We start from the raw sequence: 288,358 nt of genomic DNA on the forward strand, positions 1-288,358 counted from the left end.
TTATGTCTTTTTTTACGTTTTACGCTTTTATGCAATGAAAACAATTTAATATAAAAAATAATTATTTTTGCATCGCTATATCCTGCGAGCTATAACTTTTTTATTTTTTCACTGATAACACTGTGTGGCAGCTCGTTTTTTGCGGAACAAGATGACGTTTTCAGTGGTACCATGGTCATTTATATGTGTCTTTTTGATCGTGCGTTATTGCACCTTATGTTCGGCGGTATAATGATAAAGCTTTATTTTTTTCTTTATTTTTTATTTTTATTTTTTAAGAGGTTCGCTAAGGGAGTTAACTAATGGGACAGTTTTATAGGGTGGGTCGTTATGGAAATATGTGTACTTTTGCTTTTCTATTTTTTATTTCCAAAAAATGAGTTTATTAGGGAATATTTTTTTTTATTAATTTATTTAGCGATTTTTTAGAAATTATTTTTACACTTTTTTTTAACTTTATTACAATGTCCCTGGGGGGACATAACTGTCACATCACAGATCGCTGATCTGTCACATCACAGATCGCTGTGACAGATCAGCGATCTGTCACAGGCAGTACAGAAGGCTTCCTCGTGCCTGCGCTTTGCAGGCACTGAGGAAGCCAGCTCCCTGCAGGCCCCCGAAGGTCCCTTCCGCCATTCTGGATCCAGAGACCTGCAGGGAAGGCGACCCCCGCAGCGGCGCTGCTGCGGGGGTCGCAGGGAAGCACTGAGGGAGCCCCCTCCCTCCCGATGCTTCCCTAAACCGCCGGTACACTGCGAAAGTGTTTGATCGCAGTGTGCCAGGGGTTAACGTGTTGGGGGCGGTCCCTGACCGTCCCTGACGCATAGTGCCGGGTGTCAGCTGTGATAATTAGCTGAAACCCACCGCGATTAGCGGCGCTGGCCACGTGGCGCTGATCGCTATGACGTACTATCCCGTCCCTGGGAATTAAGTCCCAGGGCACATGGACTGGATGGTACGTCATATAGCTGAAAGGGATTAAAAACCCCTTCCAAGGGTCCTTTTTTTTATAAATTGTTCCATCATAACAAATTTATCACCCTGGTCCATAGTATCTAAGGTCTTATCAAACACAAATTTTTTTAGCAAATTTAAGATGGACCAGGGACGTCTGGCCGGGGACTGTTCTCGGGGTAGAAGCAGTATCAAACTTAACCTAGGGTCTGCATGTGCTGAAGCTATCAGGACAATATATCTTTCCTCATCATCTGCAAAATCTTTCCTCAACTGTGTCTGCATAAGCTGGAGCTGTTGGGACACTATATCTTGTTATGTACTACTTCACTCATTCTCCTAACTCTCTTCTCCAGTCTACAACTGTATTTATATCAGCACTATGTCTCGAAGCTGCAGTGTCCATCTGTGATATAACTGCTCTCAGCTGCTGCAGCTCACCCCTCCTCCCTGTGCTTCCCTGCTAGCTCCAGCATCTCACTCAGCTTTTCTAGTCTCTCCCTATACACTGCCCCTCCCCAGGTGATCATGTTAAAATATTGTCATGTAGGCTGCCTATCAATAGCCTGATCAAAAGTTATGACTGTCTTACACAAAGCCGCTACATTGAGCCTATTTTTTAATGAGGCCTTCTTCCACGTCTCATCATCCACTGCCACTCGATCACCAGGTTTAACGTTTTCTGTGCTGCTACAGTGTTACACCTAGTCCCGATTCTGGCCCTGGTTCTGGCGCTGCCCCCAGTTCTGGTCCCTCACCTGTGCCTGCTCCTGAGGCTGCCCCAGTACTTCTGCGTGGTCCCTGTCAGGATCCTCTCTCTGTCTGTTCCTCGGCGTCCTGCTACTGCTTCTCTACCCCACTTCCTGGCACGCTGTCAGCAGGCCTCCTGGGAGAATGCTTAGGACGCGCGTACTTCTCTCCGGTCTCTTAAAGGGAGTGTGCATTTTTTGAAAATTGCAATTAACCAATGGCAGCGCACTGATTACTATTTCTGGCCACTCCACCATGGGGGAGTGCCGGAGCAACGAGTATCTACTCTTGCTAAATCCGGTTCTGTCCCTGCTCTTTCTGTGCTGTCATAGCATTCCGTTTGGCACTCTGCTTATACTGTTTGCTTCCACAGAATATCAGTGACCTGTTGTTCGGCTATCCTAGATGACATCTGTACCTATACACTTAAGTACCATCCTGTTCCGCCACTCGCCATCCGAACCCGTGGACAACGCTAAAGTTGCTGGAGCCAGCTCCCTTACGTCTACCCGAAACCTGACTACCCTTGACTGAGCCAGCTTCATCTCATATACCCGGTGTCCACCGGTCAGCTCCACCATATCTGTAATATCTGTTTACCCATTTGTCCCACTGGGACAGCTGCCTCTTGTCCGGGGTCTAATTGGAGGTATCACCTGTGTCCCCCAGGTATTCCACTCTGGTCCTGATCGAGGGATCTTACTACGGATACCTGGGACTGACTAGCTACGCCCCCTTCTGAGCCCCCCTGACTGAGGTCTCAAGGTTCCACTCAAAAAATAAAAAATGACTGTGAACTTCATCACCTGTGCCTCTGCTTCCATTTGTTACATACAGCCAGTGTCGAATTCCTAACAAGGGTGGGTGGTTTTGCTGGGTGTAATATACTTATGGAAAAGGTTGAGGTGTACCCCAGAGGGGAAAATGTTTGTCAGCCCAATACACTTAGTGTATGGGCATTCCAAGTCTAGGAGACCCACTCCTTTAAATTGGGCATAGTTTTTAATCAGGCTTTCCTCCATATCTCATCATCCGCAATCACTAGATCACCAGCGTTAACGTGTTCCGTGCTGCTACAGTCAGTGCCGAATTCCGAACAAGAGTGGGTGGTCTTTTTGGGCGTAAAATACTTGTTATGGATAAGGTTGAGGTGTACCCCAAAGGGGAAAATATTTGTCAGCCCAGTACACTTAGTGTATGGGTATTCCAAGTCTAGGAGACCAGCTCCTTTAAATTGGGCATAGTTTTTAATCAGGCCTTCCTCCACATCTCATCATCCGCCACCACTAGATCACCAGCATTAACGTATTCTATGCTGCTACAGCCAGTGTCAAATTCCTAACAAGGGTGGGTGGTTATGCTGGGCGTAAAATACTTGTTATGAAAAAGGTTCAGGTGTACCCCACAGGAGAAAAAGTTTGCCAGCCCATACGCTTAGTGTATGGGCATTACAAGTCTAGGAGACCGGCCCTCCTCCATGTTTCTTCCAAGGGGGGATTGGGGTTATTGGGGTGCATATGACTTGGTAGCAGGGCAGACCTTGCAGTCAATGCATAAGAAAACAGAATGGGAGTACAAAATTAATAATGTGAAGTGGATTTTCCTGTGCCCATACAGTACCTGGGTTCAAAGGCATATTGGGGTGCATATGACTTGGTAGCAGGGTAGGCCTTGCAGTCAATGCATAAGAAAAGAGTTTGGGATTACGAAATGAATAATGTGAAGTGGATTTTCGGGTGGCCATCCAGTGCGTGGCTTGAAAAGCTTATTGGGGTGCATGTAACTTTGGGGCAAGCCAGGCCTTGCATTCAATGCAACATTTTTTCAGGAAGCCCTCCTGGACCTCTCGTGAAAGGAGTATTGGGGTGCGTCGTAATTCTTGGCAGCCCATCCACTCACTGCATAGGTAATAACAGCATAGACGACCCACTGTTTAATAATGGCCCTTTTAGAAGATGAATGCTGCCTGATGCCCCTGTAAAAATAGGCTCTGTGACTTTAAGAGTCCCTCCTTCATAAATGAAGCAGGATGCGTCTGCCTATGTGTCACACACCACATGGCCAGCTAGGGTTGTTAAATGGAACAATGACATTTCCCAGTGAATGCATTAGAATTGGTTGAAAGCAATGCTGAAGTTGCAAAATGTCTCAAAAACGCTGTGTGTGTGAACATAGCCCAAGTGTTGGAGGAACATTTTTGTTTTGGGTTAATTATATTGGCTTAGATAAAAGTCATTAACTTGGAAAGGATGTTCCTTAACATATTTCCCAGCAAAATCCATTTTAGTTTAGTTTTTGTAGGTTTTTTGGTGCACCTGTAAAAAGGGTGTGAAACTCTGACAACATTGTTTAGAGCTGTGACTTAGGAGTGAAAAATGCTTCCGGGGCATTTGCCATGATGTTCCCATGTCATTTGAGCAGTGTTTCCATCATTTACAGACGTTTTTAGACCTTAAAAGGACCCCGGGGGATCTTGTTAAAAATGCTCCGGTCTCCCATAGACTTACATTGTGCTCGTTGTTCTGTCTGAGTACCCGAGTATTCCTATTTACTGGACCCGAGCAACGAGCACCCGAGCATTTTAGTGCTTGGTCATCAATACATGACACAATACATGTATGAAAACACATGACACTATTCACACTACGTGATTGTTGTCTTTAGGGGCAGGAACATGACAGTACAGTCCAAACTCTCACAAATCCACACTGGAAGGTAAAGACTGGAGTTAAAGCATTACGTACTTTGTAGGGTGGCGGAAGATTTCTTCTCTCATTCTATCCAGGTCAGTCTCCTGCACAATAGATGATACAGTGAAAGTTAAGCTATGTGTGGAGGTCATTACCAACTCCACAGGAGACTAACAGAGTTTATTAATAAGATTACCTTAAAGGGACTCTGTCACCCTTTTTTACGACTATGAGCTGCCCGCACCACCATAAGGGGCTTATCTACAGCATTCTGTAATGCTATAGATAAGCCCCCGATGTAACCTGAAAGATAAGAAAAAAGAGTTAGATTATACTCACCCCGGCGTCCGGTCCGGTCCGATGTGTGTTGCTGTCCGGTACCGCGCCTCACATCTTCATATGATGCCGTCCTCTTCTTTTCTTCCTGTCGTGGCTCCTGCACAGGTGCACTGCTCTGCCCTGTTGAGGGCAGAGCAGAGTCCTGCAGTGCATAGGTGCCGGGAGAAGTCCAGCGCCTGCACACTGCAGTTTTCTACTCTGCCCTCAACAGGGCAGAGCAGTGCGCCTGCACCAGAGCCAAGACAGGAAGGAAAGAAGAGGACGGCATCGTATGAAGATGGGAGGCACCGGACCGTAACACGCATCGGACCAAGAACGGATCTCCCCCCTGTGAGTATAATATATTGTAACTCATTTTTCTTCTCTTTCAGGCTACATCGGGGGCTTACCTACAGCATTACAGAATGCTGTAGATAAGCCCCTGATGGTGGTGCCGGCAGCTCATAGTCATAAAAAAGGGTGACAGATTCCCTTTAACAACACAATAAAAAGTCACTCAACAGAGACAAATCTATGCGTTTCAGGTTTTCCCTTCATCATGGAGTTTAGGAACACCATCTTAAAGGAATCTGTCACCAAATTTTGGTATCCTGTCTAAGAGCAGTATAATGTAGGGACAGAGACTCTGATTCCAGCAATGTCACTTACGAAGATGCTTGATATCATTTTGATAAAATTATTGTTTTCTATGCAGCAGATCTAGCAGTTATCTGAATGTTGAATCCTATATAACCCCACCCGCACCATTGATTGGCACATGTCTGCCCAAGTATGATGTATACAGAAATCTGCCAATCAGTGATGGGGCGGGGCTATACAGAGCTTATGAATATACTGGATTACCTGGCAGTAGGGGTCGCTCACATGAGAATATTCATTGGACGAGTGCTATCCCATTTTTTATAGGATAGCACTCGGCCTAGTGTTATACTATGGGCAGCGGAGAACTGCTATTTTATTCTTGTGCTGATTTGGCATGAAAAAACAAATCGGATCACATGCACCCATTCAACTCTATGGGTGAAACGCTATACTGCACTTGGATGTCATTTGATTTACGAGAACATAGACAATGGAGGAAGTGGTGAAATGAAGTTCTCTTTCTTCTCTGCTCCTGTGCTACTATTCTCTCATGTGAGAGAATCAGATCACAGTAAGCTGACACTTATCATTGTCATTGTCACTTATCATTGTCATTAGCATAATCGATCAGATTCTTTTGCATGAGAGAACATATCTTCATGTGACCATGGCCTAATGAAAATCTCCTGCTAATAAAATTGGGGTTTAAATGACACATTGCTGGAATCAGAGTTCCTGTCCCTACATTACACTGTTCTCAGATTAGGAGGTAAAAACCTGGTGACAGATTCCCTGTAGTTTCACAATGTATAGATTTATAGAGATGAGAATGCACATTTTTAATCTCCCCTTTTCTTTTGTGTTGTAATGAAACCAAACCAGGACTTTACGGCTACAAAAGCACAAACCAAAAACTTCCAAATGGTTTGTGTGGGTGATAAAATGAAATGTTACATTGTGGACTAGATTCTGTTGCTGAGATTCATTGGCATTCTCAAATGAATCATTTTTTGTCACCTTTGCTAGTTAGTTTTGGCATACTGTTGACTCATTGACGGCAAGAACATTTGTGTGGTATCAGAAGGACATAAAGGAAGTTGTGTCTTGCAGGCTTCTTAGGTAGGTTGACACAACAGTATAAAAAAAATCAGTCAGTTACATCCAGAAACATAGGACAATGTTTTTGTCATCGGTCAGTATGCAATTTATTTATTTACTTAGCCGCTATTAATCATTTATAGGACCATTTACAGTTTCCTATGTTAAAGAATTGCAATGTACAGTATCTGTAAAAATTGAATGCTGCATCCGAAGTTTTTCTTCCACTCATAGACTTGAATGGGTGATTCTAACCTGATTTCTGTAGAAATATCTTATTTTTTAAAGCAAATTTTTTTTTATTTGCATTGCCTCTTTGAATAACATTAGTCTGACTGCGATACTTTTTTTTAACAAATAACACTTGGACTGAAAATATGGTCATGTGTGCGAAACCTTATAGTCATCAATATATTAAAGTAATCTGATATGAAAAGCACCTGATGTGTTACAGCTTCAAGACACCCACCAATTTCAACTGGATCTGAGACCCCCACCTAGTATTTGAACATTTCGTCTCCTGAAAAAGGTTTATTGCTTTATCTCAAACACTTCAATTGTGTGCTGTGTGGCAGAATAAAAGTGACACTGGGCAGCAGGTGGATAACTTTGATAGCTTTTTTAGATTCCCTATTGGAGAAATTGTGACATCTATTACATGGACTGGTAAATCTTATTGGACAATAAATTAGCTTTCTTTATATCATGCTAGTGACTCTCACGGCTTGTAAGCGCAGTCCTACTCTCTGCGCGCACCGCTCTGATCCTCCCAGAGTCAGACCATCTCACTGAACTGCTTTGTGCAACACTTCCAGCACTGCTACATCCTCTTGTTGCTGGAGAGTCTCTACCAGGTATTAGGGAGGCACGGTCAGGTATTCAAACCCACTATATTCTGCAGAGATTTGCTTCCCTGACCTATTCCATACCAGAAGTGGATATATTCGGTGTCTGTCATGATCCATGCTGGATCAGGACATATAAAAAGCACAGGTAACCTTTTTTTTTCCTAAACTGTGCTTAAGGTTGGTTTTTGCCCCTGGTGGCAATTAGGATTATTTCACTGTGGTGTCATTTGTTCTAAGTTTACCCCCGGTGGTGGTGAGCGTCATTGCACTCTAGTTTCTTTAGTTAAGTGCACATGATTATTATGCAGGTGTGATTGCTAGCTCTGCTATAAAAGAGTCACAGGTGTTGCAATCAGGGTTGGTGATAGTGTTCATTTCAACCATCCTTGGTGGAGGAAGGAGCTGGAGAGCGTTCCTTGCAGCACTGTCTTAGCCTGATGTGAAAGGAGTCATAGGGGATTTCCTGGTAACTCTGACAGAGCTTGGTGGCAGTGACTCAGGAGGAGAGCTGCATGCTGGTGGTGAACTCTGTTGCCAGGAGCAAGTGCAACAGAGTAAAGCTAAGTGTTGTTTCCCTGTTTGTGTTTTTCCTTAGTGTGTATTAGTACAAGCGGTGGGGCCAGTGCCTGCTCCACCCAGCTCCCTAGCAAGGGATAGGTGTGGGGTGTGCTAGGGCGACAGGTTCCTGATCAGCGCCCGGTGCAGAACCGGCATAGGGAGTGTTAGGAGCGTTAGGGACGCTGACTCAGGGGAGTGCAGGAGGTCTCCACGTCCCCTTTCCCTATCGCAGGGCCCACCGTTGTAACTGTTTCCCTTCCCTTTGTCTTGTTGGTTTAGTTACCGGCCTGCGAGCCGTGTCACAGAGGACAGTATCACGTGCCGCGCCCTGTTGTTCTAGTTACCGGCCTGCTGGTCACGTCATACGGGACGGGTCCACGTGACATTATCACCAACAGCAACTTTTTTTTCTGCTGAGCCATGGACCCAGTTCAGACCTTTGCCCAAATGCTGCAGACCCTTACTGATGAGATTAGGGGGCTGCATGGTGAGTTGGTGCAGCAACTGCAGCAGTTGGTGGGCTTTGGGGGCTTGGTTCAGAGACAGGCTCAGCCAGAACCCAAGATATCCCTCCCTGACAGATTTTCTGAAGGGAGAGATCAATTCTTGGTGTTTCAACAAGCCTGTAAATTGTATTTCAGGCTGCGCCCTCATTCATCAGGGAGTGAAGAGCAACGGGTGGGAATCATTATATCCCTTCTTAAAGGAGATCCTCAATCCTGGGCCTTCTCCCTACCGGACGATTCTCCATCTTTAGAGTCCATGGACGAGTTCTTTGTGGCTTTGGCGCTTGTGTATGGGGATCCTGATGGCGTCGCCCCGGCGGAATCTCGAATCCGTAGGTGTAAACAGGGAACCCTGGTCGCTGAGGAGTGCTGCTCAAAGTTTAGGAGATGGGCCACTAATACTCAGTGGAATGACCCTGCACTTAGGAGTCAAGTTGTGCAGGGTTTGTCTCCAAAGTTGCAGGATACTCTGGTGCAGTACGCCGCTCCCAGGTCGCTGGAGGCCGCCATGTCCCTTGCCATCCGGGTGGATAGTTGCCTTAGGGAAAGACATATACAAAAAGTGCCCCCTGATATCCTCACTAGGGAGGAGGACCCACCAGTGCGAATGGAGGAACCCAGACAGCCCGGTGTTGTTGATACAAAAAAGGGGGTGTCTGCGGCTCGTCGTGGAGGGGGGGTATGCTTTTCCTGTGGGAAGCCTGGCCATTTTATGAGAGCCTGCCCAGTTCATGCCAAGTCTCCTGACGAACCCATGCAAGTAGGAGGAGCTAGTTTGTTTTCAGAGCTGCCTACGGTTCGGGGAGTGGTGTCGGCATGTTTGTACTGTGGGAAGACTGGTCATGTCCTGAAGGCTTGCCCATTGCGCGCCAAATTATCTGTGCCATCTGAGAAGCCGCATTCCCCTGGTCGTTTGGAGGGAGGCGACCAGGGCGTATACATTTCCTCCATTTTGCCCTCCCAAAGTACCATGTCAGCAGAGGTCTTGGCGGGCGGGTTACCAGAGGTGATACCGGAGTTTGTGGACAGCGGAGCAGGAGTCAGTCTGGTGGATGCTCGCTTTGTCCAGACTCATGGTCTGAGGTGTAGGACGCTAGCCCAACCTATAAGCGTCCGGGCCATAAACTCTGTTCCACTGAGCCAGGGGAGCTTGACCAAGGTCGTAGAGAGTATCCATCTGCGTATAGGACATCATGAGGCATGCTTGTCATGCTACATCTTGGAGGGAATGCCAGTACCTATTGTTTTAGGCCTCCCTTGGCTGAAGAGACACAACCCGGTAATAGATGGGCGGGCAAGGGAAGTGGTCAGCTGGGGGCACTCGTGTGAGGACTGCTGCCTATGAACTACTGTCTCTGCCATCTCTCTTCAATGGACCCCTTCCTCTCCGGTGAGGGCAGCAGATTTGCTGCAGGAGAGTAGGGGCAAGTCTCAACCCTTGCCATTGGCCAACCCTGGGATGCGCAGACCTCGTGGTGGAAGGGGTTGGAGGGTGGTATACCCCTTGGTGAGGTGCGGGGGTGTGAGTGTGGTGACACAGGGGGACGCCTCTGTTGTCAATCCCAGAAAGAGTTCTCCAAATGGTGACAAATGAACGAGTGGCAATAAACGTTCCGGTCGGGACCTGTGTGTGAACGAGCGTGTAGGGGTGGCCACCAAAAACATCCAGTGGAAGTGTGTTGTGGAGTGTTACCAGCTCATACCAAACATACACATACACAACCCGTTCCCCAGGTCAGAGCTTCGGAGATGTGTGTTGCCTCCAGAACATACGTTGCCAATACCAGCGGGCTCATTTCTCATCAACCTGACATGCAGGTAGTTGCTGGGGTGAACTCTGGCTCTGGGCGTCCCCGCTGTAGGTGGTTCCCTGATGGGGAGCGGTCTTGAGGGTCCAGAGGCCCCTCATTAAGGGGAGGGTACTGTCATGATCCATGCTGGATCAAGACATATAAAAAGCACAGGTAACCTTTTTTTTCCTAAGCTGTGCTTAAGGTTGGTTTTTGCCCCCGGTGGCAATTAGGATTATTGCACTGTGGTGTCCTTTGTTCTAAGTTTACCCCAGTGGTGGTGAGCGTCATTGCACTCTAGTTTCTTTAGTTAAGTGCACATGATTATTATGCAGGTGTGATTGCTGGCTCTGCTATAAAAGAGTCACAGGTGTTGCAATCAGGGTTGGTGATAGTGTTCATTTCAACCAGCCTTGGTGGAGGAAGGAGCTGGAGAGCATTCCTTGCAGCACTGTCTTAGCCTGGTGTGAAAGGAGTCATAGGGGATTTCCTGGTAGCTCTGACAGAGCTTGGTGGCAGCGACTCAGGAGGAGAGCTGCATGCTGGTGGTGGACTCTGTTGCCAGGAGCAAGTGCAACAGAGTAAAGCTAAGTGGTGTTTCCCTGTTTGTGTTTTTCCTTAGTGTGTATTAGTACAAGCGGTGGGGACAGTGCCTGCGCCACCCAGCTCCCTAGCAAGGGATAGGTGTGGGGTGTGCTAGGGCGACAGGTTCCTGATCGGCGCCCAGTGTGGAACCAGCATAGGGAACGTTAGGAGCATTAGGGACACTGACTCAGGGGAGTGCAGGAGGTCTCCACGTCCCTTTTCCCTATCGCAGGGCCCACCGTTGTAACTGTTTCCCTTCCCTGTCTTGCTGTTCTAGTTACCGGCCTGCTGGTCGCGTCACACAGGACAGGTCCACCTGACATTAGGCAGCTCCTAACTGTAAGTCCTCACCAGTTTGCCATCAAGGTGCATTATTGTTTTAACTCTCCTATTACTGACGCGGCCTGATTAATTGTTTAGTATGATCTCTCTGCCCCTGAGCCTGGCTTCATATTTTGAACCTGTGCTGCCCTGCCCTATCCTCAGTCTATATGACCACGTCTCTGTCTTTGCCCTCTGTGCTTCATATTTATACCTTTGACCCGCTGGTTAGCTACTACAGGTCCTGTACTGGAGTGGGACCTGATGACTACCCTAATGGCCCAAGCCTATCCTCACCATCAGAGGATCTAGTGAAGAACAGGTAGTCACTTAGTTAAACTCCTCCATGGCAAGCCTGGCTAGTGACCACACCCATCGTCGTCACACTTCATGTCATAATAGAAGCTTTTTTTAAAGTGACAATGAACGACCCTTTAAGGGGAACTTGTCATCTAATTCAAGCTGCCAAAACCAGATCCTGGCTGTACAATTGCAGCCATGTATATTTTTCTTTTAGAGAGAAACCTCTCAATCACATTTAGTGGCTCTGTGAAAAGCTGACCGGGACCAATATCATACCACTCTCATCTCTGCCTATGGCTCCCAGCTAGTGCCTATAATGATACTTTCTCTGAAACCAAAGCGCTTCAGGAAATAATATACCTGACTGCAATCATGCTGCCAGGTTTTGATTCATGCTGCTCATGGTATTGTCAGCATGAATTGTGTGACAGGTTGGCACTAAAGTAAGATTTTGCTCACTTTTTACTGTGTCAATTCCAGGTTAAATTTTTTAACTTAAAGGGAAACCTTGTTTCTCATGTGTTTCTTTAAAGGGTTAGGCCATTTTATTTGCATTTCATCAAATGGGTTGGAGACATGATTTTGAGGAGCTTACTAATATATTTATGAATTACAGGTTCTCCTACTACACTTGTTAAGGCAGACTTCCTTACAGAGTGCACATCAGTCTTTCTCTCAAATTGGCAGTTGAAGGAGGACCATGTCACCCAACCTGTCCATCCTGTATCACTTGCTCTGCTTCTCTGGGTTATCATCACTCAGTTGAGTCTGTTACTACAGAACACTAGTTGTTTTGATTTCAACTCAGCATCTCCAGTTCTTATGGTTCCAGTTCTGCTCCTCCAGTTGCCATTCTGCCACATCATCCTCCATTGTTCAATCCTCCATTGTTCTAACCTCTGCTGCATCAATACAATCTATCTATATGATAACTGCTCTTTTTGACCAAAGGCTTTAAAGATGCAAATCTGCAGATCAGAAAAAACATGCTTTCCCATAAAATGCCATTTTGAGAACAAGAGAGCTTTGCAGTTCTTTGAAGAATGCTGCACTAACAAGCCATACAAAAAGGAAAACCTATAATGAATACATTTTACTAAGTGCTATAAAATCATGTCCCAACCCCTTTAAGAATTTCCATGTCAATGTTTTTATTTTATTATCTTCTTGCTTTTATCACTAAATATCGCACTATAGCCCTTAAATAGCAACAGTACAAATCAAGCTAAATTGCAAACAGATTTACTTTATTAATGTATTCTATTATTTCTAAGCACTGATTTTCGGTGATTACTTTCCGTTCATACTCCTTCCACACACACAAATGATACACCATTTGAAAGGTAAGCTTGCCCCCTTCAGCAAGAAAATAGCCCAACAAACCACACATCCACGATTTGATCACAAAATACCATTTAAAAATTAATTTTCATAAACCTACAGTAAGGAAAAATGACCTGCAGGTGGAACCACAGTAACGCAAAGCACACTACCACAAAGATGCTTACAGACATCACAAACAAATCCAAACATTTGCCTTGGAGGCTTTCCAGCTTGCAGAACTGCTTGCCCAGCCTATTTTAGCTATATTGGATGATTGCACACTTCAGTGCAGGTGAGGCACATATGCAAACACAATTGTAAACATGCACTGCCTATTGAACTGCAGGTTTGCTCCATTCATACTCCACCCACACAAACAAATGATACACCATTTGAAAGCGCAAATTACCTGCAGGTGGTAGCACATTACCACAAAGATACTTACAGACATCACAAACAAATCCAAACATTTGCCTTGGGGTCTTTCCAGCTTGCTCAAGCGCTTGCCCAGCCTATTTCAGGCACATTGAAGGATTGCACACTTCACTGCAGGTGAGTCACGTATGCAAACACATTTGTATACAAACACTGCTTTTTCGGTGATTACTTCGCCCCACACAAACAAATAATACACCATTTGAAAGGTAAACTTGCTCCCTTCATCAAGAAAAGAGCCAAACAAACCACACAGTCAAGTGTTATGATGAGTCACCGAAGGAGGAAAAAACAAAATACCCGCTAAGTCCAGAAAAACCAGAGAGGTTGGCAGCTATCGAATTGCAGACCCCTGGACCTATCCACAACAACTAGCAGTAGCCGTGGGGGGTTCCTATGGTACCCTAGACCCCTCGATCACAGCCGGATAACTACATAGCCTAAAGACAGAAAGGGGAAAAACTAAACTGCCCCAGAGCAGACCCCAAAGCAATAGGCAGCCCCCAACATATAATGACGGTGAAGCAAGATGAAAACACTAACACAGATAGAAAGATAGGTTGAGCAAATGATGGGGCCCAAGCTAACTGCATAGGACAGGATAGGAACGCTGCTGTCTGCCATCCGCAAAAACCCTATCAAAATGAGCCAACCGAATGATAGGAAAAACAGGCCCTGAAGTCGCTAGGCTTCAAAAGACTATATCAGCACTCAGGTATATTCTGAAGACAGAGCAAAAGATCAACAGATCAGAGACAAAAATGGAATTCAGCTCACCCCCGGCCGGGGATGGCAGAACTCCCAAAAAACAAGGCAAAACAAAAACAACACTGAAGAGTACAAAGCAGAGCAGAAAAACTTAGCTTTGAGATGCAGGAATCAGACTGGTCTCCAAGAATCCAGCAGGAAAATCACCAGCCAGGAAGACGGGCGTCGGCAGCCTTATATCCAGTCCTCAATTCCAGCCACCCAGTCATCATCTAGCTGCCCAGGTGTTTGATAATCAGCCTCACTACCTTCCTTCACCAGAGGAGGGAGTTCATCAGACCTCAATGGTGAAGGGAAAAATGAACTCACAACAGTACCTCCCCCTTGAGGAGGGGTCACCGAACCCTCATCCATGCCACCAGGGCGATCCGGGTGAGCCCGATGAAAGGCATGCACCAATCTTTCGGCATGAATATCAGAGGCAGAGACCCAGGAATTATCCTCCTGACCATAACCCTTCCACTTAACCAAATACTGGAGTCTCCGTCTAGCCAGACGGGAATCCAGTATCTTCTCTACCTCATATTCCATGTTACCTTCAACCAATATAGGGTCAGGAGGTGCCACCACAGGAACTACTGGTTCAACAAACCTCTTCAACAAGGACTTATGAAACACATTATGAATTTTAAATATGACAGGAAGAGCCAACCGAAAAGAGACCGGATTAATAATCTCCAAAATCTTGTAAGGTCCAATAAATCTAGGCTTAAACTTAGGAGAAGCCACCTTCATAGCGATATTTTTTGATGACAACCAAACCATATCACCCACCTTAAACTGAGGACCAACGGTCCTACGCCGGTTGGAAAACCACTGGGCCTTTTTCTGGGAGAGAGACAACTTATCCACTACTTGGTCCCAGATCTGGTGCATTCTCTCCACCACAGTGTCAACACCTGGGCAGGCAGAAGGCTCCACCTGTCCTGAAGAAAATCGAGGGTGAAAACCAAAGTTACAAAAAAAAAGGTGACATCAACGTGGCAGAACTAGCTCTATTATTTAAAGCAAATTCGGCCAAGGGCAAAAATGAAACCCAATCATCCTGATCGGCAGAAATAAAACATCTCAAATACGACTCCAAAGTCTGGTTTGTTCTCTCCGTCTGCCCATTGGTCTGAGGGTGAAACGCAGAGGAGAAGGACAACTGAATTCCCAGCTTGGAACAGAAAGTCCTCCAAAATCTAGACACAAACTGAACTCCTCTGTCAGATACAATGTTCTCAGGAATCCCGTGCAAGCGAACCACCTGTTGCAAAAACAAGGGCACCAACTCTGAGGAAGATGGCAACTTAGGGAGTGGTACAAGATGGACCATCTTAGAGAATCTATCACAAATCACCCAAATAACAGTAATTCTCTGAGAGACAGGCATATCAGAGATAAAAATCCATTGAAATATGGGTCCATGGCCTCCTGGGCACCGGCAAAGGCATCAACAAGCCACTAGAGCGAGAACAAGGTTTAGACCGGGAGCAAGTCCCACAGGACTGCACAAAATTCCTGACATCATGAGACAAGGAGGGCCACCAAAAAGACCGACTCACCAGATCTCTAGTACCAAAAATACCTGGATGACCAGCCAATGCAGAGCAATGAACTTCAGACATCACTCTCTTCCTCCACTGGTCAGGAACATACAACTTTCCACTGGGACAACGCTCAGGTTTGTCCTCCTGAAACTCTTCCAGAGCACGTCTCAAATCGGGCGAGATGGCAGAAAGAACTACCCCCTCGCCTAAGATGGTAGCAGGCTTAGTCACAATAGGAGAATCAGCAAGGAAACTCCTAGAGAGGGCGTCTGCCTTGACATTCTTAGTGCCCGGAAGAAAAGAGACCACAAAATCAAAACGTGTGAAAAACAAGGCCCACCTAGCCTGTCTAGGATTCAAGCACTTGGCCGACTCCAGTTAAATCAAATTCTTGTGGTCAGTAAGGACCACGACTTGGTGTTTGGCTCCCTCCAACCAATGTCTCCACTCCTCAAATGCCCATTTCATGGCCAACAGTTCCCAATTCCCCACATCATAGTTACGTTCGGATGGGGAGAACTTTCGGGAAAAGAAAGCACAAGGATTCATTTTAGATGTCACAGGATCTTTTTGGGACAACACCGCTCCTGCACCAATCTCAAAAGCGTCCACCTCCACCTGAAACGGGAGTGAGACATCAGGTTGCCGCAAAACCGGAGCAGAAGTGAATCTTCGCTTCAGCTCCTGAAAGGAAGAAACAGCCTCCGGAGACCAATTCAGCACATCAGCACCCTTCCTAGTCAAATCCGTCAATGGCTTGGCAATACCAGAAAAATTAGCTATAAATTTCCGATAAAAATTAGCAAAACCCAAAAACTTCTGGAGGGCCTTCAAAGAAGTGGGCTGAACCCAATCATAAATGGCCTGTACCTTGGCCGGGTCCATTTCAATAGTTGACGGAGACAATATAAATCCCAAAAATGAAATCCTCTGTACCCCAAAAAGGCATTTCGATCCCTTGACATACAGGGAATTCTCCCTCAAAATCCGGAACACAGTCCAAACATGTTCCACATGAGAGTTCCAATTCTTGGAGAAGATCAAAATATCATCCAGATAGATAATCAAAAATTTATCCACAAAGTCTCGGAATATATCGTTCATGAAGCACTGGAAGACAGAAGGGGTATTAGTGAGCCCAAAAGGCATCACCAGGTACTCAAAATGTCCCTCCGGAGTATTAAACGCCGTCTTCCATTCATCCCCATGCTTAATGCGAATAAGATTATACGACCCCCTGAAGTCAAGCTTGGTAAGCCAGCAAGCGCCTTTAACTCAGGAGAATAGATCAGAAATCAGGGATAACGGATACTGATATTTAACAGTAATTTTGTTGAGGGCACGATAGTCAATACAAGGCCTTAATGAACCATCCTTTTTAGCCACGAAAAAAAACCCAGCACCTAAGGGTGAAGAGGATGGTCTAATATGACCCTTCTCCAATGCCTCCTTAATATAGGATCGCATAGCCTCGTGCTCGGGTACAGATAAATTGAAAAGCTGACCCTTGGGGAATTTACACCCCGGGTTCAGCTCAATTGCACAGTCATAACTCCTATGAGGAGGCAAAGACGCAGACTCATTCTCACTAAATACATCATAAAAGTCAGCCAAATAGTCAGGAACATCATGCGACTGGGAAGAGGTGGAGAAAACAGGAGCATCACTAAGGGCACACCGACAACCCCAACTCACCACAGACAAAGATTTCCAATCCAGAACTGGATTATGGAATTGCAACCAGGGAAACCCCAGAACAATGGTATCATGCAAATTATGCAACACCAAAAATCTGCAATTTTCTTGATGGTCTGGGGCGACCCGCATTACCACCTGGGTCCAAAACTGAGGTTTATTCTTCGCCAAAGGAGTAGCATCAATACCCCTCAAAGGGATAGGCGTCCGCAAAGGTGTCATAGGAAATCCACAATGTTTAGCAAAATCCAAGTCCATCAGGTTAAGAGCTGCTCCTGAATCCACAAAAGCCTTGGCGGAAAATGTGGACAGGGAGCAGATCAGAGTAATTGCCAGAAGAAACTTAGGTTGAACACCACCCACAGAAAACATGTGTGCACAATGCTTCTCTCGTTTAGGGCAGACAGAAATAATATGCGAGGCATCTCCACAAAAAAAACACAGCTTATTACGCCTTCTGAACTCCTGACGTTGCGCCCAAGACAAAACTCTATCACATTGCATAGGTTCAGACATTTGTTCAACAGGTGGCAACATCTCTCGTGTAGTTTTGCGTTCACGTAAACGCCGATCCACCTGAATGGCTAATGACATAGAATCGTCAAGACCAGAGGGAACAGGAAATCCCACCATAGTATCTTTTACAGTTTCTGACAAACCCTTCCGAAAGAGGGCTGCCAAGGCACCATCATTCCAGGTAGTAAGGACCGCCCACTTTCGGAATTTTTGACAGTACAACTCTGCCGAATCCCGACCCTGGCTTAATGCCAACAGGGTCTTTTCAGCCTGATCAATAGCATTAGGTTCATCATACAACAACCCCAAGGCTTGAAAAAATGCATTCACATTATTCAGAATAGGATCATCAGGTTTCAAAGAAAACGCCCAATCCTGGGGATCGCCGCGCAGCAAAGAGATGACAATATTTACCTGCTGCGCGGAGTTCCCCGACGAGTTAGGCTTCAAGGCAAAAAATAATTTACAATTATTCTTGAAATTCAAGAATTTAGACCGATCCCCAAAAACACATCAGGAGTGGGAATCTTTGGTTCAGCAGCATGTGAATGAGCAAGATAGGCGGAAATTCCCCGCACTTCAGCAGCGAGCTGCTCCACACGATCAGACAATTGCTTCATCTCCATTGAGAGAAGAATTCCCCCTACGGCCTCAGAGATATAGAGGAAAAAATCTGCACAAAAAAAAAAAATTCTGACACTTTTTTTTATTTTTTTACAATTCTCTCCTGCTATTGAGTACCCTAGGATCTGCGGTATGGCTGGTGATTCTGTTATGATGAGTCACCGAAGGAGGAAAAAACAAAATACCAGCTAAGTCCAGAAAAACCAGAGAGGTTGGCAGCTATTGGATTGCAGACCCCTGGACCTATCCACAACAACTAGCAGTAGCCGTGGTGGGTTCCTACGGTGCCCTAGACCCCTCGATCACAGCCGGAGAACTACATAGCCTAAAGACAGAAAGGGGAAAAACTAAACTGCCCCAGAGCAGACCCCAAAGCAATAGGCAGCCCCTAACATATAATGACGGTGAAGCAAGATGAAAACACTAACACAGATAGAAAGATAGGTTGAGCAAATGATGGGGCCCAAGCTAACTACATAGGACAGGATAGGAAAGCTGATGTCTGCCATCCGCAAAAACCCTATCAAAATGAGCCAACCGACTGATAGGAAAAACAGGCCCTGAAGTCGCTAGGCTTCAAAAGACTATATCAGCACTCAGGTATATTCTGAAGACAGAGCAAAAGATCAACAGATCAGAGACAAAAATGGAATTCAGCTCACCCCTGGCCGGGGATGGCAGAACTCCCAAAAAACAAGGCAAAACAAAAACAAAACTGAAGAGTACAAAGCAGAGCAGAAAAACTTAGCTTTAAGATGCAGGAATCAGACTGGTCTCCAAGAATCCAGCAGGAAAATCACCAGCCAGGAAGAAGGGCGTCGGCAGCCTTATATCCAGTCCTCAGTTCCAGCCACCCAGTCATCATCTAGCTGCCCAGGTGTTTGATAATCAGCCTCACTACCTTCCTTCACCAGAGGAGGGAGTTCATCAGACCTCAATGGTGAAGGGAAAAATGAACTCACAACAGTCAAGATTTTATCACTTAATGCAGTTTAAAAATTCATTTTAATAAACCTGCAGAAAGACACAATGACCTGCAGGTCACACCTCAACCGAAAGACATTTTTTGGCCTCTACTTATCAAACCAATTTACTGTATTACCAATCTACATATTTAAATACCTGTCTGTGTTCATCATATCATGAAATACATTTACATTTGACCAGCTTGCTTTTTCTCAAATTGCCTGCGCCCCTAACGACCAATGTGTGAAAATTTTGCACAGGCCACGCTAGTAATAATAAATAATAATTTTATTTATGTAGTGCCAACATATTCCTCAGCACTTTACAATTAAGTATGATATATACAGACAATAAATACAATACAGAGTAATCCAGAGTTCAGCAGTTAGAGGAGGAGTGAGGGTCATGCTCACAAGCTTACAATCTATAAGGAAGTAGGGGGGTACAATAGGTAGAATGTACTTGTTAAGTGTGGTCCAGCCATCATTATAACAGGACATTTCAAATAAGCTGCATGATCCAATCATCAGCCAGTATTTGAGGAAGCACAGTTACCAAGTCATATTGGGTCCATGGAGGACATGGACACGGATAGGAGAAGCTTTGTAGTTGTATTTATTTATTTATACATCTATCAAAATCATTGATGGAACTCTAAGGACACATTGATTTAACATTGATGACTACTGATGAGCCAACGTGCTCCCCATTACTCGGTACTCACCCGAGTATCACTGTGCTCGGGGTACTCGACGAGCACCGAGTATTTCTGGGATTACTCGGCGAGAACTCTTGTCTCCACCCAGCATTTTTGCCTGACTTTAGAGACCCAATCATGGTGCAAGGATTATCTGCCTGGCTATGAAACGCCGCAGCCATCTTTCTTGTGGTCGTGCAGTGATTGGCTGGCTGCACAGTATCAACAGGGGTATAAGGGACTGGACGCCGCACTGCTGGGCGCATTCAGTTCCGGATTGAGAGAGTGTAGGGAGAGCGGCTGCGTTGATAGGGTCAGAATTGCGCATTTCTTAGTGTGGGGTCTACCATCCTAAATACTCACATCCAGCTAAAGTAAGGACTAATTCTGAAGTATATAGGTTCCAGTGTTTGGCAGGCAGGGGAGTGTACGTCACGGTATACACATCAGTGCAAGGCCTGCAGGCACTGTATGTGTGTATAAAGTATATAGCATTGCATATATCATAGCTGTGCGTGCTGAAAGTTTACGTCTTTTTTCTCTTTTTGCCTGGCTGTTAGTTTTGGTTAAATAAAGCAGTATTTAGGTAAAAAAAACATACAGGCCACACATTTTTTGGTGCGGTATCTTCTTGCCAGCTCATATCTGTGCGTGCTGAAAGTTTGGCCAGTTTATGTTTTTTTTCTCTTTTTTTGCCTGGCTGTTAGTTTTGCTTAAATAAAGCAGTATTTAGGCCAAAAAAACATACAGGCCACACATTTTTTGGTGCGGTATCTTCTTGCCAGCTCATATCTGTGCGTGGTGAAAGATTGGCCAGTTTACGGCTTTTTTCTCTTCTTTGCCTGGCTGTTAGTTTTGCTTAAATAAAGCAGTATTTAGGCCAAAAACAACATACAGGCCACACATTTTTTGGTGCGGTATCTTCGTGTCAGCTCATATCTGTGCATGGTAAAAGTTTGGCCAGTTTACGGCATTTTTCTCTTTATTGCCTGGCTGTTAGTTTTGTAGTAGGTTTTTTTTGTCAGTTTTGCGCTTTGCACTTTACATGCTGTATTTTATATCATCAATTATTTGCAATTTTTTTTATATATTTTTTTTGCCTGGAACTCATTTTTGGTTCTGATAAATAATTTGCTGTGGTTTATATATCATCTGGATATATAAGGAATATATATTTTATTCTTGCTATTTATGAGTCTATTCTATTATATGTGATAGTAGTATAGTTTTATTATTACTTTTATGGTGTGGCTACTTTTGCACGCAGTTTAAATTTACACCGATTTAATAATAAAGGTATTTTAACTTGACAGTTATCTGTTTGTCCTAGCATTACTTTATTTGTTTGATCGCTGATCCAGTACCTCTTTGTTTTATAGGATGGTAGTCATGCAGTCGATTTCATGCCATGCCTGGGTTTTTCATGTGGTTGAAGGCCACAGGTTCCTTTGTTAAAAACCTTGCAGGAAAGGGTATGGGTGTGTGGTAGGGGGCCGGATTGGGGCGTGGTCCACTGCTTACCACTTCCGGACGACACAGGCACCAGGCGAAGCAAGGACAAGACAGAGGCAGAGTTCAGTTGCAACAGTTCCGGATTTTATTTGTCGTCCTCCTGACAACCACAACCATGCACTGCAGTACTTTACAGTTCTCCGTCTCCAGGCCCGGGTACCTGCACCTTTCCTTCAGTCTAAGTAACGTCCCTCGTGGATCTTTCGCTGGGGCTGTCCTAGACCAATCTACTGCCAGTGCTTCACCTGCCCGAGGTCGCCGTCCAATCAGTGCCCCCGGGGCCTCGTCCGTCCTGCGGTCCGTCGGGTCAGGGCCACCGCCCTGACTGTCTCTTTTCTGTCAGTCCCCTAGTCGAGCTCTTCGCTGTCCAAGGTCTTCTGCCGAGCTCCTCCCGGGACTAACCTCACCTGGAACCTCAACCAGTCCTATTTATCCCCTCTCTCACCGGGAATTCCCCTCCTGGGTTCCTATTCCCCACCCCCCATGATTAAGCGTTTCTCAAGCCCTAAGCTGTTGTTAAGTCCTGAACTACTCCCCCCTGCCATCTTGTGGTCATTTCTAGGTATTGCACTCTCCTGTCTGTCTTTCCCAGCTATCACCCTGCTGTCCTTGTCAACCTCTGTCCATAGTGCACCAACCGTTCCCTCCTACTTCCAGTCAAGTCTGCCGTCAAGTCACCTTCCCCTCACTCCCCCTTCCTTTGCCCATTGTCATCCTGACAATCATGCTCCCTATCTACGTCATCCTGAAGCTTGTCTACAGTCTGTTGTCGGACCGGTCGTTGGGCCAAACCCACTGCCCACGGGGGCCAAACCAAACCGGGAGAACCATGCTCCGAGCAGCCTTCTGCTACCCGCCGGCGCGCACGCCACGTGACAACTTCTTTCAGGTTGGCGAGGTCCACCCGGACTACTCTACGGCATGTACCCCCCACTTCTCTCCCCTTCTACTACCTTTGGCGGTCCGGAACGCCAGGACCGAGACCTGTTGCCTACCAGGTCATCACTGGCGCCCGCCCGTCCTTTTGGGGTGTCCGTGGTGTCGGGGACCTGACTGACGGACCACTGTCTGGTTCAATGTTCATCGTCTCTTCGTCCTTCACTTAAAAAGAGTCATGGTCGGCATTTTCGTCACATCTACCTCGTACCCGGAACCTGTTACACACACTTTTTTTTTTATCACACTACTCATTAAATTAACTTTAACATACTGTCACTTTTACTTTAATAACAACAGGAGTCACTCAACTGGAGTAACCCCCTTTTCTTTTTTCTTTGTTTTTCTTTTCCGTTTTCCTCTTTTTTTCTTTTTTTTTCCCAACACAACATTTTCTCACAACATCTTTGTTTAAAACAGAATATAAATACTCCCCCTCCCTTTAGCATTAGTATCTTCTCCCCCACATCCCCGTTATGTCAGGAGAAAAAGGTCAAACAATAAAACATTCTTTTTAACCTGGACGAAAAACTGTCCTCGTGGCCTGCACAACGGTGCAGCGAAATTCCGACAGCCCGAGCCATCTCCTGATAGCCGGTAGCAAGGGGCCCCACAGCCGTGGAGCTCCCGGGATGCAGGGAGTGTCTCTAGGGGTCCTTTTTACGGGGGTTCGTGGCCTTCATGTTCGGCGATTACGGCTACCGCGTAGTAGCCACGGGGACAGTACTCCTTTTAGTACGACACCAAGCCCCCTCCCCCAAAGTCCTGAACTACTCCCCCTTGCCATCTTGTGATCGTTTATAGGTATTGCCCTCTCCTGTCTGTCTTTCCCAGCTATCACCCTGCTGTCCTTGTCAACCTCCGTCCATAGTGCACCAACCGTTCCCTCCTACTTCCAGTCAAGTCTGTCCGTCAAGTCACCTTCCCCACAAGTGTGTCAGGTGTAATGTCAGTGTGAGTCTGGTGTTCGGCAGGAGTGCAGAGCAGGAGGCCCTGCAGAGCACTAGCTGTGTGTGAAGCAACACAGGCCAGCTGAGCCAGCAGCCAGGGCAGCTGAATACCCTGGCACCCACAGCGGTGCCATCGTCCACGGTAACTGATCACAGGAGGACTGGCGTGTTTAATGACTGAAAACAGGAGGATATGGTTTCTGATTGTTATCCGGAGGACATCAAGAACTGTGAAAAGCTGTGAGTAAGAGACATTGACATGGTGGTGCATTCTCCCACAGAAAGTGGACAAAGGGAGGTCCAGCGTGTTTAGTGACTGTAAACAGAAAGGTGCCGTGTAGTATGTAGTGTGGTGAAATGGACACTGATACTATGCACTAATATGATATGCACTTGTGTGAAGTGGACACTGAATATTATATGCACTTGTGTGAATTGGACTTTAATTCTGTGAAGAAACACATTAAAGGAGTTTTGGGTTTGAACTTTGTGGGTCACTGCGTCCTTGCTGTATAAGTGTGCTACCATTGCACTACAATAGGTACACACAAGACAGACTGGGACAAGTTCACACAGGGTACTTACCGTACAATGAAGTGGCAAGTGAACTCACTAAACACTAATGTTTTACAACAACAAGAAATCAAGAGATGATCTTTAAAAAGAAAAAAACAGTATCTGTGCCCTACAAAAAAAAAGGTTGTAGTTCTCATTTTTTGTTGGGGTGGAGTGGGGTTTAACTCATGCTGCTTTTTACATTTTATCTTGATCAATTGAATTCTGGTTTAATTTTCCCAAAAAGAACTCAGATTAAGTGATGAGTGAATGTGCTCGGATAACATCATATCTGAGCATGCTCGGGTGTTATCCACATTTCAGTGTAGCATCTCCATTTTTCAGGATCTTGAGCTGAGTGGGCGGTTCTTTTTTGCATGCCGAGACAACAATTTTAAAGATACTATTTTGGGGTAGATACATGTTGTTATTGTTATAATGTTGCGGTGAGCAAAAAAAAGTAATTTTGGAGGTTTGATTTTTTTTCTCATTGCGCAGTATACCGTTAAGATTAAATTATTTTATATTTTGATGTAACAGATATTTCTGAAAGTATCAATACCAAATATGTCTATTTTTTGTAATTATTTTATTTCCAATTGGGCAAAAGGGGGGTGATTTGAAATATTGTGTTGTTTTTTTTTTAAATGTTTTCATATTTTTAAATACTTTTTTTCACTTACTTTATTTATTAGTCCCCTTAGGTGACTTGAAGCTTTGATCGTCTGTGCTATACATAGCAGTGCTTCAGCTCTGCTATATATAGCAGAAATCACGATCTCCAATGAACATCGACCACAAACAGGCGTTCACAGGAGTATTGTAATGACAGTCACGGGGTCTTCTGCAGTACCCCGGCTGTCATAACAACCAATTGGCGCCACTTGATCAGGGGTGCCGATGGATGGCCAGAATGATGTGCTTCCAGCGGAAATGTGTTAAATCCTGCTGTCAGAGATTGACAGTCACGGATGGAGCTCCGATCCACAGGTGGCTGTTAAAGGCACATGACAGCTGATTAAATCAGCAGTCATGTTCAGGGAAAGATGTAGGATTAGAGTTGGAGCCTGCATCAAAATCCGAGACAAGACATATAATGTAAATATTGTCACATATTGTGAAGGGGTTAATAGATTTAGTTATGAATGCACATTAGCTTTAAATCATAACAAAACAGCAATGGAAAACAGTTATAAATATTCAGCATGTGTTACATAGTCTGCAGCATGGCCCTAGCCTCATAAAAAAAAAGAGGAAAAGCTAAGAACATAGAAAAATGTGTTTGGTCTAATTTCTATATTGTACGTTAGAAGAGATTGACAGCACAGGAAGTGGCAAAGTTGGAGTGTAAGAAATGAAACTGAGGTTACACTTTTAGTGAATTGAATAAACTTCCCTAAGCGATCGTGTTACCATGCGGTGATTGGTAAAAGATTCTATGCATTATCAATACATTTCTAGCTACTGTACATTAATAATCTTGTCATTTATTCAAATGCACTCCGGTGACTTTATGTATGCTAATTTTTTGCTCTAAAAAGGTACAAAAATGGTGAAAGACAGGAAAAAAACACATTTTTGACTTTGCGTAAAGTTTATATTCACAATTTTGATAAATTTGACACAAAAACATCAGTGAATACCAGAAGTCACAAAAGGAAATAAGGATGTAGATGTTACAGATCACAGAGAAGTATTTGGTAGTTGCAGAAAAGCTGTTTGTGATAAATGATTTAGCTTGTATATTACAGTGCCTTGCAAAAATATTCGGCCCCTGGAACTTTTCAATCTTTTCCCACATATCATGCGTCAAACATAAAGATACCAAATGTAAATTTTTGGTGAAGAATCAACAACAAGTGGGACACAATTGTGAAGTTGAATGAAATGTATTGGTTATTTTAAATTTTTGTGGAAATTCAAAAACTGAAAAGTGGGGCGTGCAATATTATTCGGCCCCTTTAACTTAATTCTTTGTTGCGCCACCTTTTGCTGCGATTACAGCTGCAAGTCGCTTGGGGTATGTCTCTATCAGTTTTGTACATCTAGAGACTGAAATTCTTGCCCATTCTTCCGTGGCAAACAGCTCGAGCTCAGTGAGGTTTGATGGAGATCGTTTTTGAACAGCAGTTTTCAGCTCTTTCCACAGATTCTCGATTGGATTCAGGCCTGGACTTTGACTTTGCCATTCTAACACCTGGATACAATTATTTGTGAACCATTCCAAAATCTTGCTTTATGTTTGGGATCATTGTCTTATTGGAAGACAAATCTGCATCCCAGTCTCAGGTCTTTTGCAGACTCCAACAGGTATTCTTCAAGAATCATCCTGTATTTGGCTCCATCCATCTTCCCATCAATTTTAACCATCTTCCCTGTCCCTGCTGAAGAAGAGCAGGCCCAAACCATGATGCTGCCACCACCATGTTTGACAGTGGGGATGGTGTGTTCAGGGTGATGAGCTGTGTTGTCTTTACGCCAAACATATCGTTTGGCATTGTTGCCAAAATGTTCGATTTTGGTTTCATCTGACCAGAGCACCTTCTTCCACATATTTGGTGTTTCTCCCAGGTGGCTTGTTGCAAATTTTAAACAATACTTTTTATGGATATCTTTGAGAAATGGCTTTCTTCTTGCCACTCTTCCATAAAGGCCAGATTTGTGCAGTGCACGACTGATTGTTGTCCTATGGACAGACTGTCCCACCTCAGCTGTAGATCTCAACAGTTCATCCAGAGTGATCATGGGCCTCTTGGCTGCATCTCTGATCAGTCTTCTCCTTGTTTGAGATGAAAGTTTAGAGGGATGGCGGGATCTTGGTGGCGTTGCAGTGGTATGATACTCCTTCCATTTCAATATGATCGCTAGCACAGTGCTCCTTGGGATGTTTAAAGTTTTGGAAAATATTTTGTATCCAAATCCGGTTTTAACTTCTCCACAACAGTATCACGGACCTGCCTGTTGTGTTCCTTGGTCTTCATGATGCTCTCTGTGCATCAAACAGAACCCTGAGACTATCACAGAGCAGGTGCATTTATACGGAGACTTGATTACACACAGGTGGATTATACTTATCATCATTAGTCATTTAGGACAACATTGGATCATTCAGACATCCACAATGAACTTCTGGAGTGAGTTTGCTGCACTAAAAATAAAGGCACCAAATAATATTGCACGCCCCACTTTTCAGTTTTTGAATTTCTACAAAAATTTAAAATAACCAATAAATTTCGTTCAACTTCACAATTGTGTCCCACTAGTTGTTGATTCTTCACCAAAAATTTACATTTGGTATCTTTATGTTTGAAGCATGATATGTGGGAAAAAGTTGAAAAGTTCCAGGGGGCCGAATACTTTCGCAAGGCACTGTATTTTGTATCTGTTTTAGGTTGTTATTAGAGATGGGCAAACCTGAACATTAAAGTTCGGTGTCTGTACCGAACACCTACCATTTGGGCACGGACACTGAGCAGAGACTTTACCAGGAAGTCCATGTTACTGTTTGGGTACAGCTGCCTGATCACCTGGTGTTTGCACATGACAGTGTGGCAAACACGGCTTCTGATCGGCAGTGAAATCATCCCCGCCAGTCAGAGAGCTGCGGTTCCCATGCTGTCAAAAAACAGTGTGAGCGCTCAGCTGTGATAGGAGGTATAAACTTTACCTCCGGTCACTGGTGTCAGCTGATGGGACTGCTGATCCCATCATCCGACACCTGCTGCCACTAATTAGAGTGAGAGCAGGAGCGGCGGATAGGAGTATTCATAAGCTGCTTCTGTGCTGTAAATAAATAATTAGAAAAAAGAAAAACAGCATGAGTTCCCCTATAGTTTTGCTAACCAGTCGGACAAAACTCACAGCAGTTTTTCTCACGGTGCTAGTGGGGATCTCACCGAGGTCACTGCAGTTCAACCCATCTGAGAATGGAGTCTCAGTGACCGAACGTAACCTCAATGATGTCACCACCGGTCTTTGAGGCTGCACTTGCAGCAGCTCATTCATCAGTGGTTCTCAGCCTGGACGGAAGCATCTTGGCACCGTTTAGGTTGAAAACCGTTTATCCCCCAGACATGGATTACGGCGTGGGACACAACGATGGACAGGTATTGTATATTGTTGTTTTTTATTTTTAACTTTATTACAGGAGATCAAGGGCTTTGGTGGAATTAGGCAAGGTCGAAAGTATGGTTTAATTAGGATTATTAAAGGATTCTGTGTCATTCTTTCAGTAAAGGACATTATTCTGGCTGTGTCTTTATTTACCATACAACTATAGGATTAGCAATGGAGAGGTGTCTTATAGACACCTCTCCATTCATAAGCCGTGTGCTTGATGTCACCTGACAATACAAACACGACATCAACCCCTCCATCTGTCACCTCACTTCCCACTGCTACAGGGCAAGAGGGAAGAGCCGGACAAAGCGGCAGAATTGGTGCATGGAATAGATGTGCCTTTTCTGGGCAGTTGTGGACTGCTATTTTTAGGTTGGGGGGTCAATATCCATGGTCCCTTACCAGTCTGAGAATTTCAGCCTCCAACTGTCTGCTTTAGCAAAGCTGGATGTAAAAAATGGGGGGACCCCATGCCGTTTATTTTTAAATTATTTATTTAGCAAAAAAAAAAACAGCGTGGGGACCCCTCTATTCTTGATAATTAGCCTTGCTGAAGCTGACAGCTGAGGGTTGTAGCTCCCACCTGAGTTTTGTCTGGCTGGTTAGCAAAAGTACAGGGGAACCCACGCCATTTTTGTTTTAAATATTTATTTACAGTGCAGGAGCTGTTAATAAATATTCCCATCCGCCGCTCGTGTTCTCACTGTAATTAGCGTCAGCAGGTGTCGGTTGATGGGATCAGTGGTCCCATGATCTGACACCAGTGACCGGAGGTAAGCTTTATACCTCCGATCACAGCTAAGCGCTCACGCTGTCTTTTGACAACATAGGAACCGCGGTTCTCTGACCGGCGGTGATGATTTCACCGCTGATCAGAAGCCGTGTTTGCATCGCTGTCATGCACATGACAACGTGGCAAACACTGGATGTTTGGGCCCCCAATTCAAGTGAAAGGGGTCCGGGTTCGGGTCTGGGTACTGTTCTGGTACCCAAACTTTTTGTATCTGAACGGCCGAACCCGCCGTACCCGAACATCCTGGTGTCCACCCATCTCTAGTTGTTATATTGTCAGATATAAGTTGGCATATCTGGTCTAAATTTAAACCTTTACTTTTAAGGGTATGTGCACACGTTGAGTACAATGTCTGCATCTATTGACAGGGAAAAATGCAGCTGCAAAAACATGCATTTTTAGTGCATTTTTGTGTGTTTTTGACTGATTTGAGTGAAGTCAATGGTGAAAAATGCACAGAGATTTTACATGCTGAAGATTATTTTCTGCCCCAAATCTGCAAGTCACAAATAAGCAACGTGTGCATGACAAGTCAGGTTTCTCATTCACTTTGCTGGCATCAGGAAAATTTTGGGTTTATGTAGAAGATCTGCAAGGAATAAATGCACCAAATATGTACCAAATCTGCAACATGTACACACAGCTCCCCCTCATAAACAACATGCTTGAAGGTAAAGCTATCGTGAAAATATGACATAATCCTTCCTGTGGCTAATCATACTATATACTCTGCTGTTCATTTTTCACACCCGCCTCTGTGGTTGATCAAGAAGCTTCTTATGATTGGTTGAAAAGTTTCAGTTACATAAATTGAAAAAAAAAAAAAAATGGAAAAGGAAAAAACAAAACCTTTACATTTCAGCATTCAGTAATAAATTCGCATCTCTTGTAAAGGAAGTTCAGTGGCTTTTTTCTTTTCAGAGCCATAGAAAGCAAGAATTCAAGATGACACCAATTATTTCATTTTTGTATTTAGGTAAGCATCATTATAATTAATTTTTTATGATAATTCTGAACTAACCGTATGGTAAATTAATTGTAGCATATGTCTGTAAGTTTAATTTTAGCAATGCAATTTTTTTATTTTGCTTTGAAGATTTTTATTGATACTCGATGTGAGTTTATGTAAAATGTTTTCCATGTTCCTACAATGATAGGGATAAAAAGTGCTGTAGTTTTATGATCATACTTTGTCATATACTTGCTTTGGTAAAACATTATTCTTCTTTGTTCTGGCTAGTAGATGTTGAATGTGTTCATCTACAATATATATCTTGCACTAGATAAACCTTCCTAAAGGAACATCGATGATCTTGTATTTGCTTTGCGAGTTTATTGGTAGACAAAAAATACATCAAATTTGTTATTTGACCTAACATTTGTTATTTTTTTTTCATATTTTACCACTTTTCAAAAGTGGCCTGATCCAACATCATTCCAATTGATTAATTTTTTTTCCAAAAATTAGCAAAAATTGTAGCACTATGATATTTTTTATGCAATGAGATGTAGCACATGTCTACTCTGCATAGGTAACTTAGAGGTTTCACAAGTAGCTGCTATGAGCTCTTTAGAGGGAGACAGATGTGGAAGGAGGATCTTTTCTGGTTCATCTGTGATGTCCAGATATGCTGTAGCCTTAGCAAACAAGAAAATGGAAAATGTACTTAAGTCCTAAAATTGACTTTAAGGTATCGAGCATTTGTTTGTCAAACACTACCCTGGTCTATTTGGAACCCACCTAGGATTCCAGGGCTGCAAGGCAAAAGTGCCATCTACATAGTCTCCTCATCCATACATCAGTGATGCTACAACACAATAATATAAACACATTTAATGTCAATTTATCATCTTTTCTACATATGCTAACCATAATACATGAACGTCTGAATGAGGTTTTAAGAATAGGATTATTGGACTATTTAGTACTAGATGTGGGCCCGATGCTATCGCATCGGGAGGGCAGTGACATCACGATGGGGGCAGCTGTGTGGCGCTGGGGGTGGCGGCCCACCCACCTCCGTGCAGTCACAGCGGGCAGGAAAGACGGTGCTTTGTGACCTGTGCTGTGATGGGGTGTGGCGCCACCAAAGGGTGGCTGCACCCCATCTCCAGCACAGGCCTCAAACCGTGGTCTTTCCTGTTGGCTGTGAGTGCACGGAGGTGGGTGGGCAGGCAGGCAGCGGCAGGATCCAGTGCGTGTAGTCAGGCGGTTGGTACTAGCGGCATCCCTCTCATTACTCCCCCCTCATTACATCCTCTCATTATACCCCCTCATTACACCCCTCTCATTATACCCTCTCGTTATACCCCTCTCATTATACCCCTCTCATTACACCCCTCTCGTTATACCCCTCTCACAGCCGGCAGGAAAGACTGTGTTTTGCGGCCTGTGCTGGAGATGGAGTGTGGCACCTCCAGAGGATGCCCGCACTCCATCTCCAGCACAGGCCGCAAGCCGTGGTCTTTCCTGCCAGCTGTGACTGCATGGAGGTGGGTGGGCAGGCAGCGGCGGGTCCAGAGGCGGCCGGGGGTACAGCGGCGGGGGGTGCTGGCGGCGGCAGGCAGCTGGCAGGAAAGACATTGGTTTGTGGCCTGTGCTGGAGATGGGGTGCGGCACCACCAGAGGGCTCCCGCGCCCCATCTCCAGCACAGGCTGCAAGCCGTGATCTTTCCTGCCAGCTGTGACTGCATGGAGGTGGGTGGGCAGGCAGCAGCGGGTCCGGCGGCGTCGTGTCCAGCAGCGGCGGGTCCAGCGGCGGGGGGTCTGGCAGTGGCGGGGGTGTCCAGCGACGGGTCAAGCGGCGGCGGTTGGTCCAGTGGTGGGTTCAGTGGTGGCGAGGGGGTCCAGTGGTGTCCCGCTGGTGGTACTGTGGAAGAGCCTGGTACCACAGGTGGGTGCTATATTGGAATACCCATCACTTGGGTATTCTAATATGGCGGCCGGACTGCGCCTGTCGCTGATTGGTCGCGACCAATCAGCAACGTGGGATTTCCGTGACAGATAGACAGACAGAATTAGACGATTATATAGTAGATATGTAAAAAAGATGGCAGATGGACCTTAAATGTATGTTCTATCCATGTTTTTCATGGACATAACACATAAACAAACATAATAGTTTATTTACAAAATATCCATAAGACGATGCTACATCATGTAGAGCACAACTGAATTAAAGAAGAGAAAGAACTACATAGTGATGGGCACACCTAGATATTCAGAAAATATGTAGAGTGTATTGGGGAAAATAGACAAACACCTAAAAACAATTAAAACCACATAATATAATCCAAAAAACCCTTGAGGTATACAATAACCAAACACAAGCACCAAAGCAACAGCAATAATAAACGAATGCAATAGGCCTCAATATTGCACAATTGTAACCCCCACATCTCAGAGAGTAGAATGACCAGGAAATATTATATCACATGTGCAATAAATCAAGAAAGGTCCCAAACACATTAATATTTACAGAGCCTATAATTATTATGCATTTATATAGCGCCATTTATTCCATGGCGCTTTACATGTGAAAAGGGGAAGTATAGACAAGTATAATAAACAAGTGTAAGAAAGGGGACACACAAGTACGGAAGGAGAGAGGACCCTGCCAGCGAGGGCTCACAGTCTACAGGGATGGGTGAGGATACAGTAGGAGAGGGTAGAGCAGGTCGTGCGGTGGTTCAGTAGACAGAGGATCATTGCAGGCTGTAGGCTTGTCGGAACAGGTGGGTCTTCAGGTTCTTCTTGAAGGTAGAGAGTTCCAGAGTATGGGGGAAGCACGGGAGAAGTCTTGTATGCGGTTGTGGGAAGAAGAGATAATGGGGGAGTAGAGAAGGAGATCTTAAGATGATCTAAGGTTGCTTGCGGGTAGGTAACTAGAGACCACGTCACAGATGTATGGAGGAGACAGGTTGTGGATGGCTTTGTATGTCTATAATAAAATAAAGCATGCATATTTGTCATATATTATGAATCATTTTCTGTAGGTACAGTGCCTTGCGAAAGTATTTGACCCCCTGGAACTTTTCTACCTTTGCCCAGATATCATGCTTCAAACATAAAGATACCAAATGTAAACTTTTGGTGAAGAATCAACAACAAGTGGGACACAATTGTGAAGTTGAACGAAATTTATTGGGTTTTTAAATTTTTGTGGAGATTCAAAAACTGAAAAGAGGGGCGTGCAATATTATTCGGCCCCTTTAACCTAATACTTTGTTGCGCCACCTTTTGCTGCGATTACAGCTGCAAGTCGCTTGGGGTATGTCACTATCAGTTTTGTACATCGAGACTGAAATTCTTGCCCATTCTTCCTTGGCAAACAGCTCGAGCTCAGTGAGGTTTGTTGGAGATAGTTTGTGAACAGCAGTTTTCAGCTCTTTCCACAGATTCTCGATTGGATTCAGGTCTGGACTTTGACTTGGCCATTCTAACACCTGGATACGTTTATTTGTGAACCATTCCATTGTAGATTTTGATTTATGTTTGGGATCATTGTCTTGTTGGAAGACAAATCGCCGTCCCAGTCTCAGGTCTTTTGCAGACTCCAACAGGTTTTCTTCAAGAATGGTCCTGTATTTAGCTCCATCCATCCAAATCCGGCTTTAACTTCTCCTCAACAGTATCACGGACCTGCCTATTGTGTTCCTTGGTCTTCATGATGCTCTCTGTGCTTCAAACAGAACCCTGAGACTATCACAGAGCAGGTGCATTTATACGGAGACTTAATTACAAACAGATAGATTATATTTATCATCATTAGTCATTTAGGACAACATTGGATCATTCAGAGACCACAATGAACTTCTGGAGTGAGTTTGCTGCGCTGAAAGTAAAAGGGACGAATAATATTGCACTCCCCACTTTTCAGTTTTTGAATTTCCACAAAAATTTAAAATAACCAATAAATTTCGTTCAGCTTCACAATTGTGTCCCATTTGTTGCTGATTCTTCACCAAAAATTACATTTGGTGTCTTTATGTTTGAAGCATGAAATGTGGGAAAAGGTTGAAAAGTTCCAGGGGGCCAAAAACTATCGCAAGGCACTGTATGTAGAGAAGTGTATGTTATAGGGAACCTTATAACAATTAGATTCCCAAGGAAAATCCACTGTACATATAAGATGGTGTAGCATCAAGTATGGAAAACAGGAAGCTAATCACAAAATTCTAATGAGGTGGAACACGTTAGAACTTATTTACAGTCACGTCTAGTACACATAATATATCTGAAATATAGCATGACTAATATGTAAAGATAAGAGATGACAGGCAGAATCAAGCCCTAGGGGAAGGGACTCAACACAGGTCATAGAAAATAAAGCCTATCACATTGTACCTGCTGGCACGTATAGCAATAGGAGGTAAGGCAACAATATTTGAGGTGTACTCATCACTATGTAGTCCTTTTTCTTTTTCCCTTAACATAGTTTATGTGGATGTTCACATGTCCGTGTTTTTTGCGGACAGAGTGATCTGCAAATAATAACAGATGTCCAATTTTGATCTGGGTCACATGTAAAAAATTACCCATACAAGTCTACTGTATAGGCCAGTGAGGAATCATTGACAATGCAGATTGCGCTCTGTGTGTGATCCATGTACTGTATGTCTCTAACATTCTAGTGGATGGGAGAAGCTTTGCTATTTAATTTATATGAGAAAATCAGTGATGAAACACTGATGGAAAAACTGACAGTGTTCAAATACTGATAAAAATTGGATCAAAAACTGATGAAAATCGGACCTTATTTTTGCATAACAGAAAAATCACTGGCGTCTGAATGAAGCATATTTCAGTTTTTTATTACCATGCGTTGGATATATTTTGTTGAAATTCCAAATATAAAGTAAAAAATTAAACATTTAGCTTGTAGGTGCATCACTGGAGATTTGGAGTGAAAACGCTGCTCAGCATAGAGCAATGGCAGCAATTCACGGAGCATTGATACCTGTTGGAGTCAATAATAGCACAACTGTAAGGCTATGTGCCCTCATTGCAGAAATGCTGCAGAATTCTCCGTAGCATTTTTGCAACTCCCCTCCGCGGGTAAAATGCATGTGGAATTCACATGCGTTTTCCCGCAAAATACAAGCGTTAGGCAAGCGTTTTTAGCATGCGGAATTCAAGTGCTTTTCCAAGCGATTTGAAGCTTCGCTTGGAAAAGTGATTGACAGATTGGTCACACTTGTCAAGCATAGTGCTTGACAAGTGTGACCAACTTTGTACTATGCAGCATCAATAGTAAAAGATAGAATGTTAAAAATAATAAAAAAATAAGCAATATGGATGATATTAATAGCCTGGGAAGCTCCATGGGTATTACCCCCTTCCCAGGCTATAAACATCTGCCTCAGCTGTCCGTTTTCCCTCTGCTGGTTAATAAAATGTCATGGGATCCATCCCCTTTTTTTCAAAAAATAATTTATTTAGTAAAAAAAAAAACATTGCACAGTAAACTACACACAAAGTAATGATTATATATCTCACTTGTCATGGTCCAGTCCAGAGTTTATTTTCTGCTGTCCTCTCTCTAGACTGGTCATGTGGGGGTTAATCTCCTTGGCCACGTTCTGGAGCTAGCTGGGCTATATCACAGCCCCTGACCCTTGTATCTTGGTGCTTCTCCTGCCTTTGACTTGTATCCACATGTATGACCCAGACTGATCTCTGACCCCGTCTCTTGGTATTCGTCTCTGCTGCTATGTTCTCTGTCTGGCTTTTGATTCCCAGCTTGTACCCCGACCACATCTTCCGCCTCATGTTTGGCTTTTTGACCCTCGGCTTCATATTTTGACTACGTGTATTGCTGCAACTTCTGGTATGTCTGCTCCTGTTAGTTTCTGACTCGGCTCGTCTGACCATTCTCTCATTACCTGTGACATCTGTGTGGTTGCTCAGTGTTGCTACACTTAGTGTGTAACCTCTCCTCCCTCACAAGCTCTCCCTGGTGGAGGTTTCACTACATCACTCACATATTTCTCTCTATATACAGTGTGTATATATATATATATATATATATATATATATATAATAATCTTTATATAGCGCTAACATATTCCGCAGCGCTTTACAGTTTGCACACATTATCATCACTGTCCCCCGATGGGGCTCACAATCTAAATTCCCTATTAGTATGTCTTTAGAATGTGGGAGGAAACCCACGCAAACACGGGGAGAACATACAAACTCTTTGCAGATGTTGTCCTTGGTGGGATTTGAACTCAGGAACCCAGCGCTGCAAGGCTGCAGCGTTAACCACTGTGCCGCCCTATATATACATATATATATAAAATCTTGAAGAATATTTCCTTGAAAAACTGTGTAAATGACATATGTAAAAACTCTATGTAAAAGCTCAGGTTAAAATCGCATTGCAATCGCATTTGCATGTAAATCGTATGTGAATCGGATGCTAGATGTTAAAAATCGGATTATACTCACACGAAAAAAAGCATGACACTTACATGACACTCGTTCGACTTTTCAGGAACGAAATCAGACCGATTTTAAAAAGGCTAGTGTGTCTCCGGCCATTGAATTAGAAATTTGGTCAGGCTCAAAAATGCCCTCAATGCTGAGAAATATAGGCCGATACTTGTCCATCATGCAATAGCATCAGGGAGGCATCTGTTTGTATCTAAATGCATTCTGGAGCAGGAGAACGTCCCAAAACATAAAGCAAATGTCATTACGTACTAGGATCAGCATAACGTCAGAGTCGCAAATGCGTATCACAACGGATGTGAGAACATCAGATGTGATATGCTAATGATGTTCGGCTTCAGCTCTGCTGCAAAAAAGATGGAGAAATAAATTTCTTCATCTTCTCTGCTGCAGGCGTCAGCGGGACTCGCACTGCACTCCGGTGATATCTGAGTGCAGTGCGATGTTTCACATGCACCCATAGACTTATATGGGTGCTTGCGATCCAAATTTTCCATGCAATTGCTGCATGCTGCATTTTTTTTTCTTGTCTGATTGAAATCCGATCAGAGCAGGAAAAAAAAATGCCATTGTGAACAGTAGCATAGGCTAAATTGGTACGAATGCAATCCAATTTTTAAACGGGTTGCATTTCTCATTTAATAGCAAGTGGGAGCGAGCTCTAAAGAAGAGCAAACAGTCTTGCTAAAGTTTGCATAATACTGTAATATTTTTTTTTATTCATAAAACTTGACATGTAGTTTTTATCAGTACTAACGAGGTATAGGGCGTATTCACACTGACATGGCAGAGATAATATGTACCACAGACTTACTTTTACTTTCCTTACTGTACTTTCTGCAATGTGTTATGTATTTTTTTTTTTTTTAGAAAAAAATTATATTTATAAAATAGGTATAAGAAGTCTTTCCCTGCAGATTTTTAAACAGTATAAATTACTATAGCGCATGTACAGAGACAGTTAAAAAAAAATAAAAAAGGACCAGTTTTTTTATTCCTAAAATAGACTTTCTACTTCTCAACAGTGGAGCAAAGGTATTGACATACATATGATATTCATCTAGAACCTACACATGATACTTTTTTAATTCCTGATGGAACAGCCCATTTTGTCTTTTGGGACCTAACTTATTTTAACCCCTTTCTGACACCAGGCGTAAATGTACGCCAATGTCGGACTCCCTGCATTTCATGTTGGCTGTGATGCTGGTGTAAGAGGATGAGCCGAGGTAGAGTCAGCTGTTTCCGGTGCCCTTTAAGGCCAGAACTATCAGGGCTGTCACCACTGTTGCCAGGGGAGAGTTCTTCTGGGAGGGAAGGACCTTCATTAGAGTTGAGCGAAACGAGTCGAAAAAATTCAAAAGTCGCCGACTTTTGGCAAAGTCGGGTTTCATGAAACGAAACCCGACCCTAGGATGAGGTCGGCCACAAGGTCGGCGACTTACGCGCCAAAGTCACGTTTCAAAAGTTTGTTTTGCGCTCTTTTTCAGCCAATCAGGATCCACGGACACTGTGGGCAACGTGATGACATAGGCACGGGTCACCACCATCTTTCAGAAGGGCATGCAAGTGATTGGCTTGCTTTGGTGGGCGTCACAGGGGGTATAAAAGGGCGTGCACGCCGACCGCCATCTTACTTCTGCCGATCTTAGTATAGGGAGAGGTTGCTGCTGATTCTGTAGGGAGAGCGTTAGGCAGGGAAGAAGACAAAAAAACTGTTTCTGCTGCTAGCGATTTGGCCTGCACAACACACCAGTCACTGTGTGTGCAGTGCAAGGGGAGGCTATATAGTGGTGTATCAGTGGTGTTGGTTGTTGGGCTGCCTTCTAAGGCTTCCTGACATTCCTGCATTGCTGTTTACCCACTGCTCCGCAAACTGCTATTTTAAAATCTGTAGGACTCTTCAGACCTACAGATGACTACCCATTCCTGCTACTACATGTGGGGACAAATGACACCGCAAGAAACGACCTGGAAATCATCTGCAGAGACTTTGAAGACTTAGGCAAGAAAGTGAAAGAACTAGGAGCGCAGGTGGTCTTCTCTTCCATCCTCCCAGTGGATGGCCATGGAACAAGGAGGTGGAATAAGATTCTGCAGGTGAACAACTGGCTACGTCGATGGTGCCGTCAGCAAGGATTTGGATTTCTGGATCACGGAGTGAACTACTTATATGATGGACTACTTGCTAGAGATGGGGTGCACCTTACGAAGACTGGAAAGCATGTATTTGGAAGTTGCCTTGCTACACTTGTAAGGAGAGCTTTAAACTAGAACAACATGGGAAGGGAAGCAAAAGACCAGAAAAAGCCATACACCTGACAAATGCTATTGAGAACTCTGCTATTAGAAGTGGAAAGGAAGAACAAAGACGAAAGAATCTAATTAATAAAAATATTGGAGAAAGAGAAACCAATCACAAACTAAAATGTTTCTATACTAATGCACAAAGCATGGGCAACAAACAAGGAGAATTGGAACTACTAACACAGGAACAGAAATATGATGTAATTGGAATCACTGAAACTTGGTGGGACAATACACATGATTGGAATACAAGACTAGAAGGATACAACTTATTTGCAAGAAACAGACTTGATAAACGAGGAGGGGGTGTCGCATTGTATGTTCGAAATGCGTATATCTGCACAGAGATTGAAGCTTCAGAGACTGGGAGTTCTGTGGAAACTGTTTGGGTAAGAATACAAGGACAGAACAATGGAAAGGACACCATTGTAGGCATTTACTACAGGCCGCCTGTGCAAGCCGAATATATAGATGAACTCTTTATGCATCAGATGGCCAAGTTCTCCAAAAAATATGACATAGTTGTCATGGGAGATTTCAACTATCCAGACATTTGTTGGGAATCTCTCTCAGGCAAAACTAACAGGTCAAGGAAATTCTTATCCTCTCTTGCTGACAACTTTATCTTCCAAAAGGTAAGGGAGAAAACAAGGGGAACTGCTACCTTGGATCTAATCCTTATAAACAGGGAGGAAATGGTTGAGGAGGTAAAAGTGGCTGGGACCCTAGGAGGTAGCGACCATGCTATTTTAGAATTTTGGATTACTAGAGGTGGAAGACCTGTGAAGACTCAGACGTCAAGGTTAGATTTCAGAAAGGCAGATTTTAAGGGATTCAGAAAGAGAATTGGAGGGATCCAATGGCTGGATATCCTTAAAGACAAAAATGTCCAGGAAGGATGGGAAATCTTGAAAAATGAAATTCTCAAAGCACAGTTGTTAACAATTCCGAAAAGAGGGAAGAATAGGAAGCATTTAAGGAAACCAGGATGGATGAACACAGAACTTAAGCACATGCTAAAAAGGAAGAAAAAAATGTTTATAAAATGGAAAGAGGGAGGCATATCTAAAGAAGAATATAATGCTGTCTGCAGAACCTGCAGGGCACAAATCAGATTAGCTAAAGCTGAAAATGAACTGAGGCTTGCAAGAGATGTCAAAAGCAATAATAAAGGATTTTGGGGATATGTCAAAAGTAAAAGAAAAGTCAAAGATGCTATAGGATTTTTACAGGATGAAAATGATGAAATGGTAAGACAGGATGTTGAGAAGGCTGAACTTTTAAATTCCTATTTTGCATCTGTTTTCTCTCAGAAAGGAAATGCAACATCAACTGTTATTCACTGTCCTATTAAGGGAATAGAAGAATCCAGGATATCTATAAACAGAAAGATAGTGAGGAAACACTTAGCTAACCTAAATGAATTCAAGTCTCCAGGTCCAGATGAATTACACCCCAGAGTACTGAAGGAGATAGCAGAAGAAATTTTTGAACCCCTCTCCATAATCTTTGAAAATTCTTGGAGAACAGGAGAAGTGCCAGAAGACTGGAGAAGAGCAAATGTTGTTCCTATCTTCAAAAAGGGGAAGAAGGTGGACCCAGGCAACTATAGGCCGGTGAGTCTGACTTCTATACCAGGAAAGATCTTTGAACAAATTATTAAACAACATGTATGTCAATACCTGGATAAGAATGAAGTGATTAAACAGAGTCAGCATGGGTTTCTAACTAATAAGTCATGTCAGACTAACTTAATTTCCTTCTATGACGGTATCACTGATTGGGTGGATCAAGGAAATGCTGTAGATATAGTATATCTTGACTTCAGCAAAGCATTTGACAAAGTCTCTCATACAATCCTTATTGAAAAAATGACTAAGTATGGAATGGACAAGGCAACTGTTAGGTGGATTCATAACTGGCTTAGTGATTGGACCCAAAGAGTGGTCGTAAATGGCTGTACATCCAGTTGGAAGAATGTCTCAAGTGGGGTACCACAGGGCTCTGTCCTGGGCCCTGTATTGTTCAACATCTTTATCAACGATTTAGATGAAGGAATTGAGGGTAAACTGATTAAATTTGCTGATGACACAAAGCTAGGAGGGATAGCTAATACTAGAGAAGAGAGAGAGAGGATTCAAAAAGATTTAAATAAACTGGAGAAGTGGGCAGCAACTAACAGAATGGTTTTTAACAGGGAGAAATGCAAAGTACTACATCTGGGCAATAAAAATGAAAAAAGCATATATAGAATGGGAGGAATAGGGCTAAGTGACAGCACATGTGAAAAAGACTTGGGTATACTAATAGATCACAGACTGAATATGAGTCAACAGTGTGATGCAGCAGCAAAAAAGGCAAATGCAATTCTAGGATGTATTAACAGAAGCATACAGTCTAGATCACGTGAAGTCATTATTTCCCTCTACTCCTCTTTGGTCAGACCTCATCTGGAATATTGTGTCCAGTTTTGGGCACCACATTTTAAAAAAGACATCAACAAACTGGAGCAAGTTCAGAAAAGAGCGACCAGAATGGTGACCGGTCTGCAAACCCTGTCTTATGAGGAAAGGTTGCAGGATTTGGGAATGTTTAGTTTGCAAAAGAGAAGACTGAGAGGAGACTTAATAGCTGTCTACAAATATTTAAAGGGCTGTCACATTGTAGAAGGATCAACTTTATTCTCATTTGCACAAGGAAAGACTAGAAGCAATGGGATGAAACTGAATGGGAAGAGACACAGATTAGATATTAGAAAAAACTTTTTGACAGTTAGAGTGATCAATGAGTGGAACAGGCTGCCACGAGAAGTGGTGAGTTCTCCTTCAATGGAAGTCTTCAAACAGAGGCTGGACAGACATCTGACTGGGATGATTTAGCGAATCCTGCTTTGAGCAGGGGGTTGGACCAGATGGCCCAGGAGGTCCCTTCCAACTCTACGATTCTATGATTCTATGATTCTATGAAAAGCAATCCCAATTTTTTTTTTTGTCCTGCTGAGAAGACAAAAAAACTGCTTCTGCTGCTAGCAATTTGGCCTGCACAACACACCAGTCACTGTTTGTGCAGTGCAAGGGGAGGCTATATAGTGGTGTATCAGTGGTGTTGGTTGTTGGGCTGCCTTCTAAGGCTTCCTGACATTCCTGCATTGCTGTTTACCCACTGCTCCGCAAACTGCTTTTTTAAAAGCAATCCAATCTCCCTTATCCTCTAGTCACTTTTGTCACAGCTGTGCCATCGAGCCTGTCACATAGCACTCAGATATTCATTGGGCCTCACACAATCCAAAAGTGTCCAGTGTCCAAAAGTGTGTGCAGAGATTCAAAATCTCCCTTATCCTCTAGTCACTTTGGTCACAGCTGTGCCATCGAGCCTGTCACATAGCACTCAGATATCAGTGGGCCTCACACAATCCAAAAGTGTCCATCCAGTGTCCAAAAGTGTGTGCAGAGATTCAAAATCTCCCTTATCCTCTAGTCACTTTGGTCACAGCTGTGCCATCGAGCCTGTCACATAGCACTCAGATATTCATTGGGCCTCACACAATCCAAAAGTGTCCAGTGTCCAAAAGTGTGTGCAGAGATTCAAAATCTCCCTTATCCTCTAGTCACTTTGGTCACAGCTGTGCCATCGAGCCTGTCACATAGCACTCAGATATCAGTGGGCCTCACACAATCCAAAAGTGTCCATCCAGTGTCCAAAAGTGTGTGCAGAGATTCAATATCTCCCTTATCCTCTAGTCACTTTGGTCACAGCTGTGCCATCGAGCCTGTCACATAGTGCTCAGATATCAGTGGGCCTCACACAATCCAAAAGTGTCCATCCAGTGTCCAAAAGTGTGTGCAGAGATTCAATATCTCCCTTATCCTCTAGTCACTTTGGTCACAGCTGTGCCATCGAGCCTGTCACATAGCGCTCAGATATCAGTGGGCCTCACACAATCCAAAAGTGTCCATCCAGTGTCCAAAAGTGTGTGCAGAGATTCAAAATCTCCCTTATCCTCTAGTCACTTTTGTCACAGCTGTGCCATCGAGCCTGTCACATAGCGCTCAGATATTCATTGGGCCTCACACAATCCAAAAGTGTCCAGTGTCCAAAAGTGTGTGCAGAGATTCAAAATCTCCCTTATCCTTTAGTCACTTTGGTCACAGCTGTGCCATCGAGCCTGTCACATAGCGCTCAGATATCAGTGGGCCTCACACAATCCAAAAGTGTCCAGTGTCCAAAAGTGTGTGCAGAGATTCAAAATCTCCCTTATCCTCTAGTCACTTTGGTCACAGCTGTGCCATCGAGCCTGTCACATAGCGCTCAGATATCAGTGGGCCTCACACAATCCAAAAGTGTCCATCCAGTGTCCAAAAGTGTGTGCAGAGATTCAAACTCTCCCTTATCCTCTAGTCACTTTGGTCACAGCTGTGCCATCGAGCCTCTCACATAGCGCTGAGAAATCAGTGGGCCTCACACAATCCAAAAGTGTCCAGTGTCCACAAGTGTCTGCAGAAATTCAAAATCTCCCCTGTCCTATAGACACCTTGTACCTTGTTTTACATTACTATATAGTTTGTTGGATTTTGTCTACATTTCTACCAAAAATGAGGAAGGCTGGTGGAAGAGGCCGTGGAATTGGGCGGGGGTTGGCAGCTGGTAATGATGGTGTTGGTGGTGGATCTGATGGTAGAGGCAAGAGCTTAGTTTTCTAGGAGTTGGCAAACCGCTTTTAAAGCCAGAGCATCAGGAAAAAGTTTTGTCTTACATTGCTGACTCAGCCTCCAGCTCTATCGCCTCCTCTTCTTCAGTTGTAAAAAGTAAAAGCACTGAGTCGTCATTGGAGGCTCATGTTCATGAACCACACCTTTCCTTGTGTCCTTCACCCCAACCAAGATTGAAGGATGACGCAGGCCATACTACTGATTACTCCATGGAGCTGTTTTCACATACCATGCCTGGATTATCAAGTCAAATGGTGAATTACCCAGGCCAAGATGAATCTGACATGGAGTGTACTGATGCACAGCCGCTGATGGATGATTCTGCTGGTACATTCACTCAGAGCACTACATTGTCCTCGCAGTGTACAGAGCCAGATTCTGACCCTGATGAGACTCAGGTGCCCCTTCCCGCACACTATACCACCATACACGGTGACACAGAGGAAGGTGCACATGACATAGAAGAGGAGGTGATGGATGACCCAGTTGTTGACCCAGATTGGCATCCATTGGGGGAAGAGGGTGCTGCTTCCAATAGCTCAGATGAGGAGCATCCACAGCAGACATCGACATCGCAACAGCTGTTATCTGGCAGGCCCGGAGCACTCCAAAGACAGGTTCCAAACATCAAAAGAGTTGCTGGACAGCTTGTCCAGAGGGTCAAAAGATCACAGCGTGCTAGGCCGCAAAATGTCTGCCAAAGTAGGAAGAGTGCAGTGTGGCACTTTTTTGAACAAAATCCTCATGATCAGGCCAAGGTTATCTGTAAGAAGTGCGCAAAGACCTTTAGCCGAGGGAAAAATCTGAAAAATTTGAATACCAGTTGCATGCTTAGACATTTAACCAGCATGCACTTGCAAGCGTGGACACAACACCAAACCTCAAGTGCCACATGTGCAACTGATCACAACGAAGGTAGTCAGCAACGCTACATTGTTTCCCCCACTGTAAGCCCACCGGTTAGCACAGCAGCAAATGTTGAGGTGTCGTTGCAAGACCACAGCAGTCAGGGAATCCCACTGTTATATCACCGAAAGACTGATTCTAGGCCATCAGAAAGAACACCAACTCCATCACCATCATCAACCCTCTCTCAGTCCGCCCTGTCCACCGCTACTTCCACCATATGCAGCTCTCAAGTCCAGCTCACCCTCCCAGACACTATGAGTAGGTCAAGAAAGTACTCAGTCTCTCATCCGCGTACACTGGGTTTCAACGCCCACATTGCCAAACTAATCTCGTTTGAGATGATGCCCTTTCGGTTGGTGGAAAGCACAGCTTTCCGTGAACTCATGGCCTATGCAGTACCACGCTATGACCTACCCAGTCGCCACTTCTTCTCTCACAAAGCCATCCCAGCCCTCCACCATCATGTGAAAGACCGCATTGTCCATGCACTCAAGCAGTCAGTGAGCGGAAAGGTGCACCTCACAACTGATGCATGGTCCAGTCGGCATGGCCAGGGCCGTTACGTGTCCATCACTGCGCACTGGGTTAATGTGGTGGATGCAGGGTCCACAGGGGACAGCGGTGGTGGGACAGTGCTGCCTAGCCCAAGGTATAGGAAACAGTTGGCTGTAGGCATTCGACCCTCCTCCTTCTCCTCCTCCAGAAGCGAAAGCTCGTCCACAGAGCGCAGTCGTACGAGCACTCCATCTGCAGCTGCCACTGTTGCACACGATGTGTCCCCCTATCGAGCAGCTAGTGGAAAGCGTCAGCAGGCTGTGCTGCAGATGGTGTGTTTGGGCGACAGACACACCGCCGAGGTGCTGGCCGAGTACTTGAAGCGACAAACTGAGTCATGGCTGGGAAGTGTACATCTTGAGGCAGGCAAGGTAGTTAGTGATAACGGCCGTAATTTTGTGGCAGCCATAGCCCTTTCAAAACTCAGCCACATACCTTGCTTGGCTCACACCTTGAACCTGGTGGTGCAGTGCTTCCTCAAAAATTATCCGGAGTTAACAGCCCTGCTCCAGAAGGTGCGAAGACTGTGCTCGCACATCCGCCGGTCGCCTGTACACTCCGTTCTTATGCAGAAGCTGCAGCGATTGCTCCACCTTCCCAACCACCGCCTCATTATCGACATTGCAACAAGGTGGAACTCCACCCTGCACATGGTGGAGCGGCTGTGCGAGCAGAGGCAGGCCATAATGCATTTGTGGGAGGATACACGGCCAGGCACTTTGAGAGCAGACATGGAGTTGACAGGTGTGCAGTGGTCGAAGCTGAAAGACCTTTGTAAAGTCCTTCAGTGTTTTGAGGAATGCACACGGCTGGTAAGCGCAGACGACGCCATCCTAAGCATGAGCATCCCACTTATGCGTCTGCTCATGCAAACTTTGACGCACCTTAAGGAGCAGGCGTCTGCAGCCAATGTTGATGAGGAGGGAATCCTTGATGACATTCAGCCATTGTCTGCTCTGGGACCTCTCCTGGACAAGGTGGAGGAAGAAGAGGAGGAGGAGGATGATGATGGGGATGATTACTTAGGGGAGGAGGATGCATCTCGTGGGGCAAGTGAAAATGTTGGCGTGGCAAGGTCTGGTACAGGGTTTGTGCGTGACTGGAGGGATGTGGATTTGCCAGAAAGTGCTCCTCCACCCAGCACTCGCAGTGCATCATTGACACTGGGAACATTGGCCCACATGTCAGATTATGCCTTGCGGATCCTAAAAAGGGACCCCAGCATTGCCAAAATGATGAACGATGACGACTACTGGTTGGCCAGCATCCTGGATCCACGCTATAAAGGCAAATTACAAAACATCATGCCACAGGAGAACCTTGACCTAATATTGGCTAATAAACAAGCAACTCTGGTAAATCGGTTGCTTGAGGCATTCCCAGCACACAGCAGCGGTGATGTTTCTCACACGAGCCGTACGGGCCGGGGGCAGCTTGGCAGAGGTGTTCGTGGTGCACCAAGCAGAAGTGGCGTTGGAGACAGGGGTTTCATGACAATGTTGTGGACTGATTTTTCAAATACCGCTCACACAACTGGTAATACTGCATCGATGGAAAGTGACAGGAGACAGCAGTTGTCAACTATGGTTCCAAACTACTTTTCCTCCCATATCGATGTTCTCCCACACAGGTCATTCCCCTTTGACTATTGGGCCGCTAAACTGGACACCTGGCCTGAATTGGCCCAATATGCCTTACAGGAGCTCGCTTGCCCAGCTGCAAGTGTGCTATCGGAAAGAGTCTTCAGTGCAGCTGGATCAATCCTGACAGAAAAAAGGACCCGTCTGTCAACCCAAAATGTGGATGATCTAACCTTCATTAAAATGAACCACGCATGGGTTTCCAAGGATTTTGTCCCACCTTCCCCTGATGACACATGGGGTGACAGAAAAATGGCTTGCTTTGGTCCACCTCTTCCTGGTACTTCACCTATTTCGCCTTTTGCATCAGCTGAATGTCCAACATCAACATATGCCACTTTCTAAAACTCCCTAACTGTGCTGCCTCCCCCCCCATGGCCGGGGTCACCACCTAGCGCACGACACCGTGCGAGTGCCGTTGCCCTGGACAGGTGGGTAGGCCGACTCTTGGGTGCAGGCACTGGCACAGGGTCCCTCATAGTGCAATCAAGTGTCTCTGACGGTGGTGGTGCACACCCGCCGTCAGACACACCGCTGTACTATGAGGGGCCCAGTGCCAGTACCGACGCCCACGAGTGGGCCCCCCTTGCTTGGGCAGGGCCCCAGCATTTGCAATCTTTACATCTCCCTGCTCCTCCGCTGTGTAATCTGGGCCGTCAAATCCATACTGTGCCTGACACCATCTGAGCCTGCCTCCTGATGTATAGACATATATTTTGAATGTGTACGCTATCCATACATGTTATCCGGGGATACGGTACCCTTTCTAACCTTTGTGCAATCACATGCAATCCATACTGGGCCTAACACCGTCTGAGCCTGCCTCCTGAGACATATATTTTGAATGTGTACGCTATCCATACATGTTATCCGGGGATACGGTACCCTTTCTAACCTTTGTGCAATCACATGCAATCCATACTGGGCCTAACACCGTCTGAGCCTGCCTCCTGAGACATATATTTTGAATGTGTACGCTATCCATACATGTTATCCGGGGATACGGTACCCTTTCTAACCTTTGTGCAATCACGTGCAATCCATACTGGGCCTAACACCGTCTGAGCCTGCCTCCTGATGTATAGACATATATTTTGAATGTGTACGCTATCCATACATGTTATCTGGGGATACGGTACCCTTTCTAACCTTTGTGCAATCACGTGCAATCCATACTGGGCCTAACACCGTCTGAGCCTGCCTCCTGAGACATATATTTTGAATGTGTACGCTATCCATACATGTTATCCGGGGATACGGTACCCTTTCTAACCTTTGTGCAATCACGTGTAATCCATACTGGGCCTAACACCGTCTGAGCCTGCCTCCTGAGACATATATTTTGAATGTGTACGCTATCCATACATGTTATCCGGGGATACGGTACCCTTTCTAACCTTTGTGCAATCACGTGCAATCCATACTGGGCCTAACACCGTCTGAGCCTGCCTCCTGAGACATATATTTTGAATGTGTACGCTATCCATACATGTTATCTGGGGATACGGTACCCTTTCTAACCTTTGTGCAATCACGTGCAATCCATACTGGGCCTAACACCGTCTGAGAATGATAGATGGGGCCCACCATACACTGGAACATTCCAAAGGTGGACATCAGACACTGGAGCAGCATTTACAGGGCCCATTATACACTAGAGCATTAGAAATGGGGCCCATTATGTTTGGAGCATTATTTGGGCCCATAAGACAGTAGAGCTTCATCCATGGGGACCAACATATACTGTAGCATTATGTGGAGCTGATCATATACTGTTTCAAACATTATATGGGACCAATGATTCTGTATGGAGAAATAGATGGGCCTCGTCATGAGATGTAAAAAGTGAGGTATTTTTCATTGTACTATACCGCTATTTCTCTGCCGTATCGGAGCATGATGAGTTGTGGTATGTGTTAAAGGGGAGCTCTTTCGCCCAGGGCACATGAAAACCTGGAGCCAGCCCTCCCCCCCCCACAGTCTGTAGCCAAATAACCCCCATTTTTCAGTGCGTAACTTGTATTATGAAGTTAATTAAGGTTGACAAGCTTAAGTAAGAAGAATTGATGCTTTTGGCATTCAAATGGGCACTGTTGGTGTGTTTCCTGTCCTCCTCTCACTGCCGACTTTTATTCCCCATTGACTTACATTGGGTGTCGTGTTTCGGGACGACCCCGACTTTTCCCTATAATCGGACGATCTTGCTCGACCCGACTTTTGGAAAAGTCGGGTTTCACGAAACGAAACGCGACCCTAAAAAACCAAAAGTCGCTCAACTCTAACCTTCATGTGAACAGCAGGGGAGGCGGGGAGTATAAAGAGGACTGAGCGAGGCAATGAGAGGGACTTGGCGGCAAAGCGACTAGAGAAGGTTGACTCCCTCTCCGCTGCTCCAGATGACAACTCCACTCCACCCTTCCCACAGAGTGTTGACCCCACAATTGACTTTGATGCTATTGAGTTATCGTCTGACCCTGTTCTTGTGGACAGTCCAGTCCTGCCTGTGGTGACTGATAATCTGACTTGCTGCGTTCCTAGAGACTGTCCCAGAGGACCGTTCACTACCACGGTCTGTGAGCGGACACACGGCTCGCGTTCTGCGCCAGCACTGAAGAATCCACACAGAGGACTGTTTCTTCAACCTAGCGTACTCAAGCCAGCCAGGATCCAGCATCATTGGAAGACAATGCTTCTCGTTCCTCTGTAGTAGAGCCAGAGACTTTGTTCATGATTTGCGACGCCATCGGGAGATTTTCCAGCCTTTCCCCTGCTAGGACTGCAAGCGATAAGTTACCCCGTTTTTTGCATATCTTTCTATCATGCATTGTGGTTGTGCTTAATAACCATAGTTGGTGCTGTTAGTCTTGCCTCCCTGAGTGGAATATTCCTTGTTTAACTTCCTGTACAGTAAACCCTTGTTAAACCCTTCTCTGCCTTCAGCTCTCCACTGCATTCAACGATCTCTCACTGTTTAAATTTTGGTGTAGTCGGCAGGATGCAGTCTGATAGCACAGAGGTGGCAGAACAGGCGGCTGGGCCCAGAACCAGTATCTCTCTGTGGGCCATGCTGAGTAACTTGCCGAAATTTACGGGGTCTAATACTATGTTGTGGATAGGGATAGAACGTATGAGGGGTATGATGGGGATGCACCCTATGACCCCTTCATTAGAGGCCGAGGTGGCCATTATGGCTTTAGATGGGGAGGCTCGAGACTCCGTAATGCTGCGTACCCCCCGAGACTGTGATACAATTACTAAAGTGCTCCAAATCCTGGAGGTGACTCATGGGGACCCCACTGATGAAGGGGAACTTAGAACGTGCCTGTTAAGCCATATGCAAAGAGAGGGGGAGATGGTTACAAAATGTATGAATGCCCTACAAGAACTGCACCCTGCTATTGTCAGAAAAGACGGGATGGGGTTAGCGCCGACCGATGTCGTATTGCGTGACTTGTTGGTGACTGGCCTGTGAGACGCCCTGACCAAGCAGACCCTGAGAGAGCGAGTGCGGATAGACCCTCGCATCACTTTTGCTGACATAGGGAGAGAGGCCTGCTCACGTGAACAAGAACAGGGAGTGACAGTCCTGGTAGGGAAGGTCCAGAGTGGTGAAGCAGCAGTACATTCAATAGCTGAACCCCAATGGGTTGAAGAGATGAGGAAATAACTGTTGAATATTCAAGGGGAGCTGGCTCAGATGAAAGAGAGTTGAGGCTGTCCAGTGCGCCGCCGGAAGCCAAGATGAAGACAATGTCCGGAATGAGGCCCGTAAGGTCCAATGACAGAGGTTCTTTGCTTGTTATAACTGTGGAGAGATAGGACACATGGCTAGGAAATGTCCGCGATGGGTCGGCTCTCGTCCACACCAGCCATTAAACTAGAAGGCTCCAAGCCTGGAGGGCATCGCCCAGAGCCAGAATGGAAAGGGAGGAGTAGTGAAAGTCCCACAAATTTGGTGTCTACATGCCTGCTGGTCTGGGCTGAGTTTGATGGCCGGGCCGTGCACTGCCTGGTGGATACTGGGTCTCAAGTGACCACAATGCTGGAAGCGTATTTCCATCTGCACTTCCCAGAGACTCTCCGGCCCAAGTGGGGCCCAGTAGTAAAACTGACAATGGCAAATCACCTGCCCATCCCAGTCGCAGGAGTGGTGTGGATGCAGGTCTCCTTGTGCTGGAAGGATCTTGGGTGGAGGGGTATCGTGCTGTCCCAGGGAGAGGCTGGCCGTGATCATATTGCTACACTGGGGATGAATATCTTGAAAGAATTCAGAAAACTGTTGATTGATGAGCCATCCCACTTGTCTTTAAACCAGTGGAGCCTGCACACCCCCAAGCGGTGGGTGTTTCAACAATTAATCTGCACAGCCCGGGTGCAGGAGGTCTCTAGTCAAAGGGAAACGTTAGGAAAAGTGGTAGTACCGGCCACAACTCAACTCATCCTACCACCCGGAATGACTGTACTAACCCTGCCCGTCCGGCCACATGCCCAGCTGGAGGGGGTGGAAGTCCAAATGGAACCTTTGGTAGTGGAACAACTGCCTGCAGGGCTCTTGGTGGCCCAAACGTTGGCCGTGGTATGAGGAGGTACGGTGCTTGTATGCTGCTTGAATTTAACAGACCAGTAGATCGTCGTCCCAGTCAGAGTTGAAGTCGCGCGGATAGTGGGCATGCCTGAAGAAGTCATTCCGCCCCAGGTCATACAGCTGACATTAAATCCGGAGGACTCATGGTTGGTAAAAGTCACTACTTCCCTGACGGCCGAACCTCAATACATCCAAGAGGGTCGGCGCATTCTGGAACAGATGCACGCTGAACTGTCTGAACTCACGCCCACACATGTGCACCAATTAGAAGTGTCCCGGTGACAAGCTGGAAAACCAGTGGGAGAGTAGGCCATACAGAATGAAGCGTCAGGTCGGTACCGAAGGACCTGTGAACGAGATCTACCCAGAAGGGGAAGAGGATGCGCCCACCAAAGTGGTCCACAGAAGTATGCTCATGCCATGCCTCTCCTAGGACCCCATACAAAGGGAAGAAACCTCTGAGGTTCCTGAAGAGATGCATCCTGTGACTGTAGAGGATGACGAAGAAGAAAGTCCTGAGCAACCATCTGAAAATACGTCTGTTGGTCGGGGCCCTGGGACCCCGGGAGAAAACATTGCGGCAGATGAATATCCAATTTTTCCTCCACTAGAAGACTCCACTATTCCTTCCAATCTGCATCGCTGTGAAAGGACAGTGGCTGAAGAACCCCCCAATCATTACAATCAGGGCCAGTTTATTTGACGGCAAACTGCTGGAACAGTCAAGCAGCTCTATAATGTTCAGAATGCTTCGCCTGTGGAAAGGCGAGTGAAAAGAGAGGGGGGTGTAAGAAGATGAGCCGAGACAGAGTCAGCAGTTTCTGGTGCCCTTTAAGGCCGGAACTATCAGGGCTGTCACCACTGCTGCTGGGGGGAGGGTTATTCTAGGAGAGAAGGACCTTCACGCTGGACAGCAGGGGGCATGGGGAGTAAAAAGAGGACTGAACATCAGAATGAGAGAGACTTGGCAGGAAAGCAACAAGAGAAGGTTGACTCCCTCTCTGCTACTTCAGCTGACAACTCCACGCCATCCTTCCCACAGAGTGTTCACCCCACAATTGACTTTGACGCTATTGAGTTATCGTCTGACCCTGTTCTTGTGGACAGTCCAGTCCTGCCTGTGGTGACTGATAATCTGACTTGCTGCATTCCTAGAGACTATCCCAGAGGACCGTTCACTACCGAGGTCTGTGAGCGGGCACATGGCTCGTGTTCGGCGCCATCACTGAGGAATCCACACAGATGACTGGATCCATCAGCATCATTGGAAGACAGTGCTTCTCGTTCCTCTGTAATAGAGCCAGAGACTTTGTTCACGATTTGCGATGCTGTCGGGAGATTTTCAAGCCTTTCCCCTGCAAGGACTGCAAGCGATAAGTTACCCCGTTTTTTGCATATCTTTCTATCGGGCATTGTGGTTGTGCTTGATAACCGTAGTTGATGCTGTTAGTCTTGCCTCCCTGTGTGGAGTATTCCTTGTTTAACTTCCTGTACAGTAAACCTTTGTTAACCCCTTCTCTGCCTCCGGTTCTCCACTGCATTCCATGTTCTCTCACTGTTTGCACTGAGATATATATATATATATATGAGATTGTGTCACTGACTTTTATATATAGATATATACAGTATATGTTTTCTATGTATATATATCTACTGTTTTGTAAGCTGTCAGTGTGATTTTACAGTAGCCACACATTAATTGCCTGCTTTTCAAAGGACACCAGTGTGTAATAATCAGACAGCACTCTCATGGTGCGAGTGCTGTTTGATTTTTTTTTTTTCTCACACCCATTGACTTGTATTAGCTAGTCTCGTCTGAGATAAGCAACAATACGCAGCATGCTGTGATTTTTTTTTTCTCAGTCCGATTTCAGCTGAGAAAAAAAATCGCAGATGAGATGTCACCCATTGAATAACATTGGTCCAAGCACAATCCGATTTTTTTTTTCTTATCGGATTGCACTCGTCCGTATTTCTCGCACCGGGTATGAGCCCTAAAAGCGAGATAACATGCTGGTATCCAAGGACAGCAATATGCTAGACGTTGCTGTACGTCTAGGGTATTGATGTCCTTGTTGAGGGTCCTCCGGGTCTCATTAAACAGACCAGTATGTATTTGTGTGTGTACCACTATACTTGTTTGTTTCTCCTTGCACTTGAACTTTAAGTCAGTCATTATAATTGTAAAGACATTTATTAAAAGTTAATTTTTATTCCAATACGCTATATCCCAGTAAACTGAGTTGGTTATTCTGCTATATCTCATTATTAATTTCCTCCCCCAGCCCCTGTGCATTTTAACTTTTAATAATTCAAAGGATAATTATTTTAGGTATATTTGGCCACAGCAGCCATTTATTAACAAACAATAGCAATAACCAAATTTATATTACTGAACATTGGGGGAGGTCCTTGAAGCTACAAGATCTGCATCTGTAAAACAAAGTGTTTGCCAATAAAATTATTTGTACCCTCAGCTGTGTCCCCCAGCTCTAGGGCACCACACCACCATCATTGGTAAAAGAACTCCACTACTGACTTCCAGGTTACACCCTTGTCCAGAGCCCCACTAAGTGCCAGTGCAGCCGATCATAATTCCATCCTGAAGGCAACCATCCATATAAATTCCCCCCATAATAAATTCTATCAACACCTTGAACCCCCCCCCACCATCGCAAATGTACTCTGAAACCTCAAGTACATGCTCCCCCAACCAACTCCTGAGCACGCTCCATCACTTTCTGGATGGAGAGTGCCCAAAAGTTGATTCCAATTGCATTCAGATGCACGTGATAGTTTTTACAAAAAATTCCTTCACCCGTTTCCAAGTCGTGATGCTGTATGCTAACCCTCTCATTACGGGCTACAGAACCTGAAATGGCTTTATTCAGTTTTACACTTGCCCTATTAATTCCTTTTTTGCATCTTTATACATGCCAAGTTGTTCTTGGCATTATGTCTGACCAGACTATAACTGTTGTCAGACCAGACTACTACTGTTTTTGGAGAAGCCAACAAGAACCTCAAGAGGTCAAAATAAATGTTCCTAATGACTTTCCTAATTGATCTTACACTCAAATCATTGCCTGCTACGTGCAGAAGAAAATGTCAGGCATCCAATCTAAACTCGCTGCCATATCTAGTTCATGTAAAACCCTATTCCACACCATACCTTTGAATCCAAGCCATCAAATAATCAGGGCATCTCGATGAAAAATCAGCTGCATTCCTTCTCGTCTGATATCAGCACAGTGGGTTGCCCAATGCACATAACAATGTTTAAATTTGCCAGACTAAACATTGACCTCCATCTGCAATGCAATAGAAAACCAAAGAAATACACTTAAGTACCAACAAATCAGCAATGCCTAACCTTACAACAGCTACAACTGCAATATTTTAGCGACTAATACATAACTTATAACGTAGAGTGCTCCACCTCCCTATCCGCTATATTTCCTCTGGTCTAAGGCCTCTTTCACACATCAGGTTTTCGCCGTCAGGCGCGATCCGGCGCTTTTGACAGAAACCGGATCCGGCGAAATGCAATGCCGGATCCGGTTTCCCCCCCATTGACTTGCATTTGCGCCGGATCGCGCCGTATGGCCATGCGTTTCATCCGGTTTGCGCCGGATCCGGCAATGTGTCGCGATCCGGCGTCTGGAAAAAACGGCTACTGTAACGTTTTTTGTCTCCGGCGAAAAAGCCGGACACGCCGGATCCGGCGTGTCCGGCTTTTTCATACAATGAAAGCCTATGAGCGCCGCAATGCGCCGGATCCGGCGACAGCCGTATCCGGCGGCCGGATCCGGTTTCTTTGGTCTGAGCATGCTCAGTAGCTCTGCCCACAAGACATATATAAAAGCAAGACAGTGGGACCCACAGCCACACCCAACATGCCACCCAAGAAAGCAACCAAGCGAAGCAGGAGAAGGCAGGAGACCACTGCAGCCCCATCAGCACCACCACCACCCCAAATGGAGCAGCAAATGGAACATGCTGAGGAGGGGAGGCCAGCAGCAGATGAGAGACGGTAATTATCAAATCCCCCATTCCTCCAAACTAGGGCTATTGAATATCAAGATATTCATTGGCCCTTTGTTTCTCTTTATTCAACAGCCGCCCAATAGATGCAGCAGCAGCAGCAGCAATGGCAGCAGCTGGAACACCACCCACAGGCATGGAGTGTGGCCACCAGGAAGACAGCACATCATCTTCTGGGAGCCCTCCCTCGCATCGTCAGCGTTTGACGGTAAGTTTTTATTTCTAAAATCCATCATCTCTGTAATATATGTCTATTCATTGCCTTTTATTTCAAAACAGGATTCCCAAGATGAAGAGGAGCTCCCAGAAGAAGAAGGAAGGGGTGGACAGACACCTGGAGTGGGCTCACAATTGGTAAGTTTTTTGCATCAAACGCAGAAACACAACATCACACTACACACAACACATAGAAAACAATGTTCTGCAGACCACACACAGCAAACAAATGCCTACATCCAAAGACATAACATTTTTTGTTTTCTTCTCTAGTCTTCCCAATCTGGTGCTCGGCCAAGAGGTCCTAGCAGTGCCTCCCAGGGTCGTCGGCGACACCAACGCGGCGGTCAACAGCGTGTAAGTATAAATATTTTTGCTTTGTTTTTTTGCACTTTTTATTTCATTTCTTTTGTGGAGGCTAATTATGTTATTTTTGTCTTTTTCTTTAACAGCCTTCACAGCGTGCTCCCGACTCTGACGGTGAGGATGGAGGACTCGATGTGGACCACCTCATCGATCTCGTCAGAGAAAGGGAGCCGCTCTGGAATATGGCTGACCGCCGCCACGCTGACCTTATCGTTACCCGACGACTCTGGGAGGAAATCTGTTCGCTCCTTGTGGGCCGCTGGGAGGACCTCGATGTTCGGGACCAGATTAAAGAGCGTAAGTATATACAGTACCGGTTGCTTGATGTAAACCAGTGTTTCCCGAACTCCAGTCCTCGTGGTCCCCACGGATCATGTGTTCAGGATTTCTATTTACTATGGAAATCCTGAAAACATGACCCCTGGGGACCATGAGGACTGGAGTTTGGGAAACACTGATGTTGTATACTAACCACTTTGTCCTTTCTCGTTTCAGGGAACAGAATTGTGAATCGGTGGCGGTCTGTGAGGGATCGTTTCAAGAAGGAGTTCAATAAAGAGATGCGGGCCCCGAGTGGATCTGGAGGACGCAGGAGCAAGTACAAGTACGCAGAAGCCCTGTCATTCCTCCGGGAAACAATGGTCACTAGAAGGTAAATATTACACACCACATGTGAAAAAAAATGTTAGATGTAAATTTTTTTTTTCAGCCAGGGCCATACCATGTCAGTATTTTAATTGTTTTTTTTTTTTTTCTCTTTATTCCACAGCACGGTGAGCAGCACTCGGGAGCCTGCACGATTGGACCCTTCTGAGGCGATCCCTGAGGAGACCGGCACCGAGGGACAATTCGACCGCCCCGGTACATCTGCACCTTCCCAGCCTTCCCACACATTCGACCCATCTGTCCCATCCACCAGCACAAGAGCATCGTGGCCGCCTACATTACATGAAGCTGCTGGTGAGGAGATCGCTTTCCCTTTACCCCACCCTTCTGCCCCTGCCACCTCTAGTACACCTGCGGGTACTGGGCGGCAGCGGCAGAGGGGTCAGGAAAAGACTTATGCGCCAGAGTTCTTGCATCTGAATGCATCTTTCCAGAACTGTCTAAAAGTCTTGTCAGAGCAAATCTCCGCAGGCTATCAGCAGATCAACTCCAGCATTCTGGAGGTGAAGACACTTCTGCAAACCATGCATTCAGAAGCAAGATCTTCGCCAAACCACACCTTTTTCAGGTCTGTTGTGGAGCGCATGGAAACGCTCTCTCCTGCCCAGCAGATGCATGTAATGCATTCATGCCACGCTGCTCTCCAGCAAGTTACCTCCCAACCTCCTCCTCCCACCACAGTAGTTCCTCCACCTGCACCCTCTCCAGCCACTTTCCATCCTCCCCCTCCTATTACATCTACACCCCCTCCAGCCACTTTCCATCCTCCCCCTCCTATTACATCTACACCCCCTCCAGCCACTTTCCATCCTCCCCCTCCTATTACATACCATCCACCTCCCCAGCACCATCCACCTCCCCAGCACCATCCACCTCCCCAGCACCAGCAACCTCCCCAGCACCAGCAACCTCCCCAGCACCAGCAACCTCCCCAGCACCAGCAACCTCCCCAGCACCAGCAACCTCCCCAGCACCAGCAACCTCCCCAGCACCAGCAACCTCCCCAGCACCAGCAAACTCCCCAGTACCTGCAAACTCCCCAGTACCTGCAAACTCCCCAGTACCTGCAAACTCCCCAGTACCAGACATCTCCCCACTTCCAGCAACCTGCCCCGTACCAGACATCTCCCCACTTCCAGCAACCTGCCCCGTACCAGACATCTCCCCACTTCCAGCAACCTGCCCCGTACCAGACATCTCCCCACTTCCAGCAACCTGCCCCGTACCAAACTACTTCCCCATACAACTTGCCATCAACATCATCTGCTCCTACAGTCCCTGCCCAACCCTCCACTCCACCACCCACCACCTCTTCTGCTTCCCACATGTCCACCCATTCTGTAGTTTTTTCCACACCTTCACCTCTAACTGTTCCTTCCCCACCACGATCCCAGTCCTCTCTCCACACTCCCAGTGTCGAAGTGTCCCGCAGCCCCTACAGCAGTATTTCCACCACACACTACACAGATTTACAATGTGTGTATTTAAATAAAAATGACCAGTTTTATGGTTTCAGTTTTATAGTTTCAAACAAGTTTATTAAAATTTTAAAAAAGTTTACTAAAAAAAACATTTTTCAATAAAAGTTAAATTATTTTACACTGGTTGTCTGTCATTTCTTTCTGCGGCGAAAAAGGTTAAATACAGGGTATTTAAAAGGTGAAATGGTATTCAAAACTAGGTATATAACTGTGGGTAAATTTTAGCTTTTTGCCACAGTTGTGTTCCTGGTTGTGTTTGAAGCAAAGTATTTCACCTAAAAAGTTGTGTTTATTGTTGGTGATTTCCTAACAATGTACACAACTTTTGTTAAAAGGTGAAATACTTTGCATAAAACACAACCAGGTACACACCTGTGGCCTAAAGCTAAAAATAGAGACCATGACAAAATAGCCAACTTTGGTTGGCAAAGGTATATACTGTTGGTACAGAAGGTACACAAGTTTGGTTGGGCACAAATCTTTCACACTCTGTCATCCTGCCAGTGTACTCTGCCTTGAGGTGACATAAAGTATAGTGCAAAATTGTCCCTCATTACTGAAACCGTCTCAGAACTTCTAGTGGTAATGTCATGGTAATCTTGCAAGGTGGTTTCTTCAGAGGTGTCCTCAATGGAAATGGGTTCCTTGCAGATAACAAAATTGTGGAGTACCACGCACGCTTTGATCACCTCGTCCACAGTTTCTGTCTTGAGGTTGATCGCAGTCAATAGGACCCGCCATTTGGCTGTCAGAATACCAAAGGTACATTCAACCATTCTTCTTGCTCTTGTGAGGCGGTAATTAAAAATGCGTTTTGGTCTTGTCAATCCTCTGCTAGAGTACGGTTTCAAAAGGTGTTCTGACAACTGGAAGGCTTCATCCCCTACACAGACAAATGGCATAGGTGGACCAGATGTTTGCGGCAGCGGTCTAGGTGGTGGGAACTGGAAGGTGTTTCCATACAGTTTACGCCCCATGGCAGACAGTTTGAAAACTTGAGAGTCATTGGAGCGGCCATAGGCCCCAATATCAACCGCAATAAATTTGTATTCTGTGTCAGCGATGGCCATGAGGACAATTGAAAAATATTTCTTGTAATTGAAATATTCCGATCCCGATCCAGCTGGCTTTACAATGCGGATATGTTTCCCGTCCACAGCGCCCAAGCAGTTTGGAAACTGACATATCTGTTGAAACTTGTCAGCAATTTCAATCCACCTCTCTGTTGTGGGCTCTGGTAAAAACTCTTCAGCTAAGGAGTCCCACAGTGCACGGCATGTGTACTTCACAATTCCAGATATGGTGGAAATCCCGAGTCTGTACTGGAAATGCAGTGACGAAAGGGATTCTCCAGTTGCAAGAAATCTGTGGGGAATTAAAAAACAATAAATTAGTTTTATATCACAGCATTACATACCAAAACTGAGCTATAACACTTGGAGATACAAACTACCACCAACAAGATTGCAGTGAAAGTGTGCTCTGATGCGAGCATATCCAATAAATGTGGCTTACCTTAAAGTCACCATCAGACGCTCTGCGGGTGAAACAGAGAAGCGGCAATAGGTGTCCGCTTTTCTTATGAGGTGTGCAACGCGCTCCACCAAGTAATCAAAATTCTCCATTTTCATCCTAACATATCCAAAAAATGTATCCGGGTTTCGTCGAAGGTCCATGCAGAGTGTAGAATAGACCCCACGCGTCATTCTCTTGGCTGTGATGGGGTGGATCCACAAACGTCGTCTACGATGCCTGATGCGCTGCTGTCTCGCTCTCTCCTTCTCCAGAACAATCACCCTCAAACGATTTGCCTCTGCTATAAAATCCGCCAAATTCTTCAAAATATTTCCAATGACAACATCCATCTTCGCCAGTAACTTGCTCTTCTCTCCAACCTGCACTTTCTCCTCTACAACCTGTCAAAGAAGGGCTGTAGGAACATGCTATATATAGTTTTCCAGTAGCCAATCCCGTTCGGAAGGCCACAAGGGTCAATTTTAAAAACCGGATCCGGCGTAATCCGTCGAAAAATGGATAGAAAAACGGATGCACCGGATGAGACGGACCCGGTTTTGTCTGTCAAGAAAAAGACGGATCCGGCAGAAAACCGGATCCATCACATCCGGTTTTACGAAACATTTGCCGGATCCGGCGTTCCGGCACGACGCCGGATCGCGCCTGACGCCGAAAACCTGATGTGTGAAAGTAGCCTAAGGCTTCTGTTTGCTGCCTCAGTCGGCGCACCTATACAAAAAGAATGAGAAGCAAAACAAGAAGAATCCGAGCCCAACTTAGGCTGGTTTCACATTTGCGTTTTTTAGCGCTGGAAAAAAACGCTAACCTGCGCATGCGTTTTTTCCCCTATATTTAACATGGGTGCGCATACCTGCGCGCTGCCATGCGCATGTATGCGATTTTCATGCGCTGCGTTTTTTTTGGGTATGCGTTGGTATTTTCCAGACGCAGCATGTTGCATTTTTTGGCCCTGCAAAAAAGCGCATGCGCACATATGCGCACGTTTTGCGCTAAAAATGGCCATTATAGCCTATGGGTGCGCATATGTGCGCATTGGCATGCTTATGTATGCGTTTTTTTGCACAAGCGTTTTTTTTTTTTAACCATGGAATTTAGGGGTTTGGGTTAGAGTTAGGGTTAGTTAAAGGGGTTTAGGGTTAGGGTCAGGGTCAGGGTTAGGGTTAGGGTTAAGTATGGTTTGGTTAAGGGTTAGGGTCAGGGTTAGGGTTAGGGTCAGGGTTAGGGTTAAGTATGGTTTGGTTAAGGGTTAGGGTCAGGGTTAGGGTTAGGGTTAGGGTCAGGGTTAGGGTTAAGTATGGTTTGGTTAAGGGTTAGGGTCAGGGTTAGGGTTAGGGTTAGGGTTAGGGTCAGGGTTAGGGTTAAGTATGGTTTGGTTAAGGGTTAGGGTCAGGGTTAGGGTTAGGGTTAAGTATGGTTTGGTTAAGGGTTAGAGTCAGGGTTAGGGTCAGGGTTAGGGTCAGGGTTAGGGTTAGGGTTAGGGTTAGTTAGGGTTTAGGGTTTGGGTTAGGGTTAAGTATGGTTTGGTTAAGGGTTAGGGTCAGGGTTAGGATTAGGGTTAGGGTTGGTTAGGGTTAGGGTTTGGGTTAGGGTTAGGGTCAGGGTTAGGGTTAGTAAAGTCTTGGTTTGGGTTAGTGTGAGGGGCCACCTAATGTTGGAAAAAAACGCAAACGCGGTAAAAACGCACTAAAAACGCTTACAAACGCATAAAAACGCTGCATTTTTTTCATGCATGCTCATAAAAATGCTTGAAAAAAACGCAGCAGTTGTAAACGCGCTGCAAAAAAAAGCAAGTGTGAAACTAGCCTAAGCCCCGCCCCTGCCACGCCCCGCCGGTAGCTCCGCCCACCGGCGCATGACGCTTCATGCGCCCTGCGTCCCCTATCTTTATCACAGGGGGCGCAGGCCGTGCGCAGCATGCGTTTGGCGGCGCATGCGTCCTTTTGACGGTGCGCCGACCTGCGCCAAACGCAACCTGCTGCAGTTGAGAACTCTCTCAGATCTTGAAATGCAAACAAAAACCAACTGCCCATCAAGTCTTTCCAAAACATCAAATTACACCAGATATTGTTTATCCTTTTTTAACTGACCCTTTCTACAACCCTTTAATGCCTGACTGACCATGAATTCCTCAGTCATGTCCTTCTGTCCCCAAAGCTTAACCGCTTCCTGACATGCGCTGTATATATACTGTTGCACGGTAGCTACGTTCCCCCAAATCACTATAAATATTGAATTTATGTATATCTCCATACATATATACAGTATGTACCTTATACATCATGCTGATGGTCTTCATGGTGATTCCGGGTCAAAAGATGACCACAGGGTCACCCAGGGACGGCGGCCTGTCAGCTCATGCTGAGAACACAAGCTGACGCCTCCTCCCTGCATGTTAGATGCTGATCCAATTCTCTGCAATGCATTGGAACCCCATGTAATTTTTTTTGGGGAGTCCCCCATTTTAATAACCAGGAAAGTCTAAGTTTACAAATGAGAGCTGATATTATTACCCTGGGAACCTTTATGAATATTGTCTCTTTCCCAGAATATTAACATCAGACCCAACTGTTGGCTTTCCCTCAGCTGTTTATGAAAATTAAAAGGGACCCTACTCTGTCTTTAATTTATTTTTTTTAATTTATTTACTAGTACAGTAAAATATACACCCAAGGTAAACTTAGTTACTGCCTTCAGTGTTCCAACAGCTGGAAACTTCAGTAACCTTAAAATGTCCCTAAAAGTTTCATATGAGGTTTCCTGGCCTCGCAGCCACTGGGAGACCCGGTGACTGTGAACTCTGTTAACCTTAAAGATTACCTGAGATCAAGCCACCAGGTCTCACAGTAGCTCCAGTGCTGGACTTTTGAATGCCTAAGTGCTGAGTTCTTGACTTGCCCCATTCATCAGTCAGGTACTGGCATTGCAAAGCATGAGAAACAGCTGCTATGAACTCAGGTAATCTTACTGTTCTTTTTGAAAATTAAAAAAAAATTGAAAATGTGTGGTGGTGCCCCATTAATTTTCATAGTCAGCAGAGAGAAGCCAACTGCTAGGGGCTGATGTTAATATTTTGGGAAACAGACAATATTCATAAAGGCTCCCAGTCAATTAATATCAGCTCACAGCTGTATATTTAGCCTTTTCTGGTATATTTAATAACCAGCAAAGACTAGATAGACAATTGTGGGCTGATATTAATAGCCTAGGAAGGGGCCATGGACAGTTGTGGGCTGATATTAATAGCCTAGACTAAAAGCATCAGTTCTCAGACACCCCAGAAAAGTAACATCCATAAGATGCTCCAAATCTGGCACTTAGCCTGGGCTCTTCTGACTTGCCCTGGTACGGTGGCAAGTAGGCTGATAGTTGGGTGGGGTTGATGTCACCTTTTGCATTGTCAGGTGACATCAAGCCCAGAGTTTAGTAATGGAAAGGCGTCTATAAGATGCACCCATTACTAACCCTATTGTCATGTTGTATAAAAAAATATAGACCCAGAATAAAGTCCTTTAGTTGAAAGAATGACACAGGCTTCTTTTTTGAATCTCTAAATTAAACCATACTTAAGTCATCGCCAGTCCACAGAAGCCAATATCACCTGTAAAAGAATTAAAATAATCAACAATATTCCTCACCAGTCTGCAGAGAAGAAAATAATCTATTTTTTCCACAACGGGTCTAGCTCTGTTACATCTAGATGGTAGGCTGCATTATTGCATGATGTGACTGTACAGCTTGCCAACCAGCAGAGACACTAAGCAGCATATGCTACCACTGCTCATTCCGCCAATCCTAACAGGATCGGTGTCTTATAGACTCCTCTCCATTACTAACCCATGGGCTTAAAGTCACCAGACAATACAAAGGTGACATCAACCCCACAAACATGAACCCGACTTGCCACAGGGCAAGTTGGAAGAGCTGGGCAAAGCACCAGAATTGGCTCATCTAATAGATGCAGATTTTCTGGGGCACTGTGGGCTGCTGGTTTTAGGTTGTGAGGGCCAATTTCCAGGATACCTTACCAACCTGGGAATACCAGCCCCTAGCTATCTACTTTAGCTTGGCTGGTTATCAAAAATGGGGGGACTCCACACCATTTTTTTTAAATTGCTTAATTAAATTATAAAAAAATACTGTGTGGGGACCCCTCCATTCTTGGCAACCTGCCTTGCAGAAGCTGAGGGTTGCAGACCGCAGCTGCCTGTTTTGCCTGTCTGGTTATCAAAAATAAAGGGGAATCCCACATCATTTTTATATTTTTTTTATTATTCATTTATAGCGCAGCCAGCAGCTGATGAATACTCCCATCAGCTGCCGCCTGCTCTCGCTCTTAACAGTTGAATGCAACTCTCAGCATTGTCCCCTACTGGCGTTGATCGCAGCGCGAGCAGGGGACCATGATATGAGCTGTCTGCACCGTGGCACCCGGTGACGGGGAAACAACGCAAACGTTTCCACTGATTCCTAGGGATGAGTACGTGTCACACTGGTGTGACAGAGGAACGTCATTCGTGTGTCATCAGTATGCACATGTGCGGGACGTTTTGCGGCCTGTGCTTCTACTTGAAATCTGGAAATACTGACATCTGAAAGCGCGCTTAGTGAATTCAGTCATTTAGCAAATTTTGGCCAACTTTTGACGATTTTTAGGAAACATGTTCGGAGTCCGGATGAGCTATGTTTGTGCCGAATCTGAGATTAGCGAACATTTTCCAAACAAGTTCACTCATATCTAGTTATAAGGCGCCATCTACGCTTTTCCTCTTCCTCTTTTACCCTTGTAAAGATTAAGTTTCTAAATTGGCAGCAGGGAAAATATCTCCACGTATTCGTCCTTCCAAATTTTTTTCTTTACCATCTTTTTTAAATGTACTCCCAACGGACCCTCAAAACATTTGCATTTTTCCCCTTTTGCTCTGTCTTCCAGCTTAAATGCATATGTTTTTACTTCTGTTTGAACTGACACCCCTCCCTGTACTGACTCATTTCCCGTGCAAACGCTACCACCAATACTACCTATCCCTGCCGGGCTAACATGATCTGCTACCCAAATCGAAGTTGGGGATATCATGTTCTCCAGAACAGATGACTGCTCCAAATGTGACAAAATCTCCCTCATATTACCAAATAACTCGAATAGTTTGCCTGCATTGCAGCCTACTTCCTCCCGCAGCCCCTGGCTGGCTGCAGGATTCCACTCAGGAAGCAGGCACCATCCGGATGGGGGGTTAGAAATCCAGCTCCAAAATACTCCTCAAAAAACTCCATTTGCACAAACCCTTAAATGCTACAGTTATTACTGGATGCAGTATTTACATGAGTTAAAACCAAACCAGAGTGGAAGAGCCTTTTCACATCCTAAAGGAAATCAGCATCTTTCATTAGGATGTGAAGAGCAGTTCCATGATGGGATTTTCAAAGATTTTCCTCCACAAGTAACTGATCAGTTTCAGCACTGCAAGTGGAACACATACTCTTATGTCTATGACTTCCACTATGATACATACACACAGTTAACTAAGATATTCATTTTATGAAACCTATCCATACAAAGTCGTTGTTCTGGAGAAATTCCAAATATTTAGATTTGCGTTGTCATTTTCACACCACTCAGATAAAAGTATTACAAGATTAAGGTCAGATTATACTACATCCCCACGATGAGCTTTTGGTGCGTTTTTGATGCTGAGTGGTTTTCCTATGTAAAAAATGCATCTTACATTTCTAGTAAAGTGGATAGGACTTATAGGAATCACACGCCCACTGTGCTTCTTTTTAACGCTGCATAAACTGACCTGCGGTGCGTTTTATATATTTGCCGTATGTAAATTTCTTGCTGGTATGCTGAGTTTTCCCCCATAGACTTACATTACAAAAAATACACACATGTGTTTAATGCATTTCTGCGGCGGAAGCACACAAAAAAAGCATGGAGTCGGCACCTACTGTATGTACAGTATATCAAGAAAGTTTTGTCAAAGTAAAAAAACGAAAACTATCAAACACAAAGCAGCTTGATTTAAAGCATGACACAACAGACCAAAAACGCAGCATCAAAAGCGAGATAAAAACGCATGTTAAAAAATGCACACAAAAACCCAATGAAAAAAAATGGGTATAACCTAATTTTAATAGGTGCAGAAATTCTACAATATCAAAAATGCACCAAAAGTTCATTGATTTGTACGTATGCAAAATGAATAGTGTATGGAAAGGACACTGACCAATGCAAGTCAGCGCGGTAGTTTACATGACGGTTTCTACACTCGGACTAATGACCTGCATGTAATAAATTGCAGCATGTAATATTTTGATCCATATTTCTGATCAGATTAACCCATTATAAATCAGTGGGGGTGCAAAAAAAAAAACAATCACATATGGTTACTATCTGTATAGCATTCAATTTTTACAGATCCATTGCAATGATTAATATAAAAAACTGTATTTTACATTTTACTAATGGGGTTATCCAGGACTTTGCTTATTTTTTCTCATGGGGCTAAGAACTTGGTCAGGTTGTTGCTAACTACTTGCCTGTTTTGCCCGGCGCCGATCTCTGACAGTTTTCTTACCATTCCCTGTATTTTACAAGATAAAGCGAAGGCTACAATACCACGTAAGGTAAATGTCAACCAGTGTTTTACTGAAGCAGCTTTGCCTGGGAAAAGTCACCATGTGCTTAAGGCCGAGGCAAGGAAAAGCACTTCTTCAGCCATTATTTTAAAATTGGGCGATTTTTTTTATTTTAGTGATATTTCTGTGAAATTGACCAGTTGTGTTTTATCTTTCACTAGGTCTTCTTTTCCTTGAAGTGTCAGATTTCTCACAAGGGTCATTAGTCTCTTCATCAACAGTGGATCCAAAGGCGGAGAGCATTACAACTGCATTTCCTGTTTCTACGGCTGACAGTAGGAAACTAAATACGTCATAAGTTAAGAGCAAGACCGCGTTCACACATTGCGACCATGGTGCAGTAATTTCCATCAATCTTGCTAGAACTGTACCATTGTCCCCTTGATTTTTGAAAATAGCATTTAAGCAAGGTGTTTTTAACACGATTGTGGAAAAATGGAACACCTCTGCAATGTTTTTACACAGTCTAATGCTGCATGTAGATGAGTAGATTTGGGCAAATTACTGTAGTGTTTTTAAGAAAGATCGTTCCAAATTATCTGCCATGCCAGTGATCACCTGTCGAATAAACAAACATGTTTGGTGATTGGATAGTAAATGCCAGCAGGACTGAGCTGGGACTGAATTTCATCCTTGGTATTTGAAAGCACAGCTGATCATGATCCCCCTCACCCCATTTCCTTTGCTCTCTATCACAAATATGATCCTTCCTGAAGTTGGTGGAAATCAAGATTAACTGAAAGACCAATATTACCAATAATAGCGCAATACTGTTTCAGGTCAAATAATACCACTACATAATGCCAAACATAGAGAAGCAATAGTGCCACCATATTGAGCATTACTATTACATCTTAATAGTGATGATACTAGCATACCGATCATTAACCTAAACTATTGTACTAAGTCTAAGACATCCAGTGAGTGGTAATGGTAGATATCAGTGACTCATCATTAATGCTCTTGATGATCGTAATCATTTACTTTCCTTTTATAATTTGGCCTAGAACACCACAAACACTCCTTCCATCCATGACTCATCTATGGTTTATCGCCATTCCAGCACTTTTATCACATTCCGCCACATTTTGCCACTTCTACGCAAATGATATATTGCTATAACCAGTGCCCTAGACAGTAGTAATGTGTAACACACATAGCATAGCACTGCAAACTGTCCAAACTTTTCACTTATCATGCTCAAACCATTTCCCATAAAAATGCATGTGATATGAATAGGAAAGCCTTTCCCAAACAATGGCCCAATATAAGGTCAATACTGCAATACAGCACACAAATATACCACTATATAGAACCACCCTATAGCCCCCAGTTCTACCAAATCAGTAACATTATTTGCAAGTACTTACCTGTCACCAGCCAAGATGTTACCTTGGTTGTTATCACCAAGCAAGGTTGCCAAAAGAGGACACACCCTAGGCAACATGTTATACCCCAGCCTTTTAAAACTTCACAGCTCTACTTCCACCTGGCTATCTAACAAAGGCCTTTACAAATGTGGGGAAAACAGGTGCAATGTTTGGAAATATGCCCTTAACAGAACTAAATTATTTTCTATTTCATCTACAATTAACCACACTATTACGTCCTTTATCAACTGTGACACCAATCATGTAGTGTATTTTATTAGATGTTTGCATTGCCAAGTCAGCTATATTGACTGCACCATCCACAAGCTCAAAAAAGAATTGCAGAACATATATCCAACATCATTTGCAAGAACAGCTCCTATTCTGGAGCAGCAAAACATTGTCTGCACTCACAAAGGTGATCTTTCACACTTTGCGTTTTTTGGGCTGGAAAGGGTAGACTTTCCGGTCAGAGGAAGGGACTGGAAAAGAACTTTAATGATGAGGGAGGCCTATTGGTTCCTGCGTTTGAACACCAAGTTCCCTAATGGGATGAACTTTAAGAATGATCTGTTATATATTTATTAATGGTATGCTGCACTTGTGGCTTTTCATCACTTTGTTTCTATCTGTTGTATTTGATATGTTAATAATGGCTGTTCTGTGATTGGATTATTTTCCTTATATATGTTTCTTTGTATTTTATTGCTGACATCCTATGACTAAGGGTACACACTGCAGCAGAAATGCATCAGGTTGTTTTTAAGTGTTTTTTCTCTTAAATTATGGACTAAATAAATATGTTTGAATTTTACCTGGAAGGAGTGCTATCTATGAATCCACTTCTCATCTTATATAGAAACACAGTAATGTTGCTATACATTGCCTAAATAAAGTTACATAGTGTCCATTTAGGAGTATAGACAATCATCTTGGCTAACTCCAACATAAACTTGATTTGTAACTATGATTAGTTATTCAGATTCTAGTCATGCTTCTGCATTGTTACAGTTTTGCTTCTAAAAACCAAAATTTTAGTTATTATTATTTTGTTAATATTTTGTAAATCCGCCTTTGTCTTTTAACACTACCTGAATCCTTCTGGATATGCTCTTGGTCAAATTCAAGTATATCTTTACCGAAATCTAATCCCTGATTTCTTCTACACGTTCCAAAATTTGGTGCATACTGCTAGACTCACTTGGTAGAGAAGATGTCCTGCAGCAGATCTGGAAAGGTAAGTGTTAAAAACAGCTATTTTTTTCAAAAAATGATTAAAAATTAAAGAAAAATCATATTTTTTTTGTCATGTCAGTAAAAATGCATATCCTTGGGAATGCACCAGACTGATGCGTTTTGAACCATGGTACCATACTATGACTAAGAAAAGTAGTTCAAAATGTGTCAGTCTGGTGCATTCCCAGGGATATGCATTTTTCACTAACATGACCTCTCCGGACCTGTTGCTGGGCACCTTCTCTACCAAGTTGTCTTCATTTCCTGCTGCCGATACAGGCTCTCATGTCCCTGCACTACCGGAGGACTTCAGTTTTTGCGTGAGCTGGATAACCATTTTTTCTATGTGAATGCTCGACTCACTTGGGTGTGTATACAACTTTCTTTTCAACTCTACCCACAAGTGTTTCGATTAGGTTAAGGTCTAGGGCCTGTGGGGGCCAATCCATCACCTCTACTTCATTGTCATTGAACCATTTCTTCAACAATCTTGAAGTATGCTTCGGGTCATTGTCCTGCTGGAACACTATGTCATCCTTTTCATACCCATAGTACTCGAGTGTAAAAAGTAACTCGTCCCGTAGGATACTCACATATAGCTCATCATTGAGAACACAATTGATTCTGGTGAAGTATCCAAAGCTTTTGGCTTCCGCCACCAAATTGACAGTTCCTTTCATTTCACACCTGCACAACACACCATAAGGGTAACTGGAAGCCTGCTATATGCCTACACCATATTTGGAAGCAGAAACTTACAAAAAAATTATTTTGCTCGTGGACATACATTTGTTCAAACTATATAGACAGCAGTCGGACTGACGAAGGCCAAGTGTAGGCCGAAACGTCTTTTTGTAGGACTGCTCATAAATAAAAACTTCACTTAAAAAGGACAATTCAGTTGAGTGCCAAGTTACTTTATTATTATGAGGCTGCATTCCCAGCTGGGAACTGCGGTGACCTCAGTGAGATCACCGCTAGCACCCTGAGAAAAAGTCTCACAGTGTAGCGCTGAGCTCAGTGAGTTCACCAAATATCTCACGTTTAACTGTGATGAACTCACTGAGCTCATCACTGCACTGTGAGACTGCAGTTTATTGGCCCGGATGGAAATGCAGTTTGTGACTTGCGGTGACTTCAATGACGTCACTGCTAGTCACTGATGCTGGTCTCACAGCAGCTCTTTCTCTTTCAGAGGTTTTAAATCATAAAGTAATATTAGCTGTTCTTGTACACCCATACTGACATAGTGTTCTCTGCTAATCAGTGTTATCAGATTTTAAGCACTGGGTGATGCCTCAAAGTCAGGATGGCCACACTGATTCTCACTGGTGTGTAGATTGGGGACTGTCCTTAAAATGGAATTTTAGTCGGTTTTCTTTTATACATTTGTAGTGCTAGGTCACAAAGTAACCACCGCTTTACCCAGAGAGAAGCCTACTCACAGTAAGTTTGCGAAAATTATATCATCTGCTAAAAAATATCTAGCATATTTTGGTGAAAGGGGCAACATACCGATGGCATTTTATGGCATCTGAGTTATCATTTATATGTGTCATTTTTCAATGCTTTTTAATAACTCAATGCCAAACACAGTCTCCAGCTGTACTAAAATATTTATTGCTGACCTAGCAATTATGATTATGCACCAAAAGGAATGTTATGCTTACCTATGGGCAGTCCACTTTTAAGCTTTTAAGGTTATGTGTACACTAAGTCTTTTTACTGACTTTTTGGAGCAGAAAATGAGAGGAAACTCAGTTTTTGAAGAAAATCTAAAAGTTTTTGTTCAGTTGCTGCCCCAAAATCTACTAAAAACCTCGGTGTGAGCATATCCTTAATGGGTTTTTATTTATTTATTTTACTCACTAATATAGTGCCACTAATTCCAAAATGCTTTACAGACATTATTGACACTTTCACAATTGGTGGCTCATAATCTAGATTCCATATTAGTATGTCTTTGGAGTGTGGGGGGAGGAAACCCACACAAACACAGGGAGAACATACAAGCTCTTTGCAGATGTTGTCCTTGGAGGGATTTAAACCCAGGACCCCAGCGCTGCAAGACAGCAGTGCTAACCACTGAGCCACCATTCTCAACTTCTTTTCTTCATGAGTGCACTACTCCATGACACCAGACTTCCTGCTTTTCAGAGTCTGGTGCACTCATGAAGATTGACAGTTAAGATCAATGGCATGGTTGCAGGGATGTGCCACTGGTCCAAACTTAGTGCTCTCCTTTGTTGCTAATGTATCGTGGCCAGGGTTGGTAGTTGTAGCAAAAGTGTGCATCATCTGTGCCCAATTACACCACAGGAAAATGAGGGTATTGGATGGTGTGTGCTGCCGTTACCTTGGTGATATGACTCTGCACACTGCTGTAGGGAAGGTGACCTGACGGACGGACGGACTAGTCAGAGTGAAGAAAGATAGGTTTGCACAGTGTAGGTAGGAGACAGTGATTACAGTGGGGAAACAACTAGAAAAGTGTAGTGGACGTGCAGTACCTTGGGATGACCATTAGATGGCAGGGTGGAGTGTGAGCAAAGGACTTTACAGCAGCTTAGGGCTTTAGAAACCGTTGGTCATGGGGGGTGTGGTGACAGTTAGTGACAGTTTCAAGGAACCGGGGAAGTTATAAATTCTGAGGGAGGGTTCCAGAAGATTCCAGTCCCCAGGGGGAGCTCAAGTGACAGGAGGACTACGACAGTCTGTGCACTCTGAGGAGAATCCAGACCAGGGGGACTGAGGAGAGAGAATGTCAGGGGGGTGGTCCTGACAGGAAAGGACCGCAGTTGAGACGAGGTACTGGGTGTAAGACACCGTATGTGACACGACGACTGAGCAGTAGAAGCGCTGTTGGTTAATTGGCCTAAGGCGGCCACAGTGACGGAACTGTCAGGAGCGTCGACAGTAAAGGAGGGGACGGTGTGTGCAGACACGTCTCCAGTGTACGGTGTGAGAAGCGGCTCTGGAAATGGAGGGCCGCGAGGTGTGCCGTCAGTCGGACGGCAAGTGAAGAAATAAACTTGGACCTGTTGCACCCAGAATCTGCCTCCATCGTGTCTCTGTTGTCATCTCTGCGCGGTATAAAAGTAGGACCACCCCCCCAGCTCGGCACCCCACCACCGACTCTACATTTGGCGTAGTCGGCAGGATGGCCGCCGCTAATACCTCATCTTCTGCGGCAGACCTGCCTCAAGTAATGGAAAAGGACTTGGACTATGCTGCATGGATTATAAACACCTGTGGATTACAAATGACTTACCTGTGGAATATGAATTGGGAGCGCTGTGTCGGATCTGTGTGGCCAGCAGAGGATCCGGGGCGGTACCAGGTACTGTGCAGTATGACGGTATTGCTTCAGCGCAGAGGAGAGGTCCGGGTGTTTGCAGTTGTTCAGAATGGACTGGGACCCCCTCCAACGTACCCCAAAAAGAAGCAGTATGTGCCTGGAGATCGACGCTTCCCTATATTGGACCCTGACAGGTGGGTGGAGAGGCCTGCCGACACCCCACCTCACAGAGGGAGTGGCACAAAAGAAAAACTTGGCTGCGGCTGTCTGACGCCATTCGAGTGCTGCCCAACCAACGGTATGAGATGCTGCGGGTGTCGGGGCATCGGCCGCCTAGAGTGGCAATGGCGGCGAGAGATGGAGCTGCAACAGAAGTCATCTTCAGATTTACGGGCAGGCAGCGGGATGCTGAGCCGGGGAGCGGAGCCTGAGGGGAGTCAGCGAGAACGGCTGCCACCAATACCAGCAGAGGACTTCTCAGCGGAGCCCCCGAGTCCGGAGGGAAGGCCCGCAGGACAGTGGAGCAAGGAACGGAGGCTGCGGGGGAAACTGCGTGATGATGAAACGGAGGCCGCAGCGCCGGGGAAGGTGAGAGTACCCCCAGCCCTACCAGTGCCTCCGCAAGCGGCCCCCACCATTCTGCTGCAGCACGCGGCCCCCTGCGCACCGGAAGGCCTGGTTGCCACAGGCCCCGTGGTGTATGCAGAGCTGAGCGAGGCCCCCGCTCATGTCCCCGAACTACCCCGCCCGGAGTCACCAGTGCAGAGCTCACCTAAAGAAGATGCTGCTGCGCTTTCCCTGCTAATAGCAGCTGCATTGTTGAAATCGGCCGTTACTCCGACTCCGTTGGAAGTAGTGGATGCGGCCTGTCCTGAGGCCGCGGTTATGCCGCTGCTGGAGTCGGCTGCGGCCAACTTAGCGGGCCCTGTGATTCCAGCCCCCGAGGACCCGGTTGTCCCCATTTGCCACCTGACCCCAGCAGCTGCTGGGCCGCAGAAATCTTCGGCCGTTTCTGTCTTGCGGTCTTTTTCAGCGGAGTCCCGCCCACCGGACTCCAGGGCCCGTGCTGTTCCCTCCGTGTGGGAAGCGGAGGTGATCAGGAAGAAAAAGGCCCGGGAGCAGGAAGTGTGGAACCTGCTCCACACTCAAGGAGAGGCCGTCATGGAAAAGAAGAGGACTTGAATGGACACCCTCAGTATCCCCGTGGAGCCCTCACCTCTGTCCATTGAGAGTGGTATAGACTGTCAGGAGTTCGATGCACCGTTGTGCAGATTATAAGGACAGTTGCATTTAGAAAAAAGTTTTGTTGTTGTTTAACTGATGCAACTATTTTCTCTCTCTTTCTTTCTTCTTTCTATGTTCTTTATATACGAAAATATGTTTACCTGACAGAACGGGGATACGGAAAAGTGGAGGAGTGTCCAGGTCCAAGGAAGGGGGGGAGGAAGAAAGAGGAAATGCAATGTTATGTTATATTTTGGTTTTAAAAGTAAGAGAAAATGGAAAAAAAAAAAAAATTATAAAAAAAATGGGTACTTGTGCTATTATAAAGTTGTTTGATGTATAATATGCAAAGTAAAATGCAACAGGTCCGGGTAAGGGAAGGTCTGCGGGACCAAAGGAAAGTGTGAGATCCGGTAGGGATCTAAGAGTTGAGGTCTGGGAGACCGGGACGCCGACCATGACATGTAATTGAAAGAAGGAAAATGAATGGGAAGATGTGAGAAAGACAACCGTCCTAGGTCAGGTCCCCGACACCACGGACACCCCTGAAGAAGGAAAGGCGGGCGCCGGCAATGATCTGGTAGGTGAGTGGCCTCGATCATGGCGTACCGGATAGTGAAAGGTAACAGTAGGGGAGAGTAGGGGAAAGATACACGCCGTAGAGAGAATACGGGTGTACCTTGCCCAATTTGAAAGACGTTGTCATGTGGCGTGCGCGCTGGTGAGTAGCAGTAGGCTGCTCAGAGCATAGTGCTCCCAGTATGGTTCGGCCCCCGCAGATAGTGGGTTTGGCTCAACTTCTGGTCCGACAACAGAATGTAGGTGTAGATTCAGAACGACGAAGGCAGGGATGACGATTGTCGAGGACGACAATGGACAAAGGAAGGGGGAGTGTAGGGAAGGTGACCTGACGGACGGACGGACTAGTCAGAGTGAAGAAAGATAGGTTTGCACAGTGTAGGTAGGAGACAGTGATTACAGTGGGGAAACAACTAGAAAAGTGTAGTGGACGTGCAGTACCTTGGGATGACCATTAGATGGCAGGGTGGAGTGTGAGCAAAGGACTTTACAGCAGCTTAGGGCTTTAGAAACCGTTGGTCATGGGGGGTGTGGTGACAGTTAGTGACAGTTTCAAGGAACCGGGGAAGTTATAAATTCTGAGGGAGGGTTCCAGAAGATTCCAGTCCCCAGGGGGAGCTCAAGTGACAGGAGGACTACGACAGTCTGTGCACTCTGAGGAGAATCCAGACCAGGGGGACTGAGGAGAGAGAATGTCAGGGGGGTGGTCCTGACAGGAAAGGACCGCAGTTGAGACGAGGTACTGGGTGTAAGATACCGTATGTGACACGACGACTGAGCAGTAGAAGCGCTGTTGGTTAATGGGCCTAAGGCGGCCACAGTGACGGAACTGTCAGGAGCGTCGACAGTAAAGGAGGGGACGGTGTGTGCAGACACGTCTCCAGTGTACGGTGTGAGAAGCGGCTCTGGAAACGGAGGGCCGCGAGGTGTGCCGTCAGTCGGACGGCAAGTGAAGAAATAAACTTGGACCTGTTGCACCCAGAATCTGCCTCCATCGTGTCTCTGTTGTCATCTCTGCGCGGTATAAAAGTAGGACCACCCCCCCAGCTCGGCACCCCACCACCGACTCTACACTGCTTGCTGCCATTTGACATGGCAAGCCAGGAACAGATGTCATGGAAATGTATGAAGGAGACCGGAGTCCAAAAATAAAAGTCCGTCTGTAGCTTCAGACAATACAAGAGACATTGGTTCGGGACCTGACAGCATCCATTCAGCTCTGCTGCCTCTGCCTCATCCTGCTCCTGCTAAAACTGTCTTGTTCAGCTTTACTCTCCACTCCTCTCCTTCACTGACTAGAACCCTCTCTGAACTTGCACTTAACTGAGTTCTAGACTCTAACTGCGCCACTAACCCAGAGTCCTTTTCTTATAAAACTGGTCTAACCCCTCCCAAGCTGTGAACTAATCCCAACTTTATTTAACTAGAGTGTAGTCCAAGCTATATTCCTGTACTTAGTGTGGTCCCCCCCAGTAGACAAACCTCCTACATTCCAAGGGATGGCTTTAGGCAAAGCCGATAGGCGAACCGAATACACACCAGCCATCAGAATATAATAAAACCCTTTTTTCACACATATAAACATTAATACATAAGACTACAAACAACATAATAATAACCCGCTTGTTGACATGACGTCTTAATCATCATCCCAGTCTCCCCCAACACTTGCTGTGCCACTGCATCTTCAGCTCCCCCCAGGAGAACTCGTGTACAAACCTGGTTACATAATGGTTTATGATCCTTATACCTGGCTACACTCTAGCTTATTATCCAGTATACAAAATTGTTTGCTTAAGACCCACTTGCATGAGGTAAGGAATCTTTCCTTCCTCTGAATTATTGCTAGGCTCCCTGCCTGAGATACAGAATTTTGCTGACACATAATCATGGTTTTCTTCTTCAGAATGTGCTATTTGATACCGGTTAAAATGCAGATCTGAGTGCAACAGGACCATAGGTATTTTTATTCCCAAACTATATCTCATTATGCCCACGTAACTCCTCAGTACTTAACCCTGTCTGCTGCTGTCTAACTTTTGCAGGCCACTACAAAGATAAAGCAACATTTGAAACAGTACAATTGAACCAGCAACATTTGAAACAGTACAATGCATTATATAACCATGAGATCTTCAAGGGGGTGTGCTAATGCACTCCTTTACACTACTACAACATCTTTGTTAGAAGGATAAGGGGAATAAGGCTATTTGGATCCAGTTATGTGGCTAGCTATAGTGGGCTTTAAGCAGGATCTACAGCAGTGGTCCCCAACCTTTCTGACCTTGAGAGCCACATTCAGCTTAGGCTGGTTTCACATTAGCGCTTTTTCAGCGCGCACACGGCCGGGGGTAGCTCCGCCCCCGAGCCGGCTCTCTGCCCGGCGTGCCCGCCCCTTGCTTGTAGCGCCGCCTACTAGCGGACAGCGGCGCCTGCGATCGGCAAGTTTGATTTTGGCGCGCACGGCGCACCGTCAAAAGTGCGCAGCGCAGGTCAAAGCGCAACTAGCGCACGGCCTGCGCACGATCTGCGCACCCTATGCTAAAGATAGGGTGCGCCGATCGCAGGCGCCGCTGTCCGCTAGTAGGCGGCGCTACAAGCAAGGGGTGGGCACGCCGGGCAGAGAGCCGGCTCGGGGGCGGAGCTACCCCCGGCCGTGCGCGCGCTGAAAAAGCGCTAATGTGAAACCGGCCTTAGACAGAGGGTCGTGAGCCACATTCAGCACTGAGAGAGGGTCATGAGCCACATCCAGCTCCCATCTCCTTCAAAGTAGTGTCAGCCAAAGCCCCCATTACAGGTATAATGATAACCAAAGCTTTTCCACAGAAATCACTCCAAAGCAGTACACTGAGATCCAGGGGTTCCTACAATCCCCCCATTCAGTATTCTCCAATCAAAAACTCCCAACACACTGTCACATCCAGCTTCAAGAACCTCCTCTAACAAGTAGTACGATCCTTCAGCGTACCATACCTAAAACATCTCTAAACCTCTAAAACCAGTAAATGTGCATCCAAATCTGCTCTTCTGTGCAGGGCTACTCACAAAATTCATCATTTTGAGATGTACTCTTCATACCTATTTGCTAAACCTGGATATAATGCACCAAGCTGGCAGACAGTCGCGAGCCCCAATTCATGGGGCCGCATGCCACATGTGGCTCCCGAGCTACAGGTTGGGGACCCCTGATCTAAAGCATAAAACCTGCTAGAGGCGCGAGCTGCTTACTTAGGTAATCCATCACTCTGAGACTGCAGGATGGTCGCTAAACTAGGCAATGAACAGTTATCAGAATTTAAGCAGTGGATGATGCCTCAAATTCAGGATGGCCACTCTGATTCTCACTGGTTTGTGCAATGGGGACTCTCGTTAAAATGTAATTTTAATCTGTTTTCTTTTATACATTTCTAGTGCTAGGTCTCAAAGAAACCACTGCTAGCCCCAGAGATAAACCTACTGACAGTAAGTATGTGGAAATTATTTTTAAAATTTTATTGTATGCTAATCTATCCAGCAAATGTTGGTCACAAATAAACCCCCCAAAATATCAACCTAAATTCAGCACTAACATAAAGTTCAATGTGTCACAAAAAAAATCTCTGAATCACACTTATACGTTGAAGCATTCCAGAGCTATTACCTCATAAATCGACACTGGTCAGAATAGTAAAATTTGGCCTGGTCAGGAAGGTGAAAATAGGCTCAGGGGTGAAGGGGTTAAACATTAAATAATGCCAATGCCAGTGTTGCTGCATTGCTCGTCTCCCTCCTCTTGATGGGGACAGTGACATACTCACTGCCACGGCTGCTTGGCGGTATCTCCCTGTCCTGCCATGGCTCTCTGTTTTCAGGGTCTGTGCACAGCACAAATGTCTCCAGTTGGTGCTCTTAGTGTGTGCACTACTCACTTCTTAAAGGGGTAGGGTGGCACTCTAGATTAGCCCCCAGCCATTACCTGGGAGGCATCTAGTACTAAAGGCAGCATACCCTGTAAGGAGATGCTTTAATAACACCTTATTTAATGTTTAGTTTGAGTTTGTTCCCGCTAGTTTATTGTCAGGTACCTAAACCTATTCCTAAACCTGTCCCAGGCTGAACCTGAACCTATTTTTGAATCAGTTCTGCCTGAACCTAATCCTGAACCCTGAACCCGCCTTGTATGCACCTGAACATATTGCCTGTTGCTGTATTCGTCTTGCTTGAACTTCATCCAGAATCCTGAACTGTCTGGTCTGATCCTGAACCCTGAACTATTTGTCTGTTTCTGTAACTTGAACCATCCTGTCTTGAGGTCAGCGCCGATGTAGCGGGGACTGCCCTTGGAGTGGTACCTAGTGGCTACCTGCGGCTCGAGCCTAATTGCACCATCAGGAGCTCTTGCAAAAATCAGGTAGCCTCTTAGCCACTTACCTTCAGGGTAAGCTTGGTCTGTGGTGCAGTGGGTCCACGATCCAAGTGTGTGACATTTTGTTCAATTTGTGCTTCAAAACCTGCAAGAAAAGCTCAGTGTGAACATACCCTTTAATAGGTTTTCTCAACTTCTTTTCTTCAAGAATGCACTGCTTTCAGAGGGTGGTGCATTCCTGAAGATTTACAGTTTGGATCGATAGCATGGTTTCACCGCTGATCCAAACTTACTGTTTTCCTAGATTCCTAGCACAGGTAGCTGTGCCTGTGCAGCAGGGTAGAAGAACAGGGGGAATAGAGCTATTTGGATCCAGTGATGTGGCCAGCTAGAAAAAGCTGCAAGCAGGCTTTAAAGCATAAAGAATACCAACACAAAAGACTGAGCAAACAAGAGGAAAATATTAGAGAGACACACTCCGAAACTAATTTACCAACTAACATATGAAAATGAGTGCAAACAAAGGTCTCATAAAAACTAACAATTTATTATATATGCTTAAAAAAGATTTAAATACAAAAGACATACATATACCAAAACAGAATGTTCCTAGAATGGCAGCAGGAAAAAATGAAAAGTAAGAGATGTAAACTAACACAACAGATTCCAAATAGAACAAAGAACCTCATCTGCATAATAATTCAAGTCAGCTAACAAGTGTCTTGACTGGTACTAAATAGTTTAGTGAAAAAATGCATAAGGTAGGTTGTTGTGAATTCGCTTTCTGGCCTCCCTCTGGTTATTACTGAAGGTAGTGGAGCTGGTCAGATTGACAGAGGGGTTGTGAGTTCTCTTTCTGGGCTCCCTCTGGTGGTTACTGGAGGTAATGGAGCTGATTTGATTAACAGAGACTTACCACCTGATAATGAGGATGACGATTGGAGATCTGGGGATTCAGATTGGGATTTAAGACAGCAGACTCCCTCTATCCCTGCTTGTGATTTTCTTCTTGCCTCCTGAGGTCTGATGTTTCCAGCTCTGTCCCTGCATGTTCAGCTAAGTGTTCATTTGCTATTCTGTTGCATTTGATCTGGTTTTGTCTATATCAGTTTTGTGCTGGTCAGCCAGCTCCGGCTGGGGCTGTGCTGAATCACAGTCCATATGTTACTGCTTGTGCCAGTTTGTTTTTGTCCCTTATTAGATTGGCCTCTTTTTGCTCTGCTTTCAGAATATACCAGAGTGCTCATATAGTGGGCGAAGTCGTGCGACTTCAGTATCATTTGCATCAAACGTGTTGGACTTTTTGCAGGGTTTTTTGCGTGATTGCAGACAGCGTCTTTCCTTTCCTGTCCTGTCTAGTCAGTGTGGGCCCCATCATTTGCTCAATCTATTTTCCTGCCTGCTTTTGTGTTTTCATCTTGTCTCACCGACAATATATGTTTGGGGGCTATCTATTCCTTTGGGGTCTGCTCCAGGGCGGCTTAGATTTCCCCTTTCTTGTTTTAGGCTGTTAGCTCTCCGGCTGTGCTGAGGCATCTAGGTTCATCGTAGGTACGCTCCACGGCTACTGCTATTTGTGTGGATAGGATCAGGGGTCTGCAATCCGCTTAGTTACCAACCTCTCTGGTTTTCTGTGGCTTAGCTTGGGATTGCTCTCCTCCTCGGTGACCCAATCATAACAGTTGGTACTTACTCCAAAAATGATATCTCAGTGAAAAGGGGGGTCTGGTACATGTGTCCTGGTCCACCTGCCCCAACGCACGATTCACCCAGAGGTTTTGTCAGGGGGCATTTCACCTGCTAGTATCATGATCTGCTTAACTAGGTAATCACCACTCTGAGTCTGCAGGGTGTTCGGTATCATAGGCAATGAGCTATTATCAGAATTTAAGCTGTGGCTGATGCCTCGAATTCAGGATGGCCACTCTGATTCTCACCAGTTTGTAAAATGGGGACTCTCGTTAAAATGTAATTTTAATCTGTTTTCTTTTTTTTTACATTTCTAATGCTAGTTCACAAAGAAACCAGTGATAGCTTTAGTGAGAAACCTACTGACAGCAAGTTTGTGAAAATTATTTTTAAAATGTTATTGAATGCTAATTTATGTAGCACATTTTGGTATCAAATAAACCCCTCAAAATATCTTATCATGAAAAATCTCAGAATCACTGTGATATGTTGAAGCATTCCAGAGCTATTACATCATAAAGTGACACAGGTTGGCATTGTGAAATTTGGCCTGGTCAGGAAGGTGAAAACAGTCTCAGGGGATGAAGGGGTTGAACATTAAAATTATGTGCACACTGAGTCTTATTGTTGACTTGTTGGAGCAGAATTTTTGTGGAGTTATGAGTTTTTGAAGAGGGTCTGAAAAGTTTTTGCATAATGCAAATGCCGGTGTCCCTGCATGGTTCGTTTCCCTCCTCTTGTCAGGGACGCTGACACACTCACTGCCACGGCCGCTCGGCGGAATGTCCCTGTCTTGCCATGGCTCCCTACTCTCAGGGCCTGTGCAAGGCTCGCATGTCTCCAGCCATCGTGCTTAGTGTGTGTGCTCGCTGCTTTTAAAGGGGTAGCGATCACACTCTAGATTAGTCCCCATCCATTAGCTGTGAGGCATCTAGTACTTGAACCCTGAACCCACCTAGTCTTTACCTGAACATATTTTGTATTGCTATAATCATCCTGTCTGAACCTGATCCTGAGTCCTGAACATGAAACTGCCCCGGCAGTACCTGAACCTGAAACCGCTCCAGCAGTACTTGAATCTGTCTGAAAACATTCCAGTGGTACCCAACCTGTAGCGGTGTCTGCCCTATCTAGTGTCTCAGCCAGTACCATGATCTTGTCCCACCAGTGACTGCGAGTTTGTGTTCGTGATTGCGAACCTGACTCTTGAGGTCAGCAGCCACTTTACTGAGGACCTTGGAGTTATTCCTAACAGCTACGTGTAGCTTAAGCCTAACTCCATCATCAGGAGCTCTAGAAAAAAACATGTAGTCCCTTAGCCATTTTTCTCCAGGGTAAGCCCAGCCTGTGGTGCAGCGGGTCCACGATCCGCCTGTGTGATATTTTGCTCAATTTCTGCTTCAAAACCTGCAAAAAAAGCTTAGCCTGAACATACCCTTAATAGGGTTTCTCAGCTAATTTTCTTCAGGCGTGCATTGCTTTCAGAGGGTGGTGCACTCCTGAAGATTTACAGTTTGAATTGATGGCATGGTTGCACCACTGGTTCAAACTTACTGTTTTCCTAGATTCCTAGCACAGGTAACCTTGCCTGTACAGCATAGTAGAAGAACAGGGGGCATAAAGCTATTTGGATCCAGTGACGTGGCCAGCTACAATGAGCCGCCTAAGCAGGCCTTAAAGCATAAAACCTGCTAGTGACACGATCTGCTTACCTAGGTAATTGGCCACTCTGAGCCTGCAGGGTGGTCAGTAACCTAGGCAATGAGCTACTATTAGAATTTAAGCAGTTGGTGATGCTTTGAATTCAAGATGGCCACTCTGATTTTCATCATTCTGTGCCATGGGGACTTTCCTTAAAATGTAATTTTAATCTGTTTTCTTTTTTTACATTTCTAATGCTAGGTCACAAAGAAACAACTGCTAGCCCAAGAGAGAAACCTACTGATAGTAAGTTAGTGAAAAATATTTTTAGATGTTATTGTATGCTAATCTACTAGCACATTTTGGTCATAAGAGCAACATACAGATAGAATTTTATGGCATCTTTCAGTCATAATTTCGATGTATCATTTGTACCTTTTTTTAATGCAGTGATTTTTTTTTTAATTCAATGACAAACACAGGCTGCTTCTCTATTAAGATGTATATTGCTGACTGAGCAAGTATGATTATACACCAAAAGGTGTGTTATGCTTCCGAACGGGCAGTCCTCTTTTAACACCTTTCACAGCAGTTGACGCACCTATACGTCATGGTCTGGAAGGGGTTCCCAACTAATGACGTACAGTTACTAGAGATGAGCGAGCACTAAAATGCTCAGGTGCTCGTTGATCTAACCGATCAATTACTAATACTCGCATGCTTGTTTCGAATAACGAGTATAATGGAAGTCAATGGAAAGATTTTTTCTGTCGACCCTATAAAGAAGTCTGGGGGGGGGCAGTAAAAATGTTCAAATGGATGGGACAAATTCTGAATTGTCTGTGGGTGAGCAATATGATACCAATACATTTTTAACACTATTTTGAGGGTTACATACCAACGAAATGTATTCCAGACCACGGAATACGCTATGGGTGATTAATGATATTGAAACATTTTGAGCAGGTATTTTTGAGTCTTATATAGCAACTAGCAATATAGCAACTAGCAATGAAATATACCCTAGAAGATGTAATACCCTATGGATGAGCAATATAATTCTGATAAATTTTGAATACTATTTTGAGGGTTATATACGAACTAAATGTACTCTACACCATGGAATAGTCTATGGGTGAGCATTATAATACAGATAAAATTTTGAACCTTTTTTTGAAGGTTATATACCAATGAAATGTACCCAAGAGCACGTAATATACGTACTATATAGCTGAGGAATGTAACTCAGCAAAGTTTTTAGCTGTTTTTTTGAGTGCTATATATCACAAAAATGTACCCCAGAACATGGAATAGTGTATGGGTAAGAAATGTGAACAAACAAGAAAAATTTTCAAACACTTTTTTGTACTGTTAAATACCACCAAACTGTGATAGAAAGCACATAATACTCTATGGATGACTATGGATGAGTCTAATCCTTAAATTTTTTTCTACACTTTTTCTCCACCATAATGCAACAATATCCTATTTAAACTGTATGAGTCTTTGAAACCATAATAAAATTATGAATGAAAATATTTTGAAAGTGTAGTTGTAGTTATAAAGTCATAAAAGCTTTGCAGGTTTTCTCAACTTCTTTTCTTCAAGAATGCACTGCTTTCAGAGGGTGGTGCATTCCTGAAGATTTACAGTTTGGATCAATAGCATGGTTTCACCGCTGATCCAAACTTACTGTTTTCCTAGATTCCTAGCACGGGTAGCTGTGCCTGTGCAGCAGGGTAGAAGAACAGGGGGAATAGAGCGATTTGGATCCAGTGATGTGGCCAGCTATAATGAGCTGCAAGCAGGTTTTAAAGCACAAAACCTGCTAATATCACGATCTGCTTACCTAGGTAATCACCACTCTGAGTCTGCAGGGTGTTCGGTATCATAGGCAATGAGCTATTATCAGAATTTAAGCTGTGGCTGATGCCTCGAATTCAGGATGGCCACTCTGATTCTCACCAGTTAGTAAAATGGGGACTCTCGTTAAAATGTAATTTTAATCTGTTTTCTTTTTTTTTTACATTTCTAATGCTAGTTCACAAAGAAACCAGTGATAGCTTTAGTGAGAAACCTACTGACAGCAAGTTTGTGAAAATTATTTTTAAAATGTTATTGAATGCTAATTTATGTAGCACATTTTGGTATCAAATAAACCCCTCAAAATATCTTATCATGAAAAATCTCAGAATCACTGTGATATGTTGAAGCATTCCAGAGCTATTACATCATAAAGTGACACAGGTTGGCATTGTGAAATTTGGCCTGGTCAGGAAGGTGAAAACAGTCTCAGGGGATGAAGGGGTTGAACATTAAAATTATGTGCACACTGAGTCTTATTGTTGACTTGTTGGAGCAGAATTTTTGTGGAGTTATGAGTTTTTGAAGAGGGTCTGAAAAGTTTTTGCATAATGCAAATGCCGGTGTCCCTGCATGGTTCGTTTCCCTCCTCTTGTCAGGGACGCTGACACACTCACTGCCACGGCCGCTCGGCGGAATGTCCCTGTCTTGCCATGGCTCCCTACTCTCAGGGCCTGTGCAAGGCTCGCATGTCTCCAGCCATCGTGCTTAGTGTGTGTGCTCGCTGCTTTTAAAGGGGTAGCGATCACACTCTAGATTAGTCCCCATCCATTAGCTGTGAGGCATCTAGTACTTGAACCCTGAACCCACCTAGTCTTTACCTGAACATATTTTGTATTGCTATAATCATCCTGTCTGAACCTGATCCTGAGTCCTGAACATGAAACTGCCCCGGCGGTACCTGAACCTGAAACCGCTCCAGCAGTACTTGAATCTGTCTGAAAACATTCCAGTGGTACCCAACCTGTAGCGGTGTCCGCCCTATCTAGTGTCTCACCAAGTACCATGATCCTGTCCCACCGGTGACTGCGAGTTTGTGTTCGTGATTGCGAACCTGACTCGTGAGATCAGCAGCCACTTTACTGAGGACCTTGGAGTGATACCTAACAGCTACGTGTAGCTTAAGCCTAACTCCATCATCAGGAGCTCTAGAAAAAAACATGTAGTCCCTTAGCCATTTTTCTCCAGGGTAAGCCCAGCCTGTGGTGCAGCGGGTCCACGATCCGCCTGTGTGATATTTTGCTCAATTTCTGCTTCAAAACCTGCAAAAAAAGCTTAGCCTGAACATACCCTTAATAGGGTTTCTCAGCTAATTTTCTTCAGGCGTGCATTGCTTTCAGAGGGTGGTGCACTCCTGAAGATTTACAGTTTGAATTGATGGCATGGTTGCACCACTGGTTCAAACTTACTGTTTTCCTAGATTCCTAGCACAGGTAACCTTGCCTGTACAGCATAGTAGAAGAACAGGGGGCATAAAGCTATTTGGATCCAGTGACGTGGCCAGCTACAATGAGCCGCCTAAGCAGGCCTTAAAGCATAAAACCTGCTAGTGACACGATCTGCTTACCTAGGTAATTGGCCACTCTGAGCCTGCAGGGTGGTCAGTAACCTAGGCAATGAGCTACTATTAGAATTTAAGCAGTTGGTGATGCTTTGAATTCAAGATGGCCACTCTGATTTTCATCATTCTGTGCCATGGGGACTTTCCTTAAAATGTAATTTTAATCTGTTTTCTTTTTTTACATTTCTAATGCTAGGTCACAAAGAAACAACTGCTAGCCCAAGAGAGAAACCTACTGATAGTAAGTTAGTGAAAAATATTTTTAGATGTTATTGTATGCTAATCTACTAGCACATTTTGGTCATAAGAGCAACATACAGATAGAATTTTATGGCATCTTTCAGTCATAATTTCGATGTATCATTTGTACCTTTTTTAATGCAGTGATTTTTTTATTAATTCAATGACAAACACAGGCTGCTTCTCTATTAAGATGTATATTGCTGACTGAGCAAGTATGATTATACACCAAAAGGTGTGTTATGCTTCCGAACGGGCAGTTTTCTTTTAACACCTTTCACAGCAGTTGACGCACCTATACGTCATGGTCTGGAAGGGGTTCCCAACTAATGACGTACAGTTACTAGAGATGAGCGAGCACTAAAATGCTCAGGTGCTCGTTGATCTAACCGATCAATTACTAATACTCGCATGCTTGTTTCGAATAACGAGTATAATGGAAGTCAATGGAAAGATTTTTTCTGTCGACCCTATAAAGAAGTCTGGGGGGGGCAGTAAAAATGTTCAAATGGATGGGACAAATTCTGAATTGTCTGTGGGTGAGCAATATGATACCAATACATTTTTAACACTATTTTGAGGGTTACATACCAACGAAATGTATTCCAGACCACGGAATATTCTATGGGTGAGTAATATGATATTGAAACATTTTGAGCAGGTATTTTTGAGTCTTATATAGCAACTAGCAATATAGCAACTAGCAATGAAATATACCCTAGAAGATGTAATACCCTATGGATGAGCAATATAATTCTGATAAATTTTGAATACTATTTTGAGGGTTATATACGAACTAAATGTACTCTACACCACGGAATAGTCTATGGGTGAGCATTATAATACAGATAAAATTTTGAACCTTTTTTTGAAGGTTATATACCAATGAAATGTACCCAAGAGCACGTAATATACGTACTATATAGCTGAGAAATGTAACTCAGCAAAGTTTTTAGCTGTTTTTTTGAGTGCTATATATCACAAAAATGTACCCCAGAACATGGAATAGTGTATGGGTAAGAAATGTGAACAAACAAGAAAAATTTTCAAACACTTTTTTGTACTGTTAAATACCACCAAACTGTGATAGAAAGCACATAATACTCTATGGATGACTATGGATGAGTCTAATCCTTAAATTTTTTTCTACACTTTTTCTCCACCATAATGCAACAATATCCAAGTTAAACTGTATGAGTCTTTGAAACCATAATAAAATTTTGAATGAAAATATTTTGAAAGTGTAGTTGTAGTTATACAGTCATAAAAACTTTGCAGGTTTTCTCAACTTCTTTTCTTCAAGAATGCACTGCTTTCAGAGGGTGGTGCATTCCTGAAGATTTACAGTTTGGATCAATAGCATGATTTCACCGCTGATCCAAACTTACTGTTTTCCTAGATTCCTAGCACGGGTAGCTGTGCCTGTGCAGCAGGGTAGAAGAACAGGGGGAATAGAGCGATTTGGATCCAGTGATGTGGCCAGCTATAATGAGCTGCAAGCAGGTTTTAAAGCACAAAACCTGCTAGTATCACGATCTGCTTACCTAGGTAATCACCACTCTGAGTCTGCAGGGTGTTCGGTATCATAGGCAATGAGCTATTATCAGAATTTAAGCTGTGGCTGATGCCTCGAATTCAGGATGGCCACTCTGATTCTCACCAGTTTGTAAAATGGGGACTCTCGTTAAAATGTAATTTTAATCTGTTTTCTTTTTTTTTTACATTTCTAATGCTAGTTCACAAAGAAACCAGTGATAGCTTTAGTGAGAAACCTACTGACAGCAAGTTTGTGAAAATTATTTTTAAAATGTTATTGAATGCTAATTTATGTAGCACATTTTGGTATCAAATAAACCCCTCAAAATATCTTATCATGAAAAATCTCAGAATCACTGTGATATGTTGAAGCATTCCAGAGCTATTACATCATAAAGTGACACAGGTTGGCATTGTGAAATTTGGCCTGGTCAGGAAGGTGAAAACAGTCTCAGGGGATGAAGGGGTTGAACATTAAAATTATGTGCACACTGAGTCTTATTGTTGACTTGTTGGAGCAGAATTTTTGTGGAGTTATGAGTTTTTGAAGAGGGTCTGAAAAGTTTTTGCATAATGCAAATGCCGGTGTCCCTGCATGGTTCGTTTCCCTCCTCTTGTCAGGGACGCTGACACACTCACTGCCACGGCCACTCGGTGGAATGTCCCTGTCTTGCCATGGCTCCCTACTCTCAGGGCCTGTGCAAGGCTCGCATGTCTCCAGCCATCGTGCTTAGTGTGTGTGCTCGCTGCTTTTAAAGGGGTAGTGATCACACTCTAGATTAGTCCCCATCCATTAGCTGTGAGGCATCTAGTACTTGAACCCTGAACCCACCTAGTCTTTCCTGAACATATTTTGTATTGCTATAATCATCCTGTCTGAACCTGATCCTGAGTCCTGAACATGAAACTGCCCCGGCAGTACCTGAACCTGAAACCGCTCCAGCAGTACTTGAATCTGTCTGAAAACATTCCAGTGGTACCCAACCTGTAGCGGTGTCCGCCCTATCTAGTGTCTCAGCCAGTACCATGATCTTGTCCCACCAGTGACTGCGAGTTTGTGTTCGTGATTGCGAACCTGACTCTTGAGGTCAGCAGCCACTTTACTGAGGACCTTGGAGTGATACCTAACAGCTACGTGTAGCTTAAGCCTAACTCCATCATCAGGAGCTCTAGAAAAAAACATGTAGTCCCTTAGCCATTTTTCTCCAGGGTAAGCCCAGCTGTGGTGCAGCGGGTCCACGATCCGCCTGTGTGATATTTTGCTCAATTTCTGCTTCAAAACCTGCAAAAAAAGCTTAGCCTGAACATACCCTTAATAGGGTTTCTCAGCTAATTTTCTTCAGGCGTGCATTGCTTTCAGAGGGTGGTGCACTCCTGAAGATTTACAGTTTGAATTGATGGCATGGTTGCACCACTGGTTCAAACTTACTGTTTTCCTTTATTCCTAGCACAGGTAACCTTGCCTGTACAGCATAGTAGAAGAACAGGGGGCATAAAGCTATTTGGATCCAGTGACGTGGCCAGCTACAATGAGCCGCCTAAGCAGGCCTTAAAGCATAAAACCTGCTAGTGACACGATCTGCTTACCTAGGTAATTGGCCACTCTGAGCCTGCAGGGTGGTCAGTAACCTAGGCAATGAGCTACTATTAGAATTTAAGCAGTTGGTGATGCTTTGAATTCAAGATGGCCACTCTGATTTTCATCATTCTGTGCCATGGGGACTTTCCTTAAAATGTAATTTTAATCTGTTTTCTTTTTTTACATTTCTAATGCTAGGTCACAAAGAAACAACTGCTAGCCCAAGAGAGAAACCTACTGATAGTAAGTTAGTGAAAAATATTTTTAGATGTTATTGTATGCTAATCTACTAGCACATTTTGGTCATAAGAGCAACATACAGATAGAATTTTATGGCATCTTTCAGTCATAATTTCGATGTATCATTTGTACCTTTTTTAATGCAGTGATTTTTTTATTAATTCAATGACAAACACAGGCTGCTTCTCTATTAAGATGTATATTGCTGACTGAGCAAGTATGATTATACACCAAAAGGTGTGTTATGCTTCCGAACGGGCAGTCCTCTTTTAAAACCTTTCACAGCAGTTGACGCACCTATACGTCATGGTCTGGAAGGGGTTCCAAACTAATGACGTACAGTTACTAGAGATGAGCGAGCACTAAAATGCTCAGGTGCTCGTTGATCTAACCGATCAATTACTAATACTCGCATGCTTGTTTCGAATAACGAGTATAATGGAAGTCAATGGAAAGATTTTTTCTGTCGACCCTATAAAGAAGTCTGGGGGGGGCAGTAAAAATGTTCAAATGGATGGGACAAATTCTGAATTGTCTGTGGGTGAGCAATATGATACCAATACATTTTTAACACTATTTTGAGGGTTACATACCAACGAAATGTATTCCAGACCACGGAATACTCTATGGGTGAGTAATATGATATTGAAACATTTTGAGCAGGTATTTTTGAGTCTTATATAGCAACTAGCAATATAGCAACTAGCAATGAAATATACCCTAGAAGATGTAATACCCTATGGATGAGCAATATAATTCTGATAAATTTTGAATACTATTTTGAGGGTTATATACGAACTAAATGTACTCTACACCACGGAATAGTCTATGGGTGAGCATTATAATACAGATAAAATTTTGAACCTTTTTTTGAAGGTTATATACCAATGAAATGTACCCAAGAGCACGTAATATACGTACTATATAGCTGAGAAATGTAACTCAGCAAAGTTTTTAGCTGTTTTTTTGGGTGCTATATATCACAAAAATGTACCCCAGAACATGGAATAGTGTATGGGTAAGAAATGTGAACAAACAAGAAAAATTTTCAAACACTTTTTTGTACTGTTAAATACCACCAAACTGTGATAGAAAGCACAAAATACTCTATGGATGACTATGGATGAGTCTAATCCTTAAATTTTTTTCTACACTTTTTCTCCACCATAATGCAACAATATCCAAGTTAAACTGTATGAGTCTTTGAAACCATAATAAAATTTTGAATGAAAATATTTTGAAAGTGTAGTTGTAGTTATACAGTCATAAAAGCTTTGCAGGTTTTCTCAACTTCTTTTCTTCAAGAATGCACTGCTTTCAGAGGGTGGTGCATTCCTGAAGATTTACAGTTTGGATCAATAGCATGATTTCACCGCTGATCCAAACTTACTGTTTTCCTAGATTCCTAGCACGGGTAGCTGTGCCTGTGCAGCAGGGTAGAAGAACAGGGGGAATAGAGCGATTTGGATCCAGTGATGTGGCCAGCTATAATGAGCTGCAAGCAGGTTTTAAAGCACAAAACCTGCTAGTATCACGATCTGCTTACCTAGGTAATCACCACTCTGAGTCTGCAGGGTGTTTGGTATCATAGGCAATGAGCTATTATCAGAATTTAAGCTGTGGCTGATGCCTCGAATTCAGGATGGCCACTCTGATTCTCACCAGTTTGTAAAATGGGGACTCTCGTTAAAATGTAATTTTAATCTGTTTTCTTTTTTTTTTACATTTCTAATGCTAGTTCACAAAGAAACCAGTGATAGCTTTAGTGAGAAACCTACTGACAGCAAGTTTGTGAAAATTATTTTTAAAATGTTATTGAATGCTAATTTATGTAGCACATTTTGGTATCAAATAAACCCCTCAAAATATCTTATCATGAAAAATCTCAGAATCACTGTGATATGTTGAAGCATTCCAGAGCTATTACATCATAAAGTGACACAGGTTGGCATTGTGAAATTTGGCCTGGTCAGGAAGGTGAAAACAGTCTCAGGGGATGAAGGGGTTGAACATTAAAATTATGTGCACACTGAGTCTTATTGTTGACTTGTTGGAGCAGAATTTTTGTGGAGTTATGAGTTTTTGAAGAGGGTCTGAAAAGTTTTTGCATAATGCAAATGCCGGTGTCCCTGCATGGTTCGTTTCCCTCCTCTTGTCAGGGACGCTGACACACTCACTGCCACGGCCGCTCGGCGGAATGTCCCTGTCTTGCCATGGCTCCCTACTCTCAGGGCCTGTGCAAGGCTCGCATGTCTCCAGCCATCGTGCTTAGTGTGTGTGCTCGCTGCTTTTAAAGGGGTAGCGATCACACTCTAGATTAGTCCCCATCCATTAGCTGTGAGGCATCTAGTACTTGAACCCTGAACCCACCTAGTCTTTACCTGAACATATTTTGTATTGCTATAATCATCCTGTCTGAACCTGATCCTGAGTCCTGAACATGAAACTGCCCCGGCGGTACCTGAACCTGAAACCGCTCCAGCAGTACTTGAATCTGTCTGAAAACATTCCAGTGGTACCCAACCTGTAGCGGTGTCTGCCCTATCTAGTGTCTCAGCCAGTACCATGATCTTGTCCCACCAGTGACTGCGAGTTTGTGTTCGTGATTGCGAACCTGACTCTTGAGGTCAGCAGCCACTTTACTGAGGACCTTGGAGTTATTCCTAACAGCTACGTGTAGCTTAAGCCTAACTCCATCATCAGGAGCTCTAGAAAAAAACATGTAGTCCCTTAGCCATTTTTCTCCAGGGTAAGCCCAGCCTGTGGTGCAGCGGGTCCACGATCCGCCTGTGTGATATTTTGCTCAATTTCTGCTTCAAAACCTGCAAAAAAAGCTTAGCCTGAACATACCCTTAATAGGGTTTCTCAGCTAATTTTCTTCAGGCGTGCATTGCTTTCAGAGGGTGGTGCACTCCTGAAGATTTACAGTTTGAATTGATGGCATGGTTGCACCACTGGTTCAAACTTACTGTTTTCCTAGATTCCTAGCACAGGTAACCTTGCCTGTACAGCATAGTAGAAGAACAGGGGGCATAAAGCTATTTGGATCCAGTGACGTGGCCAGCTACAATGAGCCGCCTAAGCAGGCCTTAAAGCATAAAACCTGCTAGTGACACGATCTGCTTACCTAGGTAATTGGCCACTCTGAGCCTGCAGGGTGGTCAGTAACCTAGGCAATGAGCTACTATTAGAATTTAAGCAGTTGGTGATGCTTTGAATTCAAGATGGCCACTCTGATTTTCATCATTCTGTGCCATGGGGACTTTCCTTAAAATGTAATTTTAATCTGTTTTCTTTTTTTACATTTCTAATGCTAGGTCACAAAGAAACAACTGCTAGCCCAAGAGAGAAACCTACTGATAGTAAGTTAGTGAAAAATATTTTTAGATGTTATTGTATGCTAATCTACTAGCACATTTTGGTCATAAGAGCAACATACAGATAGAATTTTATGGCATCTTTCAGTCATAATTTCGATGTATCATTTGTACCTTTTTTTAATGCAGTGATTTTTTTTTTAATTCAATGACAAACACAGGCTGCTTCTCTATTAAGATGTATATTGCTGACTGAGCAAGTATGATTATACACCAAAAGGTGTGTTATGCTTCCGAACGGGCAGTCCTCTTTTAACACCTTTCACAGCAGTTGACGCACCTATACATCATGGTCTGGAAGGGGTTCCCAACTAATGACGTACAGTTACTAGAGATGAGCGAGCACTAAAATGCTCAGGTGCTCGTTGATCTAACCGATCAATTACTAATACTCGCATGCTTGTTTCGAATAACGAGTATAATGGAAGTCAATGGAAAGATTTTTTCTGTCGACCCTATAAAGAAGTCTGGGGGGGGGGCAGTAAAAATGTTCAAATGGATGGGACAAATTCTGAATTGTCTGTGGGTGAGCAATATGATACCAATACATTTTTAACACTATTTTGAGGGTTACATACCAACGAAATGTATTCCAGACCACGGAATACGCTATGGGTGATTAATGATATTGAAACATTTTGAGCAGGTATTTTTGAGTCTTATATAGCAACTAGCAATATAGCAACTAGCAATGAAATATACCCTAGAAGATGTAATACCCTATGGATGAGCAATATAATTCTGATAAATTTTGAATACTATTTTGAGGGTTATATACGAACTAAATGTACTCTACACCATGGAATAGTCTATGGGTGAGCATTATAATACAGATAAAATTTTGAACCTTTTTTTGAAGGTTATATACCAATGAAATGTACCCAAGAGCACGTAATATACGTACTATATAGCTGAGAAATGCAACTCAGCAAAGTTTTTAGCTGTTTTTTTGAGTGCTATATATCACAAAAATGTACCCCAGAACATGGAATAGTGTATGGGTAAGAAATGTGAACAAACAAGAAAAATTTTCAAACACTTTTTTGTACTGTTAAATACCACCAAACTGTGATAGAAAGCACATAATACTCTATGGATGGCTATGGATGAGTCTAATCCTTAAATTTTTTTCTACACTTTTTCTCCACCATAATGCAACAATATCCTATTTAAACTGTATGAGTCTTTGAAACCATAATAAAATTATGAATGAAAATATTTTGAAAGTGTAGTTGTAGTTATAAAGTCATAAAAGCTTTGCAGGTTTTCTCAACTTCTTTTCTTCAAGAATGCACTGCTTTCAGAGGGTGGTGCATTCCTGAAGATTTACAGTTTGGATCAATAGCATGGTTTCACCGCTGATCCAAACTTACTGTTTTCCTAGATTCCTAGCACGGGTAGCTGTGCCTGTGCAGCAGGGTAGAAGAACAGGGGGAATAGAGCGATTTGGATCCAGTGATGTGGCCAGCTATAATGAGCTGCAAGCAGGTTTTAAAGCACAAAACCTGCTAGTATCACGATCTGCTTACCTAGGTAATCACCACTCTGAGTCTGCAGGGTGTTCGGTATCATAGGCAATGAGCTATTATCAGAATTTAAGCTGTGGCTGATGCCTCGAATTCAGGATGGCCACTCTGTTTCTCACCAGTTTGTAAAATGGGGACTCTCGTTAAAATGTAATTTTAATCTGTTTTCTTTTTTTTTTACATTTCTAATGCTAGTTCACAAAGAAACCAGTGATAGCTTTAGTGAGAAACCTACTGACAGCAAGTTTGTGAAAATTATTTTTAAAATGTTATTGAATGCTAATTTATGTAGCACATTTTGGTATCAAATAAACCCCTCAAAATATCTTATCATGAAAAATCTCAGAATCACTGTGATATGTTGAAGCATTCCAGAGCTATTACATCATAAAGTGACACAGGTTGGCATTGTGAAATTTGGCCTGGTCAGGAAGGTGAAAACAGTCTCAGGGGATGAAGGGGTTGAACATTAAAATTATGTGCACACTGAGTCTTATTGTTGACTTGTTGGAGCAGAATTTTTGTGGAGTTATGAGTTTTTGAAGAGGGTCTGAAAAGTTTTTGCATAATGCAAATGCCGGTGTCCCTGCATGGTTCGTTTCCCTCCTCTTGTCAGGGACGCTGACACACTCACTGCCACGGCCGCTCGGCGGAATGTCCCTGTCTTGCCATGGCTCCCTACTCTCAGGGCCTGTGCAAGGCTCGCATGTCTCCAGCCATCGTGCTTAGTGTGTGTGCTCGCTGCTTTTAAAGGGGTAGCGATCACACTCTAGATTAGTCCCCATCCATTAGCTGTGAGGCATCTAGTACTTGAACCCTGAACCCACCTAGTCTTTACCTGAACATATTTTGTATTGCTATAATCATCCTGTCTGAACCTGATCCTGAGTCCTGAACATGAAACTGCCCCGGCGGTACCTGAACCTGAAACCGCTCCAGCAGTACTTGAATCTGTCTGAAAACATTCCAGTGGTACCCAACCTGTAGCGGTGTCCGCCCTATCTAGTGTCTCAGCCAGTACCATGATCCTGTCCCACCGGTGACTGCGAGTTTGTGTTCGTGATTGCGAACCTGACTCTTGAGATCAGCAGCCACTTTACTGAGGACCTTGGAGTGATACCTAACAGCTACGTGTAGCTTAAGCCTAACTCCATCATCAGGAGCTCTAGAAAAAAACATGTAGTCCCTTAGCCATTTTTCTCCAGGGTAAGCCCAGCCTGTGGTGCAGCGGGTCCACGATCCGCCTGTGTGATATTTTGCTCAATTTCTGCTTCAAAACCTGCAAAAAAAGCTTAGCCTGAACATACCCTTAATAGGGTTTCTCAGCTAATTTTCTTCAGGCGTGCATTGCTTTCAGAGGGTGGTGCACTCCTGAAGATTTACAGTTTGAATTGATGGCATGGTTGCACCACTGGTTCAAACTTACTGTTTTCCTAGATTCCTAGCACAGGTAACCTTGCCTGTACAGCATAGTAGAAGAACAGGGGGCATAAAGCTATTTGGATCCAGTGACGTGGCCAGCTACAATGAGCCGCCTAAGCAGGCCTTAAAGCATAAAACCTGCTAGTGACACGATCTGCTTACCTAGGTAATTGGCCACTCTGAGCCTGCAGGGTGGTCAGTAACCTAGGCAATGAGCTACTATTAGAATTTAAGCAGTTGGTGATGCTTTGAATTCAAGATGGCCACTCTGATTTTCATCATTCTGTGCCATGGGGACTTTCCTTAAAATGTAATTTTAATCTGTTTTCTTTTTTTACATTTCTAATGCTAGGTCACAAAGAAACAACTGCTAGCCCAAGAGAGAAACCTACTGATAGTAAGTTAGTGAAAAATATTTTTAGATGTTATTGTATGCTAATCTACTAGCACATTTTGGTCATAAGAGCAACATACAGATAGAATTTTATGGCATCTTTCAGTCATAATTTCGATGTATCATTTGTACCTTTTTTAATGCAGTGATTTTTTTATTAATTCAATGACAAACACAGGCTGCTTCTCTATTAAGATGTATATTGCTGACTGAGCAAGTATGATTATACACCAAAAGGTGTGTTATGCTTCCGAACGGGCAGTCCTCTTTTAACACCTTTCACAGCAGTTGACGCACCTATACGTCATGGTCTGGAAGGGGTTCCAAACTAATGACGTACAGTTACTAGAGATGAGCGAGCACTAAAATGCTCAGGTGCTCGTTGATCTAACCGATCAATTACTAATACTCGCATGCTTGTTTCGAATAACGAGTATAATGGAAGTCAATGGAAAGATTTTTTCTGTCGACCCTATAAAGAAGTCTGGGGGGGGGAGTAAAAATGTTCAAATGGATGGGACAAATTCTGAATTGTCTGTGGGTGAGCAATATGATACCAATACATTTTTAACACTATTTTGAGGGTTACATACCAACGAAATGTATTCCAGACCACGGAATACTCTATGGGTGAGTAATATGATATTGAAACATTTTGAGCAGGTATTTTTGAGTCTTATATAGCAACTAGCAATATAGCAACTAGCAATGAAATATACCCTAGAAGATGTAATACCCTATGGATGAGCAATATAATTCTGATAAATTTTGAATACTATTTTGAGGGTTATATACGAACTAAATGTACTCTACACCACGGAATAGTCTATGGGTGAGCATTATAATACAGATAAAATTTTGAACCTTTTTTTGAAGGTTATATACCAATGAAATGTACCCAAGAGCACGTAATATACGTACTATATAGCTGAGAAATGTAACTCAGCAAAGTTTTTAGCTGTTTTTTTGGGTGCTATATATCACAAAAATGTACCCCAGAACATGGAATAGTGTATGGGTAAGAAATGTGAACAAACAAGAAAAATTTTCAAACACTTTTTTGTACTGTTAAATACCACCAAACTGTGATAGAAAGCACATAATACTCTATGGATGACTATGGATGAGTCTAATCCTTAAATTTTTTTCTACACTTTTTCTCCACCATAATGCAACAATATCCAAGTTAAACTGTATGAGTCTTTGAAACCATAATAAAATTTTGAATGAAAATATTTTGAAAGTGTAGTTGTAGTTATACAGTCATAAAAGCTTTGCAGGTTTTCTCAACTTCTTTTCTTCAAGAATGCACTGCTTTCAGAGGGTGGTGCATTCCTGAAGATTTACAGTTTGGATCAATAGCATGATTTCACCGCTGATCCAAACTTACTGTTTTCCTAGATTCCTAGCACGGGTAGCTGTGCCTGTGCAGCAGGGTAGAAGAACAAGGGGAATAGAGCGATTTGGATCCAGTGATGTGGCCAGCTATAATGAGCTGCAAGCAGGTTTTAAAGCACAAAACCTGCTAGTATCACGATCTGCTTACCTAGGTAATCACCACTCTGAGTCTGCAGGGTGTTTGGTATCATAGGCAATGAGCTATTATCAGAATTTAAGCTGTGGCTGATGCCTCGAATTCAGGATGGCCACTCTGATTCTCACCAGTTTGTAAAATGGGGACTCTCGTTAAAATGTAATTTTAATCTGTTTTCTTTTTTTTTACATTTCTAATGCTAGTTCACAAAGAAACCAGTGATAGCTTTAGTGAGAAACCTACTGACAGCAAGTTTGTGAAAATTATTTTTAAAATGTTATTGAATGCTAATTTATGTAGCACATTTTGGTATCAAATAAACCCCTCAAAATATCTTATCATGAAAAATCTCAGAATCACTGTGATATGTTGAAGCATTCCAGAGCTATTACATCATAAAGTGACACAGGTTGGCATTGTGAAATTTGGCCTGGTCAGGAAGGTGAAAACAGTCTCAGGGGATGAAGGGGTTGAACATTAAAATTATGTGCACACTGAGTCTTATTGTTGACTTGTTGGAGCAGAATTTTTGTGGAGTTATGAGTTTTTGAAGAGGGTCTGAAAAGTTTTTGCATAATGCAAATGCCGGTGTCCCTGCATGGTTCGTTTCCCTCCTCTTGTCAGGGACGCTGACACACTCACTGCCACGGCCGCTCGGCGGAATGTCCCTGTCTTGCCATGGCTCCCTACTCTCAGGGCCTGTGCAAGGCTCGCATGTCTCCAGCCATCGTGCTTAGTGTGTGTGCTCGCTGCTTTTAAAGGGGTAGCGATCACACTCTAGATTAGTCCCCATCCATTAGCTGTGAGGCATCTAGTACTTGAACCCTGAACCCACCTAGTCTTTACCTGAACATATTTTGTATTGCTATAATCATCCTGTCTGAACCTGATCCTGAGTCCTGAACATGAAACTGCCCCGGCGGTACCTGAACCTGAAACCGCTCCAGCAGTACTTGAATCTGTCTGAAAACATTCCAGTGGTACCCAACCTGTAGCGGTGTCTGCCCTATCTAGTGTCTCAGCCAGTACCATGATCTTGTCCCACCAGTGACTGCGAGTTTGTGTTCGTGATTGCGAACCTGACTCTTGAGGTCAGCAGCCACTTTACTGAGGACCTTGGAGTTATTCCTAACAGCTACGTGTAGCTTAAGCCTAACTCCATCATCAGGAGCTCTAGAAAAAAACATGTAGTCCCTTAGCCATTTTTCTCCAGGGTAAGCCCAGCCTGTGGTGCAGCGGGTCCACGATCCGCCTGTGTGATATTTTGCTCAATTTCTGCTTCAAAACCTGCAAAAAAAGCTTAGCCTGAACATACCCTTAATAGGGTTTCTCAGCTAATTTTCTTCAGGCGTGCATTGCTTTCAGAGGGTGGTGCACTCCTGAAGATTTACAGTTTGAATTGATGGCATGGTTGCACCACTGGTTCAAACTTACTGTTTTCCTAGATTCCTAGCACAGGTAACCTTGCCTGTACAGCATAGTAGAAGAACAGGGGGCATAAAGCTATTTGGATCCAGTGACGTGGCCAGCTACAATGAGCCGCCTAAGCAGGCCTTAAAGCATAAAACCTGCTAGTGACACGATCTGCTTACCTAGGTAATTGGCCACTCTGAGCCTGCAGGGTGGTCAGTAACCTAGGCAATGAGCTACTATTAGAATTTAAGCAGTTGGTGATGCTTTGAATTCAAGATGGCCACTCTGATTTTCATCATTCTGTGCCATGGGGACTTTCCTTAAAATGTAATTTTAATCTGTTTTCTTTTTTTACATTTCTAATGCTAGGTCACAAAGAAACAACTGCTAGCCCAAGAGAGAAACCTACTGATAGTAAGTTAGTGAAAAATATTTTTAGATGTTATTGTATGCTAATCTACTAGCACATTTTGGTCATAAGAGCAACATACAGATAGAATTTTATGGCATCTTTCAGTCATAATTTCGATGTATCATTTGTACCTTTTTTTAATGCAGTGATTTTTTTTTTAATTCAATGACAAACACAGGCTGCTTCTCTATTAAGATGTATATTGCTGACTGAGCAAGTATGATTATACACCAAAAGGTGTGTTATGCTTCCGAACGGGCAGTCCTCTTTTAACACCTTTCACAGCAGTTGACGCACCTATACGTCATGGTCTGGAAGGGGTTCCCAACTAATGACGTACAGTTACTAGAGATGAGCGAGCACTAAAATGCTCAGGTGCTCGTTGATCTAACCGATCAATTACTAATACTCGCATGCTTGTTTCGAATAACGAGTATAATGGAAGTCAATGGAAAGATTTTTTCTGTCGACCCTATAAAGAAGTCTGGGGGGGGGCAGTAAAAATGTTCAAATGGATGGGACAAATTCTGAATTGTCTGTGGGTGAGCAATATGATACCAATACATTTTTAACACTATTTTGAGGGTTACATACCAACGAAATGTATTCCAGACCACGGAATACGCTATGGGTGATTAATGATATTGAAACATTTTGAGCAGGTATTTTTGAGTCTTATATAGCAACTAGCAATATAGCAACTAGCAATGAAATATACCCTAGAAGATGTAATACCCTATGGATGAGCAATATAATTCTGATAAATTTTGAATACTATTTTGAGGGTTATATACGAACTAAATGTACTCTACACCATGGAATAGTCTATGGGTGAGCATTATAATACAGATAAAATTTTGAACCTTTTTTTGAAGGTTATATACCAATGAAATGTACCCAAGAGCACGTAATATACGTACTATATAGCTGAGAAATGTAACTCAGCAAAGTTTTTAGCTGTTTTTTTGAGTGCTATATATCACAAAAATGTACCCCAGAACATGGAATAGTGTATGGGTAAGAAATGTGAACAAACAAGAAAAATTTTCAAACACTTTTTTGTACTGTTAAATACCACCAAACTGTGATAGAAAGCACATAATACTCTATGGATGACTATGGATGAGTCTAATCCTTAAATTTTTTTCTACACTTTTTCTCCACCATAATGCAACAATATCCTATTTAAACTGTATGAGTCTTTGAAACCATAATAAAATTATGAATGAAAATATTTTGAAAGTGTAGTTGTAGTTATAAAGTCATAAAAGCTTTGCAGGTTTTCTCAACTTCTTTTCTTCAAGAATGCACTGCTTTCAGAGGGTGGTGCATTCCTGAAGATTTACAGTTTGGATCAATAGCATGGTTTCACCGCTGATCCAAACTTACTGTTTTCCTAGATTCCTAGCACGGGTAGCTGTGCCTGTGCAGCAGGGTAGAAGAACAGGGGGAATAGAGCGATTTGGATCCAGTGATGTGGCCAGCTATAATGAGCTGCAAGCAGGTTTTAAAGCACAAAACCTGCTAGTATCACGATCTGCTTACCTAGGTAATCACCACTCTGAGTCTGCAGGGTGTTCGGTATCATAGGCAATGAGCTATTATCAGAATTTAAGCTGTGGCTGATGCCTCGAATTCAGGATGGCCACTCTGATTCTCACCAGTTTGTAAAATGGGGACTCTCGTTAAAATGTAATTTTAATCTGTTTTCTTTTTTTTTTACATTTCTAATGCTAGTTCACAAAGAAACCAGTGATAGCTTTAGTGAGAAACCTACTGACAGCAAGTTTGTGAAAATTATTTTTAAAATGTTATTGAATGCTAATTTATGTAGCACATTTTGGTATCAAATAAACCCCTCAAAATATCTTATCATGAAAAATCTCAGAATCACTGTGATATGTTGAAGCATTCCAGAGCTATTACATCATAAAGTGACACAGGTTGGCATTGTGAAATTTGGCCTGGTCAGGAAGGTGAAAACAGTCTCAGGGGATGAAGGGGTTGAACATTAAAATTATGTGCACACTGAGTCTTATTGTTGACTTGTTGGAGCAGAATTTTTGTGGAGTTAGGAGTTTTTGAAGAGGGTCTGAAAAGTTTTTGCATAATGCAAATGCCGGTGTCCCTGCATGGTTCGTTTCCCTCCTCTTGTCAGGGACGCTGACACACTCACTGCCACGGCCGCTCGGCGGAATGTCCCTGTCTTGCCATGGCTCCCTACTCTCAGGGCCTGTGCAAGGCTCGCATGTCTCCAGCCATCGTGCTTAGTGTGTGTGCTCGCTGCTTTTAAAGGGGTAGCGATCACACTCTAGATTAGTCCCCATCCATTAGCTGTGAGGCATCTAGTACTTGAACCCTGAACCCACCTAGTCTTTACCTGAACATATTTTGTATTGCTATAATCATCCTGTCTGAACCTGATCCTGAGTCCTGAACATGAAACTGCCCCGGCGGTACCTGAACCTGAAACCGCTCCAGCAGTACTTGAATCTGTCTGAAAACATTCCAGTGGTACCCAACCTGTAGCGGTGTCCGCCCTATCTAGTGTCTCAGCCAGTACCATGATCCTGTCCCACCGGTGACTGCGAGTTTGTGTTCGTGATTGCGAACCTGACTCTTGAGATCAGCAGCCACTTTACTGAGGACCTTGGAGTGATACCTAACAGCTACGTGTAGCTTAAGCCTAACTCCATCATCAGGAGCTCTAGAAAAAAACATGTAGTCCCTTAGCCATTTTTCTCCAGGGTAAGCCCAGCCTGTGGTGCAGCGGGTCCACGATCCGCCTGTGTGATATTTTGCTCAATTTCTGCTTCAAAACCTGCAAAAAAAGCTTAGCCTGAACATACCCTTAATAGGGTTTCTCAGCTAATTTTCTTCAGGCGTGCATTGCTTTCAGAGGGTGGTGCACTCCTGAAGATTTACAGTTTGAATTGATGGCATGGTTGCACCACTGGTTCAAACTTACTGTTTTCCTAGATTCCTAGCACAGGTAACCTTGCCTGTACAGCATAGTAGAAGAACAGGGGGCATAAAGCTATTTGGATCCAGTGACGTGGCCAGCTACAATGAGCCGCCTAAGCAGGCCTTAAAGCATAAAACCTGCTAGTGACACGATCTGCTTACCTAGGTAATTGGCCACTCTGAGCCTGCAGGGTGGTCAGTAACCTAGGCAATGAGCTACTATTAGAATTTAAGCAGTTGGTGATGCTTTGAATTCAAGATGGCCACTCTGATTTTCATCATTCTGTGCCATGGGGACTTTCCTTAAAATGTAATTTTAATCTGTTTTCTTTTTTTACATTTCTAATGCTAGGTCACAAAGAAACAACTGCTAGCCCAAGAGAGAAACCTACTGATAGTAAGTTAGTGAAAAATATTTTTAGATGTTATTGTATGCTAATCTACTAGCACATTTTGGTCATAAGAGCAACATACAGATAGAATTTTATGGCATCTTTCAGTCATAATTTCGATGTATCATTTGTACCTTTTTTAATGCAGTGATTTTTTTATTAATTCAATGACAAACACAGGCTGCTTCTCTATTAAGATGTATATTGCTGACTGAGCAAGTATGATTATACACCAAAAGGTGTGTTATGCTTCCGAACGGGCAGTCCTCTTTTAACACCTTTCACAGCAGTTGACGCACCTATACGTCATGGTCTGGAAGGGGTTCCCAACTAATGACGTACAGTTACTAGAGATGAGCGAGCACTAAAATGCTCAGGTGCTCGTTGATCTAACCGATCAATTACTAATACTCGCATGCTTGTTTCGAATAACGAGTATAATGGAAGTCAATGGAAAGATTTTTTCTGTCGACCCTATAAAGAAGTCTGGGGGGGGCAGTAAAAATGTTCAAATGGATGGGACAAATTCTGAATTGTCTGTGGGTGAGCAATATGATACCAATACATTTTTAACACTATTTTGAGGGTTACATACCAACGAAATGTATTCCAGACCACGGAATATTCTATGGGTGAGTAATATGATATTGAAACATTTTGAGCAGGTATTTTTGAGTCTTATATAGCAACTAGCAATATAGCAACTAGCAATGAAATATACCCTAGAAGATGTAATACCCTATGGATGAGCAATATAATTCTGATAAATTTTGAATACTATTTTGAGGGTTATATACGAACTAAATGTACTCTACACCACGGAATAGTCTATGGGTGAGCATTATAATACAGATAAAATTTTGAACCTTTTTTTGAAGGTTATATACCAATGAAATGTACCCAAGAGCACGTAATATACGTACTATATAGCTGAGAAATGTAACTCAGCAAAGTTTTTAGCTGTTTTTTTGAGTGCTATATATCACAAAAATGTACCCCAGAACATGGAATAGTGTATGGGTAAGAAATGTGAACAAACAAGAAAAATTTTCAAACACTTTTTTGTACTGTTAAATACCACCAAACTGTGATAGAAAGCACATAATACTCTATGGATGACTATGGATGAGTCTAATCCTTAAATTTTTTTCTACACTTTTTCTCCACCATAATGCAACAATATCCAAGTTAAACTGTATGAGTCTTTGAAACCATAATAAAATTTTGAATGAAAATATTTTGAAAGTGTAGTTGTAGTTATACAGTCATAAAAGCTTTGCAGGTTTTCTCAACTTCTTTTCTTCAAGAATGCACTGCTTTCAGAGGGTGGTGCATTCCTGAAGATTTACAGTTTGGATCAATAGCATGATTTCACCGCTGATCCAAACTTACTGTTTTCCTAGATTCCTAGCACGGGTAGCTGTGCCTGTGCAGCAGGGTAGAAGAACAGGGGGAATAGAGCGATTTGGATCCAGTGATGTGGCCAGCTATAATGAGCTGCAAGCAGGTTTTAAAGCACAAAACCTGCTAGTATCACGATCTGCTTACCTAGGTAATCACCACTCTGAGTCTGCAGGGTGTTCGGTATCATAGGCAATGAGCTATTATCAGAATTTAAGCAGTGGCTGATGCCTCGAATTCAGGATGGCCACTCTGATTCTCACCAGTTAGTAAAATGGGGACTCTCGTTAAAATGTAATTTTAATCTGTTTTCTTTTTTTTTTACATTTCTAATGCTAGTTCACAAAGAAACCAGTGATAGCTTTAGTGAGAAACCTACTGACAGCAAGTTTGTGAAAATTATTTTTAAAATGTTATTGAATGCTAATTTATGTAGCACATTTTGGTATCAAATAAACCCCTCAAAATATCTTATCATGAAAAATCTCAGAATCACTGTGATATGTTGAAGCATTCCAGAGCTATTACATCATAAAGTGACACAGGTTGGCATTGTGAAATTTGGCCTGGTCAGGAAGGTGAAAACAGTCTCAGGGGATGAAGGGGTTGAACATTAAAATTATGTGCACACTGAGTCTTATTGTTGACTTGTTGGAGCAGAATTTTTGTGGAGTTATGAGTTTTTGAAGAGGGTCTGAAAAGTTTTTGCATAATGCAAATGCCGGTGTCCCTGCATGGTTCGTTTCCCTCCTCTTGTCAGGGACGCTGACACACTCACTGCCACGGCCGCTCGGCGGAATGTCCCTGTCTTGCCATGGCTCCCTACTCTCAGGGCCTGTGCAAGGCTCGCATGTCTCCAACCATCGTGCTTAGTGTGTGTGCTCGCTGCTTTTAAAGGGGTAGCGATCACACTCTAGATTAGTCCCCATCCATTAGCTGTGAGGCATCTAGTACTTGAACCCTGAACCCACCTAGTCTTTACCTGAACATATTTTGTATTGCTATAATCATCCTGTCTGAACCTGATCCTGAGTCCTGAACATGAAACTGCCCCGGCGGTACCTGAACCTGAAACCGCTCCAGCAGTACTTGAATCTGTCTGAAAACATTCCAGTGGTACCCAACCTGTAGCGGTGTCCGCCCTATCTAGTGTCTCAGCCAGTACCATGATCCTGTCCCACCGGTGACTGCGAGTTTGTGTTCGTGATTGCGAACCTGACTCTTGAGATCAGCAGCCACTTTACTGAGGACCTTGGAGTGATACCTAACAGCTACGTGTAGCTTAAGCCTAACTCCATCATCAGGAGCTCTAGAAAAAAACATGTAGTCCCTTAGCCATTTTTCTCCAGGGTAAGCCCAGCCTGTGGTGCAGCGGGTCCACGATCCGCCTGTGTGATATTTTGCTCAATTTCTGCTTCAAAACCTGCAAAAAAAGCTTAGCCTGAACATACCCTTAATAGGGTTTCTCAGCTAATTTTCTTCAGGCGTGCATTGCTTTCAGAGGGTGGTGCACTCCTGAAGATTTACAGTTTGAATTGATGGCATGGTTGCACCACTGGTTCAAACTTACTGTTTTCCTAGATTCCTAGCACAGGTAACCTTGCCTGTACAGCATAGTAGAAGAACAGGGGGCATAAAGCTATTTGGATCCAGTGACGTGGCCATAGAATCATAGAATCATAGAATCATAGAATTGTAGAGTTGGAAGGGACCTCCTGGGCCATCTGGTCCAACCCCCTGCTCAAAGCAGGATTCGCTAAATCATCCCAGTCAGATGTCTGTCCAGCCTCTGTTTGAAGACTTCCATTGAAGGAGAACTCACCACTTCTCGTGGCAGCCTGTTCCACTCATTGATCACTCTAACTGTCAAAAAGTTTTTTCTAATATCTAATCTGTGTCTCCTCCCATTCAGTTTCATCCCATTGCTTCTAGTCTTTCCTTGTGCAAATGAGAATAAAGTTGATCCTTCTACAATGTGACAGCCCTTTAGATATTTGTAGACAGCTATTAAGTCTCCTCTCAGTCTTCTCTTTTGCAAACTAAACATTCCCAAATCCTGCAACCTTTCTTCATAAGACAGGGTTTGCAGACCGGTCACCATTCTGGTCGCTCTTTTCTGAACTTGCTCCAGTTTGTTGATGTCTTTTTTAAAATGTGGTGCCCAAAACTGGACACAATATTCCAGATGAGGTCTGACCAAAGAGGAGTAGAGGGAAATAATGACTTCACGTGATCTAGACTGTATGCTTCTGTTAATACATCCTAGAATTGCATTTGCCTTTTTTGCTGCTGCATCACACTGTTGACTCATATTCAGTCTGTGATCTATTAGTATACCCAAGTCTTTTTCACATGTGCTGTCACTTAGCCCTATTCCTCCCATTCTATATATGCTTTTTCCATTTTTATTGCCCAGATGTAGTACTTTGCATTTCTCCCTGTTAAAAACCATTCTGTTAGTTGCTGCCCACTTCTCCAGTTTATTTAAATCTTTTTGAATCCTCTCTCTCTCTTCTCTAGTATTAGCTATCCCTCCTAGCTTTGTGTCATCAGCAAATTTAATCAGTTTACCCTCAATTCCTTCATCTAAATCGTTGATAAAGATGTTGAACAATACAGGGCCCAGGACAGAGCCCTGTGGTACCCCACTTGAGACATTCTTCCAACTGGATGTGCAGCCATTTACGACCACTCTTTGGGTCCGATCACTAAGCCAGTTATGAATCCACCTAACAGTTGCCTTGTCCATTCCATACTTAATCATTTTTTCAATAAGGATTGTATGAGAGACTTTGTCAAATGCTTTGCTGAAGTCAAGATATACTATATCTACAGCATTTCCTTGATCCACCCAATCAGTGATACCGTCATAGAAGGAAATTAAGTTAGTCTGACATGACTTATTAGTTACAAACCCATGCTGACTCTGTTTAATCACTTCATTCTTATCCAGGTATTGACATACATGTTGTTTAATAATTTGTTCAAAGATCTTTCCTGGTATAGAAGTCAGACTCACCGGCCTATAGTTACCTGGGTCCACCTTCTTCCCCTTTTTGAAGATAGGAACAACATTTGCTCTTCTCCAGTCTTCTGGCACTTCTCCTGTTCTCCAAGAATTTTCAAAGATTATAGAGAGGGGTTCAAAAATTTCTTCTGCTATCTCCTTCAGTACTCTGGGGTGTAATTCATCTGGACCTGGAGACTTGAATTCATTTAGGCTAGCTAAGTGTTTCCTCACTATCTTTCTGTTTATAGATATCCTGGATTCTTCTATTCCCTTAATAGGACAGTGAATAACAGTTGATGTTACATTTCCTTTCTGAGAGAAAACAGATGCAAAATAGGAATTTAAAAGTTCAGCCTTCTCAACATCCTGTCTTACCATTTCATCATTTTCATCCTGTAAAAATCCTATAGCATCTTTGACTTTTCTTTTACTTTTGACATATCCCCAAAATCCTTTATTATTGCTTTTGACATCTCTTGCAAGCCTCAATTCATTTTCAGCTTTAGCTAATCTGATTTGTGCCCTGCAGGTTCTGCAGACAGCATTATATTCTTCTTTAGATATGCCTCCCTCTTTCCATTTTATAAACATTTTTTTCTTCCTTTTTAGCATGTGCTTAAGTTCTGTGTTCATCCATCCTGGTTTCCTTAACTGCTTCCTATTCTTCCCTCTTTTCGGAATTGTTAACAACTGTGCTTTGAGAATTTCATTTTTCAAGATTTCCCATCCTTCCTGGACATTTTTGTCTTTAAGGATATCCAGCCATTGGATCCCTCCAATTCTCTTTCTGAATCCCTTAAAATCTGCCTTTCTGAAATCTAACCTTGACGTCTGAGTCTTCACAGGTCTTCCGCCTCTAGTTATCCAAAATTCTAAAATAGCATGGTCGCTACCTCCTAGGGTCCCAGCCACTTTTACCTCCTCAACCATTTCCTCCCTGTTTATAAGGATTAGATCCAAGGTAGCAGTTCCCCCAGCTACAATGAGCCGCCTAAGCAGGCCTTAAAGCATAAAACCTGCTAGTGACACGATCTGCTTACCTAGGTAATTGGCCACTCTGAGCCTGCAGGGTGGTCAGTAACCTAGGCAATGAGCTACTATTAGAATTTAAGCAGTTGGTGATGCTTTGAATTCAAGATGGCCACTCTGATTTTCATCATTCTGTGCCATGGGGACTTTCCTTAAAATGTAATTTTAATCTGTTTTCTTTTTTTACATTTCTAATGCTAGGTCACAAAGAAACAACTGCTAGCCCAAGAGAGAAACCTACTGATAGTAAGTTAGTGAAAAATATTTTTAGATGTTATTGTATGCTAATCTACTAGCACATTTTGGTCATAAGAGCAACATACAGATAGAATTTTATGGCATCTTTCAGTCATAATTTCGATGTATCATTTGTACCTTTTTTAATGCAGTGATTTTTTTATTAATTCAATGACAAACACAGGCTGCTTCTCTATTAAGATGTATATTGCTGACTGAGCAAGTATGATTATACACCAAAAGGTGTGTTATGCTTCCGAACGGGCAGTCCTCTTTTAACACCTTTCACAGCAGTTGACGCACCTATACGTCATGGTCTGGAAGGGGTTCCAAACTAATGACGTACAGTTACTAGAGATGAGCGAGCACTAAAATGCTCAGGTGCTCGTTGATCTAACCGATCAATTACTAATACTCGCATGCTTGTTTCGAATAACGAGTATAATGGAAGTCAATGGAAAGATTTTTTCTGTCGACCCTATAAAGAAGTCTGGGGGGGGCAGTAAAAATGTTCAAATGGATGGGACAAATTCTGAATTGTCTGTGGGTGAGCAATATGATACCAATACATTTTTAACACTATTTTGAGGGTTACATACCAACGAAATGTATTCCAGACCACGGAATACTCTATGGGTGAGTAATATGATATTGAAACATTTTGAGCAGGTATTTTTGAGTCTTATATAGCAACTAGCAATATAGCAACTAGCAATGAAATATACCCTAGAAGATGTAATACCCTATGGATGAGCAATATAATTCTGATAAATTTTGAATACTATTTTGAGGGTTATATACGAACTAAATGTACTCTACACCACGGAATAGTCTATGGGTGAGCATTATAATACAGATAAAATTTTGAACCTTTTTTTGAAGGTTATATACCAATGAAATGTACCCAAGAGCACGTAATATACGTACTATATAGCTGAGAAATGTAACTCAGCAAAGTTTTTAGCTGTTTTTTTGAGTGCTATATATCACAAAAATGTACCCCAGAACATGGAATAGTGTATGGGTAAGAAATGTGAACAAACAAGAAAAATTTTCAAACACTTTTTTGTACTGTTAAATACCACCAAACTGTGATAGAAAGCACATAATACTCTATGGATGACTATGGATGAGTCTAATCCTTAAATTTTTTTCTACACTTTTTCTCCACCATAATGCAACAATATCCAAGTTAAACTGTATGAGTCTTTGAAACCATAATAAAATTTTGAATGAAAATATTTTGAAAGTGTAGTTGTAGTTATACAGTCATAAAAGCTTTGCAGGTTTTCTCAACTTCTTTTCTTCAAGAATGCACTGCTTTCAGAGGGTGGTGCATTCCTGAAGATTTACAGTTTGGATCAATAGCATGATTTCACCGCTGATCCAAACTTACTGTTTTCCTAGATTCCTAGCACGGGTAGCTGTGCCTGTGCAGCAGGGTAGAAGAACAGGGGGAATAGAGCGATTTGGATCCAGTGATGTGGCCAGCTATAATGAGCTGCAAGCAGGTTTTAAAGCACAAAACCTGCTAGTATCACGATCTGCTTACCTAGGTAATCACCACTCTGAGTCTGCAGGGTGTTCGGTATCATAGGCAATGAGCTATTATCAGAATTTAAGCTGTGGCTGATGCCTCGAATTCAGGATGGCCACTCTGATTCTCACCAGTTTGTAAAATGGGGACTCTCGTTAAAATGTAATTTTAATCTGTTTTCTTTTTTTTTTACATTTCTAATGCTAGTTCACAAAGAAACCAGTGATAGCTTTAGTGAGAAACCTACTGACAGCAAGTTTGTGAAAATTATTTTTAAAATGTTATTGAATGCTAATTTATGTAGCACATTTTGGTATCAAATAAACCCCTCAAAATATCTTATCATGAAAAATCTCAGAATCACTGTGATATGTTGAAGCATTCCAGAGCTATTACATCATAAAGTGACACAGGTTGGCATTGTGAAATTTGGCCTGGTCAGGAAGGTGAAAACAGTCTCAGGGGATGAAGGGGTTGAACATTAAAATTATGTGCACACTGAGTCTTATTGTTGACTTGTTGGAGCAGAATTTTTGTGGAGTTATGAGTTTTTGAAGAGGGTCTGAAAAGTTTTTGCATAATGCAAATGCCGGTGTCCCTGCATGGTTCGTTTCCCTCCTCTTGTCAGGGACGCTGACACACTCACTGCCACGGCCACTCGGTGGAATGTCCCTGTCTTGCCATGGCTCCCTACTCTCAGGGCCTGTGCAAGGCTCGCATGTCTCCAGCCATCGTGCTTAGTGTGTGTGCTCGCTGCTTTTAAAGGGGTAGTGATCACACTCTAGATTAGTCCCCATCCATTAGCTGTGAGGCATCTAGTACTTGAACCCTGAACCCACCTAGTCTTTCCTGAACATATTTTGTATTGCTATAATCATCCTGTCTGAACCTGATCCTGAGTCCTGAACATGAAACTGCCCCGGCGGTACCTGAACCTGAAACCGCTCCAGCAGTACTTGAATCTGTCTGAAAACATTCCAGTGGTACCCAACCTGTAGCGGTGTCCGCCCTATCTAGTGTCTCAGCCAGTACCATGATCCTGTCCCACCAGTGACTGCGAGTTTGTGTTCGTGATTGCGAACCTGACTCTTGAGGTCAGCAGCCACTTTACTGAGGACCTTGGAGTGATACCTAACAGCTACGTGTAGCTTAAGCCTAACTCCATCATCAGGAGCTCTAGAAAAAAACATGTAGTCCCTTAGCCATTTTTCTCCAGGGTAAGCCCAGCTGTGGTGCAGCGGGTCCACGATCCGCCTGTGTGATATTTTGCTCAATTTCTGCTTCAAAACCTGCAAAAAAAGCTTAGCCTGAACATACCCTTAATAGGGTTTCTCAGCTAATTTTCTTTAGGCGTGCATTGCTTTCAGAGGGTGGTGCACTCCTGAAGATTTACAGTTTGAATTGATGGCATGGTTGCACCACTGGTTCAAACTTACTGTTTTCCTAGATTCCTAGCACAGGTAACCTTGCCTGTACAGCATAGTAGAAGAACAGGGGGCATAAAGCTATTTGGATCCAGTGACGTGGCCAGCTACAATGAGCCGCCTAAGCAGGCCTTAAAGCATAAAACCTGCTAGTGACACGATCTGCTTACCTAGGTAATTGGCCACTCTGAGCCTGCAGGGTGGTCAGTAACCTAGGCAATGAGCTACTATTAGAATTTAAGCAGTTGGTGATGCTTTGAATTCAAGATGGCCACTCTGATTTTCATCATTCTGTGCCATGGGGACTTTCCTTAAAATGTAATTTTAATCTGTTTTCTTTTTTTACATTTCTAATGCTAGGTCACAAAGAAACAACTGCTAGCCCAAGAGAGAAACCTACTGATAGTAAGTTAGTGAAAAATATTTTTAGATGTTATTGTATGCTAATCTACTAGCACATTTTGGTCATAAGAGCAACATACAGATAGAATTTTATGGCATCTTTCAGTCATAATTTCGATGTATCATTTGTACCTTTTTTAATGCAGTGATTTTTTTATTAATTCAATGACAAACACAGGCTGCTTCTCTATTAAGATGTATATTGCTGACTGAGCAAGTATGATTATACACCAAAAGGTGTGTTATGCTTCCGAACGGGCAGTCCTCTTTTAACACCTTTCACAGCAGTTGACGCACCTATACGTCATGGTCTGGAAGGGGTTCCCAACTAATGACGTACAGTTACTAGAGATGAGCGAGCACTAAAATGCTCTGGTGCTCGTTGATCTATTCGATCAATTACTAATACTCGCATGCTTGTTTCGAATAACGAGTATAATGGAAGTCAATGGAAAGATTTTTTCTGTCGACCCTATAAAGAAGTCTGGGGGGGGCAGTAAAAATGTTCAAATGGATGGGACAAATTCTGAATTGTCTGTGGGTGAGCAATATGATACCAATACATTTTTAACACTATTTTGAGGGTTACATACCAACGAAATGTATTCCAGACCACGGAATACTCTATGGGTGAGTAATATGATATTGAAACATTTTGAGCAGGTATTTTTGAGTCTTATATAGCAACTAGCAATATAGCAACTAGCAATGAAATATACCCTAGAAGATGTAATACCCTATGGATGAGCAATATAATTCTGATAAATTTTGAATACTATTTTGAGGGTTATATACGAACTAAATGTACTCTACACCACGGAATAGTCTATGGGTGAGCATTATAATACAGATAAAATTTTGAACCTTTTTTTGAAGGTTATATACCAATGAAATGTACCCAAGAGCACGTAATATACGTACTATATAGCTGAGAAATGTAACTCAGCAAAGTTTTTAGCTGTTTTTTTGGGTGCTATATATCACAAAAATGTACCCCAGAACATGGAATAGTGTATGGGTAAGAAATGTGAACAAACAAGAAAAATTTTCAAACACTTTTTTGTACTGTTAAATACCACCAAACTGTGATAGAAAGCACATAATACTCTATGGATGACTATGGATGAGTCTAATCCTTAAATTTTTTTCTACACTTTTTCTCCACCATAATGCAACAATATCCAAGTTAAACTGTATGAGTCTTTGAAACCATAATAAAATTTTGAATGAAAATATTTTGAAAGTGTAGTTGTAGTTATACAGTCATAAAAGCTTTGCAGGTTTTCTCAACTTCTTTTCTTCAAGAATGCACTGCTTTCAGAGGGTGGTGCATTCCTGAAGATTTACAGTTTGGATCAATAGCATGGTTTCACCGCTGATCCAAACTTACTGTTTTCCTAGATTCCTAGCACGGGTAGCTGTGCCTGTGCAGCAGGGTAGAAGAACAAGGGGAATAGAGCGATTTGGATCCAGTGATGTGGCCAGCTATAATGAGCTGCCAGCAGGTTTTAAAGCACAAAACCTGCTAGTATCACGATCTGCTTACCTAGGTAATCACCACTCTGAGTCTGCAGGGTGTTTGGTATCATAGGCAATGAGCTATTATCAGAATTTAAGCTGTGGCTGATGCCTCGAATTCAGGATGGCCACTCTGATTCTCACCAGTTAGTAAAATGGGGACTCTCGTTAAAATGTAATTTTAATCTGTTTTCTTTTTTTTTTACATTTCTAATGCTAGTTCACAAAGAAACCAGTGATAGCTTTAGTGAGAAACCTACTGACAGCAAGTTTGTGAAAATTATTTTTAAAATGTTATTGAATGCTAATTTATGTAGCACATTTTGGTATCAAATAAACCCCTCAAAATATCTTATCATGAAAAATCTCAGAATCACTGTGATATGTTGAAGCATTCCAGAGCTATTACATCATAAAGTGACACAGGTTGGCATTGTGAAATTTGGCCTGGTCAGGAAGGTGAAAACAGTCTCAGGGGATGAAGGGGTTGAACATTAAAATTATGTGCACACTGAGTCTTATTGTTGACTTGTTGGAGCAGAATTTTTGTGGAGTTATGAGTTTTTGAAGAGGGTCTGAAAAGTTTTTGCATAATGCAAATGCCGGTGTCCCTGCATGGTTCGTTTCCCTCCTCTTGTCAGGGACGCTGACACACTCACTGCCACGGCCGCTCGGCGGAATGTCCCTGTCTTGCCATGGCTCCCTACTCTCAGGGCCTGTGCAAGGCTCGCATGTCTCCAGCCATCGTGCTTAGTGTGTGTGCTCGCTGCTTTTAAAGGGGTAGCGATCACACTCTAGATTAGTCCCCATCCATTAGCTGTGAGGCATCTAGTACTTGAACCCTGAACCCACCTAGTCTTTACCAGAACATATTTTGTATTGCTATAATCATCCTGTCTGAACCTGATCCTGAGTCCTGAACATGAAACTGCCCCGGCGGTACCTGAACCTGAAACCGCTCCAGCAGTACTTGAATCTGTCTGAAAACATTCCAGTGGTACCCAACCTGTAGCGGTGTCCGCCCTATCTAGTGTCTCAGCCAGTACCATGATCCTGTCCCACCGGTGACTGCGAGTTTGTGTTCGTGATTGCGAACCTGACTCTTGAGATCAGCAGCCACTTTACTGAGGACCTTGGAGTGATACCTAACAGCTACGTGTAGCTTAAGCCTAACTCCATCATCAGGAGCTCTAGAAAAAAACATGTAGTCCCTTAGCCATTTTTCTCCAGGGTAAGCCCAGCCTGTGGTGCAGCGGGTCCACGATCCGCCTGTGTGATATTTTGCTCAATTTCTGCTTCAAAACCTGCAAAAAAAGCTTAGCCTGAACATACCCTTAATAGGGTTTCTCAGCTAATTTTCTTCAGGCGTGCATTGCTTTCAGAGGGTGGTGCACTCCTGAAGATTTACAGTTTGAATTGATGGCATGGTTGCACCACTGGTTCAAACTTACTGTTTTCCTAGATTCCTAGCACAGGTAACCTTGCCTGTACAGCATAGTAGAAGAACAGGGGGCATAAAGCTATTTGGATCCAGTGACGTGGCCAGCTACAATGAGCCGCCTAAGCAGGCCTTAAAGCATAAAACCTGCTAGTGACACGATCTGCTTACCTAGGTAATTGGCCACTCTGAGCCTGCAGGGTGGTCAGTAACCTAGGCAATGAGCTACTATTAGAATTTAAGCAGTTGGTGATGCTTTGAATTCAAGATGGCCACTCTGATTTTCATCATTCTGTGCCATGGGGACTTTCCTTAAAATGTAATTTTAATCTGTTTTCTTTTTTTACATTTCTAATGCTAGGTCACAAAGAAACAACTGCTAGCCCAAGAGAGAAACCTACTGATAGTAAGTTAGTGAAAAATATTTTTAGATGTTATTGTATGCTAATCTACTAGCACATTTTGGTCATAAGAGCAACATACAGATAGAATTTTATGGCATCTTTCAGTCATAATTTCGATGTATCATTTGTACCTTTTTTAATGCAGTGATTTTTTTATTAATTCAATGACAAACACAGGCTGCTTCTCTATTAAGATGTATATTGCTGACTGAGCAAGTATGATTATACACCAAAAGGTGTGTTATGCTTCCGAACGGGCAGTCCTCTTTTAACACCTTTCACAGCAGTTGACGCACCTATACGTCATGGTCTGGAAGGGGTTCCCAACTAATGACGTACAGTTACTAGAGATGAGCGCGCACTAAAATGCTCAGGTGCTCGTTGATCTAACCGATCAATTACTAATACTCGCATGCTTGTTTCGAATAACGAGTATAATGGAAGTCAATGGAAAGATTTTTTCTGTCGACCCTATAAAGAAGTCTGGGGGGGGCAGTAAAAATGTTCAAATGGATGGGACAAATTCTGAATTGTCTGTGGGTGAGCAATATGATACCAATACATTTTTAACACTATTTTGAGGGTTACATACCAACGAAATGTATTCCAGACCACGGAATATTCTATGGGTGAGTAATATGATATTGAAACATTTTGAGCAGGTATTTTTGAGTCTTATATAGCAACTAGCAATATAGCAACTAGCAATGAAATATACCCTAGAAGATGTAATACCCTATGGATGAGCAATATAATTCTGATAAATTTTGAATACTATTTTGAGGGTTATATACGAACTAAATGTACTCTACACCACGGAATAGTCTATGGGTGAGCATTATAATACAGATAAAATTTTGAACCTTTTTTTGAAGGTTATATACCAATGAAATGTACCCAAGAGCACGTAATATACGTACTATATAGCTGAGAAATGTAACTCAGCAAAGTTTTTAGCTGTTTTTTTGAGTGCTATATATCACAAAAATGTACCCCAGAACATGGAATAGTGTATGGGTAAGAAATGTGAACAAACAAGAAAAATTTTCAAACACTTTTTTGTACTGTTAAATACCACCAAACTGTGATAGAAAGCACATAATACTCTATGGATGACTATGGATGAGTCTAATCCTTAAATTTTTTTCTACACTTTTTCTCCACCATAATGCAACAATATCCAAGTTAAACTGTATGAGTCTTTGAAACCATAATAAAATTTTGAATGAAAATATTTTGAAAGTGTAGTTGTAGTTATACAGTCATAAAAGCTTTGCAGGTTTTCTCAACTTCTTTTCTTCAAGAATGCACTGCTTTCAGAGGGTGGTGCATTCCTGAAGATTTACAGTTTGGATCAATAGCATGATTTCACCGCTGATCCAAACTTACTGTTTTCCTAGATTCCTAGCACGGGTAGCTGTGCCTGTGCAGCAGGGTAGAAGAACAGGGGGAATAGAGCGATTTGGATCCAGTGATGTGGCCAGCTATAATGAGCTGCAAGCAGGTTTTAAAGCACAAAACCTGCTAGTATCACGATCTGCTTACCTAGGTAATCACCACTCTGAGTCTGCAGGGTGTTCGGTATCATAGGCAATGAGCTATTATCAGAATTTAAGCTGTGGCTGATGCCTCGAATTCAGGATGGCCACTCTGATTCTCACCAGTTTGTAAAATGGGGACTCTCGTTAAAATGTAATTTTAATCTGTTTTCTTTTTTTTTTACATTTCTAATGCTAGTTCACAAAGAAACCAGTGATAGCTTTAGTGAGAAACCTACTGACAGCAAGTTTGTGAAAATTATTTTTAAAATATTATTGAATGCTAATTTATGTAGCACATTTTGGTATCAAATAAACCCCTCAAAATATCTTATCATGAAAAATCTCAGAATCACTGTGATATGTTGAAGCATTCCAGAGCTATTACATCATAAAGTGACACAGGTTGGCATTGTGAAATTTGGCCTGGTCAGGAAGGTGAAAACAGTCTCAGGGGATGAAGGGGTTGAACATTAAAATTATGTGCACACTGAGTCTTATTGTTGACTTGTTGGAGCAGAATTTTTGTGGAGTTATGAGTTTTTGAAGAGGGTCTGAAAAGTTTTTGCATAATGCAAATGCCGGTGTCCCTGCATGGTTCGTTTCCCTCCTCTTGTCAGGGACGCTGACACACTCACTGCCACGGCCACTCGGTGGAATGTCCCTGTCTTGCCATGGCTCCCTACTCTCAGGGCCTGTGCAAGGCTCGCATGTCTCCAGCCATCGTGCTTAGTGTGTGTGCTCGCTGCTTTTAAAGGGGTAGTGATCACACTCTAGATTAGTCCCCATCCATTAGCTGTGAGGCATCTAGTACTTGAACCCTGAACCCACCTAGTCTTTCCTGAACATATTTTGTATTGCTATAATCATCCTGTCTGAACCTGATCCTGAGTCCTGAACATGAAACTGCCCCGGCGGTACCTGAACCTGAAACCGCTCCAGCAGTACTTGAATCTGTCTGAAAACATTCCAGTGGTACCCAACCTGTAGCGGTGTCCGCCCTATCTAGTGTCTCAGCCAGTACCATGATCCTGTCCCACCAGTGACTGCGAGTTTGTGTTCGTGATTGCGAACCTGACTCTTGAGATCAGCAGCCACTTTACTGAGGACCTTGGAGTGATACCTAACAGCTACGTGTAGCTTAAGCCTAACTCCATCATCAGGAGCTCTAGAAAAAAACATGTAGTCCCTTAGCCATTTTTCTCCAGGGTAAGCCCAGCTGTGGTGCAGCGGGTCCACGATCCGCCTGTGTGATATTTTGCTCAATTTCTGCTTCAAAACCTGCAAAAAAAGCTTAGCCTGAACATACCCTTAATAGGGTTTCTCAGCTAATTTTCTTCAGGCGTGCATTGCTTTCAGAGGGTGGTGCACTCCTGAAGATTTACAGTTTGAATTGATGGCATGGTTGCACCACTGGTTCAAACTTACTGTTTTCCTAGATTCCTAGCACAGGTAACCTTGCCTGTACAGCATAGTAGAAGAACAGGGGGCATAAAGCTATTTGGATCCAGTGACGTGGCCAGCTACAATGAGCCGCCTAAGCAGGCCTTAAAGCATAAAACCTGCTAGTGACACGATCTGCTTACCTAGGTAATTGGCCACTCTGAGCCTGCAGGGTGGTCAGTAACCTAGGCAATGAGCTACTATTAGAATTTAAGCAGTTGGTGATGCTTTGAATTCAAGATGGCCACTCTGATTTTCATCATTCTGTGCCATGGGGACTTTCCTTAAAATGTAATTTTAATCTGTTTTCTTTTTTTACATTTCTAATGCTAGGTCACAAAGAAACAACTGCTAGCCCAAGAGAGAAACCTACTGATAGTAAGTTAGTGAAAAATATTTTTAGATGTTATTGTATGCTAATCTACTAGCACATTTTGGTCATAAGAGCAACATACAGATAGAATTTTATGGCATCTTTCAGTCATAATTTCGATGTATCATTTGTACCTTTTTTAATGCAGTGATTTTTTTATTAATTCAATGACAAACACAGGCTGCTTCTCTATTAAGATGTATATTGCTGACTGAGCAAGTATGATTATACACCAAAAGGTGTGTTATGCTTCCGAACGGGCAGTCCTCTTTTAACACCTTTCACAGCAGTTGACGCACCTATACGTCATGGTCTGGAAGGGGTTCCAAACTAATGACGTACAGTTACTAGAGATGAGCGAGCACTAAAATGCTCAGGTGCTCGTTGATCTAACCGATCAATTACTAATACTCGCATGCTTGTTTCGAATAACGAGTATAATGGAAGTCAATGGAAAGATTTTTTCTGTCGACCCTATAAAGAAGTCTGGGGGGGGCAGTAAAAATGTTCAAATGGATGGGACAAATTCTGAATTGTCTGTGGGTGAGCAATATGATACCAATACATTTTTAACACTATTTTGAGGGTTACATACCAACGAAATGTATTCCAGACCACGGAATACTCTATGGGTGAGTAATATGATATTGAAACATTTTGAGCAGGTATTTTTGAGTCTTATATAGCAACTAGCAATATAGCAACTAGCAATGAAATATACCCTAGAAGATGTAATACCCTATGGATGAGCAATATAATTCTGATAAATTTTGAATACTATTTTGAGGGTTATATACGAACTAAATGTACTCTACACCACGGAATAGTCTATGGGTGAGCATTATAATACAGATAAAATTTTGAACCTTTTTTTGAAGGTTATATACCAATGAAATGTACCCAAGAGCACGTAATATACGTACTATATAGCTGAGAAATGTAACTCAGCAAAGTTTTTAGCTGTTTTTTTGAGTGCTATATATCACAAAAATGTACCCCAGAACATGGAATAGTGTATGGGTAAGAAATGTGAACAAACAAGAAAAATTTTCAAACACTTTTTTGTACTGTTAAATACCACCAAACTGTGATAGAAAGCACATAATACTCTATGGATGACTATGGATGAGTCTAATCCTTAAATTTTTTTCTACACTTTTTCTCCACCATAATGCAACAATATCCAAGTTAAACTGTATGAGTCTTTGAAACCATAATAAAATTTTGAATGAAAATATTTTGAAAGTGTAGTTGTAGTTATACAGTCATAAAAGCTTTGCAGGTTTTCTCAACTTCTTTTCTTCAAGAATGCACTGCTTTCAGAGGGTGGTGCATTCCTGAAGATTTACAGTTTGGATCAATAGCATGGTTTCACCGCTGATCCAAACTTACTGTTTTCCTAGATTCCTAGCACGGGTAGCTGTGCCTGTGCAGCAGGGTAGAAGAACAAGGGGAATAGAGCGATTTGGATCCAGTGATGTGGCCAGCTATAATGAGCTGCAAGCAGGTTTTAAAGCACAAAACCTGCTAGTATCACGATCTGCTTACCTAGGTAATCACCACTCTGAGTCTGCAGGGTGTTTGGTATCATAGGCAATGAGCTATTATCAGAATTTAAGCTGTGGCTGATGCCTCGAATTCAGGATGGCCACTCTGATTCTCACCAGTTAGTAAAATGGGGACTCTCGTTAAAATGTAATTTTAATCTGTTTTCTTTTTTTTTTACATTTCTAATGCTAGTTCACAAAGAAACCAGTGATAGCTTTAGTGAGAAACCTACTGACAGCAAGTTTGTGAAAATTATTTTTAAAATGTTATTGAATGCTAATTTATGTAGCACATTTTGGTATCAAATAAACCCCTCAAAATATCTTATCATGAAAAATCTCAGAATCACTGTGATATGTTGAAGCATTCCAGAGCTATTACATCATAAAGTGACACAGGTTGGCATTGTGAAATTTGGCCTGGTCAGGAAGGTGAAAACAGTCTCAGGGGATGAAGGGGTTGAACATTAAAATTATGTGCACACTGAGTCTTATTGTTGACTTGTTGGAGCAGAATTTTTGTGGAGTTATGAGTTTTTGAAGAGGGTCTGAAAAGTTTTTGCATAATGCAAATGCCGGTGTCCCTGCATGGTTCGTTTCCCTCCTCTTGTCAGGGACGCTGACACACTCACTGCCAACGCCGCTTGGCGGAATGTCCCTGTCTTGCCATGGCTCCCTACTCTCAGGGCCTGTGCAAGGCTCGCATGTCTCCAGCCATCGTGCTTAGTGTGTGTGCTCGCTGCTTTTAAAGGGGTAGCGATCACACTCTAGATTAGTCCCCATCCATTAGCTGTGAGGCATCTAGTACTTGAACCCTGAACCCACCTAGTCTTTACCTGAACATATTTTGTATTGCTATAATCATCCTGTCTGAACCTGATCCTGAGTCCTGAACATGAAACTGCCCCGGCGGTACCTGAACCTGAAACCGCTCCAGCAGTACTTGAATCTGTCTGAAAACATTCCAGTGGTACCCAACCTGTAGCGGTGTCCGCCCTATCTAGTGTCTCAGCCAGTACCATGATCCTGTCCCACCAGTGACTGCGAGTTTGTGTTCGTGATTGCGAACCTGACTCTTGAGGTCAGCAGCCACTTTACTGAGGACCTTGGAGTGATACCTAACAGCTACGTGTAGCTTAAGCCTAACTCCATCATCAGGAGCTCTAGAAAAAAACATGTAGTCCCTTAGCCATTTTTCTCCAGGGTAAGCCCGGCCTTTGGTGCAGTGAGTCCACGATCCGCCTGTGTGATATTTTGCTCAATTTTTGCTTCAAAACCTGCAAAAAAAGCTTAGCGTGAACATACCCTTAATAGGGTTTCTCAACTAATTTTCTTCCGGCATGCATTGCTTACAGAGGGTGGTGCACTCATGAAGAATTACAGTTTGAATTGATGGCATGGTTGAACCACTGGTTCAAACTTAGTGTTTCCTAGATTCTTAGGACAGGTAACCTTGCCTGTACAGCATAGTAGAAGAACAGGGGGCATAAACCTATTTGGATCCAGTGATGTGGCCAGCTACAATGAGCTGCCTAAGAAGGCCTTAAAGCATAAAACCTGCTAGTGACACGATCTGCTTACCTAGGTAATTGGCCACTCTGAGCCTGCAGGGTGGTCAGTAACCTAGACAATGAGCTACTATTAGAATTTAAGCAGTTGGTGATGCTTAGAATTCAAGATGGCCACTCTGATTTTCATCATTCTGTGCCATGGGGACTTTCCTTAAAATGTAATTTTAATCTGTTTTCTTTTTTTACATTTCTAATGCTTGGTCACAAAGAAACAACTGCTAGCCCAAGAGAGAAACCTACTCATAGTAAGTTTGTGAAAAATATTTTTAGATGTTATTGTATGCTAATCTAATAGCACATATTGGTCATAAGAGCAACATACAGATAGAATTTTATGGCATCTTTCAGTCATAGTTTCGATGTATCATTTGTACCTTTTTTAATGCAGTGTTTTTTTATTAATTCAATGACAAACACAGGCTGCTTCTCTATTAAGATGTATATTGCTAACTGAGCAAGTATGATTACACACCAAAAGGTGTGTTATGCTTCCCAACGGGCAGTCCTCTTTTAACACCTTTCACAGCAGTTGACACACCTATACGTCATGGTCTGGAAGGGGTTCCCAACTAATAACGTACAGTTATTAGAGATGAGCGAGCACTAAAATGCTCAGGTGCTCGTTGCTCTAACCGATCAATTACTAATACTCGCATGCTTGTTTCGAATAACGAGTATAATGGAAGTCAATGGGAAAGATTTTTCTGTCGACTCTATAAAGAAGTCTGGGGGGGGCAGTAAAAATGCTCAAATACATGGGACAAATGCTGAATTGTCTGTGATACCAATACATTTTTTAACACTATTTTGAGGGTTACATACCAACGAAATGTATTCCAGACCACGGAATACTCTATGGGTGAGTAATATGATATTGATACATTTTGAACAGGTATTTGTGAGTCTTATATAGCAATGAAATGTACCCTAGAAGATGTAATACCCTATGGATGAGCAATATAATTCTGATAAATTTTTAATACTATTTTGAGGGTTATATACGAACTAAATGTACTCTAGACCACGGAATAGTCTATGGGTGAGCATTATAATTTAGATAAAATTTTGAACCTTTTTTTGAAGGTTATATACCAATGAAATGTACCCAAGAGCACGTAATATACGTACTATATAGCTGAGAAATGTAACTCGGCAAAGTTTTTAACTGTTTTATTGAGTGCTATATATCACAAAAATGTACCCCAGAACATGGAATAGTGTATGGGTAAGAAATGTGAACAAACAAGAAAAATTTTCAAACACTTTTTTGTACTGTTAAATACCACCAAATTGTGATAGAAAGCTCATAATTCTCTATGGCTGACTATGGATGAGTCTAATCCTTACATTTTTTTCTACACTTTTTCTCCACCATAATGCAACAATATCCAAGTTTTCCAGTACCAGAAATATCAGGATGTGTGAAAGAGCTCTAAGTACTCGGGTTCTTTGTGTTACTAATGGCTTGCTTGGTAAAGCAATAATACTCTGCAATATTCAGTGCAATATAAAAGCAATTACATGTTAAATTCCTCTAATACAGATCTGGGCAAAGTGCAGCCCGTGGGCCACATCCGGCCCTCTTGCTTTCTCAGTCCGGCCCGCGTATCGAGACAGCCGTGGGGCTGAAAACCTGAGGTCCGTGAACCACTCCGTGCCCGCCCACTCGCTTGCTGGTTCCCGCAGTCAGCATTGGTGGAGGAGTGGCCTTCGGCTACTTCCTCCACCAATCAGCGTGTGAAACAGTTGAAGCGATGACATCATGTCATCGCGTCAGCTGTGTACCGCCGGAGAGTCAGCAGCAGAAGCATGCGCCTGGGAGCGGGACCAAGGTGAGTATGTAGTTTTTTTTTCATTTTTATGAATATGGGGGTGAAAATAGGGATTCTATGTGGGTGAACATAGGGAATCTATGGGGTGAACATGGTGATTTTATGGGGGTGAAGATGGGGATTCTATGGGGGTGAAGATGGGGATTCTATGGGGGTGAACATGGGGATTCCATGGGGTGAACATGGGGATTCTATGGGGGTGAACATGGGGATTCTATGGGGGTGAACATGGGGATTCTATGGGAGTAAACATGGAGATTCTATGGGAGTGAACATGGAGATTCTATGGGGGTGAACATGGGGATTCTATGGGGTGAACATGGGGATTCGATGAGGGTGACAATCAGCACATGGGGAGGCTATGGGGATGTCATGCTGCACCCGGGGAGGCTATGGGGGTGTCATGCTGCACATGGGGAGGCTATGGGGGTATCGTGCTGCACATGGTAAGACTATTGGGGTAGCATGCTGCACATGGGGAGGCTATTGGGTTGACATGCTGTACATGGTGAGGCTATGGGGGTATCATACTACACATGGGGAGGCTATGGGGGTGACATGCTGCACATGAGGAGGCTATGGGAAGGCTGTATACTGTCATGCAATATATGGGGAGGCTGTGTGGGGCTCAATCAGTATATGGGGAGGCTGTGTGGGGCCTCATTCAGTATGTGGAGAGACTGTGGGGCTCATGCTGTATATAAGAAGGCTCTGTGGGGCTCATGCAGTTTATGAGGAGGCTGTGTGGGGCCTCATGTAGTATATGGGAAAACTGGGGCTCATGTACTACATGGGGAAGCTATGTAGGGCTCATGCTGTACATGGCGAGGCTGTGTGGGGCTCATGCTGTACATGGGGAGGCTGTGTGGGGTTCATGCTGTACATGGGGAGGCTGTGCGGGGCTCATGCTGTACATGGGGAGGCTGTGTGGGACTCATTCTGTACATGGGGAGGCTGTATGGGGCTCATCCTGTACATGGGGAGGCTGTGTGGGGCTCATGCCATATAAAGGGAGACTGTGTGGGGCTCATGCCGTATATAGGGAGGCTGTGTGCGGCTCTTGCCACATATGTAGTAGTATGTGTGAGGCTCATGCTGTATATAAGGGGCTGTGGGGAGGTTCAAAGATAAGTAGGGGGGTGTCAGCTTACTTAATTATGCTCAATATTAAGTGATACAATTAATATTCACCTCTCCATTACTAACACCAGGGCTTGATGCCAGCTGTGAATTTTGACCAATCACAGCTGGCCTCATCCCCAATCCCCATTACCTTGATCGCCACTGCACCAGGGCAATTGGGAGAGCTAAGACAAAGCACCAGAATTGGTGCATCTAATGAGATGCGCCACTTCTGGGGCTGCTATGGGCTGGTATTTTTAGGTTGTGAAGGACACAATAACCAGGGGACCTTCCCAGCCTGATAATATCAGCTCACAGCTGTCTGCCTTATCTTTGCTGGCTTCATAAAATTGGGGGATCATTTTTTTTTATTTAGTTAAAGCCTAAAAATCTCAGCAATAAACTCCAATTGAAAGGCACTAGAGGGTGAAAATTTATTTTATGTACAGTGGATATCCATCTATATCTATCAGTATCCTTATATTATATTACTTTTGTAAACTAGCTTTAAGTTACATAGACCATTATCGTATGTAAGAGATGATGATGAAAACGCATTGCATGCAGTTTGCATACGCACATGCTAAGAATGTCATATGGATGCCTGGCGAGAAAAAGAAAAGCACACTCGCATGACAAAAGGCAAACCATACTGATTCCACTTTTCCAACTTTTTGGCATGAACATGGGAGCAATTGTTAATATGCTGATGTGAGCGAACCCTAAAAGTGGTAATCTCATCTAGACCATTCATAACTGAGATGGTGCTACGGTACCTACTTCTTGTATGCAACTGCTAGAATTATGGAACTCCTGAGTTCCCAGTTTAAACATTATTTTTAGTGATTTATTAAGCGTGTAACACCATATTTTTGTTTCTCTTGTTTATCTTTAGCACCAGTTAGGAAAGAAGACACCATAATGATGACAATTGGGGAAAATAGTAAGTTCAAAATTAAGTTAATGGAGAAATTTATCAAGGACTGTATGCCACTTTTATGACATAAAAGCATCATCTTTGATTTTCACTTCTAATGCTTTGTTTTAAAACTGACAAGAAAATTTGGCATGAATTATCACTATGGTTAGGGCCTTCATATAACTACAAACTTACTATCATTCACAACAGATATTGGCATAAATTATAGAGCAAATTCATTCTTGCTCAAGAGTACCATATTTTTCAGACTATTAGCAGCACTTTTTTCCTCCCAAAATGTGGAGGAAAATGGAGGGTGCATCTTATAGTCCGAATGTACCGGCTCGGGCTGTGGTGGGGAGGTGTGAGAGAGGTTTTGGCAGAGCAGCGGGTCACAGAGGAAGGAGCCGGAGGCTCCAGCTAACTCCTGTGCCCGCTGCTAAAGAGAAATGAATATGCACTGCATTCCAAGCCATGAGCGTGGAGGGCAATGAATATTCATTTCTTTCTGGCATCCTGGTATGATTGGGCCCCATCCTTATTCTGGTATGATTAGTCCCATCCTTATCCTGGTATGAGTGGCCCCATTCCATTCCTGGTATGATTGATCCAATCCTTATCCTGGTGTGTTTGGCCCCATCCTGTTCCTGGTATGATTAGTCCTATGTTTATTCTGGTATGATTGGCCCCATCCCATTCCTGGTATGCATGAACTGTCCCGGTGAGTATTCTGGCAGTGGAGCAGAACACTGTGAAGGAGCAGAGGAAGGTAAGAATAATGGTTTGTTTTTTAATCTTTTCTGATGGGGCCATGCATGACAGGACCGGGTGTCACGGTCCTGTTGGGGTTGGCGTGCAGCCACCGCTGAGCAAGGACTCACCCACACTGCAGAGGGGCCCGGGGTCAGACATGGCCGGACAGTTCAGGCAAACAGGACCTGGAGGAGCTGAAGTCAGTGAGCAGTGAAGGACCTACGGTCATGTGACTGCAAGGGGGCGAGGCTTAGCATCCTGCTTCCAGAGATGGCAGGACACTAATACAGGAAAACTCAAAGTCAGACAAAACCGGGTACAAGTACATAGCAATAAAGTACCAGGGATGAGACAGAACAGAGAGTCGGGGCCAGGCAGTGGTCAAAGCCAAACAGACATAGAAGGTACCAAGCAGAATCCAACAAGCAGTATCCAGAGAACAGACCGAGTCGTACACAGAGTATCAGGCAAACAAGAACACAGCACAAACACACTCGGGGGTCAAACACAACTCTGCCAAGGGCGAAAGTGTAACTGACGGGGATGAGAGCTTCCTGAGGCTATAAAAAGCTTTCCCAGACCCAGGGAGAGGCCACAATAATAGGCCCCAGGTGTGCAGGTAAGAGCCTGCACTGGGATCATAGCATTTAACCCCAGAAGTGCCAGTCATCAGCACTGGTTCCAGGCATTAACCCCAAGTGTGCGAGACCAACCCCGCACTGAGATCATGACAGTACCCCCTCTCAATGGGGGGCCTCTGGACCCTCAGGCTTGCCCAGGTACTTAGCATGGAAAGCCCGCACCAGGCGATCCGCATGCATCAACCGGGCCGGCACCCAGGACCTGTCTTCTGGTCCATACCCCTTCCAATGAAACCAGGTACTGCACCGACCGCCGTACCAACCTGGAATCTACAATATGACCAACCTCGTACTCCACCTGCCCCTCGACCAAAACAGGAGGAGCAGCGGACTCGGAGTCTCCCCGGACTGTTTCAAAAGGTTTCAGTAGAGATTTATGGAAGACGTTAGGGATCTTGAAAGAAGGTGGAAGGCACAGCCTATACGCCACTGGATTGATTTTTTCCACAATCTTGTATGGGCCAATGAATTTGGGCCCCAACTTGGCTGAAGGAACCTTCAACTTAATGTTTCGCGTGGAGAGCCAAACCTTCCCTCCAACCTGAAACGTGGGACCTGGTGTTCGTTTCCTGTCCGCAAAAAACTTATACCTGCCCTGAGACCTAGATATATTCTGCTGGACTTCCGCCCACGTATTCTTTAATCGCTGAACAGAGCCCTCAGTCCCGGGACACCCTGAGTCCAGACGAGAAAACTCACCAAAATGAGGACTGAACCCATAATTGATCAAGAAAGGAGTCATACCCGTGGATTGACTCACCCGACTATTGAAGGCAAATTCAGCCAACTGCAGTGCATCGCACCAGTCATTCTGTCTAGCAGAAGTTAGACACCTGAGGATCTGTTCCAGGGACTGATTAGTGCGTTCCGTCTGACCATTGCTCTCAGGATGGTATGCAGACAAAAAGGACAGAGACATCCCTAATTTTTTGCAGAAAGCACACCAATACTTAGCCACAAACTGCACACCACAATCAGACACCACATTCAGGGTATCCCATGCAACCGGATCACATGCTGCACAAACAATTTGGATAAAGTATCAGCTGACGGTAGTGCGGACAGTGGTACAAAATGAGCCTGCTTAGAAAATCTGTCCACCACTACCCATACCACCGTATTACCCTTAGATGGAGGGAGATTGGTCACAAAATCCATGGACAAGTGAGTCCATGGTCTTTCGGGCACTGCCAAGGGCATCAGCTCCCCTGCCGGCCAGCTATGAGAGCTTTTAGAACGAGCTCAGACCCCACAACCAGAAATGAATTTTTTATTGTCCGAACTAAGGGTAGTCCACCAAAAGATCCTAGCCACCGCCAGACGCGTGGCTGATATACCAGGGTGAGCACTCAGCTTGGATTTATGGAACTCCTGCAAGAGTTTCAGGCGAAGTTGCTCTGGGACAAACAACTTACCCCCGGCTTGGCCGATGGAACCAGCGACTGGGCCCCCTGAATCTCCTGCTCCAATTCAGATGAGACCCCCTGCTAACACAGCCCCAGCGTGAAGAATGGAGGACGGTGGCTCAGGGAGAGACACCGGCTGAAAACTGCGAGATAAGGCATCAGCCTTAACATTCTTAGACCCTGGACGAAATGTAATAGTAAACTGAAAACGGGAAAAAAAAAGTGACCAACGGGCCTGTCTGGGCATTAGTCTTTTAGCAGACTGAATGTATGACAAATTTTTGTGATCGCTGATCACAGTAACCGGGTTACTGGCCCCCCTCCAAAAAGTGCCTCCATTCTTCAAATGCCAATTTGACCGCAAGAAGTTCTCTATTGCCCGTGTCGTAATTTCTTTCCGCAGCAGAGACCTTTATGGAAAAGAAAGCATGTGGCCTGAGGTTGGTTAGGGTGGCAGGCCCTTGGGACAACACCTCACCCACCCCTACTCGGAGGCATCCACTTCCACATTGAATGGTTTGGATGGATCTGGCTGTACTAAAACGGGAGCAGACATAAAGCATCTTTTCAGGGTCGCAAAGGCCTCTTTTGCGAGCGAGGACCAATTTGTCACATCCGCACCTTTACATGTAAGATCTGTGAGTGGTTTAACCACCTGAGAAAACCCCCGAATAAATTTGCGGTAATAATTGGCGAATCCCAAGAAGCGCTGAAGACCCTTTAGATCTCGGGGTTGAACCCAATCCGCAACGGCCTGCACCTTCTTGGGGTCCATGCGAAAACACTCACAGGACACAATCCCAAAAAAGACAATTCTTGAACAAAAAACACACAATTCTCCAATCTGGCATACAGATGATTTTCCCTCAGTCATTGGAGAACAGTTCGTACATGATTCAGATGAGACTGACTGTCGGGAGAGTATATCAGAATATCGTCTAAGTAAATGACAACAAAACAACCTTTGAGATCCGAGAATACCACGTTGATGAAATTCTGAAATATGGCGGGGGCATTGGTAAGACCAAACGGCATGACTAAATTTTCAAACAGTCCCTCGGTCGTGAGGAACGCGGTTTTCCATTCATCCCCCTCCCGGACCCTTATCAAATTATATGCCCCCCAAAGATGCAGTTTGGAGAACCATTTTGCCCCTGAAAGTTGGCTACACAAATCGGGAATCAACGGAAGGGGGTACGTATTCCGTACCATAATCTTATTGAGCTCACGAAAATCGAGGCAGGGACGTAAACCGCCATCTTTTTTTCTTTACAAAAAAACCCCCTGTCGCCACAGGTGAGACTGAGGGATGTATGTGTCCTTTGCGAAGACTCTCAGCAATGTAATCTTTCATGGCCAAGCGCTCAGGGCCAGATAAATTAAACAGGCGGGCTTTAGGCAATTTAGCCCCCGGGACTAACTCGATAGCGCAGTCAAAGGGTCTATGTGGCGGCAACGTCTCGGCCTCACTTTCCGAGAATATATCTTTGAATTCTTTCAGGTACTCCGAAATACCTTCCAGCTCGACAGATGACACAGATACAGATTTAACAGGTTCAACCAGTAGTACACATTTATCACATAACATCGAATCATTAAACCCCCATTGAACAATCTCCCCCGTTTTCCAGTTAATAACTGGGTTATGGCGTTGTAACCCTGCAGGGCATGCCCAATACCAATCCTGCTGGTAGATTGCCCAGAACCAAACAACTTAAGTTTTCCACGTGGGTCGTGCCCACTCTGAAAGCAAGTCAGACATAAAGAGAATTCCCTCTTTAGTGAGGGGGAGGAGTCAATGGCCACCACCTTGATCGGAACCTTGAGTCTAACTGTCCCTATCTTACAGCGTGTGACCAATTGTGAGTCAATAAGATTGATGGATGATCCGCAGTCCACGAAGGCTGTAGAGGGAAAAAAACAACCATCCACTAAGGCTGAGTTCACACGTGGCGTTTTTTTGCGTTTCCGTGGCGGTTTTAACAGGCGATTTTGCCGCAAAAACGCGAAAAATAAGCATCCCATGCATTCCTATGGGATTCCGCAGCATGCTCATTAATTTGCATAATCGCGGTGATTCCGCCCACATAGGAATGCATTGTTCCGCTTACTTCCCACATGTGGCTGTGCACACCATGCGGAAAGTAAGCAGAACATTTGCGGATGGTACCCACGGTCCGGAGGAGAGGAGACTGTCCTCCGGGCTTTGGGTACCATATCCCTGTAAAAAATAGAATTTAAAAATAAAAAATATTGTTATTCTCACCCTCCGACGTCCCACGCAGTCTTCCCGCTTCTCTTCACGCTCTCGTTCCCAGTAGTCCTTTGCGAAAATGCCCGCGATGGCGTCCGTTCTCGCGGGATCACGAAGTCTCGCGGTCATTCGCGCGACGTCATCGCGAATTACCGCGAGACGTCGCGATCCCGCGAGAACGGACGTCATCGCGGGCATTTTCGCAAAGGATTACTGGGAACGGCTGCGCGGGACGTCGGAAGGTAAGAATAACACCATTTTTTTTTTTTTTTTTTACATTCTATCTTTTACTACTGATGCTGCATAGGCGGCCTCAGTAGTAAAAAGTTGGTCACACTTGTCAAACACTATGTTTGACGAGTGTGACCAACCTGTCAATCAGTTCTCCAAGCGATGCTACAGATCGCTTGGAAAACGCTAGCATTTTGCAAGCTAAATACGCTTGCAGAATGCTAGTTTTTCCGCGGGAAAATCGCGGGAATTTAAAATGCGATTTTCCCGCGGACTGGAATTCCGGAATTCTCGCGGTAATTTCCGCAAGAGTTCCGGTACGTGTGCACTTTGCCTAACAGTTCCACATGAAGCAACACCTTAGAAAACGAGGAAAAGGGTACCTGAGGGTCTGAGTAGTCTCCCCGCTGACTACCCAGACCTAGTCGTTTCCTGCGAATTGAGTCGAGGATGGACAATCAGGACACTCCCTTTTCCAATGTCCCGTTTTACCGCAGTAGAAGCATAACTGCTTTAATCTCCGGCGTTGTCTCTCCTTTTCCTTCAGGGAGAGAGCCCCTACGTCCATGGGCACAGAAACAGTCTCTTTTCCACTAGGGAACAATGGAGTTTCCACCTGCATCACCCCCCTGGCCCGCAACCTGCGGTCCATTTGGATGACCAGGGTCATGGCATCCTCGAGTGAATTAGGTGGGGGATGTAGTGCCAAGGCATCCTGCAACCGCTCGGACAAGCCTCTGCGAAAGAGTCATCGGAGTGCGTCATCGTCCCAAGAGACCTCTGCAGCCCAGCGGCGGAATTCAGTACAAAACCACTCAGCCGAGTGTTTCCCCTGACAGACACTCGTCACCATGTCCTCTGCCAATCGCACTCGGTCCGGCTCATCATATATGTGCCCGAGGGCCTCAAAAAATGCATTCCCAGACACTCTCTCTGGGTCAGTGGGAGGAAGGGAGAAAGCCCAAGCTTGTGGGGACCCTTTTAATAAAGACATAATGACCCCTACCTTTTGACTTTCTTCCCCAGAGGAACGTGGCCTCAAACTAAAGAAGAGTTTGCACCCCTCCATGAAGACCCTGAACTCCTTTTTGTTCCCAGAAAAGAAGCCAGGCAGTTTAACAGGTGGTTCTGGAGACACCAAAACAACGTCACTCACCCCAGCCCCCAGAGACCCAGCAGCTAAAGCCCCCCGCACCGTCTCAGTAACCTTCTGCTGAGAATGAGCAAGAGCTTGCTGCTCCAGAGATAAACCCTGAAGCATCTGTTCAGCCAGAGATTGTATGGGATCCATAGTTCTCTGCAGAGAAAAAAAAACTTAATGGTCAGTTATAACCAGTTATCACGGTCCTGTTGGGGTCGGCGTGCAGCCACCGCTGAGCAAGGACTCACCCACACTGCAGAGGGGCCCGGGGTTAGACACGGCCGGACAGTTCAGGCAAACAGGAGCTGGAGGAGCTGAAGTCAGTGAGCAGTGAACGACCTATGGTCATGTGACTGCAAGGGGGCGGGGCTAGCGTCCTGCTACCAGAGATGGCAGGACACTGATACAGGAATACTCAAAGTCAGACAAAACCGGGTCATACACAGAGATAGCAATAAAGTACCAGGGATGAGACAGAACAGAGAGTTGGGGCCAGACAGTGGTCAAAGCCAAACAGACATAGAAGGTACCAAGCAGAATCCAACAAGCAGTATCCAGAGAACAGACTGAGTCGTACACAGAGTATCAGGCAAACAAGAACACAGCACAAACACACTCAGGGGTCAAACACAACTCTGCCAAGGGCGAAAGTATAACTGACGGGGATGGGAGCTTCCTGAGGCTATAAGAAGCTTTCCCCGACCCTGGGAGAGGCCACAATAATAGGCCCCAGGTGTGCAGGTAAGAGCCTGCACTGGGATCATAGCATTTAACCCCAGAAGTGCCAGTCATCAGCACTGGTTCCAGACATTAACCCCAAGTGTGCGAGACCAACTCCGCACTGAAATCATGACACCGGGATGGGGCCGATCATACCAGGATAGGGATAAGATCGATAATACCAGGAACTGGATGGGGTCACTCATACCAGGAACTGGATAGGACCAATCATAATAGGCTAAGGATGGGACCAATCATACCAGGTTAAGGATGGGGCAAAGCATACCAGGATAAGGATGGGGCCAATCATACCAGGATAAGGATAGGGCCAATCATACCAGGATAAGGATGGGGCCATGCGTACCAGGATAAGGATAGGGCCATGCATACCAGGACTGGGATGGGGCCAATCATACTAGGATAAGGATGGGATTATGCATACTAGGATAAGGATGGGGCCATGCATACTAGGACTGGGATGGGGCTAATCATACCAGGATAAGGATGGGGTCATGCATACCAGGACTGGGATGGAGCCAATCATACCAGGTTAAGGATGGGGCCATGCATACTTGGATGAGATGGGAACCCTGCATACCAGTTTAAGGATGAGGGCGATCATTCCTGCCAGGATAAAGATGAGGGAGCCATGCATACTAGGCTAGAGATGAGGAGGCATGCATACCAGGATGGAGATGAGGGCCCTGCATATCAGGATAGGGATAAGGGGGCCATGCATACCAGGATAAGGATGAGGAGACATGCATACCAGGATAGGGATGAGGGGCCATGCGTATAAGGATGGGGATGAGGGACCATATTTACCAGGATAGGGAAAACTAAGTACAGAATTGACCACTAGAGATGAGCGACTTTGCCTTTTTTTGGGTCGAGTTGGGTTTCATGAAACAAAGCAGAGACAGAGACACTTTTGCGTACTATGAGGAACCCTGTGCCAGTGCCGTCGCCCATGAGTATGCCCCCCCCACCTGCTCAAGGAACCTGCACTTTCATCTGCACCTTCCTCTTTGTCACCGTGTAAGGTGGTATAGTATGTGGGAAGGGGAACCTGAGTTTCATCAGGGTCAGATTCTGGCTGTGTAGAGTGCAAGGGGAATGTAATGGTCTGGGTCAATTTACCAGCAGAATCATCTAGCAGTGGCTGGGCATCAGTGCACTTGTGGCGCCCCCAGGAGTACGGTCGCCACAGTGGCATTACCTTCCTCCTAAGGAGTGTGATGTCATGCTTGGGAGCAACGAAGGATCTCTCTAGCAGTTAAACCAACACACAACACAGTTCCTACTCCTGGCCAGCAGGGAGAGCTCTGAACCTGACTGCTGAGGAGCTGCTCTCTGTGGTCGGGAGGAGGGAAGCCTGTGAAGGGAAGGGGAAGAGTGTGGACGTGAGAAGGGGAGCTGGAGGATGAGCAGAGTTAAGGCTCACTCCTAGCTGGAGCGCATGGTCCGGATTCTGGTCTCCGAGTTTGTAGGGACACTGACGGTCCTGCAACAGAAACCGGAGGAAGTAGCAGCTGTAAATGCTCTGTTCCCAACTAAGGCTCGGAGGCCCCAGCAGCGATGTGTGTGAGCCAGAAGGAAAAGGCTACGGCTGCCTGACATGCGAGAAAGTTCCAAAAGAGAGTCAACAGGGGGAACTACAGTGAACTCAGTACTGCGAGTACCTCAGATAAGCGCTAGAACGGAGGCCACACTACCTATCTGCAGAGAGAGAATTCCTAATTTGCTTCCAGGATGACCAACTCCTTCTCCATCTGTACTCTGGGCCCTGGACGGCACTTACCAAGTACAGGTAAAGGAACTGCACGACTGTGTCTGTCACCTTTCTCCTGCGCCTGGCGCACTGCTCTGCTACATCCTGCACTGCACACCATCTACCAACTCTTTCATCTGCCCTGCGACTATGGCCCTACCTGTGCAGGGCTTCTACATCTTAGCTGCACCACAACATCCGTCCCAGAGAAGTGACACTGCAGCGCTGGTCCATCTGATCAGAAACCACAGGTGGCGTCACGTATCATTCACATATAAACGTTATTCACCCCTTTGCATGGACGCCCATGCCCACAGACCGGGTCACCACCGTGACACATCCCTCTGAGACACCGGCCCAGTACCGATTAACCCCACTGCCCTAGCTGGTGACCCACACTCAATGTCAGATTCATCTTGGACTGGGGAATTCACAATTTGACTTGATAACCCAGGCATGGTATGTGAGAAAGAGCTACATGGATCAATGTGAAGTGTGGCCTGCTGCATCATTCACTTTTGGTGGGGGTGAAGGACACAAGGAAAGGGGTTCTTCTTGACCAGGAGCCAGCACTTGACGACTCAGTGCTTGCATTTTTTGAAACATCAGAAGAAGAGGGCATATTAGCTGGAGTCTGTTTCAGCAATGTAAGCCAGAACCAGTTCCTGATGCTCCGGCTTTAAAAGCGGTTAACCTACTCCCAGAAAAGGTAGCCTTCCAGGCCTTCCGGAGCCGGAGCCAGACCATGACGCAGGCTCAACACCTCCTGCCTTAGCTGCTATTGTGCTTTTGCCACTACCAGCAGATGCACCACCACCATAAGTACCAGCTGGCCCCCCCACACCCACGTCCGCGGCCTCTTCCACCATACTTCCAAATTTTGGAGAAAATGTACCCAAAATAACATCAGATATATGGTACTGTATCAGAAGCGTACAGCTGTATACAATCAAAGGATAATTGTAAATCTCCATATATATTTCATGAGTCACACAGAGACGCTCACAGGCTCAGTATGGATTAGACAAGAATATAAAAAGTAGAAAAAGGGTACAGTATCATCAGATAGCAGGTATATATATTATAGTTTAAACATTCTAAATCTCCATATATATTTCAGGAGGCAGACACAGACGCTCTCAGGCTCAGTATGGATTACAACACAATATAAAAAGGCATAAAACGGTAATGGATCTGAAGCGTACAGCTATATACAGTGTAGGGGTCATTGTCAATCTCAGTATTTATTTCCAGAGTCAGAAACAGACTCTCACTTGGTCAGTTTGGATTAGACCAGAATATAAAAAACAGTAAATGGGTAATGTATCACAAGCGTAGGTAATTTTTAAATCTACATATAAATTGCAGGAGTAACCCACAGACTCTCTCATGCTCAGGATCGATCACACCACAATATAAAAAGAAGATCCGCAAGAAATAATCATACATGTGGGCCAATGTTCCAGGTGTCAATGATACACTTAGAATGGTGGGTGGAGGAGGACTTTCTGGCAGAAAGGGTACAGTGTCACCATATACCAGGTATATAAAGCATAGTTTAAACATTAAAAATGTACGTCTATATATCAGGAGTAGTGTTGAGCCACCCCGCTAGTGTTCGAGTTCGGTTGGGTTCGTCGAACAGGAGGCAAGTTCATTGAACGTTCGACGAACACCGTCGAACCCCATTGAAAACAATGGCAGGCAAACACAAACACATACAAACACATAGAAAACACATACAAAACACCTTAAAAGGTGTCCCAAAGCAGACAAAATGCTCAGAAGACACAAATAACATATGGAAAAGGGCAACTACATATAGAAAAGAGGTGGAGGAGTAAAAGGAGGAGGAGGAGACACAGATATAGGCATGTCATGCCCTTATAAAGTCAAAAAAGGCTGGAATAAAAATCTAAAATACCAAAAAAATTCTAAAATTCTAAAATCGAAGACGATCATATACCGTCGGACTTCCCACCATAAATTATGCCAACTGCCGATCGGGCGGCGATATTCCCACGATCCTCCGAACAGCATCCATGAAGGCAAAGTGTTTGGTTTACGGGGGCAGTATGGTTGCAAAGCTGAACCTTAACCCCTTCATGGCCTTTGACGCCACATAGGCGTCATGAAAAGAGGTGTCAAAACTTTAAAGCCCCCCTACGGGTCAGGTGACCGGGGTCACTGAAAGGTCACCCGATCCGCACACAGAGGACGCCGTAGAGTTAACCCTAGGGGGTTTTGCTTAGCCCCCACGTGCCTACGATCACTCTGATTGGCTGTTAAAAGTGAAACTGCCAATCAGAGCGATTGTAATATTTCATCAATGAAATTTGATGAAATATTACAAATCCAACCATGGCCGATGCTGAAATAGCATCGGGAATGGCTGGAGACACTGAACCGACCCCCCCAACTGACAGACAGCACCGATCGGCCGCCGCCACCATCTGACGGCGCCGATTGGCAGCCGCTGTCAAAATCTGCCCCCCGCCTTCCCTCCGGTCCCCCCGCCCTCCGATCACCCCCTCTCACCCTCCATGAGGCCTCCGAACTCCCTCTGGCCGTCCCGGTGTCCCGCCGTCCCGGATCATGGGCACCGCCATCTTGGAAAATGGCGGGCGCATGTGCTGTGCGCCCACCGGGAATCTGCGACGCTGCAGATTCATTCATTTATTTTGATCACTGTCACAGTGATCAAAATAAATAATAAAGTAAATCACCGCCCCCCTTATCACCCCCATAGGTAGGGACGTATAATAAAATAAAGAAAATATTTTTATTTTTATTTTTCCATAAGGGTTAGGGCTAGGGTTAGGGTTAGATTTAGGGTTAAGGAAAGAATTAGGGTTAGGGTTGGAATTAGGGTTAGGGCTAGGGTTAGAATTAGGCTTGGAATTAGGGTTAGGGTTGGAATTAGGGTTAGGGTTGGAATTACGATTAGGGCCGGAATTAGGGTTAGGGCTGGAATTAGGGTTGGGATTAGGGTTAGGGTTGTAATTAGAATTGGGATTACGGTTAGGGATGGGTTGGGGTTGGGATTACGGTTAGGCTTGTGGTTAGGATTAGAGTTGGGTTTAGGGTTAGGGGTGTGTTGGGGCTTGGGTTATGATTAGGGTTGGGATTAGGGTTAGGGGTGTGTTGGGGTTAGGGTTGGAGATAGAATTGAGGGGTTTCCACTGTTTAGGCACATTAGGGGGTCTCCAAGCGCAACATGGTGCCACCATTGATCCCAGCCAATTTTGCGTTCAAAAAGTTAAACAGTGCTCCCTCCAATTCGAGCCCCGATGTGCGCCCAAACAGTGGTTTACCCCCACATATGGGGTATCAGCGCACTCAGGAAAAATTGCACAACAACTTTGGGGGTCTAATTTCTCCTGGTATCCTTGGGAAAATAAAAAACTGGGGGCTAAATAATTATTTTTGTGAAAAAAAAATTATTTTTTATTTTCACGGCTCTACGTTATAAACATCTGTGAAGCACTTGGGGGTTCAAAGTGCTCACCACACATCTAGATTAGTTCCTTGGGTGGTCTACTTTCCAAAATGGGGTCACTTGTGGGGGGTTTCCACTGTTTAGGTACATCAGGGGCTCAGCAAACGTAACATGACACTCGCAGACCATTCCATCAAGTCGGCATTTCAAAACATCACTACTTCCCTTCCGAGCCCCAACGTGTGCCCAAACAGTGGTCCCCCCCATATTTGGGGTACCAGCGTACTCAGGACAAACTGGACAGCAACTTTTGTGGTCCAAATTTGTCCTGTTACCTTTGTGAAAATAAAAAATAGTGGGCTAAAAATCATTTTTTTAGGGAAAAAAAAATATTTTTATTTTCACGGCTCTGCGTTATAAACTTCTGTGAAGCACCAGGGGGTTCAAAGTGCTCACTATGCATCTAGATAAGTTCCTTAGGAGGTCTAGTTTCCAAAATGGGTTCATTTGTGGGGGAGCTCCAAAGTTTAGACACACAGGGGCTCTCCAAATACGACATGGTGTCCGCTAACGATTGGAGCTAATTTTCCATTCAAAAAGTTAAATGACACCCCTTCCCTTCTGCGCCCTGCCGTGCGCCCAAACAGTGGTTCCCCCCCACATATCAGGTACGACCGTACTCAGGACAAACTGGACAACAACTTTTGGGGTCCAATTTATCCTGTTACCATTGTGAAAATAAAAAATAGCGGGCTAAAAAAACATTTTTGAGCAAAAAAAAAAGGATTTTTTATTTTCACTGCTCTGCGTTATAAACTTCTGTGAAGCACTTGGGGGATCATAGTGCTCACCACACATCTAGATAAGCTCCTTGGGGGTCTAGTTTCCAAAATGGGGTCACTTGTGGGGGAGTTCCAATGTTTAGGCACACAGGGGCTATCCAAATGCGACATGGTGTCCGCTAACGATTGGAGCTAATTTTCCAATCAAAAAGTCAAATGGCTCTCCTTCCCTTCCGAGCCCTACCATGCGCCCAAACAGTGGTTTATGACCACATTTGAGGTATTGGTGTGCTCAGGAGAAATTGCCCAACAAATTTTAGGATCCATTTTATCCTGTTGCCCATGTGAAAATGAAAAAACTGAGGCTAAATAAAATTTATGTGAAAAAAAAGTACTTTTTTTTTACGGATCAATTTGTGAAGCACCTGGGGGTTCAAAGTGCTCACTATGCATCTAGATTAGTTTCTTGGGGGTCCAGTTTCCAAAATGGGGTCACTTGTGTGGGAGCTCTAATGTTTAGGTGCACAGTGGCTCTCCAAACACGACATGGCAACCGCTAAATATTCAAGCATATTTTCCATTCAAAAAGTCAAATGGCGCTCCTTCCTTTCTGAGCCCTGCCGTGCGCCCAAACAGTGGTTTATGACCACATATGAGGTATCGGTATACTCAGGAGAAATTGCCCAACAAAATTTAGGATCCATTTTATCCTGTTACCCATGTGAAAATGATAAAATTGATGCAAAAATAAAATTTATGTTGGAAAAATTAAAATGTCCATTTTTTTCCTCCACGTTGCTTTAGTTCCTGTGAAGCACCAGAAGGGTTAATAATCTTCTTGAATGTAGTTTTGAGTAGCTTGAGAGGTGCAGTTTTTAGAATGGTGTCACTTTTGGGTATTTTCTGCCATATAGACCCTCAAATTGACTTCAAATGTGAGGTGGTCCCTAAAAAAATGGTTTGGTAAATTTTGTTGTAAAAATGAAAAATCGCTGGTCAACTTTTAACCCTTATAACTTCCTAACAAAAAAAAAATTTGTTTCCAAAATTGTGCTGATGTAAAGTAGACATGTGGGAAATGCTATTTATTAACTACTTTGTGTCAGATAACTCTCTGGTTTAACAGAATAAAAATTCAAAATTTGAATATTGTGAAATTTTCAAAATTTTCGCCAAATTTCCGTTTTTTTCCACAAATAAACTCAAAAATTATCAACCTAAATTTACCACTAACATGAAGTCCAATATGTCATGAAAAAAAGAATCTCAGAATCGCTAGGATGCATTGAAACGTTCCTGAGTTACTACCTCATAAAGGGACACTGGTCAGAATTGCAAAAAATGGCAAGGTCATTAAGGTCACAATAGGCTGGGTCATGAAGGGGTTAAAGGAATGTCCAGAAGGGTACCACACAAGGAGTGGAGCCTGTGGCTTAATTGGACTCCACACGGGCAACCTCAACCATGCCAACCACGGAAAGGATGGACAGATTGCAAGCTTTCTCGATTCTGTGGGTGGTGGTGCATGGCCGTTTTTAGTTGTGCTAGCGATTTGTCAGCTTAATTCCGTTAACGAACGAGACTCTGGCACGCCCCCGTGGTCCGCGTCAAGCTTACTAGAGGGACACGCGAGGCTCTGGCATGCGAGATCGAGTAATGAGCAGTATATATAATTTTTATTACAATTTCCTAGTGTAAATCATATTCTTAGTAAACTATTAACCTTGTAATAAAATATGGTGTTACTCTTTTGTTTATCTTCAGCATCAAAGAGAAAAGAAGACCCCACGGTTCCAAGTGTGAAAAATAGTAAGTCCAAAATTAAGATAATAGGGAACATTATCAAAGACTGTATGCCACTTTTATGGTCTCCTTTTATTCATACTGTATGTCACATAACTTTTTTACGGAAAAATATGTAAACTATTTCTGCTTTCTGTTTCTATCTTCTCATGCCACTTTTAAAAAGAGACATGAAACATTGGCCAGGTTTAGCATGAGAGTCAAAGCCTTCAGATAATAACAGATTTACTCTAATTTACGCCAGACGTTGACATAAATTATAAGGCAAATCGATGCCCTGCTCATTGTACTTGCAGACTTCAATTTCATGCTGCATTCTTCACACTTGGGCCATGCGAGAAAACTGTCATCTGGACAGTCTGATTGATTTACACTGGTCAAGTGTGGCAATCACAGAAAGAAGAAAATTGATGGCACTCCAAAAGTAGAAAAATAAAAAAAGTTTATTTTGGCTAATCAAGCCATATTAAAAACAAGCCTGACGCGTTTTGAGTTCCTCAAATGCACTCTTGTCATAGAGTGCATTGGACACACTCGATGCGCGCCAGCTTCTTGTTTTTAATATGGCTTGATTTGCCAAAATAAACTTTTTTTATTTTTCTACTTTTGGCGTGCAATGAATTTTCTTCTTTCTGTGATTGCTACGCTTACTAGCTTGGATGTGCAGTGCACCCTCCTGCCTCATGTGTTTTGGCTCAACCAATTTGGACATATGGACTAATTTCGTAGCAGCTCCAAGTCTCCCTTCTATGCATTGGTCAAGTGTGATGTCCCATTTTTACTCTGACTGCTCTTGTCCGTATTATATACAGTACATACCCAAATGATTGAGCCTTTTGGCCAACAAATTTAAGATTACATTTCAATTTTTATTCGATAAATCAAAAGTACACATAAAAATAAGCAACTTTGTATTAAATCTCACCAGAGAGATCAGCTTTTCTCTCCTCCAGGACAGGTCTTTCATTCTCAAAATGTTGCAATTTTTGGGTAAAATCTGTATTCTATGAAGACAGATTTATACTTTACTGAGATGGTAGATGGCAGTTACTACTGGTAAGATTCTATATAGATGGAAAGGAGGAGGAAGGGAGAGCTCTGCAACTTGCTCTTCCATTCACCTCGCTTTTCCCCACTACATAGAAGACGACAGTTGCTACTAATTAGATCGTATCTCAATCATTTAAAAATCTGTCTTCACTAAATACAAATTTAACCCAGAAACTGAGAATTTTGAAAACATGGCTTAGTCAAGAATGAGAAAAAAAGTAAATTTCTCTTAAAAAAAAAATATACAGTATATATTACAAAATTTGTTTTCATGTGTACTATTGACTTATGCAATAAAAATGAAAACAATGGTTACACTTTGAGGATTGAACTAGTTTGGGATAGGTTCTCACCATCCTAGTGTTCCTTCACCAGAAAACCTAGATTAAAAGACATATTTTATTCCCTGACTTCTATCTTATATGCATACTACAAATAATACATATACATGCAGTACCCTAAATGTATTAAAAAGATTAAAAAAAACACCAGAAAAATTCCTTTAGTATTCAGGTATAAATCCTAAACATTAAATAAACTGATCATAATTTTAATTGTTTCTTATGTAATAAACTAACCAATTAAAGTTATCAGGTTATTTTATCTGCATGGTGAATTCTGTAGATGAAAATTTTCTAAACAAAAAAAATTTATATTTAGTTTTGTTCATCCTGATTTCCACCCCCCCATCGTCACCTCCAAAAAAGCAAAAAAATAAAAAAAGTCTGAAAAAGTAGTCAACTGTTCAAAAGTAGTAAAAATAAAAAGATTATGGCAGCTAAAAAAAAATTGCACAATTGATCATTTTATTTTTCCATTCCACCCCCAAAAATGAATACAAACATTTAGATGCGTTATCTGTACCCCAGAAGCATGCTGTTTAGATGTACACAGTAGAGTTGAGCGAAACGGGTCGAAAAAATTCAAAAGTCGCCGACTTTTGGCAAAGTCGGGTTTCATGAAATGAAACCCGACCCTAGGATGAGGTCGGCCACGAGGTCGGCGACTTATGCGCCAAAGTCGCGTTTCAAAAGTTTGTTTTGCGCTCTTTTTCAGCCAATCAGGATCCACGGACACTGTGGGCAACGTGATGACATAGGCACGGGTCACCACCATCTTTCAGAAGGGCATGCAAGTGATTGGCTTGCTTTGGTGGGCGTCACAGGGGGTATAAAAGGGCGTGCACGCCGACCGCCATCTTACTTCTGCCGATCTTAGCATAGGGAGAGGTTGCTGCTGATTCTGTAGGGAGAGCGTTAGGCAGGGAAGAAGACAGAAAAACTGCTTCTGCTGCTAGCGATTTGGCCTGCACAACACACCAGTCACTGTGTGTGCAGTGCAAGGGGAGGCTATATAATGGTGTATCAGTGGTGTTGGTTGTTGGGCTGCCTTCTAAGGCTTCCTGACAGGCTGGCATTGCTGTTTACCCACTGCTCCGCAAACTGCTTTTTTAAAAGCAATCCAATCTCCCATATCCTCTAGTCACTTTGGTCACAGCTGCGCCATCGAGCCTGTCACATAGCGCTCAGATATTCATTGGGCCTCAAACTGCTTTTTTAAAAGCAAGCCCAATTTTTTTTTTTTGTCCTGCTGAGAAGAAAAAAAAACTGCTTCTGCTGCTGATAGCAATTTGGCCTGCACAACACACCAGTCACTGTGTGTGCAGTGCAAGGGGAGGCTATATTGTGGTGTATCAGTAGTGTTGGTTGTTGGGCTGCCTTTTAAGGCTTCCTGACAGGCTGGCATTGCTGTTTACCCACTGCTCCGCAAACTGCTTTTTTAAAAGCAATCCAATCTCCCTTATCCTCTAGTCACTTTGGTCACAGCTGTGCCATCGAGCCTGTCACATAGTGCTCAGATATTCATTGGGCCTCACACAATCCAAAAGTGTCCAGTGTCCAAAAGTGTGTGCAGAGATTCAAAATCTCCCTTATCCTCTAGTCACTTAGGTCACAGCTGTGCCATCGAGCCTGTCACATAGCGCTCAGATATTCATTGGGCCTCACACAATCCAAAAGTGTCCAGTGTCCAAAAGTGTGTGCAGAGATTCAAAATCTCCCTTATCCTCTAGTCACTTAGGTCACAGCTGTGCCATCGAGCCTGTCACATAGCGCTCAGATATTCATTGGGCCTCACACAATCCAAAAGTGTCCAGTGTCCAAAAGTGTGTGCAGAGATTCAAAATCTCACTTATCCTCTACTCACTTAGGTCACAGCTGTGCCATCGAGCCTGTCACATAGCGCTCAGATATCAGTGGGCCTCACACAATCCAAAAGTGTCCAGTGTCCAAAAGTGTGTGCAGAGATTCAAAATCTCACTTATCCTCTAGTCACTTAGGTCACAGCTGTGCCATCGAGCCTGTCACATAGCGCTCAGATATCAGTGGGCCTCACACAATCCAAAAGTGTCCAGTGTCCAAAAGTGTGTGCAGAGATTCAAAATCTCACTTATCCTCTAGTCACTTAGGTCACAGCTGTGCCATCGAGCCTGTCACATAGCGCTCAGATATCAGTGGGCCTCACACAATCCAAAAGTGTCCAGTGTCCAAAAGTGTGTGCAGAGATTCAAAATCTCACTTATCCTCTAGTCACTTAGGTCACAGCTGTGCCATCGAGCCTGTCACATAGCGCTCAGATATCAGTGGGCCTCACACAATCCAAAAGTGTCCAGTGTCCAAAAGTGTGTGCAGAGATTCAAAATCTCACTTATCCTCTAGTCACTTAGGTCACAGCTGTGCCATCGAGCCTGTCACATAGCGCTCAGATATTCATTGGGCCTCACACAATCCAAAAGTGTCCAGTGTCCAAAAGTGTGTGCAGAGATTCAAAATCTCACTTATCCTCTAGTCACTTAGGTCACAGCTGTGCCATCGAGCCTGTCTCATAGTGCTCAGATATTCATTGGGCCTCACACAATCCAAAAGTGTCCAGTGTCCAAAAGTGTGTGCAGAGATTCAAAATCTCCCTTATCCTCTAGTCACTTAGGTCACAGCTGTGCCATCGAGCCTGTCACATAGCGCTCAGATATTCATTGGGCCTCACACAATCCAAAAGTGTCCAGTGTCCAAAAGTGTGTGCAGAGATTCAAAATCTCACTTATCCTCTAGTCACTCAGGTCACAGCTGTGCCATCGAGCCTGTCACATAGCGCTCAGATATCAGTGGGCCTCACACAATCCAAAAGTGTCCAGTGTCCAAAAGTGTGTGCAGAGATTCAAAATCTCACTTATCCTCTAGTCACTTAGGTCACAGCTGTGCCATCGAACCTGTCACATAGCGCTCAGATATCAGTGGGCCTCACACAATCCAAAAGTGTCCAGTGTCCAAAAGTGTGTGCAGAGATTCAAAATCTCACTTATCCTCTAGTCACTTAGGTCACAGCTGTGCCATCGAGTCTGTCACATAGCGCTCAGATATCAGTGGGCCTCACACAATCCAAAAGTGTCCAGTGTCCAAAAGTGTGTGCAGAGATTCAAAATCTCACTTATCCTCTACTCACTTAGGTCACAGCTGTGCCATCGAGCCTGTCACATAGCGCTCAGATATCAGTGGGCCTCACACAATCCAAAAGTGTCCAGTGTCCAAAAGTGTGTGCAGAGATTCAAAATCTCACTTATCCTCTAGTCACTAAGGTCACAGCTGTGCCATCGAGCCTGTCTCATAGTGCTCAGATATCAGTGGGCCTCACACAATCCAAAAGTGTCCAGTGTCCAAAAGTGTGTGCAGAGATTCAAAATCTCCCTTATCCTCTAGTCACTTAGGTCACAGCTGTGCCATCGAGCCTGTCACATAGCGCTCAGATATTCATTGGGCCTCACACAATCCAAAAGTGTCCAGTGTCCAAAAGTGTGTGCAGAAATTCAAAATCTCCCCTGTCCTATAGACACCTTGTACCTTGTTTTACATACTATATAGTTTGTTGGATTTTGTCTACATTTCTACCAAAAATGAGGAAGGCTGGTGGAAGAGGCCGTGGAATTGGGCGGGGGTTGGCAGCTGGTAATGATGGTGTTGGTGGTGGATCTGATGGTAGTGGCAAGAGCAAAATAGGACCGAATGCAGGAGGTGTTGAGCCTGCGTCATCGTCTGGCTATATAAGGCCTCGAACGCTTAGTTTTCTAGGAGTTGGCAAACCGCTTTTAAAGCCAGAGCATCAGGAAAAAGTTTTGTCTTACATTGCTGACTCAGCCTCCAGCTCTATCGCCTCCTCTTCTTCAGTTGTAAAAAGTAAAAGCACTGAGTCGTCATTGGAGGCTCATGTTCATGAACCACACCTTTCCTTGTGTCCTTCACCCCAACCAAGATTGAAGGATGACGCAGGCCATACTACTGATTACTCCATGGAGCTGTTTTCACATACCATGCCTGGATTATCAAGTGAAATGGTGAATTACCCAGGCCAAGATGAATCTGACATGGAGTGCACTGATGCACAGCCGCTGATGGATGATTCTGCTGGTACATTCACTCAGAGCACTACATTGTCCTCGCAGTGTACAGAGCCAGATTCTGACCCTGATGAGACTCAGGTGCCCCTTCCCGCACACTATACCACCATACACGGTGACACAGAGGAAGGTGCACATGACATAGAAGAGGAGGTGATGGATGACCCAGTTGTTGACCCAGATTGGCATCCATTGGGGGAAGAGGGTGCTGCTTCCAATAGCTCAGATGAGGAGCATCCACAGCAGACATCGACATCGCAACAGCTGTTATCTGGCAGGCCCGGAGCACTCCAAAGACAGGTTCCAAACATCAAAAGAGTTGCTGGACAGCTTGTCCAGAGGGTCAAAAGATCACAGCGTGCTAGGCCGCAAAATGTCTGCCAAAGTAGGAAGAGTGCAGTGTGGCACTTTTTTGAACAAAATCCTCATGATCAGGCCAAGGTTATCTGTAAGAAGTGCGCAAAGACCTTTAGCCGAGGGAAAAATCTGAAAAATTTGAATACCAGTTGCATGCTTAGACATTTAACCAGCATGCACTTGCAAGCGTGGACACAACACCAAACCTCAAGTGCCACATGTGCAACTGATCACAACGAAGGTAGTCAGCAACGCTACATTGTTTCCCCCACTGTAAGCCCACCGGTTAGCACAGCAGCAAATGTTGAGGTGTCGTTGCAAGGCCACAGCAGTCAGGGAATCCCACTGTTATATCAACGAAAGACTGATTCTAGGCCATCAGAAAGAACACCAACTCCATCACCATCATCAACCCTCTCTCAGTCCGCCCTGTCCACCGCTACTTCCACCATATGCAGCTCTCAAGTCCAGCTCACCCTCCCAGACACTATGAGTAGGTCAAGAAAGTACTCAATCTCTCATCCGCGTACACTGGGTTTGAACGCCCACATTGCCAAACTAATCTCGTTTGAGATGATGCCCTTTCGGTTGGTGGAAAGCACAGCTTTTCGCGAACTCATGGCCTATGCAGTACCACACTATGACCTACCCAGTCGCCACTTCTTCTCTCGCAAAGCCATCCCAGCCCTCCACCATCATGTGAAAGACCGCATTGTCCATGCACTCATGCAGTCAGTGAGCGGAAAGGTGCACCTCACTACTGATGCATGGTCCAGTCGGCATGGCCAGGGCCGTTACGTGTCCATCACTGCGCACTGGGTTAATGTGGTGGATGCAGGGTCCACAGGGGACAGCGGTGGTGGGACAGTGCTGCCTAGCCCACGGTATAGGAAACAGTTGGCTGTAGGCGTTCCATCCTCCTCCTCCTCCAGAAGCGAAAGCTCATCCACAGAGCGCAGTCGTACGAGCACTCCATCTGCAGCTGTCACTGTTGCACACGATGTGTCCCCCTATCGAGCAGCTAGTGGAAAGCGTCAGCAGGCTGTGTTGCAGATGATGTGTTTGGGCGACAGACATACCGCCGAGGTGCTGGCCGAGTACTTGAAGCGACAAACTGAGTCATGGCTGGGCAGTGTACATCTTGAGGCAGGCAAGGTAGTTAGTGATAACGGCCGTAATTTTGTGGCAGCCATAGCCCTTTCAAAACTCAGCCACATACCTTGCTTGGCTCACACCTTGAACCTGGTGGTGCAGTGCTTCCTCAAAAATTATCCGGAGTTAACAGCCCTGCTCCAGAAGGTGCAAAGACTGTGCGCGCACATCCGCCGGTCGCCTGTACACTCCGTTCGTATGCAGAAGCTGCAGCGATTGCTCCACCTTCCCAACCACCGCCTCATTATCGACATTGCAACAAGGTGGAACTCCACCCTGCACATGGTGGAGCGGCTGTGCGAGCAGAGGCAGGCCATAATGCATTTGTGGGAGGATACACGGCCAGGCACTTTGAGAGCAGACATGGAGTTGACAGGTGTGCAGTGGTCGAAGCTGAAAGACCTCTGTAAAGTCCTTCAGTGTTTTGAGGAATGCACACGGCTGGTAAGCGCAGACGACGCCATCCTAAGCATGAGCATCCCACTTATGCGTCTGCTCATGCAAACTTTGACGCACCTTAAGGAGCAGGCGTCTGCAGCCAATGTTGATGAGGAGGAAGAGGAGGAGGGAATCCTTGATGACATTCAGCCATTGTCTGCTCAGGGACCTCTCCTGGACGAGGTGGAGGAAGAAGAGGAGGAGGAGGATGATGATGGGGATGATTACTTAGGGGAGGAGGATGCATCTCGTGGGGCAAGTGAAAATGTTGGCGTGGCAAGGTCTGGTACAGGGTTTGTGCGTGACTGGAGGGATGTGGATTTGCCAGAAAGTGCTCCTCGAACCAGCACTCGCAGTGCATCATTGACACCGGGAACATTGGCCCACATGTCAGATTATGCCTTGCGGATCCTAAAAAGGGACCCCCGCATTGCCAAAATGATGAACGATGACGACTACTGGTTGGCCAGCATCCTGGATCCACGCTATAAAGGCAAATTACAAAACATCATGCCACAGGAGAACCTTGACCTAATATTGGCTAATAAACAAGCAACTCTGGTAAATCGGTTGCTTGAGGCATTCCCCGCACACAGCAGCGGTGATGGTTCTCACACGAGCCGTACGGGCCGGGGGCAGCTTGGCAGAGGTGTTCGTGGTGCACACAGCAGAAGTGGCGTTGGAGACAGGGGTTTCATGACAATGTTGTGGACTGATTTTTCAAATACCGCTCACACAACTGGTAATACTGCATCGATGGAAAGTGACAGGAGACAGCAGTTGTCAACCATGGTTACAAACTACTTTTCCTCCCATATCGATGTTCTCCCACACAGGTCATTCCCCTTTGACTATTGGGCCGCTAAACTGGACACCTGGCCTGAATTGGCCCAATATGCCTTACAGGAGCTCGCTTGCCCAGCTGCAAGTGTGCTATCGGAAAGAGTCTTCAGTGCAGCTGGATCAATCCTGACAGAAAAAAGGACCCGTCTGTCAACCCAAAATGTGGATGATCTAACCTTCATTAAAATGAACCACGCATGGGTTTCCAAGGATTTTGTCCCACCTTCCCCTGATGACACATAGGGTGACAGAAAAATGGCTTGCTTTGGTCCACCTCTTCCTGGGACTTGACCTATTTCGCCTTTTGCATCAGCTGAATGTCCAACATCAACATATGCCACTTTCTAAAACTCCCTAACTGTGCTGCCTCCCCCCCATGGCCGGGGTCACCACCTAGCGCACGACACCGTGTGAGTGCCGTTGCCCTGGACAGGTGGGTAGGCCGACTCTTGGGCGCGGGCACTGGCACAGGGTCCCTCATAGTGCAATCAAGTGTCTCTGACGGTGGTGGTGCACACCCGCCGTCAGACACACCGCTGTACTATGAGGGGCCCAGTGCCAGTACCGACGCCCACGAGTGGGCCCCCCTTGCTTGGGCAGGGCCCCAGCATTTGCAATCTTTACCTCTCCCTGCTCTTCCGCTGTGTAATGTGGGCCGTCAAATCCATACTGTGCCTGACACCGTCTGAGCCTGCCTCCTGAGACATATATTTTGAATGTGTACGCTATCCATACATGTTATCCGGGGATACGGTACCCTTTCTAACCTTTGTGCAATCACGTGAAATCCATACTGGGCCTAACACCGTCTGAGCCTGCCTCCTGAGACATATATTTTGAATGTGTACGCTATCCATACATGTTATCCGGGGATACGGTACCCTTTCTAACCTTTGTGCAATCACGTGCAATCCATACTGGGCCTAACACCGTCTGAGCCTGCCTCCTGAGACATATATTTTGAATGTGTACGCTATCCATACATGTTATCCGGGGATACGGTACCCTTTCTAACCTTTGTGCAATCACGTGCAATCCATACTGGGCCTAACACCGTCTGAGCCTGCCTCCTGAGACATATATTTTGAATGTGTACGCTATCCATACATGTTATCTGGGGATACGGTACCCTTTCTAACCTTTGTGCAATCACGTGTAATCCATACTGGGCGTGAGAATGGCTGGCGAGCTGTTAAGCAAGCTACAGCACCTGTGGTTTGCACACGTAAGTTTTTCATTTTTTCAGGAATAACGGTTAGGCCTAATTCCGGAACTGCAGTTGACCTGCACTTACTGGGAAATCATTGTTCGCGGGTAATAATTGTAATCAGTGATCCCCATCACTAACGTTGTTCAGCGGGTTATCTGCACCTGTAAGCGACAAACGCTGGCCTTTTCAGTGTAGCGCACATGCAGCCACGGACATGTAAGGGCATGACACACCAGTTATTGGCCAATCTCATGTTCCAGAGCCTCACGTGTCCCTCTAGTAAGCCGGACTCGGACCGCGGGGCATGACGGAGTCTCGTTCGTTAACGGAATTAAGCTTGCAATATGTGCATCTGTTCTGTAGCTGGCATGGTTGAGGTTTCCCAGGTGCAGTCGAATTTAACCGTAGGCTCCACTCCTGGTGGTGCCCTTCTGGACATTCCTTTAAGGTTCAGCTTTGCAACCATACTGCCCACGTAAAACAAACAATTTGCTTTCATGAACGCTGTTTGGAGGGTCATGACTCGTGGGAATAGCGCCGCCCAATCAGTTAACCTGCTAGAGAGATCCTTCGTTGCTTCCAAGCATGACATCACACTCCCTAGGAGGAAGGTAATGCCACTGTGGCGACCGTACTCCTGGGGGCGACACAAGTGCACTGATGCCCAGCCACTGCTCGATGAATCTGCTGGTACATTGACCCAGACCACTACATTCCCCTCGCACGCTACACGGCCTGAATCTGACCCTGATGAAACTCAGGTTACCCTTCCCATATACAGTTCCATCTTACACGGTGACAAAGAGGAAGCTGCAGATGAAAGTGCAGGTTCGGCCCACCCGCCATCAGACACACCACCGTACTATCAGGGGCCCTGTGCCAGTGCCGTCGCCAACGAGTGGGCCCCCCCTGCTTGCTCAGGATCACAGCACTTGCAAGGTTGAAATACTGTGCAGTGAGATGGAAGATGGGGACGACGAGGAGTCCAGACTAGTACAGGGATTCCCTAGCGAGGAGACTTATTTGATTGTTTTCAATGTTGGGACAGCAATTTTTGGGGAGCACGTTACTCTGGAGAATGATAGATGGGGCCCACCATACACTGGAACATTCCAAAGGTGGACATCAGACACTGGAGCAGCATTTACAGGGCCCATTATACACTAGAGCATTAGAAATGGGGCCCATTATGTTTGGAGCATTATTTGGGCCCATAAGACAGTGGAGCTTCATCCATGGGGACCAACATATACTGTAGCATTATGTGGAACTCATCATATACTGTTTCAAACATTATATGGGACCAATGATTCTGTATGGAGAAATAGATGGGCCTCTTCATGAGATGTAAAAAGTGAAGTATTTTTCATTGTACTATACCGCTATTTCTCTGCCGTATCGGAGCATGATGAGTTTTGGTATGTGTTAAAGGGGCGCTCTTTCACCCAGGGCACATGAAAACCTGGAGCCAGCCCTACCCCCCCCACAACTTTAGCCAAATAACCCCCATTTTTCAGTGCGTAACTTGTATTATGAAGTTAATTAAGGTTGACAAGCTTAAGTAAGAAGAATTGATGCTTTTGGCATTCAAATGGGCACTGTAGGTGTGTTTCCTGTCCTCCTCTCACTGCCGACTTTTATTCCCCATTGACTTACATTGGGTTTCGTGTTTCGGGACGACCCCGACTTTTCCCTATAATCGGACGATCTTGCTCGACCCGACTTTTGGAAAAGTCGGGTTTCACGAAACGAAACGCGACCCTAAAAAAACAAAAGTCGCTCAACTCTAGTACACAGGTATGTTGAAGAAGCACATAAAAAAACCTATGGGTATGAGAAGGCATGGTTGGAAAAAATAAAAAATAGTGCTAATTTGCCATGTAAGGAAAAAAAATTGCTTTAGCAGCGCAAAAGGCTTAAAATATCACAATTTTGATATGTTAGGCTTACAAACTAATATTGCAGTGAAAGCCCTCAAATAGCAGCTATAGTGTGTAAGAACTTTGTCGTTTGACTGTTGTGAGACAGTGAGGGGAATTACATGTGAGGGCCGTTATACAGTATATCCCCTAGATTGTACTTAGAAGTATGTTGAGCCTGCTGGAGTGCATTGTAATCACATCTACAGCTGTGGTTGCAATGCAAAATAAAAGTAAGGCCACGTGCACATGTTCATTATGTGGTCAGTATTTTACCTCTGTATGTGTAAGCCAAAACTAGGAGTGGAACAATCAGAAGAAAAGTATAATAGAAACATGACACCACTTCTGTATTTCTCACCCACTCCTGGTTTTGGCTTCCAAATACTGATGTAAAAGTCACCAAATACTCTACGCACGTGGCCTTAGTGTGGACTTGGTCAAGTTATTTGACCAGGTTAGATTTAGGGAAACCTGACATGGGTGTTTATTTTTAGAGAGACCTATAGGATTGGTGATGGGATGGGTCTCTCCCTCAACTCCGAGATTTGGGAATGGTCCATGTCCAGGATTCCCATTTAAACTTTCAGTTTAGCTTTGGGTGTGTCAGTGTGTTGTTTGCAATCATCTGAGCAGGGAGCATTGTGCAGGACAGTTCTGTGTGAGTGTGAACACAGGCCAGAGAAGGCAATGCAATTGACGCATCCACGAGTGATATGGCAGTGCAATTGCCCACGGCATGACATTTGGTACAGACTACATTGGATGATCCGACTGCGATCTAGAGGATAACGATTGCTTTAGCTTTGTAAGTTTTGGAAATAAGTCATTTTAACGCCTTAGAGACAAAGCAAGTTTTTACAATTCTGACCTTTGTCACTTTGTGATTGAAGTTATAGCTCTGAAATGCTTCAATGTATCCCACTGATTCTCTGATTGTTTTTTCATAACTTGTACTCAGCGTCAGACTGGCCCACCGGAGAATTCTCCGGTGGGCCCTGGCATCTGGTGGGCTCTGGCACCTGCTGGCATACAGGGCCAGCAGTTGCCTAGGGCCCCTGCTGCTCCAGGGGCCCCAAGCCAGTGGTGTGTCGCACACCATGCAGCTGCTATGGGGGCCCCTGCCAGTGGATCAGCAGCGGGTGACAGGAGACAGGAGCCCCTGTCCCCGCTGCTAAAGAGAAATGAATATTCACTGCGAAGCAGTGAATATCATTTCACAGTCTCCACCCCCAGAGGCCCCGCCCCCAGCCCAGTAAGCCGCTCTGCAGACTACAGCTGTAAATCAGGGCCAGCGCCGCCCTCAGTCCCCACTGCGACTGACTCACAGCCAGTGTGCGATGACGTCACTACATCGCGCACCCGCTGTGTGTCTGGCAGAGGGGGCAGCTCCTGACACTGAAGCCGGGATCAGCGTGGGAGCGAGGAGGAGAGGTGAGTATCTCTATCTGCCTCTCTCTCTCTATCTATCTAGATATCTATCTCTATATCTATCTATCTCTATATATCTCTCTATATATCTCTTTCTCTATTATCTATATCTATCAATCTATATCTTTCTATCTATCTATCTCTATCTATCTATCCATTATTTATCTCTATATTTATCTATCTATCTATCTCTATCTATCTTTATATCTATCTATCTTTATATCTATCTCTCTATATCAATCTATCTCTATATCTAACGCTATGTATCTATCGCTCTATCTCTATAGCTATCTATTATCTCTATATCTATCTCTATATCTATCTATTATCTCTATATCTCTATCTATCGCTCTATCTATATCTATCTAACTCTATTTCTATCTAACTCTATATCTATCTCTATATCTATTATCTCTATATCTATCTATCTATATCTATAGCTATCTATCTCTATATTTATCTATATATCTCTATATTATTATTATTATTATTATTATTATATCTCTGTATTTCTATCTCTATCTATTATCTATCTATCTATCTATCTATCTATCTATATATCTATCTCTATATCTATCTATCTATCTATCTCTATATCTATCTTTCTATCTATAGCTATCTCTCTATCTATCTATCTATCTATCCATTATCTATGTTCTATCTATCTCTATATCTATCGATCTATCTCTATATCTATATTTCCATCTATATCTATCTTTATATCTATCTCTATCGATCTCTATCTATTATCTATCTATCTATCCATTATCTATTATCTATCTCTATATCTATCTATCTATCTATTTCTACATCTATCTTTCTATCTATATCTATCTAACTCTATATCTATATAGCATTATACTCTATGAGAGGGCTATATTCTATGAGATGGCTGCATTATATTCTATGAGGGGGCTGCATTATATTCTATGAGGGGGTTGCATTATACTATATGAGAGGGCTGCTTTATATTCTATGAGGGAGGCTACCCCAACTCCTGCTACATAATTAAGATTTGTACTACCTTATATTATACCCTGATATTTTTAGCACGTTTTACCACACAATTGGTGGTCTTGTATTTATTTCTATGTAGCTGCATAGTGGGCCCCAAGAATGATTTTCTCTGGTGGGCCCAAGGTGCTCCAGTCCGACGCTGCTTGTACTTCATGTTAGTGGTAACATTTATTCGATATAACTTGCATGCATTTATGGAAAAAATGGAAATTTGGCAAAAATTTAGAAAATTTAGCAATTTTCAAACTTTTTGCACCCTTAAATCAGAGAGTGGTGTCACACAAAATGATTAGTAAATAACATTTCCCACATGTCAACTTTACATCAGCACAATTTTGGAAACATAAGTTTTTTTTAGTTAGGATAATATAAGGATTAAAAGTTGACCAGCGATTTCTCATTTTTTCAACAAAATGTACAAAACCATTTTTTTAGTGACCACCTTTGAAGTGAGTTCGGGGGGTCAATATAACAGAAAATACTCAAAAATGACACCATTCTTAAAACTTCACCCCACATTCAAGAAGTTTATTAACCCTTCAAGTACTTCACGAGAACTGAAGAAAAAATGAACATTTTAGGGTATCAGGAGAAAATGGACTACAAAATTTGTTCTTCTGAGTACGCCAATATCCTGTATCTGGGGGAAAGCCACTGTTTGGGCACATGGCAGGGCTCAGAAGAGAGGGAGGACCATTTGACTTTTTGAACTCAAAATTGGCTTAAATCAAAGGTGGGTGCCATGTCATATTTGGAGACCTCCTGATGGATCTAAACAGTGGAACTCCCATCACCACCTTAACCCCAACACCACAACCCTATCCCCAACACAATCCTAATCCCAACACTAGTCCCAATACACCCCTAACCCCAAAACTAACCACAACCCTAACCCTACTCCCATCCTTAACCATAATTCCAACCATAATCACAACCCTAACCCTAGCACCACTACCTTAACCACAACACAACCCTATTCCCAACACCAACCCCAATCCTAACCCTACCCTAACCCTAGCTCTAACCCTAGTCCCAACCCTAACCCTAGCCCCAACCCTAACCCTAATGGAAATAAATACATTTTTTATTTTATTTTACCTAACTAAGGGGGTGATAAAGGGGGGTTATATTTGCTATTTTTTTTATTTTGATCATTGTGATAGGGTCTATCACAGTGATCAAAATGAACCAATAGGAAAAATCTACTACTGTTGCCAGGTGCTGGCCGGCAGATCTTGGTGGGCACACTGCGCATTCGCCCACTATTTTCTTCCCGGAAGTAAACGCTGAGGGCCGAGGTACAATGCAGGAGGAAGCAGGGACACTGGAGGTAGCGGGGGATCTTAGGGGACTCCATTTCTCTCTCCTCTGATGTGCTAGATCATATCAGAGTAGAGAGAAATAAATGGGAAATCAGACTTTTTTTTGCGGTTGCTGTTATTCACCGAATAATCGCAGCACTGGGGATGGTACAAACTGACTGAATCATATTCTCTGGGGTCTCAGTTACTTCTGGTAGCCGAGACACCAGAGATTTTCTGACGCTGGGCGGTGCTATACTCTTATTTCTTAGTGCTGTTAAAAAGGAGCTGAGGAATGAGTACCCTTAACTGCCACCATTAAAAGGCATATCAGCGGTCATTAAGGGGTTAAGTTGGACTAACCTGGGTCACTGACTGCTATGGATCAGGAAGAGAATGCAGCTCTCTGTGGGAACTTTATTAAAGAAGTGTGCTAGGATGGGAGATATTATTACAGGACAGGGGCCAAAACATAGGACATTATTAATGGATGAGGTCCAGGATTGGTGACATTATTACATTATGGCGGCCAGGACAGTAGACATTATTATAGTCGTCCATTCATCTGACAAACATGCTAGTGGGGGCCCAGGTTCAAATTTTGCATCGGGGCCCATAGAACTATAGTTATCCCACTCAATATTAATCCTTCCTTGTAAAATGTATCTTTTTTTTCTAAAATCTAATAATAATCTAATAAGGCTTGAGAAAGGTTCCTGTTGTTTGGACCAAAAAGTCGCCTTTTGGGCTTATGAAATAGCTCTTTTTTTCACTACAAATGGTGTGCTGCCTCCAATTTTTCCTGGATTTCTATAATTGAGGTGGGGGCTCTGCACCCGGATTCTTTCCTTCTTTGTGCTGCTCTAATTTTCTTCCTTTTAATAATAAACTGTATATTTTTATTTCACTTTACAGATTTGCCAGTAACCAGCCCAAATTCACCCACTGAAAACCATGAAAATGAAACATCTGAAAAACAACTCATCAATGGTAAATTTATAACAGATGAAATAATGTACAACAGATATCAATGTTCATGTGGAGATCTTTTCCACTGTTACTTGTTAATCACTCCACTACCTGACCCTTTTATGTAACCGCTCAAATCAATCTACAGCAAACAAAGCAATAAAACAAGCATGCCAATATTTTATTGTGTGCATACAATGCTTTCAGTGGATTTGTCATTATAGCAGGCTGCTATTTTTCGATGACAAATGGTACAGAAAACATATGAATGTTAATAAAAGATTTTCTATAACAGTGACAGCCCCATTATCCACCATAAATAGTCACATCCAAGTTGTCTCTCATAAGTAGTGCCAACAGCCCCTCCACAAAAGCAGGAATAGTCACAATATCTCCTATTAAATACTAACAGGCTCAGTCTTGCTCATAAAAACCAACAGTCCCAAAAGCACCACCTATGGCTCCCTTCACACATCCACTTAAAAAAATGTAACCATGAAACGGTCCATTTTTACTATCTGTGTGATTTTCTGTTGGCTGTCTGTGTGGCATCTGTGTGCTGTCCGTGTGACATGTAGAAGAATAGAAAACAGATGTAATGAGTCTTGTCAGGAGTTCTGGGACCAGGGTCTCCTTCCCTGTCCTTAACACTAGGGGCACCCTAGCTTGTCCTGTTCCCAGGATTACTTCAGATGGTGAAGATGTTAGGGCCATGTACCTTGCTCCTGAATCTGCCCTCAGTCTGTACCCTTCCCTCATCTAGGGAAAGGGGAGTAGTAGTGTACCGTAATACACCAACCAGATTAGCAAGGTAATATGAACAGGTATAATGAAAAATTACCAAACATACAAATATACTCACACAAACAACAAAGGAATGCACTGGGGAGTAGAGGATGGGGTTAAACCATAGTAGGAGAAGAAAGGGAATTATCACACACTCAAATCCTAGCAACAGTCACAGATAAATCCATCAAATGCCTTCTCCAATAATTACCAACAACCTCCAGCCATGCAGCAAAAGCTACTCTGACAATGAGTGCTAGCCAGGGCCTAGATAATATAGGCAATAGGAGTGACTAACAGTGAACAGCTGAGAGCCTTAATGCAGTAAAGCTTCCAGGAGCTCTCAACTGAGCAGATTAACCCCTTCACTGCTAAAATAAAATTACATCATTTAATAAGAAGGTGAAATGCTTCTAATCAGTGCAGGAGTAGGAAAAATCAGACACTGCGGTCTTCTAGCTCCTATCTGTCCCGGTAAACCCAGGACAGCAGATTAGAAATTACAAATTTTTAGGTGTTAAAGATTGTGCAATAGATATCCTACAGATATATAATTTCACAAGCCCACTACATTACTATTCAAGTGGAATTTATTGATAAACTTTTTAGGCTTGCTTAACCTAATAAACAAAAAAAAAAGATGTGGGGTCTCCCCTAGTTTATGAAACCAGCAAAGGTAAAGCAGACAGCTGTGAGCTGATATCATAAAGCTGAGAAGGTCCTTGGTTATCGGGTCCTTCTGAGCCTAAAAATGCCAGCCCACAGCCGACCCAGAAATGGTGCTTCACATTAGATGCACCAATTCTGGTGCTTTAACTTTGCTCTTCCCAAGTGCCCTGGTTACAGATGGGGCTTTTTTCAGTTATATTTTTTGCATATCTTTTTTTTTCATTTTATTAAAATGTTGGTACACATTTGTTGTCTTTTTTCATCTTATTAAGGAATTTAACATGCAATTGCTTTTATTTTACAGTGAATATTGCAGTGTATTATTGCCTTACCAACCAAGCCATTGGTAACACAAAGAACCCCTGAGTGCTTAGATAATGCAGTCACAATTCATTTAGAAAGGGGTCCCCAACCAGTAGCTCGGGAGCCATGTGGCTCGTGGGCCCATGATTTTTGGCTCGTGACTGTCTGCCAGATTGGTGAATTAGCAGCAGATGTAGAAAATAGTTAAGAGCATATGTCTAGATGGTGACTTGTGTGTAGCCCTGCACAGAAGAACACATCTGAATGGGGTAAGATAGGAAACCATGTGACACATACTGGAATAGAAAGCAGATTAGAAATGACAGATTTTTAGATGTTAAAGATGAGCATACATAGATATTGGGGAGATAGATAAAAGATCTATAGATAATAGAAAGCTGAATAGATATCTGTGAGTTATATAATTAGTGCCTAGCATGTGCAGTTTACTATACATGTATTATCCAAATAAATAAATGAAAAAAATGATGTGGTGTCCCCCCATTTTTGGTAACTAGCAAATGTAAAACAGACAGCTGTGAGCTGATATTACCAGGCTGGGAAGGTCCATGGTTATTGGGCCCTTCCCAACCTAAAAATAGCAGACCGCAGCTGGCTCTGAAATGCAGTATCCCATGAGATATGTTACCATGGCTGGTCAGGAGCCAGAATCTCCAGGAGTGGACCCTCTAGACCGTGGCACCGAGGGGCCCCGGGCGAGCTGCCAGGTGGAGCCGACCCCTATACAGGGATCGTTAGGAGCAGGACCAGGGGCTCAGATACCACGATAGCTGTTAGCGAGAGGGGCGGCTCAGGATGGACTGGAGTAGGAACACAGGAGGCAGGACTGGAGTGCGGATAGGAGGATGGAACAGGAACACTGGAGGCAGGACTGGAGTAGGACTGGAGCGGGGTTGACCGGACGGAGCACCGGACTGCGGGAATACTGCAGGGAACACGGATAGCAGGACTGCGAGGCTACAGCAGGAAACACTGAGGACAGGACTGTGAGACTGCAGAGAGCACACGAGGAAGCAGGGCCCAGTGTGCCAGAAAACACAACGATCAGGCGCCTCCCTCAGGGGGAAGCGGCCTGATATGCCCCTGTCTGGTCTGCCATTGGTCAGTGGGTGCTTCCGGGTCAGGGCATTGCCGGAGCACAAGTATAGGAGGGAGGCGCGGCCGTGGCCTATGGCGCATGCACATTGCATGCAGAGACCCCGTCGGCCGCGAGCCTGTCAGAAGGGACCGCCGTGGCCATTGGGCGGTGGAGGGCTGCGGCGTGGGAGCAGAGGCCGGGTGAGTATGTCGAGGCGACGTGACAAGATGCTCCAATTCTGGCACTTCGTCTTTGCTCTTCCAGATTGCCCTGGTGCATTGGCAATCAATGTAATGGGGCTTGGGGTTGATGTCAGCTGTGAATTGTCCAAAAACACAGCTGGCATTAAGCCCTGGTATTAGTAATGTAGAGGTGTCTATCAGACACTCCACAACTAACACAGTAATAAAAAAACACATCCACAAATTTTTTTTTTAATTTAAATAAACACTCCAAGACTTTCCCTGGTTCAGCACTTTATTAAAAAAAAAAAAACAAGTCTGCAGTAGTCCACTGAATCCAACGTAGTCAACTCAATGGAAACCTGAAAAGAACATACACACACAACACAAAGAAATAAAACATTTACTTTCCCTTGTTTACCACTTTATTAAAAAAAAAAGTTCTCACACACATCTGACATAGTACAAGAGAACCCAGCGAAGTCCATCGAATCCAGTGTGCAAAGACTATGGAGCCTTGTTCTGAGGCTCCATAGCCATTGCAAACATCCACTGCCAGATCACGCTGCACTGTGTGAGAATCGGCATATCTGAAGGGTGGTAATTAGAGTCCCTAGTCTCACTTTATGCCATTGCTGTGTGGGAAATTCCCACGCAGCAATGGCATAAAGTGAGACTAGGGACTTTTTTTTTTTTAAGTGGCGGAGGAATACAGTGCGGAAGGATACCTACCTTCCGTCATTGGATTCCTGCAGCCCGTAGAGAACGGCAGCATCATCTGATGCTGCAGTTCTCTACCCAAGATCGTCGTGGGACACACTCGTGGACTGCTTCGGATCGTGGGTGAGTATTTTTGTGGTTTGTTATGTTAATATTTATTCCGGAAAAGACAATGGCTTCGGGGAACAATGTGACAAGTATTGGTAAGTATGTTACTCTATGTTATATGTACTGTATGTCTATGTATGTATTGTATGAATGTATTGTATGTATGTAGTATATATGTGGTATGTATGTAGCATGTAGTATGTATGTAGTATGTATGTAGCATGCATGTAGCATGTAGTATGTATGTAGCATGCATGTAGTATATATGTAGTATGTATGTAGCATGCATGTAGTATATATGTAGCATGTATGTAGTATGTATGTGGTATGTATGTAGCATGTAGTATGTATGTAGCATGCATGTAGTATATATGTAGTATGTATGTAGCATGTAGTATGTATGTAGTATGTATGTGGTATGTATGTAGCATGTAGTATGTATGTAGCATGCATGTAGTATATATGTAGTATGTAGTATGTATGTAGTATGTATGTGGTATGTATGTAGCATGTAGTATGTATGTAGCATGCATGTAGCATGCATGTAGTATGTATGTAGCATGCATGTAGTATGTATGTAGCATGCATGTAGTATGTATGTAGTATGTATGTAGTATGTATGTAGCATGCAGTATGTATGTAGCATGTATGTAGTATGTATGTAGTATATATGTAGCATGCATGTAGTATGTATGTAGCATGCATGTAGTATATATGTAGTATGTATGTAGCATGTAGTATATATGTAGTATGTAGTATGTATGTAGTATGTATGTGGTATGTATGTAGCATGTAGTATGTATGTAGCATGCATGTAGCATGCATGTAGTATGTATGTAGCATGCATGTAGTATGTATGTAGCATGCATGTAGTATGTATGTAGTATGTATGTAGCATGTAGTATGTATGTAGCATGCATGTAGTATGTATGTAGTATATATGTAGTATGTATGTAGCATGTAGTATGTATGTAGCATGCATGTAGTATATATGTAGTATGTATGTAGCATGCATGTAGTATGTATGTAGTATGTATGTAGCATGCAGTATGTATGTAGCATGTATGTAGTATATATGTAGTATGTATGTAGCATGCATGTAGTATGTATGTAGCATGTAGTATGTATGTAGCATGCATGTAGTATGTATGTAGCATGTATGTAGTATGTATGTAGTATATATGTAGTATGTATGTAGCATGTAGTATGTATGTAGCATGCATGTAGTATGTATGTAGTATTTTTTTTTTTTTTTTTTTTTTTTTTAACATTTAACACATTAGCCGGATGATGGGACTACTACTGTCCCATCATTGGCTAATGTGTCAATCACTGTCATGGTAGCAGGCATCGCCCGATGGGACTTGTAGTCCCATCGGACGATGCTTGCACAGACCCCCGGACATCAGCACAGCCCCCGGCAGGCCGGCACAGCCCCCCGGCAGGCCGGTACAGACCCCCACAGGGTGCACAGACCACCGGCAGGCCGGCACAGCCCCCCGGCAGGCCGGTACAGACCCCGGGCAGTCCACACAGCCCCCCGGCAGGCCGGCACAGCCCCCCGGCAGGCCGGCAGAGACCCCCGGAAGGCCCGAAATGACGGCGCATCATGATGCGCACACACCGCGCATCATGATGACGTCAGGCCGTCAATCAACTGAACTTCCGATTCCGATGCCGAATTCCGATATTGAAAAAATATCGGAAGTCGGTATCGGAATTCCGATACAGCAAGTATCGGCCGATACCCGATACTTGCGGTATCGGAATGCTCAACACTAGTGGTAACATCATTAACTTTACCGTTCATCAGAGTACCGGGTTATGCAGAGGGCAGCGTGACCCAGCAACTCTGATGAGCAGTAAGGTTACTAATACCATTGCTTTTCAGAGCCGCTGAGTCTCTCTCAGCGTAGTGTGACCCGGTAGTGGCTATTTGCAAAGACTATGCAGTCACAGAATGAGGCTACATAGTATTTGCATGGAGGATTAGATTAATTTTACTGAATTTGGTGGACTACGGCAGACCTGCGTGGGATTTTTGTTTTACTAAAGTAGTGAAACTGGGAAAGTGTTGTGCAGTGTTTATTTAAACAGGTATTTTTTGTGTGTGGGATTTTTTTATTTTTATTACTGGGTTCGTAATAGGGGTGTCTCTATTACGAACACCAGGGCTTGATGTCAGTTGTGTTTTTAGACAAATTACATCTGATATCAACCCCAAGCCTCATTAGCTGATTGCCAACGCATCAGGGCAATCAGGAAGAGCGAAGGTGAAGAGCCAGATATGGAGCATCTCATGGGATGCTCCATTTCTGTGGCAGCTATGGGCTAGTATAGTATTTTTAGGTTGGGAAGGGCCCAATGAACCTTCCCAGTCTGATAATACCAGCTCACTGCACTCTGCTTTTCCTTTTCTTGTTACCAAAAATGGGGGAACATCACATCACTTTTTTCATTTATTTAGTTAATACATGTACAGTAAGCTACACATGCAAGGCACCAAATATACACACGAGGTTAAAATTGTTGGTATCCCTCATTTAATGACAGAAAAACCCACAATGGTAACAGAAATAGCTTGAATCTGACAAAAGTAATAATAAATCAAAAATCTATGAAAATGAACTAATGAAAGTCAGGCATTGAATTTCAACCATGCTTCCACAGAATTTAAAAAAAAATAAATAAAAATCATGAAATAGGCCTGGACAGAAATGATGGTGCCCTTAAGTTAATATTTTATTGCACAACCTCTTGAGGCAATCAAACAATTCCTGTTACTGTCAATAAGACTTCTGCACCTCTTGACAGGTATTTTGGCCCACTCCTCAAGAGCAAACTGCTCCAGTTGTCTTGTGTTTGAAGGTTGCCTTTTCCAGCTTACATGTTTCAGCTCTTTCCAAAGATGCTCAATAAGATTTAGGTCAGGGCTCATAGAAGGCCAGTTCAGAATAGTCCAGTGTTTTCTTCTTAGCTATTCTTGGGTGGTTTTAGCTGTGTGTTTTGGGTCATTATTCTGTTAAAAGACCCATGACCTGCAACTGAGACCAAGCTTTCTGACACTGGGCAGCACATTTGTCTTAAGAATCCCTTGCTAGTCTTGAGATATCATTGTACCCTGCACAGATTCTAGACATCCTGTGCCAGATGCAGCAAAGCAGCCCCAGAACATAACAAAGCCTCCTCCATGTTTCACAGTAGGGACAGTGCTCTTCCATTTCCATAGGACATTCTCCCCGAAGCTTTGTGGCTTGTCAACATGTAGTTTGGAAAATTCCAGTCTGGCTTTATTATAATTTTTTTTTCAACAATGGTGTCCTCCTTGGTCGTCTCCCATAAAGTCCACTTTGGCTCATACAACTATGGATGGCGCGATCTGACACTGATGTTCCTTGAGCTTGAAGTTCACCTTTAATCTGTTTAGAAGTTTTTCCGGGCTCTTTTGTTACTCTTCGTATTATCCTTCTCTTTGATTTGTCATCAGTTTTCCTCCAGTGGCCACGTTCAGGGAAGCTGGCTACCGTCCCATGGAGCTTAAATTTTTGAATAATATGTGCAAATGTAGTCACAGGAACATCAAGCTGTTTGGAGATGGTCTTATAACTTTACGTTTAACATGTTTGTCTATAATTTTCTTTCTAATCTCCTGAGACAACTCTTTTCATCGCTTCCTCTGGTCCATGTGGAGTGTGATACACACCATGTCACCAAACAGCACAGTGAGTATCCGTAGCCCTCTATACAGGCCCACTCACTAATTCCAAAATTGTAGACACCTGTGATGCTAATTAGTGGACACACCTTGATTTAACATGTCCTTTTTGTCACATTATTTTCAGGGGTACCATCATTTCTGTCCAGGCCTATTTCATGAGTTTAATTTTTTTTTTTCAATTCTGTGGAAGCATGGTTGAAAAGCAATGTCTGACTTTCATTTGTTCTTTTTCATAGATTTTTTTATTTAATTTTACTTTTGTCATATTCAAAGGTTCAAGTTAATTCTGTGACTAATGTGGATTTTTCTGTAAATAAACGAGGGGTACCAACAATTTTGACTGTGTGTGTGTGTGTGTGTGTGTGTATAAACAGCTCTGGCAAAAATTAAGAGACCACTGCAAAATTTTCAGTTTGTCTGATTTTTCTCTTTACATGTATACTAGCTGAAGAGCCCGGCGATGCCTGGGCATAGTAACCAACTGTGCTTAGTTATAACAAATTATAATGAATATATTGCACATAAAAACCGTGCATCTAATCTTATCCTGTGTGATACTGACGGCTTAGCCATGCATCTAATCCTATTCTGTGTGATACTGTCTGCTCAGCCGTGTATCTAATACTATTCTGTGTCATACTGTGCTGAGCTGCGTATCTAATCCTATCCTGTGTGATACTGGGCTTCCCCTGCAGTCTGTGTGAGAGGGTGGTCTGTGTTGGCACGGTAATAAATTATGCTATTTCCAGCTTTACAGAAGGATGATAACACCATAGAAATGATAAGAATAGGCCTCAGTTACCACAACTGTCTACAAAGAAAACTGTTGCTGATAGCAACCAATCACAGCTCATTTTCCATCTTTTAAACAGCTCTGGGACAGCGTGGCGAGTTTTGAGTGGCGACTTTTGTGTTTCGACTTTTATGTGGCGAGGTTAGTGTACGTGTGGTGAAATGTGTGCTGAGGGTGGTATATGTGTGTTGAAGCACGTGGTAGTGTGTGGCGCATTTTGTGTGTGTGTTCATATCCCCGTGTGTGGTGAGTATCCCATGTCAGGGCCCCACCTTAGCAACTGTATGGTATATACTCTTTGGTGCCATCGCTCTCATTCTTTAAGTCCCCCTTGTTCACATCTGTCAGCTGTCAATTTGCCTCCAACACTTTTCTTTTCACTTTTTCCCCATTATGTAGATAGGGGCAAAATTGTTTGGTGAATTGGAATGCGAGGGGTTATAATTTTGCCTCACAACATAGACGTGTGACTGTGCCAAGTTTTGTGGCTGTAGCTGCAACGGTGCGGATGCCATTCCCGGACATACGTACATACATACATACACACCCACATTGAGCTTTATATATTAGATTTTTGAGTAAAATATAAATTGCTCTTTTATGCTATAAACTACTAACAACATGTCTTCGAATTTCCAAGCACTAAATTTTGTATTTATTTTCAGAAAATGAGAAATGGTAATAATAACAAAAAATGCAGTGCTTGCAGACCTCAAATAATGCTTAGAAAACAAGTTCATAATCATTTAGAAACAACAATACTAATGTTTTAACTCAGGAAGAGTTCAGAAATCAACATTTTATGGAATAACCATGATTTTTCATCACAGCTTTCATGTGTCTTGGCATGCTTTCCACCAGTCTTTCACACTCCTTTTGGGTGTTCTTATGCCACTCCTGGTACAAAAATTTAATCTTTTCTTCTCTGTTTGATAGCTTGCGACTATCCATCTTTCTCTTGATTACATTCCAGAGGTTTTCAATGGGGTTCAGGTCTGGAGATTGGGCTGCCCATGACAGGGATTTGATATGGTGGTTCTTCATCCACACATTGCTTAACCTAGCTGTGTGGCATGGCACATTGTTCTGCTGGAAAAAAACAGTCCTCAGAGTTGGGGAACATTGCCTGAGCAGAAGGAATCAACTGTTTTTCCAGGACAACCTTGTATGTGGCTTGATTCATACGTCCTTCGCAAAGATTAACCTGCCCAATTCCAGCCTTGCTGAAGTATCCCCAGATCATCACCGATCGTTCACCAAATTTCACAGTGGGTGCAAGACACTGTGGCTTGTACGCCTCTCCAGGTCTCCGTCTAACCATTAGACGATAAGGCATTGGGCAAAGCTGAAAATTAGACTCATCAGAGAATATTACCTTACTCCAGTCCTCTATGGTCGAATCCTTATGATCTTTGGCAAACTTCAGCCTGGATCTCCTTTTCTTCTCATTGATGAAAGGTTTTTTTCTAGCTTTACATGACTTGAGCCCTGACTCTAAGAACCTTACGAATTTCACCCCAGCTGCTATTTGCCATTCCTTTTGTAGGTCACTTGATGTCATCCTGCGGTTGCTGAGTGACATTCGAATAAGGTGACCGTCATCCTTGTCAGTGGAGCGTCATATTCGCCCTCTGCCGGTCTGTAGCTTTGTTGTCTCCAATGTCTGCTGCTTGACATTATTGTAGTGGACTGCCGCATCAGAAATTTTAAATATGGTGGCAACATGACGCTCACTGTATCCCTCTGCTAGTGAAGCCAAAAATGAGCGCTTCTTTTACTCACTCAAGACTTTTCTTTTCAATTCCGTTGGCACGATTATTTTTTCATTCCTATTACTTTTGGGATATTACTAGCACTTGTTTTGCCATACAGCTTTTCCTATTGCAAGAGGGTTGTGTGTATAATATATATATATATATATATATATATATATATATATCACTACCTATCTTTATATCTTTCACACCTAAAAATCTTTCATTTCCATTCTGCATTCTATTCCGGTACGTGTCTCATGGACAGCATACAGATGTCGTCCGTGTGCGGTACTTATTGTTTTCCATGCTCGTTATTGTCTTTCGTGCTGGCAAGAAGAAAATGACATGTCTACATGTTTTTACACGGTCCGTGTGAAAACACAGATATGTGCCCAGATCCATGGAATACAATGAGTGTGCGTATGAAAACGGAAGCCACATGTACCGTAAAATTGAACGTATGAAGGTGGCCTTTGGAGACCTCTGAGTGTTAAATACCTTTATTTAGGGTAATTAGAGGCTTTACTGTATTGAGATTAGCAGTAAATTTATTTGCTGAAACTATATTTTGTATAAAATTCAGCAGACTCAAATTTAAATTTTAAACAGTATGATCATCTATATTATCAATTTTAAAATTTAAAATATTCAAAGAATTACAAGCATTAAAAGCATAGATACATACACTGTGTTTGAGCACACTGTAATAAATGCAGTTAGTTAAAAAAAATTTTGAACGTCCACTAAAATCTATTGCAATTAGTGTTGAGCGATACCGTTCGATACCCAAAAATATTGTATCGGATGGTATCGCCCGATACGAAAAAAATATCGGGTATCGCCGATTCCGATACCAGAAGTCCCATTCAAGTCAATGGGACTTCCGGTATCGGAATTTAAAAAAGCCCTTTATTTCCTTGTTGGCTAATTCTACATAATTGAAAACAAATGAGAATCATGTAGAATGTATTGTGGGAGGTGGAGGAGACATTAAAGGAATAGTGGTTTATTCAAATCACATGGCATAGAATTAATTCCAATTTTTTTTTCAAGACGTTCGGAGTTAAAAAGATATTGACTATGTTAACTTTTTTATATTTAGTCAGATATGTATGTTTCACAACTTCCATGCTCTTCACCTTCTTTTGTACTTCTCCCACACTTTCTCCTTCATGATCCGCAGCAGTAGCATTTTTTTCATCAACTTTTTCTTCACCTTATTCATCTTCTTCTTCTTCTTCTTCACCTTCTTCCCATTAATTTTTTTTTTCCATTCTTCATATTCTTCTTATTCAGCTATTATTAATTTTCATATGCTATTTCTTCATCTTCTTCCTATTCTTCTTCTTTTTCTTCATTTTCTTATGGTGACAGGCATTCCTGTAGTACTTATCTATAAAAGTTATAAGATTACACCTTACGTTCTGCCTGTCACAAAAGATTTACAACAGGATTTGTCCGCGTTCAGTTTGGCCTGCAGCAGCAGGCATTTTCCAGGGGCACCACGAGGAGGAACGGACTCACTCCCATTTACTGCTTAGTCTTCTTCTGCTTATAATTTTGATTTCTTCTATGCTGATTTTTAGTCTTATGCTTAATGTTCTTCTGCTTTCTGTTCTTCTGCTTTTGCTTCTTCTGCTTCTTGTTCTTCTGTCTTTTGTTCTGTATCTTGGTGGTTGTCTTCATGTTGTTTGTCCTCTTGGTCTTATTATTTAGGGTCATATTTCTGGTCTTCTTTGGTGTGGTCTTCAGGGTCGTCGTCATCAGGGTCATCGTCATGGAGATCAAAAAGGATTACCAAAGACAATTTCAAAAAGCTTGATCTTGGAAATGTAGCAGAAGGTACAAGAAGGCTGAGAAACTGGCGAGAACCAGCTGACAGTACTGGAACCTGTAGTGGCAGCAGAAGGAACAATAGCCAATGGCACTACTGAGGAACAGCTGACGGTGCTGGACCCCGGTTACTATGCAGGAGGTACCTGTGCTAGAAACCACTACCAAGGACCAGCTGACATTGCTGGACCTTGGATACCGAGATGGAGGCACCTAGGCCAAAGGCTCTGGCGAGAACCAGCAGACAGTGCTGGAACCCGGATGGGTAGCAGAAGGAACAAGAGCCAATGGCACTACCGAGGACCAACTGACGGTGCTGGACCACGGTTACTAAGCAGAAGGTACCTGTGCTAAAAAGCACTACCAAGGACCAGCTGACGGTGCTGGACCTCGGATACCGAGATGGAGGCACCTAGGCCAAAGGCTCTGGCGAGAACCAGCAGACAGTGCTGGAACCCGGATGGGTAGCAGAAGGAACAGGAGCCAATGGCACTACCGAGGACCAACTGACGGTGATGGACCACGGTTACTAAGCAGAAGGTACCTGTGCTAAAAAGCACTACCAAGGACCAGCTGACGGTGCTGGACTTCGGATACTGAGATGGAGGCACCTAGGCCAAAGGCTCTGGCGAGAACCAGCTGACAGTGCTGGCACCCGGATGGGTAGCAGAAGGAACAAGAGCCAATGGCACTACCGAGGACCAACTGACGGTGCTGGACCACGGTTACTAAACAGAAGGTACCTGTGCTAAAAAGCACTACCAAGGACCAGCTGACGGTGCTGGACCTCGGATACCGAGATGCAGGCACCTAGGCCAAAGGCTCTGGCGAGAACCAGCTGACAGTGCTGGAACCCGGGTGGGTAGCAGAAGGTACCCATCCATAGCAAAGTAGCCAGGCCGCAAGCCGGCCGCAGTTACCGAAACCCACAGTCCTACAGGGGGTCCATGTCCCATTGGCACTACGGATCCAGCCTTCAGTGCCAGTTCCCGCAGCCCACATAGGAGTCACCTAAACTGCAGGCACCATAGAGTCGGCTAACCCGGCCGCAAGATGACAGGACAACGGATTGGTGGCATAGTGACCTTGACACTACCCGGAAACAGCTGGCGTGCTGGAACCAGGCTGGGCAACAGGGAGTACCCGTGCCAGAGACACTGCCGAGCACCAACTGGCGTTGTTGGAACTCAGGGACAATCATGGTGCAGGCCGAGGCCTACTTGGTGGTAGTTTTAGATTGTTTGTAGGCTACAACAGACTGTCAACGTGCTCCAATTAGGCATCTGTCTCCACTCTGTTACCAGGATTTCACGTGACCACCAACACCGCCAGTTTATGCGTACAGTAGCCGTCTGCCCAATCCACACGTGTTCCTGTGTTACTGGGGTTCTGTAATGTCAGCAGATCCCCTGATGTGTGTCTGCCAATGTCTCCTGCTCTGTCCACATTCCCACCACTTGCAGTGGGAAGGTGGACAGCGCAGGAGACAGTGCCGGACACACATTGGGGGATCAGCTCACGTAACAAAACACCAGGAACACAGGAACAAGTGTGGAATGCGTGGACGGCAACTGTGAGCCGGAACTGGCGGTGTTGGAGGTCAGGGGAAATACTAGAGACAGAGTGGAGACAGAGGCCAAATCAGAGAATGTTTAAATCTGAAGTAGCTACAATTTGGAGGCAGCAGCACTTTGCCCTCCACACAGCAGGGGATCAGCTGACGTTACCGACCCCCACTTTCACATGAACGAGTGTTTTTTTCTGTGTGGACAGCACTTCCGAGCACCAACTGGCGTTGTTGGAGCCCAGGGACAATCAGGGTGCAGGCCGAGGCATACTAGGAGCCAGGTGTAAATCGGACGTATTTTGAGTTTGGAGGCAGCAGGAGAGTTTGCCGTACACACAGCAGGGGATCAGCAGACGTTACTGAACCCCACTTTCACATGAACAAGTGTGTTTTTCTGTGTGGACAGCACTTCCGAGCACCAACTGGCGTTGTTGGAGCCCAGGGACAATTATGGCGTAGGCCGAGGCCTACTTGGTCGCAGTTATAGATTGTTTGTAGGCTACAACAGAGCTACAACAGACTGTCAACGTGCTCCATTTAGGCATCTGTCTCCACTCTGTTTCCAGGATTTCACGTGACCACCAACACCGCCAGTTTATGCGTACTGCGGCCGTCTGCCCAATCCACACGTGTTCCTGTGTTACTGGGGTTCTGTAATGTCAGCAGATCCCCTGATGTGTGTCTGCCACTGTATCCTGCTCTGTCCACATTCCCACCGCTTGCAGTGGGAAGTTGGACAGCGCAGGAGACAGTGGTGGACACACATTGGGGGATCTGCTCACGTAACAGAACACCAGAAACACAGGAACAAGTGTGGAATGCGCAGACGGCAACTGTGAGCAGGAACTGGCGGTGCTGGAGGTCAGGGGAAATACTAGAGACAGAGTGGAGACAGAGGCCAAATCAGAGAATGTTTAAATCTGAAGTAGTTACAATTTGGAGGCAGCAGCACTTTGCCCTCCACACAGCAGGGGATCAGCTGACGTTACCGAACCCCACTTTCACATGAACAAGTGTTTTTTTCTGTGTGGACAGCACTTCTGAGCACCAACTGGTGGTGTCGGTGCCCAGGGAAAATCAGGTAGTAGGCCGAGGCCTACTTTGAGCCAGGTGTAAATCTGAAGTTGTTTGACTGTGGAGGGAGCAGGACACTTTGCCATACACACAGCAGGGGATCAGCTGACGTTACCGAACCCCACTTACACATGAGCGAGTGTTTTGTCTGTGTGGACAGCACTTCTGAGCACCAACTGGCGGTGTCGGAGCCCAGGGAAAATCAGGTAGTAGGCCGAGGCCTACTTGGAGCCAGGTGTAAATCTGAGGTTGTTTGACTGTGGAGGGAGCAGGACACTTTGCCATACACACAGCAGGGGATCAGCTGACGTTACCGAACCCAACTTACACATGAGCAAGTGTTTTGTTTGTGCGGACAGCACTTCTGAGCACCAACTGGCGGTGTCGGAGCCCAGGGAAAATCCGGTAGTAGGCCGAGGCCTACTTGGAGCCAGGTGTAAATCTGAGGTTGTTTGACTATGGAGGGAGCAGGACACTTTGCCATACACACAACAGGGGATCAGCTGACGTTACCGAACCCCACTTACACATGAGCGAGTGTTTTGTCTGTGCGGACAGCACTTCTGAGCACCAACTGGCAGTGTCGGAGCCCAGGGAAAATCAGGTAGTAGGCCGAGGCCTACTTTGTGGCAGTTTTTGATTGTTTCTAGACTACTACTAACTGTCAACGTACTCCAATTAGTCCTCTGTCTTCACTATGTTTCGAGTATTTCCTCTGGCTTCCAACCACGCCAGTTGCTGCTCTGAAATGCCGTCTGCACAACCCACACTTGTTCCTGTGTTACTGGGGTTCTGTAACAGCAGCTTCTCCCTAGAGGTGAGTCAGGCAATGTCTCCTGCTCTGTCCACTTTTCCACTACAAGTAGTGGGAATGTAGACTAAGCAGGAGACATTGCCAGACTCACCTCGGGAGATGAGCAGATGTTACAGGACCAAGGTAACACAGGAACAAGTGTGGATTGTGCAGACGGCACTTGAGAGCAGAAACAGGCGGTGTTGTAGGCCGGAGGAAATACTCAAAACAGAGTGGAGACAGAGGGCAAATCAGAGAACATATTAAATCAGAGGTAGTCAGAAGTTGTAGGCAGCAGGAGAGTTTGCCGTACACACAGCAGGGGATCAGCTGACGTTACCGAACCCCACTTTCACATGAACGAGTGTTTTTTTCTGTGTGGATAGCACTTCTAAGCACCAACTGGCGGTGTCTGAGCCCAGGGAAAATCAGGTAGTAGGCCAAGGCCTACTTGGAGCCAGGTGTAAATCTGAGGTTTTTTGACTGTGAAGGGAGCAGGACACTTTGCCATACACACAGCAGGGGATCAGCTGACGTTACTGAACCCCACTTACACATGAGCGAGTGTTTTGTCTGTGCGGACAGCACTTCTGAGCACCAACTGGCGGTGTCGGAGCCCAGGGAAAATCAGGTAGTAGGCCGAGGCCTACTTGGAGCCAGGTGTAAATCTGAGGTTGTTTGACTGTGGAGGGAGCAGGACACTTTGCCATACACACAGCAGGGGATCAGCTGACGTTACCGAACCCCACTTACACATGAGCGATTGTTTTGTCTGTGCGGACAGCACTTCTGAGCACCAACTGGCAGTGTCGGAGCCCAGGGAAAATCAGGTAGTAGGCCGAGGCCTACTTGGTGGCAGTTTTCGATTGTTTCTAGACTACTACTAACTGTCAACGTACTCCAATTAGGCCTCTGTCTTCACTATGTTTCGAGTATTTCCTCTGGCTTCCAACCACGCCAGTTGCTGCTCTGAAATGCCGTCTGCACAACCCACACTTGTTCCTGTGTTACTGGGGTTCTGTAACAGCAGCTTCTCCCTAGAGGTGAATCAGGCAATGTCTCCTGCTCTGTCCACTTTTCCACTACAAGTAGTGGGAATGTAGACAAAGCAGGAGACATTGCCGGACTCACCTCTGGAGATGAGCAGATGTTACAGGACCCAGGTAACACAGGAACAAGTGTGGATTGTGCAGACAGCACTTGAGAGCAGAAACAGGCGGTGTAGTAGGCCGGAGGAAATACTCAAAACAGAGTGGAGACAGAGGGCAAATGAGAGAACATATTAAATCAGAGGTAGTCAGAAGTTGTAGTCAGCAGTAGAGTTTGCCGTACACACAGCAGGGGATCAGCTGACGTCACCGAACCCCACTTACACATGAGCGAGTGTTTTGTCTGTGCGGACAGCACTTCTGAGCACCAACTGGCGGTGTCGGAGCCCAGGGAAAATCAGGTAGTAGGCCGAGGCCTACTTGGAGCCAGGTGTAAATCTGAGGTTGTTTGACTGTGGAGGGAGCAGGACACTTTGCCATACACACAGCAGGGGATCAGCTGACGTTACCGAACCCCACTTACACATGAGCGAGTGTTTTGTCTGTGTGGACAGCACTTCTGAGCAACAACGGGCGTTGCTGTAGCCCAGGAAATAAAGTTCAGGTCATAGAAACATGAACACAACAGGAGACCTGGATCCTGTTGCCAGCCAATTATTTATTCTGGAAGAGGACTGGCAAATTCAGGTGAGATCCAGGCCTTGTTCATTTTCAGAAAAGTAAGCCGGTCAACATTATCGGCGGATAGTCGCGTGTGACGGTCTGTTACCACACCACCTGCAGCACTAAAGACACGTTCCGATAATACACTGGCAGCAGGGCAAGCCAGCACCTCCAGTGCATACTGGCTAAGCTCTGGCCATGTATCCAGCTTAGAGACCCAATACTTGAACGGGGAAGAGCCGTCTGGGAGTACACTAACAGGGCAAGACAAGTAGTCTGTCACCATCTGACGGAAACGTTGCCTCCTGCTGACTGGAGCCGTCTGTGATGGTTTGTGGCGGTCCCACAAAACTTTTCCACATTTGGGCCATACTGGCCTTGCCTTGTCCTGCGGCACTGCCTCTGCTACCGCTTTGTGCAGAGCTTCCTCCACTGCCTCTACCCACATGGCTGCTTTGAAAAGCACTACCAGCAACACTTGCGGGGGGAATGGAGAACATGATGGCCTGCACAAGTGTTTCTTGGTACTCCCGCATTTTTTGCTCCCGGTTCAACTGTGGTATGAGGCTTTGTAAGTTGTCCCGGTAGCGAGGATCTAGGAGGGTGTACACCCAATAATCTGCCGTGTGGAGAATGTTGGCGATGCGGCGGTCATTTAACAAGCACTGCAGCATGAAATCAACCATGTGCTGCAGACTGCCAACTGGACCGGAAACGCTGTCCCCAGCTTGAGGCAGCATCTCAGCCTGCTCAGCATCACCCCACCCTCGCTGTACACACTGACTACTAGAGCCTTGTGTACCTCCCTCCTCTGGAGAGATGTGTTCTTCCTCCTCCATTGACTCCTCATCATCCTCCACACTAAGTGTCCCCTGCCTGGGCCTTTGTGTGGAGGCACGTTGCACAGACTTGCCAGAAGCAGATGGCATTTCTGACTCCTCATCCTCGACCTCTTCAAAAACCTCCTCACTTAGTGCTTGTAAGGTTTTTTGAAGCAGACAGATAAGGGGGACAGTCATGCTGACTAGTGCATCATCTGCACTGGCCATCCGCGTGGAGTCATCGAAGGCACGCAAAACTTGGCAGATGTCCCTCATAGTGGCCCACTCAGTGGTGGTGAAGTGTGAACGGCGCGCAGTGCGACTTGTTTGCACCTGATGCAGCTGGTACTCCATTACTGCTGCCTGCTGCTCACACAACCGCTCCAACATATGTAACGTTGAATTCCACCTGGTGGGGAGGTCACATATGATGCGATGTTCTGGCAGGTGGAATCGGCGTTGCAGAGATGCAATGCGCGATCTTGCCATGCTGGAACGCCGCAAGTGAGGATACTCTAGGCGAACCTTATGCAGCAGTGCATCAAGATCCGGAGAGTCCCTCAGAAAGCTCTGCACGACCAAATTGAGCACGTGTGCCAGACATGGTATGTGAGTGAGGTTGCCTAGGCCCAGAGCTGCCACTAGATTTCGGCCATTGTCACTCACTACCAAACCAGGCTGGAGATTCGCTGGCACAAACCACACATCGCTCTCCTGCTTGATGGCATTCCAGAGCTCCTGTGCTGTGTGGCTACGATTCCCCAAAGAAATTAATTTAAGGACGGCCTGTTGACGTTTGGCCACACCTGTGCTCATATCTGGCCTAACAGGCTCATGCAGTGCTGATTCCGAGGAACTAGAGTAGGAGGAGGACTCAATATGTACAGACTGCATTCCTGCAATCCTTGGAGTTGGCAGAATACGTACAGAGCCACTCTCCAGATCTGTACCCGGCTCCACAACATTGACCCAATGGGCAGTGAGGGAAAGGTATCGTCCCTGTCCATGGCTACTGGTCCACGCATCGGTGGTCAGGTGGACCTTGCTACTGATGGCGTTTAGTAGCGCATTTTTAATTTTTACCTCCACATGCTTTTGCAGGGCAGAGACGGCTTTCCTGCTGAAATAAAAGCGGCTGGGCACATTGTATTGTGGAACTGCCAATGACATCAAGTTCCGGAAGGTGTCAGTCTCCACCAGCCTGAATGAAAGCATCTCAAGGGCCAGTAGTTTGGCAATTCCGGCATTCAGAGCCAGTGCTCGGGGATGGTTTGCCGAGTATGGCCGCTTTTTCTCCCATGCCTGTGCTACCGATTGCTGGTGAGTGGCCTGGGAGTGTACTGATGACTGAGAACATGGTTCAGTGGGTGGAATTTCACTGGGTCTCTGGACAACAGTGTCAGAGGTTCTTCCATGGCGTTCCAGTGAGGAAGCCGAACCAGCTGTGTGTAAGCTGGAGGAAGAGGCCCCAACACGAGCTGAAGAGGTGGTAGGTGCTGCTGAAGGTTGGCCTACATCTTCAGTGTGTCTGTGTAACTCCACCTCGTGCTTGGTACGCACATGTTTCCACATATTTGTGGTATTGAGGTTGCTCACATTTTTCCCTCGTTTAACTTTCTGATGACACAGCTTTCATTTGACAAAGCAAATGTCATCTGCAACTGTGTCAAAAAAGACCACTCACTGCAAGTCCTGGGAGCGCCCGTTTTCTGTTTTGGAAGAGGATTGCTCCTCACGGGTGCCAAAGTGGAGGCTACAGGCAACCAAGTCTGCCCCCGCCCTCTCCCTCCTCTTTTGGCCGTTCGGGGAATCTCTTCCTCAGAGCTGCTCCCACCACCTTCCTGTGGCTGACGCCATGATGGGTCAAGGACCTCATCATCTCCACTCCCCTCTTCAAGCACCGGCTGGTCCTGGGTTGTCTCGCCAGCACCGTACGCACCAGAAATTGGCAACTGAGTCTCATCATCATCAGATGAGCACTGAGGTGTGCTGACAATAGGCACTGGCCCACCTGCCTCTTCAGATTCAGAGGGACAAAGCAGTTGCGCATCACTGCATACTCCCTCTTCTTCACGCTCTAGAATGCTGCTTGGCTGGCCACCTCTTTCCAAGCCAACAGATTCTGAGAACAGAAGTAAAGATTGAGATGGCTCCTGTCCAGGGCTCTCAGACTGCCTGGGCAATTTGGCAGGTGGTGAAGAGACAGATGGTTGCTCTTCAGTGCTCTGGCCCTGGGAGGATACGTAAGTCATTGAAGTGGATGCGTTAGCTGCCATCCATCTGACAACGGCTTCAATTTGTTCGTCACGCAGCAGTGGGGTACGGCGAGGTCCTACAAAGCTGCGCATGAAGGACTGTTGCCTGGTAAAAGTGGGGGATGCCGGGTGACTGGTGGCCGCAGCAGACACCGAATCCCCACATCCTCTCCCTGCTGAATCCCCCCGTCCTCTCACTGCTGAAACTCCACGGCCACGACCACGTGCCTTACTCCCTGCCTTCTTCATCTTGGTAGACTGATAAAGATAGGCAGAAAAGTAAAAAAGGGGTGACTGAGTGTTCTTATTCCTGAACACCTGCTAACCAGTATAAGAAACACTAGTTTGGCCAAGAGTGTGTGTACTACACTTTAATATGATCTAATGTGGCCTACACAACTGTAAAGTGGAGTGTTTGGTGAACTTTATTTCCTTTTTTTTTTTTGGGGAAAAAGAAAAGGATGTGACCAAAGTTTGAAAGCTATAGTATCACAAACTTTTTGGAGCGATTACAATGCAGGAAGCTAACCTACAATGCAATTGATGAGGCTCCAAAAAATAGGGTGATACTAGTCTGGCTGGCCCTGAAGGGCACAAGCCAGCAAAAAGGCTCCTCTCCTCTATCTAATCCTATATAGTGTTTGCAACCAACCAATGACAATGGATGCGGATGGAAGCACACTAATATAGGAGCAAAAATCTGGCTAAATTTGCTGCAAAAAAAGGACTATGTATGAGGCAGTGACGCACGCTGAGCGGACTACAACCAGCGGTGACTGTAGAACACACTGCAACGTGAGCTGCACTCACACACAGAGAGACCTATCAGACAGCCAAAAACAGTGCAGAGAAATGGGCTATAGCACTGAAAGGCTGCTGAAAGGCTCCGCTGTCCACTCCTTTAGTGTTTGCAACCAACGTATATGGATACGTATGGAAGCACACTATACAGGAGAAAAAAAAGCAGCAATAAAAGAAAAATGTGTATGAGGCAGAGACACACGCTGGGCGGCCTACAAGCAGACGTGCCTGCAGGACACACTACACAGCGTGGGTCTGCACTCACACAGCCCTTGCAGATAGCTATTAAAACAGCGCTGCTGGGCTACAAAAATGCTACAGTGGTGGATTATGTAGCCTGGGTAGAGCAATAGATATGTTTGATGATCGCTATTTCTAACTGTCCCTCACAGTCTTCAACAGCAGCCTGTCCCTAACTGAATTCACAGCAGAGTGAACCCGAAATGGCGACTGCTGCGGTTTTTATAGTGCATCATGACATCATTTCAGCAGCCAATCACAGCCATGCCAGTAGTTAACATGCCTACATGCCTAACAGGATGTGCCCACACTTCTGAGGATCCCCATTGGCTGAATCAAATCGAGCGGGCTCCTAGCATTATGGGAACTTCCGATTCCGGTATTCGATATGAAAAAAGTATCGGAACTAAGTATCGGAATTCCGATACAGCTAATATCGGCTGATACCCGATACTTGCGGTATCGGAATGCTCAACACAAATTGCAATTAATTAAATTAAATATGGAAAAGATAGTAAACCTTGTAATGAAACTTTATTTGGGAAACATTAGTGCATAAGGGTGCACAACCCAAGATTGGGCCACAACCCCCAATACAAACTAGAAAAAAAAATAAGGCCCACACACTTTAACATTTAAAAGTTACATTTAAGAATTATTACAAGTTGTTTGTTTTAATATGTATTGCTTTGTATATTTTACACACTTTTTTTTGCTTTGTTCATTTTACACACTTTTGTGTAGTTTACACCTTGTATTAAAATATTTTGTAACATGTTATTTTTACATCTACAGTCCCAGCAGGAAAAGCAGACACCACAATGACAACTGAAGAAGCAAGTAAGTACAAAGTTACCCTTTATCCAGATGTCAGGCTTCTTTCATATGTTTGATTCACGCAATCTATGTGGCTATTTATGGTATGTGTCCGTTTTTCCATGTGGACTGATGGCCCAAATTAGGGATGGACTGGTATTCAGAAGTAACCAAGGCACACTAACCTAAAACAAATCTTTGAAATATATTGCACCCCTTCCCTCCCAAATTCTCAAAAAATAGTATTGCAATGTGAATGGTTGAACAAATTTTACTTTGTTTGGCATCAACGAGGAAAATAAGTGGGACATGGAAACAATTAATTAGACGGTCTTGAGTCATGTATGCGCTTCCACTTCCACAAATACCAAATCAACAAATACCACTATACAATAACCTTGTGGTATACAAAACCTACAAAAGACAAAATGAGAAAAACCCTGCTGAAATTAAATAAATAAAAAGCAAAAGTGCATTAAGTAATTCAGAGTTCAAAGTGCCAGGAATTGAGACGTGAGACTCGTGCGAGTTTCTCGCAAGTGTGACCCCTGCCTTATGCTGTTTCCTGCTGTGGCAAATGGAGGAGCATTTAGTCACATCACATGCCAGTTCCCAGGGCCCACACCCGAGAGCGATGACACTGCACACAGAACTAAGCAGACTGTAAGGTTGAACTGAAAAGGTATTGGTGTGCAAAATGTATGTCCACATGTAAATTGAAGTTATATTTTGAAATCCTATTATTTATTTCAATTTTTTTGTAGAACAGAATAGATATCATTCCAAAAAAGTCACTGGTAAGTCATTCCTTCAGTAACAAATCATGGTTATAAACAAAACATAATACAATATGCTCAAAATTTCCATAATGTTCCATGCTGCCAATGTAAGACGAAAGACCGGACCGGGGGTCCTCTCTTGCGTCGGGTCAGGAACTGTCGGGACTGTCACCTTTGTTGTACGGGGTCAAGCTTAGAAACCCGGACGGACCTTTGCACTCAACAGCAGTGGGCGTAGCTAAGCTAAAAAGGGGAGAATGCGTGTAAAAGCAGGGAGACTTGGTGGGGACACACAGCGTGCAACAGGGGAAGTTTGGTGCTCCGTCCTCTGAGCACCATGACAGCACAGGCCTGTCCTATAGAAACCCTACTGCCCCTTACAGAGACTGTGACCAGAGAACTGCTGTATGCCCATTGGCTCCCGCAGCAGAACGTACCCAATGCTCCAGGTCAGTAGGTACAGTGCGTGTGCCGCCTAAGAAAGACCGGGTGACTCACCGAGAACTGTACCCACTTTCGTCCGCATACTTCTGCCGAGCTTCGTCAAGATCCGGCAATGCTAGAGACTTCACAACACTTTGCATCACGAATCCTGGACCCAGGACCCTACACAAGATATCGAGGACTCACCATCAGTGCCAGGATCTGGATCATCAATGCCTGCATGATGACATCGGACTCATCATGCGCTAACAGTGTTGGCACCACCATTGGAACTTAGGACTCTGCAGTCAGGAATCCGTCGTACTGATAAGTTAACCCTTAATGAACAGTTGCTATATTTATTACCATTGTTACCTCACTGCATATCTATTGTGCTCATAGTGCTCATATCTTCTACCATACCCCTGTCTCTCCCTTCTCCTCCCTGTGTGGAGTATCCTCGTGTTCAAGTAAAATTAATGTTAACCCCTGCTCTTCCTCTTGTCCATTGCTGCATCCCGCAACCTGCTCACACTTGGCATAGTCGGCAGGATGCAGTCCAACAGCATGGAGGCAGCAGACCAAGCGGTTGGTGTGGGCCAAGGTCCAGCATATTCCTAGGGGCAATGTTCTGTAACCTCATGAAGTTTATTGGGAACAATATCATGCTATGGAGCTGGGCTGAGCGGATTCGGGGAATGATAACGATGCACCCTATGACACCTGCATTAGAGGTGGAAGTTGCCATGTTGGCTTTAGATGGAGAGGCGAGGGATTTTGTCATGTTGCGTGGAGAGGTATCTGTGACAATGGCCACTGAACCGAGATGGGTGCAAGAGTTGCGGAAAGAAATCCAGGAAATATGAGAAGAGTAGTCTGATCCAAAGAAGAAACCAGCAGCATCATCAAACTCGCCCAGGGGTAGAACTGGTCCTGAACATCATCGCAATGTGAGAACGTCCTGCAGAGAAGAACTCCATATATGCTGCAACTGCGGTGAGATTGGACACTTGGCTCAGGGTTGTGTACGACGAGGGTGGACCCTTCAATGCCGTCCGTTAAACCAGGAGTCTCCGAGGCTGGGGGAAACCTCCCAGAGCCTGAACAGTCAAGAAGGAGAATCAGGAGTTCTATAAGTCTAGTTTCCTTGTGCCCTCTCCCCTGGGCTGAAATGGATGGTCGGGCCATCCATTGTTTGGTTGACCATGATGCTTGAAACATACTTTCGACGACATTTCCCCGAAGCGATGCAGCCTGAATGGGGCCCGGTGATAAAGTTGACAGCTGCTAATCACTTACTCATCCCAGTCGCAGGGGTGGTCTGGATGCAAATCACCATCTGTGGTAAAGACCTGGGTCAGAAGGGAGTGGTGCTAACTGCGGGAGACGCAGGTAACAGACATGCTGTCACTGTAGGGATGAACGTACTGAAGGAATTCGGATGTCTCATCAACGAGTCCCCAGATGTGCTCCTGAAACAGTGAAGCCCTCGCACTCCCCAGAGGAGAGTGTTTCAGCAGCTAATCTGTATGGCCCAAGCTTAAGAAACCTCTAATGACGGGAAGATGTTAGGGAAAATAATCGTTCCAGCCGCAGCCAACCTAATTCTGCCGCTGGGCCAGACCGTGCTTACACTGCCCGTCTGGGCTTGTAATCCTCTGGAAAAAGTCGAGATACAGATAGAACCAGCTTTTATGGAGCAACTATCTTCAGGGCTCCTCGCTGTGCAGACGTTAGCTACTGTACATGACGGGACGGTCCCAGTGCGATGTGTTAATCTGAGAGAAGATAATCTCACACTCTCACCACGGAGTGAAGTTGCGCAAATTCTGGGCATGCCAGAGAAGCTGATACCACTACAGGCAGTACAATTGACAGTAAAACAGGGAGATCCTTGGATCATGGCTGTAGATACGACTTCGGTACCAGAACGTCAGCACTGGCGGGAGGGATGCCATATTCTGGAGCAAATGCGGGCTGAATTAATTGAACTTACACCACAAAAGGTCCAGCAGGTAGAAGCTCTATTAGTGCGTTATCAGGATGTGTTTGCAAGTCACGAGGATGATTTTGGCTGCACTATGGCAATCACCCACCAGATTCCAACTGGAAATGACGCGCCCATAAGAGAACAATACCGACAAATCCCACCACAAATGTACCAAGAGGTGAAGGGGATGCTGACACAGATGCTACAGAGTGGTGTATTTGAGAGAGTCAAAGCCTTGTACTGGTAAGAAAGAAAGATGGAACTTTGTTTCTGTGTGGACTATCGTAAACTTGAATGCCTGCATATCCTCTACCAAAAATTGAGGAATCATTGTCTGCACTGGGAAGCATGAAATACTTCTCGTCGTTGGATCTAGCCAGTGGCTATTGGCAAGTACCTATGTCCGAGCACGACCGAGTGAAGATGTCCTTTATACTGCCTATGGGCCTGTATGAATTCAACTAGATGCCGTTTGGCCTGGCTAATGCTCCTGGTACTTTCCAGCGACTTATGGAGAGGAGTCCAGGTGACTTGAACTTTGAGGCCTCTCTCATCTATCTGGACAATATCACTGTGTATGCCGCTACGATTGAGGAACATCTGCAAAGACTGGAACAGGTGTTGAGCCATCTTTAGAGACATGGTTTGAAAGTGAAACCTCAAAAGTGTTATCTGTTTCGCACCCAGATCGAGTACTAGGGACATGTCGTCTCTGCAGAGGGAGTGAGACCGTCCCGTGAGAAAATTGCTGCAGTACAAGATTGGCCTACCCCAAAGACTGTGAAAGATGTTCAGGCCTTCCTGGGGGCTCACCGGGTATTATCGGCGATTTGTAAAGAACTTTACTCACATTGTGAACCCGCTGCTTGAACTGTTGAAAGGGGTGCCGTCTGGTGCAAAGAACAGGACTATTCCGTGGGGAGAATGCCAGGAAAAAGCATTTTGATCTTTGATGGTGGTTTTGACTGAAACGCCAGTGTTAGCCTATGCAGACTTCTCCCAGTCGTTAATTCTCCACACTGATGGAAGCCTGTATGGACTCGGAGCTGTGTTGTCTCAGATCCAAGATGGAGAAGAACGAGTAAGGCCTCTTTCAAACATCCGGTTTCAGGGTTCCGGCAGCGTGCCACCGGAACCGGCCTGTAGCGCTGACACCGCATGTGGATGTGTCACTGGATGCGGCCTGGATAAAATTTAAAGGAGCCGCAGCACCGGGCGACGAGAGCCAGCTGTAGAGAGGGGAGCTGCAGCGATGAGAGCCATCTGGAGAGAGCCGGGGGACGAGTGAGTCAGACAAAGAAAGGTATGGAAGGAGAGGCAGAGAGAGAGAGAGCTACAGAGAGAGAGATACAGAGAGAGAGATACAGAGAGAGTCTTGCGCTTGCCGGGCACCTGTGGGGTTAAATCACACAGTGTCCGGGCATGCGCACTTTAAAAAGCCGTTCCGGCGCTGCCAAGAAACGTTGCAGGGAACGTTTTTTGCAGACGCCGGATGGCGCATTTTTGCTGTATCCGGAAAGAACCGGGGCCGCCGCATGTACATCCGGCACGATGCGGCGATCATTACTTTCTATGTGACAAAACCGGATCCAATTCCGGATCCGGTTTTCACACTTTTCGCCGCATCGTGCCGAATTCAAACAGACGGATGTGTGAAAGTAGCCTAATCGCCTATGCGAGCTGATCCCTACATGACTCTGAATAGAATCCAGACAATTACAGTTCATTCAAACTGGAGCTGTTGGCATTAGTGTGGGCCATGACTGAGAAGTTTGCGGAATACTTGTCTGGCTCCGAAGTCCTGGTACGCACCAATAATAACCCTTTGGCCCACCTAGAAAACGCAAAACTAGGGGCCCTGGAGCAGCGCTGGGTAGCTCGGATGGCAAAGTTTCTATATAAAATCACCTACAAGAGGTGAACTGAGAATAGTCATGCAGATGCCTTATCCAGATTATCCAGAGTGATGCGCGAGAAGCCTGGGCCAAACCAATACGAAGAGCTGGAGGCTGAAGAGGTCCCTGAGTTCCGGGATTCTGCCAGTATGATGGCAGATATGCAGGAACAGGTACAGGCAGTGGCTCAGGAGTGCATACTGGGACGGTGTGGGTCCGGTTACAACAAGAAATGGGGAACTCGCTCAGAAGAGACAGTGGTTAAGTTTAAATCAACTTCTCAGTCAGAGAAACACACACCATATCCCCAGGGACTCTTCAGATCCTTTGACAGTGGGAAAGGCTCCAACTGAAGAATGGGCTATTGTACCGAAAGATTCAGTTACAACGGGAACTGGGTGTCACCTGGCAGGTGGTGATCCCCGAGGCACTGCTACCTAAGGAAGCACATGGAAAAAGTAGCTCACTTCGGTTAAGAGAAGACCTTTCAGTGGCTGCAAAATCTAGTTTATCATCCTTGACTGAAAGCCGTGGTGGAAGAGGTCTGTTGGCAATGTAGAAACTGCGAATTAGCTAAACCTCCGGAGCAGAGAGCTCTCATGCAAACCATAATGACTTCTGCTTTTCTAGAAGTATTGGTGATAGATTACCTGACAATAGGTCCGGCTCATCATGGATATGAGCATTGTCTAGTAATGACGGACCACTTCACTAATTTCGCCGTTGTGACTCCAACACATGATCAAACTGCCGAATCAGCGGCACATGCCATCTGCAAGAATTTAATTCAAGTGTATGGCTGCCCGAAGATAATCCTCTTCAATCAAGGCGCCTGTTTCCTCGGGCGAGTGATGGAAGAACTGCATCGCCTGTACCAGATCGCACAATCTCAGACAATGCCTTATCACCCTCAGGGAAATGGAGCATGTGAATGGTTCAAATTGACTCTTATCCAGATGTTAAGGACACTAGAGGAAGACCGAAAAGCCTGGTGGCCTGAATTCATAGCTGAGTTAGTGTGGGTGTACAACAACCGAGTACATCGCACCACCGGCTATACTTCATTACCTTGCTGTTCAACCAGCCAGGATGAGAGATTACAGAGCTGGAGTTGGATCCAGAGGAGGACTACCCACAGTTGGGGGTGTCCACCTGGAACCGAGAACATCGTCATCGTGTGCAGACATTACATTGCCTGGTGCAGACCAAGTTTCGGGAACTTGAGCATCCAGAGACAGCTCCTCTGCAAGGGACAGCTCTTCAAGCCGGGGACTGTGTGTTGGTCCGAGATAAGCATCCTCAGGACAAACTGGAGTGCCAGTGGGAAAAGACCCGTATCGGGTAAAGCGGAGAAGTAGCTCGGAAGGGCCTGTCTATGAAGTCCAACCTGAAGGGGAAGAAAATGCTCCCACTCAAGTAGTTCACTGAAATATATTACGTCCCTGTTTGTTGAGAGATCCTGACCAAATTGAAGAGGTGCAAAATGCTCCTGAAATATTCCCTCCGGCCGTGGCTGATTGTGAAGAAGAAGAATTGCCTGATCTGTCGCATGTAGATCCAGGAGAGAGACAGGTGCCTGATGGTCCTGAAGTTGCTCTGTTGGAAATGGGCGCGTCCCCGCCCTCACCTTTTAAGCCCGACTCGACTACCCAACATGACTCAACTACCCCTTCAGACTTTCGGCGCTCTGAATGGGCCACAGTCGGGACACCCCCCAACAGATATGATCAAGACCAATTTATTTGGCAGCAAATTGTTCAAGGAATAGGAGAATGTCAACGCATACTACAAGAACTCTCACCCGAGGAATGGCGAGCAAAATGGGGAGTGTAAGAAAAAGGACTGGACTGGGGGTACCTCTCTTGCGCCGGGTCCGGAATAGTCGGGACTCTCACCTTTTGTTGTTGGGGGAAAGCTTAGAAACCTGGAGAGAAAAGGGGAGAGCGTGCGAAAAAGCGGGGTAACCTTGGGGGGACGTGCAGCGTGCAGCAGTGAAAGTTTGGTGCTCTGTTCTCTGAGCACCGTGACAGTGCAGTCCCGTGCTACAGAATCCCTGCTGCCACTTACAGAGACTGTGACCAGAGAACTGCCGTATGCCCATTGACTCCTGCAGCAGAAGGTACCCAACGCTCCGTGTCAGTAGATACCGCGCGCGTGCCGCTTAAGAAAGACCGGGTGACCCACTGAGAACTATAACCCGCTCTCACCTTCATACTTCTGCCAAGCTTCATCAAGCTGCGGCAGTGTTAGAGACTGCACTTCACTTTGCATCACGAATCCTGGACCCAGGACCCCACACAAGACGTTGAGGACTCACCGTCACCGCCAGGAACTGGATCATCTACGCCTGCAGGACGACACCGGACTCATCATGTGCTAACAGCATTGTCGCCACCGTTGGAACTTAGGACTCTGCAGTCAAGAAGCCGTCGGACTGATAAATTAACCCTTAATGAATAGTTGCTATACTTATTACTATTGTTACCTCACTGCACATCTATTGTGCTCATATCGTCTGCCATACCCCTGTCTCTCCTTTCTCCTCCCTGCGTGGAGTATCTCCCTTTTCAAGTAAAACTAATGTTAACCCTTGCTCTGCCTCCTGTCCGTTACTGCATCCCACAACCTGCTCACACCAACAGGGGGAAATTTCTATATGCTGAGCAAGAAGTGCCAATGTTGTATAGTGGAAACTCTTGTAAGAAATATGCACTTGGTATCAATGGCTTTTGTAACTCATTTTTCAAAGTATCATTATGGAGATATGAATGATGAAGATCAATGATTAATAGAGATGAGTGAGCACTAAAATGCTCAGATACTCAAACCTAGCAATTCCTAATGCTCGATTCGAGTAAAGAGTATAATGGTAGTCAATGGGAAATCAGAGCATTTTTTCGGCAGACCGTACAAAGAGAGCGACAGTGAAAATGTTGAAATGGATGGGAAAAGTGCTGAATGGAAGGAGAACAGCATGAGGAAACCCCTGGAAGCAACTCTGACTCCCAAATCGCTGCTGAGAATAATGGTGTGACACTTTTACTCCACTTTAAAGAGTGATAATAAAACATTCCAAATCCAAATTGCATTTTACAGGAAAAAAAAAAGTTTAAATATTTTGGAACCCGGATACAACCTGTCTTAGATAAAAAGGAGGGCCTCATACACATTCTGTTCAAATTGTCATGTATTGGTAGACTTAGACACATAAAGGCTATGCAAACCCTTCCAAAAATTACAAACAGGGTCTTCCATACACCCATGAAGACACCAACTGTGCTGCCTGATTCAAATATTGCCAACAAAGTGTAGTTGGGGTATTCCTACACTCATAAGGGCTTTGCACAAAGTGCAAACCCAGGAAAAAAAAATTATAAGTAGGGTCATTCATAGACCCTAGAAGGCAACAACTGGTGGGCCTCATTCAAATAGAACATTAAAAACGCTTTATGTGCTGCTATCATCTGGTGGCGTGTAAAAGTTGGGTCTAAGACAGTCTTTTTTTTATTATCAGAGTGAGGCTATCATCACTTTCTGTTGACAGGTGAAATCATCTGTCTGTTATAACCCCTCTGTGGCACTAAAAATCTCCTCAGACAAGATGCTAGCGGCAGGGCAGCAAAACACCTCCAAGTCATAGGACAGCTCATGCCAGATGTCCAGCTTACAGACTCAATAGCTGAAGGTTGCAGAGGAATTAGGGAACAGGCTGGCTTCACTATCCTTTAAAACTTATCCCTCCGTGTCAAAAATACCCAGTCTTCAGGGCATGGACACTTGGAGCGTGTCATGAAATTGGTCCCGGCCTTTGACAGTGTACCCCTGCCTCTGCTGCTGTGCTTTAGCATGGGTTAATCAGGGTGAAAAAACAGTACTCCTTTTTTTCCCAAGATGAATGTAACACGAGGGTCACGGAAAAGGTAGCAGTAAATTAAGTCTGCCATATATGTCAAGATACCTACGGCCAACACTTTCCTGTCTCCACCATGATGACTACTCTCCCTCTCTTTCTCTTCATTCCCCTCCTCTGCCCATCTACGTAGGAGAGACATGGCAAAGCTTGTGTAGGTACTAACCTCTTTTGCGCTCAGCCAGCTCCTGTTCCTCCTCCTCTTCTTCAGCTTGCACCTTCTCATTGTTACCCAATATATGCTGAGGAGATGAGGCTGGGCAGTATCTCCCTTTCTCATGTCTTCCTCCATCTCAACCTGGTCCACATGCAAAGGTTCATGCTTAAGGGTCATCAGCGACTGTTTAAATAGACATAGAAGCGGGATCGCTAATCTGATGATGGCATCATTGCCGCTTACCATTGTTGTGGAGTTCTCAAAGTCTTGGAGAACCCCACTAATGTCAAGCATCCATGACCACTGTTCAGTTATTATGTGTGGAATCTATCCAGTGCAACACTGCCAGAGCGGCGGCAGCAGTTGCTGAATAGCGGAAATGGGCGCCAACACGTCGTACCGTGAACAGAAGCTCTGGCAAATCTGGGTATACTTTTAGAACCCATTGAACTACCAAGTTGAGCATGTGGGCCAATCATAGCTTGTGTGTGAGCTTGCTAAGCTTCTGAGTTGCCACCAGGTTACGCCCATTGCAAAACCATATATTATAGAGGTCACCACCTAATAACAAGGATTAGCCTGTAGTATGTAATATACAAGAACCATTGCAAAACAAAGTGAGAAAGAAACATGCCATAAATACAGGGATCACCAAAAATAAAGAATATTTTTATTAAACCATACAATAGACAAAGACTTATTAAAAACAGTTAAAGTAAAAAATGACATATAGATGACAATATTAAGACCATAGATAAATTATTGCACAGGAGTCACGTGACCATCACGTCACGCCAGGTCCTGTTCCAGCCATCGCACACAGTGACAAAGCGACTGCCTACTATCACTGCTGGGACTCTCTCCATGTGCCAGCTGCGTACACCAGCGCGCTGAAGCCCACGGGGTGCCCCTTCTCCAGCAGTGTAGGAAAGTCCTCACTATCACGTGAGTACCAGCGTCACAACAGGTCCTGCTCCAGCTATCTCTCACAGCCAGCAGGGGCATTCTCCCTCAGACTTTGTGAAGTGACCTACTCCGTTCACTTCAATGTGAGACATTTTCATCATCAGACTATATACCTCTGGGACTAATCAGTACTATCTTTTGAGGGAAGTATTTAATTGAAGGGAAGTTTGCTCTTTGTCTGTTTCACTATTAACCTTTTGTTGTCCATCCAGTGTCTGCCTTTTCCTATAAATGGTCTGCAGCACGTACTGGTCTAGTGCATCTTTCTTATAACTTAACCCCTTTTTTTTCCTTAGGCTCTTTTATGCAGGCAACACTTGAGGAAGATTATTCTTTTCTTAAGCTATTTTGGGTGTGTTGTCAGCATCTTATTGGGCATTGTGCAATAATATATCTATGGTCTAAATATTTAACATATAATAATTCCTAAACTGATTTTTTTACTCATGAGAGGCTAGTGTGCGCAAAACCTAATCCAATTCTTTACATTTACTATATCGACAAATTTGTGGGGGTTTTTTTGTCTAGGTTCGCTGCAACTGTTACCATACTTAAGTGCCACTGATTTTTTATTCATCATTTTAGATGACAATATTAGCCCACAATATGACTAATTAACCCTTGTATCTCCACAACTAACCAAGAAATGATCTAAGAATAATGAATATTGAAGATGTACATCACCATGTAAAATATACATATGGTGTCAACAATTTAAGCTGAGGGTTAAATAAACCAGAAAGAGTCATAATGTGATCAAATGTGGTATAAGATCAGACAAATCAGCTACAAAACATGCATAGTTTAAGTGAAGACAACAATATCCTAAGAGCCGAACATATGTAAAGTCTAACTGTATCCTACAAAATAGGTAGGCACTTTTGCACTTTCATATCATTTATAATGCAATAGAAAGAACGCATATATTGTATGATGCAAACAAGCGGCATTTGCTAGACATAGGCTATCAAGACTAATACAAATGGTCACAAGACACGTAATAGTGTCAAGAAATGAAGATCAAAAACCTATGGATTTCAAGGTGAGATCACAATTTAGCAAATGGTTTGAGGAGAGCAGCAGGGCAGGATGCCCGACGCGTGTCACCACAAAACCTGTGACTTCATCAGTGGTCTCTGTTTTATAAAAAAAAATCATTATTTTTGCATCGTTTTACTCTGAGACCTATAACTTTAATTTTCAGCTGATTGAGCTGTTTGGTGGCTTTTTTTTTGCTGAACAACACAACATTTTTCGCTGTTACCATTTATAGAATCATAGAATCGTAGAGTTGGAAGGGACCTCCTGGGCCATCTGGTCCAACCCCCTGCTCAAAGCAGCATTCGCTAAATCGTCCCAGTCAGATGTCTGTCCAGCCTCTGTTTGAAGACTTCCATTGAAGGAGAACTCACCACTTCTCGTGGCAGCCTGTTCCACTCATTGATCACTCTAACTGTCAAAAAGTTTTTTCTAATATCTAATCTGTGTCTCCTCCCATTCAGTTTCATCCCATTGCTTCTAGTCTTTCCTTGTGCAAATGAGAATAAAGTTGATCCTTCTACAATGTGACAGCCCTTTAGATATTTGTAGACAGCTATTAAGTCTCCTCTCAGTCTTCTCTTTTGCAAACTAAACATTCCCAAATCCTGCAACCTTTCCTCATAAGACAGGGTTTGCAGACCGGTCACCATTCTGGTCGCTCTTTTCTGAACTTGCTCCAGTTTGTTGATGTCTTTTATAAAATGTGGTGCCCAAAACTGGACACAATATTCCAGATGAGGTCTGACCAAAGAGGAGTAGAGGGAAATAATGACTTCACGTGATCTAGACTGTATGCTTCTGTTAATACATCCTAGAATTGCATTTGCCTTTTTTGCTGCTGCATCACACTGTTGACTCATATTCAGTCTGTGATCTATTAGTATACCCAAGTCTTTTTCACATGTGCTGTCACTTAGCCCTATTCCTCCCATTCTATATATGATTTTTTCATTTTTATTGCCCAGATGTAGTACTTTGCATTTCTCCCTGTTAAAAACCATTCTGTTAGTTGCTGCCCACTTCTCCAGTTTATTTAAATCTTTTTGAATCCTCTCTCTCTCTTCTCTAGTATTAGCTATCCCTCCTAGCTTTGTGTCATCAGCAAATTTAATCAGTTTACCCTCAATTCCTTCATCTAAATCGTTGATAAAGATGTTGAACAATACAGGGCCCAGGACAGAGCCCTGTGGTACCCCACTTGAGACATTCTTCCAACTGGATGTGCAGCCATTTACGACCACTCTTTGGGTCCGATCACTAAGCCAGTTATGAATCCACCTAACAGTTGCCTTGTCCATTCCATACTTAGTCATTTTTTCAATAAGGATTGTATGAGAGACTTTGTCAAATGCTTTGCTGAAGTCAAGATATACTATATCTACAGCATTTCCTTGATCCACCCAATCAGTGATACCGTCATAGAAGGAAATTAAGTTAGTCTGACATGACTTATTAGTTACAAACCCATGCTGACTCTGTTTAATCACTTCATTCTTATCCAGGTATTGACATACATGTTTTTTAATAATTTGTTCAAAGATCTTTCCTGGTATAGAAGTCAGACTCACCGGCCTATAGTTGCCTGGGTCCACCTTCTTCCCCTTTTTGAAGATAGGAACAGCATTTGCTCTTCTCCAGTCTTCTGGCACTTCTCCTGTTCTCCAAGAATTTTCAAAGATTATGGAGAGGGGTTCAAAAATTTCTTCTGCTATCTCCTTCAGTACTCTGGGGTGTAATTCATCTGGACCTGGAGACTTGAATTCATTTAGGTTAGCTAAGTGTTTCCTCACTATCTTTCTGTTTATAGATATCCTGGATTCTTCTATTCCCTTAATAGGACAGTGAATAACAGTTGATGTTACATTTCCTTTCTGAGAGAAAACAGATGCAAATAGGAATTTAAAAGTTCAGCCTTCTCAACATCCTGTCTTACCATTTCATCATTTTCATCCTGTAAAAATCCTATAGCATCTTTGACTTTTCTTTTACTTTTGACATATCCCCAAAATCCTTTATTATTGCTTTTGACATCTCTTGCAAGCCTCAATTCATTTTCAGCTTTAGTAATCTGATTTGTGCCCTGCAGGTTCTGCAGACAGCATTATATTCTTCTTTAGATATGCCTCCCTCTTTCCATTTTATAAACATTTTTTTCTTCCTTTTTAGCATGTGCTTAAGTTCTGTGTTCATCCATCCTGGTTTCCTTAAATGCTTCCTATTCTTCCCTCTTTTCGGAATTGTTAACAACTGTGCTTTGAGAATTTCATTTTTCAAGATTTCCCATCCTTCCTGGACATTTTTGTCTTTAAGGATATCCAGCCATTGGATCCCTCCAATTCTCTTTCTGAATCCCTTAAAATCTGCCTTTCTGAAATCTAACCTTGACGTCTGAGTCTTCACAGGTCTTCCGCCTCTAGTTATCCAAAATTCTAAAATAGCATGGTCGCTACCTCCTAGGGTCCCAGCCACTTTTACCTCCTCAACCATTTCCTCCCTGTTTATAAGGATTAGATCCAAGGTAGCAGTTCCCCTTGTTTTCTCCCCTACCTTTTGGAAGATAAAGTTGTCAGCAAGAGAGGATAAGAATTTCCTTGACCTGTTAGTTTTGCCTGAGAGAGATTCCCAAGAAATGTCTGGATAGTTGAAATCTCCCATGACAACTATGTCATATTTTTTGGAGAACTTGGCCATTTGATGCATAAAGAGTTCATCCATATCTTCAGCTTGCACAGGCGGCCTGTAGTAAATGCCTACAATGGTGTCCTTTCCATTGTTCTGTCCTTGTATTCTTACCCAAACAGTTTCCACAGAACTCCCAGTCTCTGAAGCTTCAATCTCTGTGCAGATATACGCGTTTCTAACATACAATGTGACACCCCCTCCTCGTTTATCAAGTCTGTTTCTTGCAAATAAGTTGTATCCTTCTAGTCTTGTATTCCAATCATGTGTATTGTCCCACCAAGTTTCAGTGATTCCAATGACATCATATTTCTTTTCCTGTGTTAGTAGTTCCAGTTCTCCTTGTTTGTTGCCCATGCTTTGTGCATTAGTATAGAAACACTTTAGTTTGTGATTGGTTTCTCTTTCTCCAATATTTTTATTAATTAGATTCTTTCGTCTTTGTTCTTCCTTTCCACTTCTAATAGCAGAGTTCTCAATAGCATTTGTCAGGTGTATGGCTTTTTCTGGTCTTTTGCTTCCCTTCCCATGTTGTTCTAGTTTAAAGCTCTCCTTACAAGTGTAGCAAGGCGACTTCCAAATACATGTTTTCCAGTCTTCGTAAGGTGCACCCCATCTCTAGCAAGTAGTCCATCGTATAAGTAGTTCACTCCGTGATCCAGAAATCCAAATCGTTGCTGACGGCACCATCGACGTAGCCAGTTGTTCACCTGCAGAATCTTATTCCACCTCCTTGTTCCATGGCCATCCACTGGGAGGATGGAAGAGAAGACCACCTGCACTCCCAGTTCTTTCACTTTCTTGCCTAAGTCTTCAAAGTCTCTGCAGATGGTTTCCAGGTCGTTTCTTGCGGTGTCATTTGTCCCCACATGTAGTAGCAGGAATGGGTAGTCATCTGTAGGTCTGAAGAGTCCTGATATCCTGTCAGACACATCTTTAATTTTTGCACCTGGAAGACAGCACATTTCTCTTGAGGTTATATCCGGTCTGCAGATAGCGGCCTCTGTTCCTCTCAACAGGGAATCCCCTATGACCACCACTCTCCGTTTCTTCTTCACATCATTTTTCTTTCTCCATCCAGGAGGACTCTGAAGGCGTACAAGGTTGCTGTTTGTTGGCAAAGTCTTATCCTGATGTATTTCTTCATCGTTTTCCTGCGTGAGAGCCTGGTACTGGTTTCTGAGCAGTATGGGTGCTGACTGCCTCCTGATCCTCCTGCTTCTCTGGGTCACATGTCTCCATTCCTCTGTTTCTTCAGGTGCACTTTGAATTTCTTCTCTTTCTGTAACATGAAGAGATAATTCTGCTCTGTCCAAGAACTCTTCACCTTCCTTAATGATCTTCAACGTAGCTAACCTCTCTTCGAGATTTTGCAACTTTTCCTCCAACAGGGACACAAGCTTGCATTTGTGGCATGTGAAGTTTGGCTTTTCCACTGGTAAATCTGTGAACATGTACTTTACATTTGTCTTTTTGACTGCGTTCTATTCCACTTTTTAGTCCAGCGATATAATGATAAAGAATCTGGGTTTTTTTTTCCCTCGCTTTTTTCTTTTTTTTTTTTGCGGTGTTCACTAAAGGGTTTAACTAGCGGGACAGTTTTATAATCTGGTTGCTTAGGATGTGGCGATAGCAAATGTGCACTTTTTTTTCATAAAATGTTTGTTTATGGGTAATATAATGTTTTTATTATTGTTTTGTGTTTTTTTAACTTTGTACTTTTTTACTTTGCCCAACTATAGGACTTTCACTTTTTTCAGGCTGAATGCTTGTTAAATATAGGAATGTAGGAGCACTCCTATCCTGCAAAAACTATCAGCACTGCACTCACAGACAAACACTGAGCATGATCTAGCAAGTTGGCTAGCTCTGGTGACCTAGATCTCATCATGATGACATGGGTCATCATAGAAATGATCGGGCCCCTGCGATGAAGTTGCGGGGGCGCCGAATCAAGGCAGAGGGGGCTTCCTCCCTCTGCCTGCTTTCTGAATGCTGTGATTGATTTTGAGAGCAGAATTTAGGGGGTAAAGTGCCAGGAGCGATGTGGCACCCCTCCTGGCCCTGAGTGTTGGGTGTCAACTGTCAGAATTAGCCCCTGTGCCCATATTCATATGTCCAAGGTCATTAAGTACCAGGCAATCTGAATGTATGGATAAGGCCAAGGTCATAAAGGGGTTAAGAGTTTTACCTTGGAGCATTTTGCAGCCTTTCCAATTGGGCAATGCCTAGTTTGAAGCGGATTCCGTTGCATGCTAGTTTAAAGAAGTGACATACACTTTTCTTCTCACACCAAAGAAGCCCAAATCAAAAAAACTTTAGAACCTGAAGCAGAATCATATTTTCAAAACACTGAATGTATGAACAGTAAGTAGTTTTTACTATAAATGAATCAAATCTTTCAAGTCTTTTTCGAGTGATTTTCAGATCTTTTGTTAAGTGGACAGGCTCCAAAAATCTCATTGTGCACATGGCTTTATAACAGAACTGTACTTTCAACAAACTTTCCATAAATCAATAGTTCAGGCGATTATAAGAAACTTTATAATATACATCTGATCAGAAATATTCCCCACTTGTGAGACACTTCTCACTTCTCACCCTCCATCCCTCTCCTTGGTTCCTGAACTTATCAACCGTGAAAAAACAGTTCAAGTCTTAAGGTACTGTCACACTTAGCGATGCACCAGTGATCCCGACCAGCGATATGATGCGGTCAGGATCGCTGGTGCATCGCTAAGTGGTCGCTAGTGAGCTGCCACATAGGCAGATCACACCAGCGACATCGCAGGGGTCGGGGGTCGCTACTTACCTGTCAGACGAGGCGATCCTGATGTCCTCCCGCCCGCGTCCACGCGTAGCTCGTCTCCACAGCAGGAAGCTGATGACGAGAAATGGTCCAGGACGTTCTCGCGCGATCAGCGATAACCAGCGGGGGAGCGGTCAGAGGTAAATATCAGACATAGCGATATCGCTAGCAATATCGCTATAACGTCACAAAAACCAGTTGCGTTATAGCGATATTGCTAGCGATATCGCTTAGTGTGACAGGCCCTTTAGAAGAGATGGCCTAGAGGTGTCATGTGACACAGCCCACTACACTCTATGGAGAAGGGAAGGGGTGGGAATAAGGAGCAGGAAAGGAGGAGGCAGACAGATAACCATGGTGCACAGCTCTGTAATAAATGTTTTATCACACATCAGAGATTCAGTCAGATTAACACAGGTCAGCTCTGCTGTATAATGTTCTCCATGTTGCAGCTAAAAAGTGAACATTCCCCTGTCTGTACTGTGCTGTCTTGAGGAAAATACCTGCAGCTCCTCTCCTTTCCCCCATCCTCCGAGCTCTCAGGGGATTGCAAGTTACTGAGCATGCAGAAGGGAAAACTGGTGAGAATGCAAGATATGCTAGATAATTGCTTTAAATTGTGTTATTCCTCATGTGCACACAGGACAGCTTAGTCTTTTAACCTAAACAAAAAAATTGAAATATTCTTGAAAAAATGCAAATCACAACAAATTACCGCTATTCCTTTAAGCTCACAAACAAATCTGCAGAAGAATCAGTAATTCCACTAAATGATGTTACTGCAAATCAAATTCACAATCTGAATATGGTTGTTTTGGTAATGAGCACATGGATTTCTGCTATCCTTAGGGTTCTTGCACTTTCAGTCCTAGTGCTATCCATTAAAAAAAACAGATCGCACTTGGTCCAATATTATTCAATAAGGCAGTGCAGATGATCAATTATTTTCACTTACCAACTAAGCACGTGAAAAAAAAAAATCGCAGCATGTATGAAATTGGATGAGACTCGCCTATTCAAGTCTATGGTTGTGATAAAAAAGATCGGATGCCACAGTATAGCATATGGATACATTGCAATTCTGTAACATTGGAAGCTGTAACTGGTCTTGTAAATTATTAAAATTTGCTGCTTTAAAAAAGAAAAAATGGATTATGCCTGGATGACTAGTGATAAAAAAAAAATCATCCCTCTTTTTTCTGGATGAGACTTGTTTTAAACAGTCGTGTCAACCTACCCTTATTCCGATAAATGGAACAGTTGCAGACATTTGTAGTTTGAAAATGCATCCTTCTGTGCAGAGATATACAGCTCTGGCAAAAATTAAGAGACCACTTCCAAATTTTCAGTTTCTCTGATTTTTCTCTTTATAGGTATACTTAAAAAAACCCAGTGCTTGCAGACCTCAAATAATGCAAAGAAAACAAGTTCGTAATCATTTAGAAACAACAATACTAATGTTGCAAATCAGGAAGAGTTCAGAAATCAATATTTTGTGGCATAACCATGATTTTTAATCACAGCTTTCATGCATCTTGGCATGCTTTCCACCAGTGTTTCACACTGCTTCTGGCGCAAAAATTGAATCCGTTCTCCTTTGTTTGATGGCTTGTGACTATCCATTATCCTCTTGATTACATTCCAGAGGTTTTCAATGGGGTTCACATCTGGAGAATGGGCTGCCCATGACAGGGTTTTGATGTGGTGGTCTCTTAATTTTTGCCAGAGCTGTATAAGCCCGGAAGCATTATTACATAGTGAATATTTTCATTGATTTTATCATTTTGCTTATACTCCATTTCATTTTACCTTGTAGGTATCATAATTGGATGTTTTGTGGGACTTTTCCTCTTATTTATCATTTTGGCTTTGATAACCATACTGAGAAAAAAAAAAGTTCATGTAAGTTACATAATACAAGCAGCAATGTGAAAGGAGTGGGACCAGGATTAAAAAAGATATTTCAAAATACATACGTCGAAATTTGGACAAATATAGTTTGACAAACAGTATGGCAACTGCTTGCATATTCTTTTATCGTCTGCATATGTCATACGTCTACAAACGTACAAATGTGAACAGGGCCTAAGCTTCATGTTACAGTTAAGGATAAAGGGGAACCTTTCAAGAGTAAGCAAAGAATTGCAAACACCAGACACAACTCTATGAAGTAGGTTTCAATTGCCCTTTTAGTAAAACGAAAAAAGTGGTTTGGTACCGTGTTAGCCAGTAGGAAAAAATATATAAAGTGCTCTCAGTGAGAGAGACAAAATAGGAATCTTGTGGGTATGATACCTTTTAATAAGGTTTATATATACATATATATAATTTATAGTTTATATATATATATATATATATATATATATATATATATATAAATAAGGTTTCTTCAAATATTTTGTCATATCAGCCTGATGAAGGGACATAAGCAGTCCCGAAAGCTTGCTTTGTAACAACATTCACTATTATTTGTTAGCCATTAAAAGGTATCATACCCACAAGATTCCTATTTTGTTTCTCTCACTGAGAGGACTTTATATAATTGCCCTTTTTTAATGGAAAAAATTTATTCCCAGCACCCTATATGGCAGTCAGAATGAATCCCAGGGATACCAAACTATCTACTGAAATCTAGTAATTATGATTATACTGTATTAAAAAGCACCACTCTGGTTTTTTGCTTTAGTTCCCATTGGAGTGGGATCACTAATGTATGTTCACTTTCTGTAATAAAATACTGGTTTCCATCTTCTGCTGTTCTCCGCTCCACTCCCATCCAATTCTGCTAGTTGTGATCTGCAGGATCACTACAGTGTTGGCTGGGAAGAACTGAATCACTTCTCAATGAAAGTCTATAAGATACATAATGAGGCTCGCATAGACTTACAATGAGAGATTATAACCGTTGGCTCTGACTTCCAGTCAGTCACAAGCTAGCGGAAGGGGACCGGAGCAGCGCATGGAAGAGCGGAAAACAAATTCAGAGATTTTCTCAATGTGAATAAAGGGAATGAATCCATTACATTTCACATGAAAAAAAGTTATTTGACGATTCTTTCTTTTCAGAGCTATTCCTTTGGCCTTCCAAACAAATCTCCAGAAGAATCAGGAATTCCACTAAATGATGTTACTGCATAAGTAAGATGAAATTTAATATTACTATGTCTCTTTTTCACTGTATCTTTCTTGGTAATTATTAATCCCATTCATAACATATGATGTAAACTTACTTCATATGCCGGTGTAACAGGCCAGATTAACCCCCCACCCAGAATATACCCGGGGTTAAAGTAACCCCAGGTATATTCTGGCCTAGGCCAAACTATACCCCGGGGTATAAATTGGCCTAGGCCACATTATACCCCTCCAGGTCAGAATATACCCCAGCTGCTGTAGTTTTTTCACGCTTTTGAGAACCATCAAAAACGGGGCCCCAGGCAGCACATGGGGGGGAAGAGACAGCGAATGGGGTCCCAGGCAGCACACGGGAGCCCCAGGCAGTGCACAGGGGCCCCAGGCAGCACACAGGGGGCAGAGACAGCAAACGGGGCCCCAGGCAGCTCATGGGCCCCAAGCAACACACGGGGGCCCCTGTCAGAGCACAGGGGCCCCTGTCAGCACACAGGGCCCCAGGCAGCACACAGGGCCCCAGGCAGCACACAGTGGGGCAGAGACAGTGTATAGGGGCGCACAGTGGCCCTACATGCTGTCTCTGCCCCCTGTGTGCTGCCTAGGGCCCCTGTGTTCTGCCTGGAGCACTGTGCACTGCCTGGGCCCCCCATGTGCTGCCTGGGACCGCATTCGCAGTCTCTTCCCCTCCGTGTGTTGCTTGGGGCCCCATGTGCTGCCTGGTACCCCATTTTTGATGGTTCTCAAAAGCATGAAAAATCTGATTTACAGCAGCTGGGGTATAATCTGGCCTAGGCCAATTTATACCCCGGGGTATAGTTTGGCCTAGGCCTGAATATACCCGGGGTAAAAACTGGCCTAGGCCACTTTAACCCCAGGTGTATTCTGGGCGAGGGGTTAATCTGGCCTGTTACACCGGCTCCCTGACGTTCGTGTAAGCTTGCACACCAAGCCACATCTTTCCCCACACATGGTAGCTGATTTAATCAGCCATCATGTGCCTCTAACATTTTCAGGTGGAGTGGAGCTCTGCCAGGAGCTGTTAACCTGTTAAATCATGCTGTCAAACTCTGACAGTGGCATTTAACACATGCTGAAAAGGATGCGTGTTGTTCTACGCTCCCATCGGCTTGCCTATGATGTGATCGCAGGGCGCTGATGGGTTGCCATGACAGCCAAGGGTCTACTGAAGACTCTCATGCCTGTTATTAGAAACCTTCTGTGAAAGCCAGTTTTCAGCTGGCATTAATAGATTGCATTTTTCAGTATACATAGAAGTGCTCAAGTGATCAGCTGATTGCAGCTTAGAGTCCCCTAAGGGCACTAACAAATCGAATAAAAGTGAAAAAAGTTCAAATCACCCTATTTTTGCCCCATTGAAAATGAAACCATAAAAATACACATCAGTGCCAATGCTAGCCACTGTGAATGGACATTTGGGCACCAGAACTTGACAATGGAGCACTTGATGGTGGCCTTCTCTAATGTATAACCTTTTTTTTACATCATAGGGGAAGATGAATGTATAGAATTCTTTAAGCAAAAAGTACAATTCTCAGTTATATAAGTTTTGGGGGAGTATCTGTCGTCACCTACCTGTTACCCGTTGCAGGATTTTATCAATTGTATTTCATGAAAATCTTTCTTTTGTTTTTTTTTCCAAGGTTGGCATGGAAATGTATGGACCAACAATAATGAAAAGGATTTAAAAAGAAAAGTGGCCAAATCTTTTTTGAGTCTGTTTTACGTGTGGAAAATATAATATCAAATGGAAAAATATTTCCTTTTTTACATGTACAAAAAATGTATCCAAGAAATATTGTTATATCGTTGGACCATTTGTTAGTTCAAAAACTTTAGACTTTTACATTAGATCTATTAAATGGTCTGACCGTGATCCTCTGTCATTACAAATGTCTGAAACAGATAACTAAGCTCAAAGATTTCCTTGATAATTAAATCATTTTGTTCTACATTTCTCAAAATAAAGTCCAAGAACTAAAATGACTTTACATAATGTAATTGCAGCTGATTTTATAATTTAGTATGCTTAGAAATCCTTGGTGCGACTTGTCACTCAAAGACATATGCAGAATACTAAATTTGCAACCTAGATTTCTTGGTTTTTTCTTATCTTGTATGTAAAATACTGGTATTCGGAGTCAGATTTGTTTTAAAGTTGTTTGGGATAAAGTCTGAATTAGTCTATATGCCATATCTCTAGTAGTGAAGGAATTTCTCTAATACAGTATGTCTAATATGGGGTAATTATCATCTGCCTTATGGGGTTTTTGCCTGCATCTGGATCAACATATTAGGTTATAGGTTGAACCTGATGGACTTAAGTCTATCTTAAACCTTAAAAACAATGAGTTGAAAAATAAATGCAGATACAGAAGAGATTTTCTTAGGAAAAGATATGTCTGATGGGGAATTGATTTTTATTTTTTATTGGGGCCACAGTTGTTATATGATTGGAGAACATCTGTTTCAACTGGGAGCATAGGACTGTGAGGGTGTTTGGTTGTGTGCCCCTTTACATAAGTATTAGGATATTATTGCCTTCAAAGGTAGAAAGCTGTCTGGTGTTTCCAATCTTGGAATTCATGGGTAGAGGAAAAAATACACTCTTGAAGAGACAACAAGCTTAATGTTCTGAGAGTCTTTAATGTGGTTAGCGATTAGAAATGTCCTTATGTAACAAGGGCGACCGGGGGGGGTAGTGTTGGCCGAGTTACTTAAATGTGCAGTACACAAACAGAGTCCGCTGAGCAAATGGTCAACCCCTGGCCCCTTGTACATAACTAGACGGGACCGACGCAGCTTTTCCCATGAGTTACCTTTCTCTTCCTCTGATCACTGTAGTCCAGGCAATGAGAGTTCAAGACTGCAGCTATTTTCCTACAGGGAAATAACTTTTAATGAATGAGGATGAAAGGTAGACAAAATAACAATTTTAACACGGGCTTCCTGTTCTCTCCCTGACATTTGCTACGACCGTACCCACAATGGCTGCAGTATCCGAAGTTCTCAGAAGTCCACTCGCTGGGATCTGGGCACTTAAAACCCCTTCAGCGGGGGCCCTTCCAGAGTCCTGGGGTCTGTGTTGTGGTCCTTCAGTCCTGTTAAGTCCTTGAGTCCTTTAGTTCATGGAGTCCTTCTTTAGGTCCTGGAGTCCTTTTGAGCCTGGGGCAACAGATCTCTCCAATCCGGGAGTCTGGCAGTGCCCTCTCTTACTGCATGTCTGCTCAGTGCTAACGTACCCAAGCTTCTGACTGGGGCCAGCAGCTTCCTGCCACCTTTCTGCTGCTGACCAAGCCCACCAACTTAACTACTTACTTTCTCTAATTCTATCTAGAAACATTACCATAGGGAACATTTGAACCAGGTAAACACAGCACAATCAAGGCAGAAAACACATGTGACATTACAGTATAAAACACATATAACATACAAGTACATAACAAATGTACATAAAAGTGCATGGGGTCACACGGAAAGAGGCGAGGGCGCAACTGAGGGGGCCTACCACACCCTTACACGGGGGTAACACTTTGAACAGAGGTAGATGATCGGCTCTTACAAATTTGCTCTTGAAGATGGGCTGGTGTCCATCACCTGGGACAGACTATAGGATAGCAATTCAAGCTGGAGCCTCCTGGTATGGGCCTCCCTGGCCTTTATTACAGTCCTGGGGAAGTGCACTATTTCAGTAGTCATCCCTGCATCTAGCTAGTGATGATGTAGACATGTAGGCATGTGCTACACCACTCTCCTCACACATTCCAGGTGAGCAAAAGAACACAACGAGGTAACAAAAGTTAAGTGCCAGCGAGTTATTTGGATTGATCAAATTATGTTATCCTTATTTGGTAGTGGTGGGTACAAATATCTGGGATGTAGAATAGGATTAGAATTACATTCATTGAGTAACTAGCAAAGAATCCAAAGAGTCGTGATTTGGTCATGTATATCAGCTTATGTTGTCCCATGCTTAATTTCTGTTTTCAAAAAGTGCCGTGTTGCACAGCAAAAATATGCAGCGTTCACAATTGTTGACCTGACAAGGAAACATCCCTGAACAAATCCAAACTTATTTATCATCTCTCATATCCTCCCTGTCTCACAACCCTAAACAGCTTTTCAACACTTTCAATTCTCTACTCTGTCCCCCAGCACCACCTCCTTCTCCTCTCAATACCGCTGAAGACTTTGCCTCCTTCTTTAAGCAGAAGATTGATACGATCAGAGAAAGCTTTGGCCCACATCCCCCAATGCCCCTCTTAGCTGCTCAGCCCTGTTCCTCCAAAACAAACTTCTCCACCATGACAGAAGATCAGCTCTCCACCCTCTTATCAAGATCACACCTCACCACTTGCAAGCTTGACCCACTCCCGTCCCATCTCATCCCTAACCTCGCCACAGTCTTCATCCCTACTCTAACACACCTCTTAAACCTCTCACTTACATATGGTGTGTTCCCCTCATCCTTCAAACATGCCTCGATAAAACCCATCCTCAAAAAGCCCTCCCTTGACCCATCCTCTGTGTGTAGCTATCGCCCGATATCTCTTCTCCCTTATGCCTCAAAACTACTGGAACAGCATGTCCATCTTGAACTCTCCTCCCACCTCTCCTCCTGCTCCCTCTTTGACCGCTTACAATCAGGCTTCCGACTGCAGCACTCAACTGAAACTGCCTTTACTAAAGTCAATGACCTACTAACCGCCAAGGGCAAGCGACACTACTCTGTCCTCCTTCTCCTGGACCTGTCTCCTGCCTTCAACTCTGTGGACCATTCCCTCATGCTACAGATTCTCTTATCTCTTGGCATCACTGGTTTCGCCCTATCCTGGATCTCATCATATCTAACAGACCAAACATTCAGTGTCTCCCTCTCCCACACCACCTCCTCACATCGCCCCCTGTCTGTCGGTGTTCCTCAAGGCTCAGTTCTAGGACCCCTACTCTTCTCCATCTAAACCTTCGGCCTGGGACAGCTCATAGAATCCCACGGGTTGCAGTATCTTCTCTATGCAGATGACATGCAGATCTACCTATCTGGTCCTGACCTCACCTCCTTACTTACCAAAATTGCACAATGTCTGTCTGCTATTTAAGCTTTCTTCTCTGCTCGCTTTCTAAAACTGAACATGGACAAAACAGAATTCATAATCTTTACCCCATCTCACTCTACCCCTCCACCAGACCTATCCATCAATGTGAATGGCTGCTCACTTTCCCCAGTCCTGCATGCTCGGTGCCTCGGGGTGATCCTTGACTCTGCCCTCTCTTTCAAGCCACATATCCAAACCCTTGCCTCCTCCTGTCGTCTCAAACTCAAAAATATTTCCTGGATCCGTGCATTCCTTGACCATGAAACCACAAAAACACTAGTGCACGCCCTTATCATCTCCCGCCTCGACTACTGCAACCTTCTACTCTCTGGTCTCCCCTCTAGCACTCTGGCTCTCTCCAATCCATCCTGCACTCTGCTGCCCGACTAATTCACCTGTCTCCTCATTATTCGCCAGCCTCTCCTCTCTGCCAAGCCCTTCACTGGCTACCTATCATCCAGAGGCTCCATTTCAAAACCCTAACTATGACATACAAAGCCATCCACAACCTGTCTCCTCCATACATCTGTGACATGGTCTCCCAGTACTCACCCACATGCAACCTCTGATCCTCTTAAGATCTCCTTCTCTACTCCCCTCTTATCTCTTTTTCCCACAACTGCACACAAGACATCTCCCATGCCTCCCCCATACTCTGGAACTCTCTACCCCAACACATCAGACTCTCGCCTACCATGAAAACCTTCAAAAAGAACCTGAATACCCACCTCCCCCGACAAGCCTACAACCTGCATTGATGCTCAGTCTACTGAACTGCCGCATGACCAGCTCTACTGTTGTGATCTCATTTTCTGGTCTGCCTCTGGTTTCTGGCGAGGGAGCTGGTTGTGCCGACAGAGGAGTTGTGAGTTCTCTTTCCGGGCTCCCTCTGGGGGTGGCAGGAGGTAATGAAGCTGATCTAATTAACAGAGACCTGCCACCTGATAATGAGGATGAGGAGTGGACATCTGGAGTCTCAGACTGGATTTAAGAAAGCCGACTCCCTATTCCCATGCTGGAGATTTTTTCCTGCCTCCTGAGGTCTTAGTTTCCTGCTCAGTTCCTGCCTTCTCAAGCTAAGTTGTTCTCTGCTTATGTTCACATTTGATTTGGTTTGGTCTATTCAGTTTTTTGTGTGGTCAGCCAGCCCCGGCTGGGGCTGTGCTGAATTTCCACTCTAATGTCATTGTATGTGCTAGTTTGCTTTTTGTCCTTCATTAGATAGGCCTCTTTTTGCTCTGTTCTCAGAATATGCCAGAGTGCTGATATAGTGGGAGAAGTCTAGTGACTTCAGGGTATTTTTTGCTATCAGAAGTGTTGGACATTTTTGCAGGGTTTTTTGGCATGATTGCAGACAGTATCTTTCCTTTCCTGTCCTTTCTAGTTAGTGTGGGTCCCATCATTTGCTCAGCCTATTTTCCTACCTGTGTTTGTGCTTTCATCTTGTCTCACTGTCAATACATGTGTGGGGGCTGTCTATTCCTTTGGGGTCTGCTCTGGGGCAGTTTAGATTTCCCCTTTTCTTGTTTTAGGCCTATTTAGTCCTCCAGCTGTGACGAGGCATCAAGAATCATCGTAGCTACGCTCCACGGCTGCTGTTAGTTGTGTGGTTAGGATCAGGGGTCTGCAATCTGTGTAGTTACCAACCTCTCTGGTTTTCTATGACTTAGCTTGGTCTTGTTTTCTTCCTCGGTGACCCATTCATAACACTCTACTCTTTCCAAGTGTATCCTCACACATCCCCTGTAGACTATGAGCCCTTACGGGCAGGGTCCTCTCTCCTTCTGTACTTGTGTGTCTTGTATTGCTCATGTTTATTGTACTTGTCTATATTTGCCCCTTTTCACATGTAAAGCGCCATGGAATAAATGGCGCTATAAAAATGTATAATAATAAACGTATAATAATAATCATGATTGCATTATTCCCAGCACAATCTTTTCTTTGTACTGCATATAATGTATTTATAGTCAGAATTTGTTTTTGAATTCAGCATAAATTCTTTCAGTTTATACATAAACCTTTGCTACTTTACATGTGTCACAATCCCACCGTTGACACCGGTATGTCACGGATGGAGGGATGCGACGCACTGCCGGCACATGGCTATCACAGGCACAGGGGGGCTTATCTTAGTTATCCCACCGCTGGCGCCATGTGACCAAAAAAAAACAGCAAGCTAATCCTGCCCTAACAATTTATCGCAGGAGGGTTATTTTGGATGTCCCACCACTGCTTACAATCTTCCACGAACTGCAGGGATTTATGTATATCCCACTTTTCAGTTCCACCTTGGAACTCGCAGCTGTCTGGCACCCCCTTATCCTCAGGTCAGTCAGGGAACTACATCTAGGATAACTAGTCGCCGGACGGGCTGCTTGTTGTGCATGGGTGATTAGGCCGCTGCAGTGAGGGAATTATCAATGCTTTGGCCGCAGCCACCCAATCAGCATATAAAACCCTTCCGTCACTGCCAGCTAGCCCAACCAACCAAGACACACCACGCCACCACCAGCTCCAGATTTCTCTGCTTAAGTTCTAGACTTAATAGAGGGGTTCGAAGCCAACCCGATCAGTAGCGTAATTATCTTAAAGGCACGTGTTCATTTTTAGAGCATGAAGACAGACTAACAAAGATCACTTATTCCCAAAAGGTGGGCAGTGATTACACAGATAAAAGATGTTACAAAGTTGAGACATTAGATATGTACAATGCAAATATAAAATAAAAGGGATTAACAGCAGATGGTAGATGTCTGTAGGCTAGCCATGTGGCGGGGGGAGGGGCAGCAGCCACACGTCGCCCTGCATCTGGGGGTCCTTTTGGCATCAAAACCTCCAGCTCGACTGACTAATTTCAGGGGGGAAGTACCTTATAGGTTTGGATTTGTGACATCATAAAAGGGGCCGTCTGGGGTCAGTCCTCCCCCCTTTTCTAAGTTACAATTCTGACTACAAAACTTATGACTATATCCCGCAGAGGGTACCTCTTATAAACACGCACTGGTATCATTCTTTTTAGTTTGTCGAATACAATAATTCAAAACCAAACATGTAGTAGTTATGACACACCGTTTAGAAGGAATCCATTTCTCAGTTTCTGGGGGTGCTAGAACCGTGAAAATTATGGGCCAGAATGCTGGTTTCGTGCCCTACGCAGAGATGTGATTTTTATATCGCTGTCTCTTTAATATCACCCATGCTTCTATTCAGCAGCATGGTGCTTAAACAAAAGAGATGCTTTCGTGGCTAGGGGGGAAGGGAGAAGAATCCTCACTGGAGTCTCAGATTTTACAGAGCTGCAAGCAGAGAGACACTGGTGTGTGTTTGGAAGGGCTGTGGAGGAAAGAGGAGGGGTCACCTCTGCAGCGTGTGGCAATCAGAAATCTAATCTGTAGTGTAACAATGGGAGATTCTGGAATGTTCCAGCGATGTCAGATCTTACTTATTATTACAACATGCCTATAAAAAATTTGACATTTCAGAAACCACAGGTGGCGTCACGTATCATTCACCTATAAACGTTATTCACCCCTTTGCATGGATGCCCAGGGCCACGGACCGGGTCACCACCACCGTGACACATCCCTCTGAGACACCGGCTCGGGACCGATTAATCCCACTGCCCTGGCTGGCGACCCACACTCCATGTCAGATTCATCTTGGACTGGGGAATTCACGATTTGACTTGATAACCCAGGCATGGTATGTGAGAAAGAGCTACATGGACTAAAGTGAAGTGTGGCCTGCTGCATCATTCACTTTTGGTGGGGGTGAAGGACACAAGGAAAGAGGTTCTTCCTGACCAGGAGCCAGCACTTGACGACTCAGTGCTTGCATTTTTTGAAACTTCAGAAGAGGAGGGCATATTAGCTGGAGTCTGTTTTGGCAATGTAAGCTGTTTTGAACTCATTTTCTGGTTTACCTCTGGTTTCTGGTGAGGGTGGTGGAGCTGGCTGTGTTGACAGAGGAGTCGTGAGTTCTCCATCCGGGCTCCCTCTAGTGGTGACTGTAGGTAATGAAGCTGATCTAAATGACAGAGGCCTGCCACCTGAGGAGGAGGACTGTGAGTGGACATCAGGAGTCTCTGACTGGATTTAAGACAGCCGACTCCCTAATTTTGTGCTGGTGATTTTTCCTGCTCTGAAGTTCTGGTTTCCAGTTCTATTCCTGCCTTCTCAAGCTAAGTGTGCTCTGCTATTGTTTCACTTGAGATTTGGTCTGGTTTACTCAGTTTTTGTGGTCAGCCAGCCCCTGCTGGGGCTGTGCTGAATTTCCATTCTTATGTCTCTGTTTATGCCAGTTTGCTTTTTGTCCCTGATCAGATTGGTATTTTTTGCTCTGTCTTCAGAATATACCAGAGTGCTGATATAGGGAATTGAAGTCTAGCGACTTCAGGGTTTTTGTTATCAGAAAGTGTTGGACATTTTTTGGCAGGGTTTTGTGCATGATTGCAGACAGCATCTTTCCTTTCCTGTCCTTTTCTAGTTAGTGTGGGCCCTATCATTTGCTCAGCCTATTTTTCTATCTGTGTTTGTGTTTTCTTCTTGTCTCACCGACAATACATGTTTGGGGGCTGTCTATTGCTTTGGGGTCTCCTCTGGGGCAGTTTAAACTTACCCTCTTCTTGCTTTAGGCTTATTTAGTTGTCCGGCTGTGACGAGGCGTCTAAGATCATTGTAGGTACGCTCCATGGCTACTTCTAGTTGTGTGGATAGGATCAGGGGTCTGCAATCTGCTTAGTTACCAACCTCTCTGGTTTTCTGTGGCTTAGCTTGTTTTTGTTTTTCCTCCTCGGTGACTCATTCATAACAGTAAGCCAAAACCAGTTCCTGATACTCCGGCTTTAAAAGCAGTTAACCTACTCCCAGAAAAGGTAGCCTTCCAGGCCTTCCAGAGCCAGACCACGATGCAGGTTCAACACCTCCTGCCTTAGCTGCTATTGTGCTTTTGCCACTACCAGCAGATGCACCACCATCACCATCAGTACCAGCTGGCCCCCCACGCCCTCGTCCGCTGCCTCTTCCACCATACTTCCAAATTTTGGAGAAAATGTACCCAAAATAACATCAGATATATGGTACTGTATCAGAAGCGTACAGCTCTATACAGTCAAAGGATAATTGTAAATCTCCGTATATATTTCATGAGTCACACAGAGATGCTCACAGGCTCAGTATGGATTAGACAAGAATATAAAAAGTAGAAAAGGTACAGTATCATCAGATAACAGGTATATATAGTATAGTTTAAACATTCTAAATCTCCGTATATATTTCAGGAGGCAGACACAGACGCTCTCAGGCTCAGTATGGATTACAACACAATATAAAAAGCCATAAAACGGTAATGGATCTGAAGCGTACAGCTGTATACAGTGTAGGGGTCATTGTCAATCTCAGTATTTAGAAACAAACTCTCACTTGGTCAGTATGTATTAGACCAGAATATAAAAAACAGTAAATGGGTAATGTAGCACAAGCGTAGAGCTGTAGACAGTGTTGGGGTAATTTTTAAATCTACATATAAATTGCAGGAGTAACCCACAGACTCTCACACGCTCAGGATGGATCACACCACAATATAAAAAGAAGATCCGCAAGAAATGATCACACATGTGGGCCAATGTTCCAGGTGTCAATGATACACTTAGAGTGGTGCGTGGAGGAGGACTTTCTGGCAGAAAGGGTACAGTATCACCAGATACCAGGTATATATAGCATAGTTTAAACATTAAAAATGTACGTCTATACAGCTGTGGCCAAAAGTATTGACACCTCTACAATTTTGTCAGATAATACTCAGTTTCTTCCTGAAAATGATTGCAATCACAAATTCTTTGGTATTATCTTAATTTAATTTGTCTTAAATGAAAAAACACAAAAGAGAATGAAGCAAAAAGCAAAACATTGATCATTTCACACAAAACTCCAAAAATGGGCGAGACAAAAGTATTGGCACCCTCAGCCTAATACTTGGTTGCACAACCTTTAGGCAAAATAACTGCGACCAACCGCTTCCGGTAACCATCAATGAGTTTCTTACAATGCTCTGCTGGAATTTTAGACCGTTCTTCTTTGGCAAACTGCTCCAGGTACCTGATATTAGAAGGGTGCCTTCTCCAAACTGCCATTTTTAGATCTCTCCACAGGTGTTCTATGGGATTCAGATCTGGACTCATTGCTGGCCACCTTAGAAGTCTCCAGTGCTTTCTCTCAAACCATTTTCTATTGCTTTTTAAAGTGTGTTTTGGGTCATTGTCCTGCTGGAAGACCCATGACCTCTGAGGGAGACCCAGCTTTCTCACACTGGGCCCTACATTATGCTGCAAAATTTGTTGGTAGTCTTCAGATTTCATAATTCCATGCACACAGTCAAGCAGTCCAGTGCAAGAGGCAGCAAAGCAACCCCAAAACATCAGGGAACCTCCGCCATGTTTGACTGTAGGGACCATGTTTTTTTCTTTGATTGCCTCTTTTTTTTCTCCTGTAAACTCTATGTTGATGCCTTTGCCCAAAAAGCTCTACTTTTGTCTCATCTGACCAGAGAACATTCTTCCAAAACGTTTTAGGTTTTTTCAGGTAAGTTTTGGCAAACTCCAGCCTGGCTTTTTTATGTCTCGGGGTAAGAAGTGGGGTCTTCCTGGGTCTCCTACCATACAGTCCCTTTTCATTCAGATGCCAACGGATAGTACGGGTTACACTGTTGCACCCTCGGACTGCAGGGCAGCTGGACTTGTTTGGATGTTAGTCGAGGTTCTTTATCCAACATCCACACAATCTTGCGTTGAAATCTCTTGTCAATTTTGCTTTTCAGTCCAAATCTAGGGAGGTTAGCCACAGTGCCATGGGCTTTAAACTTCTTGATGACACTGTGCACGGTAGACACAGGAACATTCAGGTCTTTGGAGATGGACTTGTAGCCTTGAGATTGCTCATGCTTCCTCACAATTTGGTTTCTCAAGTCCTCAGACTTTTCTTTGGTCTTCTTTCTTTTCTCCATGCTCAATGTGGTACACACAAGGACACAGGACAGAGGTTGAGTCAACTTTAATCCATGTCAACTGGCTGCAAGTGTGATTTAGTTATTGCCAACACCTGTTAGGTGCCACAGGTAAGTTTCAGGTGCTGTTAATTACACAAATTAGAGAAGCATCACATGATTTTTCGAACAGTGCCAATACTTTTGTCCACCCTCTTTTTTATGTTTGGTGTGGAATTATATCCAATTTGGCTTTAGGACAATTCTTTTTGTGTTTTTTCATTTAAGACAAAATAAATGAAGATAATAATAACAAAGAATTTATGTTTGCACTAATTTTCAGGAAGAAACTGAGTATTATCTGACAAAATTGTAGGGGTGTCAATACTTTTGGCCACAACTGTATATCAAGAGTAGTGTTGAGCCACCCCGCTAGTGTTCGAGTTCGGTTTGGTTCGTCGAACAGGAGGCAAGTTCGTCGAGTGTTCGTCGAACGTTCGATGAACACCGTCGAACCCCATTGAAAACAATGACAGGCAAACACAAACACATACAAACACGTAGAAAACACATACAAAACACCTTAAACGGTGTCCCAAAGCAGACAAAATGCTCAGAAGACACATATAACATATGGAAAAGGGCAACTACATATAGAAAGGAGATGGAGGAGTAAAAGGAGGGGGAGACACAGATATAGGCATGTCATGCCCTTATAAAGTCAAGAAAGGCTGAAATAAAAATCTAAAATACAAAAAAAATTCTAAAATTCTAAAATCGAAGACGATCATATACCGTCGGACTTCCCACCATAATTTATGCCAACTGCCGATCGGGCGGCGTTATTCCCTTGACCCTCCGAACAGCGTCCATTAAGGCAAAGTGTTTGGTTTACGGGGGTAGTATGGTTGCAAAGCTGAACCTTAAAGGAACGTCCAGAAGGGCACCACCACAAGGAGTGGAGCCTGCGGCTTAATTGGACTCCACACGGGCAACCTCAACCATGCCAGCCATGGAAAGGATGGACAGATCGCAAGCTTTCTCGATTCTATGGGTGGTGGTGCATGGCCATTTTTAGCTGTGCTAGTGATTTGTCAGCTTAATTCTGTTAACGAACGAGACTCCGGCATGCCCCCGTGTTCCGCGTCCAGCAAAAAGCAAAAAGGCAAAAAGGAATTCAGCTCACCCCAGCAGGGAATGGCAGAATCCAGAAAAGCAAGGCAAACTGAAACCAAAACACAAATGCAAAAAGGCATAGCAGAAAACTTAGCTTTTGAGGAGCAGGAATCAGACTGGTCTCCTAGAATTCCACAGAGAAATCACCAGCGAGGCAGAAGGGCGTCGGCTGCCTTATACAGTCATATGTTAAAGTTTGGGCACCCCTATTAATGTTAACCTTTTTTCTTTATAACAATTTTGGTTTTTGCAACAGCTATTTCAGTTTCATATATCTAATAACTGATGGACTCAGTTATATTTCAGAATTCAAATGAGGTTTATTGTACTAACAGAAAATGTGCAATCTGCATTTAAACATAATTTGACCGGTGCAAAAGTATGAGCACCTCAACATAAAAGTGACATTAATATTTTGTAGATCCTCCTTTTGCAAAAATAACAGCCTCTAGTCGCTTCCTGTAGCTATTAATGAGTTCCTGGTTCCTGGATGAAGGTATTTGTGACCATTCCTGTTTACAAAACAATTCCAGTTTAGTTAAGTTTGATGGTCGCCGAGCATGGACAGCCAGCTTCAAATCATCCCACAGATGTTCAATGATATTCAGGTCTGGGGACTGGGATGGCCATTCCAGAACATTGTAATTGATCCTCTGCATGAATGCCTGAGTAGATTTGGAGCGGTGTTTTGGATCATTGTCTTGCTGAAATATCCATCCCCTGCGTAACTTCAACTTCGTCACTGATTCTTGCACATTATTGTCAAGAATCTGCTGATACTGAGTTGAATCCATGTGACCCTCAACTTTAACAAGATTCCCGGTGCCAGCATTGGCCACACAGCCCCAAAGCATGATGGAACCTCCACCAAATTTTACTGTGGGTAGCAAGTGTTTTTCTTGGAATGCTGTGTTTTTTAGCCTCCATGCATAACGCCTTTTTGTATGACCAAACAACTCAATCTTTGTTTCATCAGTCCATTGGACCTTCTTCCAAAATGTAACTGGCTTGTCCAAATGTGCTTTTGCATACCTCAGGCGACTCTGTTTGTGGCGTGCTTGCAGAAACGGCTTCTTTCGCATCACTCTCCCATACAGCTTCTTGTGCAAAGTGCGCTGTATTGTTGACTGATGCACAGTGACACCATCTGCAGCAAGATGATGCTGCAGGTCTTTGGAGGTGGTCTGTGGATTATCCTTGACTGTTCTCACCATTCTTCTTCTCTGCCTTTCTGATATTTTTCTTGGCCTGCCACTTCTGGGCTTAACAAGAACTGTATCTGTGTTCTTCCATTTCCTTACTATGTTCCTCACAGTGGAAACTGACAGGTTAAATCTCTGAGACAACATTTTGTATCCTTCCCCTGAAAAGCTATGTTGAATAATCTTTGTTTTCAGATCATTTGAGAGTTGTTTTGAGGAGCCCATGATGCCACTCTTCATAGGAGAATCAAATAGGAGAACTACTTGCAAGTGGCCACCTTAAATACCTTTTCTCATGATTTGATACACCTGGCTATGAAGTTCAAAGCTCAATGAGGTTACAAAACCAATTTAGTGCTTCAGGAGGTCAGTAAAAAGAAGATAGGAGTGTTCAAATCAAGAAAATGATAAGGGTGCCCATACTTTTGCACCGGTCAAATTTTGTTTAAATGCAGATTGCACATTTTCTGTTAGTACAATAAACCTCATTTGAATCCAGAAATATAACTGAGTCCATCAGTTATTAGATATATGACACTGAAATAGCTGTTGCAAAAACCAAAATTGTTATAAAGAAAAAAGGTTAACATTAATAGGGGTGGCCAAACTTTAACATATGACTGTATCCAGTCACATCCCCGTCGCCCAGTCATCCTCTCCCAGCTCAGGTGCTTGGTAATCAGCCTCACTACCTTCCTTCACCAGAAGAGGGAGTTCATCAGACCTCAATGGTGAAGGGGAAAATGAACTCATAACAGTACCTCCCCCTTAAGGAGGGGTCACCGAACCCTCATCCACACCACCAGGGTGATCAGGGTGAGCCAGATGAAAGGCACGCACCAATCTTTTGGCATGAATATCAGAGGCAGAGACCCAGGAATTATCCTCCTGACCATAACCCTTCCACTTAACCAAATACTGGAGTCTCCGTCTAGCCAGACGGGGATCCAGTATCTTCTCTACCTCATATTCCATGTTACCTTCAACCAATACAGGTTCCGGAGGTGCCACCCCAGGAACTACTGGTTCAACAAACCTCTTCAACAAGGACTTATGAAACACATTATGGATTTTAAATGTGACAGGAAGAGCCAACCGCAAAGAGATCGGTTTAATGATCTCCAAAATCTTGTAAGGCCCAATAAATCTAGGCTTAAACTTAGGAGAAGCTACCTTCATAGCGATATTGTTTGATGCTAACCAAACCATATCACCCACCTTAAACTGGGGACCAACGGTCCTATGTCGGTTGGAAAACCGCTGGGCCTTTTCCTGGGAGAGAGATAACTTATCCACCACTTGGTCCCAGATCTGGTGCATTCTCTCCACCACAGTGTCAACACCTGGGCAGGCAGAAGGCTCCACCTGCCCTGAAGAAAATCGAGGATGAAACCCAAAGTTACAAAAAAAAGGTGACATCAAAGTGGCAGAACTAGCTCTATTATTTAAAAGCAAATTCGGCCAAGGGCAAAAATGAAACCCAATCATCCTGATCAGCGGAAATAAAACATCTCAAATACGACTCCAAGGTCTGGTTTGTTCTCTCCGTCTGCCCATTGGTCTGAGGGTGAAACGCAGAGGAGAAGGACAACTGAATTCCCAGCTTGGAACAGAACGTTGTTATGATTGAGTCACCATAGGAGGCAAAAACAGAAATGCTAGCTAAGTCCAGAGAACCAGAGAGGTTGGCAGCTATCGGATTGCAGACCCCTGATCCTATCCACAACAACTAACAGTAGCCTTGGGGGATTCCTACGATGCCCTAGACCCCTCGATCACAGCCAGAGAATTAAATAGGCCTAAAGAAAGGGGAAATCTAAACTGCCCCAGAGCAGACCCCAAAGCAATAGGCAGCCCCCAACATATAATGACGGTGAAGCAAGATGAAAACACTAACACAGACAGAAAGATAGACTGAGCAAAGACGGGGCCCAAGCTAACTAGATAGGAAAGGACAGGAAGGCTGCTGTCTGCAATCCATGAAAAACCCTATGAAAATAAGAGCCAACAGACTGAAAGTGAAAAAGGCCCTGAAGACGCTAGGCTTCAAAAAGCTATGTCAGTACTCAGGAATATTCTGAAGACAGAGCAACAGGCAAAAGGAGATTCAGCTCACCCCAGCAGGGAATGGCAGAATCCAGAAAAGCAAGGAAAACAAAAACAAAACACAAATGCTAACAGGCAAAGCAGAAAACTTAGCTTTAGAGGAGCAGGAATCAGACTGGTGTCCTAGAAGTCCACAGAGAAATCACCCGCAGGGCAGAAGGGCGTCGGCAGCCTTATATCCAGTCCGTGACTCCACTCAGCCAGTCATCCTCATTAGGCTCAGGTGCCTGATAATCAGGCTCATTACCTTCCTTTACCAGAATAGGGAGTTCACCAGACCTCAGTGACGAAGGGGAAAATGAACTCACAACAGAACGTCCTCCAAAATCTAGACACAAACTGAACTCCTCTGTCAGATACAATGTTCTCAGGAATCCCGTGCAAGCGAACCACCTGTTGCAAAAACAGGGGCACCAACTCAGAAGAAGATGGCAACTTAGGGAGTGGTACAAGATGAACCATCTTAGAGAACCTATCTCAAATCACCCAAATAACAGTCATTCTCTGAGAGACAGGCATATCAGAGATGAAATCCATTGAAATATGGGTCCATGGCCTCCTGGGGACCGGTAAAGGCATCAACAACCCACTAGAGCGAGAGCAAGGTTTAGACCGGGAGCAAGTCCCACAGGACTGCACAAAATTCCTGACATCATGAGACAAGGCGGGCCACCACAAAGACCGACTCACCAGATCTCTAGTACCAAAAATACCTGGATGACCAGCCAATGCAGAGCAATGAACTTCAGACATCACTCTCTTCTTCCACTGGTCAGCAACATACAACTTTCCACTGGGACAACGCTCAGGTTTGTCCTCCTGGAACTCTTCCAGAGCACGTCTCAAATCGGGCGAGATGGCAGAAGGAACTACCCCTTCGTCTAAGATGGTAGCAGGCTTGGTCACCACAGGAGAATCAGCAAAGAAGCTCCTAGAAAGAGCGTCAGCCTTGACATTCTTAGTGCCAGGAAGAAAAGAGACCACAAAATCAAAACGTGTAAAAAACAAGGCCCATCTAGCCTATCTAGGGTTCAAGCATTTGGCCGACTCCAGGTAAATCAAATTCTTGTGGTCAGTGAGGACCACGACTTGATGTTTAGCTCCCTCCAACCAATGTCTCCACTCCTCAGATGCCCATTTCATGGCCAACAGTTCCCGATTCCCCACATCATAGTTACGTTCAGATGGGGAGAACTTTCGGGAAAAGAAAGCACAGGGATTCATTTTAGATGTTACAGGATCCTTTTGGGACAAAACAGCTCCTGCACCAATCTCAGAAGCGTCCACCTCTACCTGGAACGGAAGTGAGACATCAGGTTGCCGCAAAACCGGGGCAGAAGTGAATCTTCGCTTCAGCTCCTGAAAGGAAGAAACAGCCTCCGGAGACGAATTCAACACATCAGCACCCTTCTTAGTCAGATCAGTCAATGGCTTGGCAATACTAGAAAATTTTGCTATAAATTTCCGATAAAAATTAGCAAAGCCCAAAAACTTCTGAAGGGCCTTCAAAGAATTGGGCTGAACCCAATCATAAATGGCCTGTACCTTGGCCGGATCCATTTCAATAGTTAACGGAGACAAAATAAATCCCAAAAATGAAATCCTCTGTACCCCAAAAAGGCATTTTGATCCTTTGACATACAGGGAATTCTCCCTCAAGATCCTGAACACCGTCCGAACATGTTCCACATGAGAATCCCAATCCTTGGAGAAGATCAAAATATCATCCAGATGGATAATCAAAAATGTGTCCACAAAGTCTCGGAAAATGTCGATCATGAAGCACTGGAAGACAGAAGGGGCATTAGTGAGCCCAAAAGGCATCACCAGGTACTCAAAATGTCCCTCTGGAGTATTAAATGCCGTCTTCCATTCATCCCCATGCTTAATGCGGATAAGATTATACGCCCCCCTGAGGTCAAGCTTGGTAAACCAGCAAGCACCTTTAACTCTGGAGAATAGATCCGAAATCAGGGGTAACGGATACTGATATTTAATAGTAATTTTGTTGAGGGCACGATAATCAATATAAGGCCTTAATGAACCATCCTTTTTGGCCACGAAAAAAAAACCAGCACCTAATGGTGAAGAGGATGGGCTAATATGACCCTTCTCCAACGCCTCCTTAATATAGGATCGCATAGCCTCGTGCTCGGGTACAGATAAATTTAAGAGCCGACCCTAGGGAAATTTACACCCCGGGCTCAGTTCAATTGCACAGTCATAACTCCTATGAGGAGGCAAAGATGCACACTCATTCTCACTAAATACATCATAAAAGTCCGCCAAATAGTCAGGAACATCATGCGACTGAGGAGAGGTGGAAAAAAACGGAGCCTCACTAAGGGCACACCGACAACCCCAACTCCCCACAGACACAGATTTCCAGTCCAAAACTGGATTATGAATTTGCAACCAGGGATACCCCAGAACAATGGTATCATGCAAATTATGCAACACCAAAAATCTGCAATTTTCTTGATGGTTTGGGGCGACCCGCATTACCACCTGGGTCCAAAACTGAGGTTTATTTTTCACCAAAGGAGTAGCATCAATCCCTCTCAAAGGGATAGGCGTCCGCAGAGGTGTCATAGGAAATCCACAACGTTTAGCAAAATCCAAGTCCATTAGGTTCAGGGCTGCTCCCGAATCCACAAAAGCCTTGGCGGAAAATGTGGACAGGGAGCAGATCAGAGTAATTGCCAGAAGAAACTTAGGTTGAACACCACCCACAGAAAACGTGTGTGCAAAACGTTTCTCTCGTTTAGGACAGACAGAAATAATATGCGAGGCATCTCCACAAAAAAAACACAGCTTATTACGCTTTCTGAACTCCTGACGTTGCTCCCTGGACAAAACTCTATCACATTGCATAGGTTCAGACACTTGTTCAACAGGTGGCAACACCTCTCGTGCAGTCCTGCGTTCACGTAAACGCCGATCAACCTGAATGGCTAATGACATAGAATCGTCCAGACCAGAGGGAACAGGAAATCCCACCATAGTATCTTTTACGGCTTCTGACAAACCCTTCCGAAAGAGAGCTGCCAAGGCATTATCATTCCAGGCAGTAAGGACCGCCCACTTTCGGAATTTTTGATAGTACAATTCTGCAGAATCTCGACCCTGGCTCAATGCCAACAGCGTCTTTTCAGCCTGATCAATAGCATTAGGTTCGTCATACAACAACCCCAAGGCTTGAAAAAATGCGTTCACGTTAGTCAGACTAGGATCATCAGGTTTCAAAGAAAACGCCCAATCCTGGGGATCGCCATGCAGCAAAGAGATGACAATTTTAACCTGCTGCGCGGAGCTCCATGACGAGTTAGGCTTCAAGGCAAAAAATAATTTACAATTATTTTTGAAATTCAAAAATTTAGACCGATCCCCAAAAAACACATCAGGAGTAGGGATCTTTGGTTCAGCAGCAAATGAATGAGCAAGGTAGGCGGAAATTCCCTGCACTTCCGCAGCGAGCTGCTCCACACGAACAGCTTTATCTCCATTGAGAGAGAAAAAAAAATTCCCCCTACGGCCTCAGAGATATAGAGGAAAAAATATACACACTTTTTTTTTTTTAAATTCTTTCCTGCTATTGAGTACCCTAGGATCTGCGGTATGGCTGGTGATTCTGTTATGAATGAGTCACCGAAAGGAGGCAAAAACAGAAATGCTAGCTAAGTCCAGAAAAACAGAGAAGTTGCCAGCTATCAGATTGCAGACCCCTGAACCTATCAACAACAACTAGCAGTAGCCGAGGGGGGTTCCTACGGTGCCCTAGACCCCTCAATCACAGCTGGAGAGCTAAATAGCCTAAAGACAGAAAGGGAAATCTAAACTGCCCCAGAGCAGACCCCAAAGCAATAGGCAGCCCCCAACATATAATGACGGTGAAGCAAGAAGAAAAAACACTAACACAGATAGAAAGATAGACTGAGCAAATGATGGGGCCCAAGCTAAGTAGATAGGACAGGATAGGAAAGCAGCTGTCTGCAATCCGCGAAAAACCCTATCAAAATAAGAGCCAACAGACTGACAGGGAAAAAGGCCCTGAAGATGCTAAGCTTCAAAAAGACTATGTCAGTACTCAGGTATTTTCTGAAGACAGAGCAAAAAGGCAAAAAGGAATTCAGCTCACCCCAGCAGGGAATGGCAGAATCCAGAAAAGCAAGGCAAACTAAAACCAAAATACAAATGCAAAAAGGCAAAGCAGAAAACTTAGCTTTTGAGGAGCAGGAATCAGACTGGTCTCCTAGAATTCCACAGAGAAATCACCAGCGAGGCAGAAGGGCGTCAGCTGCCTTATATCCAGTCAGACATCCCCGTCGCCCAGTCATCCTCTCCCAGCTCAGGTGCTTGGTAACCAGCCTCACTACCTTCCTTCACCAGAAGAGGGAGTTCATCAGACCTCAATGGTGAAGGGGAAAATGAACTCATAACAGGTGGGCTCCTCTGCTGAGTAGCAGACACAGTTACTAGGCCCAAAGTATTTACTGGGCTAAATGCAGTCAAAAACTGGTTCTTTCATAAACAGGCGGCATAGCTAGGTTCACGGGTGGGCTCCTCTGCTGAGTAGCAGACAGTGCTACAAGACCCAAAAGGATTTTCTGGATAAGATGCGGTAAAAAATTATTTGAAACACACACGGTGTAGCTCCTTGACAGGTGTACTACACCGCTGGCTAACAGACACCGCTACTATGCCATGAAACTGTCTATTAAAATTGAAAACCACTATTAATGTGAAAATAAAGTTACGCTTTTGGTGAACGTACCGTTCTCGAACGGAACCTCGAACAGCCGAATTTTAAGCAAAGTGTTTGAGTTCGACGAACGGTTCGAACACCGCCCAAAACAGCTCAAATTTGAACTTGGCGAACAGCTCGACTCAAGCACCGCTCATCTTTAATCAGGATGCAGACTCAGACGGTCTCAGGCCCAGTATGGATTCGTCAAGATTGTAGAAAGTTGAGAAAGGGTACAGTATCACCGGATACCAGGTATATATAGCATAGTTTACACATTAAAAATCTATGTGTATATATCAGGAGACAGACTCAGACAGTCTCAGGCCCAGTATGGATTCGACAAGATTGTAGAAAGTTGAGAAAGGGTACAGTATCACCAGATAACAGGTATGTATAGCATAGTTTAAACATTAAAAATCTCTGTGTATATTTCCGGAGTCCGACAAAGACACTCACAGCCTCAGTATGGATTAGACAAGAATCTAAAAAGTAGAAAAAGGGTAATGTATTCGAAGCGTACACCAGTATACACTGTTGGGGTATTTTTAAATCTTCATATATATTTCAGTCTCAGTAAGACAGTCCAGACTCTCCGCAAGAGGAAACGAGATGGATACGAGTACAGATGGAAAGTCGAGTGATTGCAGAAATTTTGGAATTACTAATCACGGGAAAAACTCCCGGGAGAATTCTCAGAGGCGATGCTGACCCTCAATTACTTTGTCTGTGGAGACAGCGAAAACAGTCCCTTTGTGAAGAAAGGGTTGCTGTATCGCAGTACCGTGTATCCCATCACCGTTACTCATCTCCATCAAATTGTGATCACAGGGAGAGATGTAGACATGGTCCTCACTGCCTATCATGATCTGTCAGGTAACTTTGGAGTGCAAAAGACAGAAGTCACAGGCCGTAGGTGATTCTATTGGATTGGCATGAGAGGACACATTTAAAGATGTGGGCAGGAATGTCACACGTCTGTGAGTAGGAAAACTGTGAAAGCTGATGATAAACCACCACTGCATCTCTTTGTGAGTCGACGTCCATAACAAATGGAAGCCATTGATCATCTGAAGATAGAGCCCAGCAGGACAGGACATAGCTACATCTTAAACATCATCTATCAGTTCACCAAATTTGTAGTGGCAGTTCCAGTGAAAGATTTAACAGCCCAGACTACACAGTGGTGGAACAGGGAGAGGTAAGTATTGCAAGTGCTGGGGCCCTGAGCAAGCAAGGGGGGCCCACTCGTGGGCGGCGGTACTGGCACAGGGCCCCTCATAGTATGCTGGTGTGTCTGACGGCAGGTGTGCACCCCCACTGTCAGAGACACTTGATTGTACTATGAGCGACCCTGTGCCAGTGCCGTTGCCCACGAGTGGGCCCACCCACCTGTCCAGGGCAACGGCACTCGCACGGGTGCGTGCGCCAGGCGGTGACCCCGGCCCTGGGGGGTAGGCAGCCCAGTTAGGGAGGTTGAAAAAATAGCATATGTCGATGTTGGACATTCAGCAGCTGCAAATGGAGGAATTGGAGAAGTCCGAGGAAGAGGAGGACAAAAGCGAACCATTTTTCTGGCACCCTATGTGTCAGCAGGGGAAGGTGGGACAAAATCCTTTGAAACCCATGCATGGTTCATTTTAATGAAGGTTAGATCATCAACATTTTGGGTCGACAGACGGGTCCTTTTTTCTGTCAGGATTGATCCAGCAGCACTGAAGACTCTTTCGGATAGCACACTAGCAGCAGGGCAAGCGCGCTCCTGTAAGGCATATTGTGCCAATTCAGTCCAGGTGTCCAGTTTACTGGCCCAATAGTCAAAGGGGAATGACCTGTGAGGGAGAACATCGATATGGGAGGAGAAGTAGTTTGTAACCATAGTTGACAACTTCTGTCTCCTGTCACTTTCAATCGATGCAGTATTACCAGTCGTGTGAGCAGTACTTAAAAAATCAGTCCACAATATGGTCATGAAACCCCTGTCTCCAATGCCACTTCGGATGTGTGCACCACGAACACCTCTCCCATGTTGCCCCCTACGGCTTGTGTGAGAACCATCACCGCTGCTGTGTGCTGGGAATGCCTCAAACAAACGGTTTACCAGAGTTGCTTGTTTGTTAGCCAATATTAGGTCAAGGTTCTCCTGTGGCATGATGTTTTGGAATTTGCCTTTATAGCTTGGATCCAGGATGCTGGCCAACCAGTAGTCATCATCGTTCATCATTTTGGCAATGCGGGGGTCCCTTTTTAGGATCTGCATGGCATAATCACACATGTGGGCCAATGTTCCAGGTGTCAATAATGCACTGTGAGTGCTGGGTGGAGGAGCACTTTCTGGCAAATCCACATCCCTCCAGTCACGCACAAACCCTGTACCTGACCTTGCCACGCCAACATTTTTTCTTGCCCCCTGAGAAGCATCCTCTTCCCCTAAATAATCATCCCCATCATCCTCCTCCTCTTCCTCTTCTTCCTCCACCTCGTCCAGGAGAGTTCCCTGAGCAGACAATGGCTGACTGTCATCAAGGCTTCCCTCCTCCTCTTCCTCTTCCTCCTCGGCTGCAGACGCCTGCTCCTTAATGTGCATCAAAGTTTGCATGAGCAGATGCATAAGTGGGATGCTCATGCTTATGATGGCATCGTCTGTGCTTACCAGCTGTGTGCATTCCTCAAAACACTGAAGGACTTTACAGAGGTCTTTCAGCTTCGAATACACTGCACACCTGACAACTCCATGTCTGCCCTCAAACTGCCTGCCCATGTATCCTCCCAAAAATTTATTACAGCCTGCCTTTGTTTGCACAGCCTCTCAACCATATGCAGGATGGAGGTCCATCTTGTTGCAACGTCGATAATTAGGCGGTGCTTGGGAAGGTGGAGATTTTAGGAGGCTGAACAATTATCTCAGGCCCACTATAGATTACACCTCAATTTAACAGGCTGAAATTGGCTGGTGTATGACAAAGTACAAGGTGTGTATATGGTATTGGGGAGAATTTGAATCTAGAGATTTTAGGAGGCTGAACTATTATCTCAGGCCCACTATAGATGTTAGGAATGGCAGAACGCACTAAATAAAATAATAATAAAGTGCGTTCGGGGTCCACCGTGCAGTATGTGGTATAACCGCTGCTAAGTGGTGGCAGACAAGCAATCTGGCGGTATGATGCACACGGGTTAAACTTCACCCGGAGTGCGCAGAGCGGACTCTGTTCACACACAAAGGTGCCGCAACAAAAACACACAAAACGCTGAACCTGTTAGTGACACAGGCTTCAGGTAGATGCACACACGGTATCTGGTCACAGGAGCAGGACCCAAGACAGAAGAGCTGCGTCCCACTAGACCTGCCGTGTGTGCGGCGTTGCTTCTGCGGACGCCAAGGAGGGCTGCAACTGCAGCGCAGCGTAGGGCACTGCCGCTCGACGACAACGCCAGAAATCAAGCGGGATGTCGGATGCTAGCGTAGCGGTGCGGTGAGCACAGTGGCTTAAGGCTTGCCACTGACTGGCGCTGACTATTAAACTAATTCCCTATCCACATGCGTATTATTAAAGGGAAGGGGTTTCAAATGTGTCAGTCACCAGAGTTATGCATCCGTCACCATTTACACAAAGCAAGTATAGTCTATACTAGCGCATGGCGGAACGGCCATGTGCGTTTTTTATAGCCGTGCGGGACCTTCCAGATCTCCGAGATGGACCAATGAGATCTGGAACAGGACCTGGGCACATGACTCCCGATCTCCAATGGGAGAACTGAGCATGCCCAGTAGGAATACAGAGGGACTTAGTCTCTGGAACGGTCTGCTGCAAAGTAATCTCCTCCGCAGTAGAAAGACAGCAGGAGACCGCAGAATATGAGGCTCTGGATTCCTGCAGAGCAGACGCAGAAACCTGACGCCTAACAATACATTACACCTCAATTTGACAGGCTGAAATTGGCTGGTGTATGACAAAGTACAAGATGTATATAGTATTGGGAGAATTTGAATCTCCCTAGAGATTTTAGGAGGCTGAACTATTATCTCATGCCCGCTATAGATTACACCTCAATTTAACAGGCTGAAATTGGATTTTGTATGACAAAGTACAAGGTGTATATAGTATTGGGGAGAATTGGAATCTCCCTAAAGATTTGAGGAGGCTGACAATGATGCTCTCAGTCCAAGTATGGCAGCAGCAGGCAGCCTAATAAGCAGGACTGCTGCACACAAAAGTGTGGAAAAATGAACGGTTGGTAACTGTGCAGAAAAGAGGAAGAAAAGTATTTTTGCTTTTAAAAAAGCAGTTTGCACAGCAGTGTGCAAACAGCAATGCAGCTATCAGGGAGCCTTATAAGGCAGTCTAATAACCAACAGAGCTGATGCACAAAAATATAGCCTCCCCTGTCACTGCACACGAACTGTTGTGTTGTACAGTGAAAATCGCTACCAGCAGAAGCAGTTTTTTTGGTTTTTCTTCCCTGCCTAATGCTCTTCCTACTGAATCAGCAGCAGCTCTCCCTATGCAAAGATCAGCAGAAGTAAGATGGCGGTCGGCGTGCACGCCCTTTTATAGCCCCTGTGACGCCACACAAAGCAAGCCAATCACTTGCATGCCCTTCTCAAAGATGGTGGTGACCGCTGCCCATGTCATCGCGTTGCCCACAGTGTGCGTCCTCCATCATTGGCTGAAAAAGGGAGCTGGAAGCATCATTTGAAACGTGACTTTGGCACTCTGGTCACTGACCTCATGGCCAACCTCACGCTATGGTCAGGTTTTGTTTCATGAAACCCGACTTTAGCGAAAGTCGGCGACTTATGAATTTGACCGACCCGTTTCGCTCAACTCTACTCGTGACTGATATTAATCGCCTGTTCACAGAATTTGCGACAGATATCTTATAGCAACTCCAACCTCTCTCCAGAAAGTTGGTCTACCGATTGCCCATTATGACTGGTGCCCCAGCTACAATAACTGGAGAGATGGCTGTGTCTGCATGGCTTTCTCCATTCACTGTGTGGGAGTTCTGAATACATCCACGTGCACTTAGAAAGAAACTCCCACTCTGGAGATTGATGCGAGTCCCAAAGTTGGGACTAACACTCATCTATTAGACATTTATTGTTTATCCTTTTGGATATGTAATTAATATCTGTCATAAGTCCAAACTATTATAGATAATAGTAGCCAATACATGATGTTACCTTCACTCAATGCTGTTCTCATCCTGATCTCTCTCACCAAAAGGAAGCAATAAGACAGTGTAATGTGGATAAACATCCTTGTGATTGATGGAATATTTGTACTATTCCAAAATAAATTTTATAAATTAACAGTATACAAGCAATAATCACTTTTTTCATTTCAATTTTATAAGGATTTTTTTTTAATCTTGTAATGTTGGCACTAGTGTTGAGCGACTTTTGGCTTTTTAGGGTCGAGTTTCGTTTCATAGACCCGACTTTTCCAAAAGTCGGGTCGAGCAAAATCGGCCAACTATAGGGAAAAGTCGGGGTCGTCCCGAAACACGAAACCCAATGTAAGTCAATGGAGAATTAAAGTCGGCAGTGAGAGGAGGACAGGAAACACACCAACAGTGCCCATTTGAATGCCAAAAGCATAAATTCTTGTTACTGAAGCTTGTCAACCTTAATTAACTTCATAATACTAGTTACGCACTGAAAAATGAGGGTTATTTGGCTACAGTTGTGGGGGGGAGGGCTGGCTCCCGGTTTTCGTAGGCCCAGGGCCAAAGAGCGCCCCTTTAACACATACCACAACTCATGATGCTCCGATACAGCAGAGAAATAGCAGTATAGTACAATGAAAAATACTTCACTTCTTACATCTCATGACTGATATGCATTTTAAATTCTCCAATACCTCCAAAAATGGACAGTATATAACTCCATACAGTATTATGGCCAGCGCTTAGTGCGCTATACATAGTAATGAGGCCCATATATTTCTACATACGGAATCATTATTCCCATATAATGTTTCAAACCGTATATGATGAGCTCCACATAATGCTACAGTATATGTTGGTCCCAATGGATGAAGCTCCACTGTCTTATGGGCCCAAATAATGCTCCATATATAATGGGCCCCATTTCTACTGCTCTAGTGTATAATGGGCCCTGTAAATGCTGCTCCAGTGTCTGATGTCCACCTTTGGAATGCTCCAGTTTATGGTGGGCCCCATATATCAGTCACCAGAGTATAGTGCTCCCCAAAAATTGCTGTCCCAACATTGAAAACAATTACATAAGTCTCCTTGCTAGGGAATCCCTGCACTACTCTGAACTCCTTGTCATCCCCATCTTCCATCTCACTGCACTTGGCTGTTTAGGCCCTCCCACCGGCAGAGACACTTTTGCGTACTATGCGGTGCCCTGTGCCAATGCCATCGCCCATGAGTATGCCCCCCCACCTGCTCAAGGAACCTGCACTTTCATCTGCACCTTCCTCTTTGTCACCGTGTAAGGTGGTATAGTATGCGGGAAGGGGAACCTGAGTTTCCTCTAGGTCAGATTCTGGCTGTGTAGAGTGCGAGGGGAATGTAGTGGTCTGGGTCAATGTACCAGCAGCATCATCCAGCAGTGGCTGGGCCTCAGTGCACTTGTGGCGTCCCCAAGAGTACGGTCGCCACTGTGGCATTGCCTTCCTCCTAGGGAGTGTGTTGTCAAGCTTGGGAGCAATGAAGGATCTCTCTAGCAGTGAAACCAACACACAACACATTTCCCACTCCAGGCCAGCAGGGAGACCTCTGAACCTGACTGCTGAGGAACTGCTCTCTGTGGTCGGGAGGAGGTAAGTTAGGGCACTCTGTGCAGGGAAGGGGAAGTGTGTGGACGTGAGAAGGGGAGCTGGAGGATGAGCAGAGTTAAGGCTCACTCCTAGCTGGAGCGCATGGTCCGGATTCCGGTCTCCGAGTTTGTAGGGACACTGACGTTCCTGCAGCAGAAACCGGGGGAAGTAGCAGCTATAAATGCTGTGTACCCAACTGAGGCTCGTAGGCCCCAGCATCGACATGTGCGAGGCAGAAGGAAAAGGCTACAGCTGTCTGCCATACAAGTAAAGTCTGAGGAACATCTGTTAGACAGGAGGCGTTTCAGTGAACCACGGTCCTGTGAGTGCTTCCCCCACAAGCGCTAGAAAGGAGACGTTCAGGAAGGTACATGTTGGTGGAGTGTTGGAAGGGAGCTTTCCATTCTGGTCCCGGAGGTTGGCAGAGGTCCTGACCCGGAGGACACAGCACGGAGGCAGGCATCTGTGCAACCTGCAGACTGTGAGTAAAGCATTGGAACTGCACGCTCTGGTGTCCTACAGTTATTCCAGCACCGCTACATCTGGGTACCAGCACCTACACCGCCTGTGCCTTTCCCCCATCACTACATCTACACTTCCCTGGGACTCCAGCTCCACCTGTGGGGAGCTTCACCATCTTTGCTGCACAACACCATCAGTCCCAGAGGATCTGCATGCAGCGTCGGCCTAACATCTATGTTGCCGAACACCACAGGTGGCGTCAAACTATCTATATAAACTCTTTACCATTATACCACGCCATTTACATGGGTGCCCAGGGCCACCGTCCGGGTCACCGCTGCTGTGACACATCCCACTGGCACCGGCCCGGTACCGAGTACCCCACAGCCCTGGGAGGGCGACCCATATGCCGACTGCTGATCGGGCGGCGTTATTCCCACGAACCTCCAAACAGCGTCCCTGAAGGCAAAGTTTTTGGTTTCCGGGGGCAGTATGATTGCAAAGCTGAACCTTAAAGGAATGTCCAAAAGGGCACCACCAGGAGTGGAGCCTGTGGCTTAATTGGACTGCACCCGGGAAACCACTACCATACAAGCTACAGAAAAGATGGACAGATTGCAAGCTTTGTCGATTCTGTGTGTGGTGTGGTATGTCCGTTTGTAGTATGTGCTAGCGATTTCTCAGCTTGATTCTGTTAACGACCAAGACTCCGGCATGGCCCCGGGGTACGCGTCAAGCTTACTAGAGGGATACGTGAGGCTGTGGCACGTGGGATCGAGCAATAACAGGTCTAGCATTCCAGTACATGTCCGGGGCTGCATACACGCTACACTGAAAGGACCAGCTTTTGTCGCTTACAGGTGCAGATAACCTGCTGAACTCCGTTAGTGATGGGGATCTGAGATTCAGATTATTCCCCGCGAACGATGATTTCCCAGTAAGTTCACGTCGACCGCAATTCCGGAGTTTGGCCTAACCGTCATTCCTGAAAAAATTACGTGTCCAAACCACAGGTGCTGTAGCTTGCTTAACAGCTCGGCAGCCATTCTCAGGCCCAGTATGGATTCAACAACATTGTAGAAAGTTGATAAAGGGTACAGTTTCACCGGATAACACGTATATATGTAGCCTAGTTTACACATTAAAAATATATGTCTATAGATCAGGAGGCAGACTCAGATGTTCTCAGGCCCAGTATGGATTTGACCAGATTGTACAAAGTTGAGAAAGGGTACTTTATCACTTGATAGCAGGTATATATAGCATAGTTTAAACATGTAAAATCTCCGTGTTCTCAGTATGGATTACACAGCAATCTAAAAAGTGGAAAAAAGGAAATGCATTTGAGGCGTACACAACTATATACTTTTGGTGTTATTTTTAAATCTTCATATATATTTCTGTCTCAGTAATACATGAGATGCATACAATTAGTTACATAAAGGCTATTGATTGCAGAAATCTAGGAATTATTATTCACGGGAAAAACTTCCGCCACAATTCTCATAGGCGATGCTGACCCTCAATTAATTTGTGTGTTGAGACAGTGAAAACATTTTTTCGTGAATAAAGTCTTGCTGTATCACACTTCCGTTGATTCCATCACTGTTACTCATCTCAATCCAATTTTTATCACAGGGAGCGATGTAAACATGGTGCTCACTGGCTATCATGATCTGTCACATAACTTTGGAGTGCAAAAGACAGAAGCCACAGGCCGTAGGCGATTCTATTTGACTGGCATGAGAGGGCACATTTTGAAATGTGCGCCGGAATGTCACACGTTTGTGAGTAGGAAAACTGTGAAAGCTGATGATAAACCACCACTGCATGTAATTGTGAGTCGATGTCCATAAGAAATGGAAGCCACTGATCATCTGGAGCTAGAGCCCGGCCAGCAGGACAGGGCATAGCTACATCTTAACCATCATCTTTCGGTTCAATCAATTTGTAGTGGCAGTCCCAGTGAAGGATTTGACAGCCCAGACTACACAGCGGAGGAGCAGGGAGAGGTAAACATTGCAAATGCTGGGGCCCTGCCCAAGCAAGCGGAGCACACTCATGGGCGTCGGTACTGGCACTGGGCCCCTCATAGTACGGCGGTGTGTCTGACGGCGGGTGTGCACCACCACTGTCAGAGACACTTGATTGCATTATGAGGGACCCTATGCCAGTGCCCGTGCCCAAGAGTTGGCCTACCCACCTGTCCAGGGCAACGGCACTCGCACGGTTTTGTGTGCTAGGTGGTGACCCCGGCCATGGGGGGGGCTCCCACTTAGGGAGGTTTACAAATTGGCATATGTTGATGTGGGTCATTCAGCTGCTGCAAAAGGCGAAATAGGTCAAGTTCACGGAATAGGAGGAGGACCAAAGCAAGCCATTTTTCTGGCAACCTATGTGTCATCAAGGGAAGGTGGGACAAAATCCTTGGAAACCCATGCATGGTTCATTTTAATGAAGGTTAGATCATCCACATTTTGGGTTGACAGACAGGTCCTTTTTTCTGTCAGGATTGATCCACCTGCACTGAAGACTCTTTCCGATAGCACACTTGCAGCTGGGCAAGCAAGCTCCTGTAAGGCATATTGTGCCAATTCAGGCCAGGTGTCCAGTTTAGCGGCCCAATAGTCAAAGGGGAATGACCTGTGCGGGGGAACATCGATATGGGAGGAAAAATAGTTGTTAACCATAGTTGACAACTGCTGTCTCCTGTCACTTTCCATCGATGCAGTATTACCAGTTGTGTGAGCGGTCCGTGAACAATCAGTCCACAACATTGTCATGAAACCCCTGTCTCCAACGCCACTTCTGCTGTGTGCACCATGAACACCTCTGCCAAGCTGCCCCCGGCCCGTACGGCTCGTGTGAGAACCATCACCGCTGCTGTGTGCTGGGAATGCCTCAACCAATCGGTTAACCAGAGTTGCTTGTTTATTAGCCAATATTAGGTCAAGGTTCTTCTGCGGCATGATGTTTTGTAATTTGCCTTTATAGCGTGGATCCAGGATGCTGGCCAACCAGTAGTCGTCATCGTTCATCATTTTGGCAATGCGTGGGTCCCTTTTTAGGATCTGCAAAGCATAATCTGACATGTGGGCCAATGTTCCCGGTGTCAAAGATGCACTGTGAGTGCTGGGTGGAGGAGCACTTTCTGGCAAATCCAAATCCCTCCAGTCACGCGCAAACCCTGTACCAGACCTTGCCACGCCAACATTTTCACTTGCCCCATGACATGCATCCTCCTCCCCTAAATAATCATCCCCATCATCATCCTCCTCCTCCTCTTCTTCCACCACCTCATCCAGGAGAGGTCCCTGAGCAGACAATGGCTGAATGTCATCAATGATTCCCTCCACCTCTTCCTCCTCGTCAACATTGGCTGCAGATGCCTGCTCCTTAAGGTGCGTCAAAGTTTGCATGAGCAGATGCATAAGTGGGATGCTCATGCTTAGGATGGCGTCTTCTGCGCTTACCAGCCGTGTGCATTCCTCAAAACACTGAAGGACTTTACAGAGGTCTTTCAGCTTCAACCATTGCACACCTGTCAACTCCATGTCTGCTGTCAAAGTGCCTGGCCGTGTATCCTCCCACAAATGCATTATGGCCTGCCTCTACTTGCACAGCCGCTCAACCATGTGCAGGGTGGAGTTCCACCTTGTTGCAATGTCGATAATGAGGCAGTGGTTGGGAAGGTGGAGCAATCGCTGCAGCTTCTGCATACGAATGGAGTGTACAGGCGACCGGCGGATGTGCGCGCACAGTCTTCGCACCTTCTGGAGCAGGGCTGTTAACTCCGGATAATTATTGAGGAAGCACTGCACCACCAGGTTCAAGGTGTGAGCCAAGTAAGGTATGTGGCTGAGTTTTGAAAGGGCTATGGCTGCCACAAAATTACGGCCGTTATCACTAACTACCTTGCCTGCCTCAAGATGTACACTGCCCAGCCATGACTCAGTTTGTCGCTGAAAGTACTCGGCCAGCACCTCGGCAGTGTGTCTGTCGCCCAAACACATCATCTGCAACACAGCCTGCTGACGCTTTCCACTAGCTGCTCGATAGGGGGACACCTCGTGTGCAACAGTGGCAGCTGCAGATGGAGTGCTCGTACGACTGCGCTCTGTGGACGAGCTTTCGCTTCTGGAGGAGGAGGAGGAGGGTCGAACGCCTACAGCCAACTGTTTCCTATACCATGGGCTAGGCAGCACTGTCCCACCACCGCTGTCCCCTGTGGACCCTGCATCCACCACATTAACCCAGTGCGCAGTGATGGACGCGTAACGGCCCTGGCCATGCCGACTGGACCATGCATCAGTTGTGAGGTGCACCTTTCCACTCACTGACTGCTTGAGTGCATGGACAATGCAGTCTTTCACATGATGGTCGAGAGCGGGGATGGCTTTGCGAGAGAAGAAGTGGCGACTGGGTAGGTCATAGCGTGGTACTGCATAGGCCATGTGTTCGCTTTCCACCAACCGATAGGGCATCATCTCTAATGAGATTAGTTTGGCAATGTGGGAGTTCAAACCCAGTGTACGCGGATGAGAGACTGAGTACTTTCTTGACCTACTCATAGTGTCTGGGAGGATGAGCTGGACTTGAGAGCTGCATATGGTGGAAGTAGCGGTGGACAGGGCGGACTGAGAGAGGGTTGATGATGGTGATGGAGTTGGTGTTCTTTCTGATGGCCTAGATTCAGTCTTTCGTTGATATAACAGTGGGATTCCCTGACTGCTGTGGCCTTGCAACGACACCTCAACATTTGCTGCTGTGCTAACCGGTGGGCTTACAGTGGGGGAAACAATGTAGCGTTGCTGACTACCTTCTTTGTGATCAGTTGCACATGTGGTACTTGAGGTTTGGTGTTGTGTCCACGCTTGCAAGTGCATGCTGGTTAAATGTCTAAGCATGCAACTGGTATTCAAATTTTTCAGATTTTTCCCTCTTCTAAAGGTCTTTGCGCACTTCTTACAGATAACCTTGGCCTGATCATGAGGATTTTGTTCAAAAAAGTGCCACACTGAACTCTTCCTACTTTGGCAGACATTTTGCGGCCTAGCACGCTGTGATATTTTGACCCTCTGGACAAGCTGTCCAGCAACTCTTTTGATTTTTGGAACCTGTCTTTGGAGTGCTCCGGGCCTGCCAGATAACAGCTGTTGCGATGTCGATGTCTTCTGTGGATGCTCCTCCTCCTCATCTGAGCTATTGGAAGCAGCACCCTCTTCCCCCAATGGATGCCAATCTGGGTCAACAACTGAGTCATCCATCAACAGTGGCGGATTAAGTGGACCATGGGCCCGGGGCTGTTCATAAAACCTGGGCCCCAGTACCCCCCTTCCCAGGAAAACATTTTCTGTCAAAATTTTGTGGCTCTTCTCACAAAAACACTGCATATGCTGATTTTTAGGTATACAAATTGTAACATTTATTAGACCATAAAAACAAAGAAAAATTACTTTTTTCTCACAAGAAATTGTATTGTATGGTCAAACAATATAAATAATATTAAATATTCATCAAAATCAACAGTCAAAATATATAATGTGGTATATACTGGCCTGTATTTCTTCATACAAACATAAGGCTACATTCACCGTACCACATGTAAGTGCAAATAAGAACGTGTAAACATAAAATTAAACAATAATTCAACATAATTATTTATCTATACAGATGTATATCTGTGTGGGTGGTAGCCTAACAGGAAAAGTGCAATGAGCACAGGCAACAATTTCTTAATGGACTAGAAACGCAGATTTTTTTTGACACTGAAGATCATAAACTGCTCACAGACTTTTTCGGCGAGATTTTTTGGTGCTAAAGTCGTTGATGATTTCTGAGAGGTCTAGACTCTTCAAAAGCTCTTGTTCAATGCTCATTAAAGAGAGATGATTGAGTCTGTCTTGTCCAATTTGACTCCTCAACTCATTTTTAATTCGTTTACGTTTTGAAAAGGATCTCTCACCTGTGCAGTTTGAAACCATCATGCATAAATACAGCTAGCTGAGCGTTGCGGTCCCCGTGAGGGAATTGACAGCCGTACGGACCGCAGCACTTGGTTTGCTGCGGGTCCGTATGGAAAACCCACCACCATTCCGCCACGTGTGGACATGGCCTGAAAAGACATTGCACATAAGCTGTAGGCCTACGGCCAATACGCACAAAATCGCCCAACGTGAACTTGGCCATAGGGGACGTGATGTGAGGACCTGAATGGGTTACGTTACATAATGCGTGCAGTGCACTGCTCACTGGTCCAAGGCTGTTCCTAAAGTCTGGGCACCCGGCACCGCTCTTGACCAAGGCCCCCCCCTGCCCACCCCCCCATGCCCCCCACATCCACATAAAGTAGGTGAGAGAAAGATATGGTAGGCAACTAAGGGCTAAAACACGTGTGCCGGCGATCAAGGACGGAGGCCCAGATGTTATGCGGTGTACTCTTAGAGGGTAATCATCAATAGGCAGGAAATGTACATTCAGTTTATAATATTTAATGAGCAATCAACATAGGGCTAAAATACATGTATAACAAAGAGTGTTTTTCCCCACATCCACATGAGTCAGTCATGACATACCTCCGCCCCACCCTGCTGCGACTTACCGCCAAGTTCGGAGAGGTGAGGAACAGGCAGTGCTGCTGCTGCAACACTATCCACCAGGCACCAGAGAGTTCTTCTTCCTTCTGTGATACACGGCGTTGGCTGGGCTGTCAGTTGCCGGGCCCCGCTGTATCTATGGACACCAACGAAGGGGAGGGAACAGAGGAGCCGCTGCCAGAGTATGAGTGGCCAGCGTCACTCTGATGCAGCCACGTGATGCCAGTTGCTGGCTGGAATGAGCGCGGACGCTGCAGAGAGAGGGGAGGCGGATCAGGTGACTGAGCCAGCCATTCAGCGCAGAGCAGCCGCCGACAATTGCAGCAACACGCGACTATTGGGGGAAGCCAAAATTGCGCTGCGGTGGCGGCGGCTCCGGATTGGCCCCTGGGCCCCCAAAAAACCTTGGGCCCGGGGCGACCGCCCCATCCGCCCCTATTAAGATCCGCGACTCCTCTTCAATGTCATGCGCACCTTCCTCTGTGTCACCGTGTATGGTGGTACAGTCATATGTTAAAGTTTGGGCACCCCTATTAATGTTAACCTTTTTTCTTTATAACAATTTTGGTTTTTGCAACAGCTATTTCAGTTTCATATATCTAATAACTGATGGACTCAGTTATATTTCTGGATTCAAATGAGGTTTATTTTACTAGCAGAAAATGTGCAATCTGCATTTAAACAAAATTTGACCGGTGCAAAAGTATGGGCACCCTTATCATTTTCTTGATTTGAACACTCCTAACTACTTTTTACTGACTTCCTGAAGCACTAAATTGGTTTTGTAACCTCATTGAGCTTTGAACTTCATAGCCAGGTGTATCAAATCATGAGAAAAGGTATTTAAGGTGGCCACTTGCAAGTAGTTCTCCTATTTGATTCTCCTATGAAGAGTGGCATCATGGGCTCCTCAAAACAACTCTCAAATGATCGGAAAACAAAGATTATTCAACATAGCTTTTAGGGGAAGGATACAAAAAGTTGTCTCAGAGATTTAACCTGTCAGTTTCCATTGTGAGGAACATAGTAAGGAAATGGAAGAACACAGATACAGTTCTTGTTAAGCCCAGAAGTGGCAGGCCAAGAAAAATATCAGAAAGGCAGAGAAGAAGAATGGTGAGAACAGTCAAGGACAATCCACAGACCACCTCCAAAGACCTGCAGCATCATCTTGCTGCAGATGGTGTCACTGTGCATCAGTCAACAATACAGCGCACTTTGCACAAGGAGAAGCTGTATGGGAGAGTGATGCGAAAGAAGCCATTTCTGCAAGCACGCCACAAACAGAGTCGCCTGAGGTATGCAAAAGCACATTTGGATAAGCCAGTTACATTTTGGAAGAAGGTCCTGTGGACTGATGAAGCAAAGATTGAGTTGTTTGGTCATACAAAAAGGCGTTATGCATGGAGGCTAAAAAACACAGCATTCCAAGAAAAACACTTGCTACCCACAGTAAAATTTGGTGCAGGTTCCATCATGCTTTGGGGCTGTATGGCCAATGCCGGCACCGGGAATCTTGTTAAAGTTGAGGGTCGAATGGATTCAACTCAGTATCAGCAGCTTCTTGACAATAATGTGCAAGAATCAGTGACGAAGTTGAAGTTACGCAGGGGATGGATATTTCAGCAAGACAATGATCCAAAACACCGCTCCAAATCTACTCAGGCATTCATCCAGAGGAGCAATTACAATGTTCTGGAATGGCCATCCCAGTCCCCAGACCTGAATATCATTGAACATCTGTGGGATGATTTGAAGCGGGCTGTCCATGCTCGGCGACCATCAAACTTAACTGAACTGGAATTGTTTTGTAAACAGGAATGGTCACAAATACCTTCATCCAGGATCCAGGAACTCATTAATAGCTACAGGAAGCGACTAGAGGCTGTTATTTTTGCAAAAGGAGGATCTACGAAATATTAATGTTACTTTTATGTTGCGGTGCCCATACTTTTGCACCGGTCAAATTTTGTTTATATGCAGATTGCACATTTTCTGTTAGTACAATAAACCTCATTAGAATCCAGAAATATTACTGAGTCCATCAGTTATTAGATATATGAACCTGAAATAGCTGCTGCAAAAAACAAAATTGTTATAAAGAAAAAAGGTTAACATTAATAGGGGTGCCCAAACTTTAACATATGACTGTATAGTGTGCGGGAAGGGGCACCTGAGTCTCATCAGGGTCAGAATCTGGCTCTGTACACTGCGAGGACAATGTAGTGCTCTGAGTGAATGTACCAGCAGAATCATCTATCAGTGGCTGTGCATCAGTGCACTCCATGTCAGATTCATCTTTGCCTGGGTAATTCACCATTTCACTTGATAATCCAGGCATGGTATGTGAAAACAGCTCCATGGAGTAATCATTAGTATGGCCTGCGTCATCCATCAATCTTGGTTGGGGTGAAGGACACAAGGAAAGGTGTGGTTCATGAACATGAGCCTCCAATGACGACTCAGTGCTTTTATTTCTTACAACTTCAGAAGAGGAGGCGATAGAGCTGGAGGCTGAGTCAGCAAGGTAAGACAAAACTTTTTCCTGAAGCTCTGGCTTTAAAAGCGGTTTGCCAACTCCTAGAAAACTAAGCCTTCGAGGCCTTGTGGAGCCAGACGATGACGCAGGCTCAACACCTCCTGCATTCAGTCCTATTTTGCTTTTGCCACTACCATCAGATCCACCACCAACACCATCATTACCAGCTGCCAACCCCCGCCCAATTCCACGGCCTCTTCCACCAGCCTACCTCATTTTTGGTAGAAATGTAGACAAAATCCAACAAACTATATAGTAATGTAAAACAAGGTACAAGGTGTCTATAGGACAGGGGAGATTTTGAATTTCTGCACACACTTGTGGACACTTTTGGATTGTGTGAGGCCCACTGAATATCACAGCGCTATGTCACAGGCTCGATGTCGCAGGTGTGAAAAATGTCACTAGAGGATAACGGAGATTTTGAATTTCTGCACACACTTGTGGACACTGGACACTTTTGGATTGTGTGAGGCCCACTGAATATCACAGCGCTATGTCACAGGCTCGATGTCGCAGGTGTGAAAAATGTCACTAGAGGATAACGGAGATTTTGAATTTCTGCACACACTTGTGGACACTGGACACTTTTGGATTGTGTGAGGCCCACTGAATATCACAGCGCTATGTCACAGGCTCAATGTCGCAGGTGTGAAAAATGTCACTAGAGGATAACGGAGATTTTGAATTTCAGCACACAGTTGTGGACACTGGACACTTTTGGATTGTGTGAGGCCCAGTGAATATCACAGCGCTATGTCACAGGCAGAAATTGGCTAGTGTATGACAAACTACAAGGTGTATATAGAATTGGGCAGAATAGGAATCTCCCTAGAGTGTAGGTCTGTAAGAACGGAACAAGTCCTCGACTTATCCTTACAGAGCGACACACAGATAGCTTCACTGTGGCCGTGATAACAGCCGTTACACGGTACTGAGAGAGGAGCGTGCACGTACACGGCTGTCCGGTGTACGTAAAATTGTCAAGCTCTGCGTTTTTTAAGTATACGGACTGGCACACACTGTCTCTCTATAGTTTTGAATGTGATCAAACAGCAAATATATTTAACTGTTTGAAAACTAGACAAAACTAGAAGGTGCAGGTCTGTAAGAACGGAACATGTCCTCGACTTATCCTTACAGAGCGACACACAGATAGCTTCACTGTGGCCGTGATAACAGCCATTACACGGTACTGAGAGAGGAGCGTGCACGTACACGGCTGTCCGGTGTACGTAAAATTGTCAAGCTCCGTGTTTTTTAAGTATACGGACTGACACACGCTGTCTCTCTATAGTTTTGAATGTGATCAAACAGCAAATATATTTAACTGTTTGAAAGCTAGACAAAACTAGAAGGTGCAGGTCTGTAAGAACGGAACATGTCCTCGACTTATCCTTACAGAGTGACACACAGATAGCTTCACTGTGGCTGTGATAACAGCCGTTACATGGTACTGTGTGAGGAGTGTGCACCGCTGTATGGTGTGAAAAAATGCACGCTCAGTACCTCACCAGGACAAAAAAAAAAATTGGGATTGCTTTTAAAAAAGCAGTTTGCAGAGCAGTGGGTAAACAGCAATGCAGCCGTCAGGAAGCCTTAGAAGGCAGCCTAACAACCAACACCGCTGATCCAGCAAAATATAGCCTCCACTTGCACTGCACACACAGTGACTGGTGTGTTGTACAGGCAAAATCGCTAGCAGCAGAAGCAGTTTTTGGTGTCTTCTTCCCTGCCTAACGCTCTCCCTACAAAATCATCATCATCAGCAGCTCTCCCTATTCTGAGATCAGCAGGCAACAACCCTCTGATTACCAGGATAGTGCTCGGACATTTAGTAATTGAATTTGGCACAACTTGTGGCACTTAATATATTGAAACTGGGTTCTGAAGTCCAAAACCATTGTGAACATCAGGGAAAATGGTATACAAGTTGGCGGAAATGTACTTGTGTTTTCTATAATGCTAAAAAGTGTCCCATGCAATGTCCTGTACTATTGCAAATGGGAAATGGATTGCCACACAGAATTTGTGGTCTTTTGTGGCATTTTCATTTGTGTATTGAAGGTGGCACCAGAAGTTACTAATATGTAAAGTAGAGTTGAGCGAAACGGGTCGGCCAAATTCAGAATTCGCCAACTTTGGCTAAAGTCGGGTTTCACCTATTGAAACCCGACCATAGCAAGAGGTCAGCCATGAGGTCGCCGACTTGAGCGCCAAAGTCGCGTTTCCCACAATGCTTCCTGTGCCTTTTCTCAGCCAATCATCAAGGTCGCACACTGTGGGCAACGCGATTACATGGGCAGCGGCCCCCACCATCTTAGAGAATGGCATCCAAGTGATTGGCTGGCTTTGTGTGGCATCACAGTGGCTATAAAAGGCCGTGCCCGTCGACCGCCATCTTACTTCTGCCGATCTTAGCATAGGGAGAGGTTGCTGCTGCTCGTTCTCAATAGGGAGAGTGTTTAGGCAGGAAAAGAAAAAAAAGTGCTTCTGCTGATAGCGATTTTCACTGTACAACACAACAGTACAGTGTGCAGTGACAGGGGAGGCTATTTTTGTGTGCAGCAGCTCTGTTGGTTATTAGGCTGCCTTATAAGGCTCCCTGATAGCTGCATTGCTGTTTGCACACTGCTGTGCAGTGCTTTTTTAAAAGCAAAAAAACTTTTATTCCTTTTCTCTGCACAGTTACCAAGCATTCATTTTTTCACACTTTTGTGTGCAGCAGAGTTGGAGGTTATTAGGCTGCCTTATAAGGCTACCTGATAGCTGCACTGCTGTGTGCACACTGCTGTGCAGACTGCTTTTTTCAAAGCAAAAATACTTTTATTCCTTTTTTTCTGCCCAGTGGTTACTGAGCGTAAACTTTTGCACACACGGTATAGAGGTGTACGCTCCTCACACACTACCGTGTACTGGCTGGTATCATGGACAAATACATGCGATATGTGTGTGACTCTGTAAAAAAAATACACAGAGATTAACATTTTTCCATACATACACCGTATATAGGTGTCTGATTCTCAAACAGTATCGGATATCTGCTGTTCTTATTACGGTCATATGTACACAGAGTCAGCGTGTGTCTGTGAGACTCCGTAAATACATATACGGACATTTCCAGTTCTCCATACACTGTATTGAGCTTTCCGATTCTCAAACAGTATCGGATATCTGCTGTTCATATTACGGTCACATCTGCACAGAGTCAGCGGGTGTCTGTGAGACTCCGTAAATACATACACGGACATTTCCAGTTCTCCATACACCGTATTGAGCTGTCCGATTCTCAAACAGTATCGGATATCTGCTGTTCGCTTTATGGTCACATATACACAGAGTCAGCGTGTATGTTGGACATTCCATAAATACATATACGGACATTTCCATTTCTCCATACACCGTACTGAGCTGTCCGATTCTCAAACAGTATCGGATATTTGCTGTTTTATTACGGTCACATCTACACAGAGTCAGCGGGTGTCTGTGAGACTCCGTAAATACATAGAATCATAGAATCGTAGAGTTGGAAGGGACCTCCTGGGCCATCTGGTCCAACCCCCTGCTCAAAGCAGGATTCGCTAAATCATCCCAGTCAGATGTCTGTCCAGCCTCTGTTTGAAGACTTCCATTGAAGGAGAACTCACCACTTCTCGTGGCAGCCTGTTCCACTCATTGATCACTCTAACTGTCAAAAAGTTTTTTCTAATATCTAATCTGTGTCTCCTCCCATTCAGTTTCATCCCATTGCTTCTAGTCTTTCCTTGTGCAAATGAGAATAAAGTTGATCCTTCTACAATGTGACAGCCCTTTAGATATTTGTAGACAGCTATTAAGTCTCCTCTCAGTCTTCTCTTTTGCAAACTAAACATTCCCAAATCCTGCAACCTTTCCTCATAAGACAGGGTTTGCAGACCGGTCACCATTCTGGTCGCTCTTTTCTGAACTTGCTCCAGTTTGTTGATGTCTTTTTTAAAATGTGGTGCCCAAAACTGGACACAATATTCCAGGTGAGGTCTGACCAAAGAGGAGTAGAGGGAAATAATGACTTCACGTGATCTAGACTGTATGCTTCTGTTAATACATCCTAGAATTGCATTTGCCTTTTTTGCTGCTGCATCACACTGTTGACTCATATTCAGTCTGTGATCTATTAGTATACCCAAGTCTTTTTCACATGTGCTGTCACTTAGCCCTATTCCTCCCATTCTATATATGCTTTTTCCATTTTTATTGCCCAGATGTAGTACTTTGCATTTCTCCCTGTTAAAAACCATTCTGTTTGTTGCTGCCCACTTCTCCAGTTTATTTAAATCTTTTTGAATCCTCTCTCTCTCTTCTCTAGTATTAGCTATCCCTCCTAGCTTTGTGTCATCAGCAAATTTAATCAGTTTACCCTCAATGCCTTCATCTAAATCGTTGATAAAGATGTTGAACAATACAGGGCCCAGGACAGAGTCCTGTGGTACCCCACTTGAGACATTCTTCCAACTGGATGTGCAGCCATTTACGACCACTCTTTGGGTCCGATCACTAAGCCAGTTATGAATCCACCTAACAGTTGCCTTGTCCATACCATACTTAATCATTTTTTCAATAAGGATTGTATGAGAGACTTTGTCAAATGCTTTGCTGAAGTCAAGATATACTATATCTACAGCATTTCCTTGATCCACCCAATCAGTGATACCGTCATAGAAGGAAATTAAGTTAGTCTGACATGACTTATTAGTTACAAACCCATGCTGACTCTGTTTAATCACTTCATTCTTATCCAGGTATTGACATACATGTTGTTTAATAATTTGTTCAAAGATCTTTCCTGGTATAGAAGTCAGACTCACCGGCCTATAGTTACCTGGGTCCACCTTCTTCCCCTTTTTGAAGATAGGAACAACATTTGCTCTTCTCCAGTCTTCTGGCACTTCTCCTGTTCTCCAAGAATTTTCAAAGATTATAGAGAGGGGTTCAAAAATTTCTTCTGCTATCTCCTTCAGTACTCTGGGGTGTAATTCATCTGGACCTGGAGACTTGAATTCATGTAGGCTAGCTAAGTGTTTCCTCACTATCTTTCTGTTTATAGATATCCTGGATTCTTCTATTCCCTTAATAGGACAGTGAATAACAGTTGATGTTACATTTCCTTTCTGAGAGAGAACAGAAGCAAAATAGGAATTTAAAAGTTCAGCCTTCTCAACATCCGGTCTTACAATTTCATCATTTTCATCCTGTAAAAATCCTATAGCATCTTTGACTTTTCTTTTACTTTTGACATATCCCCAAAATCCTTTATTATTGCTTTTGACATCTCTTGCAAGCCTCAATTCATTTTCAGCTTTAGATAATCTGATTTGTGCCCTGCAGGTTCTGCAGACAGCATTATATTCTTCTTTAGATATGCCTCCCTCTTTCCATTTTATAAACATTTTTTTCTTCCTTTTTAGCATGTGCTTAAGTTCTGTGTTCATCCATCCTGGTTTCCTTAACTGCTTCCTATTCTTCCCTCTTTTCGGAATTGTTAACAACTGTGCTTTGAGAATTTCATTTTTCACGATTTCCCATCCTTCCTGGACATTTTTGTCTTTAAGGATATCCAGCCATTGGATCCCTCCAATTCTCTTTCTGAATCCCTTAAAATCTGCCTTTCTGAAATCTAACCTTGACGTCTGAGTCTTCACAGGTCTTCCGCCTCTAGTTATCCAAAATTCTAAAATAGCATGGTCGCTACCTCCTAGGGTCCCAGCCACTTTTACCTCCTCAACCATTTCCTCCCTGTTTATAAGGATTAGATCCAAGGTAGCAGTTCCCCTTGTTTTCTCCCTTACCTTTTGGAAGATAAAGTTGTCAGCAAGAGAGGATAAGAATTTCCTTGACCTGTTAGTTTTGCCTGAGAGAGATTCCCAACAAATGTCTGGATAGTTGAAATCTCCCATGACAACTATGTCATATTTTTTGGAGAACTTGGCCATTTGATGCATAAAGAGTTCATCCATAGCTTCAGCTTGCACAGGCGGCCTGTAGTAAATGCCTACAATGGTGTCCTTTCCATTGTTCTGTCCTTGTATTCTTACCCAAACAGTTTCCACAGAACTCCCAGTCTCTGAAGCTTCAATCTCTGTGCAGATATACGCGTTTCTAACATACAATGCGACACCCCCTCCTCGTTTATCAAGTCTGTTTCTTGCAAATAAGTTGTATCCTTCTAGTCTTGTATTCCAATCATGTGTATTGTCCCACCAAGTTTCAGTGATTGCAATGACATCATATTTCTTTTCCTGTGTTAGTAGTTCCAATTCTCCTTGTTTGTTGCCCATGCTTTGTGCATTAGTATAGAAACATTTTAGTTTGTGATTGGTTTCTCTTTCTCCAATATTTTTATTAATTAGATTCTTTCGTCTTTGTTCTTCCTTTCCACTTCTAATAGCAGAGTTCTCAATAGCATTTGTCAGGTGTATGGCTTTTTCTGGTCTTTTGCTTCCTTTCCCATGTTGTTCTAGTTTAAAGCTCTCCTTACAAGTATAGCAAGGCGACTTCCAAATACATGCTTTCCAGTCTTCGTAAGGTGCACCCCATCTCTAGCAAGTAGTCCATCGTATAAGTAGTTCACTCCGTGATCCAGAAATCCAAATCGTTGCTGACGGCACCATCGACGTAGCCAGTTGTTCACCTGCAGAATCTTATTCCACCTCCTTGTTCCATGGCCATCCACTGGGAGGATGGAAGAGATGACCACCTGCGCTCCCAGTTCTTTCACTTTCTTACCTAAGTCTTCAAAGTCTCTGCAGATGGTTTCCAGGTCGTTTCTTGCGGTGTCATTTGTCCCCACATGTAGTAGCAGGAATGGGTAGTCATCTGTAGGTCTGAAGAGTCCTGATATCCTGTCAGACACATCTTTAATTTTTGCACCTGGAAGACAACACATTTCTCTTGAAGTTATATCCGGTCTGCAGATAGCGGCCTCAGTTCCTCTCAACAGGGAATCCCCCATGACCACCACTCTCCGTTTCTTCTTCACAACATTTTTCTTTCTCCATCCAGGAGGACTCTGAAGGCGTACAAGGTTGCTGCTTGTTGGCAAAGTCTTATCCTGATGTATTTCTTCATTGTTTTCCTGCGTGAGAGCCTGGTACTGGTTTCTGAGCAGTATGGGTGCTGACTGCCTCCTGATCCTCCTGCTTCTCTGGGTCACATGTCTCCATTCCTCTGTTTCTTCAGGTGCACTTCGAATTTCTTCTCTTTCTGTAACATGAAGAGATAATTCTGCTCTGTCCAAGAACTCTTCACCTTCCTTAATGATCTTCAACGTAGCTAACCTCTCTTCTAGATTTTGTAACTTTTCCTCCAACAGGGACACAAGCTTGCATTTGTGGCATGTGAAGTTTGGCTTTTCCACTGGTAAGTCTGTGAACATGTAGCAAGAAATGCAGCTCACCAAATGGCTCCTGGCCTCTTCCATCTTGAGATTTCTTAAAAACAATGAAAGATGAGCCCAAATTCGCGCGCCGATATACGGACATGTCCAGTTCTCCATACACCGTATTGAACTGTCCGATTCTCAAACAGTATTGTATATCTGCTGTTCTTATTATGGTCACATCTATTCAGAGTCAGCGAGTGTGTGTGACACTCCGTAAATACATATACGGAGATTGACAGTTTCACAAACAACGTATACAGCTGTACACTTCTGATACAGTACCGTATATCTGCTTGTTCGATTATGGTGAAATACATACTGGGTGAACGTCTGTGACTCACAAAATATATACGGAGATTTCACTTTTTACATACACCTTACACAGCTGTACGCTCCTCATACAGTACCATTTCTCTGCTGGTATTTTTGGTACATTTTCCCAAACATGAGGAAGTATGGTGGAAGAGGACGAGGGCGGTGGGGCACAGCTGGTACTGATGGTGGTGGTGGGGCATCGGCTGGTTCTGGCAAAAGCACAATAGCAGCTAAGGCAGGAGGTGTTCAGCCGAAACAGCCTCCAGCTCTATTACCTCCTCTTCCGAAGTTACAAAAACTGCAAGCACAGAGTCGTCAGTGCAGGCTTCTGGTCAGGGAAAAAACCTTTCCTTGTGTCCTTCACCCACACCAAAAGCGATGGATGCCGCAGCACACACTTCAGATTACTCCATGGAGCTTTTTTCACATACCAATCCTGGGTTATCAAGTCAAATCCTGAATTCCCCAGTCCAAGATGAATCTGACATGGAGTGCACTGATGCACAGCCACTGCTAGATGATTCCGCTGGTACATTCACCCACAGCACTACATTGCCCTCGCAGTCTACTGAGCCCGAATCAGACCCTGATGAAACTCAGGTGCCCCTTCCCGCATGCTATACCACCTTACACGGTGACACAGAGGAAGGTACAGAGGAAGGTGCAGATGACATTGAAGACGAGGTCATGGATTTTCATGAAACCCGACTCGACCCGAATAAAGGCAAAGTCGCTTATCTCTAATGTAAAGTCTTTCACAAATTATTAAAGAAAAGTCTACAGATTTTTTGGAGTGTATTTTTGTGTGCATTTTCTTTTCAAAATGATTCTTTCTCTGGGGGAAGGTTACATGAGCGTATTTTTGGTCTAAGCACTGTCCATAAAAAAACGGACAGCACATGGACCAATGTTATTCCATGGGGCCGTGCAGACAAGCAATTTATTTGACACACCGAATCTGCAACTGACAAAACATCATAGCATGCACTAGTTTCTTCAATATGTTGGATGACAATTGCTTACCTAGTCTACTTTGAAGTATACGGTGCCTTAAAAAAATATTTATATTATGTGAACTTTTCCATATTTTTTTTTCACATTACACCTACAAACTTAAATGTATTTTATTGGGATTTTATGTGATGTACCTGTAAGGGAGTGAGATATGATGTCTTTCTTGCTTCCCTTCCTTGGATTGTCCCTTCTATGTTAAGCTGGAGTCACACATAGCGACTTACCAGCGATCCCGACAACGATATCAACGTGCCAGGATCGCTGGTAAGTCGCTATGTGATCGCTGGTAAGCTGTCAAACAGACAGCTTCACCAGCGATTAGCACAGCGACGCCGAGCGAGCGCTGATGCCATATTCATGTCAAAATAGAATTAAAATAAAAAATATTGTTATTCTCACCTTCCGACGTCCCACGCAGCATTCCCGCCTCTCTGCACGCTCCGGTCCCAGTAATCCTTTGCGAGAATTACCGCGATGACGTCCGTTCTTGCGGGATCGCAAAGTCTCGCGGTCATTCTTGCAAAGGATTACTGGGACCGGGAGCGTGGAGAGAGGCGGGAAGACTGTGCGGGACGCCGGAAGGTGAGAATAACAATATTTTTTATTTTTTTTATTATTTTACAGCTGATCGCTGGTCTCCCGCCTGTCACATGCAGCAATGCGTGCTGGCCAGCGGGAGATCAGCAACAAAAAAAATGTCCAGAGGTTTCTTGCAACGATCAGCGATACCGGCAGGGGGGCCGGACGCTGATCGCTGTCACACACAGCGATCTCGCTGGTGAGATCGCTGTTGTGTCACAAAAGTTGTGACTCAGCAGCGATCTCGCTAGCGAGATTGCTATGTGTGACGAGGCCCTTACTGTATATATATTGCTAAGTGATAATGTTTATGATAAACGTCTGTGGTACTGCTACATAGAAGATATGCATTATCGCTCGTCTTTAATGGTATTGCCACATGTATGTGTTACCATTGTGTAGAAAGCTGTAACATATTGTCTTGTGTTTCTGTATTATATTATTGTATAATATAGTGTGTCTGTTGTGCATGTACAGTTAGGGAAGTTAGTGCATCCTTTTGGGGACAATAGAGGAGGGCACTTTAGTTTATAGTTTACATAGCTATGGGTAAGTATAGTTTTGTTACGGGCCACTAGATGGGGGTATTCTAAAGACATACTAATAGGGAATTTAGATTGTGAGCCCCATCGGGGACAGTGATGATGATGTGTGCAAAATGTAAAGTGCTGCGGAATATGTTAGCGCTATATAAAAATAAAGATTATTATTATTATACTAGTGGGCTCCATAGATATAGCTGATAGGACGTTGATAGAGGTTTCAGTGTAGGAGGGGCTGCTGGGTAGTAAGCGGGGACCTCGTAGGAAGTTAGGTCAGATGGGGCCAGGGTGCCCTTGTGTCCACATGGGCTATAGGCCCAGAGAGCTTGGAAGCCACGCAACGCTCAAGCGCTGCAGCCCATGTTACCCACAGCCAATGTGTGTCATAGCAGTGGGCCAGTACAGAAACAGAAAGATGTGGCGACTTGTCGCCTGGGCCGATGCTTTTAGGGCAGGAGTCGGCTGGACAGCTAAAGTGAAGTAAGCTGCAGCTTCGATGAGGTCGGTACAGACGGGCCAGATGCTTTACCAGAGGCAACCAAACCTGGTGGCTGATGATTTCGAGTATGGGGTGAAACAGGCAGAAGGAATTATCATGGCGAGGTTAGGCCAGGAAGGAACTGGGGACTAGTCTAGGACGGTCCGGTCTGGGTGTGTACTGCATAGAAGTGACAGCCAGAAAGAGAAAGATGAGGAAACAAGCAAATGTCACAATGTACCAACTGTGGATGTAACGTGTAAAGTACTCAGTAAAGAAAGTGTTAAAGTTAATTTGGACTGTTTCTCCATTGATGGGGGTTGCCTGAGAGAGGGACCGTCGTTGCCTGGGAAGTGCCAGAGGAAGCTGAATCTGGAGATGCAGGTATGCCTGTGAGAAGAGTACAGTTTTCTGTAGGGGAAGGACTGGACATGGATATAGCAGTTATTCAGGTCACGACTACAGTCCTGTACCTCCCTTACATACCAAAACTCAATGTAGCAAGCATTTGTGGTGCGTAAAGGAAATGATACATGGTATAAATCCTGAAAATTGTGACATGCATTTGTATGCAACCTTTTCCACCTGAGTCAATACTTTATAGGACCACCTTTCACTACAATTACTGCTGCTAGTCTTTTGGGGTCTCTACCACCGTTGCACATCTAGGAGGCTACTTTTTTGACCATTCTTCTTTGCAAACTTGCTCTAGCTAAGTGAGATTAGATTGAGATTGTCTGTGAACAGCATTTCTCAAGTCTTACCACATATTCTCAATGGGATTTAGGTCTGGACTGTGACTGAGCCATTGACACACAAGAATATGCGCTTTGATCTAATGCTTTCCATTGTAGCTCTGCCAGTATGTTTAGAGTCGTTCTGTCTCAAGTCTTTTGCAACCTCTAACAGGTTTTTCTCCAGGATTGCCTTGAATTTAGTGCCATTCATCTTGCCATCAACTCTGACTAATTTCCTTGTCAGAGTATTATATGTATTGTATGTCTATATGTATGTATTGTATGAATGTATGAATGTATTGCATGTAGTATGTATGTAGTATGTATGTATTGTATGAATGTATGTTTGTTGTATGTAGTATGTATGTTGTATGCATGTTGTATGTCTGTAGCATGTTGTATGTATTGTATGAATGTATGTATGTAGTATGTATGTTGTTTGTCTGTAGCATGTATGTAGTATGTGTGTATGTTGTATGTAGTATGTATGTTGCATGTCTGTAGCATGTTGAATGTATGTGGTATGTACTATGTATGTATGTTGCATGAATGTAGTATGTATGTATTGTATGAATGTATGTATGTTGTATGTAGTATGTATGTAGTATGAATGTTGTATGTCTGTAGCATGTTGTATGTATGTTGTATGTATGTAGTATGTAGTATGTTGTATGAATGTAGTATGAATGTAGTATGTATGTTGTATGTTTGTTGTATGTCTGTAGCATGTTGTATGTATGTAGTAAGTATGCAGTATGTATGTATGTATGTTGTATGAATGTAGTATATATGTATAATGTATGTATGTATGTTGTATGAATGTAGTATGTATGTAGTATGTATGTATGTTGTATGAATGTAGTATATATGTATGTAGTATGTATGTATGTTGTATGAATGTAGTATATATGTAGTATGTATGTTGTATGAATGTAGTATATATGTAGTATGAATGTAGTATGTATGTTGTATGTCTGTAGCATGTTATATGTATGTAGAATCATAGAATCATAGAATCATAGAATCGTAGAGTTGGAAGGGACCTCCTGGGCCATCTGGTCCAACCCCCTGCTCAAAGCAGGATTCGCTAAATCATCCCAGTCAGATGTCTGTCCAGCCTCTGTTTGAAGACTTCCATTGAAGGAGAACTCACCACTTCTCGTGGCAGCCTGTTCCACTCATTGATCACTCTAACTGTCAAAAAGTTTTTTCTAATATCTAATCTGTGTCTCCTCCCATTCAGTTTCATCCCATTGCTTCTAGTCTTTCCTTGTGCAAATGAGAATAAAGTTGATCCTTCTACAATGTGACAGCCCTTTAGATATTTGTAGACAGCTATTAAGTCTCCTCTCAGTCTTCTCTTTTGCAAACTAAACATTCCCAAATCCTGCAACCTTTCCTCATAAGACAGGGTTTGCAGACCGGTCACCATTCTGGTCGCTCTTTTCTGAACTTGCTCCAGTTTGTTGATGTCTTTTTTAAAATGTGGTGCCCAAAACTGGACACAATATTCCAGATGAGGTCTGACCAAAGAGGAGTAGAGGGAAATAATGACTTCACGTGATCTAGACTGTATGCTTCTGTTAATACATCCTAGAATTGCATTTGCCTTTTTTGCTGCTGCATCACACTGTTGACTCATATTCAGTCTGTGATCTATTATTATACCCAAATCTTTTTCACATGTGCTGTCACTTAGCCCTATTCCTCCCATTCTATATATGCTTTTTCCATTTTTATTGCCCAGATGTAGTACTTTGCATTTCTCCCTGTTAAAAACCATTCTGTTAGTTGCTGCCCACTTCTCCAGTTTATTTAAATCTTTTTGAATCCTCTCTCTCTCTTCTCTAGTATTAGCTATCCCTCCTAGCTTTGTGTCATCAGCAAATTTAATCAGTTTACCCTCAATTCCTTCATCTAAATCGTTGATAAAGATGTTGAACAATACAGGGCCCAGGACAGAGCCCTGTGGTACCCCACTTGAGACATTCTTCCAACTGGATGTGCAGCCATTTACGACCACTCTTTGGGTCCGATCACTAAGCCAGTTATGAATCCACCTAACAGTTGCCTTGTCCATTCCATACTTAATCATTTTTTCAATAAGGATTGTATGAGAGACTTTGTCAAATGCTTTGCTGAAGTCAAGATATACTATATCTACAGCATTTCCTTGATCCAACCAATCAGTGATACCGTCATAGAAGGAAATTAAGTTAGTCTGACATGACTTATTAGTTACAAACCCAAGCTGACTCTGTTTAATCACTTCATTCTTATCCAGGTATTGACATACATGTTGTTTAATAATTTGTTCAAAGATCTTTCCTGGTATAGAAGTCAGACTCACCGGCCTATAGTTACCTGGGTCCACCTTCTTCCCCTTTTTGAAGATAGGAACAACATTTGCTCTTCTCCAGTCTTCTGGTACTTCTCCTGTTCTCCAAGAATTTTCAAAGATTATAGAGAGGGGTTCAAAAATTTCTTCTGCTATCTCCTTCAGTACTCTGGGGTGTAATTCATCTGGACCTGGAGACTTGAATTCATTTAGGCTAGCTAAGTGTTTCCTCACTATCTTTCTGTTTATAGATATCCTGGATTCTTCTATTCCCTTAATAGGACAGTGAATAACAGTTGATGTTACATTTCCTTTCTGAGAGAAAACAGATGCAAAATAGGAATTTAAAAGTTCAGCCTTCTCAACATCCTGTCTTACCATTTCATCATTTTCATCCTGTAAAAATCCTATAGCATCTTTGACTTTTCTTTTACTTTTGACATATCCCCAAAATCCTTTATTATTGCTTTTGACATCTCTTGCAAGCCTCAATTCATTTTCAGCTTTAGCTAATCTGATTTGTGCCCTGCAGGTTCTGCAGACAGCATTATATTCTTCTTTAGATATGCCTCCCTCTTTCCATTTTATAAACATTTTTTTCTTCCTTTTTAGCATGTGCTTAAGTTCTGTGTTCATCCATCCTGGTTTCCTTAACTGCTTCCTATTCTTCCCTCTTTTCGGAATTGTTAACAACTGTGCTTTGAGAATTTCATTTTTCAAGATTTCCCATCCTTCCTGGACATTTTTGTCTTTAAGGATATCCAGCCATTGGATCCCTCCAATTCTCTTTCTGAATCCCTTAAAATCTGCCTTTCTGAAATCTAACCTTGACGTCTGAGTCTTCACAGGTCTTCCGCCTCTAGTTATCCAAAATTCTAAAATAGCATGGTCGCTACCTCCTAGGGTCCCAGCCACTTTTACCTCCTCAACCATTTCCTCCCTGTTTATAAGGATTAGATCCAAGGTAGCAGTTCCCCTTGTTTTCTCCCTTACCTTTTGGAAGATAAAGTTGTCAGCAAGAGAGGATAAGAATTTCCTTGACCTGTTAGTTTTGCCTGAGAGAGATTCCCAACAAATGTCTGGATAGTTGAAATCTCCCATGACAACTATGTCATATTTTTTGGAGAACTTGGCCATTTGATGCATAAAGAGTTCATCCATAGCTTCAGCTTGCACAGGCGGCCTGTAGTAAATGCCTACAATGGTGTCCTTTCCATTGTTCTGTCCTTGTATTCTTACCCAAACAGTTTCCACAGAACTCCCAGTCTCTGAAGCTTCAATCTCTGTGCAGATATACGCGTTTCTAACATACAATGCGACACCCCCTCCTTGTTTATCAAGTCTGTTTCTTGCAAATAAGTTGTATCCTTCTAGTCTTGTATTCCAATCATGTGTATTGTCCCACCAAGTTTCAGTGATTCCAATGACATCATATTTCTTTTCCTGTGTTAGTAGTTCCAATTCTCCTTGTTTGTTGCCCATGCTTTGTGCATTAGTATAGAAACATTTTAGTAGTAGTACATGTAGTAAGTATGTAGTAAGTATGTAGTATGTATGTATGTATGTTGTATGAATGTATGTATGTTGTATGAATGTAGTATATATGTAGTATGTATGTATGTATGTTGTATGAATGTGGTATATATGTAGTATGTATGTAGTATGTATATATATATATATTTTTTTTTACATTCAACACATTAGCCGGATGATGGGACTACTACTGTCCCATCATGGGCTAATGTGTCAATCACTGTCATTGTAGCAGGCATCGCCCGATGGAACTTGTAGTCCCATCAGACGATGCCTGCACACACACAAGGCCCCCAGCAGGCCCGCACAGACCCCCGGCAGCTGGCACAAGCCCCCGGCAGGCCCGTACAGACCCCCGCCAGCCGGCACAAGCCCCCGGCAGGCCCGTACAGACCCCCGGCAGCTGGCACAAGCCACCGGCAGGCTCGTACAGACCCCAGCAGCCGGCACAAGCCCCCAGCGGGCCCATACAGACGCCCGGCAGCCGGAACAAGCCCCCGGCAGGCCCTTACAGACCCCCGGCAGCCGGCACAAGCCCCCGGCAGACCCGTACAGACCCTCGACAGCCGGCACAAGCCCCCGGCAGGCCCATACAGACCCCCGGCAGGCCCGCACAGACCCCGCGCGCACACACAGACACGCACAGTGTCTGCCCACACTCTTCCCCCCTCCTGAACTGGATGTGCAAGTAAAGAAAGGGTTTTTTTTCATTCCGATATTTCTGTCCCTTTGACTTGAATGGGACTTCCGGGATCGGAATCGGCAATACCCGATACTTTTTTTGTATCGGGCCGATCCAATCCGATATTTCTCTATATCGGATGGTATCGCTCAACACTAATAGAGAGATTTAACCCTATAGAGAAAAGAATAATTAATTGGATTATCCAGGATAGAGTGAAGTTATCAGTGAGCTGTTCAATGTGCCAGACAGGTGCTCATGATAGATGATATCCGTGGTTCAGTATAAACGGCCCTAAGAATGGAAACGGAAAATTAGTGGACAATAGACCACATGTGCACATAAGCATAACAATCAAGAGAAGGGAAAAAAAAACAAAAAACTCCACAATTTATGTTACGTATAAATCATAAAAATGACAATAGATCATACTCCCTGTTCATACCCATTGGAGCAAGAGTTTCTAAGGTATGAATCCAGTATGCTTCTCATTTTTTTAGTCTGGAAATTTGATCACCACCTCTTCTCAGGGTTGGTACTACCTCAATCACCTGGAATTTTAACTGTGAAACGGAATGTCCCTGTGTATGGAAATGATTGGGAATTGGAAGGAGTAAGTTTTTACAGCGGATCGTGGATTTGTGTTTGGAGATTCTGTCACAAATCGGCTGGGTTGTTTCTCCGATGTAAAGTAACCCACAGGGACATTTGATAAGATAGATAACATAGGGGGTGTTACACGTCGAATAATCCTTAATATGGAAGACTTTGCCTGAATGAGGGTGATGAAAGATGCTACCCTTAAGGACATTACTTCACTGAGCGCAGTGAAGACAGGGAAATGTCCCAGTTTTAGGTTTAGAAAAAAAGAGTTTTTTGGGGGCTGTGTAGAGCCTATATCGGCTCTTACCAAATTATTCTTTAAATTGGGTGGTCTCTTAAAGCAGGGTAGAAATGGTTCGTGTAACTCCGTGACATTAGGGTATGCAGCTGACAATAGGGTATGAAATGAGTGAAACAGGCTGCCACAAGACGTGGTAAGTTCTCCTTCGATGGAAGTCTTCAAACAGGCTGGACAGACATCTGTCTGAGATGGTTTAGTGAATCCTGCATTGAGAGGGGGGTGGGACAGGAGTACCCTTGAGGTCCCTTCCAACTCTAACATTCTATGGTACTCATCTCCACAACTTTATCCCTGACCTTTTATGGTGTGTTTCTTGGTTTTCATGATGTTGCTTGATCCCTAATGTTCTCAAACAAACCTCTGTGGCCTTAATAGAACATTTGTAGTTATACTGAGAATAAATTACACACAGGTAGACTCAAATTACTAACTATGTGAATTCTGAAGGCAATTGGCCACTCAGGATTTTATTTAGGGTTATCAGACTACAACGGGCTGAATACAAATGCATGTCACAATTCTCAGATTTAAGTTTTTCAATATTTGGAAAAGCCATGTATTATTTCCTTTACACTTCACAAATGGTTGCTACTTTGTTTTGGTATATAGGCAAAAGAACACAGCACTCCAGAGAAAAAGGAAGGTTGTTCGGTGCTCAAGTAAGGTTTCCAGCCCATAAAAATGTACAAAAATACTTGGCACTCAAAAATGAAGACGCAGTATATTCTTTGTTTAGCATCCAGACAAAAATAGACTCATATCGTATGAACGTTTTCGGTCCAGCCACGGACATTCATCAGAAAGGTTTTTTTGGTTTCTTTTGGTAGAAAACTGCAAAAGATACAGATAGGGTAATAGATATCCTTAGGTGGTAGCAAAGTCTATGCTGCTGGTATTATATAGAGGCTGATGAAGGTCCGTTGTTGGACTGAAAACGTTCATATGATATGAGTCTATTTTTGTCTGGATGCTAAACAAAGAATATACTGCTTCTTCATTTTTGAGTGCCAAGTATTTTTGCACACATTTGTTTTGGTATATCACAAAAAATCCCAATAAAATACATTTAAAGAGGTTGCCCGCTAATTTAGCATTGATTACCTATCCTCAGGAAAGATCATCAATGTCTGATTCGTCGGGCTCTGACACCCGGAACCCCTTCTGATCAGCTGTTAACAGTGTTGGCAGCTGCCAGCTGGAAATGTCCCTTTGAAAAGCTGGAAGTCTTCTGATAGTGGCCGTGACTGGGTAATCCCCATCTGCCTTCTATTCAAATCAAAAGGAGGTGGATGTGCTGTACCCATCTACAGCTACTAGTCGAAGATGGACAGCTTTGCAAGTGAGCATTTCCGGTCAGCAGATACTGACGCCGAGAACAGCTGATTGGTGGCGGTGACGGGTGTTGGACACCGACTGATCAGACATTGATGACCTATTCTAAGGATAGGTCATCAATGCTAAAATAGTGGACAACCTCTCTAAGTTTGGGGGTGTAACATGAAAAAATTGGAAATGGTATGAATATTTTTTCAAGGCACTGTACATTCTGTGAAGTGAAGACATCAAGTGTCATAATTAGTAGTTACCCAAATCTAAAGAACCCTTGGAAAATTATTGTGCGTGGTTGATCTTTGAAATAGAAAATATAATATACATGTGTTATGAACTCTAATGTATAAAATTGAGTTTACCATCCTCATTTCTACTGTCATACATACAGTATATGCAGACTAGAATTATACGTATTTTGAAAAATGTAAATAATTTCTTGCACTGTATTGTATATGGTACCTGAATTCTTGAGATCATTCAAGTGATATTTCAGTGTTGTTTTGAACTGCACACACAAATTAGGCACCTGTTCCTACAAAATGTTCCGCTTTGGGAATAGTTTTCTAATGAAAATCATTTGAACTAATCCATTAGAGAGGTGTGCAGTAAAGTCCAATTTCCTGTGAACAGCTGCATTCTACTACCTAACATCTTCTGTAAGGCTGCTAGGTGGCAGCTGTGTGTAGCTTCCTAACGTCTCTAAAATGACGAATATACCTTATTTATGTCAATAGAAATATAGAAAAAAAATCAGATATGTAAGAAATGCACTTAAATGTAGTCATCATAGATTGTGTTTAGATAAAGAAAATTTCTGAACAAATTCAAGTATACAAACATGTCCTACTATGCAATTGCATATGATAAATATGTCCAAGAGGTTACACTTGCCTATTTACAGACGTAATTTACTGGGAGACTTGTAAATTTTGTTAGCCATTTTTCTTTATCTGTAGACCTAGAAGTACATTCATGTCTCTATAACGATAGCCAAAGAGCCTCTATTCAAAGACCATCATATTCTTTCCATTTGTATTGTAGACACTGTAGACCATATTGATACATATGCAGCAAGCTCCTCTTAGTAACTACCAACATCAATTTGGAAAACTTGCTGAATATCTGCCCAGAAACTCCTGAACAGTATGGGACTGTAGGCAAGTATTTTTTAGTCTGTGTACAGACGAGCAAATCAAAAGTTTTCTGATTTTCATCTGAAAAAAAATGGACGTTTTCCTTCAGTATTGTCATTCATATTCCATCAATATGCCATATGACAACAATAATATGGCACTAGGGTGACTAAACAAAAGAAGAGCCTAGGAGGCCAGCATGTAGGAGACGGTTCACCGGGCTCCTGTCTAGTGGACACAGAGTACTGACCTGGAACATGGAATATGATCCTGAAAATTGGTTAATCCCATCTCTAGCATATACTCTAAATGTAAGTTATACTGAACTCATCTCTAGAATGGATGAACACCAGGAATAATCTTGAATCTTGAAGGAGCATTCTCAAGCTCAAGATGTCTATTGAGCAGCTCAGAGCTATGAAGTCTCATTACTTTTTCATTTCTGTCAGGGCAAGCTCTCATCTTTGAGTGACAATTCTGGTGAGCAGGAGAACTGTACTAAGCTCAGCACAAGCTTTGATGTAACACATTCAGCGATCAGTCCTTTGTTCTGGAGTGTACAATACTATCAATATATTTATTCATAGAGATAACAGGGCATATTAAAGGTCCCGTTTCACATAGCGACGCACAAGCGATCCCGACAGCAATACAACCTGGTAAGGATCGCTGGTGCATCGCTACATTGTCGCTAGTAAGCTGCCAAACAGGCAGATCTCTTCAACGATGCAGCAATCCAACGGCGATCTGTATAATGACCTCGACGGACGTTGGTACCTTGTCACACAGCAGCTTTTCTGACAATTCCCGCCTGCGTCCCTGAGTTCTGCGTCGCCAACGAGGTCACTCATTGGCATCAAACACAGCGATGCGCGCTGGCCAACGGGACGCCAATGATGAAAAAATGGCCCAGGACATTCGAGCACGATCAGTGATATCCAGGGGGGGGGCCCAGTCACCGCTGCGTGTCACATGTAGCGAGAATGCTGGCGAGGTCGCTGTTGCGTCACAAGATCGGTGACACTTTAGTGATCTCACTAGCGATCTCGCTATGTGAGACGGGGGCTTAACAAGTAGATGGCTCAAAAGAACCGTTCTGAAAGCAGGTGGGGGATAGTGATTTTGCAAGGTTTATAATTGCACCCTGGAAGGAGCTGAGAGTGAGTGGGAAGGAGGTGATCAGATTCTGTAGAGAACTGCTGTATAGAAATCAATGGGCTGGAGTGAGGTGACTGGGATATTAGGATTTAACTTCTGTTCTGAAATTAGGAGTTAAATTCTCTCCAGCATAGACTCGGCCAGAGTCTGGGAAAGCTCCAATGGCCAAACTCCACGGAAACCAGCACTATCTATATATATAAAAATGAGTGTGTGTGTGTGTATCAGCCACGCCCACTCCACATAGCAACCAATCACTAAGCATCTTTCATTTCACCAGAGCTGTTTAAAAGAAGTTGAGCTATGATTGGTTGCTATGAGCAACAGTTTTCCTTGTAGACAGTTGTGGTAACTGAGGCCTATTATTCTTATAATTTCTATGGTGTTATTGTCCTTCTGTAAAGCTGGAAAAACACAACTTATTACCATGCTGACACAGGCCACCCTCTGACACAGACTGCAGGGGGAGCACAGGAGAAGCCCAGTACCACACAGGATAGGATTAGATACACGACTCAGCAGACGGTAACACACAGGATAGGATTAGATACACGGATCAGCAGTAAGTATCACACATGATAGGTTTAGATACACAGCCCAGTATCACACATTATAGGATTAGATACACAGCTCAGAAGACAGTATCACACAGGATAGGATTAGATACATGGCTCAGCAGACCGTATCACACAGGATAGGATTAGATACACGGCTCAGCAGACAGTATCAAACAGGATAGGATTAGATACCTGGCTCAGCAGACAGTGTCACACAGGATAGGATTAGATACACAGCCCAGTGTCACACAAGATAGGATTAGATACACAGCTCAGCAGAATGTATTACATAGGATAGGATTAGATACACGGATCAGTAGACTGTATAGCACATTATAGGATTAGATACACGGCTTAGCAGACTATCACACAGGATAGGATTAGATACATGGCTTAGCAAACTGTATCACACAGGATAGGATTAGATACATGGCTCAGCAGACTGTATAGCACATTATAGGATTAGATACACGGCTCAGCAGACAGTATCACACAGGATAGGATTAGATACACGGCTCCGCAGACAGTATCACACAGGTCAGGATTAGATACATGGTTCAGCAGACAGTAACACACAGGATAGGATTAGATACACAGCTCAGCAGACTGTATCACACGGGATAGGATTAGATACACGGCTCAGCAGACAGTATCACATGGGACAGGATTAGATACACTGCTCAGCAGTCTGTATCACACAGGATAGGATTAGATACATGGCTGTGCAGACAGTATCACACAGGATAGGATTAGATACATGGCTCAGCAGACAGTGACACACAGGATAGGATTAGATACATGGCTCAGCAGACAATAACGCACAGGATAGGATTAGATACACTGCTCAGCAACAGGATAAGCCAAAGGAGACATTTTCATTCCAAGAATTCCACTCATTCCATCGGATTTGCCTTTTGATTTTAAACGCCTCCAGTTTCCACTTCAACAGGCATTTGCAATGTCCATTAACAAAGCACAGGGACAGTCCTTGAAAATAGTAGGGATCGATTTGCAATATCCATACTTTTCTCATGGTCAACTTTATGTGGCCTGTTCAAGAGTTGGAACTGCCAAAAATCTGTTCATCTTTGCACCGAAAGGAAAAAACAAAAATGTTGTTTATCAAAAGGCTCTTGAATGAGTTGAAAATAAAATACTATCAATACTTAGGTAATTGCTTAGTTAATTTGTGTTGCAAATTGTGTTGAATATATGATGTGAAATTTTTTTTTTCTTGTAGTAATTCTTTATAGTTTTAAAGAAACATGACAAATATATCCACAGTTACATAAATAACAAAAAATTATAGTCCTTAGAGATCTGTGGGTTAGGGAAGACATTAAATTTATGTCGTAGAGATGGCATATATGAAATCAAAAATTTTGAGGCAACGAAATAACAAAATAACAGTCAGGTGCAACAATCTAGAATAGACTGGCGACATGTCTAAATAAGCATAATATGAATGAATTTAGATATCGACCTATAAAGGAAAGAATCAAGACTGAAAGGCTTCTATGGTTTAACGTCAAGCGAGGACGTCTCGTCCCCCTGGGGCACTAAGAGCCGTTCCTCGAGGGGTACTCGACCACCACGGCTCCCCAAGGTATAGCAAAGAAAGACAAAACCTGGGATCTAGTTCCTTCCCGACCATTTAATCCAAGGCTCCCAAATCTTAAGAAATCGGACATGGGAAAAAGTTTCCCAGGTCGAGAGTTCCTCCAATCGAAAGATCTCTCCGACTTTCGTTAGCCAATCACTGAGTGTTTGTGGGGATTTCTGCTTCCATCTAAGAGCAATTAAGTATTTTGCGGCACCTAACAACAGGGGCAGGATATCGTGCTTTTTAGGTTTGAAATTTGTAGAAGGGAGAGATAAAAGCACTTCAGAAGCAACAAGTTCAGAGTGTAAAACTCCCAGGGCCTTCAAGGCATCACTGATATCATGTCAGAACTTTAAAAGTTTTTGGCAAGTCCAGAAAATATGGGTAATAGTACCTCTCAATTTTTCACATCTCCAACACATCGGAGAATCAGATAGGCCTGGATGAAAAAGCCTCTCAGGGGTGTAATACCACCTTGATAAAATTTTGTATGCCGATTCCTGTAGCAGTATGCATCTCGAAAAGCCGTGGGAGTTGGAACAAATCTATTGCTTCTCATTTGGTGATAAGGTGATATTAAGTTCCCATTCCCAAGAGTGAAGAAATAATGGGGTATAATTGATTTTGGAATTAAGAAGATTATCATATATCTTAGAGGTCAATTTGGAAATAGGTGGCTTTATTTTCATCAGTAAGTCCAGCCAGTGCCAATTGGGGGAGGGGATGATAACTCTTGATTTGTTTCATGAAGTGGGGGACGTGGATCTGTTGGAAGAAATTTTTTGGTTGTTTTTTGGCTTCCAGCGGCCAAAGGTTATTGCAAGGAATCTTATTATTCAAAAGGTAGGAGATTGGTTTATTTGGTAGAGATGCCCATAGATCATAGGGATCCGTAAAGTTCGGGTTGTAGATATATGGTGTTAGGGTGGCTGGTCTGGAGGCGGAGTCTCCAGGAGTGGACCCTCTGGGCCGTGGCACCAAGGGGCCCCGGGCGAGCTGCCAGGTGGAACTGACCCCTATACAGGGACCGTTTGGAACAGGCCCAGGGGTTCGAGTACCATGGTAGCCGGTACCGAGAGGGGCGGCTCAGGATGGACTGGAGTAGGACTGTTTGCACTGAAGTGTAGATGACAGGACAGAGCTGGAACACAGGAGACAGGAATGGAGTAAGACAGTAGACTGGTACGTGGAGGGATGGCTGGAGCAGGAACACAGGAGACAGGATTCGAGGAGGACGGAAGGACTGGAGAAGGATGGAACAGGAACACTGGAGGCAGGACTGGAGTAGGATGGGCAGGCCTGGAGCAGGATGGAACAGGAACACCGGAAGCAGGACTGGAGTAAGACGGCAGGACTGGAGCAGGATGGAACAGGAACACCGGAGGCAGGACTGGAGTAAGATGGCAGGACTGGAGTAGGATGGAACAGGAACACCGGAGGCAGGACTGGAGTAAGACGGCAGGACTGGAGCAGGATGGAACAGGAACACCGGAGGCAGGACTGGAGTACAGCAGGGGACACGGATAGCCGGACTGCGAGGCTGCTGCAGGGAGCACACGAGAACGGGACTGTGAGACTGCAGAGAGCACACAAAGAAGCGAGGCCCAGTGTGTTAGGAAACACAACGATCAGGCGCCTCCCTCAGGGGGAAGCAGCCTGATATGCCCCTGTCTGGTCTGCCATTGGTCAGGGGGTGCTTCCGGATCAGGGCATAGCCGGACCACAAGAAGCAGAAGGGAGGCGTGGCCGCGGCCTATGGTTCATACGCATTGCATGCAAAGACGCCGTCGGCCACGCGTCTGTCAGAGGTGACCGCCATGGCTGTCGGGTGGTGAGGGGCTGCGGCGTGGGAGCGATGGCCGAGTGAGTATGCAGAGACGGCGTGACATATGGAATTAACTCTATTGGCATCTATCAAGAAAATGGCAATCTGGTGGAAGGTTTGGGATCAGCAGACGCCTGATTAAAATGGACGTTAGGAGAATATCATCAAATTCAATTTTAGAAGTGGGGTAATTTGTCCATATTAATTTTTTCGCATCTGAACCCAAAAGTTGTGTGTCGATGTGCGTTTGGGAATCTTGATCTGTCCGTTGAAATAATTTTATCCATCTGGTCAGGTGTATGGCTTGATAATAAGACACCAAATCTGGAAGTCCCAGCCCCCCAGCCCGTTTTGGTAATACCTAAGTTTTAAAAGGGAGCCTGGCTTTTTTGTATTTCCAAACAAATATTGCTATAATTTGGTTTAGCGTTTTGAAGAAAGAGTTCGGTAGGGAAATTGGAACCATATTCATTACAAAGAAGATTTTAGGCAGAACATGCGATTTGATTACGTTGACTCTACCTATCCAGGATAGAAAGGGGAGATTATAGGAGCTAAGGAGATTTTTAACCCCCAATAAGGGGGTGAAATTATGCTGGAAAAGGGAATGTGGATCTTCCGTTATGAAAACCCCTAGATATTTAATTTTTTCCTTTGGCCACTTAAAGGGGGTAGTCTTTTTTAATATAGCGATATCCTCTACTCTGGTTGAAACATTGAGGGCCTCAGATTTGTCAAGGTTTATCTTAAAATTAGAGTTCTCCAAATAAAGAGAATATCTCGAGAAGCTTTGGGAAGGCAGTCCCCGGGTTAGAGAGCATCAGCAATAAATCATCTGCGAAGGCTGTGGCCTTTACTTCAATTCGATTAATCTTGATACCTTTAATGTCCCTATTTTGTCGAAAAGCTTGTATCAACATTTCCATAACTAGGACAAATAAGGATGGGGAGAGAGGACAACCCTGCCTGGTACCATTTCTGATTTTAAAAGAATCCGACAGAATCCATTCACCCTGACCCTAGCTGTAGGGTAAGTATATAACGAAAATATAGCTTCAATAAATGGTGAAGGGAAGGCAAATTTTTGCAAGACGCAATTCATATAATGCCAACCAATCTGGTCAAAAGCCTTCTTGGTGTCAGTAGAGAGGACCGGGAGGGCCTGACCTGTATGCTTTGCATATGAGATAGTCTATATAACTCTTGTAGAGTTATCTTTGTCCTCCCTTCCACGTATAAACCCTGCCTGGTCAGGGTGTACCAGATCCAACAACACTAGATTAATTCTGGAGGCTAAAATCTTAGCCCATAATTTAATATCTGTGTTAAGAAGTGATATAGGATGGTAGTTACTGCACAGCGTGTCATCTCTCCCCTCCTTAGGTATAACTGTGATGTATGCCTCTAGTGACTGCGGTGGGGGGGCTGCACCCTTCAAAAAGGAGTTGAAGACTTCTACTAACCGAGGGATTAAAGAGTCTGCACATTTTTTATAATATATTATTGGGAAGGCATTGGGGCACGGGGTTTTTCCATTTGGAATTTCCGCTAGTGTGTCTTCGACCTCTTGTGCTGTGATTTCTTTCATAAGTATCGATTGCCCAAGGGGAGAGATCTTAGGTAGTGAAAGTTGGGCCAAGAAATTGTGGATGTTCCCTGAGGCTTCGATGGGATCTTTCATTGACTCTGGTGGGACTAAATTATATAGAGAGTTGTAGTAACTCCGAAAAGCTTCCGCTATTTCACAAGATCCGTCCACCCTGGCGCCATCACCCATATCTATCTGTTTGATAAAGTGTTTCTCTTTTTGTTTCTTTAGTAATCGGGATGTAACTTTACTACCTTTGTTCCCATGCATGTAAACCTTTTGTCTACACCAGGCAAATACTTTAGCAGAGTTTAAGTTGAGTAGATCTTTGAGTTTACAATGCAGGGTGGATAAATCTGTAAGATCACGATTGGCCCTCCCTTTTTTGTGTATCCTTTCCAATGTGCTGATTTGGTGCAGGAGAGAAGAAATTTCTTTCTCTCTTTCTCGTTTCACATGAGCCCCTAATGCAATCAGCTCTCCCCTGAGGACCGCCTTATGTGTTTCCCAAATTATGGGGTTGACTTCTCCATCTAGAGTGTTCTCTCTAAAGAATCTAGCAATATGAAAATTTAGTTGGAGCAAATGCTCCGGTTTCCACAAAAGCGACTCGTTCAACAGCCAGGTTGGTGCAGGCCGGGACAGCGAAGCAATTCTTAATTTAATGAAAATCGGTGCATGGTCCGAAAGTGTAATGGGGGCCATAGAAGTGTCTAGAATCAGTGAGACAGCTGAGGTTTGAATCAGAAGATAATCTAATTTGTGATAGGAATTGTGTGGATTTGAATAGAAGGTGTAATCTTTTGTGGAAGGATGGGTAATTCTCCATGGATCAATCAGGCCTAATGAATTTAATTTATTCAAACAGACTCTCCTCTCGTTTTTTGGAATAGAGGATTTGCCATTAGATGTATCTAGTTTCGGGTAAAGGGTTAGGTTAAAATCACCCCCCAGGACCGAGAGGCCTTCCTTGAACAGCGCCAAAGTGTCCAACGTCTTAGACAGCCATCTCGCTTGTCCAGTATTTGGAGCATAGAGATTCCCAAAAGTAATTAATGTGTTGGCTAGGAATCCTTTTACAAAAGCGTATATTCCCTCTGCATCAGTGAGGTAGTCCTTCAGGGTGAAGGGCAGTTCCTTCTTAAATGCAATACTAACCCCTTTTGAGGATGATTGGGAGCAACTATTATACTAAATTGGGTATGGAGAAAAGGATGTGTTTGGTGCTCTGCCTGCCTTAAAATGTGTCTCCTGGATGAATAGTACCTGTGCTTGATTTTTCCTTAGCAGAGAGAGAATTTGGCTATGGGTCGCCCTTCCAGGGCTGTGGGTCGCCCTTCCAGGGCTGTGGGGTACTCGGTACCGGGCCAGTATCAGTGGGATGTGTCACAGCAGCGGTGACCCGGACCGTGGCCCCGAGTGCCCAAGTAATAGGAAAATGTGAATGGTGGAATGTAGTTAAATGAATAGTTCGTGATGCCACCTGTGGTGCTCGGCAAGGGAGGTGTTAAGAAGACGCTGCATGCAGATCCGCTGGGACTGATGGTATGGCGCAGCAAAGATGCAAAAGCTCCCCACAGGCGAAGCTATAGTCCCAGGGCAGTGTAGATGTGGTTGGCACGAAGATGTAGCGGTGCCGGAAAGGTAGGAAGCAGACAAGACACAGAGGGGTGCAATTTCTGTACCTTTACTTGATAACTGCAGTCCAGGGTCCTGATTACAGATGGTATTGGAGCAGGCTAGCCTGGAAGCAATTCAAGGATTCTCTTTCAGCAGATGGGCTGTGCAGTCTCCTTGCTAGCGCTTATTTGCGGGATCTCCAGTACCGAGTTACACTGAAGTTCCTCCTGTCAGATGTTCTCAAGAACCTCACTTGCACGGCAGACAGTTGTAGCCTCTCTCGGGGACTCCTCTCTCCTGAGTCCCGGCTCACTTTCCAAGCTGCTGTTGTGCCCTCAAGTCTTAGATGGGAGTAGGGCATTTACAGCCTCCTACTCCTCTGGTGTCTGTTGCAGGACCATTAGTATCTGTCCAACCGTGGAGACCAGGCTCCAGTTCATGCGCTCTCTCCAGAGATGAGCTCTTCCTCTCAGCTCTACCTCAGCGCTCCTTCCACACGTCTGCACACTTCACCCTCCGCAGACTAACTAACCACTCCTTCCTCTTGGCCCTCAGAGAGCACTCCTCCCCTTAATCCCGGTTCAGAGTTCCCCCTGCTGGCCTGGAGTGGAACTGTGTTGCATGCAGAGATTGACTGTGAGAGAGACCCATCATTGACTCCAAGCCTGGCATTACCATCCCCTGGAGGAAGGAAGGCAAAGCCACTGTGGTGATCATACTCCTGGGGGCGCCACACTCCCCCCTAGTGCAAGTCAGCACTCCTGGGCTGAACAAAAACATGAAACATATAAACAGTTAGACAATAATAATTGTACAAGAGTAAAAAAATGAAAAAGTTACAAAAGCCAAGAGCTTCAAAAATGGTCCTATGATGATAAGTCCAAGCATCAATGTCCATGGTCCATTCCTGGGCAAATGGTGAACTATATACAGGAAAGCTTTTGGACCACACAAGTCCTGTGGTACAATGTCCATAAAACAAAACTGGCAAATCCAAAGGAAACTCTTACAGGTTACCTGTAGGCACAAAACTTGAAAAACAGTTACATATATACACATACAATTTCAACATTTACATTTATCTATACACGATATCTGATAGGTGGTATCCCTTGTGTAATGCGGGTAGACCTGCGTAATACTGGTGTAGTGGGTAATGTACTGGATACACTACTGGGGGTTCTGCATGGCACAGGGATCCTAGATTGTCTGTGAACTCTTAGACTCACCAGGGGCATAACAGGTTCACCACTGGCAGGGTGAGAGTTCTCTGCCTCCACTGCTGGTGTGGCATCTGCTGCCTGATTTTCCTGATCCTACGGATTTCCTTGAGTCACGTCTTCCTGTGCTACCAATTGGGGAAAAGTCAACACCGGCACCACTATAGCATCATTTACTTTAGTCCAATTCGTAGGGAATTCCCCAAGTATTGTGCTGACCTTCTCTTCTTCCTCTATGGGTTGGATGTTATCCGGTTCTTCCACTCTTTCCTTCAGCAGGTCAGGACATAGTTTCAGGTGATCTCTTGATATTGCTGCTGAGGTTTCTCCTCCATCTTTGCTAATAAGGCATACCTTGGTATTATCAAAGTTCGAGGGCAGAATTGTATAAGGTTCAGCTTCACATTAGTGTTGAGCAATACCATCCGATATTGAGAAATATCGGATCGGATTGGATCGGCCGATACCCAAAAAATATTGGGTATCGCCGATTCCGATACCGGAAGTCCCGTTCAAGTCAATGGGACAGAAATATCGGAATTAAAAAATCCCCTTTCTTTACTTACACATCCTGTTAGGGAGGGGGGAAGAGTGTGGGCGGTGCATGGGCGGACACTGTGCTTGTCTGTGTGTGCGGGCGGGGTCTGTGCCAGCTGCCGGGGGTCTGTGCGGACTGCCGGGGGTCTGTGCGGGCCTGCCGGGTGTCTGTGCGGGCCTGCCGGGGGTCTGTGTGGGCTGCCGGGGGTCTGTGTGGGCTACCGGGGGTCTGTGTGGGCCTGCTGAGGGTCTGTACAGGCCGGGCCTGCCGGGGGTCTGTGCAGACTGCCGGGGGTCTGTGCGGACTGCCGGGGGTCTGTGCAGGCCCGCCGGGGGTCTGTGTAGGCTGCCGGGAGTCTGTGTCGGCTGCCAGGGGTCTCTGTCGGCTGCCGGGGGTCTGTGCGGGCCTGCCAGGGGTTGTGTGTGTGCAGACATCGTCCGATGGGACTACAAGTCCCATCGGGCTATGCCTGCTACAATGACAGTGATTGACACATTAACCAATGATGGGACAGTAGTAGTCCCATCATCCGGCTAATGTGTTGAATGACAAAAAAAAAAATACTACATACATACTACATATATACAACATACATGCAACATACATACTACATACATACTTCATACATACTTCATATATACTACATTCATACAACATACATACATACTACATACATACTGCATACATACAACATTCATACAACATACTACATACATACTTCATAGATACTACATTCATACAACATACATACTTCATATATACTACATTCATACAACATACATACATACTACATACATACTACATATATACTACATTCACACAGCATACATACATACTACATACATACTACATATACACAACATTCATGCAACATACATACATACTACATACATACTACATACATACTACGTATATACAACATTCATACAACATACATACATACTACAAATATACTGCATTCATACAACATACATACTACATACATACTACATTCATACAACATACACACATACAACATGCTACAGACATACTACATATACTGTATGCAACATTCATACAACATACATACATGCATATTACATACTACATACATACTACATATATACTACATTCATACAACATACATACATACTATATACATACTACATATATACTACATTCATACAACATACATACTTACATACATACTGCATACATACTACACATATACTACATTCATACAACATACATACATACATACATAGTACATACTACATACATACGACATACATAAAACATGCTACAGACATACTGCATACATACTACATACATACTACATACAATACATACATATAGACATACAGTACATATAACATAGAGTACATACTCACCATCACTTGTCACTTTGTTCCCCGAAGCCAGTGTCATCTATAAAAAATATGAAAATAACAAACAAGCAATATACTCCCTTATCCGCAGAAATCCACGAGTGTCCCACGACGATCTCCCGTGGAGAACAGCAGCATCAGCTGATGCGACCGCTCTCTAGGGGCTCCAGGAATCTAATGACGGGAGGTAGGTATCCTTCCGCACTGTATTCCTCCGCCACTGTAAAAAAATAGTCCCTAGTCTCACTTTTGGCTTTGCTGTGTGAGAAAGTTCCCACGCAGCTTTTGCCATAAAGTGAGACCAGTGAACCATAGTAACCTCTCAGTGATGCAGTGCAGGAGATTGTCGTGGGACACTCGTGGATTTCTGTGGATCAGGGAGTATATTGCTTGGTTTTTTTTTTCAAATTTTTTATAGATGACACTGGCTTCGGGGAACAAAGTGACAATTGATGGTGAGTATGTACTCTATGTTATATGTACTGTATGTCTATATGTATGTATTGTATGCCTGCACAGACCCCCAGCAGCCCGCACAGACCACCGGCAGCCCGCACAGACCCCCGGCAGGCCCGTACAGACCCCCGGCAGGCCCGCACAGACCCTCGGCAGTCGGCACAGACCCCCGGCAGGCCCGTACAGACCCCCGGCAGGCCTGCACAGACCCCCGGCAGGCCCGCACAGACCCCCGGCAGGCCCGCACAAACCCCCGGCAGGCCCACACAGAGCACGCATCATGATGCGCACAGACCGCTCATCATGATGACATCATTTCAGCAGCCAATCACAGCCCAACAGTGGCTCATTGCATTATGGGAACTTCCGATTCCGGTATTCGATATTGTAAAAATATTGGTACTCGGTATCGGAATTCCGATACAGCGAATATCGGCCGATACCCGAGATCGGAATGCTCAACACTACTTCCCATTGATCATCCAATTTGTGCAATCTTCTCTTCCTTTTTAAGACTTGTTCTCCCGGCGACAAAGGAACCGCAGGTGCATTTTGATTGTAAAGCTTTTCCTGCTCTTGTCTTGCCTGGGCTAGACTCTTTTCCACACATTCTTGAACTCTTCTGTACTGTTGTTGTCTTTCTGTATCCCAGTCAGCATCTGGTGATGTTACTTCGGGCGTAAGGACACCCATGTCCACATCAATTGGTAGTTTACCAGGTCTTGCTCTCATTAAGTAGGCTGGGGTACAGTTGGTGGAATTTACTGGAATATGGTTGTAGAGGTCCACCAGATCTGGCAACTTCTCTGGCCACAGATTTCTCTCCTCCAAGGGCAAAGTCTTCAGGAGGTCAATCACTACCTGGTTCTGGTTCATCTTCTCACACATGCCATTGGTCTGTGGGTGATACAGTGTTGTCCGGATCTTCTTACAACCATACAAGTTACAGAATTCTTGGAACACTTCTGCCTCGAAAGCTGGACCATGATCTGTAAGCACTCTTTCAGGATATCCATGTGGTCTACAGAAGTGCTGTTGGAATGCTCTGGCTGCTGTCCTGGCTGTCTGATCTTTGACAGGCACAACTACCAGGAATCTTGAGTAGTGGTCCACAATGGTAAGAGCATAGATGTAGCCTGACTGGCTTGGAACCAGCTTCACATGGTCCAGGGCTACCAACTCAAGGGGCTGTTTGGTGATGATTGGCTGTAGAGGAGCTCTCTGGCTGTTTTGATCCTTTCTGCGCAGGTTACATTGTCCACACTCCCGGCACCACCTCTCAATGGCTTTCCTCATACCAGCCCAGTAAAACCTCTCCCGGAGCAATGCTTCCAACTTTTTCCATCCGAAGTGTCCAGCTCCATTTTTGTATGCCTCTAGGACCATTGATGCCTCTCTCTTTGGGACTATCACCAGCCAGACCAGCTCATGAGTACGGGCATTGAAACTCCTCCGACACAGTTTTCCTTCATAGATGTACAGCTGACCTCTTTCCTTCCACAACTGCTGGGTTTCTTCAGGAGCATCCGACTCTGGGCGTGAGTCAGCTTGTGACAGTAGCTCTTTCACCAGGCGGACTGCAGGGTCACTATCTTGCATTTAAACCCAGTCATGGTGGGGCAATGGATTCAGGGTGACCACCTTCAAGCCAGACCGTCTGTTTCTCACTCCTTGAGCACGCTGGGCCTCAAGTGGCCAGTGGAAGGGAGGTAACTATTTCTTAAAGAGCCTCAGGGTCTTCTCCTGCATCTGGTAGGTTAGGCATTCTGGACAGTGCATCAGCATTGGCATTCTTGTGCCCTGCCCGGTACTTGATGGTAAACTCATAGTTAGATAGCCAAGCCATCCATAGCTGTTCCAGTGCACCTAGTTTTGCAGTGTCCAAGTGCGTCAACGGGTTGTTGTCCGTGAAGATAGTGAACTTGGCGGAGGCTAGGTAATGTTTGAACCTTTCAGTGACAGCCCAGACTATGGCAAGGAACTCCAGCTTGAAAGAACTGTAGTTGTCAGGGTTCCTTTCAGTGGGGCGCAGCTTCCTGCTGGCGTAGGAGATCACTCTTTCTTTCCCATTCTGTACCTTCGACAGTACTGCTCCTAGTCCCATGTTGCTGGCATCAGTGTACAGCACAAAGGGTTTGTCATAATATGGGTAGGCCAGAACTTCATCTCCTGTGAGAGCCATCTTCAATCTGGTGAAGGACCTTTCCAACTCTTCAGTCCATTCAAAGGTGGAATTTTTCTGTTTGGTCTTCTTGGACTGCCCCACCAGAACATTTTGCATAGGGGTGGCTATTTCAGTAAAGCCTTTGATGAATCTTCGATAGTAGCCTACCAGTCCAAGGAATTGGCGTACTTCATGAAGGTTGCTGGGCTTCGGCCAGTCCCAGATGACTGTGACCTTATCAGGATCCGGTGCCACACCTTCTGCACTGACCACATGACCGAGGTACTGCACCTTGGGCTTCAGGAGGTGGCACTTAGAGGGCTTCACCTTCAGGCCAAAATTGGACAAAGCTTCAAACACTTCAGCCAGGTGTTCCAGATGATCTTCATAGGTTTTGGAGAAAAGAATGACATCATCCAGATACAACAGGACCGTCTCAAAGTTCATGTGTCCCAGACAGCACTCCATCAGCTGTTGAAATGTTCCCGGGGCTGTGCAGAGCCCGAATGGCATATAATTGAACTCACAGAGACCCATTGGAGTGGTAAATGCTGTTTTCTCCTTGTCTGCCTCTGCCACAGGAACCTGCCAATACCCACTAGTGAGATCTAAGGTGGAAAAGTAGTTAGCAGTTTTAAATGCAGCTAATGATTCCTCAATTCTAGGTAGTGGGTAGACGTCTTTATGTGTAATGCTGTTAATTTTCCTGTTATCAACACACCTTCTCATGGTACCATCCTTTTTCTTTACAAAACCTATGGGAGCTGCCCATGGGCTACAACTGTCTCTGATAACGCCTGCTTCCTTCATCACCCTCAACATACTCTTAGCACATTGGTATGGTGTTGGGGGTATAGGTCTGTACCTCTCCTTTATGGGTGGATGGTCTCTAGTGGGGATATGATGTTGAACCCCTTTTGCCTGCCCAAAAACTAGTGGGCGTTTGCTGAATACCCGCTCATACTCTTGTGTCACTCTGTAAACCCCATTTTTCTGGTAGGAGGACGTAGAGTCAGTTCCCACCTGCAGTTGCTGGCACCACTCCTCCATCTGCTTCACAGAGCCATTGACCCCCACCTGATTGGATGAGACCAAGGGCTCTGCTGCCTGCAAAGAGTTGTTATTGACAGTGAGCAGCTTAGCAACTGTGGCGTACCGAGGTATCGTGGCCTCCTCCTCCCCACAATTCAAAAGGCGTACTCTCCCCTTTTGTACATCAACCACCCCTCTGGCTGTCAGGACAGTGGGCCTGCTATCTGAGTATACTGGTTCTTCCAATACCTGGTAATCTCTCCCTCTAAGACCTATAGCTGCCCGACACCAAACCAACATTTCACATCTGGGGGGTATTGCAATGGGGAAGGGATCACTCACTCTGACACTGCCAATTTCTCTGCCAGAGAGTTCCACCTGTTGTCTTTGCATCAGGGCTCTGATCTCCTTCTGCAGGACTAGTTGTTCACTGGAACCAGCAGTCTCAGCCACCTGTTGCAACAAGACAATAACCTCGGACAGACAGTTTTCAATTACATTTGTACCAAGAGTCATCATGGGATTACTTTCACGTTGATCAATATCAACAACTATCAGACCTTGAGACTTTAGCTCTACCCGATCCACTTTGACAGTAATTTCTTTACATCCTATCTGTGGCAAAGACTGACCATTACTGGCAACTACTGTCAGTTCATCAGTTAGGCCATGGGTATGTTCTGAATCAGCCCAATACCTCTTGTAAAGAATGTACGGCATAGTGGTCACCTGGGAGCCAGTGTCCAGCAAAGCGTTCATAGGGATGCCGTCAATCACCACAGGAAGGATCGGTCTCCCTCCCACATACTTGGCTCGCCAGTTCCTTATGGTCCTACTCCTGGGGGTTGGCCCTCTGCCCCAGGGGTTGCTCGTTTAAAGGACAAAACCTTGCAAGACGACCGGCCTTGTAGCAGCGACGACAGATTGGACATTCGTCCAGGTCATAGCGATCGTTGTTCCTCCCTCGAAGTGGCCGGGCTCTCCTCCTCCGGAGCCACGGGACATCCTCTGGACTGGAAGCAAGCTGGATCTTTTCCTTGGAGGACACCTGCAGGGACTGCACGGTTTTGGTAAGTGCAGCCATCCCTTTGGTCAACTCCTGGACCTGAAGACGCAGCTCCTCATTTGGATCTTTATCCAGAGTCTGTGCATCAGCCTCCACAGGGGTGGAAGGGAAAGATGTGGCTTCCTGGTGGTAAGTGATCGCTGGGCACCTAGGGGGCACTGGGTGGCTGTCAGTTGATTCCTGCAGTACCCGAATAGCCCTGTCCTTAAAATCAGCAAAGTCCAGATCAGGGTTTTGCAGGGTTATGATACGCAACTGTCCTCTGTGGGTATTGGATAGGAGTCCTTCAATGAACTGTTCCTTTAACAGCTTATCCTCCTCCTTCACACTGTCAGGATCAACTTGCTTAACTGCTCGCAGCGCCTCCTGCAGGTTGAGAGCATAGTCCCTTATACTGTCCTTCGCCTTCTGTTTACAGCCAAAGAACCTCATCTTGATTTCAGCTGCAGAGCGGGTGTCAAAGGTGCTTCTCAGCTTGGCATCTTTGCAACAGTCTCTTTATCAGTGTCCTGTCAGGCTTTCACTTCTCTCTGCGCTGCACCCGTTAGCTGTCCAATCAGGATATTCACTTTCTGGCTCTCAGGCAGAGGGTAGACTTTAAACAAACTGCACAGTCTCTCTTTAAATTCAGTCAGGGTATGTGACTCACCCAAGTACTGCGGTAGCCAGGCTGCTCCCGGTATGTAGGGCATAGACAGCAGCATTATGGGGACCGCTGTGGCGGGCGCTCCTCCTTGCGGCGCTGCGGGGTTGGCGGCGGCGTCCGCCGCTGCATCGCCGTGTGGCTCGGACATTCTCTTCCTCCCCCCAAGTTAACGTTAGCCAGGGCCGGAGGTTGTGTGAGCTCACCGGCAACCGCTTCGCAGGCCCGATACTCCGGGCTGTAGGCCTCAGCTCCTCCTCTTCTCGCGCGCTGTCCTCTCTTCCCGCGCGGCACTTCACTTCTTCTCGCTCTGTTGCGGGCTCCGCCCACGAAGGCCTGCCCCTTCTTCTTCCCGTGTGCACCAAGCAGCGTGGCATGGCGGCAATTTGCTCCAATTTCACACACAGTCTTTTGCACAAACACAGTCTATGGCACACAGGACCCGGGGGGTACCGGGCTCCGTATCCTGTTCGTGACGCCAAATTGGGTCGCCCTCCCAGGGCTGTGGGGTACTCGGTACCGGGCCAGTATCAGTGGGATGTGTCACAGCAGTGGTGGCCCTGGGCGCCCAAGTAATTAGGAAAATGTGAATGGTGGAATGTACTTAAATTAATAGTTTGTGACGCCACCTGTGGTGCTCGGCAAGGGAGGTGTTAAGCCGACGCTGCATGCAGATCCACTGGGACTGATGGTATGTTGCAGCAAAGATGTAAAAGCTCCCCACAGGTGAAGCTATAGTCCCAGGGCAGTGTAGATGTGGTTGGCATGGGGATGTAGCGGTGCCGGAAAGGTAGGAAGCAGACAAGACACAGCGGGGTGCAATTTCTGTACCTTTACTTGATAACTGCAGTCCAGGGTCCTGATTACAGATGGTATTGGAGCAGGCTAGCCTGGAAGCAATTCAGGGATTCTCTCTCAGCAGATGGGCTGTGCAGTCTCCTTACTAGCGCTTATTTGCGGGATCTCCAGTACCGAGTTAGACAGAAGTTCCTCCTGTCAGATGTTCTCAAGAACCTCACTTGCACGGCAGACAGCTGTAGCCTCTCTCGGGGACTCCTCTCTCCTGAGTCCCGGCTCACTATCCAAGCTGCTGTTGTGCCCTCAAGTCTTAGATGGGAGTAGGGCATTTACAGCCTCATACTCCTCTGGTGTCTGTTGCAGGACCGTTAGTATCCGTACAACCGTGGAGACCAGGCTCCAGTTCATGCGCTCTCTCCAGAGATGAGCTCTTCCTCTCAGCTCTACCTCAGCACTCCTTCAACACGTCTGCACACTTCACCCTCCGCAGACTAACTAACCACTTCTTCCTCTTGGCCCTCAGAGAGCACTCCTCCCCTTAATCCCGGTTCAGAGTTCCCCCTGCTGGCCTGGAGTGGAACTGTGTTGCATGCAGAGATTGACTGCGAGAGAGACCCATCATTGCCTCCAAGCCTGGCTTACCCTCCCCTGGAGGAAGGCAAAGCCACTGTGGCGACCATACTCCTGGGGGCGTCACAGCTACGCTTTGTTGGAACATTGATACCTTTCACGTTAAAGGAGGCGACGGTGATCAAGTCTCCTGAAGCCTGTTCAGTTCCCGATATAGCTAACATAAAAATCTGTCGCAGTTATTAAGCACCTGTGAAAACAACAACAAAGTCAATACAAAACTATTAACAAAAACTTTCTCATCTTCAGCAGGGGGGGTAGTAAAAACCCTATTTTGAAGACGAGACATAGTGGGCCCAAACAGTGACTTAGAATAATTATAAAAGATCAATCAAAGTACATTTAGAAAAACATCTGGTAACCAGTATGATTTTGTATCAGAGAAATAAGGACAACAAGAAAAAATTGAAAAATTTGACCACCAGAACCCAGGTGATCCCTGAGTCCCCTCATGAAATGTGTTTCAAAGAGATCTGTGGCAGCTCAGGTTAAATTATGTTTGGAAGAGGTCTTCTTGACTTTCGGAGAAGCAGTTTTCTTTTTGACAGACCAATCCGCTGGTCTAGCAATCTTCGGAATTCTTGCTAATTTCAGATTGTCCGGTCTCAAATCTAGGGGCAACCAAGAAGGGACTGGTATAGGCTCCATTTTTAATATTTCCCATGAGTTCTCCAAGTCCTCTGGGGTCTGGATGGTCAACTGGTGACCCTCTTTAGTGATCCCTATGCCAAATGGAAATAGCCATTTGAATCTCAAACCCTTGGCCACTAGTGCATCTGTTAGAGGCTTCAGCGTTCTCTTGGCCAGTGTAGAGGGAGAAATGTCCTGGAAGATTTGATTAGCAGTATCTCCATAATTCAGGGGGGAGTGCTGTCTGGCTCCCGTTAGTATTGCTGCAGTGTCAAGATAATTAAGGAGTCCACAAATTATATCCCTCGGAGGCTCAGAGGGCGTGGGCTTTGGTCTCTGAGCGCTATGGACCCTTTCAATAATGATGTTATCTACCCGGTCCTGATCCAGAATAGCCGAGAAGATCTCCTTGGAGACTTTATTGAGAGACTCCGGGGCAAAAGATTCCGGGATCCCTCTCAATTGTTTATTTTTCCTTCTGCTCCTGTTCTCCTGGTCCTCTATTGCAAGGAAGACGGTGTTGAGTTGTTTTTGATGAGCAAGCAGATGATCGCCTAGTGAGTTAGATGCTTCAATCAGTTCAGTCTGGGAGCTTTCTAACGCCTCAACTCTGTGGCCTATATGTTTCATGTCCGATCTTAGGCCTGCGATCTCCTTGGTCAAGGGTTTCATACTGTCCTCCTAAAGCCTCTTCATAAAATTCCGTGAGATGGGAAACTGATCACTCGTGTCAGATTCACCCTCTGACTCATCCTGGCTTATATCTGAAGTTTCTGGCAGTTGAGCAGGATCCATCTTAGACTCCTGTAGATTATCTGAGGGCCAAAATGATCTTGTTTTTTTGTTAGGAATTTCTCTAGTTCTCCCCAGGGGGTTGGTTTCAGTATTTCTTGCTAAACTTTTCGCCCGTCCCTTCTGTGTGCGAACCATTATGAAAGCAAATGTATATAGGCAATCTCTTGTCACTATTTGGGCATTCCAGTACGGTTAAGCAGTCATTTCTATGTAGTAAGCATCATTCTGAATTTAGGCGGGTGCAGCTATCTGGTTAATATATTTGAATAAAGAAACCTATGAAAGTACTCAAAGGTGACCAGTAGATGGAGCTCCACAACCAAAAGTGAGCTTAATGCTTAAAAAGAGAGAGAGAAAATGGTTACTTTGTTTCTATATCCACTGAACAGGGGGGGTACTGTTGGACCCTGCTGGGTCAGTCCGAATCAACCCACCAAAGGCCCAGCGTACTATATTTAATGCTGTAGTGCCTGTAACGTCTCAAGTCTGAGCCCAGAGCTGTGTGATAATGGCATGAGAAGGAGAGTCAGAGGAGCGCTCCCACCTTTATGACTTCTAGCTGTCAGCGAGGTGAAAATCATCTGTCGGTGCAAGCCGGCAGGCGGTGAGCGACTCCTTCAGGTCCCAGGGCCAACCACGAGACCCCCTCCTCCACCTCGTCCGTGATGTACAATTGCCTCAGGGAGCGTTCCCCCGGGTCCGTCCACGAGGATCGCCGCTGCAGCTTCTCCAGTCACTGAACTAGTCGTGACGTCGGTAAGTGAGGGAACGAGGAATTAGGTAATGGAGGGAAACGGGAGCTTTGCTGAGAGCCTCACTGACCGGTCCCCAGGCGGCCCAGATCTCCTCAGCGTCCCCGGGACCCGCAGCGCATCTGTATAAGGACTCACCACAGCGCCGTCCAGATAGGAGGGTGAAGTCTCTCTTTGTGTTCTTCCTAGGGCTCCAGGCAGTCCCACAACGTGAGGGAGAACCGTCTCCCAGGAGGCAAGATGGCGGGCGGGAAGCACCTCCGTTAGGCTTCAGCTATCTCCCTCGGTTCTGTGTCTGAGGGGATCAAAGCACTCTTCTAAATTTAGCCTCTCTGGTCTTTGTCTTCTATCAGGAGACCTCCTGTAATTCAGATTGGCCACCAAAAGTGAAATAAATGATAGAATTTCTCTCACAGCAAGCAGAGCTCTGAGGAGACACGTCTTGCTCCCCTGGCTGCTGGCCACGCCCCCGATGTGAAATGTTTTTATGTGCAATATAATCATTATAATTTGTTATAACTAACCACAATTAGTTACTATGCCCGGGCAGCGCCAGGCTCTTCAGCTAGTTAAAGATAAAAGCTCTCATTGCAGGATAATGACAGCCAATTGAAAAAGCAAGTCAATTGCAAAATTGCTTATTTTCATTTTAATGCAAAGTGGAATGAAAAAATGAAAAATTTCATTTTTTTCACTAAAATACTACTGTAGATGTGCATTTTTCGTTTTGACAAGGAGTAATATGAAAAAAGGGATCCCGTCATTTATTTAAAACTTTTTCCCAAACATTTTAATATCACAATTTTTTATCCTAAATTTGGATGGAATACATGGTGGACACCATGTCGCTTTTGCAGGGCCCCTTGAGTATCAAAACAACAGATACACCATTTTGGAAACTAGATCCCTCAAGGAAATCATCCAGGTGTGTGTTAGCCATTTTGTACACATAGGTGTTTCACAGAACTCAATAATACTTTATTTAGATGTGAAAATCTAATTTTTTTTCCAATGAAATGTTGTTTTAGTCTTAAGTCTGTAATTTTCACAAGGACGATCAGGAAAAAAATGATCCACATAATTTACTATGCTAATTCTCCCAAATGCCATAATACTAGGGAAAAGCAAACGTGCTCAGAGATACACGGATATCACTTGATGAGGACAGGTGACATGAGGCTTGGCACACTGATGCCATTGCAAATCTCTGCGACAGTTGTTATTTGAGGGAGAAAGTGCTTGTCCAGGCGTGTGTGAATGGTTTAACCCCTTTCCGACATTTGACGTACTATCCTGTCCATGTGCCCTGGGCCTTAATGCCCATGGATGGGAGAGTATGTCATATGTGATCAGCCGCGTTCACCGGGGGAGCATGGCTGATTGCGGCCAGGTGTCAGCTGATTCTCACAGCTGACACCTGGCATTAAGTGCCAGGAGCGGTCATTACAAATATTTAGTATCGCCGCATCCGTAATGACCCGACCTATAAAACTGTCCCACTTGTTAACCCGTTTAGTGAATACCATTAAAAAAGGAAAAAAACAATTCTTTGTCATCATAACGCCAAACAAAAAGTGGAATAACACGGCAATCAAAAACACAGAAATAAATAAACATGGTACCGCTGAAAACATCATCTTGTCCCACAAAAAACAAGCTGTCATATAGCTCCATCACTGGAAAAATAAAAAAGTTATAGCTCTCAGAATAAAGCGATGCAAAAATAATTATTTTTTTATGTAAAATAGTTTTTATTGTATAAAAGTGCCAAAACATAAAAAATTATATAAATGAGGTATCGCAGTCATCGTACTGACAGCATAAAGGCCACCCCAAAAGAAATTCATGAATTACTAGTTTTTGTTAATTCTGCCTCCTAAAAATTGGAATAAAAAGTAATCAAAAAATGCCATGTGCCCGAAAAAATTGCCAATAAAAAGGTCAACTTGTCTCGCAAAAAACAAGACCTCACATGACTCTGTGGGCCAAAATATGGAAAAATTATATCTCTCAAAGTTTGGTAATGCAAAAACTGTTTTTTGCAATAAAAAGCGTCTTTTAATGTGTGACAGCTGCCAAACATAAGAACCCGCAATATATAGTAAATCAAACCTCCCTTCATCACCCCCTCAGTTAGGGAAAAATAATAAAATAAAAAATGTATTTCCATTTTCCCATTAGGGTTAGGGCTAGGGTTAGGGATGGGGGGCTAAAGGTAGGGTTGGGGCTAAAGTTAGGGTTAGGGCTAAAATTAGCGTTAGGGATGGGGCTAAAGTTAGGGTTAGGGTTGGGGCTAAAGTTAGGATTATGGTTACGGTTGAGATTAGGGTTGGGATTAAGGTTAGGGGTGTGTTAAGGTTTGTGGTTAGGGATATGGTTAGGGTTGGGATTAGTGTTAGGGGTGTGTTCAGGTTAGGGTTGGAGTTAGAATTGGGGGGTTTCCACTGTTTAGGCACATCTGGGGCTCTCCAAAAGCGACATGCGTCTCATCTCAATTCCAGCCAATTTTCCATTGAAAAGTCAAACAGCGCTCCTTCCCTTCCGAGCTCTGCCATGTGCCCAAACAGTGGTTTACCCCCACATGTAGGGTATCAGCATATGTAGGACAAATTGCACAACAACTTTTGGGGTCCAATTTCAGCTGTTACCTTTGGGAAAATAAAAAATTGGGGACGAAAGGATCATTTTTGTGGAAAAAATATGATTTTTTATTTTTACGGCATTATAAACTTCTATGAAACACTTGGAGGTTCAAAGTGCTCACCACACATCTAGATAAGTTCCTTAGAGGGTCTACTTTCCAAAATGGTGTCACTTGTGGGGGTTTACCACTGCTAAGGCACATCAGGGGCTCTCCAAACACGACATGGCGTCGGATCTCAATTCCAGCCAATTTTGCATTGAAAAGTCAAGTGGTGCTCCTTCCCTTCTGAGCTCTGCCATGCACCTAAACAGTGGTTTACCTGCATATATGGGGTATCAGCGTACTCAGGACAAATTGTACAACAACTTTTGGGGTCCAGTTTCTCCTGTTACCCTTGGTAAAATAAAACAAAAATTGGATCTGAAAAAATTTTTGTGTGAAAAAAAGTTAAATTTTTTTTTAAACATTCCAAAAATTCCTGTGAAGCACATGAAAGGTTAATAAACTTCTTGAATGTGGTTTTGAGTACCTTGATGTGTGCAGTTTTTAGAATGGTGTCACTTTTGGGTACTTTCTATCATATAGACCTCTCAAAGTGACTTCAAATGTGATGTGTTCCCTATAGTGTTGAGCATTCCGATACCACAAGTATCGGGTATCGGCCGATACTTGCCGTATCGGAATTCCGATACCGACTTCCGATATTTTTTCAATATCGGAATTCGGCATCGGAATCGGAAGTTCAAAGTTGATTGACGGCCTGACGTCATCATGATGCGCGGTGTGTGCGCATCATGATGCACCGTCATTTCGGGCCTTCCGGGGGTCTCTGCCGGCCTGCCGGGGGGCTGTGTGGACTGCCCGGGGTCGGTACCGGCCTGCCGGGGGGCTGTGCCGGCCTGCCGGTGGTCTGTGCACCCTGTGGGGGTCTGTACCGGCCTGCCGGGGGGCTGTGCCGGCCTGCCGGTGGTCTGTGCACCCTGTGGGGGTCTGTACCGGCCTGCCGGGGGGCTGTGCCGGCCTGCCGGGGGGCTGTGCTGATGTCCGGGGGTCTGTGCAAGCATCGTCCGATGGGACTACAAGTCCCATCTGGCGATGCCTGCTACCATGACAGTGATTGACACATTAGCCAATGATGGGACAGTAGTAGTCCCATCATCCGGCTAATGTGTTAAATGTTAAAAAAAAAAAAAAAAATACTACATACATACTACATACATACTACATGCATGCTACATACATACTACATGCTACATACATACTACATATATACTACATGCATGCTACATATATACTACATGCTACATACATACTACATATATACTACATGCATGCTACATACATACTACATGCTACATACATACTACATATATACTACATGCATGCTACATACATACTACATGCTACATACATTCTACATATATACTACATACATACTACATACATGCTACATACATGCTACATACATACTGCATGCTACATACATACTACATACATACTACATACATACTACATGCATGCTACATACATACTACATACATACATACTACATGCATGCTACATACATACTACATGCATGCTACATGCATGCTACATACATACTACATGCTACATACATACCACATACATACTACATACATACTACATACATACTACATGCTACATACATACTACATATATATTACATGCATGCTACATACATACTACATGCATGCTACATGCATGCTACATACATACTACATGCTACATACATACCACATACATACTACATACATACTACATACATACTACATGCTACATACATACTACATATATACTACATGCATGCTACATACATACTACATACATACCACATACATACTACATACATGCTACATGCTACATACATACTACATACATACTACATACATACTACATACATACTACATACATACTACATGCATGCTACATACATACTACATGCATGCTACATGCATGCTACATACATAGTACATGCTACATACATACCACATACATACTACATACATACTACATACATGCTACATGCTACATACATACTACATATATACTACATGCATGCTACATACATACTACATATATACTACATGCATGCTACATACATACTGCATGCTACATGCATGCTACATACATACTGCATGCTACATGCATGCTACATACATACTACATACATACTACATGCTACATACATACCACATATATACTACATACATACAATACATTCATACAATACATACATAGACATACAGTACACATAACATAGAGTAACATACTTACCAATACTTGTCACATTGTTCCCCGAAGCCATTGTCTTTTCCGGAATAAATATTAACATAACAAACCACAAAAATACTCACCCACGATCCGAAGCAGTCCACGAGTGTGTCCCACGACGATCTTGGGTAGAGAACTGCAGCATCAGATGATGCTGCCGTTCTCTACGGGCTGCAGGAATCCAATGACGGAAGGTAGGTATCCTTCCGCACTGTATTCCTCCGCCACTTAAAAAAAAAAAGTCCCTAGTCTCACTTTATGCCATTGCTGTGTGGGAATTTCCCACACAGCAATGGCATAAAGTGAGACTAGGGACTTTTTTTTTTTAAGTGGCGGAGGAATACAGTGCGGAAGGATACCTACCTTCCGTCATTGGATTCCTGCAGCCCGTAGAGAACGGCAGCATCATCTGATGCTGCAGTTCTCTACCCAAGATCGTCGTGGGACACACTCGTGGACTGCTTCGGATCGTGGGTGAGTATTTTTGTGGTTTGTTATGTTAATATTTATTCCGGAAAAGACAATGGCTTCGGGGAACAATGTGACAAGTATTGGTAAGTATGTTACTCTATGTTATATGTACTGTATGTCTATGTATGTATTGTATGAATGTATTGTATGTATGTAGTATATATGTGGTATGTATGTAGCATGTAGTATGTATGTAGCATGTATGTAGCATGCATGTAGCATGTATGTAGCATGCATGTAGCATGCATGTAGTATGTATGTAGTATGTATGTAGTATGTATGTAGTATGTATGTAGCATGCAGTATGTATGTAGCATGCATGTAGCATGCATGTAGTATGTATGTAGTATGTATGTAGTATGTATGTAGCATGCAGTATGTATGTAGCATGTATGTAGCATGTATGTAGTATGTATGTAGTATATATGTAGTATGTATGTAGCATGTAGTATGTATGTAGCATGTAGTATGTATGTAGCATGTAGTATGTATGTAGCATTTTTTTTTTTTTTTTTTTTTTTAACATTTAACACATTAGCCGGATGATGGGACTACTACTGTCCCATCATTGGCTAATGTGTCAATCACTGTCATGGTAGCAGGCATCGCCCAATGGGACTTGTAGTCCCATCGGACGATGCCTGCACAGACCCCCGAAGCCTGCACAGACCACCGGCAGGCCGGCACAGCCCTCCGGCAGGCCGGCACAGCCCCCCGGAGCCTGCACAGACCACCGGCAGGCCGGCACAGCCCCCCGGCAGGCCGGCACAGCCCCCCGGAGCCTGCACAGACCACCGGCAGGCCGGCACAGCCCCCCGGCAGGCCGGCACAGCCCACTGGAGCCTGCACAGACCACCGGCAGGCCGGCACAGCCCCCCGGCAGGCCGGCACAGACCACCGGAGCCTGCACAGACCCCCTGGCAGGCCGGCACAGCCCCCCGAAAGGCCCGTACAGACCCCAGAGAGGCTGTACAAGGCAAAAACAGGGTTTTTCTTATTCCGATACCGGAAGTCCCATAGACTTGAATGGGACTTCCGGTATCGGAATCGGCGATACCGATACTTTTTTTAAAGATCGGCCGATCCATTCCGATCCGATACTTTGAAGTATCGGACGGTATCGCTCAACTCTAGTTCCCTAAAAAAATAGTTTTGAAAATTTTGTTGTAAAAATGAGAAATCACTGGTCAAATTTTAACCCTTATAACTTCCTAACAAAAAAAATTTGGTTCCAAAATTGTGCTGATGTAAAGTAAACATGTGGGAAATGTTACTTATAAAGTATTTTGTGTGACATATCTCTGTGATTTAAGGGAATAAAAATTCAAAGTTGAAAAATTGCAAAATTTTCAAAATTTTCGACATATTTCAGTTTTTTCACAAATAAACGCAAGTCATAAGAAAGAAATTTTACCACTAAGGCTGGAGTCACACACAACGTAGAGAAATACGGACCATATTTTACGGCCGTAATACGCATAAATGGTCCCTAAATAGTGCTCCGTATGTCATCCATTGTCAGGGTGTGGCCGCGTATTTTTCTCATGTAAACATCTGTATGTAATCCGTATGGCATCCGTATACTGTTTTTTTCTCACAGGCTTGCAAAACGGACATATAATGGAGCCCAATGACAGGTTTTCAAATCCAAACGAAAGAATAGATCTAGACACATAGAATACATTATATATACAGTATATATATATATATATATATATATATATACATACACACATGTCATTGAGACACACATATATATATATATATATATATATATCACAGAGTTCTTCATAGCAGAATAGCCGCTAATTGAATTGATGGCTTCTGTCAAATCATTCCCCAACCCGACATGAAATTACACATGGTTTACATACATTAAACCACTTCATTTCATGTTTTTGTTTATATGTCCCTGACTAATAATTAGATGAGGGTTTGTGTGCAAAATTTGGGAGGTGTAGGTGTACATTTAAGGGGTTAATTCATTGTAAAAAAAATCTGTGGGCTCCCGCTGTAATTTGTCAACCAGAGAGGTAAAGCAGGTGAGTGAGGGCAGATTTTAATAGCCATGAGAGCGACCATTGTTTTTGGCCCCCCCGGCTACAAAAATCTCCCCCCAGACACCCCAGAAATGGCGCATCTATAAGATGTGCCAATTCTGGCACTTATCCTCTCCGATTGCCCTGTAGCGGTGGCGAATGGGTTAATATAACAAAGGGTTAATGTCACCATTCCATTGTAAGATGACATTAAGCCGAATAATAATGGAGAGGTGTCAATAAGACACCAATCCATTATTAACCCTATACTAAGAAAGGGTTAAAGGGAATCTGTCACCCCTTTTTTGAGATATCATATAATGATATAATTCAATTGTGTGTCATTTAAGGATTCTCTTAGTACTTTTGCTTCCCCCTGACCCCGCACCTTTCATGCATAAATACCTTTTTTATATTGGTTCAGATGTATGTAAACTGCCGCGGTCCTGTCCGATGGGCGGGGCTTATTCACCTGCTCCCCCTCCCTCTCTTGCTCCATGCATTTCTTCTTATTTAGAGCAAGACAGGGAGGGGGGAGCAAGTGAATTAACATCTACACCTCCCAAATTTTGCACACAAACCCTCATCTAATTATTATTCAGGGACATATAAACAAAAACATGAAATTAAATGGTTTACTGTATGTAAACAATGTGTCATTTCATGTCGGGTTGGGGAATGATTTGACACAAGACGGCAATTGAATTAGCGGCTATTCTGCTATGAAGACCTCTGTGAAATATAAATATATATATATATACTGTATATGTGTCTCAATGACATGTATATACAGTATATATATATGTATTCTATGTGTCTAGATCTATTCTTTCATTTCTTTATTAAACCTGTCAGTGTGAGTTTACTGTATAGCGCACTGGGGTGAGTATTTCTCCCAAGTCACACGTGTGGTCCGTGTGTAATGCGTATTTTTAGCGCTCCATAGACTTGCTTTGGCGTACTACGGCTGTAGTACGCTGACAATCGCAGCATGCTGACAATCATGCTGACAATCATGCTGACAATCGCAGCATGCTGTGATTGGCACGTATCGTAAAATACGCAAGAAAAATATGGCTGATGGGAGCTGCCCCATAGAGAATTATTGGTCCGTGTGCAATGCGTTTTTTTAACGCCTCTCACTCGTCTGTATTCCTCTCTAGTGTGACGCCGGCCTAACATGAAGTACAATATGTCATGAGAAAACAATGTCAGAATCACCAGGATCCCTGGAAGCATTCCAGAGTTATTACCTCATAAAGGGACAGTGGTTAGAATTGTAAAAATTGGCCTGGTCTAGAGTTGAGAGAAACTGGTCAGTCAAATTGAAAAGTCGCCGACTTTCGCCAAAGTCAGGTTTCATGAAACGAAACCCGACCTTAGCGTGAGGTCGGCCACGAGGTTGGCGACCATGGCGCCAAAGTCGCCTTTCAAAAGTTGCTTCAGCGCCCTTTTTCAGCCAATCAGGAAGAACGGACACTGAGGGCAACGCGATGACATAGGCAGGGGTCACCACCATCTTTGAGAAGGGCATGCAAGTGATTGGCTTGCTTTGTGTGGCGTCACAGGGGGTATAAAAGGGCATGCACGCCGACCGCCATCTTACTTCTGCTGATCTCAGAATAGGGAGAGCTGCTGCTGATGATGATTCTGTAGGGAGAGCGTTAGGCAGGGAAGAATATAAAAAAACTGCTTCTGCTGCTAGCGATTTTGCCTGTACAACATACCAGTTAGTGTGCAGTGCAAGGGGAGGCTATATTTTGGTGAATCAGCTTTGTTGGTTATTAGGCTGCCTTATAAGGCTCCCTGATAGCTGCATTGCTGTTTTCACACTGCTGTGCAAACTGCTTTTTTAAAAGCAAAAATACTTTTCATCCTCTTTTTTGCCCAGTTACGTTTATCTTTCCACACTTTTGTGTGCAGCAGTCCTGCTTATTAGGCTTCCTGCTGCCATACTTGGGACTGAGAGCATCATTGCCAGCTTGCTAAAATCTCAAGGGAGAATCAAATTCTCCCCAGTCCTATATAGACATTTTATACACCATCCAATTTCAGCCTGTTATATTGAGGTGTAATCTACACTGGGCCTGAGATAATAGTTCAGTGTCCAGAAGTGTGTAAGGAGATTCAAATTCTCCCCAGTCCTATATAGACATTTTATACACCAGCCCATTTCAGCCTGTTATATTGAGGTGTAATCTACACTGGCCCTGAGATATTAGTTCTGTGTCCACAAGTCTATAGGGAGATTCAAATTCTCCCCAATCCTATATACACCTTTTACCTTGTTTTACAGTACCATATAGCTGGTGGTATTTTGGGTACATTTTCCCAAAAATGAGGAAGTGTGGTGGAAGAGGCCATGGAAGTAGGCGTGGGTTGCCAGCTGGTACTGATGGTGGTGGTGGTGCATCTGCTGGTAGTGGCAAAAGCACAATAGCACCTAAAGCAGGAGGTGTTGAGCCTGCATCATTGTCTGGCTCCACAAGGCCTTGAAGGCTCCCTTTTCTGGGAGTAGGTAAACCGCTTTTAAAGCCGGAGCTTCAGGAACAAGTTTTGGCTTACATTGCTGACTCAGCCTCCAGCTCTATCGCCTATTTTTCTGAAGTTTTAAAAAATAAAAGCACTGAGTCATCATTGGAGGCTCATGGTCATGAACCACACCTTTCCTTGTGTCCTTCACCCCTACCAAAGTTGAAGGATGCGGCAGGCCACACTAGAGATTACTCCATGGAGCTGTTTTCACATACTATGCCTGGGTTATCAAGTCAAATCGTGAATTCCCCAGGCCAAGATGAACTGACATGGAGTGCACTGATGCACAGCCACTGCTAGATTTATATGCTGGTACATTCACTCAGAGCACTACATTGTCCTCGCAGTGTACTGAGCCAGAATCTGACCCAGATGAAACTCAGGTGCCCCTTCCGGCATACTATACCACTATACACGGTGACACAGAGGAAGGTGCACATGATATTGAAGAGGAGGTGATGGATGACCCAGTTGTTGACCCAGATTGGCATTCATTGGGGGAAGAGGGTGCCGCCGCCAATAGCTCAGAAGAGGAGGAGGAGCATCCACAGCAGGCATTGACATTGCAACAGCTGTTATCTGGCAGGCCCGGAGCAGTCCAAAAACGGGTTACAAAAACCAAAACAGTTGCAGGACAGCTTGGCCAGACAGTCAAATTAGCACGGCGTGCAAGGCCTCAAAATGTCTTCCATAGTAGGAAGAGTGCAGTGTGGCCCTTTTTTGAACAAAATCCTAATGATCAGGCAAAGGTTATCTGTAAGAAGTGCGCAAAGACCTTTAGCCGAGGGAAAAATCTGAGAAATTTGAATACCAGTTGCATGCTTAGACATTTAACCACCATGCACTTGCAAACGTGGACGGACTGCCAAACCTCGCGTACCACATGTGCAACTGCTCCCAATGAAGGTAGTCAGCAATGCTACATTGTTTCCCCCACTGTAAGCCCACCGGTTAGCACACCACCAGCAGCAAATGTTGAGGTGTCGTCGCAAGGCTAAAGCAGTCAGGGAATCACAATGTTATTGCTATGAAAGACTGAATCTAGGCCGTTAGAAAGAACACCAACTTCATCACCATCATCAACCCATCAACCTTCTCTCAGTCCGCCATGTCCACTGCTAGTTCGACCATAAGCAGCTCTCAAGTCAAGCTCACCCTACCAGAGACTATGAGTAGGACAAGAAAGTACACATCCTCTCATCCGCGTACACTGGGTTTGAACGCCCACATTGCCAAACTAATCTCGATAGAGATGATGCGCTACCGGTTGGTTGAAAGCGCAGCTTTCCGCGAACTCATGGCCTACGCAGTACCACGCTATGACCTACCCAGTCGGCACTTCTTTTCTCGCAAAGCCATCCCAGCCCTCCACCTTCATGTGAAAGACCGCCTTGTCCATGCACTCAAGTAATCAGTGAGTGGAAAGGTGCACCTCACCACAGATGCATGGTCCAGTAGGCATGGCCAGGGCCGAAACGTGTCCATCACTGCACACTGGGTTAATGTGGTGGATGCAGGGTCCACAGGGGACAGTGGTGGTGGGACAATGCTGCCTAGCCCATGGTATAAGAAACAGTTGGCTGTAGGCGTTCGACCCTCCTCCTCCAGAAGCGAAAGCTCGTCCACAGAGCGCAGTCGCACGAGCACTTCATCTGCAGTTGCCAGTGTTGCACACGAGGTGTCCCACTATCGAACAGCTAGTGGAAAGCATTAGCAGGCTGTGTTGAAGATGATGTGTTTGGGCGGCAGACACACCGCGGAGGTACTAGCTGACTACTTTCAGCGACAAACCGAGTCATGGCTGGGCAGTCTACATCTTGAGGCAGGCAAGGTAGTTAGTGATAACGGCCGGAATTTTGTGGCAGCCATAGCCCTTTCAAAACTCAGACACATACCTTGCTTGGCTCACACCTTGAACCTGGTGGTGCAGTGCTTCCTCAATAATTATCCGGAGTTAACAGGCCTGCTCCATAAGGCCCAAAGACTGTGCTCGCACATCCGCCGGTCGCCCGTACACTCCAGTCGTATGCAGAGGCTGCAGCGATTGCTCCACCTTCCCAAGCACCGCCTAATTATCGTCGTTGCAACAAGGTGGAACTCCACCCTGCACATGGTTGAGAGGCTGTGCGAACAGAGGCAGGCTGTAATGCATTTGTGGGAGGATATATGGGCAGGCACTTTGAGGGCAGACATGGAGTTGTCAGGTGTGCAGTGTTCGAAGCTGAAAGACCTCTGTAAAATCCTTCAGTGTTTTGAGGAATGCACACGGCTGGTAAGCGCAGACGACGCCATCATAAGCATGAGCATCCCACTTATGCGTCTGCTCATGCAAACTTTGTCGCACATTAAGGAGCAGGCGTCTGCAGCCGAGGATGATGAGGAAGAGGAGGAGGGAAGCCTTGATGACAGTCAGCCATTGTCTGCTCCGGGACCTCTCCTGGACGAGGTGAAGGAAGAAGAGGAAGAGGAGGAGGAGGATGATGATGGGGATGATTATTTAGGGCATGAGGATGCTTCTCATGGGACAAGAGAAAATGTTGGCGTCGCAAGGTCTGGTACAGGGTTTGTGCATGACTGGAGGGATGTGGATTTGCCAGAAAGTGCTCCTCCACCCAGCACTCGCAGTGCGTCATTGACACCGGGAATATTGGCCCACATGTCAGATTATGCCTTGCAGATCCTAAAAAGGTACCCCTGCATTGCCAAAATGATGAACGATGACTACTGGTTGGCCAGCATCCTGGATCCACGCTATAAAGGCCAATTCCAAAACATCATGCCACAGGAGAACCTTGACCTAATATTGGCTAACAAACAAGCAACTCTGGTAAACCGGCTGGTTGAGGCTTTCCCAGCACACAGCAATGGTGATGGTTCTCACATGAGCCATAGGGGCCGGGGACAACTTATAAGAGGTGTTCGTGGTGCACACATCAGATGTGGCATTGGAGACAGGGGTTTCATGACCATGTTGTGGACTGATTTTTCAAGTCCCGCTCACACGATTGGTAATACTGCATCGATTGAAAGTAACAGGAGACAGCAGTTGTCAACTATGGTTACAAACTACTTCTCGTCCCATATCGATGTTCTCCCTCACAGGTCATTCCGCTTTGACTATTGGGCCGCTAAACTGGACACCTGGCCTGAATTGGCACGATATGCCTTACAGGAGCTCGCTTGCCCAGCTGCTAGTGTGCTATCGGAAAGAGTCTTCAGTGCTGCTGGATCAATCCTGACAGAAAAAAGGACCCGTCTGTCGACCCAAAATGTTGATGATCTAACCTTCATTAAAATGAACCATGCATGGGTTTCCAAGGATTTTGTCCCACCTTCCCCTGATGACACATAGGGTGCCAGAAAAATGGCTTGCTTTGGTCCTCCTCTTCCTCGGACTTGCCCAATTTCGCCTTTTGCAGGAGCTGAATGTCCAACATCAACATATGCCATTTTGTAAACCTCCTTATCTGGGCTGCCTTCCCCCCATGGCTGGGGTCACCACCTAGCACACGCAACCGTGCGAGTGCCATTGCCCTGGACAGGTCGGTGGCCTGACTCTTGGGCGCCTGCACTGGCACAGGGTCCCTCATAGTGCAATCAAGTGTCTCTGACAGTGGGGGTGCACACCCGCCGTCAGACACACCGGCGTACTATGAGGGGCCCAGTGCCAGTACCGACGCCCAGGAGTGGGCCCCCCTTGCTTGGGCAGGGCCCCAAAATTTGCAATGTTTACCTCTCACTGCTCCTCCGCTGTGTAGTCTTGCCTGTCCACTGGGACTGCCGCTACAAATTTGGTGAACTGATACATGATGGTTAAGACGTAGCTATGCCCTGTTCTGCTGGCTGGGCTCTAGCTTCATAGAATCATAGAATCATA

The 288,358-nt window shown here is 44.3% G+C and overlaps 1 protein-coding gene across 3 annotated transcripts; it reads left to right on the forward strand.

The window, feature by feature from the left end:
• Positions 1 to 29,588: 29,588 nt before the first annotated feature.
• On the forward strand, positions 29,589 to 199,341 carry LOC141052533 (uncharacterized). Of its 3 annotated transcripts, XM_073549786.1 has the most exons (24): positions 29,590 to 29,724; positions 66,019 to 66,132; positions 69,859 to 69,909; positions 76,976 to 77,026; positions 81,501 to 81,545; positions 84,860 to 84,904; positions 88,217 to 88,261; positions 91,576 to 91,620; positions 94,936 to 94,980; positions 98,294 to 98,338; positions 101,653 to 101,697; positions 107,334 to 107,378; positions 110,691 to 110,735; positions 114,050 to 114,094; positions 117,407 to 117,451; positions 120,774 to 120,809; positions 124,414 to 124,461; positions 139,340 to 139,384; positions 155,459 to 155,533; positions 177,539 to 177,583; positions 178,324 to 178,356; positions 196,025 to 196,110; positions 197,275 to 197,346; positions 199,002 to 199,341. In XM_073549786.1, exons 1-23 carry the CDS (start codon positions 29,694 to 29,696, stop codon positions 197,344 to 197,346), a joined length of 1,182 nt encoding a protein of 393 aa, XP_073405887.1. In that variant the 5' UTR covers positions 29,590 to 29,693; the 3' UTR covers positions 199,002 to 199,341. The 3 variants fall into 3 exon arrangements, with proteins under 3 accessions (XP_073405888.1, XP_073405887.1, XP_073405889.1); XM_073549787.1 differs by lacking the exon at positions 178,324 to 178,356 and having other exon boundaries at positions 29,589 to 29,724; XM_073549788.1 differs by lacking the exon at positions 69,859 to 69,909.
• Positions 199,342 to 288,358: the final 89,017 nt, after the last annotated feature.

This window comes from Dendrobates tinctorius, unplaced genomic scaffold (genome assembly GCF_039654945.1).
Source record: "Dendrobates tinctorius isolate UK_male_01 unplaced genomic scaffold, ASM3965494v1 ptg000161l, whole genome shotgun sequence".
In the NCBI taxonomy this organism is placed as follows: domain Eukaryota; kingdom Metazoa; phylum Chordata; class Amphibia; order Anura; family Dendrobatidae; genus Dendrobates; species Dendrobates tinctorius.

Coding starts and splice junctions, on each gene's coding strand:
- LOC141052533 (XM_073549786.1), top strand. CDS start 29,694: ATGACACCAATTATTTCATTTTTGTATTTAG. Junction 77,027..81,500: donor CAGAGATAAACCTACTGACA/GTAAGTATGTGG, acceptor TTCTAATGCTAG/GTCACAAAGAAACAACTGCT. Junction 91,621..94,935: donor AAGAGAGAAACCTACTGATA/GTAAGTTAGTGA, acceptor TTCTAATGCTAG/GTCACAAAGAAACAACTGCT.